Genomic DNA, 244713 nt, shown 5'->3' with positions numbered 1-244713 from the left:
CCCCCCCCCCCCCATAATCAAATAGATCTTATTTGACTTGTTTGTCCCTTCCACCCTCTATAGCCAAATGTAATATTTTACTCTCCGATGCTTAACTTAATTCTGAGGAGTGTAGCAGACTGAAAATTTTTGTGTGAAAAATCAGCTGCCCATATTGCACATGCATAGATGTCAGAACCTGGGGGCGGGGGCATAGACCACATGATTATTTGAATATTTTTCAACGTTTGTGGCATGACGGTTCAGCAATGTTTCGTCACCAAACCGCATCTCAAGAACAGATACCTCTCCTCTCTAATACTTCTTGAAAATTCATTCATGTCAATTTTTCGTGAGCATTTATGTAATTAGTAGTGAAACCTAATGCTGACATGTTTTCAAGATTTTGGCTTTGCAAGTTTTCTGATGTGAAGCAACTTAGGTTTGCTCTTTGGAATGTGGATTGAGCATTCATTCAGTTGACCAGCCAGCTCAAGGTCACCTTGTTTCCACAGGTTGAAATTATGACTCCAGTCGACCTTTCTCTGACCATGTTCCTATGGTGACAGAGAATATTAATTGAGGTTCTACTGTGATAATTTTTGTTGTATAATACAGTAATTACAGCTTATTTTTGCTGAAATTAACAAGTTAAGCTCTGTGTTAATTATGACGATAGACACCACATAGACTATGTTGTGTGTGGTAAAGAATTTTAATTTTCTTAATACCTATTATTGTATTAACAATGAGATATTACTTGGCAATCGATAGAGGATTTTGCTTTTATGCATAATAGAATCAATGGGCATTTGTCATTAGAAGTGTGCCAGGGCTGAATCTATTCACATATTCGACATGCCTGGGGCATGCATTACTTCTGAATACATGCCTGGTGCTGGCATACAAAAAACATTTAAACTTTCCCTTTTTTTAATGAAATTTTTTTATTGACGATGATGCAAGTAGGTTCCTACAAACGTGTTAAATTCCACAGAAATGCTTTCTTTGGCAGTCATGATGCAAATGTGTAGTCAACAGATGATCTATTTTCACGCTCCTAATATTAAGCAGCCTGGTGCGGCCATGGTCCCTCATGTACTGCAACTGGGCTATTTTAGAAAACTGAAAATCTCACTTTCTGCGAAATAGTATATCCTGATGGTATTCACGGAAGAAAAAAAAGGCCTTTTTAGTTTACATAAAACATAAGATAAAAATATATTTCTTCAAAAAAATTATATGTCCCTATTATAACTTTAGGGCCCGGATTCCGCGCGCGCGAATTGATGTTCCGTATGATCAAACACCACGAAACCTTTAAAAATCCCGGAACTCGGAGAACTTTATTCAAAGAAGAAAATTTTCTTGTTATTGATATCCGCAAAACTTTTTTGTTTTGAATTTCAGCGAGATAGTGTTTAAGAAAGTTCAGACTGCTTGAATGACTAACCTAGAGAGCGTGGAAGTATGCAAGTGACGAAAAGAATGACTAGCCCACAGGTGACAAAACTATAAATTCGCCTGGGGGAGGGGGGGCTAAAAGTATGGACCCAGGGCCGTATTTACGCTTTTGCCGCCGCCTCCCATGCCATTATTAATAAATCGTAAACAAAAAACAAAAAAGTGGTACTTTATATAGTTGCGCCGAAATTTTACTTTTCTGTCTTGTATTCGTATCCTATTCCGATCCATAATGATTGCCATATAACGGGGAAGGAAGGGGGCGGCAATCCCCGGCCCGCAGGCGTCAACACATCGATGAAAAACACTGATAAATTTAATTCGAATATACCTCAGCACCAATCAATGGTGGCGCGGTACTTTCTGCGTTCTTGGTTATAGTCTAGCAACAAAATCAATGCTGCATTACATAATATCTATACATATTATGTTTAACCGCACGTCCTAAAGTGTATTTTGAAATAGTGAAATACTTTTTCAAAATTGTTTCGTGGACCGACTAAAATTTTAGACGGAGTCCGCCACTGGTTTGTGCACTCGTGTGATTTGAATGTGCTTGCATCACTTGAATATACAGAGTGGTTTAGTTAACAATATGGTTTTTACTAATTATATATTATTTACGATAGAAATGATGCATATGACACTTAAACAAGTTTACGAAACGTGAATTAAAAAGTGTTTTTATTTCTCTCCCTACCCTCTTTTTATACTCCAAAATTTGCCGCCCTGGGTTATAGCCCGCTTAGCCCCCCCCCCCCCCCCCCCTGTAAATACACTACTGTATGGGCCTTGTCAATCGCTTGAACTTCCGCATGAAAAAATGGGGCATTTGCCCAAGCGGCACCAGCTATTTATCACAGCATCTGATCCCATTATCGTGGAGTGCCCTATTCACCCAGAGCTGCTTGGCGGGTCCATGCGTTAAGACAGCCCTGGGGTGGTTTATTAAAGAATCGGGCAATATATCTTCAATTCAAAGACGAAATGAGCGAAACTTGAAACATTTTTCTCACACGAGGGCTAATTAGACCGTCACCTACAATTTATTGCCGATTCCAAACGGCAGGATAGTGCGCTAACCCTTTGGTGTGGAGAGAACTCCCGGAGGGTAAACATTTTTTTTCTGTGGTCATGAGTGGCCGTTTCTGTCATACCCCGCGACTTGAAGTTTGACACGGACGAACCAGGTATCGAGCTCTCGACACCTCTAAACATCCTTTGGTATTTTAGGCGCGTATCTTATCGACCTGGGCTACCGCGCCCTTGGTAACATTCGCCGAAATTCTAAAATTTTGAATTACACAAACAATGCAATTGAACACACATTTCTATCTGATTTCCCGTACAGCAAAAACAATAACTTCCCAATTGTTACTTGATGGTCAAGGAATGATGCATCTTGGGAAAGATCTTTTCTAATCTTCAATGATTGAACCCCCCCCCCCCCCAAAAAAAAAAACAACAACAACAACTTATGATAATATTTCTTCCCGAGAGTTTTTACTTTTTAAAAAGCAAACAAATATATGAGCCATAAATAGATAAAGAAGAGATCTTAAAATACACCTCTTGTGTAGATTAATGCAAATGGCGGAACTCGTCGGGTTCGAGGATTAAGTTCGCGGAAATATTTGGTCTTTATTGAGAGAGAGACGGGGTGAGGCTCTTAATGGCCATAGAGTTGCGATTTTCATCGTTTTAAATCTGTATAATACGAATGACTATTTTTAGGCATTTAAGAAACTTGGATATTGATATTAACCGAAATCATTCCCGTATTCAATGTTTTTCAATGCTATTTGCAGACCGGTGAAATTAAGTTAACGATTTCACACGGACCGGCCTAAACGGGAGAAATAACGTGCGGACTTGTGAAAAAAATAAGAGGAAAATTTTCTCTAACCTCCTACTTATTATACAATGAAATCTCGATATAACGGTACCCTGCGAACCAAGAAAAGATATCGCTGTAGGAGGGGCTATTGTTATATCGAGATGTAGGTGAGCATTATCATCATGTCAACAAATTTATGATGTTGGATTCTTTTCTGAATTGGCGTTATTAGTACCTCTCCCCCACATAAAATGCATTTTAAGGATTTATTCACGGCATAAAAATTCTGATTAGTTGATGATTAAAATTCAGTCAGTTGTTACACCCTGTAAGGTAGTTTTTCCTCACAACACTGAATAATCATTTTTAAAAACGGAATAATCATTATTGAAGCCGGTTAACAGTTTTTCAAAGGCGATGAATCTTTCCGAAAGCTGAATAACCATTTTAAAAATCGAATAATTACTGTTGAAGCTAATTAATCATTTTCAAAACCGATAAGTTATTGTTGAAGACGAGTTCTCTTTCTAATTAATCATTGTTAAATCCGAATAATTACTGTCGACATTCAAACCGTGAGATCATTGTTGCCTAATAATTTTTAACGATGATATCCGACGTTCTTCACGGAGACTTCATTAACACTTCCTGAGGGTAGATAGTGTAAAATATGCGCGTTGTAGCGGTTTAGAAATGTCCTAAAACGTATTATTATAAAGGGTTTTTTTTTTTTGTCGTAATAAAGGATCAGGGACCCAAGAAAGCGACCGTATTTGTAAAATTATTGTTCACTACAAATTTATTAAAAAACAACAACAACAATTCAGTAAGTAGAAAGGGTTTTGTTTCTGGATGATGGTGGGAGGCCCTGGAGAAATCGGCGGAGGGGGGGAGGGACCACAAGAAGAAAATATGGTCGAAAGGGAAACATTTCCTTCTCTTGCCTTCCCCCCGCAAATCAGAAGCAAAACCCTTACCGTTTCAACTGGATCATTTTTTGATTATTTTTACTAGTGAGAAAAATTTTTATAAATAGGATCGATTTCTGGATCATGGCTTCAGGAATTTCCGAAAATTTACATGCCTGAACGGGCATGTAACTTGAAATAATAGATGCCTGCATTAATATTTTACTTGTGAGAGAAAGTAAGTAAGTATGTTTCACTGGATTTATACTTGAGTAAGTGGAGTACACATATATTTCATATTTACCCATTGTTATTATAAATACGCAAAGCCGACCCTTCCTTTCTTTTTTCAAATCGAGCGCAATCAGGTCTATCGCCATCTATGGGCAATTTACTACCTCGTGAGTTGAGCCGGAAGGTTACTGTGTGTGTACCTAACAGTCTGAGTGCGTATCTAGCGTTGTGTCTGATTTTTTTCAGTGCTGTCATCTACAGGGCCGTCTTAAGAGCATTATGGGCCCCCCGGACCAATTGGTTCTTCTGAGGTCCTACCTGGAAAATTCTCGGAAATTTCAGTTAGTTCTCATGTTTGTGAGGCCCCCGGGTGGGCCCATGCGTTAAGACGGCACTGGTTATCTATATTTCAGGAGTGAAGTGTAATGATTGAACTACATTTGTACCGTTTGTAGGTCTGTTGCTCTCTTAGGACCCCCCTACTGTCACCTATTGAATAAAAACATAACTATCTGCTATAATTCTTAAAATAAAATGGTCATGGACGAGCAGAATAAAAATGAGCAACATGGAATTTTTGTTTTTATGCTATTACACACACACCAGTGTACATTTTATGCGCCAAAGAACTGGTTACTATATTTTTTGTTGTTTACAAGCAGTAATTTAGCGCCAAGCATTAAAAACATGCCAACTGATATTTCGACGCATAAAATTTACATCGGTATGCAGCATAAAAATATTGGCATCATACCAGACCAGACCAGTATCAGACTTTACCCCCCTGCCCAGCCCAAAGGACCGATTGTGGGATTACGAACGGGCTAGGTCGGCCTATGAAGAAGGGGGATAGATGAGACTGTGTTTTTTGTAAGTCAGTAAATGTGTGTATGTTTGGCATCATGCGGAATGCAAGAATTTTTGCCGAGATCTGCCCTCAGGGCTATTACAAGCTTACAGAAGGCCAGGCAGGCTAATGTGTTTGGCATCATAAACACATTTTGTTCGTTTTCACGCTGCTTATCGGTTTAAAACGAACAACTAAACTTAATAACCGAAGGTTTACTATCTATTTGATAGGTGCCAGCAGGAGTAACGTAGTTTTGTGATATACATATTTTGTGTTTTTCCGATATTTTATCTACAGGGTGATTCTAAATTCACGATGCAAACTTTGAGAGGTGATATATGACACTTAAACAATAATCTTTGCTTTGATCATAAAACGTGCGGTCGAATCGCAATACCAAAAGGCGGTAGAGGGTGGTTTTAGATAGTGCACAACAGCACTTCACCAAAAACTAATATCACATTTTTACGGCAGATCTGCTACAATAAGTGCAGTCAACCATTCTAGGGTACAGGGCATTGTAATGTGGAAGGCGTTCTTATGGTGCAGCCTGGGTAACGAAAATTCTACCGCAATTCATTGTATCGCTTGATCATTGTTTGGCGCAGCATAACCTTGATGGTCCTTGCACCAATAAAAACTAACTCCAACAAAATCCGAAGGTGCATAAGCACCCTCGAATGGTGGGCAGCACATATAGAAGCAAATCAGTCGGAGAAATATGATATTTGTTTTTGGTGAAGTGTTGTCGAGCACTCTCTAAAAACCCCTCTACCGTCTTTGCAATTACGATTCGACCGTACGTAGCTTCTATGATCACAAATGCTTGTTTAGGTGTATTATATTGCCTCATAAACTTTGTTCCATGGATTTCAGAATCCCAACATACAGGGGTTAGACAAAATAATGTGAACACCTGTGCAAAAAACAACACCCGAGGGAACCTGTCGTATACGCCCGCCCTCTAGTGTGGAAGAGTTCCACTTAGTGGGCGATAATGTGCACACATCAGTCTAGTCGTAGCAGTGTGATAGCGTTCGGATGCGATGTATATTGGGGCGTTTAAACTTCGTTATGGCTGACCTCACATATTTCGAAAGAGGCATGATTGTTGGAGCCCGTCTTGCCGGGGCCACAGTAATGAAAACGGCTACCCTTGTTGGTGTCGGGAGAAGTACTGTGTCGATGGTAATGACAGCCTATAGCAAACAGGGAAAGACATCATCTACCAAGCATAACAGTGGCCGAAAGTCGAAGATGGCTGATAGACCCAGAAGGGTTTTGAAGCGGATTGTGGCCAGAAAGCACAAAATAACAGCATCCCAGATAACATCTGAGATGAACACACATCTACAGGAAGGTGTATCGACAAAACTATCCGCCGTGAACTGCGTGCAGCAAACATACAAGGTAGAGCGACTATTCCAAAATCATTGGTGGCACCATGCAATGCCTTGAAACGACGAACATGGTGTCACGAACATAAGAATTGGACACAACAACGATGGTAGAATGTCATCTGGTCAGACGAATCGTCGTTCATATTATTCCAGACTAACGGACGTGTTTACGTTTGGAGAACGCCAGCACAAGCTTATGATGTTGACTGTCTCCTTTCTACTGTTAAGCATGGAGGGGGATCAGTGATGCTGTGGGGCGCGATGTCTCACCGTGGTCTCGGCCCACTTGTTGTCCTGGATGGGCGGGTTAAAGCATCGGTTTATGTCAGTATTCTGGCCGACCATCTTCATCCAATGGTGCAATATTTGTTCCCTGATTCTCGACCTGTGTTCCGAGAAAATAATTCGCCCGTTCACACGGCTGGAATTGTCGAAGACTGAGTTGATGAACACCATGATGAACTGCAACACCTCGTGTGGCCCGCTCGGTCCCCTTATCTTAATATAAGTGAACCTTTGTGGAAGTATTTTGCAGGCCAAAATGTGCAGCAGGTTTCTACCTCCAAAGACACGTTCTGAACTAGTGGCCTTTTTGCAGGAGGAGTGGATACGTATCCCTGTGAATGTTGTGCATGACTTGTATTTGTCCATCCCACGACGGATACAAGCCGTAATTAATGCAAAAGGAAGGCCTATTAATAAAGATTTTGTCTCATTTCACAGGTGTTGATATTATTTTGTCCAACCCCTGTATATTATATCTTGTGTAGAAGAGAAATGTGCATAAATATTTTCTACAATTTTAGAGTCAATATTGCGGAATTTTAATCCTTTTCAGACACTTTCTATACTGTATAAAAGGGCCATATAATGCTCAATTTTTTTGTAAAATGTGTTTTTACTTTTTATGCAAACCAAGAATTCTTTTCATCCTTGAATACAATCAGGGTATGCTATTTTTCTGGAAGTGAGGTTTTCAGTTTTTCAGAAAATCCCAGTTGCAGTTTGTTAGGGCATATAACCGCACAACTATTAGGACTGTGAAAATATACAGGGTGCCTTGTAAGTGCTAATGGGGCCTTTATCTCATCAACCGTCAGCTGTAGAGGTATAGTTTAAATTTAAAAAAATACTCAAAAGACGTTCAAAAATTACCCTGTACCAGTTTTGGTAGTGAAAATACAGTGAGTAACAAAATGAAAAATCTAAATTTTTTATAGGTCCCCGGAATTTTCTCTGTTGGCTTCAGAGATACAGGGCCAACAACTATCTTATTGAAAGTTTGAGGACAAGGGGAACGTATAAAGCGCATTGGCTTCGCATTTGCGTCATGACTGCCAAAGAAAGTATTTCTGTGAAGTTTCATGAATGTGCGTAAGAACACTTGCACATAAAAAAAATGAAAGTGTTTCAGTTTTGTTATTTTTTTTTTTTTTTGATATGCTCGCGTCGGGCATGTGGTCGAAAAAAAAAAACATGCCCGGTCGAAATTTTTACATGCCCCAGGCTTGTCGGGCAATAGATTTGCCCAGCCCTGCTCCGGACTCCTAGGCTTGAGTTCGGTGGGGTTTTCTCATATGGGGTGTCTATGCAGAGCCACCTAAACATAATGGACATCTGGGCAAAGTGATATTCTGGGATTCCATAGTTAGTTGGAACAAATTGCTTACATATTTGTATACTTCTCGAAAATCATATCACCACATCTAATAATATGGGCCCCCAATGGACATGGGTGCCACGGGGCCGGTCCAGAATCTATGAGGAATTCCAGTATATTCTAAAAATATAGTCAAACCATTTCTCTTTCATAGCCCATTTGAAAGATTTATTTCCTTACACCTGAATTTTTTTTTCAACGCCGTCTGTGGCCCTTATAACTACCTGTCATGCCCCCACTTGATTTTTACCAGTGGTCCCCTCAAAACATCCCAGGACCACAAAGAAGCTATATGTCCTCGGGTTGAGAACCACATCCACTATACCAATCACAAACCTGTCATATCAACAAACAACAACTCATGCTGTCATCGACCCGTCATTCGTTTTCCATTTTGTCCTGTCCATGCTTGGAGGGAATCGAATCATTTTTCATCACACATCGATGGTTATGTCATCGATTGTGACAGTGTGCCGAGAGACATAAAAGAGACACTTTACGCCGCCGACAAGTGAGGTGTGTATCGACAGAAGTGTCACACCCAAGATGCGTATCTCGAAAGACACTGACTGATGTCGTTTTTTTTCTGCTCGTTAGAGGTCCATCTCGAATTCAGAACACGAGTCGCTACGGGGGCTACAGACGCGATCAGATCTGATTACACTCTCTCCTAACCAGTAATTAGTGTTAATCAAGCCACCATGTTTATTTTATAAAATATCAAAATACATTTATTTCTATGTTAACAGTTCGTATCAAGTGTCACCGGCATAGAAGTTTTTTACATGGTTACCATCTGAAGTGAAATCGATTGTTTTATCCAGCGTTTCTCAACCCTTTTGAATCCAAGGATCAGTAAAATCTCTGAAACATTTCGACAGATCTCTCTTGAGTTAATGTGACTGCATGACCCCCCCTGGGGGGAACATTCCTATATTTTTGGTCGAACCACTTTTCAGTTTCAGTTTTTCAACGAAGCTCACATTTTCATCTATTGTCTTTACTTAAATTATGGAAGTAGTTATACAGGGTGGGCAAAAAGTCCGTGTGTAGAAACTTTAAAAATTCATAATAACCGGAAAAACAACCGAAATAAAAAACGGTTTTCAAGGCTAGCATCGCTAGGTCACGGAAATTTTTTTGACAGAATTTTTGACAGGATACCCCTCAAAAACAGACGATAGGTGTTGGTGCTGACGTACAAGTCAATGAAAAGATACACAAATAACGAACAGAATGCCTCCAAATCGTTTATTACAGCAATATGTGTTCCACATGGCCACAACAGGGGATAACACATTGCAGAAGAGTTCCAAATCCAGCAACGGTGGAGTGCAGCAGGTCCACATACACGGTTTACAACGGTGAACTGTTGGTTAGGAGCGCAAGTTCTTATAACCGTCTCATTCACATATTTCCACTGAAGTCACTCGTACCAGCGCCACCTATCGCCTGTTTTGTTTTTTGAGTTATTTGTTTTACCTGTTCCCGTGAGCTAGTGATGCTAACCCTTCAAACAGTTTTTTATTTCGGTTATTTTTCCGGCTTTTATTCATTTTTAAAGTTTCTATGGACTTTTTGGACTTTTATAGGGTGTCCTGCCAGTGCTAATGCTGCCATTATTTCATCACCCGTTCGTCGTAGAGGTACAGCATTTAAAAAAATGCTCAACAAGCATTCAAAAATTACCAGTTTTGAAAGTGAACATACAGCGTGTAACAAAATAAAAACTCTAAATATTTATACGGTCCCTCTGTCTTCTAACTTCCAATTAGAAAGATGTTGCCCTGTCTCTCCTGAGGCATTTAAAATATGCATTTAAAAATTCCCAAATATGCAAGAAATTCTTCAATATACCCAATATATAGCATGTATAAGTACAGTAAAACCTGATTTGCGGTCACCGGCGGGACAAAAAAATTCGTCCATGAAAGAGTGGGTGACCGTTAATCGGAGGGTTTGAAATGCATACTTTTATTAGACAAGGGGAAATTATTATTTGGCCGTAAAAGAGGGGTGCCCATTAAGAGGTTGTTTTTACTGTATGCTGAAAAATATACGTGAAATGAAACCAAATAGGCATTTAAAAATGCTGAAGTTTCCTCGAAAATATGCACAAAAATGAAAAATATCCATATTAAAAGAACCTAAGTATGACCTTACGTGAGAGAGAGAGAGGGAAAAATATGCAGTAAAACTAAAACAATATGCGCAGAAAAATGAATACATGAATTCAAAACGCGCAAATATGCATTCAAAAATCCCTAAAAATATGCGTTAAAATTAACGATACTCAATAGCGAAACACTTTCTTGAAAAAATTGGAGAAATTCGAGAATAAAAATTTGACAAAAACCTTGAAAACATTATACAATGCGATTAATAGAAAAAAAACTGCTAAAAATATGCACTTATTCTAAAATTTTGGTGTTTTTATGCATTTAAATGCACTTACTATAAAAAGTGCTATAATATGTACGCAATTATATATGCAATTATGCATTTGCATATAATACGGACTGTGTTTATGACAATTTGCGTCATGACAATTTTTTTCCTAAAAATGTCCCGTTTTCCCCGGTTTTTTCAACGAAAATTACTTTAATCCTTAATAGGTTCTAGGGGATGATGTTCCCAATTTCCCGTATTTTTATCGATCCAATGTATCGTCACTCCTGATCATAATGAAACACCAATTTCATGTACAGTATTCGATTGTATCTGATGGTAATTTATCACTGACGATTGCGTTATCTGCTGATATAGGGCCCGAAGAATACACAAGACCATTTCCTCAGATCCGGCTCATGTGTTTCTGTCTGGGCCGCCGGTCAGCTGAACCTCCTTCCAAAGATCCGATCCCAAAGGCGAAGTGGAACCTGAACCTACACTTCTAATTGAGTCTCGTCAAGTCGCGAGAAACGCTGTTCGAACACGCTTTGAGTCAGACTACACGGGACTAGAGACGCCTGATGCTGCGCGATGCCATCTTGCGCGATGGCAATCGAGACTGAGGTCAGCGAGCACGGTACCCTCACCGTGATCGGTGACCATTTCTCGATTAGTACAAGTAGGTGCCTTTTCGGACCGATGACAGTCAACTCCTTGCGAGGTACCTGCGTTCCTGTACAACTTCTGGACGAAAAGAAATTAATTTCAATCGGATATTAACCTTTTAGAAGCAGTGAACTCTGCCAACCAACCAGCAACCGTAACCGTAATCGATGTTGTTTTATATAGGTGAAAGCATGACCGCACAACAATGCGAAAAATAAAATTGTCCTCAACAAAGACGAAATATCCAGTTGATGCAACAATGGAAATGATCCGATAAAACGTGTCCTGAATTCGGCAATTGTTACTACTACTTCACCGCACTCCAAGTCCGGTCATATATTACCATCCGGCAATTTCCAACTAGTGGAGTTGGATGGGAAATGAAGGCGCCATCTATCGGTATTCGCCGCAGGCTCGGTGGGTAAAGACTTTATTTTTGATGTTCTTCCCGCGGATTCGAACCTATTCACCTTGACGACAACCTTCAGGGTGGAAGGGTAGCATCTTGCCACTACACTACTCAGGAGCTAGGACTGGTTTCTGGTACTAGGATTGGCTACTAAATTGTTATTGGTTTTCGATGGGGATACATGATTGGATGGGTGCAGAGGCGGGTTTTATGTTATCCCATCTTATGGGTTCTACGACTTTTGCCACCCTTTATACATTCCAATCCTTGACCATTCATTCCTCCAAATTAGCTGCCCTGGGCTATCTCCTGACCTATTAGCCCTCCTCCCTTCCCTGTAAACACAAGTTTTCACAGTCTCAAGAAGAGGCTATGTGCAAGCTCATTTCACATGTGTTTCACAATCAATCTCCAGTTTCGACGATAAGTTTTACACCCCGACAGGTGGTCTATGGCAATGGGAAATCTCCCTCTCCCCGATTTTGTGTGATATGCAGCATACAGTAATTATATAAGGTAATTACACATAATTCCTTTTCCCGCATTTTACTGGCGAACCGTTGATCCTTGAGGAATACTTCCAGTTAGATAAAATATCCAAATAAGATACATCAAGACCTCAGATACGTCATTCATATTGCAAGGGGATGGAAAAGTTATTAAAATATAAAAATTAACTTTTTAATACGTTAGTACATAGTACGTTTCTGTTGCATAGGCTAACAATATCTAAAATGAGGCGAGTCCAAAATGTAGTGAGACCGAGAAAGGCTTGCGATAGGCAGAGCTTTCGAAAGTGATTTGTGTTTAGTTTCTAAAATACGTCAGAAAAATATAGTTCATAATTTGTTTCAAATTATGCTGTGAACTGAACAGGGTATGAGCATAGTGCACGCTGGTTTCCGATTCTGCAAGTCCATTATGGATTTTGTTAAAAACCGGAAATTCAAGATTTTATCCAATCCGTAACGGTATGGATTTGCAGAATCAGACAGCACCAACACGCATTATTTGGATTACTACGTTATTTGGATAAATTTTTCTAATTGGAAGTATGCCTCTAGCAGTCCTGTTCCCAGAAATTTCGTTCGGGGGACCAAAGTGATAGAACAATAGATTTGGCCATCTTTTTCCCTTTTTTCGGTCACGGGGGGGGGGGGACGACCAGGCCACCAAGTTCCCCCTCCCCGCTACGACGTTGGCCTCTAGGATCAACGGTTCGCAAGTAAAATGGGACAAGGGTAATTAAGTAATCACCTTGTGTATTGATGAGTTTCATGGTAAGCTATTGAACGTCGTGCCCTTTTCATTTTATTAGACCGTGAATTTGAAACCATCAAAGCAATTGCTGAAAAACAGGGCAGTTCAAGATCGTTCCCGAAATGAGTGAAACTCATGAAACACCATCATATACGAGGAACCACTTTAGAAAACATTACAGAGAAGCCACTCAAAGATTCTAACTACCCAATAGTCTCACTGAAGATCAAAAAGTTGAATCTAACAACCATAGATGTCCCTTCTTAAAACTTGGATTTCAAGCTCCCTAAAGGTGTTATACCACATCATTCCGTGGCCTTCATTTCATTGTCTCTGGAACACGAAAGGTTAAGAACCCCCGGCTTAGACTTCGGACATTGACTGTAATACATATTCAAAATTTGTAGATTCGCAACGGATAAAATCAATCTTATATCAATCAAAATATGATTTTTCTCGGGAAGCCACGGGCTAAAATCCCATATAAGGTCGAACTAATTAACTCCGAGGAGACAAAATAATTGACTCCGAACAAACAGCAAATAATAATAACGATAATAATAATGATAACAAGGCTCGGCATCCGTTCAGTTTTCACAGTTATAAATAAATAAAAGCCCCTTTTTCGACAATGAAAAAAGAAGACACTGGATATAATAATTCAACTCTTTGTTCATCATTTTATTACTTATAGTGGTTTTCCTTGCGCTAAATAAACCGGCGAAAAATAACTAAATTTGGCGACCGTTTTTTGGCACTTTTTACTTTCCCTTCTCGCCAAATACTCACTTTCTATTTTACTCTGTTTTTCTTCACATTCAGGAAATAAATAAAGAAATGAATTTATTTTATTAGGTTTCGAACTATGAGATGGAATGGACATGGGATGGTTTCTAGTTTGCTCGCGCGTGTTGGCGACGAGGGGGGAGAAAAAAATGGAATAATTAATGGGGGAAATTATTAATTAATTAATTAACTATTGTGATCGAAATATGGGCCCGTAATTTTTCTTATAATTAATAATTCAGTTAATGAATGAAATTTGTGATTCTATAGTTGTGTGAAAAAAAAGTGAGTACTTTTTTGTATTTTTCCATTAATTTTACATCCATCAATTAATAGAAAATAAATTGTAATATGTAGTAATATATTTCTTTTTACATTGATGGAAAAATTCCATTATTTTATGCTGAGAAATTACAGATAAAAAATAGGCCAATTATAACAGGAAATTATACATCCTTTCTTTGCTTCCCATACATTAAAATGATTTAATGAAATTATTAAGATTATATATTGTATTATTATATATATTAACATTAATTACTAATATTAATAATATTAATATTAGTAATTTATAATTACTAATATTATTACTATTATATATTATTATTATATTAGTAAATTTATGCACCTGTAATATATTGATGTACGAGGTAATAAATACAAATTGAAATTTGATGAACCTTGATTGTACCTAGAACAATGAATAAGAAATCTGAAATTTAAAACTCGAATAAAAATGAAAAAAAAACCCATTGCTTTCATTGTATATTAATCGAAAAATTCAATTATATTAATGTGTCAAAATAAATTAACAGAAAAATAAAGACAATTATAATAAAAATTATTAAGATAATATTATAAAATGTTAATGTAAAATTGAAATAATTTCCATTTTATTCAAGTTTTAAATTGGGAAATTTTCTATTAATTAATTATTTGATATTCATACATTAATACACAATGGAATACTCTTTTATTATTTAACAATAAAAAATTAATATTCCATACAATATATGGAACATTTGCATTTTGACGAATGTTTTCCATTCATATGATCGATAATTTAGTCATATTTATAAATTAATATTAATTTACATACGATTACATTTTAATATATTCCGATTACTAGACAATGAAAGAGTATTCCATTAATTTTGAGCTAATAAATTAATGCATGTATCTAAAACAATAAATTAATAGAGAATTTCCCATTTGAAACTTGAGTTAAAATGGAAAGATTATTACTTCCATTGGGAAAAATTTTATTATTTTACGGGTCGTAATAGTAAAAAAATTGACATTTATAATGGAAGATGATGTTTTATGTCCCGTTTTAACGTACATTAAAATGACAAAACAAAATTATTAAGATTATACCCCTAAACATTAATGTCAAATAGGAAATAATTTTAGTTTTAATCAAGTTTTACATAGAAAATTTTCTATTAATTTATTCTGTTTTGAGACATATGCATTAATTTAATAATTAATTTCATTAATAATTAATGAAATACTCTTTTACCTTTTTCAGTAATTACTTAAAGGAATACTCTTCAAAACTTTTTACGGGCGGAATTAAGATTTGAACTGATTTTCTTAATTTCTTCCTGTTATATTCCCCGTTTCTGATCCATTAGTTTACGGATATCAACCATAAAATTGAAGAAAAAAATTTCCCTGAATGTTTTTTGGACTTACCCATATCCATAGAAGCAACATTAAAATTAAAAGCCAAAAAATTAAATTTTATTGTTCCTCGAAAAATAGAGGATTTTAAAAAAATTAAATTTATGGCATAAGTGCTGAAATTAATAAAATTTTTTGTTTTGTGAATCAAGTTTAGAATTTTACACGTACAGGGAAAAAAAAATCAAATTTTTTCATAAATTTTTTTTTTCAACTAATTGAACAAAATGTTCCCAACAGGGAACATTGGCCGTAAATTGGCTAATTATTCAACAATGAAAAAGTAAATTTATTTCATATCGTTCCCCTTTATGCCCGAGACATTTAATGCACAAATTTTGAATTTATTTGTTTATTTTCTGGATGGATCACTTTTTTTACATGTAAAACATTTTAGGAAAAAGATATCCATAGAGTAACATGGGCAGAGTAAACATTTGCTTATTCATGTTTTTGGTATAAAGGGGACGATTATAATATGTGAGAATTTTGCATTTTAAGCAATATTATTATTTTTTTTGTTATTATTTTTTATACATTATACTATTAATAATTTATTTTGGTATCTTCACACAATAATTATTTACAAGAAATATTTGGCTCATGTAGAATGGATCGATACTTGAAGTGTATGTATCAATTAATATTAATTTATACGTTTACGTTTCAATATTTCAGTAGCCGATGTATTAAATATAAAATTTTTATCCGAGTTTTGAATGGAAAATTTCCTATCAATTTATTGTTCGAGATAGCTAAATTAATTAAATAATTAATAATTGATCGATCTCATTCATGATCAAGTATTCGGAATATTGAATATAAACGTGCAAATTAATATTATTGATCAAATTTTAAACAAATTATTAATGCAATTAAATAATAAATAAACAAATGAACATACTTTTTTTAATTTCAAAATAGTAATACCATTAAAATACGAAATAAAAATATCCAATAGTATTGTTGCAGTCCGTCACGAAAGTTTACGGAATGCTCAGAAATGTGTTTATTGCAAGGGAATGAAAATTACGTACAGGGTGCCACAAAGGGTACGCAGTGTCGGATTTCTCCAGATTCCGATAGACATCATCGGGACAAGCATTCTAATATTTACAGTCTCTTGATAAAGCATCATAGACTGATTATGACTGTAATCAATAGACCAAAGGCTCTTAAACTTTTTCAGCCATATTAAATATTTCTCATTAACAAAACATTTAGTTTTCGAACCAAGTAAAACTCGGTTTATGTTGTCTTAAAAGATGGGCTGACGGGGCCCGAGCCCAAGGCCCTGAATAAAACGGCGGAGAGGGGGAAGGGCAAGTGACTGAAAGCCTCCAATAATTCTCAAATTATTTTGTTAATAAATTCGGAATTTTCATTAATTGTGAACTATTCTCTTTAAAGAGATTTAGATGGCTTTTTTCTCAGCCAGAGATATCAAGGAAACAGTTATTTTCCGGATATTATGCTGAGGTGAGCTCGGAAAGAAAAGTCATCACGTCTCCGCCGGGACTCGAACCCAGGCCCTCTTGCATACCGGGCAAGCATATAGTATCCGGGTACAAGCCGGGTATGCAAGAGGGCCTGGGTTCGAGTCCCGGCGGAGACGTGATGACTTTTCTTTCCGAGCTCACCTCAGCATAATATCCGGAAAATAACTGTTTCCTTGATATTCTCTTTAATTTTGAAACATCTTATTCATCAATTTTAGAATGATTTTCCATTAATTCTTGAGCTATTTTTCACTAATTCGTGAGTTATTTTCGATCGATTCTGGAATTATTTTTCATCAGTTTAATCACGGAATCATCTTCCATTAACTTGAATTTTTTTTTCACTTATGCTGGATTGGATTCTTAAGACTTATCTCGGGAGACCCTGTGACCCAAGTTCGGGTCGCGGCTCATAAGAACCCCCGCCGTAGGCTGACGCTATATTCAGAGACTTCCCCGCCATATATTACACATCAAAATTCTTGTCTCGGTGATCTCTAGCGGAATCCACAGACCTCAGTTGGCGCTTACTCACTGGTACATTCTTCCTTCGTATCATATTGTACACATAGTAGAGCGAGCTTTTGAAGCAATTCTGTAATGAATGCCACGGATGTTCGCTGAAATCTTTATATCAGAGGCTGTCCATACCATCGCTAATCCAATAACCTGTTGACGACCAAAAATTATTTTGTAAATGATGTCGGCAGCTTGCATATCCATCAGGGCCTTCAAGATCCCATTTTTTTTTCGACGTTGGTAATTTTTTTACGGGCCCACAGTAATTTTTGCTCTTGATGACTCTTCATGAAAGATAGTTTATGGACCATTCACTTGTGCACCATATAAGTAGAGGGTGCCAACATCAACCTTATTTTACGGGAAATACCTGTATTTTCTTACAATTTTCGCCGTTCCAACATTGTATGAAACATTCATTTTTTTCTCCAAATAACTATGTCCCGTATTTAGGAGCAGAATTTCAAATATTTTCTCGATTACATATGGTCATCCCACTATAATGATTATGCTTTGGATAGACATTTTTCTAGACTTCACCATTCTTTGCAATTGGCATGTTTTTTGGCAAAATTTTTTTTTAATGATTCAAGAGAAAAATTCAAAAATTAGTAAATAAAACAAGTTTAGAATGAAAACCGAAAATAATGAAATTCAGAATTAAAATTGAAAATAATTTTGAAATTTTAAGATTTAAGAAACAAAATAATTTTGTTCTTATAAAAGAAGAAAATAATGAAAATTAACAACTAAAGAAGAAAATGTTGAGATATCAGAACTAATGAAAGAAATGAATTTAGAATAAATGGAAGAAATTAATTCAGAATTAATGAAAGAAATAATGAAAATTCTAATGCGATTATGAATTGTTTTTCAAAGAATGAACATTATGCACAATCTTTTTCCATGTTATAGCCTTTAATTAAAAAAAGGAAATTTTTTAAACAATTTTTCTAATTTGAAATTATATCGGTGATTCTTTGATGTGATAATAAAATTCAATTTCATATTTCATTATATTCAGTCTCAAAGAGGACCAAGCGTCTCTAAATTAGCGAATATTTTCTCAATACAAATAACAAATTTTTTACAACATACGTAAATTAGGTTCAGGGAGGCCCACAAAAAATTACTGGACCAACAAGGGGCCCCAGAACTCGTTAAGACGGCTCTGTATTTATATTCCTCATAATAAATTTCAATGCCTGTACATGAGTAAGGAAGACATACACCTACTCTCGAAGATTTTGTAATCGGCCTCAGTCAGAAAGAAAAAAAAAAGCCATGGGATGCCTGCCTACCGAAATAAGTAGGAAATAGCCCGAGGCCAGGGCAAATATATATAAGCTGGCCCGAAAAAAAGAAAAGAAGGAAGGCCCACGCACACTGCTACAAACAAACATATACGTTTTAAGGCATCAAATATTCGATTTGGGAGCTTGAAAGTGGTCGTTTCTTATTGTTTGATGCGATCTCGATGCGGATCACAGTTTTATTACCGAATCGGATCATTCACTTGGATCACAATCGGACATTTTAGTAACAGAAGGCTTCTCTATTTTTGTTACTTTGATGCGGTAAAGAAGATACAAGAATTCTTGATCAGAATGACCTTGGCAAGGTGGCATTTCTGTGTGTGAGTGTGGGCCGGATCATGGCTCGAGAATGGATCATTGCGGTTGTACCAGTGAAAGTGTGGTTAGTTTATTATTATTATTATGGAAGGAAAAAATTATTACGGCAGTCGTGTTTAGTGTGATTTTTTTTTCTTTTGGTTGAAGGCCATGATGAAAAAGCTTGAAATATTCAACCGGGTTACTATTATGGACGCGACTGTTATAATTCCCATACATGGGATGGTCATGATAATTGGAGCGCGTCCGTTTTCTAAGAGCTAGATGCCCTTTTCTGGTAATAATTGAAGGGGTTGGAGGGGTCGCTATGCCTTATTAGATAATAATTTGGGAATTTATTGGGTTATATGAGAAAAGGATGCAAATTATTTCAGTGAGAGAGAGTCACGTTAATTTATCTCTAGTAGCCATCTTTTCATTCATGATTCTCAAATTTCGAGTTGAGTTCCGCTGGGATTGCGGTCACTGGTGTGATGGCAAATGAGAGTTGGTTATTTATGGTCAGTGGGGTCGGTGATGAACGATCAGTAAGGTTTCGGATTCGGAGAATTTCGAATATTATTTGATTGGATTAATTAGTTTTGTCGTCAAGCGGTTGCCATTTCACTAGCCACTATTTTGTCTCCGGTGTCTCTTTTGTCTTCTTTATTGGCACGCATGTCGTCAAGTTCCTGCCGTCTCATTTCCAGCGTCTGCCATCACACCAGTTGCCTCTTTTTTGGCACTGTGAAGTGTATGCGATCACATTTCCAGTGTCTATGTCACCATGTCTTCAGTGGCTGCCACCATCACAGTGGTCGGCTGCCGTTGGGTAAATGAAATAAAGTAATACGGTGGTTATATAGTAGCGACAGACTAGAGTTGCACTCGATTTCGTAGAAGAAGGAGACTCATGACACCAGTCACTATATTTTTGCCTCTCTTCTGACACTCAGGCCGTCAAAATTTCCGGCATCACATCAGTGTTTCCTTAGTCTGGTGCCATCTTAATGAAATCGGGATCCTAGTTCCTAACATATCCAGGGCTCCCTCGGGCCCCAGTTAAAAAAATAAACAACAGCATTTTAAGGAGAGATGTCGACATCCAAACACAAAAAGACATCTAATTTGCAGAATGCAGAAGAAATTCTGAAAAATACCCGAAGAGTAAGTACACTGATTAAGGGTAATTCGAAATTAAAAAAAAGAAATCAATTCAGAAATAAAAAATAATGAAAATTCGGAACCAAAGTAGAAAATAATGAACATTCGGAACCAAAGTAGAAAATAATGAACATTCAGAATTAATGAAAAAAATAAATTCAGAATCAATGAAAAAAATAAATTCAGAATCAATGAAAAAAATAAATTCAGAATCAATGAAAAAAATAAATTCAGAATCAATGAAAAAAATAAATTCAGAATCAATGAAAAAAATAAATTCAGAATCAATGAAAAAAATAAATTCAGAATCAATGAAAAAAATAAATTCAGAATCAATGAAAAAAATAAATTCAGAATCAATGAAAGAAACAAATTCAAAATTACAGACGAAAACGATGAAAATTCAGAATTATCGAAGAAAATGACTAAAATTCTAAAAACTGACTAATTCTAATTATTGAAAGAAATAATGAAATTCAGCAATAAAGTAGAAAATAACGAACATTCATTAATTAATGGAAAAGTAAATAAATTCGTAATTAATGCTAGAAATAAATTCAGAATTGATGAAAAGAAATAAATTCAGAATTAATGAAAAAAAAATCGTTATTAATGAAAAAATAAATAAATTCGTAATTAATGAAAAAATAAATAAATTCGTAATTAATGAAAAAAATAAATAAATTCGTAATTAATGAAAAAATAAATAAATTCGTAATTAATGAAAAAATAAATAAATTCGTAATTAATGAAAAAATAAATAAATTCGTAATTAATGAAAAAATAAATAAATTCGTAATTAATGCAAGAAATAAATTCAGAATTAAAGGGAAAATGAATTCAGAATTAAAGGGAAAATGAATTCAGAATTAAAGGGAAAATGAATTCAGAATTAAAGGGAAAATGAATTCGTAATTAATGAAAGAAACACATTCAGAACTAATTAAAGAATTAAAAAAGAGAAAACATTGATAATTCGATAATTCGGATCTAAAGAAGAAAGCAATGAAAACTCAGAATAGAAGGGAAAAAAAAATCGGAATTGATTGAAATAAATGACTTTCTCTCTTCAAAATTACCTCTGAAAAAATTTACATGATAATTATTTCATATTTTTTCAATAATGAATAGGGTTAAGCATTTTTTCGGGCACTTTCAAAAACTTTCGTCTTTGTAGAGTTTAAAATGGTTTAGAGGCAAAAAATAGCCATTCATGTGGCTCTTGATAGTATCTACAGGTTGGTACTGCGGCCAAAGAATTTTTCCAGGTAGGGAATTTTGATGGGAGTTAAACAAATGAAATCGAGATGATATGGTCCGAGGGTATCGTGGATGCGACAAAGAATCTCGATTCGTTTCCGTTTTGCGACCAAAGAAAAATGAGATCTTAGAATTTGTCATTTAAGCTGAGTTTCAAAAGAATTTCACATATTGAATATTGAATCCCAAAAAATTTCATCTGATTAATTTGACCTATAAATTAAAGAAGAAAACAACGAAAATTCAGAATTAATTGAAAGACATGAAGAAGAAAATGTTTGAAATTTTAATAACTGACTAATAACTCTAATTATTGAAAGAAATAATGAAAATTCAGAAGTAACCGAAGAAATAAATCCAGAATTAATGGAAAAAGAAATTACTATTAAAGAAGAAAATGATTAAAATTTTGAAAAACAACTATTAATAAAATAAGTATTAAAATTAATCAAAATAAGTAATTATAGAAAATTCACAATCAATTTTCAATATTTTGTGACCTCCGTTGACCCATCATATGCATAGCGTTATTTCCGAGACGGACGTCAACATCACGAATAAATCGCCATTCCATTTCATAATCTGCTCTGATCCTCTCAGGGCTTCGCATAAATTTCATCATCACCAAGTATTCTGATCGAAATTGAAGCCATTCCTTTCAAACCTCGTGAATTATCCGAAAATAACACCCATCTCTAGATATTTTCGAATAAAAAATTTTATTCGAACAACGAATTTGGATGCCCTATTGCAGAACGCATTACAGAAATGAACACGAATCATCTCAGCAACGACATCCAAGGGCAACACATGCTCGCAAAGACACAATAATACTATAGAATAGATGTCAATGATGGGAAAGTTAAGAAATAGTCGTCGTTGCTTGTCACTCAGCTGTTTCCCATGGGAGGTGGCGTAACCGATTCAAAAGAAAATTCGTAGTGACGCAATACAAAAAAAAAAACGAAAAAACACACACGACACACACAAACAAACAAGAGAAAGCGTTTTTCTTGTATTTGTGCAAGACAAGGCAAGCCCATCGTGCTGTATAGCTGGTATTGACCATCTGCAGAATAATCATCTTGTGTGACATCCGAACGGTACTAGTCCCACTGATGATACCGGATAAGGATATGTATTTTAAAAGAAAATAATAAAGAAGAAGAGCCAGTGCTCGCCCGGATCTTGGTTAACACAAGGTTGCCTTTGTGGTATTCAATGTCACGCAACGGGTCCATCTGTCTGAATGCGTTGCTTGTCTTAACAAAAAAACATTTCCGCTCACATTCGATTTGTCTTAATGAGCAGTTCTATGTGGAAATAATTGTAAAGTCATCTTTGAAAGTCCTATCGATGTCTTTAAAAATGATGTCTTGGACATTAGAATTGAAAATTTTAATGAAAATTTACTGGTGTGTGAAACTTTTTTGAATAACCCTACGTTATATTGGCGAAAGATTTATAATTATACAGCAATTAATGTGCTATTGTGAAGGGTTTTTTTTTTACCAATTTGCTGAAGCAAAGATGAATTCAGAAAAAGAGAAAATTCAACAGCCCTTGCGGGAAATCGAACAAGCGTCCTCTCACTTTCCCGCTGAGCGCCCTAGAGTGCCACCAGATCGCGACTTATCCTGGTTTCTTTCATGACGCCATCTGATGGCAGTGGCATCAATTGTTAGATTTAGCCTGATTTAGGTCCGACCGTCCATGTACGGTCCCGTTCAGTGTACGCGAGCTCTAAGGAAAGATTGAGGTATTCGTTTCTTTTGTAGCCTGGTGGGTCTAGGGCGCTCATCTGGCTAGTGAGAGGACATAGGTTCGATTCCAAGCAAGGGCAGTTAAAAATTTTCTCTTTCTTAAATTCATCTTCGCTTCAACCAGCTCTTAAAAAAACCTTCGCATGGATAGCGACATCATCCTAGAATGTGCTATTAGCGTAATATGCTGCCGGTTAAATTTAAAATATTGGTTATAATCTCGCAAAATTAACTCCGCAGAATGATCTCTGAGTGAATTTAATGATAATTAATATTAAAAAGGGAAAGAAACATCAGGGTGTTCAGGTGACTATACTCCCCAGCTTGGTCAACACCATCTATAGTAGAAGGCCTCCGCGTGGAGCTTGTGACGTCACTGAAGAAGGTCATCTCACCTGTAGCCATTGGATATAACGAGCCGACGCATGCGCCATCTTTCCCCTTTGTTTGTATTATATCCAATGGCTACAGGTGAGATGACCTTATTCAGTGGCGTCTCGAGCTTCGTGCGTAGGCCTCCTGCCATAGTTTGTGTTGGCTTGGTTCAACCCAACTGGGTAAAGGGCTAAAATACCCTAAAGGACATTAGTTCTATCTGTGGATTCACTTTTTCAAATGGGAGACCAGCAAGGAGTTCGAGCCTTGAAGTTGGAAAATCACAGAAAATCTACTTTAGCCGATGATGATGGGGAGTACAGACACGGCCGTCTTAAGAGCGTTATAGGCCCCCGGGCAAAATGATTTTTCTGGGGCCCCCAACTGGCTTAACGTGCCTGCCTACCGATTCAGCTGCTTAATCTGGAAAATTTCAACCAGATTTCATCACGAATGCCTCCTGGGCCATGCCCGGGTCAGCTCATTCGTTAAGAAGGCACTGCGTATAGGTAGATATACGAATTACCTATAATTTTCGTTCAGTTTCTAAGCTCTGAAACACATCCCTGAGATCCCTCTAGCAACCTCTTTTGGATCCCCGGGGGTCCTGAACCACATTGTGACAACTACTGCTCTAGAACATTTGATTGAAAAAACACTACACGCGCTGCGTAATGTGTGTGAACAGTCCTATTTCAAAGTCTGACAGTGAGTAGTTGAATTTCCATCAATAAAATTTATTGTTACAGTTCCAGATCAAAACTTTTATACAGATGGTGAGATGACCTTCTTCAGTGGCGTATAATAATGAAATAATGAAATTTAAATTATAATAATGAAATTTTTTTAATGCATATACAGGGTGCATAGCGAACAGGGGGCTTACTATTTACAGGTTTACTGGTTTTACTGATGAACCATCGATCCTAGAGGTATACTTCCGGTTAGAAAAAGTATCCAAATAACGTGTAGCACTCATATATATCATGTTTCAAACTTTTTCTTTCAAGGGGTTGTGTAGTTATTAAAATAAAAATGTTAACTTTTTACATAAACAACCCTGTGGTCTCAATTAAAATGTTGTTGCCCTGTCTCTCCTGATCCCCCCCCCCAAAAAAAAAAACCCATGTTTGCAAGTGCAATATTCACTGAGATATTCGAATTCGAAAAAAAAGGCGGAAATTTGGGTAAAACGTTTTTTTCCAAAATTGGAGCTGTTTTTCCTCAAATTTCTTACGTTTTTTTAATTCGAATATCTCAGTGAATATTGCACTTGGGAACATGGATTTTTTTTTTTTTGGTATCGAGAGAGACAGGGCAACAACTTTTTAGCTGGGTTTCAGGACACAGAGCAGAGTTGTCCTTATAAAAAAAGTTAACATTTTTATTTTACAAGATATACTGAAGACTGGATGTTGTGAAGATATTTATTATTTTAGGTGTTAATTTTTTTTTAAGGAAGGAAAAAACTCATCTCTGCCTCTACCGGGAGTCGAACCCGGGTCCCTCGATTGCCGGACGAGTGTTCTGACCACTAAGCTACAGAGGAGATAGAGATTTTCCTTCGCTAGAGCGTCTTCAGAGCACTCGTCCGGCAATCGAGGGACCCGGGTTCGACTCTCGGTAGAGGCAGAGATGAGTTTTTTCCTTCCTTAAAAAATTAACACCTAAAATAATAAATATCTTCACAACATCCAGTCTTCAGTTTATCTTATATTAACAAGTGGAGAGCGACATTCATGTCATTTTTATTTTAATAACTACACAACCCCTTGGAAACATGAATAACATATATGAGTAATACACGTTATTCGGGTACTTTTTTCTAATTGGAAGTATACTTCTCTAAGATCAACGGTTCGCCAGTAAAACGGCAAACCTCCCCCCCCCCCCCACCTTGTTTGCTATGCACCCTGTATATCAGCGGTTCTCTCAACCGGTGCTCCGCGGAGCCCTTGGGGCTCCTTGTGCACTCTCTAGGGGCTCGAGGAAAATTTAAAAAATAATTATAATATTTTTAAATAGTAAAAAGAAAGTAACTTTGATGAATAATTAAAAAGTTGGCCTACGGGGCTCCGCCAGAGAATTTTTCTACTTAAAAGGGCTCCGCGTGTCAAAAAAAGGTTGAGAACCGCTGCTGTATGTACTGAAATCGGGACTGACAAAAATTTTTTCTCCTCTCTTCTATCCAGGACTGAAGAAGACGCCAGACAGACACCATCATGTCGACAACACATTGCAACTCTCAGCACTCGTCCCACTTAAATTGAAATACCCATATGTATTTGATGATAAAATGTGCCATTATATATGTCATGCATCCCCAATAAGGTAGAATATATTCACAGCTGGTAGGAGTCTAAAAAACAAAAAGGCGGACGGAGGCGATATTTGCGGTTACAGTCAACAAAATCTTGCGGTTTTTCAGCTGATATTTGAGTGGCAAAATGGATGTTTCTCTTCTTAGAAATTACAGTCTTCTCGGATAACCACCAATAAGAGTGCCACGACGGAAAAAAAAAAAAAAAACATGAAGTGATCATTTCTCCATCGATTACTCAATATGGAGACCAGAGTCGGACTAGATTACATCGTTGCTAATAAGGAATACGCGAAGAAGCTGGCCAATGGTAAGTCACCATTCCTCATCTAATGTATAAATTAAGGGGGGAAACTATAATTTGAATGAAAGATGTCAAATCGCACAATAGAATCGCATTATCCTGAAAATACAAATACCGTTGTGACCCACCTCCTAATTTTGACATCGAACTGCGAGAGGTGGATGTTGGTAGCCACACATGCTTAGCTTTTGAAAGTGTATGGATAGGGGGCATGGTCCCCCCACATCCTGGAGCAGAGCCCCTAGGCTGGGATCTTTTGCGGCCCCCTGCCCCGGTCAGACTTTTCACGGGCCCTTTTATAGTTAATTTATTGCGTGAAAAAGCAAAAAATGGTTAGAATTTTCCCAGGCCCCATAGCTAGAGTCCTGCCAGCTCCGCACTTAGGGATAGGGAGATTGCTCCTATTTTTCCTCTATCCAAATTTTCATGTCACGCATGTGCGCTGTCGACAGCTGCTTTGAGGCGTTTTCCATAGCAGAGGCACTGACTGACAGACAGCACGTGGCCACCACAATGTAGGGTTAAGTGCGTGTAAGGCTAGCTGAATTTAAATCTGTGACGCATGTTAAATGTCGTGTACGAACTGAGTAGAATATGGAGTCCCCCTGCATCCTCCTACAGCAGCATATCTCTGCAACAGTTTTGATTTAACACAACTCCTTAAATGCTACTAAACACCTGGCAAGAGACTATTTGGTCATCTGCAGAGCCGGTGCTCATATTTAACTTTATTAACCTCATATGCGGGCATTACTAACCTTAAGAGGGGGACGAGTGTCCCACAATCGACTGACGGTTTCAAAGTGGGATAGCAAGAAAACGGTATCAGATATTAAAGTCATTCTTGCCAGGTCCGTAGCCAGAAATTTCGTTCGGGGGGGGGGCACTTTCATTTCGAGGAGGGGGAAGGCAAAGTGATAGAACAATAGATTTGGCCATCTTTTTCCCTTTTTTCAGTCATTTTCTCACATTTCGGGGGGGGGGGGGGGACCCAGACCCCCCATGTCCCCACGCCTTGATTCTTGCGGAATATATATGTGTAAAATCAGGAATTTCATGTTGAAAGGGGTTGATTAAAATAAAAATGTTAACTTTTCATACGGGCACCCTCTGCCCGAAAACCCAATTGGAAAGTTGTTTCTCAGTCTGTGTCTAGATGGCAACAGAAAAATTCCCACGCTTCTAAGTGCAATATTCGCCGAGATATCCGACTTCGAAAATTGGAAAAAAAACCATAACGGACACAACGCTTCTCCCAGCTTTTTCTTTTCGACTCTCCAAAAGAAATTTCTGGCCTCGGCCCTGCCATCGGTAAATGTTTAATTATCTTTCTTAGCAAGAGAAGCATGGGATCTTTCAGAAAGGTAATACAGCAGGTCTAGACAGATACATGCATTACCCGACATGTAAAAATTCCCACCCGGCATGTATTTTTTCGACCACATGCCTGAAGCGAGAATATGAAAAAAAAAAAAAAAAAATGGAGCACTTTTCGTTTTTTAAATTTATTTCATCGACGATACTGCTAGTGTTCCTACATATACGCGGGAAATTCTACAGAAAAATTGCCTTCTTTGGCAGCCATTGATACAAATGTACAGTCAACGTATTTCGATTTATTTTCACAGTCCTACTATTTAGCAGCCCGTTGCGGTCATGGGCCCTCATATACTGCAACTGGGCTTTTATGGGAACCGGAAACCTCACTTCCAGCGATATAGTACAGGGTGGAAAAAAAGTCCGTAGAAACTTAAAAAATTCATAAAAAAAACCCGAAAAATAACTGAAATAAAAAACGGTTTGCAGGGTTAGCATCGCTAGGTCACGGAAATTATTACAGTTATTACACACATTCTTATAATCGTCTCATTTGCATATTTCCACCGAAGTCGCTCGTACCAGTTGACTATTCTTCTCAAAGAAATATGGCCATCAAATCATTTAAATATTTTTTTCGTGAAATACATTTATGTGTTTACAGCGATTCGTAGCGCCCCTTCGTTTCCATGTCATTCAGTCAGCAAATTATAGCAGTAATTAGCAAATTTCATTTAAAGTAATAAATTGCATTTTTTGGCGAAATTCAGTGAAATCACCATACTTAGGAAAACAATTTCCTCATTTCCCTCGATTATGTACGGTATAATATGTATGAACTTATGTATGAAGGTATAATTATTTTATTTGAATCAAAAATCATATTACGGTATTGTTATCAATTATAAAAAGTCCTGCCTGCGGATTACCTATGACATCCTCGGTTGAGGAAAGCGATGCTTTACACACATCAGAGGTTCCCAAATCTTTTGTTCCAACGCCTCTTCCTTCAGAATTTTTCTCATCGTTCCAACTCATAGCTAACCCATAGTACCCTATGTTATAACCCGTATTGTTATATTTCCCTATTGCCCTCCTAGACCATTGTACCCACCCTGGATGACAAATTCACCCCTCTCCCGAAAATAAAATGTATAAAATTGTGGCTTAAGGTAAACTCAAAAATTTTTTGAAACTTAGGACATCGAGTCCCTCTGGTGACACGAACGGTTAATAACCCTTTGACAGAATTTCATTTGAAAGGATTATATTTATATACGCACACACACACACACACACACACGCTAATGTTAATTTTCAAGCAAACATGCCTAAGTAGGTGTGGTGTTCATTGGATTCTACAGAGAAGGAAAGAATTCAAGATGGCGCCTCCGCGAAAATTCTTCCTCGACGCAATCCCACAGATACATGTTAAAAAAAACAAAACAAAACAAAAAAACGTCGTTTCTCAATATTTTTCTTTTTGAAATTCCTCGTTTACTTTAATCACCGTCATTTTTTTTGTTATTTCTATTGCTTCAATGTTGTGTTATGCTAACATGTTACAAATATATTTCGCTGGAAACACAAACAAACCATAGGTTTACGTGACCTGAACTTCTAATATAGAGTGGGGGGGGGGGGCGGCGGCAGCCATTTTGTTTTTCCGAGTGATTTCTGTAGGATGATTATCGATAACATGACCGTCTGCATGAAATTTAGAGTAAAACTTCTTTTAAAGGACCACACTCCTGCATGCATCCTGACAAGGGTGGGCCTACAGGGCTCCAGTTCGGGCCCGGGATGATTCTCACCATTTCCTGTATATTCCCGCTATAAATTCCCTATCAAAGTACCCCGTGAAAAGTTTGACCCGTGGGCCCACCAAGGATCGCAACCTAGGGAACCTGCTGCAGGATTCTATAGCCATGCGTCCCTCCCCATAGAACCGTCTCTGCAGCATCAAGATCCAGATTTATAATTATATAATTTATAATTATAGTATTTTACAATTAAAATTTATAATTATAGTATTTTATAATTAAAATTTATAATTATAGTATTTTACAATTAAAATTTATAATTATAGTATTTTACAATTAAAATTTATAATTATGGTATTTTACAATTAAAATTTATAATTATAGTATTCAGAGCAGTGTTAGTATCGGAGTGACTTAGAGAGCGAAGAACCCCGTTTAAGTGAGTGACCAAAAGAGCGTGTAAGCGTGGGAGTGACAGAAGGGACTAATAGTAAGCGAAAAACCACGTTAGTGAGGGACCAAAAGAGCAACCTAAAGAGTACAATATACATGAGAGTGACTAAATCAGTGATTAAATGAGCGAGGGATGGGGGGGGGGGATAACATGTCGGGAAATAGACGTGTCCTTCTCTGTTCCCCATGCTCAAGACATAATGAATAAGCGCAACGAAATACAGTATATTGCAACGGACTCGAAGTTTTAAAATGGTACTTCAATGGTTAAGGCTCATAAAGTTCAGAGGAAAAATCGTATTAACCGATATTTCACTGAATCCGGGCTTTTTTATAAGTGGGTACGACTTAAAAAAAAATAAACAAATATTCTGTAAATTATATTTAGTTATTGATTTTTCGAATAAAAGGAACGATAGAAAGTGAAAAAATAATAATATTTAGTAATAAATTAAAAGTATAAAATAATACTCAAAGTTTTAGATGACGCTATAAAACTGAAGAATTTATCATTACAAACACATGATCGAAGCCAACACTAATTGTAAAAAAAAATTTGTCTCAAGAAAATAGTTACAAAAAATACTAACCGTTATTTAACTGCATGTAATTCCTCTATAATTGAGCTCTACTGTAATTAATTTTATCGATATGATAATTTACAACACGAATTTTTCCAAGAAAAATATTAACATGCTCCAATGGATATACATCAGTTTAGAAATTAGTGTTTCAAATCATCATCAGCAGAAGACGGTTGTGAAATTTTGTTGTCGGTCGCGCATATCATCGCATTTTTAAAGAGTCACCTCGGAAACGAGGGATCAAGTCAGTATGTGTTACTTAGAGAGTGTGCAGCATGTTAGTGACTAAAACACTGTACAAATACAAGGTCACAACAGGCAAAATGCCCAACGAGGTGGTTGAGAAATAGATGCCCATAATAAATATGGATGCCATATTTTTCAAAAATACAGCAACCCGATGTATTTTTGCGAATATGGCTAAAGAGCGACGAGCTAGGTCGGTGAGCAACCAAACGAGTGCATTAGAATAGGAGTGACCCAGAAAGCGAGAAACTATGTTAGTGATGGATCAAAAAAGTGATCTAAAGTGAGTGTAAGCATGGGATTGAACAAAATACTGACCAAGTGAGCGAAGGACGAAAAGAGCATGTTGGACAATAGATATTTTCCAGCCCCTGCTTCTCCTATACTCAAAACATAATAAACAAGCAATATGAAATATATATTGCAATGCCATCAAGTTTCAAAACGTTATTCCAATGGTCAAGTCTCGTGAAGGTCAGAAAAAACATCGCATTAACCGATATTTTGCTGTATCCGATCATTTGATAAATGGTTGCAGTGCCGTCTTAACGCATGGGCCCACCCGGGGGACTCAAGAGAAGATGGGCCTCACAAAAGTGAGACCTGTTTGAAATTTTCCGGAAATTGCCAAATAGGGCTTCAGACGAACCACTTGACCCGGGGGCCCATGATGCTCTTAGACGGCCTTGACTGGGCGTAACTTATCAAAATAATCAAGTGTTCTGTGAATTATTGAAAAATCAAGCGAAAAAATATGACAGAAATTTATACGTTCAAAATTAGAAAGTGAAAATAACATCCAAAGATAGATGACGCTAAAAAACGAAACTAACTTATCTTTCAACGCGCTGAATATCGAAACCGAAACTGATTCGAAACAGGGCAAAAAATTGTTAACCGTAACAAAATAATTACAAAAGTGTTACCCGATATCTAACTGTGTCTAATTACATTATAATTAATTTCAACTGTTATAAATTGTATTAAAACAATAACTTACTACATTAATTTCTCTAACAGAGCAGATAAACATATTTGTTCAATATAAATTTACCTAAAAAATTAGTGTTTTAAATAAACAACAGAGGACGCTAGCACGCGCATCAACACATCATCAAAACTTACAATTTCTTGAAAAAAAATGTATAAAAATAAAGCTTTCAAGTAAATATCGTGAGAGAATGCGTGTGACTACTTTCAGAATCAATCAAAACTGCCCATAGAACCAGGGCATGACCGGCCCTCCCATTTTCGTGGTAGCCCATGATGCTGCACTCGCTTTAGGTCACTCTTTTGGTCATTTACATGCTTGCACAAGCTATAGGTCACTCTTTCTAACTTACCGAATTTTTACTTCTACGCTCTTTAGGTGACTTTTTTGGTCATTCATATGCTTGCACACACTCTAGTTCACTCGTTTGTTTACTTATATGCTTGCAAACTCTCTAGGTCACCCTTTTGGTCACTCGCTGACCTAGTCCCTCAAAATCTGGGCAGAGGTGGATTTATGGTTTTCCATCTGTAGGCTATTCAAATTTTACCATCATTCTTTCTTTCTCCTAATTTTCTTGACCACTCATTCCTTAAATTTGCCGCTCCTTCGAACTTGCCACTCTGGGCTATAACCCGCCAAGTCTTACCATAAATACGCCCCATTGCCCACAAACGGGAAGATCACTGAATTGTAGCTAATGGTTCTGGAAACCAAACTCATTAAATAAGAAAAGTCTCTCTCCGGAATGAGATTGGTGGCCCTGGATAAATGGGGGGGGGGGGGAGGCACGGGAGAAAAAATGAAAAGGGGCCACGAAAATAAAACATTGACCAAAGTGAGGCCACGGGCAAAAATGGGGGGGGGGGCAGTCGACCCCTCGTGAAAAAATATTAAGAAATACTCGTTTCTTTGATGTCAATGTCCAGAAAGAGGTGACCCATCCATACTCACAGCCTAGTCATGTTTTTTGTTTTCCCATCATCCTATTTTGGCAAGGCAACTGGGGGCCCCCGCCCACTTGGTTCCGCTGCCGTAGGAAATCCTTCTATATGATTGGCTGATTCATTTATTAGTTTCTCGAGCCAGGAGAAAAAAAGCCCGAAGATTAATTAACGAATTAACCGAGCTCGTGTATCCACACTCATCGGAAATTTTTTGGCGGCCCTGATAACATTAATCTCTAGGGAGAGAGAGAGATTGCATTACACTGATACCGTATACGAGCTGAAAATGCGAAAAAAAAGCAACCAGATGGTGTGGCCTGGTGTTGCCACCGGGCCTTCAATCGTTAATAAAAGCTAAGGCCGAAAATACGCGACGGTAATACTAATAGGAAGGTCATTATAAAAATTGATTTTGGTGTTATCCTTTCACTGTCAGCAGTTATCCTCTACCAAAAGATTACGCCAGTTTCTGGTTGCCAATTTCCAAGACTTGATGTGCAAAAAAAGGGAAAAATTGTGCTTGTAAATCGATCTCTGTAATTAAAGTCACTCCCCGAATTGCGAACACTTTCAGAACATCATCCGTAAGTTAAAACTGCGCCAATTTGGCGATAATTCACAAATTTTTCACCAGTGTCTTTAAGGTTCTGATCATAATTTCAAAAAAACTTCGTGTTTCCAGGGGGGGTCTCCCACGATAATTTAGGGACTGCAAGATTTTTTCTGAACCCGTGGGCCTCCCACCCCTTTCAATTACGTATCATTTGGTTGAGAACATTGGTATAATGACGACACCACAAGACCGCCAGGTTGCAGTCATGTGGTTAGGGTGACAACCTCTCACTGTGCAGGTCTGGGTTCGAATCCCGGTTCGGCCACGGATGTGCACTAACTCTTAACAAATTCCCTGGATGGATCGTGATGGCCCCTTGGGAATACGTGGGGATCGCATTAAAAAAAAAAAAAATCAGTAATTTCCAACCTGTTGCTCGCGAACACCACGGTGCCCTCGGAAGCGCCAAGAGTGCTCAATACTCGTGTTGATTTCATGCTAGCAAGCGTTTGATCAATTTAACGCCATGGGAAAGTTGCATCCACATTAATGCAGATTTCAGGCGTTCTCATGCCAAAGTTGCCGCAAGGGTGCTCTTCTTTTCCTGATTGATATAGGTAGTGCTCGCGACCCAAGAAGCTCCTGGTAAAAATGGTAAATAAGTGAGTTTTATGCTATATACGTTCCCTTTGAAAACACGTGAACAAAGAATGAAGATGGAGAGTTTCTGGTTAAAACGTTATCTCAATGGTTAAGGCTCATGAAGGAAGAAGAAACAACGTATTAACCGATATTTCACTGAATCCGATTCTTTTTTATAAATGGGCGTGACCTACCGAAATGATCAAGTATTTAGCAAATTATTAAGTAATTGGTTTTTCGGATAATGATAGATAGCATAAAGACATCACCGAAATTTATTCCTGTAAAATCGAGAAGTATCATCTAAGGCAGCTCCTGTCAGCCTCAGGATAAGGAAATTTCGTACAATCACTTTTGATAAATAAGTATATAAATTTGCCAGTCAGGACTTTCCAGCCAGCTAGGACCCCAGAATATCACTTTTTCCAGGGTAGCGCCAATTTAACGCATGGGGCCCCCATCCGACCACGGTGCAAAGGCCACGAGTGCCAAAGGATGAGATATTGAACTCTAGTTACAATTTTCAAGTATAATTACATGAATTCAGGATTATTTCTAACCACATTAGGAAGTTTGGGGAAAAATCACTCTGCCCTGGGGCTCTATGATGCTCCTAAGATGGTCTTGGTGCCCATGTCGTTCTTAAGATGGCCCTGAGATACCCATGGCTCCACATCCTGGAGCAGGGGCCGCCAGCTCAGATTTTTAATGCCCCCCCCCCCCCATTGGTGAATTTTCCCTGTGAAAAAACAAACCATGATAAAAACTAACCCGGGTTCCCGGGCTGGAATCCTGTCAGCCTCATAATTGAGGTGTGACACTACGCAGAGAAACTCCTCCAACTTTGATTCTCAAGCAAGGTTGTCCCTACCGATTGCGCCAACAATCGCAAAATTGCGCCAAAAATTCCCACGAATCATTTTCCCGCCCTCGCTGTGCAATTTTCCCGATATTATTTTGCGCTATATAATCCCATTCTAAAATAAATGCATCCGGGTGATTGCGCAATATCATGACAATAGGCACACACAACGTACTATATGCAAATGAGAGAGAGAAAGGGGGAGGGGAAAGAATATATAATATAAATGACTGATATGAATATAACATTCTCTTCTCCCCATTACGTATATAATCGTCATTGAATAGTTAATGACGATAATAAACGTCTTATTGCGCCCGTGGGTAGTTGATAATGGCCGTTGCGAGTATGACAACCGCCGAGTCATACTCACTAACATGTATATTGTTTCTCTCATCATCATCTGGGCGTCAAGCTGCCTGGGCGTGACGGGCATTAAACAAATTATACGCCGTGTCGTGATGTATACGCCTGATTTGCATATCACGGCTGCTGCTCGCAAGACCTAATTTATACGTGTTTTTTAAAGGAAAAAATAAAAAGTGTTTAATATTTTTTATCATGAATGTGTGAAAAAGAAACAAAACACGTGTTTTTTTTTTTAAGGCCTGTGAGCCTTATCCTAGGCTCACCTTTTCCGCATTGGATTATATCCAATAGGTCGGGCTAGGGCTGGGTTCTTTTTCTCGGGCATTTTAAGGCCCGGCAGTAAAAGGATTTTGTCACTCCACAGCAGTCATTTTCAACCTGTTGCTCGCGAGCACCGAGAGTGCTTAGTGCTCATGCCAGATTTCGCGATCGCGATCATTCGATCACTTCTTCAATTACACTGCTGGCCTCCCAAATTGCAACACCAAGAAAGACAAGAGATATCGCAACAATATTTATTTTGTAGATAACATGTTGACCAAGCATCAAATGATTAAATTTATAGACTTCTGTGAAGTGTGGTTCCTGCCAAAATCAGTAGCCAGAGTAGCCGCCATTGTTGGAGATCACCGCTGCCACACGCCTCGGCATTGATTCAAAGAGACTTTGGATGTGTTTTTGGGGTACAGCAGACCAAGCAGCTTCCACGCGTTGCCAAAGTTGATCTGGTGTGGCAGCTGGGGATGTAATCTGGGTCAATCGTTGAGCAACCATGGACCACATGTTTTCTATCGGCGAAAGATCCGGAGAGCGAGCTGGCCAGGGAAGCAATTCAATCTGGCGATTGACGAAGAACCTTTGGACAATGCGTGCCACGTGTGCTCGCGCATTATCCTGTTGAAATATGGCTGTGGGAAAGCCCTGAAGGTAAGGAAGGACAACTGGCTCCAACACCTCGGATATGTAGCGCTGGCTTTTTAAAGTACCGGCAATGCGTGCTAGAGGAGTGCGAGAGTGATATCCAATACCGCCCCATACCATAATACCCGGTGCAGGACCAGTGTGGCGGTGCATAACGCAGCTGTTCAGCATCCTCTCTCCACGGTGTCTCCAGACTCGAATCCGACCATCGTGGTGTTGCAGACAGAAGCGTGACTTGTCAGTAAAGACAATTTCATTCCATTGTGCCGTCCACATCCTTCTTTCATCGCACCATTGGCGGCGGAGACGTCTGTGGTTCTGCGTCAAGGGTAGACGAAGCAATGGACGTCTTGCGGACAGACCACTCTGCTGTAAACGGCGTCGAATGGTACGCGCAGACCCTGGATGATGCGGTACAGACTGAATGTGCTGTGCTATGGTTCGTGATGTGGCTGAGCGATCCGTCACTGCCATACGCACAATACGCCTGTCATCACGTGAAGTGGTGCACTGAGGTGGATGCGATCGAACACGTCGGTCCGTCGTACCCTCCTGCATCCAACGATCACATATCCGCATTACAGTTGTTTGGTTTCGTCCAACACGACTACCGATTTCCCTGAAAGATAATCCACAATCTCGGTAGGCCACTATCCTTCCTCTGTCGAACTCGGATACTTGATCAAAAGATGATCGCTGTTTTCTACGAGGCATAATTGATCGTTTTTTTTGAAAAAAACACAATTGCCGTACTTCAAATCGTCGAAATCTCCAAGCCTTAAATAGCGCTTTGAAGTGGCGCCACAGGCGCGCGTGATGTGCGTCTGCGCTGAAATTCTAATCATTTGCATATCTCACCTCCGCTAATGCATGTTGTAAATTTCATATTATTTGCATGCTTCCTTCAGGGTGTTGCATTTACGGTGGCCAGCAGTGTAAATACACTGTAAAAATTGCATTCAAGAATTAAGATTATGCAGGTTTCAAGCATACGTATGTTAACGTTGCCGAAAGGCATATATGTTCAAGCCTTGGCCCACAGGCCTGATGTGGCTCGTCACCTCAAACCCTAACTTTGTGGAAACGAACCAAGTAGCACATCACTTAAGTGACTTGCGGTGCAGTTCACCATCATTTAAGTGAGCCACGGTACATTTCCAGATCACTAAAGTGATCCACGGCAAAATAACGGATGACTTAAGAAGCCAATGGCACAGTTCCAGATCACACACTCTATTCAAGCGGCCCGGGGCATATCTCTTAAGCATCTAATATCACTTAAGCAAGGGACCCGCGACATATTTACAGATAATTTAAGTAACTGCTGCACATCTACAAATCTACATCATCACTCAAGTGGCCCGCGATTCCAGATCTTTTTATAAAAAAGATCAATCTCCTGTTCCTAAGCACGGGCCTCAAATGTGGATGATAATCTCTCCCAAGAGCGGAATTGTATGGGAAAAATAGGTCTCCATAAAATACGGGACGATCCAACGAACGATAAATAGACCCCTCCCGACTCACAACCCTGGATTCGCGCCTACCCTGGGCAAGAGTTCAGTGAGCTTCCTTTTGGGGGAGGGGGGGAATGAATGTCTTCTCAACATCATGGGTCCCCGGGCTAAAATATGTTCTGGTGCCCCATACTTAGCGGGAAGTAACAGCTTACATATTTACATACTTACATTCGAAAATCATAGTACCAGTTCCCATCATCATCCCCCTATTGGTATGAGACCTGGCCATGCCCGTACGAGCCCATGGGTTAAGATGACCCTCGCTTCTATGGATAGCTCTGCCTGATTTTGAAGGTAGTCACATTTTTTCCCACCATTTATTTGACTTGAAACCTTTTTTTTTCTCTTAATGCTTTCTGTGGTTTCTTTGACCACTTGTCGTGGCTCCCCTTTCATCTGATTTTCATCCGTGGCCCTCTTAGAATAGGACGTCACTGGACGCCTATTCTAAGAGGCATTGAACAGTGGGGGGGGGGGATATGGCCCCCAGGGTGAGAACCATTGACCTAGAGCATATACACATGCTCAACCCATGGCCAAATTTGGCCCTTGGCCATCTGACGTGGCTCGTGACCTCAAACACAGTGACCTAATTTGTAAAAATGAAGTACTCGACACATTTCTACTTAAGCGACCCGTTGTGTGTTATTCCAGATCACTTAAGTGACCCCGCGGAAAATTTTCAGATCACTCAAATGACCCACGGTGCTGTTCCAGAGCACGAAAGTACCAAGCGGCACATTTATAGATCACCTAAGTAGCACTGTTTCAGATCTCTTAATTAAATGGCCCGCGACGCTTTTTGAAATCAATAAAGTGGCCTACAATCTGAAGGTTGAACGCCCTTGGAGTAGACATTGGATTTTTGCGCGTCAAATATTCGCTAGCGCCACCTCCACCTCCGATCCAAGGATCAACGCGACGGAATACACAGAAGACGTCATATTTGACGTCATGTTTGAATCTACGGGCGATTCCACGGAACATTATTCTTACCCACGACTTACTTTTATCTGCTTGAAAAATCTCGCGAAAAATATTATTACTGTTGCAAGAAACGCAAAAGATGGCGTCACCGTACCTTGTATGGCCAACACCTCACCGACACACGAAAATATGCGGTATAAATTACGCTACTGTATCGGGAATCCTCGACGTGATGGGACATTAAAAGATGTTGTTGCTTTTCAAATGTTATTGAAATGGTATAACTAACACACCACTGTATGTGTGTGTATATTAAGTGAATAGAATACGTTATTCTTGGCAGCACGATACTGCTATGGGTGGCATGATAATGACCGAACCACTTAATTTGGTGAACTGAGCGGCACATTTCCAAATCGCTTGAATGACCGAGTTTCACATCACTTAAGAGGTGCGTGATGTATGCTCAGATAATTCAAGTGGCCCGCGACACATTTACAGATAACCCAAGCGTGGGAGTAGGCACCAGACCTGCCTACTCCCACGTAGTTGTGGCCGTGTCCGCGGCTCATTTCCAGGAAACTTAATTGACCCCTGACACATTTACATGTCACCGCGACGCATTTCCAGATCATTCGAGCGGCCCGCGTCACATTTACAGATCACTTAAGCAACACAAAGTTCTCTTCCAGATCACTTAATTAAGTGGCCCGCACCACACTTTTCTCAAATCAATGAAGTGGCCTGCAGTCTTTTAAAGATCGAACACCCTCGGAGTAGACACTGGACCCAACTGTCAAATATGTTCTAGTGCTACCTTCTATAAAAGGATCTTCGCAACGGAAAGACGCCGTACATCGTTTAGTTTGAATCTGTGCAGTTTCACATCACTTGAGTGGCCCGTGACACATTCTCAAGTGACCCATAGTGCAGTTTCACATCACTTGAGTGGCCCGTGACACATTCTCAAGTGACCCATAGTGCAGTTTCACATCACTTGAGTGGCCCGTGACACATTCTCTAGTGACCCATAGTGCAGTTTCACATCACTTGAGTGGCCCGTGACACATTCTCAAGTGACCCATAGTGCAGTTTCACATCACTTGAGTGGCCCGTGACACATTCTCAAGTGACCCATAGTGCAGTTTCACATCACTTGAGTGGCCCGTGACACATTCTCAAGTGACCCATAGTGCAGTTTCACATCACTTGAGTGGCCCGTGACACATTCTCTAGTGACCCATAGTGCAGTTTCACATCACTTGAGTGGCCCGTGACACATTCTCAAGTGACCCATAGTGCAGTTTCACATCACTTGAGTGGCCCGTGACACATTCTCAAGTGACCCATAGTCAGTTTCACATCACTTGAGTGGCGCATGACACATTCTCATATCACTCAAGTGACCCGTGGCACATTTACAGATAGGTCACTTGAGCTACCAGCGGCATATTTACAGAGCACTTGAGCTACCAGCGGCATATTTACAGAGCACTTGAGCTACCAGTGGCATATTTACAGAGCACTTGAGTGACCTATGGCACAGTTCCAGGACACACTTAAGTGACCCACGTCGGATTTTCAGATAAATAAATGTCCCGTGGCACAGTTCCAGGACACACTTAAGTGACCCCCGTCGGATTTTCAGATAAATAAATGTCCCGTGGCACATTTAATGAAAACTTAATTGACCCTCGACATATTTACAGTTCACCGTGGCACAGTTCCAGATCAAGCTACCCGGGGCACATTTACAGATTAGGTCTACTTGAATCGTCCGCGTCACGTTTTTAGATTATTGACCTGCGGCACAGTTTCAGATCTACTTAAGTGTCCCGCGGCCAGGGCCGCAACTACATACGTAGTCATCCGAGACGAGCATGCATTTTTACACGCCATGTAATGTTCAAATAGCGGTTAACGGGGAAATTAGCTGCGACGTCTGGTCTAGCGCTCAGGGCACCAGACCCTCCACACCAGCCCGCGGCACATTTCATTTCATATTGTGCGGAAAAGAAATGATCGGGCTCATAATTGGCGATTTCTATGTCCCACATCCAATCACTATGCGGTATTTGTGAGCCAACCAGGAAGATTCTACGCCAAAATAAGAAGAAACGAAATAGGATGCTGTGTTTTAAAATGTGACAAATTTGCTAGGTAGTCTGAATGACGTTTATGGCAAACCATGCGGAGGCCTTCTAGTGGGTCCTTTGTTGCTTACTGTGGAAAAGTGCCAGGTCCTCTGGAACACGTCTTCTCCTCTAGGCTTGAGGGGTCTGCGGCATAGTCAGAGGATCGCGGCACATTTTGCAGATCACTTAAGTAATCTGAAGCACTGTTCCTAACTCACTCCTTCGATCACTAAATTAAGTGCCCCGTGACACTTTTTCGAATTAGTCATGTGGCCCATACTCTTCTAAAGATTGAACACCTCCGTTAGAGAAGACACTGGACCCGTCTGTCAAATATCTTCTAGCACCATCTCTACCTCCGACCCAGGAATCATCGCGACGGAATGCACAAGACAAGACGTCTCGTATATCGTTCAGTTTGAATCTACGGGGGGCGTCTACGGACATTACCTACGACTTATTTATCAGCTCGAGAAATCACGGACATTATCATTCCACAAACGCAATCCTCGAGACAGAAGGGAGTAGAAAATAAAGATGGCGTCACACCGTACCTTGTATGGCCAACACCTCACCGCACACACACACGAAAATATGCGATATAAATTACGCTACTGTATTGGGAATCCTCGACGTGGCGGGAGATTAAAAGATGTTGTTGTTGTTACTTCAAATGTTATATTGAAATGGTATAAATAACAGACACCACTGTACGTGTGAGTGCGTATATTACGTGACTGGAATACGCTATTGTTGGTTATACGATATTGCTGTGGGTGGGATGATAATCACACCGAGCCTTGAATTATTCCTGAAGCGGTTATTGGTTGAGGATGGACTCGGAGATGATTGCGATCTCTGGAAGGATCCTTCTCTGGAGAAGGTGTGTCGAGGCTCTCTCTCTGCGCCACACACGTGGAATATGTTCCAACTTGCGGCCATGTTTTTTTTGTTCCCGTCCTCCCAAACATCTAGATTCAATTAATATTCTCGTATGGGTCAGCGTGAAGGTACATTAAAGGTCGACCGAATCTAGTCTGTAATTAACTTAATGTCTTCCCTTCCCCCGCGCTCTATGATTTATTTGCATGTCTGCTTTATAATCATCATCATGATAACGATATCATTATGTATTATCATTATTATTTTTATTATAACGCCGCAATATGGAACGGAAATTGTTTTGTGGTGACCATAACGTCACATTTTTCACTGCCGGTGGGTTTATCGGACAGCATTCAATTGACGTCTATTGCAAGATGGATATATACAGTCAAACTCGGTTATAACGATATTGGAGATTACGCGATTTTTGTTGTTTTAATCTCTTCGCTACAAAAATGGGGGTTTGAATGGTTTTAATAATTCTTTTTTCAAGTTAAGACCTGGAGTACACAATCTAGCTCAAATGGTCCTAGTAAAAATATCGACCCTAATTAATAAATTAATAATTAGGTAATTAAATTTTTATTTCTTTTTAAAGGGCATTTTGACATACAATAAACACAAATCAATCAAAAAAAATTTTTTTTAATGGTCAGTTTTGGCGCAGGTGTGAAGAGGATAACCGACGTGTCGTTACAACCGAGGTCGGGGCCATCCCTACTAGGCCCTGGGGCACTGTGAGTCACAACCACAATTTCGGGGCTCAAAAAATGCTTAGGACTCCCCCCTTTACCCCGATTTTATATATTTTTTTTTGGGGGGGGGGGGATCTGCATCTACTATTTCAGAACATACAGGAATGCTGAGAAATATAGACCTCAGATCGCAGGAGAAAAATTATCGGAACGCCCCACTCTCTAGAGCAGTGTTTCTCAACCGCGCGGGCCCTGATATCATTCATATCGGGCCGCGAGTGATTAGCCGTTTCCTTTTTCCTCATTGATTTTCTGTTGGTTGTGTGTCTGACTGGGCTTCCAACTCACAAAAATGAATGAAACCGGGCCGCGGGCTCGCAAAGGTTGAGAACCACTGCTCTAGATAGGGTCCATTTCGGTGCGGGGAAAAGATAAGAATCATCCCGGGTTGCTAGTATGCTGTCTTTTAATTTTTTCATTGTTTTGTGTTTTTTGGTTAGGTGGGGTGGATAGATTGGTGGTCTATGGCAGTGTTTCTCAACCACCGGGCCGCTGCCCAGTACCGGGTCCTAACAATAACCACACCGGGCCGTGAGTGCTCGTAGTTTCATTTTTCCCATTACTTTTTCGTTAGATGTCTGTATGACCGGGTCTTTCATGACACAGTATGACACAGATGACCGGTGACACATGACCGGTATGACACAGAAGACATTTACCGGGTCGCGGGCTTCCAAAGGTTGAGAACAACTGGCCTAAGGGAGGGTGTTGCTACTTTTCTAACAGATACCCTTTTTTTTGAAAGGAATATTAACGTGGGTATCTGTCTGGTATTTTAAGTTCAAGTACGCTATATCTTAGCCCAAATCGATTTCGTCGCCGTGTCGGTTTCTTCAGTAGCATACATGTGCTTTGAACCTCGAGTTCATTGTGTATGCATTTTTAACCCTTTGCACTTTTCGCTCGGGAGCAACTCGAGACGATTTTCCGCATATTTGGTGAATTTCTTACAGATAACTTAAAATGATTTCACACGCAATTTAACGTTCAAAACTTTTATATTTTAACATTTTATATATATTTATAGTACTTCAAATGAATAAATTAAAAATAACTTAAAGAAATTTAATGGTTCTTTTATGTCTGAAGATACTTGCGGTCCTCCGGCTCTTTCGCCGGATACAAACGGTATTTCTTCGGATTCTGTGCACGTTATCCATTCTGAATTTTCTGTCTCTTCTGCGGAATCACTGTCGCTTTCACATTCTATATCTATTGTCCCTGAGATTTTTCCTTACACCTCTTACTTCATCGCTATCTTCACATCACTGCTTTCCTCCTTCCTATCGTCAAGTAGTCTATGCGTAGACGTAATTTCGTTCTTCATCAACGAAAAATCGAACTCAACTTGAAGTGATTCCTTCATCGTAGTCCATGCTTATTGGGCTCCGTAACGTTGAAACTAATATTCTTATTGCCACGACTGTCTAGTTCGAAGTAACGCGAAGACGCATGTGTAACAATAAATCTAAAAAAACGTATCTAAGATTAAAGATTTGTTTAGTTAGTGTATTGTTGAAGTTAGTTATTCGTTAGTGTATTGTTGAATACACTAACGTTGCTAGTTGGTGCGAAGTACCGAGCTCTCGTCTTGGTTTCTCTACTTAGGTACAGATATTGATCAGTCAATGGCAAAATGGTTGCTTAAAAACAATCATCGGTAATTTTGTTTTTAATTAAAAAATACCCTTTATATTTTATATATAACAATATCGAAATTTTATATTAAACAATATACTGAGTTACATTGTTAACAGTGTTTTCAAGGGTTAAAACATCTTCTACCCCATCAGATTACACTTACTTTCAAAAATAAATCTCGTATAGATTGCAAATATTCGCAATATCTACAATATTAAACAAATCACTTTCACAAATTGCAAATATTACCAATGTTTTACAACATAAGTTTACAGCATAAGAGCACACAAAGATAAGCTCATAGCAAAATAATCAATTAAAATGTTAATATATATTAATCAATAAGTACCTAATTTTTCCTAGATGAAACATTTGGAAATTACAGCAAATATATATTCGAAATTAAAACAAAAATCTGACATGGAAATGGGTACTGCCACTGAAGCGTCTTATCTATCTCTGGTATATTCAGTTATTTATTATATTTTTATTCTCTTTGTTAAACCCATAGAGGGCGCTAACTTTATCGGTAAAAGTAAAAAAAAATGCTCAAACTATGGGCTTCATGAAAAATCTCTTGAAATAATAAAAATTAACGCGAAAACGAAGGATCCGAGTTTGTGCAACAAATTGAATCTCGTGCTTCTCTGCCCGGGGACCCTGCAGGATCACGGTATTGTTCTTGCCTGCTAAGGCCGTCGGAAATGTTTTATACCTGTGGATTTTTGGCTATAGCTCGATGCATGGAGAATTCTGATTTTTGAATGAATGCTTTAGTGCTCGATCCCTTCTGAAGAATACTGTGGGTGCTCGAGCACCCAATGTTTACGTCATGGCTTCTACATCCTGTGCCAGAGGCCCTAGGCTCTGACCCCCCCCCCCAGCACGATCCAACCCACACGGGTAAAGGGCTTACATCCCGGAAGGGACAGAGCCCGGGTCGTGTCTGGTCTGACAGAGGCCCTAAGCTAGAATCTTTGGACCCCCCCCCCTCCGCCAGATTTTTCATGGGCCGCTATTTAGTGAATTTATAGTGTGGGAGGAGCCGTGTCAGCCCCGCCTTTGTCGGGGGCAGTAGTTTACGTAACAGAAACTGCGATAACGACGTCATTGAGTGCGCCATGATGAAGCTTTTAGGAGGCCGGCCAAACAATATTTTTATTCAAACAAGAAAGCGCAGTTGCTATGCGCTATTCCGACACCATCTATAGCAGAAGGCCTCCGCGCGAAGCTCGTGATGTCACTGAAGTAGACCCATTTCACCTGCAACCATCGGATATACTGCAAGGAAAATTTAAAGATATCGCATGCGTCGGCCTGCTATATCCAATGGCTGACTTCTTCAGTGACGTCACGAGCTTTGTGTGGAGGCCTTCCGCTGTAGATTGTGTTGGCCATTCTCGATGCACGCAGTCGCGTTATCTAAAAGAAAACAATAGAATCGTCCGTCATGACGTCGGGACTAACGTTAGCCCCACGTGACATTACGTGACGTAGGCAATAATTCAAATAAATAATTAAAGCACACCAACGAAAATTCAGAATTAACGGAAGTGAAAACTGCTGCTACTAGTTAACCGGACTTGCACATGCCGGAAAGTATAATCTGAGTGTATCGTTATGTATGTGTAGCCGTAAATGTATTTATGTTGTCAGAGTTGAGCTTGTTTCGTGTTCTTACTGCCATCTGTCGTCCATACATTGAAGTTAATATGGTAAATGTTTGAATTCTCATTTCACGTCAGTATCGTATCGCATCTGTCTACCTTCCGCGGAAATTTTTTTTTTTTCAAATGGGGGAACCAGCTCGCATTCACGCAGAAAGCAATAATTGCAGAATGGATAGACACTCAGAAATGACAGTTCCAGAATTGGATGAAAATTCAGAATTAGAAGAAATGATTCCCGAATCTATGAAAATGCAGATGGAAAAATATTCCACAACTCATGAAAATTCATAATCAATGCAATAAAAATTTCCGGAATTGGTGAAAGCCTCCAGTAACTAGCCGTGAGTGCGGGGCCCCACAAAGCGCGCCTGGTGCGTCCGCACCTACCGCACACCAGTAAGAGCGGCTCTAACCGATGTTGGCATTTTCGAGAGTTTTTTTTTAACAGAAAATATAATCAGAAGCACATACTGTGCTATTATTTTATTATCACTAGCTGTTATTTTATTATGATGAGAGTGGCCATTTTGATGGAAAGGAAACGATATATTAGGGTTATAAATAAGAGATATCACCAATTCTCGCCAAAATATTGCCGATTGTCAAAGCAATCTCCAAATATGGCTAATTTTTGGTGACAAATATGGTGCTGGAAAATATATGCAGTGATTACAAATGTATTTCACGGAGGGAAAATTAACATAGCAAGTAAGAGTGAGATGAATATTTACTGTGATATTCATTTCTACACAATTTGTAAATCATGCACAATATCTTCATCTATGATTCTAGTAAAGATTAGAGTAAATTTCATCGAAAATACGGGAGAAAGAGGGACATTTTTGTAATGAAAAAAGTCGAAGAAAGGCGAAATTTTACACGGGATAATATACAGTAACGTCCAGTACACGGGCCACGCTAATAAGGAGCATTTCGGAGCAACAAACTTCTTAAAAAACTTTTGTTTCCATCGTTAGGTATCAAAAAACCACCATGAAATGCCAAAAAATGTGTCGTCATATCCGAGTTCGTGGCATTTTCATCGACGTTTCTATCCAGAAAGCCGATTATTGACGTTATAATCGAGGTGTCGGTGCAATCAATTTCATTATAACCGATTTCGACTGTATTTATTTTAATTTTGATATTTATCAAAATGGTTTGGTTTGTGCCAGGGGTGTCATCACGTGCTCCCGTGTCTGACCAAAACCATTTGCCTATAAGTTTAAATAGTGTATAATATATATATTTTCCAAAATAAATATTATTATGGTGCCCCCCTCTGTACCTGAAGCCCCCAGGCTGTGGTTTGTGGGCCTTGTAATGTTCCTGATCGACATTTTTGGTTATGACAAGCAAATTCGGCACAGCAGTGTTTCTTAATGAGAGGGTTCTCCAGAGTTCTAGACAGAGTAGGTTTCCAATGCGTCGGAGAATAGAGGGCACGTGCCCCCCAAACCAACCAAAAATTTGATTTAAAAAAAAAAAAAAAATTAAAATATCGGTAGAAAATATCTTTTGCAGTCGAATCCCGTTTCAACGAATACCGTTATAGCCAAAAATCTCGTTTTAACGAACACTTTTCTAATCTTCCAGATAAGTTTTCATGAGAACAATGCAAAAACCTGGAATTCCTTTATAACGAAGTGATTTCTCCGGTGCCTTGGAGTTCGTTATAACGGGATTCAACTGCATTTATATTTCAATCAATTTCTGTTCATTCAAACGCTTTTTGAAGGTCGGTAACTCAAAATTTCTCTGAAAATTTCTCAAAATTTACTCCCCCGAAGGTCTATCGTGCGTACTCCCGCGCTGGTAATCATCAAGGATTCCGCACAAGTATGGGTTGAGAGTATTTTCATTTTTACTGGAATTACTTTATTCTTTCTCGTTAATTCTGGATTTTCATTTATTCTGAATTTTTATAATTCTGAAATAATTTATTTTATTAATTTTGAATTTCCCTTTATTCTAATATTGCAATTTTTTTTTTAAAATTTCGAAATTAATTTCCTATTCCAAAAAAATCATTTTTTAAATTATTTTCAATTCTCGGCATTCTGTAACTATTCAGGATGTTTCGGACGCCGACCGACTCATGAAAACAATTTCCTCAAATTCGTACACAGGGGCCGTTCAAGTATTACGTCATCATCATGGGGGGGGGGGTTTCCGATTTGCTGACAAGGCAGGGAGGGGGGGTTTGGATGATACTTATACGTCATCAACCACCCTTTATGAAAATATGAAATATTTTTAATGGCATCTTACTCAGTGCGTCAAAAAAACAAGGAAAACCTTTCGATAGTTTGTGGGCACTTGAAGTAACATCCCCCCCACCCCATTGGTAGAACTACGTCACATGTTACTCAAGGGATCTCTAAATGTGTCACGAATCGCTTAAGTGTTCTGGAATTGTGTTCCGGGTCATTTAAGTGATCTGAAAATGTGCCATGGGCTGCTTAAATGTTCTAGAATTGTACCACGGAACGCTTAAGCGATCTGTAAATGTTCCGCTTAGTTCATTTTTACAAAATTAGGTTTGGGAGGACAGGCCGCATCAGATAACCCCCAGTGCCATATTTGGTCCGCGGGCCAAGGGCCTTTATGCGATTTATCATTATATGGCTTATATAGAGGGTGGGTCGCAATGAATTTATAAAAGATAAATTTTGCGTTCGTAGCCTTCAAATAACATTGAAATTAACAGAAATTGATTATAATAACATAGAAAAGTATTTTCTTCCGAAATTTCAATTAAAAAGCTTTGGCATGGAGGGGGCACGAGCCCCCCCCCCCCCATGCCCTCTCCTCTGGACTCACCAATATGCGTTAAGATTCAGACGGGCAGAGCTGATGACGAAATTTTGCTGACAAGGGGTGGGGGAGAAGGGGGTCAAAAATGGCTAAAAATTTGCTTACGTAATACTTGAACGGCCCCCCAGCAAAAAATGTTATTACCCAATGGAGTTATCATATTCTGACCAAACACCACAGAATTATCCATAGCTTTTTAAAAAATTAATTTGTAATAATTAAGTTTTTAAAGACGTATCGATGACGTATGATTGCAAGCGGAACAAACAGCAAAAAAACATTGCAATAACATCTTCTATTCCTCAGTATCTCATTATCGGTGGATGGAATTTTCATATGTGGATTATACGCAGGGAATTACGGTAATTGAAATCACACACACACACGCGCGGCTCGGTAATTACGAAAATAAAAAAGTTTCCATTTCAGTCTGAATATGGTCAGACAGACAGACGGACTCTTTTCCCATCAAAGAAGCCCATAATCATCCGAGACAAACGCCATTCGCGTTCACGGTCGCATTTTAAATGGGCCTTGAACTGAAACTTGACACATTCTCCCTCTCCGAGAGAATTCAATCACCAATACCAGAAACAGAACCAAAAAAGGGTAGCACCAACGAAGATTCAATATTTTGGTTCAGGGTCCTTCACGAGAGAGAGTCTTTTTCTCTATCACGGACCGATCCCGAAGGGAAGTGAGGTGGTTCTGAGAGTCTAGATCCAAATCCAGACCCTGACCTACAACAACAACAGACTCGCGAGAGGGTGAAAAAACTCTTTTTAGACATTAAAAGATTTATTTATTCCACTTCGTGAATTAATGCATTTTGTGGCTAGTATATAATGTGGTTATTTTACTTTTGAATACATTGAAATAAATCACAAGGTGGCAACACCCACTTGTTTCTTTTCAATGTACTATCTGGTTTGTAATTGCCCTTTTGTCGGACACCATTGGGAGTGAAAAACTGCCTTGTCAGCCGAGACACCATCCATGGGAAACTCTCGAATGCAATCATTCGGTTTCGTTGCTGACTTGATTTAGTGCTTGCGTTCTCTTGGTATAAGTTATGGAAAGGTTAGTCAACTTTCCACTTATCCATTTGCTGAAAAAAAAATGGTCCTAGTTTTTGTCCAAGTAGGAAGTAGAGGACTCTGAGTGACCATTGGCTACGTCTCTTTTGACAATTTTGTTGAAGTAGGAAGACAGAGTTTTTCATAGCGATGCCATTTTTGTTTAGTCATAATCATATTTCATCCGTTTCTTCTTCCGTCAAGATCTCTACTAGTGAAAAACGCTGACAGAGAGCCTACACCGATGACTGTTGGACTATCAAAAAAATTTGTTGTCGGAATTTTAGCTGAAAAGGAATTTCAAATATTGTCGGGATTTTGGCAGCGCTAGAAACTGGGGTGTGTCAGAATTTTATCTTATTGAGATTTTTATACTGTTGGGATTTTGGCTCGTCGGGATTTTAGTAGTGTCAGGATTTTGGCAGTGTCAGAATTTTTATAGTGTAAAAAACAAATTGGACGAAAAATTATTCAGAAATTTTAGAATTTCGTCTGTCAGGATTACAGCAGTGTCAACATTTTGTGTGTCAGGATTTCAGCAATGTCGAAATATTAGGTGTCAGGATTCAGCATTGTCAGTTGGTGGTAAATTGCCTCTGCGGCGATGAACGATTATGTGTGACAAAAGGTTATTAAATTTTGGAAGTGTCGGAAAATTGTTGAAAATTGACGGAATCCCTACTGTCGGGATTTCAGTGGTGTCGGAATTTAGACATCGAAATTTCGGTATTGTCGGAATTTCATCTGTAAGGATAACTTTGTATGTTGTTAGTAAATTATCTTTTGTGTAGCGATAGTATACACTAGCTATGTCGGGTTAGTAAAGTATAGTTGGAATTTAATCTGTTGAGATTGGGATTCCAGTATTGCCGGTTGGTAGTAAATTGCCTTTAAGATCGGAGTTAGTATAGTAACGTTCAGAATTGTTGGAATTTAAGCACAAGGGATTTTGTCATGTCAAGATTTCGACCATTGGCGGAAATAGACTTGGAAGTCTGGGGGGGGGGGGCACTATGATGATGATACCAATTCATATATACATATATACGTTAGATCAGTCGACTCCACCTTTGGTGCTGGGGGTGGGGGGGGGCGTATCTCCGCCCATGATTTCGACAATGTCAGCATTTCAACTGTCAGTGTTTCGATAGTGACAAAATTTTGGCACAAGAATTTTTGTATGTTGAAGTTTCGGGGTGATATATAAATCTTGGTTGTGTTGGGATCTTTTTCTTGTTGGATTTCAAACTGCTGGGATCTCATCTTGTCAGAATTATGATCCAGACCCACATTTCATCAATTTATCATGCTTTCAGACGTACGTTCTAACAGCGCGTGTAATTATTACTCTAATAGCAATTGATAGTTTACCTCCTGTAGGCTTTAAACCCCCCCCCCCCCAAATTCGTTTTGTTCTCCAAGCTCTCTTCATCCTCCTCCAGACCAACCGTGACCCCAGCTCTGTCCCCCTAGGGCAGAGGTCTTCAACGTTTTTCTAGTCGCGAGCGCTGCCTGTACCAATCATCAGAAGAAGAGCACCATTACTTCAAGTTTGACACACGAATGCATGCTTTGAAAGCCGTTTGTAAAATGTGTTTAATTGGAACTTTGAGCGTGCTCGCGAGCACAAAATCGGGCACGAACATTGAGCACTCTAGGAGCTTCAGGGAGCACCGTGGTGCTCGCCGACAATGGGTTGAAGATGCCTGCCCTAGGGGATATAAACTGGTTCGTCACAGAGCTTTCTTCATCCCATACCCATACAATTAAAGAATTCTCCCCGACAGTGACCGAAAACTACCGAATAAATCCCGAAAAGTTTCGAAAATCCTTTCCGAACGATGCATCCATCAACATATTACCCACGGGCACAGACGATTCTTTGTTATTCTCTAGTTATATTACGCACTCAGGTGAGCGAGTGCCGGCCATTAGTGCACCGACCATAAACTTCAAGATAACTCCTAATTAATGACACATAAAAAAGGAATAAAGAAGATATAACATTACATTCACGTCTCTGGGGTTACTTTGGTAGTAATAATAAACGAAAATGGACTCGTGTGAGGAGGAGGAGTCCTAAGAGATTGTGCGTTTCCGCATCGACAAGTCGTCGTCGTTTGAAGTCGGGTATAATTTTATTGAGAGGTTCTCTCTTTTTCTCCATACAGAAACTTCGTGAAAAAGTTACGTACAAACCTAGATAGAGGAGGGAAAACAAAATTTATGTCCGCCTACCATATATGGTTTAACCGCTGTTTCCTGGGCAAGGTTATGGCAAGGTCTTCTTCAAAATGTGTCGCTCCCGCTGGTGTATGTGCTGTGGCTTTTCTTATATACATAACGCGTTTATGGTTGTTGGTGGTGGCCGAGTTCCTTTTCCAGCGGGTGTCGAGCTAGTAAATAGGCACTGGTGGTAACCTTGGAAGTAATCTGCTTATATATGAAAAAAGATAAATAAATAAGGAAAGGTAAAAAAGACCTTTTTTTTCTCTCTCTCTCCTAACCTGTGCGAGGTCATATCGGTTAGGTCGTTAACGATCTTCGGAGCGAACCAGCTACGCCACCGTCGTCGATAATAACGAAGTGTTATTTGTTGGCCCTTGACAAGAGTTTAATCCCGAATGAAACATGAAGATGCCACATATAGTGTGGGATCTTGGTAATCTGAGGTGAATGGGACCATTCCTTAAATTTTATACCCTGGGCTATAGCCCGCTTAGGAACCCCCCCCCCCTCCCCGTCAATACGCCTCTGTCTCTAATTCGTTCTTATGGTCGACACATGCTTGCACACTCTTTCAATTAGTGGATTGCTAACATGGTTCTTTGCTCTCTGGTCGCTTCTGCGCGCACACAATTTTTTTATCCACTCTTTTGGGTGCTCACTGACTTGTTCATTCCCTCTCTAGGTCACTCTTTTGGTTACTTTTATTCCTATACACTCTTTAAGTCAATCTTTTGGTTGCTCGCTGACTTGGCCTTTCTCTCGCTAGGTCACTCACGTGCTTGCGCACTTTTGTTACTTACATGCTTGCACACACTCTAGGTCACTCTTTCGGTCGCTCGACGACCTTCTCTACACGCTCTCTAGGTCACTCTTTTTATCAAGCACTGGTCTTTTTCCACGCTCTTTAAGTCACTCTTTAGGTCACTCTTTTGGTCACTCACGTGCTTGCACATTGTTTAGATCATGCACTCGTGCTTGCAAACTCTTTATGTCACGCTTTCAATTCCTCACTGATCTGGTCCTTTGCTCTCCAGGCCACTCGCTTGCTCACTCTCCTAGTTTGCTTGCAAACTCTCTATGCACTCGTTTGATGACTCATTGACCTAGCCCATTGTTCCATATGTAGAAATGGACTTATTGTTTTACGCTTGTGAGAAAATTTACACAAATTTTGCTTCCATTCTACCATTTTATTAATTTTCTTGACCACTTATTTCTCAAATTGGGTGGCGATCCGAACATGCCGCTCTGGGCTATAGCCTGCTAAGTCCTTCTATAAATATGCCCCCTGCGTATGATGTTAGTTTTACTTGAAAAAAATGAAAATTGCGGTCTTGAAATTAAGACTTCGTTTTTTTTTGCAGTTCCTTAATCCTTTAACTGCATAGCAGAAACCACTGAACCCCTCTCCCCTAAGTAAAACCCCCTTTTTTTATGACGTAGGCGTGCTTCCGATTTTCAGCAGGTGTGAAGTAAGGGGTAAGGGAAAAGTATTTCCATTGAGAAATCAACTTCACAAAATATCTGTACTTGTCAATTTTAAAATATGAGGCCTTTAAGAACGCGAGATATCTCGTCAATGCAGCTTAAGGCGTTAATGCTGATGGGGGCAGAAGAAACATCGTATCAACCGATATTTCCACGTATTCGATTCCATTTTATAGTGATCAAAATAATCAAGTATTGTGTGAAAATTGTTGAGCAATTGATTTTTCTTATAAAAGAAAGAAACGGTGGGAAATTAAAATTTAATTAAAAACATTCAAAAACATAGATGGCGCTGAAAAACGAAACTAACTTCAGCGTGCCAAAAATCGCGTCTCCAATTTTTTATAGTTACGGCTTATTTACCAAAAACTAATTATAGATTTTGGGGCTGATCACAATACCCCCCCCCTCCCTCCCTCCCGGATCTACGCCGGGTTTGCACCAGCAATTTTGGATCCCATGGACAGAATGAGTCCCGCGGCAACGTGTGGGGTGTCTAAATCTATTGCTGCATTATTTTCTTTAATTAGAATTCATGAACACGGACATAGGTGGGTGGGTGGTCATGAGTAATGCCATTATGCTAAATTTTCGAGTATTATGAATGTGGAAGGGGGGAGGGGGAGAGAGAATAAAAAATGTTTTAAACGCTATTTTGTTTTAAATGCTTTAAACGCTACGAGGCATTTAGTATTCAGTCTCTGTGGTGTCGTGGCTAAAACGTGAAAACACCCTGGTCGTTTTCTCTCTCTCTCTCTTCGAAGTGTTTTCTGACCTATTTCGACGCGTGTTCTTCCTTTTAGATGTGAAAGTGTTGTTTGTGGTGGGGATGAGGTCAGTGTCAGATGGCGAGAGAGAGAGAGAGAGAGAGAGTGCCCGTTGATCGGGGTCAAGACTTTCACCGATGACGCCTATTTTACCTTTTGCCATATCCCATGAAAGGGAAAGTCCCAAAAGAAAAGCGCATCACATAAGAATCATTTGAATATATCAAATTAATCATTTTTTTTTCGGAAACAATGAGAGACAGTCGTAATTTTTCATGCTTTACTATAAATAAAGCGTATTACGAATGTTAAACTTTACAACTTCTGCGACATGAATCCGCCATGATATCCTGTCTTCAATGAAACAAACCGATCTTAAAATACGGGGTTTATCATAAATATAGCCATATTTTTCTTTCGTTATTTTTCTCTTCAAAAGTCTGACAATTCTTTACCAACATACTTGATATTTATAATATCACGTGACACTAGACGTTGTTCTGAAATAGTTTCTATTTGGATTATAATGGAAGACATGAAAGAAATTGTAACAAGTGTTAATTGGAATCCCTTAAAAATCACACAGAACGTCAGGAAAAAAAAAAGTCGGTGCATAGGCCGAGTCTTTGAATAAGTCGCAAGAGCTAAAAGTTTTGACATCGTCCCATTAGCATCGGGAGGCATGGCCCCTACATCCTGGAACATGGGATGTATGGCAGGCTCCCTCGTCAGACTTTTCACGGGCCTACCTATAGTGCACTTATAGCGTGAAAGAAACAAAAAAATGATCAGAATAGTTCCGTGCCCCAGGACTGGAGTCTCGTCAGCCCCAACCTTGTCGGAGCAGGAAAAGGCACCAAAATGTTCCATCTGTATCAGGAAGTTTTAAATTGCTTCCCATAACCATAAACAAATGACGTTCCATCTTCATCGGAAGGCTTCAAGTTGTTTCCTATAACTGGGTCTAAACCTAGACTGTTAACAGTCTACGTAACAGTTTACGTTTCATCTACATCGGATGGATTTGGATGTTTCTTATAACCATAAACACAGGACGTTTCATGAGCATCGGAAGGCACCAAAATGTTCTATTTTCATCGAGAGGCTTCATGTTGTTTCCTATAACCGTCAACAGATTACGTTTCATCTGCATCGGACGGTTCCAAGATGTTTCCTATAAGCACAAACAGACGGCGTTTCATGAGCATCGGAAGGCTCCATAATGTTTCCTTTTACCGCAAGAAGACGATGTTCCATCTGCATCGGAATCCACCAAAATGTTCTATCGTCATGGGGAGGCTTCAAAAGTTGTTTCCTATAACCGTAAACTGACGACGTTCCATCTGCATCGGAAAACTCCAAAACGTTTCCTTACAAAAAGACGACGTTTCATATGCTTTGAATGTTAATGCACTGTCTATAACACGCCACGAGATGCCGTTTCGTCGGCATCGAAAAATCTTAGGATGCTTTCTAAAGCCGGGAAAATATTGGCGAAAAATATATAATCAGATGCAATCAAATACTGTTCATGAAGTTGCTCTTTTCCTTTAGACTAGAGCTACCAAAATTTGATCGAGAAAAATACGGGAAATAGGAATCATAAAAACACGGGACGCTGCCATTGTCACCAAAAAAATCTCACTAAATATTGCTTATAAATAGCCCTAGCGAGAAATACAGAACTACAACAAATATGCAGTGAATTAAAATGTCTTTACATGGCAAACACGTGAAATGAATATATATATTTATAGCATATTCATCATAACATGGTCCATAAATTATGCAAATTTTCATCGTCCCCAATTTTAGTGAAGATTATGAATAAAAATAAGGTTCTTAAAACAGACATTATGCATTGTTTATAAAAGCGTCGAGAAGGGCGAAATTACAGGAATGACCTGATAAATGAAACAAAATAAACTACGAAAGATGTGTCGTTATATCAGAGGTCATTGGTTTTCATCGACGTTATAAACAAGGTTCATCAACATTATTCTCGTGATAGGCTCTTGACGTCACTGAAGGTCATCTCACCTAAGGCGACTTGATAAGGACCATATTCTAGTGGCTATAATCTCACCTATAGCCATTGGATATAGCAGACCGACGCATGCGCCACCTTTAGCCTTTAGCCTTTTTTTGTAGTATGTCCAATGGGTATAGGTGAGATTATATCCACTTTAATAATCCTTATATCAAGTTGCCTTAGGTGAGATGACCTTCTTCCGTGACGTCACGAGCTTCGCGCAAATGCCTTCTGCTATAGATAGTGTTGAATTGACTGGGTATATAAGCTATATAAGTCGTGGCTATTTACGAGAAATTACGGTAACTGCATATTTGCATCGATGATGAAAAAAATAACTCTAGACCCTCTATATCAGTTTCCCAACCTTTTTTGTCCCATCGCCCCCTTCTTCAGAAATTTTTTTCTGCCATCGCCCCCCAACGCAATCTATCCCATAGGATCTTATGTTATGCCCGTAGCTTCTACCGCCCCCCCCCAGAACATTCCATCGCCCCCAAGGAGTCGTTAACGCCCACGTTGGGAATCACTGCTCTATATAGTTCCCATTCAAAAGAAAAGTGTGACGTTGACCATTGTTATTAATTTCAACACTATATATTTATTTACCGTGTTAATTTCTCTATTTTTATGAAACCTCGAAACCATCAGATCGTGCCGATCACTGATCGTGATAAGAATAATACCATAATTAACAACTTATTAATTATCTGATAATATTTCCAAGTCTTTGAGAGGAGGAAGAAAAACCCCAAAAGTATGAGATTATTATTATATCCCATAAGAACCGTGTTATCTCTTTTTGGATAATATCGCTATTCTTATCAGCGTTTTCTGATCGATCTTATGAAGAGAAAAACGCAATTAAAATGCATAGCGCGAATCCCTATAACGTGTTATAGCTAGTGTGGGTAGTGTTATTGCATGAAGAGAGAAAGACGTATTTATATTATGAGGATTTCGGAATATATATAAGCATTCCTTTCTCCTTTTATTATTTTTCTTTCTAGCGTTATCGTGTATAATGTGTACAATTGCAACCTACTAAAAGGTTGTGATTAATTGTATTCGAGAAAGCTTTGCGCTTTCTTTTGAGTGCGAAACAGGAAGTAAACCTTGCGTAATTGCGTAATTGATCGAAAACTAGAGCTTTCATTCAGATTACTATAAGAGGAGTTGGGGTTTATACCAGTATTTTGTGTGATAATATATTAATCATACGATTTCTTAATCATGTGGAAACAAGATTTCCAATATAAACGTAGTGCGTTGATACGTATGATACCTGGACACCCGATACGTATTTAAATGCAGTATATACGAACGGAGATGTTAACGTCATCCACAGTAGAAAGGCTTAAGATTACGATAACCATACAGGGACGCCGTTCCGTCGACATTGAAGGCGTTGTTTACTTCTTACGTTTTACAACTGACGTTTCCGAAATTTCCTGAAATAAATATAAAATAAACAAGTTCTCTTTAAAACCATAAAAAGACGCCATTGCATTTGCATCGGAAATCTTCAAGGTGTTTCTTATAACTGTTAACAGGTGACGTTTGATGTGCATCGTGAAGCTCAAAGATGTTTTTTTGAATCATAGATAGACGACACTTCATTAGCATGGACAGACCAATATGTTTTGTATTACCACGTAAAAAGAAGACGTTCCATCTGCAATGGAAGGTTCCAAGACGTTTCTTATAACCAACCATAAACAAACGCCGTCCCATCCGCATCGAAAAGCTTCAAGACTTTTCCTATAACCATAAAAACACGCCGTTCCTTCTGCATCGAAATGCTCCAAGATGTTTCCTATAACCATTTAAAGACACCGTTCCATCTGCATCGGAAGGTTGCAAGATGTTTCCTGTAACCATAGAGTGATGGAAGAACACTCGAAGTTGTTTCCTATGACCATAAAGAGATGCCGTTCCTTCTGTATTGGAATGTTCCGGGCTGTTTCTTATTACCGTAAAGAGACGACATTCCATCTGCATCGGAAGGCTCCAAGATTTTTCCTACAACCGTAAACAGACGATGCTTTTTATCAGCATCGGAAGCTTTAAGACATAGTTTAACAAACTTTTTGTTCCATCGCCCCCTCTAATTTTTTACCCTCATCGACCCTAACTCAAGCCAACCCATATAATAATCCTATACTAAATCCAAAGCTTCCACCACCCCCGAACTTTTTCATAACCCCCCCAGGGAGCGATATTGCGCACTTTGGGAACACTGCACTAAGACATATATGCTGAACCCATGGCAAGCGGGATAGATGTAGCCCTTCGGAGCTTATCTCTCGCCCCTTATCTAATGTGGCCCGTAACCTCAAACATAATTTTGTAAAAATGATCCAAGTAGCACATTACCAAATCACTTAAGTGGTCCGCGGCACATTTTCGAATCACTAAAGTAATTCGTGGCACATTTCCAGATCACAGAAGTGACTCTCGGCACATTCCCAGACAACTTACTAAATGAGTGCATTACACAACATATTTACAGATCTCTCGAGTGACTCGTGGCGGCACAATCTCAGAGTATTGAAGGGATCACGGCACATTTACAGATCACTTAAGAGACCCGAGGCACGGTTCCTATAACCAAGAAGAGGCGCTTTTTCATCTGAATCCAGAATGCTCTAAGATGTTTCCTGGTAACTATTGAAAGACGACGTTCAATCTGTACCGGATGGCTCCAAGATTTTCCCAATAACCGTAATCAGACACCGTTTCATTTGCATCGGAAGGCTCCAAGATATTTCCGATAACCGCAATCAGATGTCATTTCATCTGCATGTGAAAGCTCCGAGATGTTTCGTTATACCTATAAACAGACTTCTTCCCTATTACCAAATAGAGACAACGTTTCATCTGCACCGAAAACCTTAAGATGCTTTCTTACAACCACAAGGCATGACGTTTTCAGTAGCTATCAGAAGACCTCAAAATATTATCCATAACAAGAGACTTCATTCTGCCTGCACCAAAAAAAATCCTGACGATTACGTCCATCAAAATGCACAGTTAAGCCATGTCATTGAATCAGCGGAGAAATGGTTTTTTGTAAAGGGGGAATCTTGAGTTGTCACGTTCCATCCTACCTCCCAAGCAGATAATACTCGCACAGCTGGTGATCCGAACGTCCAATAAAGCCATCCAGTACGAGCCAGCACCCACAGGGAATTTCCAGAACCCACTATATATACATCAGACATCTTCAACCAGTTGCTCGCGAGCACCACGGTGCTCCCCGAATCCCCCAGAGTGCTCGATGATCGCGTCCGATTTCGGGCTCGTGAACACTCTTGATCAACGTTCCAATTAAACATCTTGTACCAGCTACATTCATCGTGAGATTTCATGCATTCGTATGTCAAACTCGCCGTGAGGGTGCTCTTCTTTTGTCGATGGGCTTCAGGCAGTGCTCGCGACTTGAAAAAAGGTTGAAGACCTCTGATATATATGATAGGTGAGCTTTTTTATCATTCAATCGAAGGATGTTTGACACGTAAACGGGTATTATGCCAGCCACGAACGTTCAATTTCATATCCATTAGACCTATGAGGAAGACATTACAATAAGTAGGAGGATGAGAAATAAAAAAAAAGAAGATATAGGATGAGGAAGAGAGAGAGCAGAGTCGAGTCCAGGAGCTGTGATTTAGTTGTTGAGCTCATCCCAAAAAGAAAAGGTGACGGTATAATACATTATTCAAATGCCGCTCATGCTGTGAAAATCACCCTCTGATAGCATCGATTATGGATGTGTCGAGGAATATTCCCACGCTAAACGGGAAAAAAAAAAATACTCCTACCATTTATTTTGGAAATAAGGCGGGTGTTTGGCGGAGATTCTTCTTGTTCCATCTGCCATTTTTCTTTTGCTGGTTTCGGACCACGCCTCGGTTCCAAAGTTCCTTAACCCTTAAATATAATATATACACTTTTTCAATGTTATGGTATGAATGTATGACACGTAATGTTACCGTATAATTAATTAGCTCGATGCCTCAGGGAGTTGAGATTTGAAAAGTTCATGACATCTCCACGGTCGACGTTTCGACGCCATATGTCATGATGTCATTCTTGAAATTCGTTTTTGAGGATACCAATTGCAATTTTCTACAATTTTTCCCTCTTTTGATTGTTTTTAGTAGTTATGATACGAGATATTGAAATCTTCTTTGGTGTACTAAATACCAACTTGAAGTTGATCTAGGTCGGAAATCTTATGTAATTGGTCGAACAGGTGGCGAGAGAGGTAGTTACGTTCAGGTAGAAAATTTTCTCATACCCATAAAGTTACGGTTTCGAAATCGGATTTATTTCGATAACGTTCACTCTTTTTGATGGACTTCCTTCTTATCTTAAAAGCATCATCCCCCCCCCCCCCCAAGTCTGATCGTCACCGAAGCTCTTGAAATGTCCATTAGCCATCGCTGAATGCACGAAATCTAGATTTACCTCCTTGAGGGCGGTATTCACCGACATGGTTTAAACTATAGTCACAATTTTATGATAAGAGATCGACGCGGATATTGGTTAAATTCAGATTTTTAACAAATCTATGTTAATCTCTTATCCAGAAATTGTGACTAGTTTAAACCATGTCGGTGAATACGGCCCTAAGGCAACTGACTACGTTCGAATGATGTTTTTTTCGAATTGTGCATGCAATAAGTAGAAACAAAAGTTATGACTGATTTAAATCATCTGGAAAAATGGTTTCGAAGACATCAGACGATTTTCAAACGCGTTTTTTAAATTCATTTTTTCATTACTTTATTCCACTCGAAATGAAATTTCTCAAAAAATATGCAAGATATTGTCATGAAAATTTTCAACGGTCTTCCAGATAACGTTAGCTGTGCAATGAACTAGAATCTTGGCGATATGTTAAGAATTTAATATTTTACAGCTATTCGAATAAAAAAAATTTAATTTTCTTGCGAAAATTCACGTATTGTTTCACGATAAAACTGTCATATCTCAGAGAATATTTTGTGTATCCTAAAACTTTTAGTTCATTGCACGGACAACAGTCATAGCAACATACAGTATCAAAACTATTCAAATGTCTGGCGTAAGAACTCAAAATGAGCCAGTTTTGTGGAAATAATTTAGAATGTCTCAAAAAAGTTTTAAAGATATTTAAGAAATTTCACTGGATTTCCTTATTTCATACAGTATTACGATTCAAACTCCACTTGTTTTGTGAAAATCACAGTGTTTTTAAACAAAAAGTGCCCCGCGCGTAGTTGTAAAACTTCGACCATTGGAACTGTGATTAAATTACGGGTGTGATCACTTAACTCTCTTTGCCGCATTTTACTGGCGAGCAGTTGTTCCTACAGACACACTTCCAATTGGAAAAAGTATCCAAATAACGTTTGAATCTCAGATAAGTTATTCATGTTGCAAGGGGTTGTATAGTTATTAAAATAAAAAATAATAACTTTTTATACTGGCATATCCTAAAAACGGAGTTATAAACTTGTTGCTTTATCTCTTTTGAGGCCAGCAAAAAAAAATTCCACATTTCTAAGTGAAATATTCACTGAAACACCCGGTATTTGAATTCAAAAATCTGATAAAACGTGAGAAAGAACCGCATAAACTAACGGACAACGATTCTTTCCCTCATTACGGGGTAGATTTTCCCATCTTTCCGATTTTGAAATTCCAATATCTCAGCAAGTGTATTTCCACCGAAGTCACTCGTACCAGCGCCACCTATCGGCTGTTTTTCGAGTTTTTCCCCCTGTTTTAAAAAAATTCCCTAATGACCTAGCGATGCGCTAACCCTGCAAACCGTTTTTATTTCGGTTATTTTTCCGGTTTTTATTCATTTTTAAAGTTCCTACGGACTTTTCGCCTTGTATTTATTCATAACGCGCAGTTTCGATGTGATTTGTATACTGCTTATGTATTACCATTGAAATTTGATTTTTCACTCTATCTCAGAAAGTAGAGCCAATATAACAAAACCAATGCAGATTTGGAATTAACACCCCAAAATCATTCTAAAATCACTGAAATAGTTTAGGATATGATTCACACTATATCAGTTTATAACGCACAGTTGGGTTTATACGCTGCCTATGCATTACTATTGAAATTCAATTTTCACTTTACCTCCAAAACTAGACGTGGTGCAATTTCTAAATTGTTTTTCCCGTAATTAGCATCCAAAAACTATAAAAAACTAATTAGTTTTAAGAAAATTTTTTCATCGAAGACCTGTGTTTATTCTCTTGCGTATAAGTTAAGTTCAAGACGTAGGGAAAAACACCACTGTTACTATTATTATTATTACAGTCGAATCCTGCTTTAACGAATAACGTTATAGCGAAATTCTCGCTTTAACGAACACTTCTAATCCTTCAGGTAAGTTTACATAAGAACAATGCAAAAACATGGAATTCCTTTATAACACGAAATTTCATTTTAATGAAGTGATTTCTCCGGCCTTTTGGAGTTCGCTATAACGGAATTCGACTGTATTTGATCAATCTTGTCTAAAAGATGACTTTTTGACGTCACGCAACTTTTGTTCATGTTGCCTGCATCCTGGAGCAGCACCTGCTAGATATAGAAGGCCTCCGCACGGGTTGCCATAAACGCCATTCAGACTACCTAGCAAGTTTGCCACATTTTGAAACACAGCATCCTATTTCGTTTCTTTTTGTTTTGGCGTAGAATCTTCCTGATTGGCTCACAAATACCGCATAGTGATTGGATGTGGGGAATAGAAATCGCCAATTCTGAGCCCGAGATAATTTCTTTTCCTCACAACGATGAGACTGGCACGAGCAAGAAATTTTTTTTCCCCTGAATATTCAGGGGGAAAATGACTACTTACTGACGTCACAAGCAGCGTGCGGAGGCCTTCTATCTCTGGGAGGGGCTACATCAAGCCGGGCTTCTGGCCTGAGATCTTTGATGGGGCCAAGATATTTCATTAGCCTCTCTATGGAAAAAAAAATGTGAAAGAAAAGTAAAAACAAAAAATTTATGAGATTCATATCATGGGCTTCCAGGTGGATCCATATCAACCTCCTGCTTGAACACGGGGAAGTGGGGGGGGGGTGTTCATTTTTTTTGTCACACTACTGCCATTTCTCGCGATTATATATAAGTTTCGAAAAGGCAATTCTAATGAATTCATATCACACCGAATCGCTTTAAAACACCGTGTTGAGAAATAACAAGGTGACTCACCTCCGTTTCGTAAAAGAATAAATGCTCAAGACCCGTAGGCGGCCCTCTTTTTTTTTTATGGCTAATACACACACAGTCACAGAAAGAGGCCACATTAAAATTTCTTGCGATGCCGGAAAAAAAGTTTTCTCTTTAGTGTATTTTTATTGTCATCTTCTCAGCGTGTGACTGTCATTGGTGAATTAATTACGATACGCGATATGCGTCTCGAGCGTTGTTGGGAGCCGCGCCCCCTTCAAGCTCGACAGCTGCCGTTCCACTGACAAAATTAACCACAGATTCCAATGATTTGATTTCCTAATCGTTGACTATGAAGTTCGAGTCTTCAACTGTTGTGAAATACTTCGTGCGAGCGTGCATTAACGTAATGTGAGCAGAGAGGGTTTTGAGATAATTGATGGATATAGCCTATGATATAATTGTATCCAGGGTTGTCGTTACGCATGGGCTGAACCACAGCTCCCCCCCCCCCCACATGCTACAGCAGAACCCCAAGGCTAGGGGTGTATCTTTGGCCCCTGATAAGATTTTCATGGGCCCCATTATAGTTTATTTCAACAACAAATAATGATAAAAATCATCCTGAGCTGGAGCCCTGTCAGCCTCATCCTTGTGTGTGTGTGTGGGGGGGGGGGGGGAGGGGGTGGAAAGGGCATGGGTTTGACCCAGGGCCTCCAGTGATCTTGCTCGGCATTGTATCAGAAAGGACCTCAGTGCATTGATCGGCCTGTGGGCCCATGCTGCTTTTCTTATATAGGAACAAAATCACTAAATCAACTACCGCCATGCTTTGACGAAGTCTATCGCACCCTGTTACGATATAAACTGTCGAAGGGCCGTGCCGGAGCAACTTCAGTCGAGCCGCCCATCAACCAGGGCTAAACATCAGACGATTACAGCGCGTCCACAGTAAGCCTAACGGGGATACTCATTCCATTCGAGAGGGTTAGGTTCCATCAGAGAACGTTTCTGTTGAAAACAAAATTTACATATAATATACAGTCGAATCCCGTTTTTAGCGAATACCGTTATAGCGAAAAAATGCCGTTTTAACGAATACTTTTATAATCTCCCCATATAAGTTTACATAGGAACGATTCAAAAATCTGGAATTGCTTTACAACGAAATTCGTTACAGCGAAGTGATTTCTCTGGTCTCTCGGAATTCGTTATAACGGAATTCTACTGTAAATGTTTAACTTGTTACAAAATTCAGCATCGGGTACCTCTCGTACAATCTCGACCGGCGAAAACGTGAAGAAATATTTCAAGAGTCGCGTTACTTTTGTTGCGTTCGACTGGCATTCAAGTCGCCCAGTGACTCCGTTGCGTAGGATATTTCGTCGAGGAATACGATAATATCCTCGTTTGAGGAGCTCCATAGAAATATAAGTGTTCGATTTTCTGGATACAGAAACCCTTATCAATCGGCAGACTGATATCCCCGAGTGAGGAGGCCCTACCCTCAGCTGACTATTGATGATGTCTCCGGTATCGAACATGTTTCTCGATACAAACAAAACCGCACATCAGCTACGGTTCAAGATGTTATCAGAACCAAAAAATGACTGGTCATTTTCATGAGTCCATACTGAGAATCATCACATTGTTTCTATAGAAATTTTTTTTAACCTAGAAAAAAAAAATGTACATGACATCCATCAATGTCACTGCCCACATTGTAAACATTGGATCTGGATTAGTGGGGGGGGGGGGGGGATCATGACCAAAAGTCACGAAACATAGGATTTTTAAGACAAATACACACAGAGAAAGTTACAATTAATAATTTTTTTTCTATGTGGAACTCTTCAAAGGAAGTGTTCTCCTCTGTGGTACCCAAACATTACATTTAATTCTCTGAGAACCAGATTTACAAATTGCTCTTCACTAATCCAAATACACATGTCAATTCGTACCCTATAACCTCACAGAAACAGGGTAAAAAGACCACCGGAATGAAAGTTTATGTACACACACAAACGCACGTAGTCAAACAGGTCACTTATAAGGCCATAAACGAATCGTAAAATCCGCCAGTAAAAGATTCTGTCGAAAGAAGAGGGAGGAGGGGAAAACGGTCCACACACAGTCTCTTCACATAAAAGTATTGCATGTATCCTTTCCTCATACACCAACGACTACGACTGGCTGTAAAACTGAAATTTATTGCTCCGTAAAATTCCCGTGGATTCAGGAGGAAGTCTGGGGTCAAACAGCCATCTTTTGAAGAGAACCGGGCCTAACCCTAACGAAGATGGAAACTGGGTCGAACCTAACGATTGACGTCGGCCCTCTATGATCCCATATAGATATATAATTTCTATTTTTAAAAGATTGTCTTATATATACACATCATATGTCTATGATAGTTGAAATTTATATAATGATTACTATCATTTCCGATAACAGCTTTGGACACGAGCAACGTCACCGTCAAGAAGCAAATCTTCGAGTTACTGTCCGCGTTGTGCGTCTATAATTCGGAAGGATACCGGAGGGCCTTAGACACCCTCGAACATTGCAAGGTAGTATATATATATATATCTAATTGATTGTTTTTTTCCAATATGTATATTGTTCCTCTGTGCGAGTTCTCATAGTGCATTGTAATGTCCACAGGCGAATAAAAACACGAGGTACCGTTTCAAAGTGGTCGTCGACGAACTGAGGCAGAGGAGTGCCAGTACCGAACCGTACCAGGCGGCAGTGGTGGCGTTCATCAATTGCGTTATCATATCGGCACCGTGTCTCAAAGAACGCATCCAAATAAGAAATGAATTCATGGGTGAGGATTTTTTCCACACAATCGCAAATCACTATTTTTCTCCCTCAGAGGAAACAGTTTTCATTAGGAACAGAGACGTTATTTTCAGTTCGTCACTTCCATGTTGTGTGTCGCGTTCTTCTTTCACATGTGAGTAAATATTTTTTCCTCTTTATTTTGACAGGACTGAAACTTCTGGATATTTTGAGTATACTCAGGTGAGTTTTAATTTTTTTCCCATGAACGTCTCTTTAGCTTAGTTTAATTCCGTATGGTGCTTGCGTGTAATAATCGTATTATTATCGATCACAAATGAGACACGTTCGAGGGAATTTCTTAATAGGTGATCGATATAAGTGTTTCTCCATGAATTCGCCGACAGGGTAATTTATAGCCCCGATAGGAAAATTCCCCACCACGCATTTCAGTGCCGCCAAAAAATTTCACTGACACATTGCCGATGGGAAAATTCGCCGCCATACCATTCACCGATGGGAAAAATTTGCTGTCAAGCATCTTACTGACACCAAAATTCACCACTACGAATTTCACTGATGGAAAATTCACGCAATTCATCTATAGGAAAATTTACAGATAAGCAATTCAGCGACAAGAAAATTTACAGCTAAGCAATTCAGCGACAAGAAAATTTACAGCTAAGCAATTCAGCGACAAGAAAATTTACAGCCACAAAATTCACCGATGGGAAAATTTACCACCGCAACGCAGTTCACCGACAGAAAAATTCACGACCACGTAGTTCACTGATGGGAAAATTCACAGACAAACCATTTATCGACAGAAAAATTAATCTCGCTACTTCACCGGTAGTAAAATTCACTGACAAACTATTCATCTCGACCGGTCTCCGGAATTCACCGGAAACGTACGATTGATATATGTGTGTTGTATATTAGAATCCTTTAAGAGAGGGAATTTGTGAAATTGATGAAGCTGTGGTAGATAGAATTATTTGACAATTGGAGCCATCTGTGGGTTTAGTGTTCTCTTAGTACTTGAAATTTGAGTGGACTCGACAATTGATCCACGTTTTACTCGTTTAACGAATACTATATAATGTAATTCTCTGCTATTATTGTGCTAATCATTGGTTGAAATCATGGTTCCCAACTTCGAGACGCGAATGAGAGCCGATCTCCCCTCTTTGTAAAGGTCTCGCCACAGCGAGCAACGGCCTACAATGATCCAATTATTCACTCGTTACGCTCCACTCATAGTTAGAAAAATCAACGGCAGATGGCAGCACTACACATAATAACAAAGAATACACAGAAACAGACTTCAAAGTTAGGTTCACGACACACACATGCACAGCTTCCAGCATGGCCCAGGTGTTCTTTGACCACCCTGCCACCTGCTGAAATCTTCACTGAGACAGCGGTGGGCTATAATCTTGTGAGGAGGAGGAGGAGGTTGAAATCTTGAATGTGCTTTGATTACGATTATGCGTATTGTTTAACACTACAGCACGTAGAGCGACATTTGATAGAGCATTGTTTTGCTTGCTGCAGGAGAGAGTGCAAAGACAATAGAGATTCGGACCTGGCCGTGCAGTTGGATGTCTTCGACGAGCAGAAGTACACGGATGAAGGCCAATTGACGGGTCCCGACGGAGTCGATCTCAATAGCCATTTGGACGTCTTTTACGCAATTCTTAGACAGGTATGTGCCCTTCTTGCATCCTATAACGATCATTAGCGTTATAATGTGATTTCCATAATACATTATGGAACAATTCCTTGTGATGGTCACGAATTTGTTTTTGTTAGAATGCACATAATATCTGTGACGTTTGTACCTTTTCAGGTATCCCAGTCACCTCAGGAGATCCCTTTCTTGAGCATATTACAACACTTGCTGAAACTGGATCCGGGCCAACCGATATCGGACATCATCTGGGACACGGCCGAGAAACTGGTCCACCGTGCTGTGCTGTGTGAAACCAAAGAGGACGCACAGAAACTTCTCCGCGCTCCAAGCTACCACCACAGCCTGAACAAACTACTGCGAAGCATCCAGGAAACTGGTGGGCGCTGCATGTGCTCCTGCCACAACCAGAACAAGGACTGTGAGTCTGCTGCCGATAACTGCAATGGATGCGAGAACAGGACCCGTAAGAGGACCCCTCTTCAATTCGGACTGACCAATGGCGTCGACGGCGCCAGGACTCCAGGGGTGCTCAGTCCCAGCAATTCGGTTTCGGCTTTCAGTCCCGAACTACTGGCGACGCTTTCTAGAGCGATATCACCTCCACCGAACAGTTGTCCGAAGTCTCCTCCGCCTGCTCCTACGCCAGGTGGATGTCCACCACCACCTCCACCCCCTCCTCCCCCACCTGTCCCATCAGGCTGTCCACCGCCGCCTCCACCACCACCACCGCCTCCCCCGGGCTCCATTGGCCCACCAGTGGCCAAACCATTGATAAAGAAACCATCCGTGGACGAAACTACGAAGCTGCCTCAGCAGTTCACCCCGAAACCGAGGAACAAGATGAAGTCGTTGAACTGGACCAAGATTCCTAGCCATAAGGTAAGGAAGACCCCAGAAGACCCCAATCTAGTCTCCTACTCCTCTCTCTCTCTGTATGATCAAACTTATTCGATCCCCTTGAGCAGCACAATGTTGTATAGTTAACGGTCACTGACCGACATGCGACACCTTGACCCAGTGTCTAATAGAAGTGTACCGGAGTCGTAGAGAGCAAAGATTTTGGCAGGCAACAGGAGTAGTTATATAGGAGGCTAAGCGGATTATAGCCCAAGTCGGTAATTTCGGGGGGGGGGGGGTTCAAATTTTAGTAATGAATGGTCAAGAAAACATTACTTGTGTTTGCACGCTCCCTAGATTCCATCTTTTGGTCACTCTGCCATGATTGCACTCTTTTTGCTGCTCATTGACTTACTGACCCCAATCCCTCTCTATCTGTCACACTTTTAGTCGTTCAGATTCCATACTCAGTAGGTCACAGCGGTAGTAGGTCATAAGCGGGGCTGCAGCCCGGTGCGGAAATTTCGGAGGGTGTGGCGAATTTGAGGAATGCGTAGTCAAAGAAAATTAGTGTAGAATGAAAGAAAGGTTCGGAAAACCATAAATTTTAGCTTCTGCCTAGACATCAAGTGTCAGTGAGCGATAGAAAGAGTGACCTACTGAGTGCGCAAGCATGTGAACGAATAAAAGAGTGACAAATATAGAGGGATCTGGTCAGTTTGCAATAAAAAGAGTGCAAGCATAGCAGTGACCAAAAGAGTGATCTAGGGAATGTGCAAGTATGAGAATAACTTGAAGAGTGACATAAGGAGAACGACAAAAGAGTGTGATTTAGAGAGTGTGTGAGTATGACAGTGGCCGAAACAGTCACCTAGAGACCAAAGAATTAAATAAAAGAGTGACAAAAATAGTTACGTTGAAAATGTGCAAGTTTGGAAGTGACTTGAAAAACAGGGAAACATGTCAGTGAGCGAAAAAAACAGTGATTTAAAGAGCGTGCAAGCATGTGAACCACGGAAGGAGTGACATACAGAGAGGGATTAGGTCGGTGAGAAACTGAAAAAATATACAACATGAGGGGTCTAGGTCAATTCGTCGCGATCAACTTGTCGCGCGACAATTCGTCGCAATCAATTTGTCGCAGCGTCAATTCGTCGTGCTACAAACTCGTCGCGGTACAAATTTGTCGCAGAGTCAGTTCGTCGCGGTACAAATTTGTCGCAGAGTCAGTTCGTCGCGGTACAAATTTGTTGCAGACTCATTTCGTCGCGGTACAAATTTGTCGCAGAGTCAGTTCGTCGCGGTACAAATTTGTCGCAGAATCAGTTCGTCGCGGTACGAATTTGTCGCAGAATCAGTTCGTCGCGGTACAAATTTGTCGCAGAGTCAGTACGCCGATCAAATAAATTTTCAAAATTCAGTTTTCATGGTATTCATGCCACACTTCCCGCTTTCTGGCGGGATCTCCATTTCTCGCAGCGAGGGGCGTTGGGCGAACACACGAAGATGATAGATAAGTTATGATAAAATAAATTTTCAAAATTAAATTTTCACCGTATAAGCCGCACTCCCGCTTTCTGGCGGGATCTCCATTTCTCGCAGCGAGTGGCGTTGGGCGAACACACCAAGATGATAAATTAGGATCAATGCGCATCCCAAAGCACAATTTGCCTAAGGGGTCATTCAAGTATTACGTCAGGATCGGGGAGGGAGTTTTGGATTTGTTGACTTTTGATGGCGGGGGGGGGGGGTTGAAGGTCGCTTACGTCATCAACCATCCCTTTTTGAAGATATGAAATATTCTAAGCTGCTGGTGAAATTTTGCTGACGGGGGAGTGGGTCAAAAATGGCTGAAAATCTGCTTACGTAATACTTGAATGGCCCTAATTCACTATTGAATATGTATCTGCCATGTAGGGAATACATCTTTGAGGAATTTTTTACCGACAATATATCTAAGGCTAGCATTACACTATGAAAGTGTTCTAAAAGTCCTTTTATAAAACTTGAAAAATTCAACCAATAAGATTATCGGTTGCATTTGCTCGAATGTAACCTATGAACTTTATTGGTTGGATTTTTTGAGTTTTTAACTTGAGCAACTTATCCGGTGCAAATTAAATTTTGAAAATGTATGTGATCGCAATTTATCATCTCGGTGTGCGCCCCAACTCCCCTCGCTACGAGTAATGGAAATCTCGAGAGAAAGCGACAAGTGTGGCTTATCCGGTGAAAATGAAATATTAATTAAATTAAATTATTAATTATTTCAGGTTCTTGTGGAGATACTGTAGTGGTTAATGTTGGTGGGAGTCTCGATTCCACATGGGACAGATACAAGTTTACACTTAAAGTAAAGAGAGCCTCCGCTGTACTGTAATTTGGGGAATATCATAAACACCGACATTTTTTTACAGAATTTTAAAATTTTATCATAGAAAAAATGATTTTTTTAACATTTACAATAATTGAATAATAAAACATTAATATCAATTGTAATTTTAATTTCGATGATTTTTTTCGAAATGACAAAAAAAAAAAAAATTTAGTAAACTGTGTGCATTTCTTGATGGAAAAAAACTTTTCTTCATGTTTATTTTTTCACGTATGAGACAAAAAACCTACATACAGATCGCGTGACGAGCGTTGTCCCGACGAATTGGTTACACAACAAATTGTCACTGCGACGAATTTGTACCGCGACGAATTGGCTCTGCGACGAATTTGTACCGCGACGAATTGGCTCTGCGACGAATTTGTACTGCGACGAATTTGTACCGCGACGAATTGGCTCTGCGACGAATTTGTACCGCGACGAATTTGTATCGCGACGAATTGGCTCTGCGACGAATTTGTTCCGCGACGAATTGGCACTGCGACAAATTGATGCGCGACGAGTTGAGCGCGACAAGTTGATTGCGACAAATTGACCGGCTACGCAACATGAGCATGATCAAAAATGTGATTTATCAAGGAACCAGATCAGTGAGTGACAAAAAAATGGTGTGCAAGCATGAGAGTAACTTGTAAAGTCTGTGAACGACTAAAAGAGTGACCTATTGGCCAAGGGAATGACCAAAATAGTGACCTAGAGAGTGTGAAAGCATGTGAGTGGGGACTTAGAGACCAAAGCATATTAAAAGAGAAGAAGGAGAAAGGTCAAACGAGACTATAGCGGCAAATTTAAGGAATGAGTGGGTCAAGGAAACTAGACAATTGGTAAAGGGCGGCAAAAAGTTCTATTGCTCGCAGGTGGCAAAAATCATAAATTTGCCTCTGTTTGTATCTCTCCTTGACTCTGATCCACCACCAGTGGTTGTCATACTTTTTTCACCCGTAGCTCCCTTGCCCAATTCATGGCTTATCTGCGGCTCCCATATTGTCTAGTAGATATTTTCACTTATAAACAAACCCATTTCGAAGCGTAAATAGGCGCTCAAATCAATTTCTCCAACTCATCGTGACGCCCCCAACAAAGGTTGGTGATTCCCTAGGAGCCGCAACGCACACCACTGTCGTCGTTTACTAACTTTGCTATCTTCTCTTTTATGCAGGTTGTCGGTAAAACCAACCTCTGGTCTATGATCGCCAAAGCTCACGACGGACGCTCGAACGATCTGGATTTCGAAGCGATCGAGGGATTGTTCTGCCAACAGCTCAGCGGTAGTCTAGCCAACGGTCAACAATCGCCAAGGCTTGGAGGCAGGGAAAGGTCCCCAACTGACAGCCTCGAGAGAAAAATGAAGGAATCCGTGGAGGTAACACATTTCGATGCTGAATTCAGCAATAGTCAGTGCACAGATGTATGAGAATAAAGAAAAAATGTATATGTTACTGCCAAAGCTCGATGTGGGGCCGGACACTTCACGAGTTGGCCAAGAATTTTGGTTGAAGTCCGAACTGCAGAAATGATTCGGACTTTGGCCAGCCGTTTCTCGAAGTCGCCGGAGATCCCTGGCCAAAGCTCGGTGTGCTGATGTAAGACGGTCCGATAGGAGCCAAATCCATTTTTTTTTGATCGCCAACGCGTGTGATACATATCTATCTATATACATATATATAGCAGCTGCATTGGATTAGCACCATGTGTCGAGAGAGAAAAATAAGTGAAATTTGAGGGAAAAAGAAATTATAAAAACAATTATATAAACATATAGTTTTTTTCTGCCAAATTTTGGAGAAAAAAATGATTACCGCATTGTGAATGTGGTTTGATGGGACCTTGATGTCACCTAGACGATGATTCTGAATCATGAATTTTTTTGTCGGACTCTTGCCAGGGATCACCAGCCAATTCGCGAAATGGCCGGAGGATCCTGGCCAAAGTTCGATATGATGATATAAAACGGTCTGATAGGCGCAGAATCCTTTTTTCCCCATCGCCAACGTGCAATACATGGCTATACAAAGTAGCTGTATTGGATTATTTCCACGTGAAGAGAGGAAGGAAAAAAAGAAATCGAAGAGAAAAACTATTTGTATTCAGACATAATAAGTTTTCTGTCGAAATTTTGAAGGGAAAATGATTACCGCATCGTGACTGCGATTTGATGGGTTGCCATAGCTAACGTGGACAGAACTACCGCAGAAAAATACGCCAACTTGGCGATGGCCCCGAATCGTGTCTTTTGTTATCAGACTTTGACCAGGGATCTCCGGCCATTCCGCGAACTGATTGACAAATCCCAAAACTCGGACATTGGCCGGGTCAATATTCCACGAAACTGCTTAGTTCACGAAATGGCCAATTTCGGAACAGTGACATATATATTATTGATATCTTAAAAAAGCTGTAATAACTCAATTGTTAATGATTGTAAGAGGAATTCAAAAATTGCTCTAAAGACATTGAATATACTCTATGAAACCAATACAACTGATCACTTGAATCGAAATCAATAATAGCTTTGCCATATTAATGATAATTACGAACTCGTACGATTATTTACCGATTTCGTTAATGGGATTATTTCAAACGTGAATAACTTATCTGTACGTTTTATTCAATTGACATGAATACTTGACCCACTCCGGAGGGTGTGTAATTATGATTTTCGTGAATCATAATTACCCAACCGATTTTCCTTTTCTCTTCTCAATACATAATTCCAATTAGAGATTCTCGTTCACCGTATACACTATCTACCAATAAGTATTTGGACACCTGTGATAGAAAAGAAAAACTAACTTTATTCAAAATCAATAGTTGGTAGAGCCTCCACGAGAGGCAATTACAGCGTGAACCCTCCGGGGCATACTTTGCACAAGTCCTTGTGTGACGGCTAGTGGTATTTTCTTCCACTCGGCTTGGAGAAGACATGTCAGTTCCTTCACCGATTTTGGACGGGTAGGGCACCCCTTAATTCGGCGATCCAACTCGTCCTAGGTTCTCGATAGGGTTCAGGTCTGGGCTCTGGGCAGGCCAGTCCATTCGATGAACCCCATTGGCACCATACCAAGCCTTGGTTAACCTCGCAGTATGACAGCTGGCATTGTCGTCCTGGAAGTAACAGGGGTCCACCCCGTAAAACTGCCACAACGTAGGAAGCACATTGTCATCCAAAATAGTGCAGTAGGCATCGGCGTTGAGCTTACCATGAATGGGGACCAAGGGTCCCAGTCCATACCAGGAGAAACACCCCCAGACCATAATTCCACCTCCGCCGAACTTGACTGTTGGCATAATGCATTCTGGCAGGAGACGTTCTCCAGGCAGACGCCAAACCCAGACCCTGCCATCCGAACGGTAGAGGGTGAACCTTGATTCGTCGCTCCAAAGAACCCGTTTCCACTGATCTACGGTCCAATTTCGATGTGCTTTGCACCACATTAACCGAGCAACGCGGTTTGACTTTCTGATCAAAGGCTTATGGGCAGCAGCACGACCATGAAAACCAATCAGATGTGCTTCCTTACGGATGGTATTCATTGAAACTCCTCGCGGATGAGGGCCATCGGTTGGGTGCGGTTCTTCCGAATTTCTCTGGACAGCACCCGTAGGTCCCAGTTTCGTTGGTCTGCCGACTCGGGGCAAATTCCGACAATCACAGCTCACCTTCCACTTCTTAATCACATAGGCCACTGTCGATTTTGGGTACTTCAGCTCGCTAGATATGTCCCTTAAGGATCGGTCATTTTTGTGATACCCGATAATTATACCTTTCTCGAAATCAGAGAGCTCCGAACTGCGCGGCATTTTACATGCGATTAATGCCGATGTTGTTTCCTACACGATTTATACCGGCGGAGGGTGTGACGTATCTCAGGACCGCAGATATCGTCATTTGCATAGGTGTCCAAATACTTATTGGTAGATAGTGTATATGTATATATATATATATATATAAATCTGTCTTTCTTCGGTTATATTTTTTCACTTCTATGAAAAGTCTCACGCAAATATCTTTATGGTTTTTAAAGATTTGATCTAAAACAGCGTTTCTCAACCTTTCTGAACTCCAAGAACCAGTAAAATGTCTGGAACAATTGGACAGACACAATTTCCCCTTATTTTTCTAGTTGAGATGGTTACTCTAAGAACGGAGGTCTCTAATTTTCTATTTTAAATCATGAGGGTATATTACTGTACTTATATCCATTACAAGAATTCTATAATTTCTCGGTCAGTTTGAGTTTTAATTACCAAGTGTGCCTGTGGACCACCTGTGCCATTGTCGCGGACCAGAGGTTGAGAAACGCTGATCTAGAACAAGTGCTAAGTACAAGATGACAGACACGACGTAAGACCGAAAACAGAAGGTTGGACAGGACGTGAGACCGAACGCAAGATGGCGGTCAGGACGTCAGACTGAACATAAGAAGGAAAAAAAACTGACAAAACCCAAGACCAAAACCAATACAAAACTATATTTGAAACGTCAGTTTTAAGAAGGGAAGTCCAAAAATCAAGTTTTTGAGAAATCGAAAAAAACCAAACAAACAAAAAACTGTATGTGAGTGGTACAATAATTTCTTAAACCAGGGTTTTTAATCTATGGGTCGCAGGGGCTCCTGAGATGGGTCGTAAGAACCCCCTTGCAATCTGGGATCAAATTTTCCAATTAATGGAAAATTATTACAGAATTGATGAAAAATATTTTTATAAAAAAGGATAAATATTTCTAATATTTTTAATGAAAAATAATTGAAAATTAAAGAAAGAAATAATTCCAAAAATTAATGAAAAATAACTCAAAAATTGATTAAAAATAACTCAAAAATTGATTAAAAATAACTCAAAAATTGAAGAAAGATAATTCTGAAGTTAGTGAAAGATAATTCTAAAATTAATTAAAGGTAATTCAAAATTAAAGAAAAAAATTCCACGACGTCAGACCTTACACAAGATGGCAGACAGAACTTCAGATTGAAACAGGTTTATTGACAGGACGTCAGAACAAACATAAGTTAACACACACGACGCAAGACTGAAAGCAAGGGGATGAACAGGACGTAAGACTGAGACAACGGATAGGACGTCACACTGAACACAAGATAACACACGACGCGAGACCGACCACAAGACAACGAACACATTGTCAGCAGGGTCGTCTTAAGAGCATCATGATCCCCCCCCCTCCGGCCCAAGTCCTACCTAGCAAATTTACATGCTTACTCCCAAAATTTTCAATCAGATCTCATTTCTGTGAGATTGCCTGAGTGGGCCCATGCATTGAGACGGCACTGGACGTCATATTGAGAACAAGATAATAGAGATGATGTGAGATTGAACACAAGAGAATGCATAGTATGTGAAACCGAACGTAACAGACACGACGTAAGACCGAAAACAAGAACATAGGAGAATACAGACTGAACATAACATGTGATCATTGACAGGGCGTCAGATTTAATACAGGATTATTGACAGAACGTTAGATTTAATACAGGATTATTGACAGGACGTCAGATTTAATACAGGATTATTGACATGACGTCAGATTTAATACAGGATTATTGACAGGACGTCAGATTTAATACAGGATTATTGACAGGACGTCAGATTTAATACAGGATTATTGACAGGACGTCAGATTTAATACAGGATTATTGACAGAACGTCAGATATAACGACAGAACGGCGATGAACAGAGCGTCAGACTGAACACAAGATGACGCGAACCGGGCGTCAGATTGAACTCAGGGCGTCAGACCGAACATAAGATAACAGAAAGAATGTAAGACCGAATTTAAGATAACAGAAACAATATAAGACAGAACATAAGATAACAGAAACAATGTAAGACCAAACATAAGAGAATGACAGTACTCAAGATCGAACGCAAGACAATGGACAGAACGTCAGACCGAAGGCAGGATTATTGGCAAGACTTCACACTGAACCCAAGGCGACTGACAAGATAACAGAAACAATGTAAGACCGAACATAAGATAACAGAAACAATGTAAGACCGAACATAAGATAACAGAAACAATGTAAGACCGAACATAAGATAACAGAAACAATGTAAGACCGAACATAAGATAACAGAAACAATGTAAGACCGAACATAAGATAACAGAAACAATGTAAGACCGCACATAAGATAACAGAAACAATGTAAGACCGAACATAAGATAACAGAAACAATGTAAGACCGAACATAAGATAACAGAAACAATGTAAGACCGAACGCAAGACAATGGACAGGACGTCAGACCGAAGGCAGGATTATTGACAAGACGTCACACTGAACCCAAGGCGACTGACAGGTCGCACGACGAAGTCATAACATACTCTTGTTTTCTGTCGTGCGTGCTGTCAGTCATCAAAGCGATAGTTAAGGCGAGATAGAAAGCAACAATGCTAGATCAAGTGGGAAAAGGAAATACAATGAAACAAGATCGAATGCATAATCGCAGACAAGATGCTAAGTTAGGCAAATTAAAAACAAAAACGGGCGAGTAAAATCGAAATTGGGTAGTTCTGGACACATTTCGTTCGTCCTTGTAATCATTCGCTTCTTAGAAGAGATCAAACCAAATTAAAAATGAGTTAAGAGACGTTTTTCCGGTCCTCTATTAGTTACAAATACTATATTACATGTCAAACATGTGTGACACGTATCACAAGTCCATCAATAATCTGAATATATATTCACGCGAGCTCATTACACACAACCTCAATTAATTCGGCCGTCACCAATGCCAAGGCCCCTCGGATCGGAACTTGCCCACGCGGTTGCGGTCAACGCGTACAACTTACTAACGAACTCAAGATAAGCTATTCGATTAAGAAAAAAAAATGAAATGATTTATTATAATCTATTTTCCCTCTTGAAATCAGCTGATAGGGAGATTGATAAACACTTTTTCCTCCATTGCAATTATCCCACTCAACAGGGTAATCGTATCGTGTCCTCACAGGGAACCCGTCTTATCCATACTCGGATCCATAGATATACATTATTATGCGTGGGTTATCAATCCATTTCGGTTATTAAAAGTACGGAAACTATGATAATTCGAAGCAAAATGGAAATTGAATCCTCTCAAAGCTACCGTAGGCGCGGACAAAGAAACCTGACACCATCTTCATTTAGCACACAGTGTTTCCCAACCTTTTTTTAGACCATGCCCCACCAATGGATATCTGTAATCCAGATGTCCTTCCACAATTTTTTCAGTGGGGTACCCCTCCACACCACCTGGGCAACTTCATAGTTTAATAACATTATTATATATACAGGGTGGGCAAGAAGTCCGTAGAAACCTTAAAAATGAATAAAAACCGGAAAAATAACCGAAATAAAAAACGGTTTGCAGGGTTAGCATCGCTAGGTCACGGTGATTTTTTTTTTTTAAGGCAGGAAAAAACCCTCAAAAATAGCCGATAGGTCGCACTGACGTACACAAGTCAAAGAAAAGATACGCACATATCGAACAGAATGTCTCCAAATCGTTTATTACAGCAGTATGTGTTCCACCACAGGAGATAGCACATTGCAGGCGAGTCACAAACCCAGCAACGGCAGAGTTGATATCCCCTGTGGTAGTGGTCATGTGAAACACATACTGCTGTAATAAACGATTTGAAGGAATTCTGTTCGTTATTTACGTATCTTTTCTTTGACTTGTGTACGTCAGAGCCATCTATCGGCTTTTTTTTGGGGGTTCTTTCCTGTCTTAAAAAAATTCCCGTGATATAGAGATGCTAACCCTGCAAACCGTTTATTATTTCTGTTATTTTTGCGGTTTTTATGAATTTTTAAAGTTTCTACAGACTTTTTGCCCACCCTGTACTTATATATTTTTCCAAATATAAGAACCGTTAGTTTTTGCTTAGCCTTCTTAAATTTTGAAACTAGGGGGTCTTTGCCCCCCTTCCTATTTCTGTCTACTTAGTCAAAAGTGGTTCTCTCGTTCTTCCTGTTAATCAGCGTTACTCGGAGAGACTTCGAGGGGTCTGTGAGCTTGAGGTGGGAAAACAAATTCCTTATTTTTGCATTGCTGTGTATAGAATATTATTCTTTAAAGGAGAATATGGCCTTCATTTTTCTTCATTTTATTAGCAAAGGGGGTCTTTTGACTTTAGTGGCACAAATTTTCCGTGGAACACAAAGCATTAAGAACCCTTAGTCAAACCCCTTCCACTGAAAGAGAGAGAAAAAAGGAAGTCACATATATATATCAAATTGTTTAAAAATTGAAAATTTAAAGTAATATAGAAAAATGAAGGGAGTTCGGAAGGTTCCAAGTCTTCTCATGGAAAAATTCATTCAAAAAATGGAAAAATTCTGTCATTACATTTGGTCTGACGTCCTGTCAATAATCCTGTATTAAATCTGACGTCCTGTCCTCCTTCTTATGTTCCCTCTGACGTCCTGTCAATGATCACATGTTCAGTTTGTGTTCTCCTATGTTCTTGTTTTCGGTCTTACGTCGTGTCTGTTACGTTCGCACATACTATGCATTCTGTTTTGTTCAGTCTCACATCATCTCTATTATCTTTTGCTTAATATGATGTTCAGTGCCGTCTTAATGCATGGGCCCAATCAGGCAGCCTCACAGAAATGAGATCTAATTGAAATTTTTGAGAGTAAGCATGTAAATTTGCTGGGTAGGACTTGTGCTGGGGGACAGACAGAGCCCGGGTCGCGTCTGGTCTGTCGGGGGCCCATGATGCTCATAAGACGACCGACCCTGATGACGTCCCGTTCGTTGTCTTGTGTTCGGTCTCGCGTCCTGTGTTATCTTGTGTTCAGTGCAGTGCGGCTTACTATCCGCTGTGTTTTATTCGGTCTCACGTCGTGTGTTATCTTGTGTTCAGTGTGACGTCCTACCCGTTGTCTTATGTCTTACGTCCTGCTCATCCTCTTGCTTTCATTCTTGCGTCGTGTGTGTTAACTTATGTTTAGTCTGACGTCCTGCCAATAAACCTGTTCAATCTCATGGAAAAATTCAAACGTCTTGTGGGGCATGGGCCCCACACGTTCTTTTCAAATGATTTCAGCTCTAAATTCGAAAAAAATTTTGATTCAGAAACTAGAATGGTAGAGTGTTAAATATGGAATGAAAATACTACGCACGCCGTTTAATGTGATCACAACGAGACTAGCAAAGCCAAATATCTCCGTTAATATTCCATTTAAGAATATGATATTTTTTGTAAATAATTTTTCAGAGAGCAGCATCTACATTTTTCTAATTGGAAGTTTTGGTACACAGGGTTTACATAAAAAGTTAAAAATTTTTTTTAATGTGTACGATCCCTTGGGAAATTTGTGACATTTTGAGTATCCATACGTCATTTGGAAACTTTTTGCAATTATAAGCATGCTTCTCTAAAGTCAACGGTTGCAGAGATATCCACCGTGCAAACAATTTGGGACAGTCTATATATAGGAAAGCCATAGCAAAAGCAGCTCGTTACACGCACATAGATCATAGCAGCTATTACGGCCTGACTAGGTCATTGTGAACTGGGTAGGAAAATTTTTGTTAATTAGGAAGCAGTCTGACCTCCAGTATACTTTAGCAGATTGATAACAGCAACTTAAAGCAGCGGCTCTAAAACTTTAGTCGCCCGTGGCGCCCTTGCCCAATTCATGGCATATCTGCGGTTCCCCAGAATAGTTCAATTGATATTTTCACTCAACAAAAGAACCAATTTAAAGCGTAAATGGGCACACAAATCAATAATTCCAGCTCGCCGCGACCAATTTGACAAAAGTTGGCGACGCTCGTGGGAGCGGTGACGCACACTTTGAGAAACACTGACTTAAATGGAAAAAAATGAGTCTGGTTCAACCTTAGCTTCAAAATATGCGAAAAGAAAAACTCAGACGAAAAAAAAAAAGAAATTAATAACATAAACCGAGCTTCTGATAACTATAAACGCATTTTTAAACACGTTATGATATTGGTCCGTCCCGTACTTTGTGAAAGTGGTAACAATACCCAAATGAGACCATTATCCGTGATTATAATAAGCGGCGTCTACTGTATAATCGTAATTGTAAAACATAAGCTAATTTGTAAGACGAGTCGTTTTAACTGATGCCATTTTGTTTCACCTTGCTATGCAATTAAGTGTTTATCGATTGATTGGTATCTCTATACGAGAACGCGTTGGTTTTCTTCTTCTTCGTCGTCCATTTTTAATTGCCTGTCATTATTCATGCTTCGAGTGTGAATCATAATAATTGTTATCAACGACTTGGAAGGATGTAACGTGGGCTCGAACCATCGCCATCTCTCGGCCTCCGCGTATTCCCAACACGGCATCCATTACGAGATTTCAGACAGCATGGCCTCGTCTTGGAGAAGCCTTGCTTTTTGTTTTACGTCGTGGGCGCAAAAGTTACTCTCGTGAATCTTGAAAAATCTGTACGAATGTATGAAATGGTTACGTAATTAAATTTTTTTCAATGAAAGTTTAATGTTTTTTCTTCGGTCCATTCATGTCCATTCACTTCTGGTTCTTTTTGTTGCAGATCAATCTTCTCGATGGCAAAAGAAGCCTCAATGTTAATATCTATCTGAAGCAGTTCCGAAGGTAAACACATGAAATACGTATATTTGCATATTTTGGCATTTTTTTAGCATTAATGCATATAAATGCATAAAATCGAAGAATTTTCAGAATACGTGCATGTTTTTGCGAAAATCCTCATTTCTGTGAAGAGAAACCACTGCATTCGCCTAAAGTTGCTGCGGTATGCGCCATGTGTGCAGACAAATTGTTCCAAAATTGTAACGTAACGTTCAGTAGTAATCGTTTCTCGCACGAAGAAGGGACCGATAATGCCTCTGGCGCATACCGCAGCCCATGCAGTAACTTTAGACGAATGCAGTGGTTCCTCTTCCCACAAATGAAGATTTTCGGAACCCCAAAATCTCCAGTTTTGTTTTGTTTTAATTTTAAAAAATTTAAAAAAAACTAAATTTTCGAAATTTCTGTACAACATTCTTACAGTTTTGCTAATAAACATACCGTTTACCGCATAATTCTATTGATCTTTGTTGTAGAGATATTTAATTTTGAAATAAGGGCTTATTCGCTGATCACCCTGTATATGTGGGGATATTTTTTTTGTAAATGAATATGCACTAAGAAATAGAACGGTTTCTCCCCAGCATGGCCCAACCCACACAGTGATATCTCGAAAGGGGCAGAGCCCGGCCCTTGTCTGGTCCGGCAGCTGTAATGATTTGAGATGGTGCAATCATTTCAAGCACTTATCTTACGTGCATTGAAGACCCTACATACATACAATATCGAAAACATTATAAACAAATACATTGTTATATCAAGGTTCTTCTCTACACCTCTCTTATTCTTCCTAGAGCTGGGCCTGATCTCATCATCGGAAAAAGAAGCATATGCGCAGGGCTCCTATCAGTCTGAGAATCCAAATACTTGCACTCATTCCACACAAATTTCATGTATCCTAATACATATATTCAACTTATAGTTGAAAAATATTTAACATTGATAACAGTGATGCAATTCAAGTGGTTTGTATAATAAATATTGTATGTCTACTCTCACGTGGGTTACGTATGTATCAACAGTATCTGTAAAATAATTTGTAATTAATGGAGGTATCACATAAAATAAAAGTTATCGGCGTCACATTTGCAAATGTGTTGATAGCGGTGTATATTTTTGTAATTACGCGCCATTTATATGCACCTGAAAACGAATCGTTGTCTCTTTCCCCATAAGCTCAAATGAAGAAATCATTCGACTTCTCAAAGAAGGTGCCCACGAAGACATCGGAGCCGAAAAACTCCGAGGAATGTTGAAGATCTTACCTGAGTCAGACGAAGTGAGTTTTATCAAGCTTTGTTCTCTCTCTTTCTCAGTTACCTACCCACAAGGTTGTTTTTTTGGCCCCATGTTTTCCCTCTCTTTCAGATTTATTACATCGTGTTTACATGAACGTGTTAAAATTATAATTTTTTTCGTTCCTCCATTAAGGTCGAAATGCTGAAAGGTTTCACCGGGGACTTGAAAAGGCTTGGAAATGCAGAAAAGTTTCTTCTCCTATTGATTCAACTTCCGAAGTATGGATATTAAAAACTAAAAATAATGATAATCAATCAATTAAAGTCATTATTAATTTAATAAGTTGCAAGTCCATATACATACGTATATTGTATATATATTTTCATTTCAAATCCATATATTGTTTATTTTCAGTTACAAACTGCGCTGCGAGAGTATGCTCTTGAAAGAAGAATTCGCGACGAACATGGCTTTCTTGGAACCAGCCGTGGACAGCATCGTGTCCGCAGTCGAAGGCAAATTTTCACTGACCATTCATTTACATAATTACACAATTTTTTTGTATTTTGATTAGAAAAATTACAACCCAATGATAACTGTTTTTTTTTTCTTCTAATGTAGAATTGAAGCATTGCAAGGAATTACACGAAGTTTTATACATGCTCCTGGTCGCGGGGAATTTCTTGAATTCCGTGAGTATAAGATATTGACTGATCGTCTAGCTAACAAGGAAAGGGTCCCTCACTTAAATGTGCACAGAAATAAAATAAAAAAATCCGGTGGAATTATTATGGGTCATTAAAAAGAAATTCTAAATATTTTATTAACCCTTTTACGATCACTGGCGTAATATTACGTCCAAACACCAGTGGAATAGATTCAAAAAGTTCTCTATATTTTCTTTCCTATCTCTTCACTATCACGAAGCTTTATAGCAACCCTATTATCTACGAAAGTTGCTTTTTATTTCCCTCCTTTTTTTATAATGTACTAGCAAAGATACCCGGTGCTCTTCCCGGGTTTTCTTCAATTATACTGAGAGGATTGAAAAGTGACAAACCATTGTAAAGGAATGAACTATAATACTGGCAGCATTAAAGAAGTGACAAAACATTGTAAAGGCATATGCATGTCTGAAACGCATTTTTAGGCAACCACGACAACCAAAGTAAACATTCCGAAAGCGACTGTTGGATACCAGGAACCATTGTGGTTGGACGGTTTTCTCTGATTTCGGGCATTTACCCAGCTCTAACGAACTTTTCAAGTAGCCTATGGTTCAATGCCAGTCCTGTTTGGTATATATGCCAAATTTGGCGACGATCAGTCTAAAATTGTAGATTTATATAAAGAACAAACATACATACTTTCACATTTTATATATAAGATCTTTCTACTATTATATACCGGTAAGATCGAAAGAGAACTCTAAAAAAACATCTCTTATCCATATTATATTTTTTCTTTCGCCCTTGTTCCTTTCTCTAACGTGCGGTTACGTTAGGACAAGGCTACCATATTTATCGCCGATTCGTTAAATAGAAATAATCCAAATTTCTTGCTAAATCCTTATACGTGAAGTGGTTAACATTTTGAATGCCAAGAGGCCAAGAATGAATTTAAAAATCGAATGACGTTCTAGAGGAACGTCATTCAAACAACGTCGCCATACGTCCCGTATTTCCAGCGATAGTCCCGGTTTTTTATGTCTTTCTGGCTATCCTGAAGAGGGCGAGATGGGACAAAAAAGGTTGGGAGACTATGTGTTAGACCATAGTTTCCCATCCTTTTTTCTTCCATCTCGACCTCTTCTTCAGAAATTTTTTCTCCCATCGCCCCCCCAGGGGGCGTTAACGTCCACGTGGATAATCACTGTGTTAGATCATGCATTATTTGATGGCAATTGTTTGTATTGGTGTGTACTATCACCTCTTAAAGTTCTTCTCATCTTTTCTGAATCACCCTGTATATATTTTGTTTTTGACGTTTATCAAATTTGCCAATGACACTTGGATATCATTCATAACCACCGGTAAGAGTGATAAATTTATCAAACTTATCAAAACGATTGGCGATTATGCATAATAACCGATTTATCACATTTATCGTAACGTATCGATTATTTCTTTGTTTTTCAGGGTGGTTATGCCGGTGATGCAGCCGGTTTCAAGATGATGTCGCTCCTGAAGGTAACCGACACCAGGGCGAACAAACCGGGAATGAATCTTATACATTACGTTGCTGAAGTGAGTGTTGTATGCATTTATTATACATAGTAGAGATGACACTTTGCGCAAATAGAAGACGATCGATTATCATTCATACATACTATATCTGTCATTAGGAAGCTGGAAAAAAATTTCCGAAATTGCTGAAATTTCCCGAATTCTTGTGCAATCTGGAGGATGCCTCTAAGTGAGTGTTCAAATTCACACACATCTACTTCCACATATTTTTAAACGTGTATTTCATTGTCGGAAATTTAACTTTGTATAATTTTTCTTCACTTTCTTCCACTATAGGATATCGATAGAGAATCTTAAGACGGAGATCACCAGTCTCAGTCAGAAAGTTTCGAAGACATCGCAACAAGTCTCTACTGCTGGCAATGACATCAAAGAACAAATGGAGGAATTCTTGCAGGTACATAAGTTACATATGTTTGGGCTACCTTTCCTGAGCATCTTCAGGGTGAGAGATAGTGCTCTGATGATCTTGCATAGCAATCATCAGAGCACTGTCATAGCAATCATCATCAATTGCCTCAGATTTGTAGGTAGCTCCAGTGCTGTTATGCTGTTATGATGGCCCTCTGACGTATGTTACTCCGAAATTGTTCTGCAGAAAATTAATTTTAATAATTGAAACTCCGCATCTTTTTTTTGAAGTATTAACTGACTTGGTTCTTGACTCCTGAAGTTTATTGTGAACCCAATTACAGTTGAACCCCGATTTAACGAAGCAGAAGAAACTATCAATTTGGTCCTTGGGCCATTATTATTTCTTGCCTATATTAATGATTTATGTAAAATGAAGTTAAACGGTAAATTAATATTTTTCGCAGATGACACATACCTATATGTTGATGATTCGGAAGTGATAGATCTTGAACTAGGTTTTACTTAAGATTAACACCTAGCTAAATAAAAACAAATTAAAACTAAATTCATATGCTTAAAAAAAACTAAAAATATTGATCATGAAACTGATACACATATAGAAATAAAAAACCATTTTTATATCACTTTATCACTCTTAAATCACTTATGCCAATTGAACTTCCAATGTAATTGTCAAAAAAAATAGAGTTTATAACTATAACTATTTAGGAATTATAATACAGGATGATCTAAAATGGAATTTGCAGTGTGAAAAAATAGACGCTCGGTGACACATAATAACCACATGAGCAAATGCTCTCCTTGGCCAATTTTTAGAACTAGGAGGTGGGGGGGGGGGCGACACCGTCATCATCTGGCTCACTTCAAGACTCAAAATCCTCAGATTTGCTTTACCTTCGTATCATATATTTTTGCTATCTGATCGAATTGGATTTTTTCATCATTTATTATCATCATTTCTACATTTGTATCCAGTTGCCTATACCTCATGTGTAAATTATTATTATTTGGTCCTCATTATTATTATTATTTGGTTCTAGTTTGCATCGGCAGGAACCAGGGCGGTCAAGAAGAGGATAGAGAACCTGGACAGGATCCGAGAAGAGATGGCGGAGTTCCTGTGCGAGGATCTTCAGACGTTCAAATTGGAGGAATGTTTCAAGATATTCCATTCCTTCTGCGTCAAGTTCAAAGTTTCAATCGAGGTATGGATGATGATGACTCTTTATTTGATGATGGAATGATAATTTCATATTCCTATATTACTTACGTATCGTCATATTTGAAACTTTTTCCTAGGAAAATGAGAACAGACGCCAGCAAGAGAAAAGAGCAGAGGCCCGTTGGCGTCAGAGAGAGGAACAGATGAGGAAGAAGAACCACACTGGTAAGATCACTGCACATACATTAAGACATACATACACTGCACATATAAGACAGTGGTTCTCAAACTTTTGTCATTCGCGGCTCCCTTGCGCTATTCATAGTTCATCTGCTACTCCCCAGAATAGTTCAGTAGTGCATATTGCGCATTCACATTAAAAAAAAAACCACTTGAAAGCATAAATAGGCACACACAATCAATATTTCCAGCTCATCGCCCCTGACATAGGTTGGTGACGCCCCTGGGAGCCGCGTCGCACACTTTGAGAAATACTGCATTGAGACTTCACTGATGACATGGGTTCTCAACCTGAGATCATATGATCCCCCATGTGGTCCTGGGAAATCCTGGAAAACTGAGGGGAAGAGAGCCATGACAGGTTATTAAGGGGGCCATACAAAGCTGTGAAGAAATAAAATAAGTGAGAAAAAATGTGACTGCTTTCAGAATCTGGCAGAACCTAAACCATTGGCCCATCCATATGCCTCATGGGTATAAGAAACCTGTTACATGATTTTCACGCGTAAGTGCAAATGCGTATGTAATGTCTACTTAAACAAACACCAACTATGGCCATATCGTGATTTACTGCCATTAATGAGATGGGTTCGAAATGAAAGCGTTAAATATCGGCGGGTACCTCAAGCTCGTTATGGAAAACATCGTATCTATATCCTCCTACGGGTTTGAACCTGGGACCGTGACGACAACCTTCACGGTAGGGGACGAGCATCTTACCACCACGCCACTCGGGTGCTGTGCAAGTAATGATGTAAGCTGTTACTTCCAGTTAAGTATGGGGCCTCCAGAACATCGTTTTGCTCCAAGACAACTCTGTATAACCCCCCCCCCCTCCCACCTCTCTCAAGAAGGAAACCCGGAATAGGCACGGATCCAGATTGGGCAGTGAATTTTTCGAACCAATTTTTATAATTCGGCCTTTGGGAGGAATGGTTGTGTCCGTCTGGACCCGCGTCAGACCCGGGGGGAAGGAGAGGGGTCCAGAGATTGACCTTATTTTTAATTTTTTTGTTCATCAATAAGTAGAAAGCGTCACGCTCCTGGATCACAGTGGTAGGCCTTAGATAAGACAGAGGTAATACGAGAAGAGAATATGGTGTAAAGGGGTCATTCAAGTATTACGTCAGCATCGAAGGGGGGGAAGGGGTTTCGGATTTGCTGACTTTTGATGACAAGGGGGGAGGGGGGGGTTTGAAGGTTGCTTACGTCATCACCCACCCTTTTTGAAGATATGAAATATTCTAAGCTGCTGACGCGAAATTTTGCTGACAAGGGGGGGGGGGGAGGTAAAAATGGCTAAAAATCTGCTTAAGTAATGCTTGAACGGCCCCAAAGGTAGCCATGGGGGAAAAATGTTAAGAAATGCTGATATAGACAATTTCGTTACTAAACCAACTGACCAACTGTTTTTTTTTCTCACCCCCCAGAAAACCGGCCGTCATCATATTCAGGTAGCGAGAGTGACCACATCATGGAAGCCCTGTTGGGAGACATCCGCTGCGGATTCTCCCCGAATCGCTTCGCGGATGTCGGCGGCAGTAACAACAACAAGATGGCACGAAGACATGGCAGGAGACTGGATTCACCAGCGACCGAACTCAGCCGGATGAACAGCCTGACCAGCAGCCTGCCTTCCGAAGAGGACGTCGTGAGTTCGCCGAGGCTGATCCGGCGAAGGATCGGATCCGCGAGCTCTATGGTAACGACGACGAACGGCGGTGAATCCGGCGAGGTGGATTCGCCGGACGTCACTCCGAACGGAACGCTGAGGAGGCGCAGGAACCGGATACCATCCGATGACCACGAAGACCACAGCCTGATAGATTTCCTCCGGCAGACGGCCGAGACCGAATCTATACGTGATAGGAACGGCAGGGCTGGTGCCGGATCCGACAGCGGTTCACTTGACAGGACAGCGATGCGGAGGTCCTCCAGGAGGTAATTCACTTACTATATTCTCGTTGATTTTGTTAGGTACCGCTTCTGCTGACGCAAAAGGGTCGTATTCGGTTCACGCGGCGCAGAAAAACTTGCTCCTAGGAAAACCCGGCTTTATTGAGATAATTCGTTCCGGAATCACGCTCGTTAGCCGAAACGCGATTTCCCATAGGTTTCTACGGAATATAATTTAATTCGTTCCCGGTACTGCCCAAAATTTAAAGATAATTGTTTTAAAACATCAAGGAGCGCTACGAAAATGAAAAAAAAAACTGACCGAAGGCTAGATATTCAAAAGGTTCAAAATTGGATAAATGAGAATTTTACAGGGATAATATGATAATACTAAAGATCTTTTTATTTCACATACAATGCACACAACTAACACCAGCTTTAGTCTACTAATAATGACACAATCCAGTCGAGTATCATATGTGTCTTCAATCCACACACTTGTGTTCTGGTCAACTCATTCCTGTGTCTCGTACATGCGGTTGAAAGAGATAAGCTCTTAGAATGTCCAAACTGTTCAGTTTGTTACCAAGAGTCTTGCACTGAAAAAAAGCGTGCTCTGAAAAAAAAGCCTCTTTTTTTTAATGCATTTTCTATTGGCTGAATTTTTCATTTCACATGAAATGATTCAAAAACTTTCAGAAAGAGAAGTGAAAGTACGCCTGGAAGAAGATTCTAAGGTGGACATGAGTAAATCGGGCTCGAATGGTGATTCTGATGATGATTGGTGCTAAATTGAGCTCATACGACGCTGCTGCCTTATGTTAGCGCGTACATCCATATCAACGAAAATGTTCGTTAGCCGAAGCAGAAAAATCACAAAAAAATCTTCGTTAGCCGCAAAAATTCGTAAGCCGAGGCATTCGTTAGCCAAGGCATCACCGTACTTTCGTTAATTACAAATCCCTTCTTCGTTTTCAAAAAATCCCTCTTATATCTGTCTGTCTGTGTACAGAATTCGGGAACAAATGAAAACCCCTTCCTAATTCTTATTCTCTAAAATTCTAACTGTGCATTTTAGTGCTTGTGGTTCTTGCTCACTTTCCTATACTCTGTGTTTCAGGCGACGAGCAGACATACTGGCCTCTGAATTCAACGAGAGAGAGCGCCCGGCCTCACCGTTGTCATCGCCCAGGATAGAAAGGAAATTGAACCTCCAGGACCCGGAAAGCGCGAAACCCCGGCAGTGGCGTAAAAAGATCGAGGACTGGTTCCAGGAGAACGAGAAAGAACAGGAGCGTGAGAAAAAGCTCAGGGAGAAGATAAACTTGGAAAAACTCAGGAGGAAAGAACAGGAACACATCCATCAACAACGGGAAACATTGGAGGAGCCAGTAGCCTCTCCGGGCAAAACAGAAGAATACAGGGTGGTTGGCAAGAACCTAGAGACTCTCCACGAAGCTAAGACTGATTCCGAGCTGTATTCCCACAAGCTGAAGGATATATCGCCATCCGAGAAAGTTGAAAACAACACCGACACCGTGGAGAGGGTGCAACTGAAGGACAAGTCCAAGTGGCGCAAGAGCACCCTCAACGTCGCCAACAGCACCGAGTCGATAGACGACGAGAGGAGGCGAAACCGAAGTCGCCGGTCTTTAGTCGATCTGGATTCGAGCCCAGAGGATACTATAACTTTGTACATCAGGACCCCGAAAGAAGAAACCAAGACTCCCCCGAACTCGGTGAACATTTCGGACACGAGAAATCCGACCGCTCACCAGAGTGGTGACCGCACTTTAGGATATTACGGTAGCCCTACGGAGATTTCAAAGAGCGTATCGGACCTAAGCTATATGCCCAAACAGGCAAAGGTTTCGGATTTATGTAGGACGTCTTTGATGAACGTTGCGAGCCTGCCCTCGACTGCGGCACTGCACAAAAGTGACGATCCACTGATTCCACCCAATCCTAAGCGAACTTCTGAAGAACCGAGTGACAGACCACCCTCAACAGTTATCGGCAAAGAAGTTGATACATCACCTCCTCTAATAGGCAAAAGTCGCTTCTATCAGAGCATGAGGGAGCCATCCTTCCATAAGGTCGAGGAAGAACTGAAGAAAGTGGTGACATCCGACGACGAAGTGACGACGAAACGGGAAACGACGAAGACAGAAGCCGAAGAGAAGCCTCAAACTAAGAGCACTACGGAAGGTTCCGGACAAAACAATGTCGTCGACGACGACGAGGGCAACTTCGACAGATTCTCGTTCATGAGAAAGACCACGAGACGGACGAGGCCTCGGCACCGAGCCCAAGAAAGCGAAGAAGGAGAAACAGGAGGAGGAGGAGGAGAGAAAGAGACCGAAGAAGCCCCAAAAGCACACCAGAGGCCGGTTTTACACGTCATCACCAAAAGTCCTATCCCCAGGCAGAACAGCAACGAGGATTCAGCTTCAGCAAGCACGACACCAGATTACATAGAGGGAGCCATAAAAGACATCGGAAAGGCCAGTCAAGAGATACAGAGCTTAAACGACGAGGCGACAAGGCGCGGAAGCGTCGGGTACACGAAGAACAGCCCTAAAAACGTTGAGGCACCGGCGGACGAAGCTAGGAGGAAAGACAAGTCGACGTCCTTGAAAGCCCGACTGGCCCGGAGACTGCAGTCGCTGACCGAGAATTTCAAGGGCAAACACACTGATGACAAGAAGTTTCTAGAATCCGACTCGACGAACGATTTCGGAAACGTCCTGACACAGAAACAGAATGCTCAAGAAAGTGACGTCAAGGTTTCTGAACAAACTCCAGTCGCTGATCACGAGTCGGACCAAAAAATACGTCCGGAATCGCCTCATGAGGTGAAGTCCAATGTCGAGTTTTCCAATCCAGCGGAACTTAGGGCACCATCGCCATTGATAACTCCTCGAAAAGCATCGTCACCACCGATCGAGGTCCCGAGATCATTCGCTTCACCTCCGAGAAAAACGGTAGGATCCGTTCCAGCGGTGAGCCCGACACCCTTGAAATCGCCTTTCTTCTCGAGGAAATTCAAGGACGAACAGGAGAAAGACGAAGGGTTCGAAGAGACTCAGTCGCAGTTATCGGAGGCGGCCTCTCAGGGAGCTTTTTCGAGCTACGAAACAGACTCCGCTGATTCGCCGAGAAGCATGAGGCAGAACAAGGACCTGCTGAGTAACGACGTCAAGCAACCTGATTCCCCAACGGAGACAATGATAATGAAACCGAAACCAGAAGATCTGCAACTGACCAGGTCGACTAATACTGGAATGAGGAGCAGCGAGAGGCTCGCATCTAAACCAAGACCTACAACACTAAATGTCTCGGCTACGGTGCAGAGGAGCTCTAGCAGCGCGTCAGCCAGGAAACGTGACGTCCCAGCAGCCTCGTCGAAAAAGGCTCCTGCGAGGACCCTCTCGAATGCCGAGAAATCTCCGGCTCGGGTGACGGAAACAGCAGCAGCTCAGCGGGCGACTAGCAGAACTGCACCACGACACCCTCCTAGCCCGTTAGTGAAACCCGCCAGGGACCCGTCCACTAGGACCGCCTTGAGAAACTCAGGCGACAACGTGTGCACTGATGCTAACTCTCGCAGAGGGAGTTGCGGCCGAGTGCAGAGGTTGAACGAACCAATCGGGAAACGAGTCGCCGCCTACACCAGGGCGATACGCAACATGACGAACAATATCAACCGCTCGGCGTCGGTCCTCGAGAACTACGACGTCACGCAGTCGATGCCGCCGACCCCGTCTGAAGAGAAGAAGACGCTGCTGTCGTCGCTGCGCAAGGCGGCGGAGGACGTAGAATCTCCCAGCAAACCCCTGAGGACTCGATCCACATCTTCTGTCAACGGATCCGGTTCTTTCAGGTTGCCCAACCAAAGATCGAGCGATAAATCGTTAACGGCTAGTCCCTACGGGTCCAGGACGAGTAGTAGGAGATCCAGCGAGAAATCCCTGGATCTCCTCTCCTGTAAGTCCAGCGACAGGAGCTTGTCGAGGAAGTCCAGCGAAGCTTCGGTCGTGACCGTGAAGAGTGCGTCCAGGCGGAACAGCCTCCTGAATTCGGCCAGCAAGAAACTCGCGTCCGCCATCAAGACGGGGGCCATCAAGTCCAAGTCACCGGCTAGAGCCGATCCTTCGATCCCGCGTAATCCGACGCCAAAGACCAACAAGCAGCTCACGAAGCCAGCGAGCCAAAGAGCGCCGCTAACCAATTCCTTCAGCGGTACCAACAGGAGCCAAACGACGAAACCCAGAACTCCGTCGGCAGCTGCCACCGTCAGGAGGACAGCTAGTGACAGCAGCGGCAGCACGTGCAGCTTCATGAAGGCGACCTCGTCTTCCTCGGCCAAAGCACAACAGTCAAAAACTGCCTCGGACTCACCCTATCGTAGCAAATTGGCTTCGACTGCCGTAAGCAACAAGCATGACAGCGTGCCGTCAAACCGTCTGAAACAGCGATGACTATGACTCCGTGAAATCGAGAGCCATTCTTAACAGGAGTGATATTCCCAGTTTGGGAAGACCCTTTAGAGACCCACAGAGGTGACGAATCCTGAAAGCCTATTAGCTCAAACATGTCTTAATGCAACTAACTAAAGTGGTGCCTATTTGCAGGGTCCTCTACTGGCTTTTTATTAATTGCGGCCATTTGGCCTAATCAGACAAAAACATTTGCAGACAAAGTGGATGGAAAAAATCAACCAAAACTTGACCCATTGGAGTTATTAATGGGAACTCAACGGACGGTTAGTTATGGCAAGATTGGAAAATAGACAACCATTATTTGGCTCGTTTATTTACTGGCTCAGATTCCGTACGCGCCAAGTTGGCGAGTTTGGTGCAGATTTGGAGCATCAGATTTGTTTATCCAAGTAGAGCCTCGATGTGTCTCACCTGAGCTATTCGCTTTCATGGCTATAGCCTCACACATCCTGCACCCACCCTCCAAGGCTGAGATCTTTAGCGGGTCACCAGACCCCATTCTATTAACAGAGTAAAAAAACGAAAAAAATATTCGCATAGGGTCTCTGGTGGGAGTCTTGGCAGTCCCATCCATATTAGAGCCATGCTGGTGGTCCATTCGAGGGTAGGGCTCGTTTCGCTCGCAAATCTCACTAATATAAAAAATATTATGTACACGTACCAAATATAGTCTTTGTTTCATCTAGCAACCCCTCAGTGCAATGACGAACAGAACCAGCAGCAAGCCTTTACTCATTCGTGTAGGACAAAAAAAAAAAATTTCTCTATTTTTTCCGCCATTTCTAATCCAAAAAATAATTATGGCAAGAATATTCTGTGAAATTTCGCCAAAAAAATCTACTAAAAATCCGATTGACTCCAGTCTTTGAAACCTACGAGTTCAGTGACTATGTGCCAGTCGTGACTGATTGGCGCACCAAACATCGCAATGTACTATATGTTTACAAGTAATTAACTACACGCGGAGATGCCACATGAACTTCATATCTGTTATACAATGATATTGCCAACGATACTGTGATACGAATTCTCGTCTTCCAATTACGCGCCAATAAATACGAACTAATGATACTAACATTTATTTATGTATTTACTATCACTCATAAACTACCTCTAAACCCTATCGCAAAGCTTTCGTTTGTACATAAATATATATTGTTACGTGTATAATTAAATACTCGAGATACTGTTAAGATACTCTAGTTGAATTCCGTTTTTTCACGATACCCTGTTCTATGCATTTGTAATAAATAAAGAAATTTTTGCAATTTTTTCCCCCCACAAACTCTTCAGAGCAAATGATTTTCCCCGCCAAATACTTTTTTTTTGGGTTCAATAGATTGAAGAATTGTCACTTTTTTGGCGATTAATTTCAGTGCCAAGAGGTGATAATCGCTGGTCTAATGACTTAATAATTGATACTTGGCGACTTTTCACCCCCGGCAATGAAATGAATTCCTAAGAGCTTAAAAGTCAAAAATAGCCGAAAATTAGTCATAAAACACTGTGCAATTCTCTTCTGATCTGGTGATTCATTGGAGATTGCCAAAATCTCGTCCGGGGAATGAAATTTATCTGAGCGCAATTAACATCCCCAACTTCCCCTCCCGCCCTGAATGAGAGCTCTTATAAAAATAAATCTTATGTATAGGGAGTGTTGGCACAGTATAATTTTCCGTAGATCATAATTGTTTTTCTAATCACTAGATTGGAGAGTTATCTCTTGGCGTAGAAATGAACGGCCAAGAGCTGATAATTCTCCAGTCACTATAAAGTTATCAAAACAGTCACCAAAAAAAAATTAATCCGCACGAAATATTATCTATAAAACCTCTTCCAGACCAACCGTGACCTCCCGCTCTGCTCCCCCAGGGGTTTTTCCTCGAACAAATATGGTCAGCCTGAACAACTGAAAAAAAAAAAAATCTCCGGCTAGAAGAATTAACCGCTTATACTGTTAAGGCGTAGGGTGACCATACGTCCCATATTTCCAGGGACAGTCCCGGTATTCTCTGTTTTTTTGGCTGTCCCGACTTTTTAGCAAAAGTGTCCCGGTTTTTCCCGTATTTTGCTCGAAGCCTACTTGAATTTTTATTCTTTATTGAAGTCAAAGATTGAAATTATTTTCAACTTATAAATTATATTATGATAACTGCAACTATAAATGAGTATATGAATCTCCCACATTTGTCTTAATGAAAATTTTTTTTCGTGGAATTCATTTTAATCCACTGCAATTAGCAGTAATGCTGCATTTCCCGCCATTGTGATTCCTCCGTTATTTCAACAATATTTGGCGACTTTGTTCGGTTTTGGCGTCATTTTTGGCAATAATTGGCGATGTCCTGTATTTTCCCGTATTTGGAATCCCAATGTCCCGTAATTCTCTAAGGCGCGTATACACTAGCACGCAGATCTTGCAACGCACGACCCCCTGCAGCGGTTCTAATCCGCTCGTGGGTACACAAACTTCCTTTGTGTTCCTTTCTTTCCTTTGTGTTCGTTGAAAAAACCGATTCCAGGTAGGTCCGGTGAAAACAGCTCAAGAGTCGTTCGCAACACCGTACAAATTACCGAACAACCAATTGCGAATGCTTTCATTGCATGATCCGCGCGCTAGTGTATACGCACCTTTACAAATTCCAATAAATTAAAATGAATTTTGCAGGGGAGGGAAAAAAGTTTGATAACTTTACAAACTTTTTTGTAAAACACGACGTTTTACAAAACATGATACGTTTATGTAAGATGAATTCTCATATTTACTTAGGAGAAGTAATTTTAATTTGTGAAAAATATTAGTTCAATTTCACTTCAATGAAAATATTGGAAATAACGAGGTATTTTCACAAAAATGAAGCCGGATGATAGAAACTACGAAAAAATACAGGACTGTCCCAGAGAATATGGGTCATATGGTCAGAAGGTTTGTGAATAGACATCTGAATATAGAAATCAAGCGCCATCTAGTGGTGAAATGAAGGACTACGAGAGCTTTGAAACTTTTTACGGCATTAGACGCATAGGCGGAATAGACTTGGAAGTCTGGGGGGGGGGGGGGCAAGATCATTATTGCTGGTGGGGGGGAGGCACGATGATGATGATGTCAATTCATATATACACATATATGCATTAGATCTGCCCACTCCACTTTTGACGCTGGGGATGCCCCCCACCCGCCGTATCTACGCCCATGATTAGACGACAGCAAGAATTTCAGTAAATGCTGAAAATTTCACCCCAGTCGCAGTTTATTCTGTCTTTCTGGCTGTCCCGACTTTTTTTTCAAAAATGTCGGTTTTTCCCGTATTTTCAGCGAAGCCAACTTGATTTTTTTTTCTTCATTTTATATATATAATTTTCAGTAGAGCTTCTGTTCCTGCGATTGGTGACTTCTTTGCGATTTTAAGCATTAGTTGGCAACTGCTTTACTTTTGGCATTATTTTTGGCGATAATTGGCGATGTCCCGTATTTCAAATACAAAAGCAACGCCACAACAGGCAAAATGCCCAACCAGCAGTGCCGTCTTAACGCATGGGCCAACCCGGGCACGGCCCGGTGGCCTCAAGAGAAGAGGGGCCTCACAAAAATGAGATCCGGTTGAAATTTTCTAGGATTTACCAGGTAGAGCCTCCGAAAAACCCCTTGGCCCGGGGGCCCATGATCATCGAGAAGAAATATAAGGCTCTATTTCTCCTCTAAGGCCCATGATACTCTTGAGACGGCTCTGCCAACGAAGTGGCTGAGAAAAATTCGAAGCCCGATTTCCCGTATTTTCCTCGAACGAATATTGTCAGCCCAATTATGCCCGAATTTCCAACCACTGACATTCGCTACCCCAAACAAACGTTGCCATCAATTTACATTCAATGCTGGGTTGACCATATTCCCTCGAGGAAAAAATACGGGAAATTTTGATTTCAAGTACACGCTGGCTGTCACCTAAAATGATACTAAAGACGAGATAGACATATTAATTGCTAGAATCACCCAAAAAATCCCCATGGCGGGAAGTGAAGTATTACTGCAAGTAGTAATGTATTCCACGGGGGAAGGGAATCCGTTTGGCAAATATTCCCATGACAAATATTTGACGCACAAGAACATTCTTAGTCATAATTATCCCGTTATAGTCTTATAAGTTGAGAATTTTTATTGATTTCAGTAAAGACAAATGAATTGTTCAAGTGAGCATCGTTGAAAATACAGGCCATCTTCACAGAAATGATGCCGGGAAGGGAAGAAATCGCGCAAGGCTTGGTACTCATAAGGTCGGAACAAATGAAAATTCCCCTTATATTCAGTGCTCGTTGTTGAAGCAGAAGTGTACACAGGGCCGCAACTAGGGGGGAGTGGGGTCTGCTGCCACAGGCGCAGGACAGAGGGGGAAGAGTTAGCAAATTTCACACTTAACCTATCAACATTACACGAGGGCGCCACAATGCGAGCTTGCCCTGGCTTGTATTTTTTTGCTTTGGGTGTACGGGGTACGTGAGCAGAGACTAAAATAACAAAATACAGCCAATTTTGGAGCCCTGAAAAATTTTCAGCCCTGGGTACGTGTCTATCTACCCATGCGAGAAACAGCCACTGAATATACGGGTCATTATGGTCCCTCCCCATCAGGGGCGTAGCCAGAAATTTCGTTCGGGGGGGGGGGGGACCAAAGTGACAGAACAATGGATTTGGCCATCTTTTTCCCTTTTTTCGGTCATTTTCTCACATTTCGGGGGGGGGGGGGACCAGACCCCCAAGTCCCCCCCCCCCTGGCTACGCCCTTGCTCCCCATTCTAGAACCGATCACCTTTCGTAAATTTATATAGAAGAAACATAAAATAAGATTTAGACCTAGCCCACTGTCAGCCTTCCTATAGTTATTACGGATGGCAACAAAGCAGAATGGGAGCGTAGATATAGTTCCCTCCTATAGGGCTGACAGAGGGGTCTAGCCCAGAGATTTTTTTTATGGGGCCCGGGGACCTCAGGAAAACGAGTAGTAGGTTGAATTTTTAGAGAATTTTCTAGTTAAGGGCTTCAGAAAAATTACTTGACTCGGGGGGGGGGGGGGCACGATACTCTTAAGATAGCCCTGCCCCCTCCCGTCTCCCAACACATTAATTCATAAATGAAAATCTCCCCTGTTATATAAGGGTGCCATTTTCCATCAATTTTTCAAACTATGAATGCAATGTAATGATTGAATAATTGTAACATTGTAGGCCTCTTTTGCTCTCAGTGGTGAGACACTTTGCCCAGGTTCTTCTCCAACATGAAGGGCCAGAGCCGCAACTTAGGGGAGCAGCCGGGTCTGGTACCCTGGGCCAGAGGGGGGGGGGGGGCACAAATTTCACCCTTCCTTCAACACTACAAGGGGGTGCTAAAAATATGCTCTCACCAACGGCTGAGCGAGCATCTAGTTAGGGCCCTACCCACAGGACAGCTTTAATTCCTGCATAAAATTTTGACACCAATCAGTTTTTTTTCACCCATTCTTTATGGTGCTTCCTTCAATAACAGACAATATTGATAGCTAAAAAAAACTCAGCACACCAGATATAAGATATAAATGTGATTTATTCGTAAATATACATCAATATGTATTTTCTATTAGTTTTTCGGAGACACTGTACACATCAAAATTTTGGCAGTAAATATTCGCATAAACGTGCATTCACTTCTTTTTAAATTTCATTTTCATAACAGATATAGAAATAAGAAACAGACCCTAAATTCTTTCGACATCAATCAATTAATGCCATTCGTATATATATATTTCGGAGGTATTTAATTGCGTGTATAAAAAAAAATGGCGGATTCATAAAAACAATTTTTTTCAAAGGCCGTTTTGGTCAATACTTTAATACTGTTTCATGCTTTGGCAAATTTCCAATTACAAATTTCACAGAGTTGTATTTAATAAAGGACTTCAAAAATTCAATGGATTTTGAGTCTCAAACGTTTTTAAGCAATATTATTCAAGTTGCGAACATAATTGTGAAAAGAAATATTCCTTTAGATACTCATCATTAAGGTCCAGATATATACAAAGAATGACATAAGTCGAGAGTGTCATGATCACAAACCACAGTCGAGAAATCTTTAAATGTATAAGAATCGAACTTTTATTTTAAACGATACTCGCATTATATACCAAACGGTACCAAAGCCTTTAAAAAAAAAAGAGGCTACAGAGAGAATACAAAGTCCAATAAAAGTAATTCATAGCGTGTCATTCCCCTATTTTGAGCAATTTTATTTATATAAGTGGAAGCCAATGAAGAAACTGCTTAAAGCAATGAAAAAACACCGATAAGACAAACAGCGAAACTATTTAAAGATAATAACTAACACATTGAAAAAGTCTCGATCAATAAAACGAAATAGTACACATGTCTGAATATCTAAGAAAAAAAAAATTCAATGAGACGAGTGCTTATATATAAATCACTATCAAATATTAAAAACCTCATATTCGAGTGGGAAAAAAAATCGATTTCAAAAATGGAAAATGCTGTTGGCATCGTAAAAGGAAATTATAACTTAAACAACAAAACAACACAGTTAACTTCATAAACTTCAATGAAGCCAAGTCCTAAGTTTCAAAAAACTTAAAAATTTTAACGAGTTTTGAAAGAACTAAAAATCCAGATTGAATCGTAATCGAAATAATAAATATAAATGCCAAAAGTCTTTTTTTAAAAGAAAACGAACAAGAAAAGAAAGCGTTTGAAACAACTTTAAAAAAAGGAATGAAAAATAATTGTAATAAATGGAAACTTTCCATCGAAAGAATTCTTAAAAGCGATATAAAATGTCAATACTCTTCAATCCAGGAAAAAAAATTTTTACAATCATGTCGAATCGCTCACACAGTAAGCTTAGATAGGAATACACAATTAATATGTAAATATATATATAATTATTTTATAATACACAGAATCAGATTAACACTTTACACAAGTCACACAAGAAACAATACTCTTCATATTACTCGATACCATTAAAAAAAAAATATTCACTCGATTTTATACAAAACTAAAAATTATACGAGTTCCGTGCTTCATTTCAGGAAAAGGCGGGAAGTAATTTCTTCCATCTTCTCCGATTAAAATTAATTATTTTTTTCTTGTTCACAAAGGAGTAGATCCACCATCTTCTGTTGAGTTGCTCCCATAAATCAGATGATATCGATTCAAACACTCGCCACTGTTGGATCTACTGATTTTCAAAGAAAACCAAAGAGAATTCTTCTAGAAAGATCCTCGATAAAAAGAGAAATCCAAAGAAAAACTCAGACTGATATTTTCTCTAAACAAAACCTATAAAGATAGTCCAAAAATAAAACTGTTAGATGTTTAATGCAGAGAATTTTGCACAAGTTTATTACAATGCATTTATCATTGCTTATATACAGGGTGCGTAGCAAACGAGGATGGCATTTTACGGGCAAACTGTTGATCCTAGAGGTATACTTCCAAATTAGAAAAAAGCTACCAAATAGCGTGTAGTACTCAGATATGCCATTTATATGTTCCAAGGGGTTTTATAGTTATTAAAATAAAAAAATTAACTTTTTATACAGTCCCTGTGTTCCCCAAACCCAATTAAAAAGTTTTTGCCTGTCTCTCATGATGCAAACAAAAAATATTACATGTTTCTAAATGCAATATTCACCGAGATATTAAAATTTGAAAAACACAGGAAATTTGAGAAAAAAAAAAACAGCTTGAAATATGGATAAAACGGTTTTTCTCTGAATTTTTAGAGCTGTTTTTTCCACCTTTCCTCTATTTTTCAAATTCAAACTTCTCAGTGAATATTGCACTCGGAAACATGGATTTTTTTTGTTGGCGCATCATGAGAGATGGCAAAAACTTTCCAATTGGGTTTTGAGGCTCACAGAGACTGTATAAAAAGTTATTTTTTATTTTAATAACTATACAACCCCTGGGAACATGAACAACATATCTGAGTACTACGTGCTATTTGAAAACTTTTTCTAATTGGAAGTCTACCTCTAGGATAAACAGTTCTTCAGTAAAATACCATACCCGTTTGCTACATTCCCTGTATAAAACAGTACAGTAGAAAGCAGAGAATTATTTTGCCCTCACCCTCTATTTATCATCCTCCCCATCAGGGCGTAACGAGGGGGGGGACTTGGGGGTCTGGTACCCCCCCCCCCCCCGAAATGTGAGAAAATGACCGAAAAAAGGGAAAAAGATGGCCAAATCCATTGTTCTGACACTTTGGTGCCCCCCCCCCCGAACGAAATTTCTGGCTACGCCCCTGCTCCCCATGCATTCTATTTCTCCCAATTATGTATATGTGTGATAAAAAATCACTAAACAGGAACATAGAATGTATGAGGAGGGGAAGTTAGTTTACAGGGTTACAATCAGGTCCCAACTAGAAGGGAGCAGGCATGTCTGGGGCCCAGGGCACTGGATTAGAAGGTGCTCCGAATTCACCCTTCAACTGCTGCTTCTACACGCAAGGGGCACTGAAATTCTGGCTGTGCTGGGGCCAGCTGGTAAGTTGGCCAATATCTAGTTGAGGCCCTGATTAAAATGAAGCTTTGTGATAGTGAAAAGGAAAAAATACAAACAGGAAGAGCTGGAATGAATTTTTCCCACTTGAGTTTGGACAAGATATCTCATTCGTGATTGTTAAGAATGTGTACTGCAAGTACACAAACATTTTCAACAAAAGTGGTGGCGAAACATAAAGTGAACATGAGCAGCATCCCGAGAGAGATACAGACAGTTAATCAGTTGTGAAACAGTATTTAATGACTTCAGATTTCAGTTCTCGATCTTTGACAAACTTTAGCAGGGGGAGAGAGTGACCTTTGACCTATATAACATGGTCTTTTTTGAAGGTGATGCCCAACCTGATTACCCTTGCTGAATGCATGGCATAGCACTTTCAGCTTCAACTGAGCTTGGAAACACTGCCATTGCAAATGTAATCTAGATGCTCAAATTTAATGATACAGATATAATGGTCCAACTAGTGATACAACCAACTTCAAAGAGATGTGCCAAAAACCCTTATCAATCCATGTACAGTAAAATTCAGCTACAATGGTACTTGATATAATGATAGGTCCCTCAACAAAGATACTTTTCCTTGGGCCGCAGAGTATCATTATATTGAGATTTCACTGTATCGCTTGCATCTACAAGAAACCATACTGGTAATGAGAGCCTCTTACCTTAATCTAATGCGAAACATTTGGGGCAATAAAGTTGACTGTTTTTAACTTGAACATCTGTTCCACATGAACCGTTCCCCAGCTGCAGTTCACACATGCAACATCTGAAACATTCGATGTGGAAATATAACTGGAGAGCATCGATGCCCATGGCTGAACCTTCGGCTGTAACAAGAAATTTTTTTTATTTAGTCTGATTTTTCTTCAAATTCAAACTAAATAAATAAGAACTATTGCCATCTCAACTCAAACACACATACTATAAATACAGTGTAGGACTTACTTAGAACTTGTCCACAATATGAACATTGGTGACCGACTTCATATTGGTTGGTGTTTTCTTCCAGTCCATTAGTTGACTCGGTCCAAGAAGAACTCCTATTATGATAATAGTCAGAGTTATTGGAAGAGGGGTATTGAGGTTGTTGAGCAGCAGATGAATCGGGCCAAGCACCAGATTTTGGCCGGGGCTGTTGTTGGTATTCAGACTCCCTATCACTCCATGTTCGCACAGTCACGTCTGGAGCTTTAGAACCATATGCAGGGGGCATTGAGTACCTCCTGTCGATTGCAGTACGAGAAGTCGTTTCGGTGACTGGTCCTTTACGGTCAGCTTCTTGAGCGAGCCAAAAGTTCTGCGTGTATGTTCCATCTCTCACTAGAGGATCCACTGTAGTTCTTTTGGTTAGCGGCGCATGCTAAATGTGCATCAACAAAAATAAAAGAAATTACTATAAAATGTATAAATTTAACAGAATATAGCATGATTGAATTCAAATTTCTTACACATATATTTTCATACATGTTGACAGCCCAATTCAAAAAGGTGGCAACTCAGAAAATGGCATGACTCATAAATGCAATTTTCTGAGTTATGCACCCCATGAGAACGACGGGAAATGCCTCTACATACTGCGAAAAAACAAGGTCTAACTCTGCTTATATGCTCCCTACTGTAATTAAATCTCAGTTGAGATTTCCATTCAGTTCCATACAGAGAAAACTAACTCCGACAGGAAAGTCAGAGAAAAGCTGCTCTCAGTGCAGCAAGGTTAAAAAAAATTCAATTTTTTTTTTCAGTTGTCTTTCTTGTGAAAGATAGATGGCACTCAAATTCAGATGCTTCATGGATCTAGCTATAAATCTCGAAACGTATGTCTTTGTTTACATTTACATGATTTTGGCTCTTGCTGGTTCTTGGTCCACGTGCTTTTTTTCCCAGTTACGGTGCCAGAATCTGGCAGCATAGGCGGAGATAGACTTGGAAGTTTGGGGGGCACAATGATGTCAATTCATATGTACATTAGATCAGTCAACTCCACCTTTGACGCTGGGGGAGCAATGCTCCTCCGTATCTCCACTCGTGCCTGGCAGCCAAATAAATGATTGATTATTAATTAAATTAGTGATTAATTATGAATATGAAAAAGGAATTATTGCATATGAAAGTGTATCCTCTATCACCAGACATGGGGCCCAGTGCAAAAATATTTTTGGAGCCTCGAAAACCTGGTTTTACATATTTTTCAGGGGGCATCTTAAAATTCATATATTTTTTACAGAATATGAAGTATTGCTGAACAATTCTCCATAAAAAAAATATAAACACAATTAAATGTAAACACAAAAAATAAAATTTCGAATTAACCATTTAAGCAGCAATTGGAAATGACTAAACCCTCTTCAAAATGTCTTTTTTAATGAAGTTGGCTTTCATCCAATTTTCAGCAAGTGCAAACAAAGGGCTATAGAGAAAAAGTTTTCCCATTGAGAAATCAATTTCACAAAACATCTGGGCTTGCCGATGCTAAAATAAGAGGCTTCTACGGATTCGAGATATCTCGTCAATGCAGCTTAAAGGCTTAATGAACATTTGAAACATAAAAAACTAAATTTAAGAAGAAATTCCAAGAATAATGAAAACTATAACTCAGTGGAAGAAATAATCAGAACTAACGAAATACAGAAATGCCGAATTAGAAATAAAAGTAATTAAAATAATCCCAGCAACTATGAAAATTCTGAATTAAAGAAATAATTCTAGAATTGATAGAAGAATTCAGAATTTGAGAAGTGATGAAATCCCTTGATAGTTCAGGGCTCCCTTATTTGATCCGAGGCTTTGTCCCTTTGGCCTACAATACAACTAGAATCAAAATTACATTTAGTAGCCTGTGACGGACATCTATTTATCTGTTTTCGTGTTTCTTTCAAGGATTTTGGGTGAACAAAGTTTGGATTTGGCGTGGTGCCCTGGATGACCGTTTTTCTTTGAAACAAAAAAAAAAGAAACAAGTATATATTTGTATGGCATTTTAAGAACTTCATGTTAAAAGAAAAAATTCAGATCATCTCAGGATGATTGAGCATGCTATTACACTGATTATCCCTGGCTGATGGAAGCACTTTGAAGGTTAAAACGCAAACATCTCAAAGCATAGAATTTTGAGCTTTTGGCTTTTTGAACTGGACTGTTGATGTACACTATATTTATCACTAATTGAAAGATCGTTACACAGTAATCGCCAGGGTTTGACAAATCGCAAAAAAATCTAGATGTCAGAAAAAGTTTTTTAGGAACCAAAAAAAAAAAATTTTCACTGGAGAAAAACAGGCCCAAAATAATATTTCTTCCGACTTTTCCCGGAACATAGTGACCCTTTTTCATGTGCTGGCAGATATGCAGATATAAATTCCAAATATTTTTGTGCTATTCTCAAACTCCAATTTAGCAACTACACCGAAAAAATTTTAGCTGCTAATATCCATCTGTCAGTCGCCATGGTAACTTGGCACCTGGGATTTGTCAAGCCCTGTTAATTGCTGATGAAACTATCGAACTATATTGAATAGCCTTACTCTTTCCGCCTGAGTTATCCATTTGTTGCTATCCATAATCTTCGCCCTTGGTGCTGCACCAAGAGAGTGGATATGGTTTTTGGCTTTTTGCTGCGCAGTTTCAGCATGCTTACTACTATTCTCTGAAAAAGATAAGAAAAAAAAGTTTATTCAAGATGAATTATAAATAGCATAAGCAACATCAATATGCAAAATTTTTAATTCTGATAGATTTCTAGAATTATTCAATAATGTAGCAGTTAAATTTTCAGCAACTGCGCACCATGGTTCTTTAGAGTGCTATTACACCTCGTAAATATTACTCTGAAAAACTTCTAATGAACTGGTGCATGTTGGAATGAGTGTGCCACGTATGTTCAGTACCTAATAGGAAGTTTGTTTCTGAAAAATACCTGTTACATGTTTTTGGAATTGCTGTCATGTCTTTCAAATTTGGAGGACAGGTTGCAAAAATCATAACTGAAAACTTATGATTCCAGCAGCAAAAGCCCACCTTTTTCTATACAGATGGAAACAGTAGTATACAAAAAGGTAAGCATATGGAGAAGGAGTAATAAAATTCAAGATTCCTCGAAAGACTGGTTATATTTAATGATTTTAAGAAGAAAATTTATCTCTGCCTCAACAGGGACTCAAATCCTAGTCTCTCGTTTGCTGGATGAGTGCTCTACCCCTAAGCAGAGCTCTAGTGTGCCCCGGGAACTGGACTGTCCTTAAGCCTCTCCTTCAACAGGATCATAACTAGGATTTCTGCCACCCAGGGCAAACATTATTTTACAGCTCTCACAACTTTAAAATGATAATTTTGTTCCCTCTAAAATTGCCGCCCCTAAAACTTTTGCGGCCCGGGGAAGTTCCCCTCGCCCCCTCTAGTTACGGCCCTGCCTTCAAAATTACAAAGGGGAGCCAAAATCTGTGCTGGCCCCGGCTGACCAAGCATATAGTTGCGGCCTTGCCCCTAAGGTATGAAAACATACTACCTATATATATGTTCCAAGAAAAACATACCATAATGGCTGTACCATGAATGGCTCCATATGAGGACAGCAGCAGCAATCAACTAATAGCTCACAAATGACAAAGGCCACCATTACAATGTATGTGTTGAGAAAGATGTTCTCTCCACTTGGTAACATAAGATTCCTCAAAATGCTGGTTATATTTGGAGATGATTATTTAATTATTAAAGGAAAATTTAATTATTAAAGGATCTTGTGGCACTGCTTCATGATCTTTTATTGCAAAGATCCAAGATATTGTATGGATACAAATGATCTATCGTCCAAAACTGCAAAACACATTTTGTATTAAGTCTGAACTGTAAGAGAAATGGAAGGATAATTTCTAGATAACCTGAAAAAAAGTATCTGGCGTTGTGTGCAGAATTCCATCAGCTGTTTGCCAAACATATGGAAACAACAATTTTAAAAATTAAAAATTTGAGCATTTCATAATTTGTTTTACTTAAGAAGAAAGTTAAAAATTAAAAATCAACAAAAATACCTTTATCAGAACTTGTTTCGTGTATTCCCAAGTCTGATACTGGACTTTGGCACTCCTGACAATAAAAGAAAAAGATACGAGTTTTCATTATAATTCTGCTTCAAGCTAAATTAAGATTATTTATCATTGTTTTCAAAATCAATATTACAAAATTCAACGAAATGCACAAATTAAAGTTGGAATCCAGTTTTTAGTGGAAGGAAGACTAACAATATCCTAATTAATGAGGTTTCAAATACTAAAGAATGAGGAAAAACACAGTTTGTAATACAAAGGAACTTTTTTTTTTTTTTTTTTTTTTTTTTAATAACACACAAACACATATACAAGCATATACAGAAACACATTAAACATACACTTTTGACCTCAAGGGACATGCCTGTCCTTCCAGTAGGTCTACAGGGTTTCTCCGTAGATTATTTTTCTTAGCAACAGCCTATTATGGTTTAGGTCGGTTTATAATTGTTCAATATACAGTTTTTTTTGTTTTTTTTTGTATTTATGTTACAAAGAAATTTTTACATACAGATGGATTGTATCATGTGGTTGTATTATTGTTGTAATATAGATTCTAGACTGGTATTCATAGAAAACGTGAATATATTGTTATTAGATCTTATGTAATTATTTGTATGATTGATTGTATGGTATAGATTTATTATTTTTGGAGCGGTATATCTATAACTCTTTTGAAATAACGTTTTATTTGTTTTTGGAACTTTATATATGTTATTTAATCTACATGACATTCTATTTTGTTTCATTTCTAACCAATTATTGTTTAAGAATGAAAATTTTATTAGTCTATAAACATAGTTTTGTCTTATAGTTAGCTTATGGCATTCTGTTTTGTTGGTGTTTATTGTGGTGCTTGTTATTTGGGATCTTATCTTGTTATATATATTATCTAGTTTTTGTATATCTGTTTGATATGCACCTCCCCAAGCAGTGATTCCATATATTACTGTTGAATATATCCAAGCATAAAATAAATCTTTTAGAAAGTTATTGTCTATTGTGTCTCTTAGTCTATAAAGAATTGCTGCATATATTCTTAATTTTTTTATTATTTTTTCACACTGTGATTTCCATTTTAAATCATCTTGTATTATTATTCCTAGGTAGGTGTATTCATGTACTCTTTCAATTTCTTGACAGTTACATTGTAATATATGTTGACACGGACAATGATCATGAATTTTTATACTTAAATTTGCCAAACTATTTATGTTTCTTGTTTTTAAGCATATGTATTTAGTTTTCTGTATGTTTAGTTTTAGTTTATTTTTCTTGAGCCAGTTACTGATTTTAAATAGGTCCTCTTCAACTTTTTTTATTAAATTTGTAATTTCAGTGTCTTCAACATACAGTACTGTATCGTCCGCGAATGAGATTAATTTACCATTTATGTTGAGTTTGAATATATCATTTATGTAAATGAGAAACAATATCGGGCCAAGCACAGATCCCTGGGGGACACCTTTTTTTACTTCTATGAATGTACTCATTTCTTCACCTATTTTAACTGCTTGTTTCCTATTTGAATAGTATGATTTAAACCAGCTCAATATGTTTCCACGTATACCAGCTGTTGACAATTTTCCTGTGAGTATCTCTAAATCTACGTAGTCAAAGGCTCTTTTTAAATCCAGAAATATCGTTATAGAAAATTTATTGCAGTTGAACCCGGTATTTAAATAATTGCACAGCTCTAAGATGGCCATTTCTGTATTCTTACTTTTCTGAAACCCGTATTGGTTAGGAGCTAAATAATGCTGATAATTAAGAAAATCTACGAGCTGTTTTTTTATGCACTTTTCTATTACTTTTGAAAATATTGGAAGAATTGATATGGGTCTATAGTTCAGTAAGTTATTTGTCTCTCCTGATTTATAAATGGGGTGTACTATGCCATACTTTAAATCACTAAAAAAGACTCCTTCCGTTATAGATGAGTTAATTAGGTTTTTTATTACATCCACGTGATAATGGGCAATTATTTTCATCATCTTAGGGGTAATTTGGTCAATTCCACTTGCTTTATTAGTCTTCAATTCTGACATAACCTTATCAATATCATAATCGTTAATTTCAAAGAAGTACATAGAATTGTTAGAATTAGTCATTGTTTGGTCATCTTCACAATTACAGACTGTGTTTATTTCTATTTCTTCCAAGTTTCTTGTAACAAAGTCTTCGTTAAATTTCTTCGCTAAAATGTTATGGTTATCACAGATTGGGAGTATATTTTGCTTTGCACTTTTATTAAGTATATTCTGATTTATACATTTCCATTGCATTTTTTTGTTATTCTCGCATTTCGTAAAAGTATCTCTGATATATTCCTGTTTTATTTTTCTAATATACTTTTTCAGTTCCTTATTGTATTCTTTGTAGTCTTGCTCGTATGACATAATATTTGGGTACTTTTTGTATTTTTTGTATAATTTTTCCTTATAATTTATTTTATTTACTATTTCTTTTGTGATCCAGTTTTTTTTACTTTTTTTGGGTTTCATCTTGACTTGTTTCGTCCATAAATTAGAGTTTGATTGTATGATATCCACGAATCGTTTGTATTTATTTTGTATGCATCTTTCTTCCATGACACTAACGAAATTTATATTTTCAATGAATTTTTCAAATTTATCATAATTTATTATTTTTATATGTTTGTTTTTTTCATTTTCTTCTATTTTCTTTTGTAAAAAGTTTATGTATCCTAATACTGGATAGTGATCTGTTATCTGAGTTTTATACACTGTGAATTTTTCTATTGAATTTATTTTTGATCTATAGAATACATGGTCTAAACAAGTTTTATTATTATTTGTTTCTCTTGTTATATTTTTGTGAAGGGGGACCAGTCCATTTATTGCCATTATGTTAAGATATTGAGAAGTTTCGTTATCATTTCCATGTAAATTTATATTAATATCACCCACTATTAAAGTATTTTGCTTCAATTTCTGTAAATTTTGTTCTAATTCATCATTAAATTGTGAGATGGAGAAAGAATGCGAACGGTATAAGAGTAATAAATCAATGTCATAATCAGGGAGGTATATACATAATTCTTCAGCAGTTAAAAATTTAACATTTTTCTTTTGTATTGATTTGATATTTTTATTTATATACATTATTACTCCCCCGGCTCTATTGTATGTTCTACTGTTTATATAGCAATAGTAATCTATTATTCCCTCAAGATTGTCAATATAGTAATTAAATAATTCTTCACTTTCAATCCATATTTCACTTAGGCATATAATATCTATTAATTCATTTAAAGTTCTAAGAAATACCACCAGACTGTCAAAATTTGCTCTTATACTTTGGATATTCAATGTAAGAAACGTCAATGTTGAGTTTGGTTCACTGGGGCAGTTCATAAATTTTTTTGCTTCACTAATGTCCTCCAGAGGTCGTTGGTCCTGCATTTCGAGAAAGTTCTCTGTGATCATTTGTACTGTGGCTTGATTCTAACTTTTGCAAATGTTCTTGGTTTGTTATTCTGATTACTCTTGAAGTTTCATCCCTCCGGAGAAATATTTTCCCTTCTTTCGCCCACGCGAACTTGAAATCCAGTTTGTTTTTCGTTTGTCTAGCCAGGTGAAATAACTTCTTGTTTTCAATTGTTAGATGTTCGTTCACATATATTCGGACATCTTGAAAGATCGGGTTTATTTTATCTGCTGTAAGGGTATTTTGTCGCTTAGCCTTTTGAATCCAGATGTTTTTTGATGTTTCACTATTGAATCTTACTATGATTGGTTTGGGTATATTCTCATTTCTTGTTGGGACTCTGTGAGCACATTCAATTTTAGTTTTTTCAGGTATTTGTAGTTGTGTTTTTACTGCTTGAATTATTTCTTGTATATTCTCATTTGGGCTTTCTGGTATTCCATTTATCTCAATGTTATTTCGTCTCATTTTGGTTTCTAACTCATTCATATGATATTTCAAAATTTCCTATTTCTGCTTTCATGTTTTTATTTTCCATCTTGAGTTCTTGATTTTCTCTACTTATTTGTTGAACCATTTCTTTCAAGTTTTCTACCTGCTTTGAAAAATCTTCCATGCATTTTGAGTTGTATTCTATAGACTTTATAACCTCCTTCATTTCATTTTCCATTGCTTCTTGTTTATGTATGATTTTTTCTGTGACTTGTTGGATGGTTTCCTTTACTTCCAATTTGAAATCACCCATGATTTTTTCTATCCTGTCAAAATTGTCTTGCTGTGTATCATTCACCGCTGTGGCTCCTTCATCTTGTTCATTTTCACAGATTTTACATGTGAATTTGCTTCTTTTGTCTTTTGCCATCCTTCTAAATGCAGATTCGTTGTATCCAGCACAAACGGGGTGTATATATTGTTTACACACTGTACACAAGAAAAATTCGTTCACGTCTATCACTTTATCGTTACACTTCTTACATCGTGATCCATCCATCTTTGATTGTTTTCCCCAATGAAGAAATCGTATATTCTAACTTCTTAGTTCAAAATTGTTTTCATAGATGGCGACTCCGATTCCTTATTTCTTTGTTGTCTAGTTATGTCGCTGTACTTTGTTCATTTATTTTCATTACTTTTTAATTATCATATTGTTATATTATTTGAACATAATTACCGTTCCCACAGTCCTGCAGCTTCCAGTGCTGTTGTTTTCGCTTAATCTACTGATAAAACACTTAATTTATATGTATTTTTCGGAGCTATAATAATTACCTCAACAATCCAGGTTTCACTTTGAGAATACTCTGTAGGTACAGCATCAAAAACTTCAGCATCGAGTACCTCCATCATATACTCGGCAGTATATTCCTTACCTGAATTTGTTATAAATTAAATTATGAACACATTAGAAACATAAGTGCATAAGCTGTACAATAATTATTTTCTTAAACAGTGAACACATACTTATATATGACCATAATACAAATACAATATCACAAATCACTACATCTCTCACATCTAAGGTAGTTTCCAGAGGTGCCGACATGAAGAGAACATTGGAGGAGCTGAAAGTTGCCGATTGTCCCATATTGTGGGACACATGCCTAGGAAAGGGAAGGTGCATTGTGTGCAAAATAATTATTGGGGGAGGGGGCTCAAATGGCAAGTGCCCATGATAGGTTCACTCTCTTCAGTGTAAAGTTACTAGTACTACAATAACCAGTTCTACCGCGAATAGATTTTCAGTGATACACTAGGGATAAATAACTATTATTTTAACACTTTCACTACTGATGGAACTTCAAAGTATCACTTACTTTTTAACATCTCTAACATACATTAATGGGCGTTATTATTTTGAAAAATAAAGGCTGCTGATGCTGAACCAGACATGCACCTAGTCCATATTCCTCTGCGGAACTTCAAATGAATTGGTACAAGTTGGAATGTATGTGTATATGTAGTGAACCTGACATGAAGTTCGTTTCTGTGTAATGCTTGTTATGTGTAGTGTTGCCATCTGTTGTAATGATTAAATAATTTTATTGTTGTAGGCCTGTTTGCTCTCTGTGGCGAGGCACAAAAAATAAAGAATAAAGGCTGCATTTCTTTACGATTACCAGATGACAGCACAAGTGTGGGACAACAAGTTTCTCAAATATGTTAATAAATAAAATTCAGTTACATTTTTCACCCCCTGAAAAAATGTTTACTGCATAATCTATAGTGTAATCCTGGCTTTACACAATACAAGTTTTATAAAATTTGAAATATGCAACTGATCAGAGTATCAGTTACATTCAAGCAAATTTTGCCTATAGGTTGTTTATTTCAAGTCTTGCCAAAGATTTTTTACAAAAAACTTGTATACAAAATAATTTTTCTAAAAAATATATATACATTTTAAGACTTTAATTAGAACTAAAATGACACCAAAAAATTTAAGTGATAATTATTTCATTTTTTCATAATGTTACAGTGAAAGGATTAATTATAACATTAATTATATTGACAAGTTATAATATAGATGAACGAAATCTCTTAAAGATTTTATATAGACAAAAATTTAGGTTCAATTATCAATGAACAGGAACCATTTTTGCCGGACAGTTTTCTGCCCATTTTAGGCATTTGCCCGATTCTGAAAAACTTTTAAAGTAGCCTATCGGTTCAAGTCTGCCCCCCCCCCCCCGTCTGGTATATATATGCAAAATTTTGCGACGATCAGCCAAACAGTGTAAATTGGTATAGAAAAATACAGAAAATCAATTTTATATGCAGTTGACGCTCAATATTATGACCCCTTCGCACTGTCAAAAACGGATGTTATATCGGGAGGGTTGTTATATCGAAAGGAAAAAAAATGATAGGGGTTATATGAAAACGTTCTGGACTTATCTAATCAGTCATTGAATAGAATGGTCGCTATAATATGGGGTCGTTATTTCGAGCATTGACTGTTCGACTGTACATAGATTTTGGAGGGGCATAAGCACAGGATAATACATAATTACATTAGAATCACAAAATGTACAGGATGCTGGAATAAATCAGAGAAAATATTAAATACAAGTGTGTATGTATTTTTAAAATATCAAAAATAATTGAATCAGAACATAAGTAATATTTGGTATAAAGCTATTATAATCATTACTTGGACTAAAAGTAGTAGAATCTGTCAAAGAGTTTAGAGTTTCTGTCGCTGAAACATAATCAGAATCTGCAAGCGAAAGATGCTTCTCCATGTACAGCCTCTGCTCCCTCTGCAATTCCATTTCAGATTTCAGCAGCTCTTCTAGTCCAGGTGGAGGCGGAGGTAAATCATCTACAAGCAAAGGGGGGGGGGACTTGTAGTAATGTACAAGGCTATGCTCAGGTTATTATTTTAATTTGACGCAGTATTAATGGAAATAATTGCATTTATTTTGTTCATCCGCCACCAGTGACCAATGCAGTGCTTGTGCAAAGTCATGCCATTGAAAGATTAACTGGTGGGTAACTATTGAAATACACATCTGCGTCCAATCTGAGACTAGCATAAAAATGAGCCAATTCCTGACAGTGGTTTTTGCCTTAGAAAGAATGATAAGCTACTTACCAACATTTATCCCTGATGGAGAATCCAATCCCAAGAAATCTGAACGTCTTCGCCAAATTTCTTTCTTAATTCTCTTTGTCGAATTTATCCTTTGGAATGGATTAACCTGAGATAATTTCAAAAATATTATAAACATTTACATTTTGTGCACTAATATCAAATTTCTACAATCTGATTGAATATCTGCTGATAAAAAAATCTCTACCTTATCGACTTTCTCTAGTTCAGGTGGTGGTGGAGGCGGGGGTTCGCTCGGTGGCACTACATTTCTAGGAACATCTAAATCGTCGATGAAGTCTGCATCATCAGATAAATACAAAAGCTGTCGACTCACTTCTTCTTCTAGCTGCTCATTTGATTCATCGCCATAATCCTATACGTACATCAAAAATTACATCAGAATGTATTGTCAAAATTCATAATCAAAAGTTAGTCAATTGAGTTTAACTTAAATGAAAGGCAGAAACCATGGAAAAAGCTATCTATGTACCTCAAGTGCTTGCTGTTCAAGTTCTTGCATCAGCCGAAGTTCCATTTGGTCAATAACATCCAGAGGACTAAGTTGATCAGCACTTTCAGCTAATTCATTCTCATCACAGAGCTCATTATCATCCTCATAAACTTGCTGACTGGTCATGTCATGCTCTTCCTCATGATATGAATTCTTTGTTGCCTGTAAATATTCCTCTTCGGAAACTCTATTTACTTCTACATTTTCTTCTTCCTCTTCTGTACATGTCATAGATTGAGCATTGTATGACTGGTTATCTTCACACAGAACTTCTTGTTGAGCAGTTTCGCATTCATTATCCACTGGCAGTGGAGGCACGTCTGATGGAAAAATGTCTATGACAGTTTCTGTGTCTGGTGTGTCAGTAGATGATGAATTTGTCCCACCGGAAGCCTAAATAAGTTGCCAAAGAAAATAAAACCGAAATAAAAATTCATAAATTTCTGACATAAAAATATACAATTCCAAATGGTTTGAATTGTGGAATATGAATATAACCACGAAAGTTTTACTGGCTCTTGTTTTTGAGATATTGCTCTGTTAACAGTTTAAAAGTGCTTTACAAGCATTATTGTATGGTGAAAAAGTGGCAAGGACCACAGGACAACATTACCAGGGAAAATGTTCAACCTTGATGCTGAGCTAACTACTGTTGGACAATTTTAAGAGATGTTCTTTATGTGTGGTCAAGGCCACAACTAGGAGGTCGCAGGCAGGTCTGATGCCTTTGGCACCAGACCAGATGGGTGCAAATTTCACCCTTTAACCTCTCCAACATCAGAGGGAGGCACCAATATACGTGCTTGCCCTGGTTGACCAAGCATCTAGTTGCGGCTCCATTGTCTGGTACAAATGTGATGCAAAACAAAGTATGCGTCAGATGCAGACAAATGAACTATTGTGCTGTAATGCATTTCTAAATATATTTTTGTTGTATTATGCATATTAATGTTGTGCTTCTATAATATTGGTAAAGTGTTTTCTGTGCGTTTTTGTTCTCTATATACTTATGTTTTGTTTCAACATATTGCACTATTATACATGTAGTAAATTTGCAATTTCTGAGAAAACCATAGCCAGCCCAGCTTTTTTTATTGTCAAATTCATGTTCAACACACCAAAATTATATAAGAAATTATAGTTTTTGTTTTGGGGACGTAGAAACTTCAAGATTTGTTGTTTAGTGTCAGGGCCGTCTTAAAAGCATCATGGGCACCCTGGGCCAAATGATTTTTCTAAGGCCCTTACATGATGAATTCTCAGAAATTTCAACATCATTTCATTTTTGTGAGGCTTTTTTCTCTTGAGGTACCCGGGTGGACCCATGCGTTAAGACGGCACTGTCTAGTGTTATCTTTGTAACAGAAAAATATTTTGCAAGCACTTACCGGATCGTCTTCGTCAATCTTCTCTAATGGCATTCCTAATGAATGTACATTAATCTGAAGAAAATCTTCTCTGCTGAGTGTACTGATTTCATGATCAACCACCTCATCTGAGAAGGAATGCATTTCAGAACTCGATTCTGGAACTGAATTGCCAGTGAAGTTCTCCTTTCTGTCGATAAATTCTTGTGAAAAACTAAGTACAGAAGCCTGCTCCTCTTCCAAAGGTTCCTCCTCGACAGTTTCTGCATCATGAATTGCACTAGATGAATCATAGTGCAATGAACAGTCCAAATCATCGTCTTCTGCGACAGATGTATATTCCAATTTACATTCAGATGTTTCTGGAGTATGAACAATATTTTCATGAATATTTTCAGCATCCCGCCGCGTACTTTCTTCAAACATTGCTCTATGTACACTATCTACAGTAGGATCGGAAGTGAATTCACTCTCTGTTGTGCCAATGACTTCAGACTGGTTATTAGCAGTACAAGCTGCCACTTCTTCGAGTGATAGACGTCGTAACTCAGCTATCTCTTTACGAGCCAAAGAATCGAAGTCACTGATTTTTTCACGATTTGTTACATTTGAATCTAATGAATATGATTCATGGTCAGGTTGTGAATAACCAGTCTCTACAAAGTCGATTGAAGGCTTTTCACCATTATGAACCATATCAAGTGATCCATTACTTTCAGCTACAGGTGGCGACGATAAAGTCCTACTGGAATATATTACAGTATAATTGTCATCTACATCTTTATTCAAATCCTGAATATAATCTTCGTTTCTCCTGTTTTTCATGGCTATTTTATCGAGAACATGAGAACTAGAATCCTCTGGCAGATTGCTAATAGCAGAAGCTGTAGGGGCATGATGTAACCTAGGCTTGACTTTAGGCTTGGCTGGAACTGGAGGAGGAGGTGGTTTCTTAGCTGCAGCATTGCCAATGATTTCTTGAACTTTCTCTGCAGATTTTGAGAGCTCTGTGGAGTGTCTACGGTCTTCAATCAGCAGACTTTTGCTGGTTGTTTCTGGCGAAACACAAGACGACCTCCGGTTCTTTGATTCTTCTTTCTCAGCTACACTCCTTTCGAAAGTTGTTCTCCTCCTCAGAACCAATGATTCCCGTTTCAGTTCATCTTCTTTCGATAACTTGGAAACTGGAGATGACATGGCTACATTGCTAGTTGGAGATCCACCGCTGAATATAGCAAGTTTCTCTGCAAACGAGGCTCCTTTCTTGTTGAATTTCTTTTCCCTAGCTCGAACATCTACAGGTGAAAAAAGGAAATAGCAAATAAGACAAAATGACAGTGAAACTACTGAAAACAAAGTGATATGCATACAGAAGTTATTGTCTCCCTTAACGCTGCTGCACATGTTCAAGTTTATCTGACAGGCATACCTGTACAGAATGAAAAAACTAATCTGCTCAGGTAAACTGGATGACTCAGTTTGTATGCAGAGACCAATCCCTCAAAGGTTTGGGCCCTGAGCAAACAACTTATTTTAGGCCCTTTATATATAGCATTCTTCAAATCAGAAGCATATGCAGGGGTATAAGGGAATTGAGGGCTCCCTAAAAAAGATAAAATTGAAACTATTTTTAAATATTTTAGCAAAAAATTCAAATATTGAGAGAAAATTTCAATTTCTGCATCCGAATGGATCCTGAAAATTCGTGGGCTCTGGGCATATGCCCCATTTGCCCATGCGAGAAACGGGCCTGATTCTATGAGTAGCTGTACAGGTATACCCAAACATTTGTAGGAACCATCCAATGTACCTGCACAGTGTTTTTTGACCTCAATGGATTTTTTCACTCAATTTACAGGTATAACTGAATTCCAATTTGTTAAAAATTCCCCAGAAGAATGTTCACATGGTACATGTGAGGTTAAGTATTAGGCATACCAGAATGATGTGCAGAAGTGGATTTAGGTTGGTTAAGGCCCCCATGCACAGAAGAAAATATTGCCCCCTCCTCTTTAAATTAGAAAAAGTAACATTAGGATTTTTAGGACCCCTCCGTAGTCATAGCTCTGTGGGCCCACAGAGAGCAGCAGGCCTACAACGATACAATTATTCAATCAATTACACTTTACTCAGAAAAATTGATGGCGGCATACAACACATAACCAAACTTCACGCCAGGTTCCCTACACATACTCACACATTCTAGCATGTACTAATTCGTTAGAAGTTCTGCAGAGGAATATGGAAGAGGCACATGCATAGTTTAGTAGTAGTAGGCCCGTCATTAAATCCGCCTCTGATGTGAACACACCAAACTGTTCAGGTTTGCCTATACAGGTAAACCTGAACGTGTGTAGCAAGCTTTAAAATTGAAATAACATGTTGAACACAACTGAAACCTAAATTGCATTAGTTAGAAACATTATATACTTGCCATGATGTTAATAAATGCTCAGGAAGTCTGCAGTGCATAGTGGGTTTGATAGAACTGAAATCCCTCAAGATTATATATTCAAGACTACAAGTAAAGACAATCATGGAGATATTCAAAAGAACACTGCTCTTATTTTATGCCCATCAACAGCATGTGTAGAGATAAGAATACAAAGTAAGGCTTTTTTTTTTATCCCATCTAAGATTAGTAGTTGAGTGGTTTCTAAAACCACACAAGGGAAAAATGAGATAAGAGAGCGAGATCATAAATTAAGAAACCCTCATGAGCAGATAACTCCCATCAAAAAGATTTCTTCATTCACTTATTGTTATCTACCACTGACCTTAGACATGATCATACATGAAAACTAATGACTGACAACTCCCATTCACTTTTAATAGAAGAAAAATTGGTAAAATGGGACTGGGGAAATATACAGGGTGCATGCAAAGTCCTGGACACATTTTATAAATTGTTAACAAATGAACCTTTTGACATATAAGTACAAACCACGTTTATCATGGTCTAGAGCAGTGATTCTCAACGTGGGTGTTAACGCCCCCTGGGTGCAGTAGAAGATACGGGTATAACATAGGATGGTTCCTATGGGCTAGATTGCATTGGAGGCGATGGGATAAATAAATTTCTGAAGGGGGCGATGGGACAAAAAAGGTTGGGAAACTATGGTCTAGAGCAGTAATTCCCAACGTTGGTAATGGAAAGTTCTAGAGGGGGCGGTAGAAGCTACGAGTATAACATAGGATCCCATGGGTTAGATTGCATTGGAGGGGGACGGGATGATGTGAGAAAAAATTTCTGAAGCGGGCAATGGGACAAAAAAGGTTAGAGGAAACTATGGCCTAGAGCAGTGTTTCCCAAACCTCTTGTTTTAACGCCCCCTTTATCAGAATTATTTTTCTCTCATCGCCTTCAACTCAAGTGAACCCACAGGATTCTATGTTAAATCCTTAGCTTTTATCGCCCTCCTGGACCATTTCTTTGTCCACCAGGGGGCGATAATGCCCACTTTGGGAAACACTGGTCTAGAGTTTTTATTTTTTACAAATTAAAAAAAAAAAAATTAACTCAATAGTTAAAATTTCACTCACAGGTGCTGCTGTAAAATGAAAAAAAAAAAAACTCAACATAATACTTAAAATGCAACAAAAACAGTACATAATTACTGTTTATGACATGGGTTATATAAAACTATTACATTTCAATATAAGCACCCTTTTTAGCTTTGACCACATCTAAACGAGTGAAAGGGTGAGAATGTTGAAATATGGTAGTGTTATACAACACAAAGTTGGTATAAACATTAATTATGCACTGTTTGTGTTACATTTTTATGTGTTATGTCTAATTTTGTTTTACAGTGCCACCTTTGAGTGAAGTTTGATCCTGTTTTTTTAAACCCTATGCTTTGGGAATAGTCCAAGGAAAGCTGCCCTCAAAACAACTGCGTAAAAAAAACTCCTTTTTTTCAGTTGCCTCTTGTGAAAGATAGATGACTCTCAAACTCATGTTTCAAATACAGTGATGCTTCTGCTATTGATGATAATTCATTCCGGAATCACATGTTAGCTGAAAACTTTGTAAGCCAAGTCGTTCGTTAGCTGGGTATCACTGTGCAGTAAAACCTGAGATGGACACTGAATGAGACAAACCTGTCTCTGACAGAATAAAAAATAGTCCCTTCATTGATTAATGGTTTTGTGTTTGTGTACCTTTATAAAATGGAAACTTGCCTTAAATATTATTTTAGTCCCTTGACATTCTGTTTTGTACAGGTTTCATTGTATAATACAGTCAAATAAAAAGGTGATCAAAGAGAATCTGGGTTCAAACCCACAATCACCAACAAAATAGTGATTGGGGGCAGGTAGGCAGTCACAGGCACTCTACCAATATTCAACAACACGTACAATCATCCCACATAGTACAAGCAAAGAGAATAGAGAGAGAAAAAAAAAGAAAAAATAGAAACTAGAATACATATGCGTACACCATCTATATATCATTAAGAACTTAATGTTAAAAAATTTCTTTGAAAAAAAAACCAGATCATCTCAGGATGAGGGAACTCGCTGCTTATCATCCCTGAGGAAGTGTAAATTGACAGCTTTTATATTTATCTGATGATGCACAGACTTTATCAACAATTTAGGGGGATGTGCCTAGAAATGTAGTGTTGTCAAGCGAACCCCACCTCCACGTGAACTAGAGAAAGTTGATAGTTTTTTTATCAGCAGGTATTCAGTCAGATTCTAGAAATTTGATATTTGTTTACAAAATGTGGAATTTTATATTTTTGTCATAATCTCAGGTTAATACATTCCAAAGGATAAATTCGAAAAAGAATTAAGAAAAATTTGACAAAGATGTTAGTGCAAAGATGTTTAGTCAAAGCAAATCCTCCAGGGATGATTTGCTTGGCATCATGGGATGGTTCGCTTGACATCATCCCTGGATGATTTGCTTATGCTAGTTATGCTAGAATAGTCCTGCTAACAGCCCTGCTTTGTTTATGCTAGAGAATACAGCGTAGATGAGAAAAGACACATTTTAAAAATTAATAACAAACTGACCAATCGATTGGTTAATTTGTTATTAACTTTTGAAACATGTCTTCTCATCTACGCTGCATTTTCTAGAATAAACGAAGCCCACAAAGAAAATCATAAAAGCACCAAAACATACCAGGCACAAAATTTTCCATGCATGCTTCTAATTCGTCATCTTTTGCATGTTTCATCGTGGGACTCAAAATCTCAACTTCCTGGTCAATGGCGTTGTTTTCAATTGAGATGTCGATTTCGTCTCTTTCCTGATGAGGATGGGAAAGAAAAATCAATACGAGAAAAAAGTAGCCTATATATCACATTTAGAATACATTAATTCATCATAATTCTACAAAATTAACCCCTTATGAGATATTGATGAGATATTTTGTCTAACTTGATGGCTTTTATTTCTGCAATTACAAGATATCTCGCCTCCTTAAAAACTTATTCCAACAATGCTGAGCCTAGAGAACTATGTAAGGCAGACTATTTTTGCAAACATGTTTTCAACCCCACCCTCAAACCTTTCGGATTAATGTCAGTGGGTGGAGTCAGATTTTCTTTGAAGTTTGATAACAGTAGAAAGACTTTTTCCCTCCTTCCCTTCGGAACGGTATTAGAAATGTGTGTACAGTATAAATGATGTAAACAGCCAGAGTATTTCCTCTTCCTTGGTTGTTTTTAATTATTCTTGGAATTGGAGGGGGAGAGCACTATCACTTACACAGAATCTGAAAAAAAAAATATTCTTTTCGGAAAAAGGTGAATCATTTTACGGAGAGGTTTTAATGATTGCCTCTGTGGTAGTTGGAATGGGGGAAATCAGTGAAATTTTGAAAACCGCTTAAAGGGTCAAAGCATTTATCTGCTCACATTCTGAAAAAATTCTAAAAATACAAGGCAATTTGGGGAGGTTTCACAATTTCAAATGTGGCAATTATGCAGATCAGTAAAATTTTAAAACTGCTTAAAGGGTTAAGGGTGTTGGGGACTTCCAGGCCAAGTGATTTTTCTGACGTCCTACCTCACAAATTTACTTGCTTACTCCTGAAATTTCAACCAGATCTCATCTTTGTTTGGTCTCAAGAAAAAGGGTCTATGGGCCCACGCGTTAAGACTGCCCTGCACTGATTATGGCACCCTGACAAGTTGGTTTTCAAAGCGCAAACTGGTCTAACTGACCTTACAACATTTAAATTGCATTTATAAGAATGTTCATTCATTAACAATATTTTTTGTAGAACACAGATGGCAGTACCTGAACACACACATGAAATTTACATAAATACACAGTTAGGTTCCAAAATAATTTTCTTGATACAGATAACTCTTTTGAGGCATAATTATTACAAATGGCTTCTTTAGTGATAGATTAGATCTACGTACAGTTTAAAAATATATATTAGAGTCCTGCCAGACTCATATATAAGGGATCATGCTTAGGCTGAACACATAATGAGGTGACCATGAGGTACGGAAGGGCATAATAGCCACTAAAGAAAACAATTATATTGTTTTGTTCTACATCTAACATACATGAGAGGAAGAGAAAGAAGCACACTCGACAAGGAGCGGAACTCGAAAAACATTTTCACATTAAAATGAGGATTTTTGCTATCTGCTGATTGGTCTGTTTTCCCCCTTTTTTCTCTCTCCCTCTTTTGCGGAGACATCACACCCTTTGCATATCAGAACCCCCACCCCTCTCCGGCTATATATTGTCTCTCTCTCTCTCTATCCTCCTCTTTTACTATGTGTGAACATCTCTTCCTCCATCCCACGTATTTTTTTCTTTCTAGTCGCAATTCTCTTACAGCTTACCTCTTCTTCACTCTACTATAACCACACCCTTACATAGGCATAAGGTTATTGGAATTATTGGAAGGGCTCAAAAATATTGGCGGGGGGGGTCTCTCTCTGAAACCCAATATTTCTACGGGTATTATGGAAATGGAGGCTGTGCTTGGATCCATTGGTCGACATAAGTTTTATTATTATTATTTATCATTATTATTTCATATATTTAGTTTTTCCAGTTTGCAACTAATTGCGGTAAAAAAAAAAAAAAAATCAGACAAGTACATGCATGCAAATCACATAAAATATTAATCATGAACAGTGGAACTGATTCTGAGCCCAATTCACAAGTAAAAGAAATCTGCCCAGGGCCCTAGAATTTAAAAAATATAATACAGTAAGACCTTGATATAACATGAAGCACTTTTACCATCACCCCACTTATAACATCAGTTTACAAAAGTCTCTGGAAGCATAAATAGCAGGTTGGACTTGTTATTATGCCCCCCCTCCCTATTATGGTCATTATGATCAGGCCCCGATTTCTGCATGGGCACTTGCCTAAGGTCTCATGCTTTAAGGGGGGCCTGCAAGTGAACTTTGAACTGCAAGTGATCTTTCAAATGAATTGCAACAATTTTCATCCTTGGTGCTGGTTGGTGACACAACGCCAAAAATGTTAAATAACGCGAGAGGTTTTGAAAAGACGTTCCCAAATGTTGAGACAGCATTGAATCATCATTAACATCACCACCAATATCAAACTGTGCTAGAGAAAGATCATATTAAGAGGGAGAAATCATCAGTTCGCTCTAATCTTTTACAAGAAAAACTGTCATCTCTTTAGCTTTATTGTGTATTGAAGCTGATATACACTGCTGGCCACCGTAAATGCAACTCCCTGAAGGAAGCATACAAATAATATGAAATTTACAACATGTATTAGCGGAGGTGAGATATGCAAATGATTAGAATTTCAGCGCAGACGCACATCACGCGCGCCTGTGGCGCCACTTCAAAGCGCTATTTAAGGCTTGGAGATTTCGACGATTTGAAGTACGGCAATTGTGTTTTTCTTGTGGTTTTTTTCAAAAAAACGATCAATTATGCCTCGTAGAAAACAGCGATCATCTTTTGATCAAGTATCCGAGTTCGACAGAGGAAGGATAGTGGCCTACCGAGATTGTGGATTATCTTTCAGGGAAATCGGTAGTCGTGTTGGACGAAACCAAACAACTGTAATGCGGATATGTGATCGTTGGATGCAGGAGGGTACGACGGACCGACGTGTTCGATCGCATCCACCTCAGTGCACCACTTCACGTGATGACAGGCGTATTGTGCGTATGGCAGTGACGGATCGCTCAGCCACATCACGAACCATAACACAGCACATTCAGTCTGTACCGCATCATCCAGTGTCTGCGCGTACCATTCGACGCCGTTTACAGCAGAGTGGTCTGTCCGCAAGACGTCCATTGCTTCGTCTACCCTTGACGCAGAACCACAGACGTCTCCGCCGCCAATGGTGCGATGAAAGAAGGATGTGGACGGCACAATGGAATGAAATTGTCTTTACTGACGAGTCACGCTTCTGTCTGCAACACCACGATGGTCGGATTCGAGTCTGGAGACACCGTGGAGAGAGGATGCTGAACAGCTGCGTTATGCACCGCCACACTGGTCCTGCACCGGGTATTATGGTATGGGGCGGTATTGGATATCACTCTCGCACTCCTCTAGTACGCATTGCCGGTACTTTAAAAAGCCAGCGCTACATCTCCGAGGTGTTGGAGCCAGTTGTCCTTCCTTACCTTCAGGGCTTGCCCACAGCCATATTTCAACAGGATAATGCGCGACCACACGTGGCACGCATTGTCCAAAGGTTCTTCGTCAATCGCCAGATTGAATTGCTTCCCTGGCCAGCTCGCTCTCCGGATCTTTCGCCGATAGAAAACATGTGGTCCATGGTTGCTCAACGATTGACCCAGATTACATCCCCAGCTGCCACACCAGATCAACTTTGGCAACGCGTGGAAGCTGCTTGGTCTGCTGTACCCCAAGAACACATCCAAAGTCTCTTTGAATCAATGCCGAGGCGTGTGGCAGCGGTGATCTCCAACAATGGCGGCTACTCTGGCTACTGATTTTGGCAGGAACCACACTTCACAGAAGTCTATAAATTTAATCATTTGATGCTTGGTCAACATGTTATCTACAGAATAAATATTGTTGCGATATCTCTTGTCTTTCTTGGTGTTGCAATTTGGGTGGCCAGCAGTGTAGCTTAAAAATTAGATTTTAATGACATTGTCAATAATTATGCTCATAGAAGAGCACAAAAACAGCATTTATTTTATGATATTTCGTGGAGAATTTTACATTACATTTCTCATTTAAAATAGTACATATCCTTTTTTTTGATGGGTTTACAAACATGTAACTATTTGCTTTTTGAGGTACCAAACCTCTTCAATTGCAGTCAATGATCTCTCCCATGTGTGGAGATACGGGGGGCGTGGGGGCATTGCCCCCTCCCAGCGTCAGAGGTGGAGTCGACTGATCTGATGTATATATGAATTGACATCGTGCCCCCCCCCCAGACTTCCAAGTCTATCTCCGCCTATGATCTCTCCCCTCAATATCTGTTTCGCCCTGGGCCTCCCCCCATCCAGTCAAACTCGGGCCCTTCTTGTGATGCCATTCTCACGATTTCCAGTGATGTCATACACAGGGCCACAGAGCACCTTCTCGGGGCTCCCTTAAAAAAAAATTTATGCAAAAATAAATGTAAAATTTTTGTGAGGCTCCCCATTCGGCTCGGGGGCCTGGTTACCCCAGCTTAGTAACAGCCTTGGTTATACCATCATTCTGACCAGGGCCTCTCCTTCGCCTCCTGAAGACATGTAAACAATTTATCAAGATGGATGTGGGCCAGTGAGATGCTATAACTGAGATTTGACTGAATCTTTGACCCTAGCCATGGAATTCGTCTAAAGTCTGATTCAAACAAGGGTTCTAGGGAAAGCAAAGTCTAGCACTGAATTGATTTAATATGCAATTTATATCAACCCATTTAATGTACGAGTATGAACAGGCCCATAACTAGGCTGCCCCCCCCCCTCCCCACACAAAGAAAAAGTACACTTACTGTGCTTATTTCTTGGAAATTTGGAGTTTCAAGAAAAAGTCTGCTGTTTGAAATAATTTGCAAGAGAGACTGAATTTCAACCAAAATGAGTCATCGAAAAAAAGGGGAGGGGCAAGCCCCGTCCTTTTCAAAGCATAGCCCTGTATAGGGGACCCCCAAGGAAAAAGTCTGCTCAGGGGCTGAGAGAAGGCATGCTACGGTCCTGAATATGAAGCAATTAGATTTAATATCAATTCAGGTCATGCACTATAAATGTTCTCTAAATATTCATTCACATTAATCTTACCAAATCATCATAGTGTAGCGATTTCTCTTTCAGTAATTGACCTCGCCTCCTGGGTTTCTCGGGTAATGTAGAACTTCTCACGAATTCCACCTCGTTCTCTTGAACTGCTTTATCTGGTCCTGATGAACTATCTTGACTCAGATCAGAAGCGCTGTCAGCTGTGTCATTCGGTCTATGGCCATCGCACAAACTTTCTAGTCCAGAATCAATGTTTCCACCAGTACTGCAGAAACCAGCATCATCCTCAGAAGAAGCTGTCTCTGTATCAGCAGTTGGTCCTTCGATATCAGAAGGCTCTGCGGATGAAGGTGCATTCTCTGCGTCCTTTGAGATGTACGAATGGTGAAGCATATCACTAGGTGACGATGATTGCTGAATTATGAAGTCATTTGAATTTTTGCGTGCTAACCAGGAAACGGGTTTCTTTGGCACTTTTGGTGGCTCTTTGTTTGGCTGCAAAGTGTACGGAAAATCGTGAATTATCAGATCCCTGATCAGGCATAAAATAATACAATTCGTTATTTCAATATAGAGAGAAACAAGTTTCACTCATTTCCTATATTTTCATCCACTTACCCTTTCAGAGACATGAGCATCACTATCAATACTGTCGGTTTCAGACGTCATGCCTTCACTAGTATCAGATCTAATATTTGACTGGTGGCTATCCAATGCTCCATCTTGTTCTTCGGGCTCAGGTGTACCACCTACCCCGCTGTCATCGCCATGGCTTATATACAGATCAAGGTTATAAGTTCTCTTGGTAGATCTTTATTCGGAAAAAATAATAATGCAAGAGTTTATATGATAACTTGATAACACATATCTTACAATTGTCATAGAAGGTAATTAAAAATATATACCTTTTCTCGACCATTTCCGAGAAGGTTTTGATTTTACGCTGCTGCTCCTTCAGTTGCCTGAACTGCTCTTCCTGCTCTATCTGACGCATCTCCTCTGCTCTCTGGATAACTTTCTCACTGACCTTCCTTCTGCGAGACTTCCAGTCATCTAAATTCTATAGACAAAAATAACATTTGAGAAGATAGTGAAGAGGGAATTAAAAAAAAACTAATATGGGGAAAAGACATTCATTCTCAGACATAAAAGTAGGGAGAAATCACTCACACATTGCCATTCTTCTTCGCTTTCTTTCAATGCTTCTTTTGTGATCTTGACTTCTTTGGCCAGTTTTATTTGACTTTCAGCCTGTTACAAAACACACAATCTGTGTAAATACAATAAATCCAATATTCCAAGGTATTAATCGTATAAAGTAAATCGTATTAACCATATAAAGTAGTTTTCCGGAAACTATAGTTTCATTGCGCCCTACTTCAAAAAGTTTTTTTCCCACATCGATTTCCCTCCCTTCAACTTAAGTCGATATAATCCAACCCAAAGGATCCTATATTATATCTGTAGCTTCTATCATTACCCCCTCCCGATGGCATCGGAGCCGGGGTGCTATGGGTGCTCCAGAACCCACGGACGGAAATTTGTAGAACGGGTCAGTGCATCCCCAAAATTGATTCAGGAATCGAAGTTTCGTAAATGAAACTCTGAATAAGCACCCACAGGTTCAAAAGAATTTTCGACTCCTCTGCCCCCCCCCTCCCGCAGGGCCGTCTTAAGAACATCAGGGCCCCCAGATCTAAGTGATTTTTTTGAGGCCCCTAAACATGGCACCTAATTGAAGAATTGCAACCAGATCTCATTTCTGTGAGGGCCCCCTGTTTTTCTGAGGCTCCTGGACCATGGCCAGATGTGGGCCCATGCGTTAAGATGACACTGTCATCCACAGGGCCACAACTTGGGGGGAGAGCCCGGTGCCCTAGGCACTGGACCAGTGGGGCGCTGAATTCTTTCTGTAATAACTTCAACATTACACCGGGCGCCAAAATTCGAGCTTGCCCCAGCTGACCAAGCATCTAGTTGCGATCTTAGCCATACGGACAATTCCATCGCCTCCCACACCCTCGGGGAGGGGGCGATGGAATCACCCACTTGGGACTATCGCTCCCTCGCCAAAAGGAAGAATTAGCGAAAACAAATAATGGGTCTCTCCTAAGGCCATAACAAGCGAGGGAAGGGCCTTTCCCTCTGGTCCATTGGCGTACCCAAGGAGGGGTTCCCCCCCCCCTTGGGTAGACAATTTTTTTTCGAGGTAATAAACTTACACGCCTTCCCGAAAAAAAATTATTTCCCCTTTTGAACTAAGAAAATCCTGCGTACACCTATGCTACCCCCCTCCCCAAAATAAATTTCAAGCTAGGACCTTGTTCTGTTTCGTAAAATACGGGAAGTCTCGTCATCATCATGACATTTTACTCTAATTTTGTTCCACCCGAGCAGCATCGTAAGTAGGAGTTCTTTGGGAGAGAGCCCCCTCCCTAGCATACGCCAGTGCCCCAACACATCGCCATGGATCCGCACTTAACCATGATTTCCCCTGGGCAAAATCACTCTGAGGGGGGGGGGGGAGGCCCTAATGAACTGAAAGTACCTGCTTATAAATTCATACTCTCTTGAAAAATCACAATATCAAATCTCTTTATAACGTCCCCTCATGCACTCGAGGCCTCCGGGGAGTACTCGGGTGGGTCTATGTATTAAGATGACACTGATTATAACCACTCCCCTTCCTCCCTCCCAGGCCTGATCATGAATTCCAAAGCATTCCAATAATAATTAATTTTCGCTGAACTCACAAACAACTTCCAGACACGAAAACGCCTCCAGAAATATCAAAACAGAACGGAATCGCTAGAAACGCATTCTTCATGATCAATGCAGTAATTATAATAAGCGTATTAGAAACCTGTCCGAAAAAAAGAAGTGAGACATGTCACGAGAGTAAATGGCCCGAGAAATGCGACATCTAGTGTGACTAGCACATTTATTTATTTTTCTTTAAAAAAAATGATTCCACTTGGCATAAGTTCATAACACGTGTTTTCCCTCGAGGTGATTCATCCTCTTGAAATTATTTTCAATTTTTTTTCCCCTCATAATCGATCAATTGAAACTTTCACCGGGGTAAAAAAAATTACCCAATAGTACACAACATTAACTACTGTAATATATAATTCATCACTATCAAAAAAAAGCATTTAGTAATTGAAATTAAAGCCCGAATGTCCGTCATAGCCGCAATACACGAGCATTAGAGTTGGATTGGAAAGAAAGTTCTTTGTAATGATCTTTTCATCTTTTTTTGCAAGGGAAGTGGATTTTTTTTCCGTATTCAATGACGGATGAATATGAATAGCAGGAAAGAATCAATCGAGAATAGACATAATGGTGATGCATGTAGAGGTATTAACTCTATTGCATATAGTTATTAGGAAGGACGATGTTACGAATGGTCAGGAATGTCGTTTAGGACAGCGTCTGAAATGAAAAGGAGGAGTGAATTTTGACTTCCTTTCATCCATGATTACACATATCTGGCCTGATTGTGTCAAGAACTGACAAACAGATTTATTAAATCAAAACGCTGAACGATAAGACGACTCTTATTTGAGAAAGACTCACAAGAACTCCTTGTCTGATACAAGTATTTCTTCCAAAGAAAAGAAAACAAGCTTGAGTGATCACGTGACTTAATCTTTCAAATTACTTGCAGTTTCTCAGGGTGATTATAAGAAGAGACCGTAAATTGATCGAACTAATTCAAAACTGTCAGTGAAAGTCAAATACAGTAGTGTCTCGATAATTCGAGGTGAACGGGACCGCGACCATCTCGGATCACTGAAAACAGAAAGCGACCTCTCAGAAAGATGGAAGGTTACTTACACGAATGGATTTTACTCACATGAAGACATACGTTGAAGTTAAAGATTGAACACAGGCACTTATTCGATGTTCTAAACTTTATTTTAATTGTAATAACTGTTGTTTTGCATTTGGACCTACGTATTCGTATTTACTACTACCAGTTTTGTTCTTAATTCAATATAGATTAGGACTGCAAAGACCCACGACTTCTTCATAAGTGAGACTGTCAGGGGGGGGGGGGGCCTCCAATCCTGGGGGCCACGATATGAATGCTCATTGTTATTTGCACTGTAAATTCGCTATAGAGGGAGCAGCCCGAGAAAACCTTTAGTCTGTGGGTCCACTAAAGACCCCCAGCTTGGAAAATCAATACCCCCCCCCCCCCCGTCAAACAAACAATATACAAACAATCCGTATACTTATTCGAAAAAAAGGAGTATTATAAAGCGATTCTGCGAAAATCTCAGCATCTCGGATTATCCGGAACCTCGAACTTGAGACTTGCGTATCCTGAAGTCATTTGATTCGATAATTTTCGTCCCACCATGGTCATTTCATGCACACGACCGACGGCTGATGAGATTAAGACACACGATTCATAATGGATTCCGAACGGCTTTTCTTCTTCCACACAAGTGGAAGCACTGAGTTTTATCAAGAAATGAATCGCCATGAATGAACCAGTTTCAAACACCGAAATCGCTGAACGATATCTAAGACAACGATACCCAAGTTGTGGTACGTGACGGACCATTCAGTGATACACGAAAATTAATCTGCAATGGCGGAAAAAAAACGAGCAAATGATATAACCCAAGATATGAGAGATTCGTCACTACCGGGACTCGAATCCGGATCCCTCGAATGCCGGTTGAGTGCTCTACCAACTTAGTTACACTGACAGAATATTTCTCCTTTAGGGCGCATATAAAAGAGCTCATATTAGAACCTTCCCATGCATTTCAAGAGATACGCAGGCCTCATTCACATGGCTATTATTCTCATTCTATGCATTTCGTCAGGGTCATGGAGGCCTTCGCATTTCTGAAGGAAGGCAAGCCTCATACGCATGCCTAGGTTGTTAACAACCTACGTATTCCTAGGTTTACGCAAATATCTTACGAATTTAAGCGTATACGCAAGTATGTCCAGAGGTAAGCACTCATCTTGCGCATTTGTGATCGTACGCAAGCCTCACACGCATGTTCAAGGGTGAATGAACAATCTAGGCATTCGCAAGCATCCCTTGGATTTCCAAGGAAAGGCAAGACTTGTCAAATGCTTAACAAACAACCTACTCATCTCCACGCGTACGCAAACATTCTAAGGATTTCTAGGAGGACGCGAGCTTCGTACGCATGATCACAGGTAACCAAGCATTTCTGTGGGTATGCATACGCAAGGCTTACCTCTGAAGAAAAGAGAGCCTTATACGCATGTCTCGGAATTGAAAACATCCCACGCATTTCTAGGAATATATTCCAAGGGCTCCATACGGCCTTTGGCCCATTTCTTGAGATACGCAACGCACGCCTCTAACGAATTTCTAAGGGTACAAAATCCTCCCACTTTTTTTAAGGTGTATAAGTATTTGAAGCAGTGAAAGCCAGAACTCTGCCACCGGACTTGCATAGTTACCGAAATCTCTTCCAGTCCAGCTTCGGGCAGAGTCCGATGTATTTGAAGCACAAAATTTAGGGATTGGGTCACCTCATTAGGTGAATTTCTTTAACTAGATGAGGTGGTTTAATCGAAAGGCAAAAAAGACTGAACATGCAATGAATATGCTCATATATGTAACATCAAATTCGCTACCTTTTGGACATGGAAATGTTTCCAAGTCATCAATCCAGTTTGAAAGACAGTTTTGCTCCTACAAGAATAACGTGGTTTAAAGATTCCTGAAAGGAGAGATGTGTGTGCAGCTCAATTCTTTTTCTTCTCTCCGGAAAAGTAACGTTTTTCGCAAGTACGTAATCCAAATCCAACCTTTTCACCCACAAGATTCGATAACCCGAGGGGGCCCAGAGCGAGCGAAAAATGATCTGGATTCCGTAGGGAGGGCCATTAACAAATAAAAGGTGAATGGCCAGAAGAAAAGAGCAAAAACGATCGTCGCACAATGAATAGAGCAATAAACGCTTGAAAGAGCCTCGGTCGGTCGACCCTATTGTCTCTCTTACATATATTGTATTTTGTTTTAACTGAAATGAAATCAGCCATTAAGTGGCGAACGGGTATCGTATTTTGGCTTGAGCGGAACGCCTTCCGATGACAGAAAACGAGTTAGAAATTCAAGACAATGACAGCCGAAAATTTTATCAACAGTTGAATGATGACCACCGTTGAAAATTTTCCGTCCGGCTCGGAAGGGCTAATGCTCAGAGTGTATAGCTACCAGCACGTACCACATTTTACAAGCGAACCGTCGATCCTAGAGGCATAATTCCAATTAGGAAAAAATATCGAAACAAGGTGTAAAACACAGATATGCCATTCATGTTGCAAGGGTTTTATACTAAGGTAAAAAAAAAAAAATCAGCTTTTTATACGTATACCCTGTGCTTAAAAACCCAATTAGAAAGTTGTTGCTCTTTCTCCAGGGGGAGGGGGGAATCCATGTTTCTAAGTAATATTCACTGAGATATTTGAATTCGAAAAATGGAAGAAAGTTGGGGAAAAACAGTAAAATGTTATAAAACCGAAAATGCTTTTTACCTTCGTTTATGCTCTTCTCTAACTATTCTACGATTTTTTAACTGAAATATCTCAGCTAATATTGCACTTAAAAACAATATATTTTTTTTTTGTTGGCCTCGGGAGAAACAGGGTGACAGGACAACTCTCTAATTGGGTTTTTGAGCACGGGGTGTCCATATAAAACGTTAATTCTTCTATTTTAGTAACTATACAATCCCTTTCAACATGAATGATGTATCTGAGTTCTACACGTTATTTGGACGATTTTTCTAATTGAATGTAGGCTTCCAAGATCGACGGTTCGCCAATAAAATGCGGTGCCTGACGTTAGCTGACCCATAGGCGGTTACAGGGAAGAGCAGTGTTGTGACCGCCCCCCTCCGTTCCCCAAAAAGTTTGTATTACCAGCATGGGGGGGGGGAGGTAGAAATCCCCCGTCTCCGCTGATGTGTACAACCCTGCATAATCATTAATATTGAAGCCGTCTTTAATTGATTATAGCAGGGGTTCTTAACCCTTAGTGCCTATAATATGAAGTACACGAACCTCGTTAACGTTAACAAAATTAAATTCGGAGCAATGTAAAATCAAAGAACGGTTTTCTCATCAATCTCGTAGGTCCTCTTGAAGTGTGTCTTCGAAAGTCCCCAGAGGGGTCCGTAGACTCTTAGATTAGAGGGAGAAGTATTTGGTAAGGTATAAATCTTTCGACAGTTCGAGTAACAGGAGCATGAAAATAGCGATTTCCATCATTGCGGAGATAAATGCATTGCTTTCTGTTCGATGCTTTTCAACATGGACCAGAGTGCATTTTAAATAGGGCTTTTCGAAAATGACAAAATTTTAAAGAGTTGGGGGGAGGGGGTTAAAATAAATTTTTTACCACGGTTAATCACATTTTTAGTGAGAAACCATTGGTCCACGAACCTCTTGGGGTCCTTTCAAGGGGGTCCGTGAGTTTGGATGATCACATAAATGGTATTCGTGTATATATAGAGGCGGCAGAGGAACGGAATACAGAAGAAACATGTGAAACAAAAGATAAGCATTCCTCTCACCTTCTTGTAAAGCGGCGAGTTCACTTTGATGAACTGCAGAGGATTGTGAGGAGGCGGAGCCGGAGTCTTGACCGTGGTCCTCATGGCCAAGTAGTCGCCTTCGTTGGAGAGCTGCCTGGTGTGGCTGTTGCTGCTCGAGGTGCTGCTGCCGCTGCTGCTGTCCACGCTGTCCAGGGACCCGCAACGCACGTGGTGACCATAGCCCGACGTGTCGTCGGATTCCGAAACGAGCTTCGGCGGAGACTGCCATGCCTGGACAGTGACTTTCGCAGCACCGGATTTGGGCGCTACAGGCGGGGGCTGTGGGCCCATCGCTGCTGCAGCTTCGGCTGCTCCTGGACTGGCTGGGCGTCTCGTGGACGCTCCAGGCATTTACCACGACCACCTCTTGTTGTGCTGTGGATATTCCATCGATCCTGGACGATATCAACCTGTGGACGGGAAGAAGCAGCAAGGTCTATTCAGAATATGAATAAAACAAGACAACAAAACTGGACACTGGATATGCAGTATTTCACTGAAGACACATAATCAGACACTTCATGATCTTCACTTTTGAAATTAAGATTTTTTTTCATGACTTAAAATTTATATTATGATAATTATGACTATCATAATTAATTTTAGTCATATCATATATAAACATATTCATCTCACACAGTTGCCATTATGTACGTTTTGTTTGGTGAATTACACAATATTTCACCCCCATTGCGTCTTCCAGATGCTCCCTACTTTTAGTCATAGACGATTTTTCAGTAATTTTGGTGATAATTAGATTTTTCAGTAATTTAGCTTAATTTGCAACTTGTAATTAGCAACTTCGACAAATTTTTGGCGATAACTTGCTAAAGGATCCCGATTTCCTGTTTCACGCATTTTTTTATGAAGGAAATATGGTCAGCCTGGGAAATTTATTATGCAGTTTGTATTGATACTTTTCTACCGGAATACCTTTGGCTGGCCGGATGTAACCCCCTCGGCGGGCCGTAGTTTGCCTATTACTAATCTATACCATAATATAAAATAGCTTGAATTCTGCGGCTGACATAAAAACATCAACTGGTATTATGAACTATAAAATTTGCATCAGTGTGCAGTATGAAAATGAAAATATACAGCATTATACCGTATATTGTTCACTTTGATGCTGCATACCGGTTTTAAACCACCACCTATTCCATTTCCAGAATTATTATATAGTTCCGTTTTCATTCGATAGGTGGCAGCAGGATCACAGCTCAACAAAATGTTTAATTTTAACGCTGATAAATTTTCACTGGTTCACACTGGTAAAAAAAATATGTGTCAGCAATAGCAGGGGGTTGATGCGATTCGTTTTCCCATGACCCATAATTTCAGTTAGGAGTGGCAGCTTTGGAGCAAGATTTCGGATGACGTGACACGTATGCATTTATAACATGTGAAGATGTGTAGTGTAGTAGAATTTGGGACAAGACCTTGTTTTGAACCGAAAAATTTGCTCAAGTCTGCTGTATAACTTGAACCTCCTTAAAAGGTGCGTATTCATGCGCGCGCTATGCGGCGCTCTCCTTGAGTGGTTAGCTGAAATTTATCATCAATGTGCACGATGTCACGAAATATTGTATTGCAAGCCGAGCAACCTGCACTAAACACACGTGAAACTTGGGACTACCTACGGACGATCGGTACTTCAAAGAGACTTGAGCAGCGCCTCTTGGATTTTGTACAGCAAAGGCGTTGGAGTACCACAATGGGATTGTGAGGGGCGGGGTGGGGGAGTGAAAAAGAAAAAAGCAGAAGTCGGGTGTATTTGTTACTCCATGTTCAAAGCGAGTAACATATGCGGACATATACTTAAGTTTGGTTGGGTACGGGTTGGGGGGGGGGGTGCATAAAATATTTGATTGAACAGGAGCATAAGAGACCCAAACCATGGGAATACTCGCTCTTACCTATGGTCACATGTCCTATCTTTTCGCGACGAAACATATGATGAACTAAGCAGTAACTACCCCTATGATAGCTTTTTTTTATAGGAGTGACTCCATCTCGTGCAGTCGCCTTAATCGCTCTCGGGGGGAGTTAGTTCCCCAACTGACTGAGATAAGGCCTAAAGCAATTATCCTATCAGTTCACACACCCCCCCCCCCTTTCTATACACTGACCATTGCTTTTAGTCAGTGAGATCTACCTTTTTGTCCAATGGTGTTTACCGCTGCTTCATCGTAAACAGAATTCGCTGTAGACCCATGCGGCCACACGATGTGCCAAATCAAGAGGGGGGGGGGGTGGGATGTTTTGTCTACAGAACTCGAAACATGAATGAATATATTGGATGAAATAATTTTCTGAGAAAATTAATTTCTGATGCACATGCATGGCGTTTACAAATTTCCTAGTTTTCCCGGGTAATTTCACTGATGGAGCTTTCACATCGAAGGGGAAGGGGAACAAAAAAAGGACGACTCAAGCCTGTACGTGGGGTGGGGGGGGGGGTCGTTGCATTGGTGTAGATTCATTATCTGGTCCTCGAGGTTCCTGCTACGGTCTGCACTGGCGAAAATTTTGTCTTCTAAGGGAGTGCTTGGTTAGAAGATGGATTTGGTTAAGGTAATTACAATTAAAGTTACTTTTTTTTTGGTCCTTAGCTAAGGATTGGATTATCGTTGAAGTCGTGGAGATGGTACAACCCGAAGCTCTTCTATACGAAAGAAATGTTTAGAACCGACTGGTATCTACTCTGAATGAGGAAGTGTGTCGTACGTACAAGTCATACAAGGCGATTGAACTCATTGTGGTTATTATTCATCTTCAGCAAGGTTTTGATATAATCCATCAACTCTTCATTCCGTTTATCATAGACTCTCATCACACAGATGCCGCGATTCGTCCTCGAGGTAACTTAACCCACTGACAGACAGTGTATGGTTATCCGGACATCCATCAGATAATCTAACTCCATCACAATGTCAACCAACTGGATAATGGAGGAGGAGCCATTGACACCAAAACCGCGCACACCGACAAGAGGCAAAAGTGATTCCTTTTGTTGCTGTTCTCCATAAGTATCACCAAGACCATCAATGGCCGGCGCAAATGGTATTGCACACAACGGGTCCCGTATTATATTTATTTATGTATATGTAATAGTCGCTGTGTGTATCGGGTATAGGACACGCAATAGCGTCGAACGCGCTTCCGGGATACGGTCCTTGCTCAATAACACAATGGAATGGACGAGTAGGCATTATCTTCTTCTTTTTTTTTACCCCTTTGAATAAGGTTGAGGTCCGTGGCACCTTTTGTGTTTTCGGACGTGACGTTTGGCCTAAACGAGGGCTCCAATGAAAAAAAAATGGCGCCAGAGAGTCTCCGGAAGGTGAAACAAGAACCGAATACACACGAGCTGCTGCTGTAATCAGTCGAGTAATTATTATGCAACGAGAGAGAGAGGTCGAAGGTTTAATTACAGGTAAGATGGAAGTGTGGACATCTTTTTTTTTAATCCTGCCTTCCATCTTCTTTGGGTCATCCGTGTGAATCGAGCTAATGAAGTAAAGTAGACCGGTGGGTCCCAATCGTTGCTGGTCCGAGGGACTTCGGGGTCCAGAATCGTGTAACCTAAAATGTGCATCAAATATTCAACGAGTTTTAAGAAAAAAAAAAGCTTGCAAATTAAATACACTGGAATCTAAAATGAATTATTTCATTGGCTATAGTGATTGGCAACCTATAACCAGTGACGTATCTCAAAGGTATCCCCCACCTGCCAGTGACATTTACAGGAGGGGAGGTAAATTGTCAGGAGTGGTTAAAAAAATTAGTCGAGTGGGAGAAGGGCGGCAAAAAGTAGTTCAAAATGCCCGCAGGTTGCAAAACCATGAATCCACCTCTGACTAAAGAGCGAGGGACTAGTTCAGTGAGCGAGCAAACGAGTGACCTACAGAGTTTACAAGAATGATGAATGTGGACAAATAGAGTGACCTGGAGATCGAAGGTCTACGTCAGTGAGTGACCGTAGAGCATGTGATGTGAGGACGAAAAAAAAATGTGCAAGCAAATGAATGACTAAAGTGATTTGGAGGCACAAGCATATTTAGAAGGGGTGGGAGCCAAGCAGTTTATACAATAGTAAATGGGAGGCAAATTCGAGGAATTAGTCAAGAAAATCGTACTAGAAATGGAAGAGCGGCAAAATTCACTAGCCCATGGATGGCAAAACCATAAATCCACCACTGCCTCCGGGGGCCGGAAATGTTAAAAAAATTTTAAATGTGATCATGTGATTAAGCGATCTAGTATCTCGAAATATAGTGGATCCCGCTTATAACGTTTTTCAAAAACCGTCATGGACAAACGTCGTAAGCGGGAAATCTTAATGAGAATTACTTGGGAGTTGAGACCAAGAAAATGAATCGTACTAAGCTGGAAAACGTTATAATAGGGAACGTTAAACGCGGGATTTACTGTAAGCGTTCCGAAAAGGGCTTTCGAGACAGCACATTTACTCGCAAACAATCGGAATGGCCCGGAAAACCAGGACATATGGTCAGCCTGTGGGGGGGGGGGGGTCGCGCTTCAAAAATTTTGCGCACCACTGGCCTACGGGATGAGAATGGGTCTAATTTCCGTTATTCTGAACCGTCCTTGACATCTTTTTATGTTAACCATTAGCGTTTCAGAAACAACTCGAGACTGTCAATCACATTATTCAGAGATTGATTGCATCACTCTCTGAATAATGCGATTACTAATTTCAAACGTCAGCAAAATTGATGAACGTCATCTTTTCCCAGCTGCACGTATCCTTCAAATACAAGATGATATTTGACTATGCCATGTCACGTCGGACGGTTTTATTCAATTTCTTTTAGGTAAAACAAATGATTGTGCATCGAGAATAGTTCGTCAGCGACCGATCTTTGACTTTAAAGCTGGGTTTTCCTAGGATTAGGTTTTTTGCGCCGCGTGAACCGAATTAGACCATTTCGCGCCGGCAGAAACGTGTTACATAATCACGCTACGCGTTAGTGTTTTCCTAGCGTGGCGCATCAGATCAGGCAACACCTTCTAGAGCAGGTGGTGTTGAAGGTGCTGCTGCTCTAGAACAGCGTTTCTCAACCGCCGGGCCCTGACACCAGTCAAACCGGGCAGGGAATAGTTAACCGATTCATTTTTACCCATTTATGTCCCATTAGGCGTGTGCATGACCGGGCCTTCCACTCGCATAAAAGAAATCAACCGGGCCGGGGCTCCCAAAGGTTGAGAACCACTTTTATAGAAGGTGTTGGATCAGGGCGGCTGTATTAAAAATTTATGGCCTTGGCATCAGCTACTCTGCCGTCTGCATGCTTTCATGCAGAAGAAATTCAAACGTTTTTTTAACGTATTATCCGTGGATTATACGCAGTAAAATACAGAAATACGCACAGCTACATAATTCGCATTGGCAAAAATTCTGATGTGTCCCTTCCCCCCCCATCCTCAACGTGTAATTTACGAATCATACAGTGCGCCACAAAAGTTTAGGCTAATTTTGAATTTTGAGTTATTTAAAGTAAATTGTGAGGCTTTACACATTTTGAGCAGGAATCCTACGACAAATGAGTAACACATAAAAACAAAATAGGAATCTTGACTATTTGCTACATTATAGCGAAAGTAATGAAAATCATGCCACAAGAGTTTAGGCACATTCTTTAAATGAATAAATATATGGGTTTTTTTTTTTTCAGAAATCACAATTTTAGTGATTGCTATGGGTTTTTATAACATCAAATACTTATTTTCATCGAAAATAAAAGGTTTTATAGTAATTCTGGAGAAAAATTAAACCATGCTTTCCGAGTTGCGTTTTTCAGTTCTGAAATCGAAAAATACTATTTTCCCTCTGCTATGCACGACACGTGTAATGGTACCACATAGGTTTTCTATGAGTGTGTGGTTCGGACTGAAGGCAGACCAATCCGGAACATACGTTTTTAGCTCTGAACTACTATTTCGTCGACTTTGAGGTAGGTGTCAATGGAAGCATGATCCTGCTGAAAAGCTTAGCTCGAAACACCTAATATTTCTCCAAAGTGGTAATAAATGGGTTTCAAGTACTTCTTGGTACATTTCTGAATTCCGAATACCATTTGGCAATGCCAAACAATGTCCATCATAACCATACACTCCCCCATATCATCAGTGAACTTCCAACTTGCTTACTGAATACACTTCTCTTTTTTTTATAGATCATGACATTAATAAGAATAACTGTGTGAGCTATCTGTAAATTCCACTTCTTTTCATGACTGAAGATTATACACAGCCGTTCGCCTGAATGACATATGGTCTCGAGTCCAGTGCAATTTGCGCTTGCTTGTGATGTTTCGGGCAAGGTACACGAATAATTTTCGTGTACCCTTCTCGCAAATAGCTGACTTCGTGAATTCATCTACGAATAGTTTCTCACGAAATATTCAATTCTATTCTATGTTTTATTCAGCTTGCAGAGTGTTTTTGTTGTGGAGCCAGTCTTCGTATATTTCTGTCGTCACGTTAACTACATCTCAATTTTGGTTTATAATGTTCACCACAACCTAGTAATCTATAGACGCCTCGTTTAAATAGATTTAATTCAACAGAAATATTTACTTTATGACCTCAGTTTACCCATATCCACAATACTTTCTTATTCGAGGACCGAGTGCATTTAGGCATTTTGCTTGACTCACGAAAACATTCAAGGTTAACCCCTGGACCATCTTAGTTTCATACCTTTTAAGCCAGTTGTTTACACGTGTTTGTAGTGAATTTTACGTAAGATCTGTGTGATCAACATGTCATGGTGTTGTTTGCAAGTACCGTGTTTCCGACTTAGAATAAGACTAATTTTGGCGTTTGTGAAAATATAATAAATATTATTTTAATTTTTAAATTTTATTTTCTGAGTACATTTCAATCATATTTATTCATTTTTTAACAATGAAAATTGCAATCGAAAAATTTAATATACAAATTTTTAAAAAATTTCAAAAGTCATGCATCTCTCCTTTCGAATGTGTATCTTAGTAAAAGACCATTTTTTAGGAAAATAAAGAACTTTGAAAAATTATTTAGTGAATTGATAGATGAATGAAGTCATGTAAAAATCCCCATTACTTTTATGAAAGATTTTGTTGATTTTTAAAATGCATTAATACTTGCTGGGTTCAAAATGGCACCACGACGCCAGTTACGCACAGAATTTTCACAACGCCAGTTAAGGGTAAAAATCTTGCAACAATGAGAAACACCCCTTTGTGACGTAAATCTACGTGGCACATTGAAATTTGCATAAATTTGATTCTGTACCTATATTTTTGAGGCACGTAAAAACTATTAATTTTTTTCTTATTAGTTTTTATGAAACCTTCACCTCATATTTTCTAGAATTAATAACATTTGATACTGGATAAAATCATTAACAGAATCAGAGTTGTTTTTAATTTTATTAAGGATTATACTGCGGGCCTAAGTCTTTGTGCTGCACTGTACGTACGGTAAATGGCAAGTACGGAAACCTCCCCTTATATACCATATCGATTTTTCGATCACTACAAAGCAATATCCAGAAAATAAGCCCAGTCCCAACCGGAATAATTTTGCCATTACCAAATCTGAAGCAAAAACCCAATATAGATTTCATTCCCACAAAAAAATCCGCTCGTAAAGGAAAAAAAAAAAAACTTAGCATAAAGATATCGCCGCCATCGAGGTATAAAATGCGAAACAAAGTTTAGGTCGAAGGCATTAATGCCCCAGTTAATGGCCGGCCATTTTTTGTTGTTGTTGGTTCTGCTTTAGCTCTCTCTCCACCCGGTCCGACGTCTTCACTTAATGCTCACGTGGAAACCAACCTTGAAAAGAGGATGGTGTGGGCAAAATATTATCCTTTTGACCCTCGCGATGATCATCGTCTTTTGCAGCAAGGGGAAAAAAAAAAGGGTTTATTTATTTTTATTCTTTTTAAGGAGCCATCGATGCTCCCTCAAGGCATTTATCGGCAACTTCCTGCTTCTCTACACACAGGTCACAAGTTTGCTTATTATTATTATTATTACTACATTCGCACAGACTTGCTTCTTTCTCTCCGTTATCTTATTATTTAGTAACATTACTTTTTCAAACTGTATTATATATACCCTTTTTTTTCTTCTTTTCCCGCGTCACGTCTGGGATGGTTTCGGTGACTACCGGCGATTTTGATGAATTGACAAACCAAGAACATAGACGTCGAAAATTGGATATTTCTCAAATTACATGCTAAATCGATTTCGTGGATGTTTGATGGGAGGGGAATGTCGGTATATTTGTGCTTATAGAAGGGGGGGGGGAGGCTATTTACTGGAATATATTGGATGTTATAAGATGAAAATGCTAATGAAAAATGCGGATGAAAATTTTATGGCTTGAAAAACTCATTGAAGATCCAAACAATTGGAAGCAAATCTTATTGCAAATGTCAGCGGCAGACTTACGATTTTTCCATCCTTCTCACCCGTTCAAGCCTTATTTTTTGGTCACTAATTCCTGAAATTGGCTGCCCTACGATATAGCTCGCTTAGCCCCAGCGAAATTCGCCTGTATCTAAGTTACCCTTTTGGAGACTCACATGCTTGCACTTTCTTGGTCGGCTACTGATCTGGTCCCTCGCTCTCTAGATCACTCTTCTGGTCACTCATGCTTGCACACTTTTTGGTCACTTTCGGTTGTTCACTGACCTAGTCTCACGCTTTAGGTGATTTTTGGTTTCGCATCGACCTGGTCCCTAGCTCTCTATGTTACTCTTTTGGTCATTCACATGCTTGCACGTTGTTTTGGTAGCTTACATGCTTGAACACTTTTTTTGGTCATTCACATGTTTGCACACTTCTTTTTGGTCATTCACATGTTTGCACACTTCTTTTTGGTCACGCACACGCTTGTGCAAGCTCTAGGTAATTCTTTTGGTATCTCACTGATCTGGTCCCTTGCTCTTAAGGCAGAGGGGGATTGAGGGTTTCATCGCATGCGGGCTATAAGCACATTTTACCGCCCTTCTTCCTTTCTAACAATTTTCTTGACAGATTCAAATTTTCCGCCTCTCCGAATTTACCACCCTGAGCCTGCTAAACACCCGTATATATGCCCCAGCCTATTACTGGTATATTATGAAGACACCAACGAATAAGGCAAATACACGAAAATAAAATAAATTATACATTTATAATTATAATTATATATTTTCATGTATTTGCCTTATTCGTTGGCGTCTTTTTAATATTCTTGGGCAAACTCTTCTATATTACTGGTTGTGTCTGTTCACCAAAGGATGCCCAGGGTATCTTTTTTTCTCAGAGGCCTTATAATTCTGTCAAGAAACCTCTGATTAATTTTATCAACCTGGCACATCGGAAGTCTGTTGATTGCCCTCAAAATTGAAGGGTTAGAATTTTCAATGTGTGAAAGAAGAGGGCCTCACAAATGAGATATGGTTGAAATTTTCTAGGATTTACCAGGCAGGGCCTCCGAAAAACCTCTTGGCCCTGTTGCCTATGATACTCTTAAGACGGCCGTGCTCCGCGAGTCAAAAAAGGTTGAGAATCGCTGTTGTAGGTGATGGAAGAGGGAGATGATTTGAAACTTATAAATATATTACCTAGATAACCAGTAATCATACCTAAAAACTATGCGCAATTTGGTTAAGAAATTGGAAGAGATTGATTAAAAATGCATTGATGCGGAACTAATATTTCGGTCATATTTTTGACTTTCTATCGTTTCTTTAGCTGAAAAATCCGTTTCTCAATATAAAATATATTATTTATAAAATATTTGATTATTTTGATAAGCCGTGCCCTCTTATAAAGTAATCGGATATAGTGAAATATCGTTTAACACGTTTCTACGGCCGTCACGATTCTTAACCATTACGTTTTGGTCGTTTCATCTATCTTGTCCGTTGTCTTCTTTATTAGAATTAGAAAAAAATTACTTTTTACATGTTTCCGAGATTATTAAACATGGTTTTACAAACTTATGAACTGTCTTAAAATACCAAAATCATTTGTCACTTGAACTTGGCTTCATCCTTCCCCCTTAACGCTTTAATTACGCCTTTTTTCCCGAAAGAAAAAAAGATCCACCGAATATTCCTTCCGTTTTAGAATGAATTGGGTTCTGCATGATATTGTCATATATTTATAGTAAATAAGAATTAACTACTTGTATATTTGATTACACTATATTTAATGAAACACTTTCGATTCGTCTAAAAACAAAAATTAGACAATTAAGAGGCTCACTAGCCTCTCAAACAAATTTCAGTAACACAGGTGTGTCGATAAATATCTTCCTTCCCTTTTACCCCATATGTCAAAGTAGTGCATGACAATAACTTGGAGCTACAAGCGAATTGAGAGTTTCTTTGCCATACATTTGCCATCATTATAGAAAGGTCATTGTAAAAACTCCACTCGTCCATGGATCACACCGATTGCTACGGGCTAATTACGACATTCGTACGGAAATTTTTTGTCATCAAGGGGGGTGGGGGAAGAACACCTTAGCATCCTTTATAGTCTTGCAGCCTGATAACGATAACTTTCAGGAAAAAAAGGAAAAAGTTTTGTTAAACCTTAGCTATGCGCAAAGAACTTACGATGGAAAAAAAAAATTAATATTATCCGTAGTCCCAATATTATAAAAGAATTTTTCTCACGTTATGATAGTGGTCCGTTGTCTGCAAAAATAACAATATCCGAATGATAATATTGTCCATGATTCTAATAAGAGGTGTCAACGGTAACATTTTCATCTCCGTGGGATTTCTATTTGTACATTTTTAATTAATGCATTCGTTCGTTTTGCGATATTTATGAAATTTATAATTAAAATAAAAAAAAATCAATTTTTTTGCCAAATGCTTATTGGAAACAAACTCCATATCCACAGAAATTAAGAGGAATAAAAACGCAGTATTTAAGATATTAGTAGAACTCCGAGAAATAACTAAAACGGCGGTTCTCAACCGCGTAGCCCTCGGGGCTCCATGTGCACTCCCGAGGGATTCCGCGGCCGCTCGAGGAAAATAAGAACAGTAAATTTGAAAAAAATATTTTGAAATAAAAATAAATCAGTAACTTTGATGTATAAATAAAAAATAGACCTAGGCTCCATCATAGAAATTATAGACCAGAAATGGCTCCGCGAGTCAAAAAAAGGTTCTGAACCACTGAACTAAAAGATATATCGAAGAATGGATACTTTTTCAGGGGTCTCTTGTACCACTAGCATTTGTCACGTTTTATAATAGGAAAAAGGGGGAATGAATGAAGTGTTCCGCTTGCTGTCCAAGTAAGGATAATCTGCCTAATAATAATTTAGACAAATGGTTTACTGGCCATGTTAAGGAATCTGGGGGTGATGGGAAACGATCTGTCTTGAGGTGAATGAAGACAATCGATTTTTACTACTACTAAACCGCGCACACACCTCGTCCATATTCCTCTGCAATTGTTACTGAAAACGGTTCAACGTGAAGATAATCGACCTACACCCGAAACTAATAGACATAACTCTGTCAGGGCCACACATACACTTAGAACACGCCTTCCGGCATGCACCAATTAGAAACTCCCCAGAGGAATGTGTACGAGGTGTATGTTCGGTTAAGTTGTACTAGTATTGTTCTCAACTGCGTCAGACGTATAGAAACTAACTAGCCGTAAAGAAAACCTTCAGCCACGGACCCGCCAACGGCTCCCAACGATGGGGCTAGTTGACCGGGTGCTGGATAAATCCCAACTTTTTTTTCGGTTTACATTATAAATTTACCATAAAGGAGCATGTTTGAAATCTTCCCCTGGCGCCAAGGGCGTAGCGAGGAAAGGGGGACTTGGGGGGTCTGCCCCCCCCCCCGAAATGTGAGAAAATGACCAGAAAAAGATGGCCAAATCTATTGTTCTATCACTTTGGTCCCCCTCCAAAATGAAAGTGGTCCCTTCCCGAACGAAATTTCTGGCTACGCCCCTGCCTAGCGCCCCACCAAAGATTTACACCTGGGGGCTCGTCGCTCCAGAATGAAAGGTCCGTGTTAGAGCTTTTCATAAGTGACAACCTCGTCCCCCAGCATTTCCGCAGCCACAGTGGTATAGGGATTTGTACTAACATTACATATAATAAAACTAAAAAAAAATCCCGTATAAGTTCAAGGCCAGAATGCCCACGCAGGATGGCGCGCTCGTGCGTATTCAAGCACCTTCATTACAGACACACACGTACAGAAACAAAAAAAAATATCTCCATGGATTTCATGCGTCGATGGCGTACTTCGTATTTGAACACCTGGAAACATTCACCATTCGGCAATGATCCATTTCCAAGAACAAAAAATGCACACACATAACAGAAAAATGTGTTTTTTTCTTCTCCGCAGCTGTAGGAACACAGATGTGATGGCGTGAGCTACTTATTCATCCTCAAGAAAAAAAGGCATGCGTGCACTCTATCTAGTCTACCACCCAGAGTCGGACCATAGGGAGTCCAGTCAAAGTGATGTTCTTGATCTCTACCTTGCTAAAAGTACCTGCATACCAATTTCCATACATGATCAAGACATCAAATCATCAAGTTTTATTATCAGGAGCCCCCCCCCCCACCCACGCACTTAAGGCCATTCCTCGGTGAGCCGATGCGTTAAGACTGTCCTGCGGAACACCAACGCCCTAACACCTATGTATACGTGCGTGACACTTCTTTTAAAGAGAGTCCTCAGGAGGACCTCCAATGAACGAACCACAGACTTAGGTTGGCGCCTAACAAGTACCAACCGGCAAGGGCTCACCCGGGAACCTACCACTTTCAGGCCTCGTGGCAGGCCGGCAACTACAGCAAGGGTCCAACCGAATACTGGAGCTCACCACCCAAAAACCCTTCGGCTATACTTTAAGAACCTTACTCGTCGGAAAGCAAGAGCTGTGAAGTATAATAAACTGTAGTGAGGCGGCTGAACTTTATATAAAATCATTTTCGCGGCCCCACCCAGGGATTTCGGGTTCCAGGAAATCTGGGGGATCCAGGACATTCGTCGTTGGAGACACTCTCACGTTCGTAAAACTTCAACCGACGATTCATGACTGAAGCTTTGAAAAACCAATAGTGCTTTATTCACCAATGGAAACCTTATGTTTTTGATTTTGAAGAAACAGGAAAATTCTGAAGCCGATAATCGTGCACTTGGCATTTTATAAGGGACTCTGATTTCCATAGTTGCAGTGATTTGCTTTCGTGAAGTGGTCTGCATCGACATAAATTATAACAATTTTTTTTTTCTGTGCCAAATACAATCCCCTTTCGTGTGAATAACTTTTCCGTAAACCGCATTTAAATATATCAATGCCTTAAATTTTTATGAATTTTTAAACTATTTAAGAGTTTATGTGGGACACCCTATGGAATGATCAGTGTTTTATCGCTACATAAAATAGTGAACAGTACGCCAATGATTGTAGTTCATTTTTTTACAAAGGACTAAAATTATGTTTAAAGTCGCATTAGATGATTCCAAGAACCCCATTAAGACCGCGGGTCACGGATCGAGCACGCATATATGATTTATACAAAATTATAACTTGAAACGTTATAAAAATCGAAAAGACATTGAATCCAACATTTCTTACCAGATTCACATGATTATCCCCAAAAATTGTAAACCACGATGGTGCTTCAGCTTAACGATACCTGTAATAGAAAATTTAAATATAAAATAAATAACTCGGGCTTCAAACAGTAGACTTTGAATACATCTACACATATATTCAAGCAGCGGAACATCAAGAAATAATTTTTCCAGTTAAAACTAGTGGCTTCCAAAGTTGGCACTATCTATCCTTGAGGGGTGGGGATTTGATGAAATCACAAACTAAAGATAAATAAGTGTATGGGTAGAAGGTAAGGATGGATCCCATAGGTTAATATAGCAAGGTGGGGGAACCACGACGGATAAAAAAATTCTTATTGGGGGGTGAAGAGAGAGAGTTTGAAAGTCTGAGTTAAACTTCAACATAAATCTGCTTTGTAAAAGACGTGGAATCGACAAATAAGATAAGCGTCTGAGTCAAACATTCCCAATGATAACAACCCATACGCACACCGTTCAATGCCCAATAACGAAGTCCATTTCGCAAATCCAATTGTTAGCGGGTTCGTGACCGCTTAACCCGGAGTTCCAACCTCTTAACAATTGTCCACCACTCCCAAATCCATAAAGAAAAAACAACCCTAAAAAACCCTACTTCATTACGTATTGTATACAACAGACAAGCATGACAAACGCAAGTTCTCTAGTTCGTTATTCACAGACGTACAGGGGGGAGGGATATGCCCTTTAATACACAAATATTTTATGACTTTCTCCACAACACAATTCAAAAACTAACTAATCCATTTTTTTTTTTTTTTGACTAAAAGAAGAAATATTTTCCTTGTGAGCTGAATATTTATATCGGGCTTAGTTACAGTATCTCATACGAAAAAGCTTAAAAATATTTATTTTCATGTATAAATTAGAGATAAAAGGTTAACACACGGGGAGAGGTCAGCTCTAGCTCGACAAGTTCGTGACATGCTTAGCTTCGAAACAAAAAATTTGCATAATGCGTTTTTTGTGCTCGAGACAAACACACACACACACGTTCACACTTTTCCTTTCGTAACTCTATAGACAAACACGAGTTTTTTGACCCTATATAAATCGCTCGGAGAGAAACAAAAACCACATAAAAATCACAAAAACGGCGGACACCTGTGACTATTTTGTACAGAATTCGGAAGGTGAAGGGAGGGAAAGGGTGACATTTGATCCATCTTCTCATTTCCTGATTCCATTTGACTTAGCCTGGAGAAATGGCGATGATGCCACCCATAAGTCACAAAAACGTCACCACGCGGAAAAAAAAGGAGTCACATCATCTATTTTATTATCATTATCTTACCCATATAAACTGGTTATGCTAATAAATAAAAAGGGGATAGGAATCGGGTATTAACTAACTACCCGAGATGGGTCTTAACTCGGGCAGTCACTAATGTATTCGAGGCATGTATTCAGAGGAGTGAGAAAGGTTCAAGCTAAATAGTGTATCGTGTGTGACCTCATCTCGGAACTCCACAAGGCACGAACGGTAACGAGATGTGGCTTTTTTGGAAGGTGGAAAAGTTTTTTTTCCTGTCGAAAATAGTGTAATCTATGTATGCCACGGCATTATATAACATGCGGGAATCCTTATTTAATAGACATTGAGAAATGTTGAAGAGAGTGGAACTGAGGAAAAAGAGTTACTTTATCTCATACCGACGATCTTAATGGCGTTTTTAAAGAAACATTTTGCCTACAAATCACGCTTGAAAAATTGGAACGAATCGGTGGGAAAAACAAATTTTCTGAAGTTTTATCTAAATCCTATTTTCTAATGCCGATGTCCTGGGGGCGCTCGAAGTACATTGCCTCGAAAAGGACTTGTCATTTTCTTACTGATTAATCGTCAGGAAGATTCATCTTGGACTAGAACTGTATTCTCGTTAAGTACGCTTATCATTCTGAAACCACATTTCAGTTAGGACATCCATCATACTAGTAGCCACTCTCTCGTCTCGGGCATTCACCGCATTGGAACCACATTTAACTTCAGAGATCTATCAGACTAGAACCACATTTCAACTCCGATATTCATCGGGATGAAACCATATTTTGTCTCACTCACCGCACTGGAACCATCTATTTACAGACACTCATCTCCACTGGGAACCATCTATTCATGGACGCTCATCGCCCTGGACCCACATTCCACTATGGAAATGTATCAGACTAGAACCCCAATTCGACTCCGATATTCATCACAATGAAACCACATTTCGTTTCGGACACTCACAGCACTGGAACCACATTTTTTCACCCCCAATAGAACCACAGTAGAACACATTTAACACCGGGCACACATCGCACTGGAATCACATTACACCATGCACATTCATCGCAACGCACTGGAACCACATTACACCATGCACATTCATCGCAACGAAACCATGTCACGGACACACTCATTACCCTTAAATCACATTTAGTCAAACGTTCATCGTACTGGAATGAGTCATGGACACTCATTGCAATGAAACTACACGTCATCTCGACACTTACTGTACTGGAACCTTATTTAGCCAACCGATATCATCGCACAGGAACCACATTTTACCACAGGCATTCATAGCATTGGAACCAAATTTTGCCTCAGACATTCGTCATCATTGCACAAGAAAAACTTCCACAATGGACATTTATTGGAACCACATTTCTTCTCCGACATCCATCGCAATGAAACCACCTCTGACACTCTCGCTGCGGAATCAAATTTTACACTCATCTTGGAGTAACATAATATCACATTCACAAAAAATGAATGTAGTTTGCGAAGAAATTCTCACGAAGGGATTTTTAGTAATTAAAAACAAATTAGTTCAAAGTTTTGTGAATAGAGGACGCTACACGAAAACAAATCACTGTAAATATGCAGAAAAAGGTCATAAAATGCAGGGTGTACGATTATCAGATCAATCCTGTGACTAGCGCTTGCATTAAGTTTTCATTGGGATGTGTAAACTGGTGGATAAAGCACTATTAATGAAACTGGTTTACTTCAGTCACGAATCGACGGCTGCAGCTTTACAAACGTTTCGGGCATACAAGAGATTGGAGAAAAGTTCAGATCCAACCACTCTTCATGCAGCGTCCTCTACCGACAAAAATTTGAACTTTTTCTCTCTCTTCTAAAAAAAATTCCCTTCCATAAGAATATATTTTTCGAAAACCACATTCAAATAAAAAATCCATAAAAATTCAAATAATTCTATCTACGAATTTATGGGACACCTTGTATATCTTTGTGGCACCGACACTGACAAGATTCAAAATGCATATGGAGTAGAATCGTCAGAAATATCTTCAATAATATAAACGCTAGAATTTTTCAGCAAAAATAAAATACACGAAATGTTCATTATCCCCCATAAAAAGTAAATAAACTCACCAAATAAAATAGGACACCAGACCTGAAGAGTTAGTAAAGGAGGGGAGAAAAAATGGAAGACAATGAATAGGACTCACGAGCATTTATAATGGAAAAAAGGGCGAAACAATATCCGTGGAGATGCAATTGTTATGTGTGTATATAATAATTTGGGACACTAACCCTCAGCATAAAAATTGAAAGGACATCATCAGCCATTGAGGATACGCAAACTGTTTATCTCAACTCCGCAAACACTAGGCGTGGGGGTGATTTTGCGTGGAAAACAACTTTCACAATATCATCCGGATACTGTTGAAAAATCGTCTCTTTATTTTCAGCCTCTCGCTTTTTTTTTTATACGTGTTTTATGAAAGCTTTTCAACGAGTTGAATGACACTGAGTCACATTCGTGACCTTCACAATTTTTCCTCAGAAAACATTTACGATAAGTTACGGAAATCGGGTCCGGTTCATTCGAAGGCTAATTAAACCAGAAATCTGAAATCACGATGGCCTCTAGACATTTAGGGGAGAAAAACCCATCAATAAATACTTGATGCGACCATTAAGATTAAGTCAGTATGACTATCAGTTTGGATAGCATTGACAAACGGAGGCGGGTTTGTGATTTTACTGCTTGGGGGTTACTCAAATTTTGCCACAGTTCACCCATGCTGGTCTAATTTTTTCTGGACAATTCATTCTTCGAATTTGTCGCCCTCGGCTTAGTTACCCCACCGCCTTCAAGTCACCGTTTTGGTGACACATGCTTGTACACGTTATCGGTCGCCCACAGATCTGGTCCCTCACTCTCCAGGTCACTCTTCTGGTTGCTCACAGACAGTGGTATCAAAGCCAGGGGTGCATTGGGCGCTCAAGCACCCACAGAATTTTTCGGAACAGGTTTGAACACCCCTCAGAATTGAATCCCAAACGACAATTTCCTGAATAAAGCTCAATCCGAGCACCCACAGGTCTAAAACACATCCGATGCCTATGCTCACAGACCTGGTCCTTCGCTCTCAAGGGCACTTCTACGGCCATTCGCATGCTTGCACGCTCTTTTGGTAACCCACCGACTTGTCGCCTCGTTATGTATGCCACTCTTTTGATCGCTCGCTAACCTTATACTTTCTGCTCCGTGTTATTCCCATAGCTCAGTGGTCTTCAACCTTTTTCCAGTCGCGAGCACTGCCTGCACCCGTTATCAAAACAAAAGCACCCTTACGGCATGCTCGACATACGAATGAATGAAATCAGGATGATTTCAATCCTTGAATGCAATTTTTACAAGGTGTTTTAATTGGAACGTTGATCACGTACTCGCGAGCACGAAGTTGGGCAAGAGAATCGAGCAATTCTGGGTAATTCATGGAGCACTATGGTGCGCGCGAGCAACGGGTTGAAGACGCCTACCATAGCTAATGAAGCACAATGGACGCTCTGAGACGCTTGTTGGGGCGCGATGACGCTCTCATGCTCAAATATTTGCATCATTTTCGTTGTATACAAAAATATGAATTCCAAGGCGTCTTGAAATCTGTAAAAGATGTAAGGAGGGAAGCATTTGGTCCTATCGGCCATTCATAATTGCACACGCTCCAAGTTACACTTTTGGTCACCCACCGACGTGGTGCATCGCTCTGTATGCCACTTTTTTGGTCACCAAAATGCTTGCCAACTGTCTAGGTCACTTTCGGTGACTAACATGCTTGCAAGCTCTAGATCACTTATTGACCTAAACCTTCGTTCTCAAAGCAGAGGCGGATTTATTTATGCCGCTTGTGGGCTATACAAACTTTGCCATCTTTCCACCATTCTATTAATTTTCTTGACCACTCATTCGAATACGCTGTCCTGGGCTAAAGCTTGCTAAGCCTTCCCTCGTAAATAAGCTACTGTTAACGTAGATTTATAACCGCAAAGAAAACTCTAGCGGGTCATTAAAAAAAAAAAAAAAAAAATAGATCGAGTAAAGATAATTGGAGAAAGCGATGAGAAAAATTAAATGATCGTCTTTGAAAAAATGGGAGTCACGGCTAGAGCCGTTGCACGATTCGGATATTGCCCAAGATGTACAGTAATGCGTTTATAAGGCACTACTAGCCACGGTGATGGTTCGTGCTTAGGAAAATAAAGAGCAGAATAGAGACTGTAAGACCATATACAGCTTAGTGGGCACACATTGCGTCACTCGTTTAATTCGCTTCCAACTCGAGATACGTGATCCGAAGTTGTGGTCTCATTTGGTTGCTTATTCACAAGCTTCACGTCCCACATTCGTTATTCGGCGATCACAAGATAATGCCGATCCAATAAACGAGGTGAAGGGAATGAGTGCGTGATAAGTCCAAGAAGAACCCGTTCATACCCATCGTAAAGATTCCATCATGTATTTCTAGATTTATCAGTTCTTTCTTCGAGGAACTTGCTCGTGAAAATCCTCGAAACACCTGATGAAACCTTAATGGTGGCGCTCAGGTACTGTTGAGGGCGGACGAAGGAATGCTAATTACAGGTTGCATGTCACAAACTCAAAATGTTAACTTCAAGTTTAATTATTTGATTGATTTATTTAGTCGACAACCACTTTCTCATACACTGTCTCATAAATTTATTAAAGTTTACGAATTTATGAAAATTGAAGAAATTTGTATATTTGAATGGGATTTGCGTTATTCTTAGGAAATGGGATTTTTTTAAATAAAAAATTAGTCAAAATTTTTATTGATAGAGGACGCTGAACGTGAAAGCAAACCGCAGAATTCTTTCACAGAATCTTTCTTCAATCTCTTCTGTGTCCGAAGCGTTCATAAAATTTCAGCAGGCAGTTCTTGGCCGAGGAAAAGTTTTACCAATTGTGGATGAAGCACTATGAAAACCTTCTGCAAGCGCCAGTAACAGGAAAATTCAGAAATGAGCTGTTAATACCCTGTATACCCTGCATTTTGTAGGAACTCCGATTTGCATATTTCCCGTGATTTGCTTTAGCACAATGCCTTCTATTTTAAAATTTTGAACTAAATTTTTTATGTGCCGCTAAAAAAACCACAAACGTACACAAAATCCCCCTTCGTGAGATGAGAATAACTTTTTTTGCAAAAACCCACATTGAAAAATATACCAATTCCTTCAATATTTATAAATTACTTTTTAAACTATTTACGAATTTATGGCACACCTTGTACACGAAGTCACCATTGCGAGGAGAGACCGGGAGTTTCGATTCAAGCATATTCATATTTTCTGCTTGAACAAATCTGTTGAACCGAAAAGCGAGTTAAAAACCGAGTATAACCGAAAAAGCGTAGTCCAATAACGCCATCGTGTCACAAAACGCATAAAAGTGCATCTAGAAATCGACAATTTTCCTTGCACGATAAATTCGTGCTCGCGGAACTCCCACATCTTCCAGAATATTGCGTTCGAAAGACGTATAATAGCCACGCAGTTACAGAGCTATACTTACGATGCTCATTACGCCACACACACACGACACATCCGGAGGACCCTAAAAAACAACCTCCACATCCATCACTTAACTCGGAACACATCTATTCTTTTTTTCTCGGGGGGTTCTTTAAAGAACCCTTGATGTGGAACGTGTGTAAAAACAGTGACTTATTTTTTTTCTACTTGCACTAGCGGTGAGGGAGTCGAAGACAATGTATGGCTGGCGAATGGTAACAATAACCCTCTTTATATGTAATTTCTCGTGTTTTTAAGGAGAGAAGAAAGCGAGAAGATAATATACCCTAGTCTTTTCTCTCAAATAAGAAGAAAAAAAAACCCAACGTTGTGAGAACTATTTCAAGAACCAGGTCCCGAGAAACGTCCGTGAAATGTCATTTCCACACGTGCTCGTATTTTTGTTTTTGGGGCCATTTCGGCGTTATTTGTATTGTAGGTGGGATAAAATGAAACGCTTGGATGTTTCTTTCATGACAATATATATATATATATATATATATATAAATAAGGTTAATCGAGCAGTGATTTCGGTGATGACGAATGCCTTCATCATTCATAATGAGTACTTTTTGGTATCGTATCACTATTCCGAACCATCTAGGATAGGAAACGTCATTAGAAAATATCGTTTTTTCCTAAAAATTCGCGTGAATGTCTATCAATTCCATTGAGATCATTAGCTATTGGTCAAAATGGCTGCACCCACTTTTCCTGCGAGGAATGCTTTTTTGACCTTAGGCTAAAATAATTACAAAAATCTAATCCTTTTTCCAATTTAAAAAAAAAAAAAAGGCATGTAGGCAGGGCCGTAACTAGGAGATTCGGCGCCCCCACAACTTTAAAATCCGATAATTTTCTAATGGTGTTCGTTGTTGCCACCTGAAACTGCCGGCCCTGAATTTTGCCACCTGGGCGGTTGCCCCCCCCTGCACTTCCCATCATCGAAAAAAAAGAAGAGCACCCTTACGGCAAGTCTGATATGAAACATCAGGAGGATTTCAGTCCTTCAATGCAATTTGCACAAGGTGTTTAATCAGGATCTGGCTCGAGTGCTCGCGAGCGAGAAATCGGACACGGGCACAGAGCACTATCGGTGCTCGCGAGCAGTTGAAGATGCCTGTCTAGTTCTTCCTATTCGAGCATATTCAGATTGTGAATTGACGAATGGGACTGTTCCTTCTAAATTCTACACCACCACAGCGGAAAAGATCCAGACTTACAACTTTTACCTCCAATCTTCGGAAGAGTATGGCAGCACTTCGAACGTATAGCACGCACACTCAGGACCGTCTTAAGAGCATCATGGGCCCACTGGCCATGCGGTTTTTCTGAGGCCCCACCTGGTAAATTCTAGAAAATTTTTACCAGATCGCGTTTTTGTGAGGCCCCTTTTCTCTTGAGGCCCCCGGGTGAGCCCATGCGTTAAGACAGCACTGGGCAAACTTAAGACACAATCACATACGTTGGAAAACATTTGTTCGAATTTCCAAGGAACTTGGTCACATTTTGCGAACAGTCCTATGACCATTACGAGTTTTCGGGTGAATGGAAGCGTTGAAACTTTTATCCTAGACCATTTTCCCAAGATTGATTCTACGCTTATGCTCCTTGACCCCTAGCATTTTTTTGACTCAAATGAGTCCTTTCAAATCGATGAGTCTTTCCTAGGCCATGCTCCTCGGCCTTGGCGTTCTTGTAGCTCAATATTGATCAGGAAAAAATTTTCTTTTCTATCTAAAAATACACATCCAATGAGACAATCCGCACTAATGACTGCCGCCATGTGTGTGTGCGCGCGCGCGCGCGTACTCCCCCCCCCCCTTCTCCTTCCATAATACTCCCATTAAAATTCCCCCATGTCCGAATATAGGAAGTGATTCAAAAAAACTTTATATTATATATATATATATGTATGTATTCAAGTCTATTCTCTACTAGACTTGTGTCAATTGCCATTAGCCGAGGCCTCGAACCCTCCCGGCGATGTTAATGGATGTCGAGGCCATCGTTAATTGACGGGTCTGCCTCATACCTTCTTTTCATGCGAGTGTGTGTGTGCACTAATTTGCAAACCAAAGCGAGAAACCAATGGAATACGGCCTTCGTATAAACTTATATACAAGTCTAATAAACTTCAATGTCACCTTCCTGCGGATGAATGTGCAATTCATCGCTGCGCGGAAACCCTCTGAATACACCGATGTCATTAGCACGGGGAGAGAGAGAGAGAAATATACAGCATAGATGGTTATTTATGTGTCTCCGATCGTCAACGATGATGTTAATGGATACTAATTTCTGTAGCTATTTGCAACCAGCAGGTCATCGCATCTAGAAGAGCAACGGAAATAAATCACAGAATGGACGGCTTCTCTTCTCCATGAAAAGAAAAAGGCCAATCAATTTAAAACAAATGCTATTTTTATAGACGATTAATTAATTATTCACTTGAAATTAAGAGATTCGAGTCAGGGGGATCATAATGAATGATTAATGTCCCGCCTTAGATATTCCTCTAAGGGGCCGTTCAAGTATTACGTAAGCAAATTTTTAGCCATTTTTGACCCCCTCCCCCCCCCCTTGTCAGCAAAATTTCGTCATCAGCTCTGCCCTTCTGAATCCTAACTCATTTTCATAAGGGGTGGTTGATGACGTAAGCATTATCCAAACCCCCCCCCCCCCCCCGTCATCAAAAGTCAGCAAATCGGAAACCCCCTTCCCCCCCCCCCATCGATGATGACGTAATACTTGAACGGCCCCTAACCATTATAATGTTCCCGACACCTTCGAAACTGAGCTCAGAATCTTGTGGTACTGATGGACTTCTTCCGGAGTAGCCGAAGTACCGTGACACATCAATCGGAATTTCGGTCATTAACCAAAACCAGATGTCAGCACTATAACAAACATTGTACATAAACAAATTTCACATCACGTTCACAACTCATACACGCATATTCCAACATGTACCGATTCGTTAGAAGTTCCGCAGAGGTATATGGACGAGGTGAATGTGTTTAGCAGTAGTGGTCTAATCAGTTCAGAAAGAACACTCGGAAAGGCTGGTTGTACCGAGAGGTAGATGCGGATCTGAAGGGGTCCCCACAAGCGCTGAAATACAGTAGGCCCCGCTTAATCGGATATCGATTCCAGCACACAATATCCGATCAGGCGGGGAAAAATTCAACCACCATTTTACAACGTTAGTATAGTTTGTACATCGGAAACTGATGAAGGACCATTATTAATAAAGCTGCTCGAATAATTCAGACATCGAAATGAAAATTATATTTAATCACAATGAGCCCAATATCTAAGATATTGACTAAACTCTTCATTTAATTAAATACTAATTAATGATATTCATTAATAATTACTTATAATCATATCTAATTACAACTGAACACTTTATTTCTTGGAAAAGAGTTGCGTTTTCTCATTTACAGTGAAATCAGGCGCAGAAGAAGACTGCGTAAATAGCTGCAGCGTTGTCTTTGGAAAAGCTAACAAACTACATCTATTTTCGTTGCGAACTGCTCGAGATATAGCGGAAAACAATTTGTTACGAATCAGGGCAGAGGGCCTGGTGCCCAGATGGGAAGAGATATTGAAACCGGAATGATGTCATTGAATGCATCTTTGCCATGAGCATCTAACGATATCATTGCTTTTGACTCGCGTTAGGTGCTTCTTGAGATATAAGTATTTAAAGAATTTCGTCGCAAAACTTTTTTGCGAATGCTCCCAGTATCGTCAGATGATTTAGAAGACGTATTCACATCAACAAAATTCTAAAAGATGGCGGCGATGGAACAGAGCGTTTGGAAAAACTGGACTAAATAAAAGGGATATTCGAACCAAAAATCGTCGAATCAGAATGATTTCGATGGTAATTGGATTTGGATATTACTAGCCGTCTTAACGCATGGGCCCACCCGGGCCTCAAGAGAAGAGGGGCCTCACAAAATTGAGATCCGATTGAAATTTTCTAGGATTTACCAAGTAGGGCCTCCGAAAAACCACTTTACCCGGGGGCCCATGATACTCTTAAGACGGCCCTGATTACTAGGTGTCCTTTTCATTCATCTTTGAGCTTATAACAGATAGACTGCTCAAAGTGATATCTTGGAAATTGTTAAAAAAAAGCAGGATAGGGAACAACGATTGTCTATAGCGATAATACTGACGTCAAACTTTAGCTCAAAGATAGCGCATAGTCGGCCCTGCCCTGTTTCGGCAATGGAACTAATAGGACCCTAACAAATAATCAAGTTCATTTTTTTGTTTCCCCTAAAATTTGCCCCCCCCCCTCAAGAATTGCCACCAGGGTCAATTCACGTAGATAAATTTTAAAAACACGACTAATATATATATATATATATATATATATTATTGTTAAATATTTTATAAGCAATAATATTATTTGAATTGCCAAGTTTTCCTTAAAAATTTAAGTTTTTTACGGTAAATTAACATTAGTAAGATGAGAAGTTCTGCGCTTCTTTTCGAAATTGTAGTCACATAGAATATAGGCCGGAATGAGTTCCATTCTGGTCCATATCCCTTTCGATCACAATAACATAAAAAACCAAGGGGATGACCGGGTCTTGCTCATCTTACTAATGTTAGTTTACTATAAAAACAGCTATTAAAATTTTGAAAAGCCAACTTGACAATTCCACTTATGTTATTGCTTATAAAATGTTTATCAATATAAACTTTTTCTTACGTGGCACATTAGGGGCCATTCAATTATTACGTAAGCAAAGTTTTAGCCATTTTTGAATTTTTGACCCCTCCCTTGTCAGCAAAATTTCGTCATCAGCTCTGCCCCTCATACTTTCATAAAAGGTGGTTGATAACGTAAGCATTATCCAAACCCCTCCCCCCTTGTCATCAAAACTCAGCAAATCGGAAACTCCCTCCCCCCATCGATGATGACGGAATACTTGAACGGCCCCTTATTCGGAATTCAGTCATCAATTTCAATCAAAGATTCACAACAGTTGTATTTTTCATTTAATTGGTGACAGCAGTAGTCCCAGTTCAATGTGATGTTTATAAGTAATATAATATATTTTGTATATTTAATTTCTAGAAGGCACATTTTAATGATAATATTTTATTTTTACCTGTTTGTTAGTTGTGAACGAAAGTAACAAAGGCATCATTTTTTCATGGTGAACAACGTTAGTAAGATGCGCAGAGCATAGCCCAGAACCAGGGGCGTCGGAAGTGTTTCGAACCTGTGGGTGCCCGTCTTGAGATTCATGTAGGAAATTTCGATTTTTGAATCAATTCTGTGGGTGCTCGAGCACCCACAGCACCCCCGGCTCCGACGCCACTGCCCAGAACATTCACCTCGGCTTTTCAAAATTGTAGCCACATAGAATACAACCAGTTCCATTCTGTTCCATATCCCTTTCGATTACAATTACAAAAAGCCAAGGATGACTCTTGCTCATCTTACTAATGCTAGTTTACCGTCCATAGTTTGCAAAGTATGGATGATTAGAGTCCGAGAATTTTTGCTGAGCAAATGAAAAATCCCCCTATATTGTATAAGGTGGTATCCTAGTTGTTTTGTCATTTCAAAAGATATCGAAATTCTGTGCTCAGAGAAACAACAGGTCTGTGCAGGTGAAATAAAAGAGAATGTGCCCATTGTCTGGGAGGAAAAAAAGAGCACATTCAATGTAAGAATGAACGTTTTCCTTTCCAAGCTAGCATCTCGCAGGTTGAAAGCATCATGGGTGAGCCAGGCAAGTGATGTGTAGGTCCCCTTATCTGTTTGAAATTCAAAGCCTACCAGTTTGCATACTTTCCTCTTGAAAATCGTACAGCAAGATCTCAAATAATCATGAGACCCTCCTATGCATCCGAGGCCCTCCCCGGGTTAGACCCATGAGTTAAAAAAAAAAAAGCACAGAAAGTGCTCGCTTATATCACTCTGCAAAATATTGAAAATCTCCATTTTCAAAACTAAAAAAAAAAAACGAAAACAAAATCTTAGAATATGAATGTTCATATTCATTCAAATGAGTTCATTTCAATTCCTACAGATGGCAGAGAACACTACCAATCCTATAAATTTCTCAAACGCGAAAACCACATTCGTTTCTTTATAACATTTTTTAGCCAGAAGATATTGAAAAATGTCGCTCGTGAACTATGTTTTAGAAAAGGATGTTTTTTTGGAAATTTTTTATCCACTAGAAGCGAGAAATTTGTGTGTACTTTGCGAGTCACCCAGGGCCATCTAAGCACATGAGCCCCTCTTCCGACACATCGCCCTGTGGATCCACCTGTCTCCGCTCCATTCGCAGCTGAAGATGTCTGCTTCGCCTTTATTTGCAGTTGGAGATTCCTGCCTCTGCTCCATTCGCAGCTGAAGACGGGTGGCTTAGCTCAGGCGTGGATTCAGTGGGGGAAGGGGAGAAACGATCGCCGCCGCCCCCCCTCACGAGCCGAATGATACGGGTGATGATTCAAAGAGCTTATACAATTCGCCCCACGACACATCGTCCTGGATCCACGCCAGCCTCTAGCCTTCAAGTTGTGGTGTCATTTGCAAGACCTGATCGCTGGAATCTCGTCTAGACATCCGGAATCGGATTCGAACACTAGTTTCGGGCTAAGTAGACCATGCGTGTGACGTGTATGAGTCACACGTTGGAAGAAAATACATATCTCCAAAAACTCTAGTTATGGAAGACGGGGAAAATATGCACGAGAGGAATCTTGAGTTATGTCTGCGTTAAAATGAAATGTGTCTGACGGAGAGAGAATTTTATTTTTCGGAGCTTTTTCCTTGATTTAATAGACGCGAATCGTATACAATGTCTGGAAAACAAAGTCTCTTCTGTGCCTTTCTCCACCTAATTTTAGCATCAGCGTCGGTTTTCACGACGCCATCGGAAGTCGGTGGCGAGTGATTCTTCACCACAGTTGGGCGGGCAGTCCATCTCTTGATGCTGTCCACTTTATATTCTTAATTGTGCGCGTATATTTCTCCGAAATTTAAAAAAAAAAAAAAAACATCTCGCAGACCATTCGTCACATGATAAACCCGGTCTATGTCTATGTTTGCTTATCTAATGTGGTCGGATAACGACATCCTGTTTTCTTTAGCCAACGGCAGAAGCCATCATATGTTCCAGATCAATGGCTCGTTTCCTTAAAAGAAAGTGCTTCCATAAATAACTCGTCTTCAAAAGTGTGCAATGCTTATCTTATATTACTAATATTAGAGCCGGAATGGGAAATTTCTCCAAAATCCCCCCTCCCCCCATACGTCATTGCCATTTTTTTTTTTTTTCTTTTCCGTAACATGTCTTCAAGCTGAAAAACGAGATGAGAAATTATTTCCCTTTTCAGTTACTCCCTCCCGAGTTTGCAGCAGTGACTGCTTCGACAATCCTCAATAAATCGTAAAAATACCCCTCAGAAGTCCCTTCATGGCCGATGACATGAAGGGTCCTCAAAATGAGTGCTTCTGAAAGCATCCGAGATACGAATACAGACACAAAGGAATCAATGATGCTCTGCTAAAACAGCCCTGAATTGGAATTTCAAGGCATGATGGTTTTTCAACAAAATGCATCTCCAAATTTCGTATTGCCAAGCGTATACAAGAGTAGATAATCTGAGTTGAACAGAAGCGAGACCGGCTAGGATCATTAAAAACTCGGGTTACCCAAAAAACAATAGAAATCTGCTCTTTTTTTTTTTTTTTGGGGGGGGGGGGTCCCTTTGGACTTACGTATTCATACTTACTCTAACTCTCACCTATTTTATTCATAATTCAATGGCTCAGTTTAGTGGTTCTCAAACTTCTCCAACCACGGCTCCCTTGGCTTTATCGTCGTTTATCCGTGGCTCCCCAGAATACTCTAGAAAAGAATCGCTTCAAAGGGCTAAACTACGCAAATCCCTACACCAGGGGGGGGGGGGGGTCTTGAACGAATGGCCCACGAGCTACTTGTGGCCCACCGAGATCTTTGATTACATGTGTGTGGAGTATAGCTTAGTGACCCACGGGCATGGCTAAAACGCAAATGTGGCCAGCGGTTGAAGACTCCTTGCACTACGCCAACAACTCCTCGCGATGCCCCCAGGAGTCGCGACGCACCCTTGAGAACCGCTGGCGAAGTTTATTAAGATTGGACCTGTCGAGACCGATGGGCTCTTTTTATAGGGAAGGCTGACCAGAGTGGGTCTAATATCCCATGGGCGCGACATGAATGTTATTTTTTACACTATAAATTTACATTTGTGGTTTTTGTAATGTTTATGCCTGTGGAAAATTCTGGTATTGGGGGGGAGGGGGAAGTCGACCGAACACTCCAGCCTAGCGACCAAGACTCCTTGAAGCTGAAATTACTGAGATTCATTGGAAGAATTAAAAAAATACGTAAAACGCTTTGAGAAGAAATTGAAAAATTCCAGTACCTTCGGATTATCGACTCTACTGTATTCTCGGGCACAATCGATAATGCTTGGAAATGTATTCAATGCGCTAAAAAAAAAAAAAAAAGGCATGTGACCTATTTTTAGCGCAAGTACATCATCTTGTACTCGCGAGTACATCATCTCGAGTATCTCCAAAGCGTTTTTTCAGGCACATCATTAAAGCCGGTTTTCCTAGGAGCAGGTTACCTGCATCGTGTGCAGCGTGAAAACGCCGATTGGTTAAAAACCTGAAATTAACGTTTTTTAACCAATCAGCGATTTCACGCTGAGCGCACCGTAGAAAACTTTTTCCTAGGAAAATCCGGATTAACGATTGGAAACGCCACCTACGCACTAAAAAAAAAAAAGCACATGGCAGCAGAAAAATACATCTTGCGTATTTGGAAGCGTATTCTCAGGCACGATCGATTATAGTTCAAAAAATGCCACCAGTAAGTTTGAAAAAGCACTTGGCAGCACAAACAAATTACATCTCTCGTATCTCCAAGCGTGTTTTCAGGCAACCTTTAATGGTTAGAAATGACACCAAGGACATATAACACTATATAAAAAATAGTTATGTTTGTTCACCGGTAAATGCCTGCTATAGAGAGATTGAGTGGGTTTCGGGGGTAGTTAAATGGGATTCAAGGCACGAACGTAGATTCCAACGGGATATCCGCAAGGTCTAATATTCCAAGTTCAAAGGCATGTCAATAAACACGTCAAAAAAAAAATTCCACCAAAAGACTAAATAACTATCATAAACATACCCGGAGTTACTTTGATATTAATACACATGCGAGTTCTTGGAATAAGAGAGCATTAATGTCGATAAGACTTCGAAACAGCGGTTTACTTCACGTATTATCACTACTAAGAAGGAATCTTCCACAGCAAAGTAAACAAGTTACAAAACCAATCAACACATACACGAGTTCAAAGACAGGCCCTTGGACGACGTCTACGACGGCCGTAAAGATAACATTTCTTTTGGGAGATAACATTTCAGGCATACCACGACATCAACACTTATTTGAACAAGCTTTCCTATGTATTTTGAAGAAAAAAAACCCAGCATTTCATCACCTCGTAACAAGACGGGCTACTGATCGGCAGCGTTGATGATAATAAAAGGATCCGTTGTATGTAACAAATGTATCTTATATCGACCAAACAAGAACGGGCTCTTTGTGTACGTATTCACCCACGATAAGAATTATTGTGCGAACAGCCGAGATAAGATGGCCTCCAAGAGAGAGAGAGAGAGGAATTCCTGCGAGATGAGTAAATCGTGAGTGAAATCCCGTCGACGTCCCGAAACTTTGTATTCCAGGGGAGGGTAGGATACTTTTGGGTATACTATATAGAGTGAAATCTCTTTGGAGAGGGCCTCTCAACGCATGGGCCCAACCGGGCACTCATGATGAGATCTGCCACTATGATTTTCGAAATTGCTGCACACGTGCTTCCAGCGCGGTCCGGGGGCTCGCAAAAAAATTACTCTATCCGGAAACTTACTTTTCCCCTTTCCCGGAGTTTGGATGCTAAGACGGCCCTGCCAACCTCAGTTCCTGAGAATACAGGTTATCCTTATGTTAAATAATATTCCAAACCAGAAAAAAATCGATACGGAAGTACCCTTTTACAGAGGCGGTCCTTCAGAGGCTTCATTTGCTATGGGGCAGTGTTTTTGAATTAGCAAGGGCTCGTGAACCCCTTGGTACATCACAGAGGGTACGAAGGATATGCTATACAGCAGGGCTCGTCAAATCGACAAAAAAATCTAAGCACCAGCCAAATATTTTTAGGAGACAAGCGTATTTCTTTTGAACGAGCTAGTGATAACGCATTGAAAATTTTAGGCGCAGTTTTTAGTTTTTCCTAAAAAAAAAAAAATTTTCCTAGCGCCCCCTTCTCTCTTCGGAGGTTATTAATTCTCATCATCTCTTCTCCCAACTGGAGACAACTCATAGGATTCTAGAAAATTGGCGATATATGGCGAAGATTGGATTGGCTATATGCCAGGGAGGGGGGGGGGGGTTCGTTTTTTTTTTTTTAATCAAAAACCTCTCGTGTCGCTTCTTGAAGAAAAAGTTTCATTTTAGAAGATATCCATCAGCATTGTTTCCCTAAATCAAAACTCACACTTGAGGGGGGGGGGGGGCTCGGGTGAATTCTTTTTTTTTAATTTGAGACCCACGAGCCGGTCTCGAGGTCTTGAACTCAAGGGGGCAAAAGCGGGCTGTTATGTAGAGCGATCTCGCCATTAAAAAGTCTCGCCACAGAGAGCAACAGGCCTGCAACGGTAAATCATTACACTTCACTCATAGTTAGAAAAACTGGTGGCAGATGGCAGCACTATACATAACAAGCATTACACAGAAACAAACTTCCCGCCAGGTTCCACTACACGTACACTCCAACATGTGTAAGTCGCATAGTCCTCCGACCACGAGATGAATTTTCGCTGCGTCACGTCACGTCACGTCGGATGATTTTATTCAATTTTTTTTTGGTAAAACGATTGCACATCGAGAAATGCACATCATTCATCAGTGACTGATGCTTTCACGATTGGCATGTCCTTCTAGGATAAAATAGAATCGTTTGACGTGACATGACGTGCCGTAGCCAAATCTCATCTCGTGGTGGGAGGACTATACCAATTCGTTAGAGGTTCCACAGAGGAATATGGACGACGTGCATGTCTGGTTCAGTAGTAGTTATCTAGAGGGGGCAATAAAAATCTCAAAGAAAATAAATCAAAAACCATCCGAAAATATCGGTTTTCACTGTGTGTGTGTGTGGGGGGGGGGGGGGGGGGGAGAAGAGAAAGGCAAAACCAAGCTTCCTCCGACAAAAACCCTATTTACGAATCTGTCTAAAACGGTCACTGAGAACAAAACAGGCCGAAGTTGCCACCGGTTCTTTTGGTAGAGCATTGTGTGTGTGGGGGGGGGGGCGCCATCTATTTGTGGCTGGCTTCCTCAAAAGTGTTGCCACTACAAAAAAAATTGAAGCTACGTCAACACGGCTCATCTATTACTCGTCTGCTGCTTTCATTGCATACAAATTTTCCTTGATTATTCAGTTACTTAAAGGAAAACCATTATTAAAGGAAAACAACACTGTTCCTCATCAAAACAGGGAAACGTGTCACCATAAAAGTCAAAGGTCCCCCTTTTTTTTTCCTTTATTATCTGGTCAACTCGAAGCGATACGGTCTTACAACCATTTTCGAAGCAACGAAATTATTGCCGCGTTTCGATTTACAGAGTAGCCTTTATCTTTTTCAGTGAAACCTCTCTACAACGATATCCGATATAGCGATGAAATCCCCCCTCTTCAACGATATTTTTACCATTTGACTAAGTAATTCCAAACAACTAGATACTAAAAATGAATTTAGTGAAATTTTTAGGTAAAAATGAAGACGGGAAAAATATAGCTGGAAAGATAATGTGTTCCAAGGTTATAACAGTCTCTCCAACTAACGCCACCCCAATTCAGAACAGTTTGTCAACTACAACATGAATTTGTTGGCGTCTCATGATATAATGGTGCTTAACTCTCGCCGCTCAGAACCGTTATATCGAAGTTTCACGGTATTTATATAAAGAGAATCTCTCTTAACACATATACAACATGAATTTGGTGGCGTCTCATGAGATAATGGTGCTTAACTCTCTATATATAAGCCCTCTCTACTACAACGATACTTTTTCTTCGGCCGCTCAGAACAGTTATATCGCAGTTTCACTGTATTTATATAAAGAGAATCTCTCTCTTAGGCCGGTATTACACTATAAAAGTATGATGAAATCCCTTTTATAAAACTTGAAAAATCTAACCAATAAGGTTACTGATTACATTCTAGAAAATGCAATCGGTGACTTTATTGGCTGCATTTTTCAAGTTTTATAAAAGGACTTTTATCAAACTTTTATAGCGTAATACCGGCCTTACACGTATAAAAACTTTTAACAGACACCGGTTAAGAATGTAAGTATCTCTACGAAGCGGGAATGGTGGGAAACCGGTTGAAGTGGGCACCACAGCAATAACAAGAACCGGATCGGAATCGAACACGGAAGCGATGCCAGAGCGCGAGAAAAAATCCGAATTGATTGCTAATAATACATTTTCGGATTAACGACGTTGGGATTTACGAGCACATACGGTATATTTAAACGGTTACGGTCACGAAAATTCGACATGAAAAAAGGTGAAGTTTCTCTCCAAGGGGTCGAAGATAATTTTATATATATATATCGACCGTTAAGTGTATTGAAAAATTACCGTTAGGACGCCGTCTATGTAGGTGACATTTTGACATCTTTTGGTACCTATTACGGTCATCGGAAGGGCTCGACACGTAGAAAAAAGATTTATACGATGTCAAGTGTAATTTTAAGCCCTATACTAAGGAGTCTTCAAGCCTCTCAAGCTTTTAGAAGGGAGTAAAGACCCTATAAAAGCATGCATGTCCATGGTCCCACGGGCCAAATGTGGCGCTCGGAGTCATGTGGCCCACGACGGATAACCAATTAACTCAAGTGGTCCACGAAAGATGATCAAATCACTTAAGTGGCATGTGGCACATTCCCAGGTTACTCGAGTGGCCCCAAGGCTCGATGCGACATCACTTGAATAGCTCGCAGCACACTCGCAGATCACTTAAGAGGCCAACAATACATTTACTGTTCACTCAAGCGACCCGCGACATTCTTTAAATTACTTGAGACTCTTGGCACATTTCCAGATCATTTAAGTGACTCTTGGCACATTTCCAGATCATTCAAGTGACTCTTGGCACATTTCCAGATCATTCAAGTGACTCTTGGCACATTTCCAGATCATTCAAGTGACATTTCTAGATCACTCAAATTGCTCGCGGCATACTTTCAGATCACCCAAGAGACTCGCTGCACATTTTCAGATCACCTGAGTGGCGCGAAGCACATTTCCAGTGTACTCAAGTGGACCTGTCATTCTCCAAAAGGTTGAACACCCTTGCCCTAAAGTGATTAAGAAAGGCCACGATACTGTGAATATAATACAATGATTATGAATTTCATTTTAAGCAGCACGATGAGATTTCGAGAAGAAAAACCCGGATCACATCATGCCATCTTAGAACCACCCCTTACAAGACTACAGCAGCAGCGTTTTCCCAAATTGGGCAATATTGTCCATAAACTGAGCAGGAGGGAAAGGCCGATGCACGAAAAGTTTAGGAAACTGCTTCAAGATCAGGAGGGTCTTCAATGCATGGGCCCCTCGCCAAGCTCTCTGACAAAACGTGTGTGGTATACCTAAGTGGTCCGCGGGCCAAGCTAAAACATAGAATGTGCCGTCGGTGTGTCAGCGGGTGGAGACCCTTTTTTAGAGTAGGGAGTGGCCAACCGTGGCACGTTATGGTATGAGGAGTGGCGCGCGAACGCTTTACAAAAATTTAAAAAATTCTATTCCATTATATAATGTATCCATTATGTATTATATATATTCCATTTTTCAATCAAAAGAAATTCCCTTCAACTTTTAAACAATCCTTTTTGTTATGAATGATGGTAGTTAGAGGTTGCCAATCCTATATTCAGTATGAAATAAAACAATAATTATGTGACGAATTTCTATTCAATGCGTTTCTGTTCGGGTTTCCATCTTTGGCCATAGTATATAACATATAATATAACAGTTAATGCTATCTATTTTTGGCTATCAATTCTGGGGGGAACAAACCCTCTTAAAAAGTGGGAAGAAAGCACCTAAGTCCTAAGGTTTCAGTGTCCATGTCCAACATGGTATAGGTAAGATGAACTTCGACCGATGTACGTAACACAATGGACATTGCGATAATCGAATTCACGATTCGAAAATAAAAACAATTTAAAACTCAAAAGAGCGACAAGCTGAACATTCTTACGAAAATAAGAGAACAGCCGTACACAATATTTTGCAGGAACGGAGAGAACGCTCGTGTCCCGTAAAACGAGACGCATGGTCCGCGTGTTAATGTAATTCAGTGGCAAATTATCTTGATCGTGGCACGGTTTGGAAAAATGTTGGCCACCCCTGCTTTAGAGCCTTGTGAGCTTCCTCAAGTCTCTTCGCCTAAGGGGCCATTCAAGTATTACGTAAGCAGATTTTTAGCCATTTTTGACCCCCCCCCCCTTGTCAGCAAAAGTCAGAAACAAACTAACCTCCCTTCCCCCCCCCCCCTTGTCAGCAGATTAGAATATTTCATATCTTCAAAAAGGGTGGTTGATGACGTAAGCAACCTTCAACACCCCCCCCCCATAAAAAGTCAGCAAATCCGAAACCCCTCCCCCTCGATGCTGACGTAATACTTGAATGACCGCTAAGATCCCAGAAGAGACTTTAGGAGAAGTAGTAGTACACTACTACTGTAAATAACAGTAACTAAACGTACACCACCTCTGCGAAATTTCTGACGAATCGTTGCATGGCGGAATGTGCGTTCCAAGTTTATGGGCGGACCTAGCGCATTCATGTTGTCAGAGTTGTGCTTGTTTTGTGTACTTGCTGGTGCTGCCATCGAACCTCCATACTTTGAAGTGAAGAATGGTGAACTCTCGAATTTCCACGTTATGTCATCATGTTAAAGGCCCGCTTGCTGTCTGCGGAGAGATTTTCTCGAATGTGGTCCATTAAAATTGGAAAACTGCAGAAAAAGCAACTTCAGCCACTGTGCAGCAAACGGGATTCGAACCTGGATTCCACAACCAAACCATAAAATGACTCCCATTTTGTCCCCACGGGGGGGAATACAAGCGGTCAGGAAGTCATGCTGGAGAAATCTTTCAGCATCCAGGCAGGGAGGGCCACCACCGCAGGACCCAACCCTAAGCAGTCCCCCCGTCAAGCCATCCGAACAACAAGCGCAAAACGACGCTCGGCATCGCTTCTTTGAAATAGAGATCCTCACAATAATGCCCATACGACAGTGTGTTCAAGGCGCCATATATTGAATGCCAACGATTACAATTAAGACCAGCGTAACATGAATTGCTGACTGCAACTGAAAAATGGGATGAAGACCTCACAAGCATCGAGCATTCTCGGGTGCTTCAGTGAGAAGCTGGTTGAAGATCATTTCTACTATGCGTGGAAAAATCTTAATTATACAGCTTTGATAATTCAGTTGACGGAAACAGTTATTCCTCAACGGTCAAGATTTCTTCAGTTGCGCAGGTCATCTTTCCGACCTGAATTCGACTTCGTCATCGATTGTCTCCCAAAAAAGGGGGAAAAAATGCCGTAAATGAAGCGCGTAATTGCATAGTTGTGATCGATTGTTAATTCTTCCGGATTATTGATCAATCATAATTTTGAGTCTTGAGAGAGAGGTTAAAAGTTTGAGCACCGATAGCGATTCTGATAGGTACTTTACAGTAAACGTGACAAATCGGTAATTATGTATAATCGCCAATTGTCTCCGGTAAGTTTGATAAATTCATCCCTTTTACCAGAGATTATGCAATATACCCAAGTGCCGCTGATAAATTTGATAAATGCCAAAAAATATCACCTTTTTTTACCGGTCATTATACATAATACTCAAGCATGCCTAATGAATTTGATAGTTGAAATGAACGCTTTTACCGGTGATTATACGTGATACCGTGTAATAAACGCATTTTGTAAATGTGAAAAAAATTCCCAATTGAGTCTCGGTAGTATGTTTGATAAATACAGTCGGACCCCGAAGTAATGAACTCCAATCAATGAATTTCACGATTTTCTTTCTCAAATCCTGTCCCTGTAGGGAATCTGTTACATGAAAACTTGTGAAAATTCGTTAAATCAAAAAACTTTACTAAATGAGAGTTCATTATATCGGGGTACAATCGTGAAAGCTGTTAAATAGGAGTTCATTATATCGAGCTCCGATTGAAGAATACGTCAAATTGGAGTCTATATTGGGGTCTGACTGCATACGCACAAAATTTACAAAAATTCGTTAACTCAAACAATTTGTTAAATGAGAGTTCGTTATATCGAGGTCCAACTTCAGAATTCATCACACGAACAGAAGTTAATCATTATAGGAGTTATTCCAGGGATATTCGAAAAATTCATTAAATCAGAATTCATTATATCCGGTTCAGGCTCTGGCTCATAAGTACGGTCGTCTAAATAATCTTTTCACATCGATGGAACGGATTTATAATATTTACCAATACGAAATTACGATTATGCATAATGTGAATTTAGAGCTATTTATGTTTACCAGCAACGCTTGAGTATTATGCATAATCGCCGGTAAAAGCGATGAACTTAGGAAAATTTGTCAAACTTACCAAAGTGGTCGGCGAATATGCATAACAACCGGATTTTAAAACCAACATTTATCGTAGCATATACATTACATTTTAGAGTAATCCCCTGCATCCAGAGGATCTACAACGTGATCTAGATCGAATATCTAAAAATGACTCTTGGCATTTTGCGAAATTTTTTGAGCTGAATGATATCTCGTTTCAAAACGACGGAATATGAGACGACTACGAGCCCAACCCTCTCGTAAGTCGATCAAAAGCGACATGAAGATCTATTATCCGCTTAATCTTGATCAACTCTGTTCCGGTGCCGTGTTTACGACTCGACGACGGTCAACTTTTAATCCGCAAATTGACAGCGAGTGTCAAGAAACTCAGAAGGTGTGTCTGACAACGGCTTAGCACCATACACGGGGCGTGCTAATTCACCTCATCAACTGTCCATCGTAGAGGTACGAACAATTCGAATTTAGAAAATGCTCAAAAAGGCGTTGGAAAAAATACCCTTTGCCAGTTTTGAGAGTGAAAATATTTGTGTGTAGCAAAATAAAAATCTAAATTTTTATACGGTCCCCTTTTTCCCCCTAACTTCCAATTAGAAAGTTGTTGCCCTCTGCATCTGCCAACCGAGAAAATTCCACGTTTCTGAATGCAATATTTCCGAAGACATTTGAATTCAAAAAACTGAGAACAGCTATTAAAGAGTACAAAAAACTAACAAACCTCTTTCTTTCATTTATATGTTGTCCTTTCCCAACTTTTTCTACGATTTTTGAATTTGAATATCTCAACGAATATCGCACTTATACACTGCGATTTTTTTTTACCTCAGGAGAGATATATCCCAGCCTAGAATCCGGCTCAAGGATGTGGGGGGAGGGGGGAGAAAATAAATGTGCTTCAGGAGATTTCAAGGTGCCACCGAACTGAACTTGCCACGATAAACTTCTGCGATTGGCAATGTAGTTATCTCGCGAAAACCTAGGCCATGTTCGAGACTCTTTGGTGGCACCCGAAAATGCTCAGACAAACCGATTAACTCCCGTTTTCCTACAAGGTACCGGCAAAGAAATTCGGGTGATCTCTATTTGATGAGTCGGCGATAAATATGGTAACCTTGTCCTAACCTAAGTGCACGTTAAAAAAAGGAAGTAAAAAAAGTAGAAAAAACAAATGAAAAGAAAATAGTATAATAGATAAGAGAGTAGGTAAAAAGTAGATTTCTCCTTTTACCCTCACCTTAGCTGTTCTCTTTCACTCTTATATGTATATAGTAGAAGGATACATCATACATGGGAAAAAAAAAACACTAATAGGAGTATAGAAATAAACTGAATTAGAGAAAGGACAACTTTGTTTCATAGGGTTACTACGTATCTTGGCGATGAGAGAGGGAAAACAAAACTGAGAACTTGTTCAAATTTATTCTACCGGCGTTAGGAAATATTACGTCCTTGATCGTAAAGTGGTTTAATCAATGCAACAGGGCCAATAGTGTCTATACGGGTGTGCTGACGGAGCTCCCAAATACCTAATTTTGAATCGCCATCAATTCAATATGAATTTCTCTCAAATTCGGAAATTTCATCAGCTTCTGAGTTTTTGCACATTCTGTAATTTATGCTTTTTTTTAGTTCCGAACCTCCTATTATAATATATAAAATTATGACTCGAAGGGAACCCAAAAGTTTTGGGCTTCGGGCAACCCAATCTAATTGGCCAAATCGGCTCGTGAATCCACAAAATTAGAAAGGCAGGGATTTACAGTGTTTCCCGAAGTATGCGGTCCACCACACACACACACGACTCCATCACTCACTCTCTCATTTACTCAAGTCACTTGGAGAATAACCAACTGAGTTGAAGAATAACCAATTCACTTGGCTATACTTCAACTCTATCACTCACTTGCCACTTACTCGTTCATTCACTGACTCACCTGCTCATCCACCTATCAATTGCTTGTCAGTGAATTTTCCTACAGGAATCATGGCGGTAAATTGTTGACGATGAGTTTTCCGACGGTGAATTGCTGGCAATGAATGTCTCAGGGGGGGGGGGGGCGAGAGCATTTCATTGTCACGGGGGAGCTGGTAGGACAAATAATTTCGGAAGACTCCGGATTAACCTAAAAAAAAATCGAAACCGGAACTAATGAACGCGTCGCCAATACGAGTTATTCAGACGCTAACCGTAATGACTAATGAAAACAAAAAGCTTCGAACATATATATATAAAAGGGCTTTACACAGCCAAGATTAAAAGATAAGTCATGTCGCCTTGACACAAATTCGTTGGAAAGAAAGGCTTCACAGTTGTACTATCATGGAATTAGGAAAGACACCCTCACAAAGGACGGGACCAGTAAACTCGAAAAAATGTCATTCGCTGGTTGAATCCATTTGAAGAAAGAATGAATGAATGAAAATAAAAATGGTTGCGCAATACACAGCCAGAAGAAAAGAGCACTTCAATTTACTTCGTAAATAAAAACCAGAAGAAATACAATAAAAGAGGAGAATGAACTGAATTGTGTGTGAGGCAACGCTCTGTTGAATAATGGAAGTACGTACGCTATAGCGTATCCATCATTAAAAATTCTTTTGTTACATTTTTTTCCCCCTTTTTTGAACCTGGTTTTTTTGCGGCGGCGAATCGACTTGACTTGACTGACGAGGGAAATGAACATTTATTCGAAGGGAGACGATTATATAATGCAACATGAAACGAGGCAGTTGTTTTTATTGAAATTATTAAGATGATTGAAGGCGAAGCCCCTGCCTTCCGGCTCTAATAACACGAGAGTTAATGTGGCATGAGATTTCTCTCGTTGCGTAAGTTTCTGAATACCGAGGACCGGACTTAGTCTCATTTTGGCAACCCTCTCCTTTTCACAATACAGTCGCCCTCAATTGCTCGAATAACGAATAAGCGGATAACCCGCTCAACCGGATAAATTTTTTCCGTAGAATCAATGTTAAAGGTCCCCGCTGAATATGATAATTTCAGCGACTTCTCAGTGTTTAATCGAATATTACGCATCACAAGTCAACTGTCAATACACATCATGTTTTTATTGAATGAGACATTTGGAATCGATGGAAAATATGTTACTAAGATATTTAAAAATACATTTGAGAGTATATAGGTACTAGCCCAGAGGTCTAACTTTTTCCTAGTCACGAGCACTACCTTTGTCGGTGATCAAGAGAACACCTTTACGGCAAGTTTGACATGCGGATGCATGAAATCAGGATGATTTTGAATGCAATTTGTACAAGGTGTTCAATCGAAACGTTGATCAAGTGCTCGCGAGCACGAAATCCCACACGAGCATCGAGTCGAGCATTCTGGGTGCATCAGGGAACACTGTGGTGCTCGCGAGCAACGGGTTGAAGATGCCTGTACTAGCCTCTAAGTATTCAAGTTGTACACAATACATACATGTAATTATTTTTGTTCTCTGTTGAGCCAAAAGAGGGCGCTACCTAATGAAAACTAATCATCTTGAGCGTCGTGATAATTTTATAATTAAATATAATTTTCATTTAATTTTTCATGTCCGATTTATTCAAGCTTTTATTAATATTCATTTTTCGTCAATTTTCAATATACAAACTATACTACCATTGTAAAATGTCAATTGAATTGTTCCCCGCATAATCGGATACCTCCGCTCAATTGGATATTGTGTGCTGGAATCGTTGATATCCGATTAAGCGACTGCATTTATATGCTCAGCGCTCCGCACAATCGGAGTGTAGCTTACAAGCCTCAGAATTTATGTTATGTACATCCTAGATATATGTTAAATATATATTCGATAACCATGGCGTGGTTTATGAGCATGTTTTCAGCCACCTAGTTGGGAATTTTGTTTGTTGCAGCATTTGTATTTTTATCTGGGACGTCGGAAGTGTTTCAGACCCGGTGGGTGCTTAGCTTAAGTTTTATGTAGAGAGCTTTGATTTCTGAATTAATTTTAGGGGTGTTCGCCCCCCTTGGTACACCCACAGTATCGGATGCGACGCTGCCGCATCTACCGAAAAACAATTTTTGGGAGGGGGGCGACCCCATAAAAGTCAATACGTAGAAAACCTTATCACGGGTATCGGGATAGTGCAAGGGGGGTATGGGGGCAAATTTTAACGATAGTATATTCAAAACAAAATGTCTAATTATACCTACATTTTATTTGTGTATATGTTACTGCCAAAGCCCGAAATTGGCAAAGTCGTGATGGGGATGGCCGCAAATTGGCCAATATCTTTAAATACTGATCCGGCCGAAATGGGCGCAGTCCTTCAAGGTCTGGGCCCGACTATAACTTGGTGCCCCCCGAACAAAGAAAGCATTCAGATGTCTCAACGACCAGTGTCGAATATGTTTTGGTAAGTAAATGAATATTTGTTTCAATTTTGAGCCCCGAAAGGGATGGGGGGGGGGGCGCACTGAAAAAAAGGACCCCCCCCCCCACTTAAAAAAAAATCAGGTCTAATCATGCGAGTTTTGACCCAACTGAATGAGCAGACGACACCAGACAAGGTAACAACCAAAGATGGCACGACTGCATTTCAACATCCTCGATGTTTCGCAAAAGCTTGTCGATTTCTATGTCATTTCATAGAATGATTTGAATATCCATTCAAATGGAATGTCATTAATGAGGTTACATTTCAATAGCCCATTCATATTTTATCGATTTTTTTTTTTCAGCCGAGATGAAAGCGTTTCAAATACATATTAAGAATCGATGATGGGTTTCACTGTTGAATTAAGGTCAGAAGGAAGGATCTACAATCTTGTGACACTTCTGACCAATGACGAGAACAATCGCAGGAACATCAATCCGAATAGTAGAGCAATGGATGTGTAATAAGATTACGTCCTAGCATGTAATAATTAAGAATAAAGAAAGCGTTTGAATAACGATCATTGGCCGTTTCAATTATAATGATTGTGAACATTATAATTGAAACACAAAACTTTCACAATCGCATATTTTTCTGCAAAATGGCACAACCGCTAGGTTAGTTACAGATGATAGCCTACGACTCAAACACAATATTTCCAGAGGCAATGCTACTCTCAACAACCCATAGAGACAACCCACTGCAATGTTTGAAAGACGTGATTTAATATTACTCTACAATAATGCACAAGAGCAATGTGATTCTACGATATTGCATAACAATTACAGACACAGTGCTGTTCCACTAAACTGCACAACAATGGACAGAGACTGCGTTTCCAGAACAAGGAGGCGACACAATACATTCTTAATTGAAAAATATAGAAGTAATAAGACTCCACAACAATGCACTTCAGTACGACTCCACAACAATACTTGAAAAAAATTGATTCGATATGATTCTGCAACAATGCTTGAAGCTGAATCGCATCAAATAGATTAGTTCAATGCTTTGAAATTCAATATTAGCCTGCAATAATGCTTAAGAGCAATGTGATTCTTTAATAAATCACAACAATGGGTATGGGGTTATCCTCGTTCGAGTCAAAACGTTTGCAGAACGAGGAAGAGAGAACACTTTTGAATAAAAATGGATGAATGGAAATATGCGATAATCAACAATGCGATTAAATGATTCCGCACTATTCATCAAACAACGCAACTCAATGTTACTTAAGAGCAATGCGATTCAAGGAGTGCTTTACAATGTATAGAATATATAAAAAACAACAATGCTTATAAACAATAAGATCCCATAATAATGGTTAAAACAATGTTTCCATGAGATTGCAAAACAATATGGATAGACAATACGCTTCCACAACGATAAAGAGAAAAATATGTTCAACAAAAATGGGTGAAGGCAATACGATTCCGGAACAATGCTTGAAAACATTATGCTCCACAACATTGCGATTTTCTGCAACAATGATTAAGATCAATTCCCCAACAATGGTTGATCAAAGTGATTCAACATGATTTCGCAAAAATATTTCAACACGATTCGATATCATTCTTAATAACGCTTCAGAGCTATGCAATTTCACGAGATTAATGCGGATATTCCACTACAATGCGGCTCCAGAACGAGGAATATCGATAGAGGCAACAAGATTAAGTAACAATGCTTTGAATTGTTTTGTCAATTTAATATTTTCACAACAATGCTTAAGAGATTAGATTCCACGAGAAAATACATAGAAATGAAACGTTTCAGCAAAAGCGAACACACAGGCGATACCATTGCATAACAATGCACGATAACAGTCAATTCCAATAGTGCATATCAATAAAATTTGGAATGATTCATGACCGAATGATTACGGCATTATTTAAACAAATAGTTTCTAGCTCCAAGCTGCAAAAGAATCCATTTCTTTCGGCTTCAAATGATAAACGATTGCAGTGAATTGTCTATTTGTTTGCCGGGTTTAAAAAGCAACACACGTTATCCAATAATGACAAGCGTTTAACTCCTATTTTAAAATGATCGAGAGGCGATGGATGGCGCGATGCTACATTTAGCCCGAACACATATTCTACTGTTATAGGCCTTCGGGCCTCTAATAAGACAGCGATTCGATTGCTCCAAAAAAACAATGGCTCCAAGTAAGAAAGACATGACAATTAGGTTGCTCCAGGGCGAGAAAAAAAATTACTTCATACAACCTCTTTATGATATTAATAATGGGGATGTGAAGAGAATGCTTTGTGCGTGTTGTTAGCAATTCAATGAGTAAATACGTTGGTCCGATTCTCCACACGCGATTGTTCAGGTAGAATAGACTCTTGAGAAAAGTCTATTTTAGTGTAGGCACGAGGCCGAGAAAAGGCCTCTGTAATCCCATAAATCAATCCAAATACACATGAGGAACCTCACTAAGGCCGACGTTACACTATGAAAGTTTTATCAAGTTTTATAAAAGAACTTTTATAAAGCTTGATAAAAGCAATCAACGCTATCGGTTGCATTTGTTCGAATGTAACCGATAATCTCAATGGCTGAATTTTTAAGTTTTATAAAAGAACTTTTATCAAACTTTTCTAGTGTTACGCCGGTCTTGGACCGGGATTACACTATAAAAGTGACCAATAAGGTCACCGGTCGCATTTTCTAGAATGAAAAATACAACCAATAAGGTTATTGGTTACAAGTTTTATAAAAGAACTTTTATAGTATAATCCCGGCCTTAGATAGATACCCGTACATACTGAATTCAGTAATTCCGTCCCTCGGCATTCGTAGGGGATACATTCCAAGGGGATACCGCGAATAATGTAAACCATAAACTTGTTTTTTAGGCATCTCCATATCTCGAATGGCTAAGATCTCTTAGGCCGGTATTACGCTATAAAAGTTTGGTAAAAGTCCTTTTATAAAACTTGAAAAATGCAGCCAATAAAGTCACCGATTGCATTTTCTAGAATGTAACCAATAACCTTATTGGTTAGATTTTTCAAGTTTTATAAAAGGGATTTTATCAAACTTTTTCAGTGTAATACCGGCCTTAGCCATTTCTTCATTTTAGTCAATTTGTTAGAACAAATGGCAACAAAGCTTCCTCTACCAATTTTTCTACCAGTGAAAAACGTACCTTAGATAGGTCTATGTCCATGGAAAAAATCCATTGTCGAACTTATGTAGCCCTTGTACTGTGTTGCTAATAATAAGACGTTTCCTGCATTTGAAATTTCTTCGATCGCTTGTACAATCATCACTGAGTAATGTGCGAACATTTGTAGCTTGCTATACACAACTCTTGATCAACCAGCTGAATACTAGATGTTAGCGGTGCACATAGTGAGGCGACCACGATGTACGGGAATGTATAATAGACACTAGCGACGAAAACAATTGTATTGTTTCGCGATTCAATATGATTCCCGTACAAGTGGATAGAGACAGATTCCGTAAAATGCTTATCAACACGACTCCATAAAAATTGGATAGAGAAAGAATGATCACGCAACAATGCTTTAGATAGAACATAGTTTCCCAACCTTTTTTTTGTTCCATCGCCCCCCCCCCCCAACGGAATCTAACCCATAGGATCCTATGTTAAATCCGTAGCTTCTACCGCCCCCATGGAACATTCTATCGCCCACGTTGGGAATCACTGCTTTAGAACAATACGATTCCGTAGACACGGATAGGGACATGATCCAGCAACAATACTATTCAATATGATGCATCGTATGTGTCACAAGTTTTATGACATCTTGATGCCATGAAATTCGATAGGAAATACGATCCCGGGATATGCTTAAAACAATGAGATCCCATGAAGTCGGATAGGAGACAATGTGATTTAATAGAATGTTGGGAAGATAATGCGATCCCACAGTGACAGTCTATACGATCCCGTAAAATTAGATAGACACAATGTAAACCCGCAACAATGCTTGTAAACAATGTAATCCCGCAACAATGCTTGCAAACAATGTAATCCCGCAACAATGCTTGCAAACAATGTAATCCCGCAACAATGCTTGCAAACAATGTAATCCCGCAACAATGCTTGCAAACAATGTAATCCCGCAACAATGCTTACAAACAATGTAATCCCGCAACAATGCTTGAAAACAATGTAATCCCGCAGCGACAGATAGTCTGGCGAAACGCTTCCACAGCAATGCCGAACAACAATTTTCTTAGAGAGAATGAGATCTCGTAACAATGCTCAACAACAATGTAATTCAACAATATGACTATACGTGATAGCAATAGCCATGGCTGCTCTCCCAAGGAGACCGGTCGGTCATGGCAAAACAAACAATGTGTCATTCATATGGACAGAATTTCCGCGATTCCTGACAGCTATTAGGGTAGCACAATCCTACAAACGAGATGACACCAAGCTGCTTGAGGCAAAAAGCCACCTTCACCTCAAAGTCACGTGGGATGAAGGTCAAAATTTCGTCAGAACCAACCGAGCTCTTCAAAAAGAAATCGAAAATTATATTAAAAACAAAATGTGGGAGGGAGAAAGGTAAATACACACGGCTTGGTGTTCGAATCATATTTTTATACGAAAAAACGTCGAACCTTATAGGTACCTCCACACGAGGGGCCTGAAGGTCACTGCTCATGAAGGTGCACAAGGTGAGAGGGAGGCATAAGAAAGCTATTAAAATAAGAAAAAGACACCAAACCATTCAAACGTCTTCGGGTGGGGCAGTTTAATGAATCAACCAAACGGTAAAAAAGGCCTCAAAATAGGGCACACAAATCTTCCAAAAAAAAACGAGCCCCAAACAGATTGTACTTGCATGGATGTATGTAATAGGTGTGACAGAAGCAGGCCTGACATAGGCTGGGGAAAAAATAATATTGATGCATCGGGGGCGTACCGCGGTCACAAATAAGTTTTTGACGCTAGACTTGTAATAAAAATTGATAGAATAACACGGAAGGAACGAGAAATATCCGCGAAAATATTGCTTTTTTGGCAGGTGGGGGCCTCTTCTTCAAGTTCAAGGCCCGACATGAACCCGATGCTCATAATGCAGTTCGGGAATGAATTCATGGGCTTCAGTATATCATGGCATTGCGGAACTATTTTGGGTACGGCCCCGTACGTTTCAGTGTGACAACCACGTTTCGAGAATATATATTTAACGAGTCTGAATATATAAATCAGCGTTTAGAAACTTTTTTGCCCTCGCGGAAGCATGAAAATAATTTCCATGTTGTAGCAATCTAATCCGTGGTCAAGGAAATGCGTGAAAAATACCACTCGTGTCTAAGAATCGAGTGGAAAATTTCTCCAGTCCAGGAACCACGTGGAAAATACAATAGTGGCCCCAGGAATTGCATGAAAATTTCCCTGGACTAGGAATCGCTTGGAAAACAGCAGTCTAGGACAGTGGTCTTCAGTCTTTTTCTAGTCGCGAGCACTGTCTGTATCCCATCTTGAAAAGAAAAGCACTCTTTTCGGCAAGTTCGACATATACGAATGCATGATTTCAACCCTAGAAAGCAATTTTTACAAGAAGTTCGATTCCAACGTTGATCAAGTGCTCACGAGCATAGAGCACTTTGGTGCTCACGAGCAACGGGTTGGAGATGCCTGGTCTGATAATCACTGATATTGCCTTTTCTAAGAAACGTTGAAACATCCACGTATTTTAAAACATTGCCGTAACTTTCACAGCATCGGATTTCTGCAAATTCCGACAGACCATCAACATTGATATGTAAGATTTGGTTGAAGGAGGGAGGGGTGGTGTTACTGAATACAAGAGTCACATTCCATTATCATGGTCATAATTAGATAATGACTTTTTTCAGTGAACCCTTTCAAATAAAGTCAATGTTCATCTCGATTATCCCTGTCGGAACCTGGCGTTGCTTAGGGGCCATTCAAGTATTACGTAAGCAGATTTTCAGCCATTTTTACCCCCCCCCCCCGTCAGCAAAACTCACCAAAACACTGACCCCCACTCCCCCGCAGGCCCCGATATCATTCATACCGGGCCGCGAATGATTAGCCGTTTCATTTTTCCTCATTCATTTTCCATTGGTCACGTCAGGCCCGTCATTTAGGGGGGCGGGGGGGCCGTTCCCCCCACCCCTCGGCTTTTGAAAATACACTAAAAATGGCATATATATACAAATATATATATGCATACATACATTGAGTAAATGTGCTTTGCCCCCCCCCCCCCCGGAAGAAGTTGAAATGACGGTCCTGGGTCACGTGTTTAACCGAGCCTTCGACTTACAAAAATGAATGAAACCGAGCCGGGGGCTTGAAAAGGTTAAGAACCACTGACCTAAGCAACTTTCAAAGCCACCCCCCCCCCCCGTCATCAAAAGTCAGCAAATCCGAACCCCCCTCCCTCCCCCTGGATGCTGACGTAATACTTGAATGACCCCGTACATATTGGGACAACACTGTATTTTTGGATTGCTATTCCTTGCCGAGCCCTCCAGCTGCGTCTCGGGAAACGTCGATTGAGAGACACTGATCTCGGAAGCCACAGCAAAAAAAAAAAAAAAATCAGGAAAAAGGAGAACCATGACAGGTGGTTGAAGAGGACAGTTTTATGGTGGAGAAAATACAGATGCATAGAAATGAAACAATTAAGTGAGATGAAATAATGGGAAAAGGTGAGACTTCTTGGAATTCAATAAAACCACTACAAGAAGGAGGATGACGGGATTCGCACTAGCCAGGAAAGGAGGGGTGGGGGGGGGGGGGTCTGTAGAATTTTTGCGCACTATAAATTCGGCCAAAAATCAAATTTAATGTGCAGGAAGTTGTCTTTGGTGATTTTTACAGACTTCCGGATTGTTGGGGTTCCAAGAAGAAAGGCCCAAAAGTAGTAATGGACAAAAAATCATTGAAAAACTCCGAAATATATGGAGGCCCCCCTCTTCCCCAACATATTCAATCTAAAATTTCAATACGATCCATTTCCACATGGTATTCGATTCGCCTCACTATCGTTTCTCTCGGTGTGAAATCAAACACCTCCAGTACCCGATAAAAGGTGTTCGGATCCGAATCCAGACCACCACCGGTGTCGTTAGCACGCAGGTGATAACTGAAACCGTAGAAGTCCATCCGAGTACGCACATACATACATAAAAAAAAAAAGCGTAGGTTGTGCATAGATAGATAAGAGTGAATAAATGATCGAAGAGGTGGTGGGATCGGCTTTTTTAAAATTAAAAGAGTCCGAAACCCAGTTTCACATTCGTCGTGTTTCCAGTTTCAGACAATCGAGACATAAGAAAACAAATAAAATGAAGTACGACATCAATGGCTTTGATGTTTTGTTTTTCTTCTCTCATGACGGTTCGCCTTGAACATGATCCCAATTCTCGAGTAGCGGGTTTATTACGATGTCTACGACAACACAACACACGCGCGCGCGAATATTTCCAAGGACGTCCGGGCTTCCTTTCGGACCAGTTTCACTTTTTTTTTTCTTCTAATATCTAACTCGTCGTCTTGGCAGGGGCAAATTTGGTTCCCGTGGTCGTTTTCCTAGACGATTTCCTCATTTTCTCTGCCTGGTTATATGAATGTGGTGAAACTGGCTTTCTGCATTTGGCCTAAATACCTTCCGCTCGTGATGAGAGAGAGACACAGACATGCTTTTTTTGTTACAACATGTTTATTTATTTCGGCGGTAGAATTTTTTCCTCGAAAGTTGTCTATTTTTGATGAATGTCGTGTTAAACTGCCTAATTGAACACACTTTCTTCGTTTTTTTAACTGGGTGTTTCGCAGCAGGAGAGAGAGATATATATATTACCTGTGTGTTGAGTTTTGAAAGCCAGCCGCAAATTTACGACGTTCGTGCGATTCTTTCGCAAGACGACGTGTCATCACATTCATTAGGATGTTCTATATCGATATAATACAATAATAAACCTTCCAACACGCATGCAAAAAAATGTGTTTAACTGTAACCCATTTTCTAGGTGAGAAATTATACCGTACGTCGAATTCTCGACGATAGTTAGGGAAAAAAAAGCCCGTGTAGAAGGGTTAATTATATGCGCAATCAATTTCAAAGTGTAGAGAGGCGTTGAAGTTACTTTGTGAGGACATAGTACCAGATCTCATTACCAATGGAAGGTCCCAAGAATGTTTTTTTCCAAGTACGTGTGCAAATTAGTGAGATCGTATCTCCAGTCAGGTAGGATTTTACAACTCGCATAAGCTGTTTTAGTGGTGCATAGCTTCCGAAACGGTGATTCGACGGTATCCTGGTGTTGAGAGAGCCGATCTCCCCATTAAAATGTCTCGCCACAGAGAGCAACAACGATACAATTATTCAATCATTACACTTCACTTAGTTAGAAAAATTGATGGCAGTACTGTAATAAGCATTACACAGAAACAAACTTCGTCAGATTCACTACACGTACACGCCCATTTCCAACATGTACCTATTCGCTAGAACTTCCGCAGAAGAATATGGACAAGGTGCATGGTTCCTGGCGTTGAGTGACGATGCTGCTAAAATTCTAGCATAGCTTCTTTTAAAAATTTAGAATATGACCTGTATTATGCAGTAAATGTGGAACGCGTTCCGAGTACGCAGTGAGCGTCGTCAAAGTTACGCAAAAAAATAAACACCACAGCAATGGCAGAAGAGACGATCAAAATAATTAAAGACTGAAAAACAGTAATTATATAAAAGAGTGCATGGTTCCTGGAAACAAGCATACCTCGTAATTATATTTGAAGACATGCGAAGCGTTCTACGTATATCAAGGCCCTGATTGGCAAACCTACGCATTTCAATTTTTCACAATACACATTTGGTACAATACACCTTTAATGCATTTTTGGAGGTACGCAATTCACATAGATGTGCAGGCTGAAATACACGTGACTAGAGGAAAATCGGCATTTCTATGGATAAGCAAGCCGCATACGCATTTCATTAGAGTACGTATAGATTGTGCGTATGCGACTTGCTGTATTCAAGCGGGCGCGAAACTCTCATACGCCTCGCATGTTTAGAAGTAAGCATTCTACGCATTCCTAGGGATGCAGAAGTTCCTACACGTTTTATACGAAAACCTCCTACGCAGTTCTAGGGGGTAGGAATAAATAGATATCCTACGAATTGTTTTAGGATACGTAAACCTCCTAAGCATGTCTGGGGGGAAGAGTATTAAAGTGTCCTACCTGTGTTTTAAGCTGGTACTGGCATGAGAGGCTGGGAACTACAGCTATAATGTAAATAAACAATAGCAACTTTGTGTAACCCATTAGCTTGAGACCTATAATGCTAAGCTCAATGTCAACAGAGTACCTGATACACGTCTTCAACCAACCACTCAAGCAAAATAAATAAAAAAAAACAAATCCTTATTGTAAAGAGAAGCAGGATGCATCCATCCACCATTAAATCAGAGAGAGATTAGTCCCATTCTCGAATAAAAATATAAACGTTCCTCGATTTAATCTCACTGACATGGTTCGAGGAAAACATTTGAATAACGTACATGAGGGGAGAATATATTCCAAGCGAATTGTTTTCCAAGGATTTAGTTTTGTTTCATTTTACAGTCAATGGAAAAACCCTCCCCCAAGGGCGCTACGATTGTGTTACGGCGTCTTAAAGGGCTCAAATCCCCATCCGGTATCGCTCACGATTTTCTTATTCTTAAATAAGAAACAGCGAAGATTAGACAACCGTAAACGGCTCGGAGGTATCCACGGACCCAATTACTTTCAGGTATAGGATCCGTTGGAAAAAAAAAATCGATGATAGAATTGAGAGTCCGTGCAATATACATTCGAAATAAATACTTGAAACCTCTCTAAAACGTCAATTCTATATAAAGAGGCCTTACCTCTCAATAAGGCAGAATTTTTCAAATAAACTAGGCCCCGATCCCTAAAAGGGCCAGTTTTATGAGGAGCTCTTAGGTTTTACCACGTAACCCCCCCTTTAACCGACTCATTTCAAACGATAAATTTCTCTTTGTGTTTTGATAGGCAAAGTGACCAACGAGGTGGCCGAGAAAGAGATGCCCATAACAAATATGGATGCCATATATTTCAAAAATACAGCAACCCAATTAAAAACTAAAATTATAAACAATATATGCACATGATAAAATACTATATAAAGCACATAATGTATTTATGGTTGTCTTATATCTCAGAAATTATGGATCATCTTCGGATGTCCAATATGATGGCCGTACTGCTTTGCCACGTGGCTGGCGGACAACACTTTTAGCCGATCGGATCGCCAAACCATCCGAACTGGCATATTCACGGGTGTGTAATTAGGAACCACTCAATATGACTATTCATGAAATAAACAGGATCAGCGTGATCAGTCACTTACAGACTCGTGGTCATGCTGATCTGTTGCTCATCGAACCACGGAGTCATAGTGGTGAATTATTCCCTGACTGATTGAAAACCTAAAATGATTTCTCTTGAAAATTTTGAATATTAGTCAGTGGTTCTCAATCTGTCGTACGCTTTCCCGAGAAAGCAGTGGTCTAGTCAAGGGTGCGAGAAAAAAAAGAAAAGATCAGTAATACTGATCAGTCTCTGAACGAGCGGCGGAGTCATTCTGATCAGTCGCTCACCTAGCTACTGTCGTGCTCATCAATCGTCAATCTCGACTCACTATCGTGCTTATCAGTAGTTCCAGCATAATGATCGCCCATCGATTCGCTATCATGCTCATCGATCGATTATCGACGAGCTATCCATGCTCGTCAATTCCTTATCGACTCCCTGTGTCACTAATCAATTCCTTAACGACTTCTTTTGAACCGAACGAGACCCATTCTCTATCACCGATCGACAATTTCAGCCATTGTCCTGAAGAGGGACTAGGTCCCTTATCGACTCACCATCATGTTCATCGATCTCTTACCGAAGTGGTTCACAAACTTTTTGTCACACGTGGCTTCCTAGATTCATGATTCATCAGTGGCTTCCTCAGAATAGTATGTGTGATAGATATTTTCCCATATAAAAGAACCACTTTAAAGTCCACATAGGCTTACAAATCAATATCTCCAGCTCGCCGCGAAGTACGCTTTGAGAAACACTGCATTACCGACTCGCTGTCATGCTCTAATTGGTTCGATACCTCCAACGGAGATGGGAACTAAACATATTTATGACTGTTCTTCCATAGTAATACCGATTGATTACTCGATAACTCGCAAACCATACCGATTGATCACTCATTAAAACGTGGTCATATTCATCTACTAACATTCAAATAGATTTATCATAGCTTTCTTACCAATTAACTTCTATTTGAGATTCGGATGCGCGATCACGTGACTTTCCAAAGTATACCTCGGAACTCGGTTGCAGAACTTATTTTTCCTCCTATCCACTGCTAAAATCAAGCATTTGAAGAACCAGGGCGCAAATCACGAAACTCAGCATCGAGGTCAGCGCATATACGACCTAGAGGTCCAAGCTGGATCCGAAAGGGTCATACAACTATCAATACGCTCGGACTGTAATTTGCACGCTGGTGGACGATTACGATTACCATTCACTTCCTTTTCGTCCTTATTCGATTACACTAAAAAGAAACAGTTTTTTCCGACAATATCTAGAAAAATCAATCATTTGCCCACACGAAAATTCATTATCCAAATAATACAATCAATGGATATGGAAGAAAAGTACTCATCTTCCACATGTCAATCGATATCATTTGTAACTAACGTTTAAAAAAAAAAAAAATCACCGTGGCACATAATGACGGCGGTAAAACATCATTAAAATGGCCAAGAGGGAGGAAGGAGGGCATTTAAACGTTCCCTTTAAACCTAACCGACCAATCACACGCGTTCCCGGGGCCATCTTTAAATGGTCATCTAATCTATCAATCGGCGACTTTCTTAAATTACAGCCGGAAAAAAAAAAAGACGTACATTAACATATCACATGTGGGGACAACATTTTCTTAAAGTGATTGATAAACAGATCATTAAGGAGGAAATCCCCCCTTTCCTAGAAAAAAACGCCAAGGGAATGCTAAAAAACAAAATGGCCGAAATAACAACTCACTACCGTATAACCACAGTTATTAAAAGATAACATAATGATACATTAAATAATAATAATAAAAAAATGTCTACGTGAAGATGAACTACCCGAGGCCTTTTTTTTTGCCTTGGATATATGTTCACGTTATAAATAAGAGACAAAAAAAAGAAGCGCCACCTATCATTGAGAGGTTAAGAACTATATTCGCCCTAAAGGTCAGGTTGAGTTTGAAAAAAAATGTAGGAAAAAAAACGCCCAGGTGCTATAATAAGCGAAAAAGGTCAGTAAACTCTGAATGATAGGCACATAACGCTATTAGTAAGAGAAAAAATAACAAAATGGTTCGAGACGTTAATAGAAGCGATAGGATAGTCAGCCAGCACCCAAGGCGGCCTAAACGTAACAAACAATGGCGAGAGGTTACGAGCATAGCAGGCCTTTTTCTTCTTCCTGATCTTTGATATAGGCCTAGTAATCAGGAGAGTTTTTTTTTCACCTTTAATACAGGCTTACTGATCGAAATAGGAAATTGACCATTGCATTCAAGATTCGACTTCTAGGCTCTTATGTTGCCCGCACATCAATCAACATCGATCAATTTCGAACCCTGGACATGACAGGGAGGCGTTAACACGAGTGGGAAAAAAAAGTTTTTACATCATGGTGTCCCGCTGGAAACACCCAAGAGCGCTCGATGCCTTGCACTCGGCACAATCCTCTGGATAAAATGCCCGATTGAATTCGAGAATTAGGATAATTTTGTTAAGAGTTCGTTCCTGAAGTGCTCTTTTTCCATATGGAGCAGGGATTCTGTACACACGGATCGCTTGTCTCAATGAAACGATGCCAGTGGACCCCCCCCCCCCCGTGCAAATGAAACAAAGTCCATAGCCTCCTTCCCTGCAATAAAATAAATACCACGGATCCTTTTCCGTGTCAATAAAATGAAGGCCGTATACCCGTGACAATAAAATGGAGTCCATAGATCAAGCCCTCCGTGATGAAATCAATGCCACGGATCCTACCCGTGCCAATAAAAAGTACATACATTCCCCCCCCCCCCCATGATAAAATAAACACGCGGACCCTCTCCTGTGGCAATAAAAAGAACGCCACGGACTCCTTGCGCCAGTAAAAAGGCCAACTCCGTGATAAAATAAACACCTGGATCCTCCTGTGCCAATAAAACGAAGGCCACAAACCTCCTATGCCAATAAAACGAAGGCCATGGACTCCCCTCGCGATAATAAAATTTAAGCCACAGACCTCTCCCGTGATAAAATAAACGTCCGGACCCTCTCTTGTGCCAAGACCGTGGACCCTGTCTTAAGCTGATAAAATGAACACCATAAAATGCGCCTTCAAAATGATGCCCACGGACCCCCTATGCCATAAAATTCTTTAGGCATCGTAGCGATCTGGTAACTGGGATTTTTTTAAGCCCTAATCTAGCGTTTATTCTCTACATTGATTGGGGGGGGGGGGCAATAGAACGGACCAAGTGAACGGTAGAAGCTACAAATGCAACGTGGGAGCCTATAGGTTTTGCTTAGCAACTTTAGGTGCAGGGGGAGGGTGGTAGTCACGATCGACCCCCCCCCCCGTTCAGTTGAAAAAAAAATTTAATTCGCACACCCCTCCCGTTTAATTTTCACACCTTCAGTTAATCATCCCTCTCGTTTGAGAAGTGTATCAGCTTAAGGATGTAGGGGGAGGGGGGGCAATCATTAATGAAATTTTTTCTGAGGACGGGGGGGGGGGTCGGGTGAGATGGGCCGAACAAGTTTGGAGTATTCTGATCTAATCAAACGCTCCCGCGGAGACGACAGAAAAACAATTCACCCCTTCGCCCCGCGGGCCCCCCATTAATGGAAGAAAACAGCTAATACTTGGAATGAATGAATGGAGAAATAATGATCGCGATGACGGAAGACAACAAAAGTTATTATCATCATGACAATGAAAGAATTAGAAAGAACATTGAATTTAGATAATGAAAACTGCCAGGGTCACGATAATGAAAAAAAAAAAATAGAAGGTGCAACTATGTTATAATGAAAGTTTTAAAGAGAACAAAACCGATTTCCGTTAGGGCTCATTACATTACCTTCCAAAATGATAAAAAAAAAGATGGCGGGATCCCGCTGTGCTCACGATCATTGTAATGAGCGGAATTAAAACGAGCATCACTTCCGTAAACATCCTCGGGATCGGTCCGTGAACATTTCATATAATATTCAAATTTCTAAATCTTTTTTATTGAATGATGTTCGTGCTGTTAACGTGAGATGACATCAATGGCTTTTGGTAGAAGTTAACCAAGTTCAACATCAAATGTGCGCATACATACTACTCTGACGTGACGAGGAGAATTCCGATTCGCGGGAGTTCTGTGACGTGAGAATGCCACAGAAATCCCACAAATCAGAATTTTACATGCATTACCACGGAGTCCCACGTCACGTCTGATTTCTGTGAAGGCACCTTGAGGCATACATGCTCACCCCATGGCAGGCGGGTCAAATATGGCCCTCCAAGTCATGCGATGGGGTCCGCGACCCAAGTCCTAATTTTGTAGAGATTGACACTTTCTCGCTCCCTCTAAGCAGCTCTTGCTGATCACCTGAAGAGCCCGTGGCACGGTTCTAGAGCACTTAAGACTTCCACGACATATTTACAGAGCACTTAAGCCCGCAGCACATATGCAGATTACTTCAATAACAAGCGGCATGATCCTAGAGCACTCAATCAGCCCACAGCACATTCACAGATCATATTTAAATGACTTGCGGCACGGTTCTAGAGCACTTAAGTGATCCGCAAATGTGCCGCGGGTCACTTAAGGGGCTTGTGGTACATTCCCAAATCACTTAAGTGACCCGCTGCATGGTTCTAGAGAACTCAAGCAGCGTGCGTGACATTTATAGATCACTCAAGTAACCAGTAGCGCTGTTCCAGAATATTTAATTAAGTCACCCGCGACAAGTTTTCATATCAATGAAGTGGCCCACTCTCTCCTGAAGGTTGGACACCCAACGATTCAACTAGGCCAAAAAAGGTTCAGAATTCTGTTCAACTATCTCATACGTACGTATTTCATCAGAAAACAGGAAAAACTCACCAGGTGCCGAGAAGGGATCCAAAACAATATCGATGCGGCCGATAACTATGACAGGTATACCAGCTGCAAGGAAAAAAATATAACTTTAATGAACATTTTCGAGCATATTTCAAGGAATAATATCGCACGAATTATTAATAATCATGAAAAAGTATCTAAAGGGCAGAGGTTTGTCCAAGAATTCGATTGATGCGCGGACCAGAAAAGAAAAGACGCTTCCACGAGCGTCATCTGCTGTTGATTTAAAACACTAATTTCTGAATCGATATTTTGGCGATATGTTAATCTTTTCTTTTAGGGAAGTTTTACATTTAGAATCATTTTAATGAAATTTGTTATTGTTGAGCTCAATTATAGTGAAATTTGTTATTGTTGAGCTCAATTATAGTGAAATTTGTTATTGTTGAGCTCAATTATAGTGAAATTTGTTATTGTTGAGCTCAATTATAGTGAAATTTGTTATTGTTGAGCTCAATTATAGTGAAATTTGTTATTGTTGAGCTCAATTATAGTGAAATTTGTTATTGTTGAGCTCAATTATAGTGAAATTTGTTATTGTTGAGCTCAATTATAGTGAAATTCGTTAGTCAGATGTCTGTTAAAACATTTCAGTCATCATTGTATATAGTACAGCAAAACCTGTCTTTAACGGAATCGCAGTGGACCGAAATTTTTTTTCCGCTGAACACAGGTTTCCGCTTAATAGAGGTTCAATATTGACATAATTTTACGCATTGTGTAACATTCTCATATGTAATTGAAGTACAGTGTAATAAAAATCACTTGAAAATAAACTAATTTAAATGTACATAAAATAATGCGCACATTATTTACTCTATAATATTTAGGTTTTCACAGTATCTGTATGAAACTTCTCCCCACTGTTTATTTGAAATGACTACATTTACGTTCCTCTTGACCTTCTCTGAAATTTTCAATGAGGGTGTCAACATCTGTCGTGCCAAGTTCAGCTTGTACACTGTCGTCCATATTTATGCAATCTTCAGCATTAAGGCCGTAACTAGGATTTTTGTGGGGGAGGAGGAGGGGGGACATGATTTCGCTGTCCCCCCTGCGAATTCCGCACCAACTGCAAAGTTCGATGATTTTCCCACTTAAAATTTTCCACCTAAATTTTGCCGCCCGAGAAATTCCCCTTCCGCCTCCCTCTAATTTCAGCCCTGCTTAGCACTTGCGATCACGGAAAGCCGCTTGCATACAATTTTTAAAGTCGTTGTATATCATTTGGAAATCTAACCTTTACACTGATTTCTCCCGTAGAAAAGTCCGCTTTACCGAAAAATTTTGTTACAATTTTTAGAAAGCAACTGTTTCACTACCATGTGACTTTTCAAAAACCACAGCATCAAGTACGTTAACCGTTTTTACAAATCCAAGGGTGGGTGAAGTGGAACTCGCATTGGCAAGCAGTCATTGCACTAAAAATTTCGATAGAACTAATATGATCCTTTGGTCAACTGGTCGTGAAACAATCGAAATGTTTGTGGGAAATTTTCCGTTAGATTTTTCAATGTGTAATTTGGTATTGAAATCACGGGGCTACGATTTTTTCCCGTTGAAGATATTTATATATGTTTCCACTTAATACAGGTTTCGTTAAAAACAGGTTTTACTGTATATGTAGTAATGTCCATTTCAAATCAGTTTGGGTTTCGATATTTAATCGTTCCAATAAAAATTAGTTTTGGTTTCACTAGTGGCATCTATTGCGAACTAAATGTAATATTTTTCCGATTTTACTGTAGGCGTATTTAAACGATTTTTTCCCCTTCCAAGAAATATTTTTAAACTCATCATTATAAAAAATTATTATACAAAAATAAGATGTATTAAAACATCGGTAAATACGATTATTTTTCTGTCAATTGAGTCTCAAGCTAGGAAATTTTAGATAACTTCACGGAAATTGTTATAGCTTTCAACAAATTTCCTCATCAAAACGATATCACGTTCCGCTTGCTGTCTGAGCAAGGAACTGCCTATCTTGAACCTTCATTCGTATATGAGGGTGCCGTAGATGAGACTTCAACAGCTCATATCCCATTCATCGTTCTGCCAACTAAATGCAGTATATTATGCGTAATAATTCAGATGAACTGTATCTGCAATGTTAAAAGGGGGGGGGGGGGGCAAACGGCCCGTTTGCTCTTTTTTTTAATTCGGGTGAGGGTAATTAGCCTACACCCTTCTCGAGGGGCTGTATACGTAAAAAATACATAATTTTTTCAATACCCTTCCTGCAAACTAAAACTTCCAATTAGTAAAATACGAATTCTACTCTGAAAAATCATTTACAGAAACTCAAGATACGGGTTATGCGATAACACTGTATAACATAAGATAAAATACAGGGTATCCCACAACTCTACCATCAGGAGGTGATAATATACGTCTAGAGATTAGACAAATAACTTTTGTAAGGGTACTTGATAAAAGTCATTTGTGACTCTTAGGCTAGGCGCGCACATTGTTGTTCACATTGATTTCAATGCCACAAAGCATACCGGGACTCAATTCAAGGCCAATGAAGCTACAGATCACGTGACTATCCGTCCGATCGTCGGGGATGGCACACATGATCAAACGTTGCACTATACAAATAAACGTGAATAATAATGAGAAGGTTGTCTAACCGGTATTCGCCCAGCCTTAAATTATTTGCATGTTAACTTGCAATTCAAGCCACTGGCGACAAAAAGTAGGGGGAAAAATATTCTTCAGTTACCCTAGGAATGGGGAGGAAAAATATCCCTCTTCTCCCCACATACACACGAATTGGAGAAGGAGGCTATATATCTTTTCCTTCTTAGTTACCCGTTTAGCTGGAAGGAAAAATTTCCCTATTCACTGCACATGACGTGAGCAAGGTTGTCATATTTTGGAGACTTCTGAAAGGACAATGCACGTATCTCCAGAATAAGTGGGTTGAGACCCCGAGTTCGCCCTCAAAAATTGTTTGCCATGGCGTGAAAACCATCACCTGTTATTTTTACGGTGGATTTTTTGAAATACCGTGCGTATCACCTCATGACGATTTGCTAAAGGATCAATATTGTTGATTATTTTATGATTCACGATGAGGAAGACACGAGAAATTAGGACGACGTACGTAAATGACTGAACAGATTAATCATTGACGGATGGACCAATATGAAAATGACGCATATTACCAGTTACTGGTATATTTTATCAGGTATCGGTTGTTATCGATCGCGATTATTAAGACGAAATCGAGTCCAAATTCAATTTGGTCATCAATTAAATCACAGAAATTTAATTTCCAAACGTCAAAAACGAAAAGAGGACGACTTTAGAGCGGCGACTAACATTGGCCGTCACCGACAGAGGTAAAAAAAATACCTTTTAAGGGACAATTTAAACCCGATACTAACACGTCTCGCTATCAAATAGTCCATTTCCGTCCATTATATTCGACAGAATGCAAGTACTGTATAATTCGCGTCATCATTGGATTTTTATTATTCCGTCGAAGTTCACATTGTGTCGCAAAAAAAAAAAAAAATTGTGTCGCTGAAACGATGTCGACGACGCCCATCCCGACGACATTCGATAGCATACCCGTCGTTTCACCCAACTTTCTCCGCTCCAATGGTGCCGTTGATAATATATTCCAAGAAAGATCGGACCGTTGCTTTAACCCGATGATACGAATCAGTCGTCATAACGGGTCGGAACAAAGACAATACTACTACGATTTGCATAAGAAATAACTCTCGAAGCCATTTATCATCATGTCTAAACACAAGAAAAGAAGAAGCCACAAATGTCGTTGTAGTTCTGCTCCAGCGACAACAGTGAAAAGATTGCACCGTGGAAAACTAACACGAGATATCGATCTGTGAAACCAGTCTTTTTTTCAAACGCTCTTTCTCCCGAATTTTCTTAAGACATACCGAATATCCGTCTTCTCATCAACTCATGCGATCATTATGACATCCTCACTCATTAGTACTTTTCGCGCATAAGACGTTGATCTTTGAGGGAAAAAAACGTACGGCGGCTATCATTTTGTACTCATGAGAAAGCTATTTACGAAATCGAAGCGAATGAATTGAAATCCCTGGATTGTGTGCTTCAGCCAGAGAGTCCTGCCTAATTTAATCTTACGGTAATCAATTGCGCGTAGTTGAAATATTATATCGATTTTTGGGATTTCAATTTGAACTGAACCTTTAGTGCGTAGGGCCGATTATGAACTTCAAATCGACTATGTCAGCGTTTCGCAACCTGTGGTCCGCAGACAGAGTGATAAAATTATTCACCGTTGTTATTGATATTAGTAATATTCATATATGGGTTCAAATAAAATTAAGCCTTCATACTTAGGTTTACAATCATCGAGGAGAATGCAGGAAATTACTACCTTAAAAAATACGGAATATCACTAAATTTCGCCAAAAATTTCATTTTATTGCTTTAAATGCAATTTGCTAATCCCTGCTAAAATTGCTGCAAGGTGTGGAAATGAAGGGTCGCAGTTAACAAATATGTATAGTATTTCACGAAAAAAAAATTCAAATGATCTGATGACCATATTTCATTGCGAAAAAATACGGTAAACTGGGATCTTAACAATCCGTAAAATACAGGACATCGCCAATTGTCATCAAAAAACACTATCAAAAGTAGGATCAATCACCGATATCAAAATTGCGAGAAATATAGCATTAAACCTGACAAATATGTGAGATGAATATTTATAATTTTTTGCCATATGATTATCATACTAATATTATTTCTAATACAGTTTTTGGCAATTTCGCTACCAATTTTTTTTTTTTTTTTTTCTGATTGGCAAATTGCTCGAGTTAATAAAAAGTTGGTGGAAGCTACAAGTTGACGGAAATAATGCTTTAAGCAAGCGTCGATGTGTTCTCAAACAGGTGTCCGTCGTTGATTTCGTCTTTAGGGGCTTCAGCGTCAAGAAGTCGTCAAAGCACGGGAAAGTTACAGGCGGATTTTATTGCTATAGGTGGAATGTCGGAAGTAAACATCCCACCCACCCTCCCGTTGATTCGCTCACCCTCAGTGTTACCCCGTTCCAGGAACCTGTAATCCACTGGCGACAATTCGAGTAAAGTATTATTCTAAGTTATTATTTAAGATACTAATTCAGTAAAAAAATGTCATTCTACGGTCACAATCTCAGCCTACTCCCCTGAACCTAATCCTAAAACGTAGCCGAGTAATAAGTGTCTATTCAAACCATTCCCCACCAAGCAAAAAAAACATTTCATCCTCTATGAGAATTCCACGTACATCAGGAAACCATAATTCTTCACACAATCCAAGCCAGATGGCGCCCTCAATCTCAACTATTTCGCCATAACAGTGATTTTAAACGCGTGGAGATGAATGCATCACACGGCTCATTGAAATTATGAAGGAACTATAAAAGGTAGAAATAACGGAGAATCACGCGGCGGCATGCCATCGTCGTCATCATCACGAGCTCTATAAAGCCTAAGGGCAGTAAAAAAAAAAAAAAAAAAAGAGTTTGAGACCTGTCCTTGCCTCAAGGCCACCAACACACTGTTGAACGAGAGGGCGTCAGTTTCTTTGCTGTCGCTTCTACCTGCTCACCTGGAAAATAACTAGGCATTTTTACGAGAATCATTCCATTGGCGCCACGATTCACACAAGACGAGATCTTTTTACCTTAATTCTCGGAAATGTATTAAATAACGGTAGTCCCAGAAAGACAACCCGCATCTCAATAAATCATTACGACGTATCTGTCGCGGTGTCCGCTCTCTGTTATCTCCAGTACCAGAAAAGTCGCTCTGTATCTACCAATCATTTCTGTCACCAGGCCCCCCCGACGACGAATATTCATCGCACTCGCACGTGGATTTATAAATAGACATCACCCCTAGATATCGATTCAAAATTTCACTTTTTTTTTTTATTGTCTCGGGAGAAAAAATCGATTGTGAACAGATTCGTCGTTGTTCTGTCACGTGATCTCTGAAACCATTTCGAATGCCGTGTTTTCTCAAATTCAGGTTGAAGATGTTGTGAGCAACGAAACCCCTCAAAATAAACTTTTTTTTTTTCGGTGGGCACTTCCCTCTAAACGAGGGATTTCATTTTTCGTCTCTCCCCGTTTCCTTATAATATATGATAGTCTTCAGTCTTCCCCCTCTAATCGATTATGTTACGTCATCGATCGATACGGTACGTAATCACATCGTGTAAGTCGATGAAAGAAAGGGAGAGCCCAACTGGTAAAAAATAACATAGAAGCCCTATAAACTTAGTGAATCGGGGGAGACGAATGTCCGCCATATTTGAAGACGCGGTACGAGTTCGGAAAGAAAAAGCGCAGACATTCATCCAGCGTAGTTGTTTTTGAACACAGAGTTAATTATTTACTGAGGAAATCATTTTTATTACCTACACCTAACGCTCTTAAAGACAAATTTGCCACACAGCTAGTCCCGCAAAGATTTATTTACAAACACAGCTGCCCACGAGACATTTTTACCTTTATAACTGACTAAGAAGTTTTTTTATTAACTTTATAGCTGCCCAGGAAGCCATTTTTCACCTACAGGAAGTATTTTTCCCAACTTTTATAGCTGCCGAGGAAGTCGTTTTCAACAGCAGAGCTGCTCAGGAAGCCTTTTCATTTTTACAAACACAGCTACCCACAAAGCTATTTTCACTTTCATAGATGCGCCCACTAAAAGCTGTCCAAAAAGTAATTTTTATCTCCACAGATAAACCCTAGAAAACATTTTTTACCATAGCTGTTCATGAAACCATTTTACCTACAGTTTGCTTTACGAAGCCTTTGTGGCGCCCAGAGCTGCTTACAAAGCCTTTATTCCCCACACAGTTGCTCATAAAGGTAATGTAAATAATTATTCAGTTTTGAGATATCTAAGTTATCATAACAAAGCAACCGATGAGCTAATTAAAAGAACAGTGAAGATTATGAAGAGACTGCTTGAAACAATATGGTCAAGTGTATTGTCAAGAAACAAACAGTTTTACTAAAAATATATCTTGTGCAGCTAGAATTTCCTGTCGTAGGCTATATCATGACCATTATAACATGATTTTCTCATGTCTTGAGCGGTCAAGGTATCGTCTACTCTTCAGCGACACTTGAACGCATCAAGTATGTTCAGCACATTTTAGCAATAAAAAATAAGGACCGCCATAATTTCAATTCATTTATAGTTGGAGAAAAAAAAAACGCTACAAATGCCAAAACCTGTAAAGAAAATGATTTAAGGATTCGTGAACCATGATCAACTTCCATCACACACGGTATGTCTTCGTACGCTTACGGAATCAGAAATTAAGCGGCTCTGAAATCCTTCTCCACTCAAAACTGTTAATAAATGTCACCTCGATTGACCGCATTCCCTTGTAAGCACATTTTTCCATAAAGCAATGGCAGAGACGAATAAAAGTGGGGAAAAAACCGACACCCTCTACTCGATTTTGACATCATGCAGCCAGGCTGAATACACACACGTACGTTATAATTTGAATAATGATAATAAAAAAAAAACACCACCCTTTCCGCAACGTTGCACTTTTACCGTGACTTTCTGCCGTTGTGAGAGCGATACGTATCTCAAGAGAGCACACGCACCATTCCATGGGATTCCTTACTCTCTGAATGACATGCATTTTTTTTCCCTCCTTTTACTACGTACGTGCCGTAAAAAACACCGAACGCAATATCGAAAATTAAATACATAAAAGAGAAATGACACGTTATTTACGCATCCGACCTTCAAGAGGACGCTCCGACACAAAACAAACGCCAAATATGCACGCGGGCATTTCGGAGAGCATACGCAACTACTATATGCAAATGGGCATTTGCTATACCGACGCGCGAAAATGGTTATTTTATTCACCGTATTGACACTCGTTGACGACGCAATGTACGCGTCGGACAATAGAAAATGCGATGCAAATGCCATTAGTGATATCACGATTTATTAGCCCTGTTTGTTGTCATAATTGTTACTCAATATTAATAATCACCGCGTAATCTTGACAGGTAGTAGTTGAAGTCAAAATTGTGAACTTGAGAATCATTCGATTAAAATATCTACCTATAACACCTCTGCACAACCAGGGCCATCATAAGAGCATCATGCGGGCCAAATGGTTTATTTTTGAGGCCCTACCAGGTAAATTCTAGAAAATTTCAACCAAATCTCATTTTTGTGAAGCCCCTCCTCTTGAGGCACCCGGGCCGGGCGAGTCCATGTGTTAAGACGGCACTGTGCACGACGCGTTTCCAATGACCACCCTCCTTCGTCCAACATCCTCTGCAAAACAGTGTTGTGCATAGAATGTTGCTGGAAATAAAGAGCTTTCAAAAATGTTCTCTGCACAGAAAAGCATTTAAATGGCGTGTTCTCTGCACAGAAAAGCATTTTTAAATGTGTCTTTTGCACAACAAGGTACTTCAACACATCGCCTGCATCTATTACTTTCAACAACACGTTCTCTGAACAACAGAGCGTTCCCAACAACGTCCACTGCACAACAGAGCGTTCCCAACAACGTCCACTGCACAACAGAGCGTGCCCAGCAACGTCCACTGCACAACAGAGCGTTACAGCAAGATGTTTCAAGCAACCTCCTGTGCATAACAAGATATATACTTCCTACGTCTTCCGCACAACAATGCGTTTCTTAAACGTCTTCTGCAACAGTCATCTAAGAAACTAAATCGAAACCTTCCATTAAAATCTATATATCCTAGATTCCATCGCATCCATGGGGGTACACCTTCAACAACAAAAATCGAACAATAGCAACTTCAAACACCACACACAGTACAGTACATTTCCGTTGAAACACTGCATCCAATCTCATCAGCATTTTTGGAATTATTTTCACGAAATATATGTTTTTGCATATTTGACTTGCAGTTTTAATATGGAACAATGAATGCATCAGTTTTTTTTTATTCGGGCCTTGGTGCACGTATGTACACGCTCCAACTGGCGAAAAGAAACGAAAAGGTTAATGCACTTCGCGAGATCAAATAAATTATCCATAATGAATGAACAAACATTGATGCGAATAGAATAAACCCCGTGGACGAGAAACATCTCAACCATTTCAGAAATACGAAAGCAAACAACAAACATAAAGGAATGGTAAACACCACACAAAAAAAAACCGCGTTCTCTTAGTTGAGTACACGCCAAATGTGTTTGCACACCATAGTAGCCTATCTCGAGCGAATGCCCCTCGGATTCTTCCTGGAACGATGGATAAAAAAATCGACCATTTCTTTCCGAATTACTAAATGCGTATTTCCTGAAAGCACAATTAATAAATTAAGTCAGTTCCGTCATCATGCCCTTAAAAACAACTGCGATATGGAATTCCGAATGATGCGTTTTATGCTCAACGCACTCCAAAGTAAAGGGGTGAACAACACACTATTAGGACGTGCATACTCAACCCATGGCTCAAATGCGCTCTCCAAGTCCTCTGATGATGCTCCATAGGGATTTGTCTGTGGATTACGTAGGATTTTCTCAGGGCAGGGGATGGTCAAAAGTTCTCTCCTCTCTCTCTCTTCTGTGGGTTTTTTACACCTCGAAATAACACTATAATTTCGACTCGGACACACTACCTATAGAAGGCAGCCTCCGCACGAAGCTTGTGGCGTCACTGAAGGCGGCTACTTCACCTATATCCATTGGATATACTGCAACAAAGGTAAAGGCATTGTAGGCGTCGACCTGCTATATCCAATGGCAATAGGAGAAATGTCCTTCAGTGACGTCACAAACGTCTTGCGGAGGTCTTCTATAGGTGGTGTTGCTTAGCCAACCCCCGCCCCACCTCTTGCGTACGCCAATGTGTGGCTCCGAAGTTGCCCCAATATTCCAACGATCGGAATATGGTGATTTAGCATAAGAGCAATGGCTAAAACTGCGAATTTTGCTGGTAGAGCCCGGACTATGTACGGCATGAAAGAAAAGAATAGGGTGCTTTGACGTGAGGTTCGATTTATTGTGCAGGTTTAGTTGGATCGTGCCGTGTTTTACGCCTATTTTTCCCATATTATTCGGCTCTCAAGGAGAATGTTAACCCATCTTCTAGATCCGTAGATGTGGCCTAAAGTTCCAGAGAGAGATCTTATAAAATTGTCGTTCATTATAAATTTGTTTCGCATTAAATTCAATTCCACAAGTAGAAAGGGTCTCTTTCTTGAGTGACGGTAGGCGCCCCGGACAGAACAAGGGGGGACACGAGAAGAAAATATGGTCCGCCGAGCTGAAAAAGGGTTGAGAAACACTGGGTTAGGCTAAATAAATACCACACGATCGAAAAATCATGATTTCGAGGTAAACGCGCCGTTTTAATGAAGCCTATACATTCCTATGGTAATTTTATTCACAAGCAAGAACGAACATGGTTACACAACAGAAAATGAATAAAATAAATAGAAACGCACAACGCAGCGGATTCGAAATCGGTCTCGGTCCGTAACACGCACAAAATTGCAGCGGTTGTTGCGAGTTCAGTTGGTCAAACTTCCATTGAACCGGTCTCACACCATCAAGAAAAAAATTTTTTTTTCTTCTTCTAACCGGCGGATATCATTGCATTGCAAAACATGGGAGTGAAAATGAAAATAAAAAATCGCATGTTTAATGCCGGTTATTTGACCAGAATTAATCTCTGGTATCTGAAAATAGGCAGAGGTTCGAAAATCCATGAAACATGCAATTTTGGTGACAGTCACGTGACTTACACGTCAGAATTTCTTTGTCTAATTTCATGTTTTTTTCCAACCTAACTAGTGTGTAATTGAGATTTTTTCTTTTCTTCTTTCCTGGTAGCCGAGACATACACGTGACCAGCCGTAAACTAGCTCGGCGCTGATTTCCAACACAAGTCATGGTCAACCTATGACCGTTGCGGTACAAAAAAAAAAATAATAAGGTGGCTGGTCGTCTATTTCCTAGTCTTCTGGAAGGAAACTGACCCAAAAAAGGGGAGAAAATTTTTTATTTTTGAGGCAAGAACAAGAAGTCGGTAGACGCGTCTTCATCGTCATAATCATCGTGAATGATCACACGGGACTTGAAAGATGCGATGACTTCTGACCTCGCTCCCATCGCGAACTAACCCCGAGAACAATGGGAATGACTCCCTGTAGAGAGAGAGCATCACGTGGGCGTCGGACAACTTGAGGCGATTCTACTCTGAATATTCCGTAACACGTGCTCGTCATGTTCTGTTACGTCAGTTGGAGAGCCCCCCACGCTTTCTCATAGGCTATTACTTCGGAGTATTTTTAGGACTCACCATTATCTTTTGGTCCGGATAAAGAAAAGCAAACAATATTATGCAGTCGACGCCGCTTAAACGGATAAAATCCTCCGGCACCAAAATTTTTCCCACAGAGGCAATGTTGCCCGCTTTATATGATAATTTCAACGACTTAATCGAATATTACGCATCACAAGTCAACTGTTACACATCGGCCACTATTCACAATGATGTTATCAAATGAAACATTTGGAATTAATGGGAAATATGTTACTAAGGCCGGGATTACATTATAAAAGTTTTATTAAAGTTCTTTTATAAAACTTGAAAAAAAAAATCAAACAATAAGCCTGTTGGTTACATTCACTGTGTGCTGGATTAAGCAGGGGCGACTGCACTGATCCCGAACGCATTCGATAATTTTGGCAAATGACCATAAGCACATACAATAAGACGTCATTATTTAGGCCCGTAATATACTAAGTAGCACGAAAGCATACCACTTTAGAGCATATGCAACAAATGAGATTCCTAACATTCGTGCAAATGCTACCAATACTCTCATTAGTTGCATATGTTCATAAATGGCATGCTTTCGTGCTACTTAGTAGAATGTACATAACCAGCCATATTTTGGCTATTCAACATCCATTGGGCAATGCGAGTGTCTTCAAAACGTGTGTGTGTGTGTGCATATATATATCCCATCTCCACCCTTCAGGAAATTGTTTTTCGTGTTGCTGCCATTTTTCCTCTATATCTTGAAATGAAAATGAAAAATGCTTGAATCTTCATGTTATGTAAGCAAGTAACGTGTTGAAGGTTCGGCTGCTCTGGTGAGACTTTTTCAAGTGGAAGACCGGCTCGCACTCTCACCTCAATGTTAGAAAACCGCAAAAAACCAACTTCAGCTGACCACCACTGTTCGCAACGAGGTTAGTACATGCAGATTCATTGACTGATAAATTCACGGCGCAACGGCTGTATATGAAGGCTGGTCAAAATAGTTTCTGTACTCATGAGCGCAAAAGTTTTTAACATCAATTATTTGCTTATTATTTATTTGCATAAATAGTAAGATTTATTTGCATATCACTTTAGTGTATGGTACGAAATCAATTCTCACATGGTACAGTTTCTACAATACCTCCAACCACAGCCACCTAAACGCAAGGGTCGACCCGGGCACATCTCGAAGGCCTCAAGTGTAAAAGAGGCCTCTTGATGAGATTCGATGCTACGATTTACCTAAGTACGTGTAAATTTTTCGGCAAGTAGTTCCAGCTAGGTAGGGTCACCAGAATATTATTTCGTTCTGGGGGCCCCCATGATACTGTTAAGACGGCACTGTCTCCAACTGAAATAAAATCGATGTTATAAACCGATCGGTGCATTTTCCTACTAAAAGCTTTCTTCACCTTCAACCTCTAACATCAGAAGCGTATTTACAGGGGGGCTTACCACGCTATAGTCCAGGGCGGCAAATTGGAAAAAGTGGTGAATTTGAGGAATTAGTGGTCAGAAAAGTTAGAATGTGTGAAAGGTGCTAAAATGTGAATAACCCATAGGCGACATGAAAACGCCTTTTCCTAGGGTGCGAGGGACCAGGTCCGTGAATGACCTAACGAGTTTCCATGCAGGTGAGTGATCAAAAGAGTTTGCAAGCATATGAATGGCCAAAAGTGTGACCGTGAGTGTTTATGCAAACCTGAGTCGGTGATCAAAAAAGTAGCCTAGAGAATTTGAAAGCATGTCAGTGACCTAAAGAATGACATTCATAATGAGGCACCAGGCAGGTGGGGGATCAAAAGAGTGACCTAAAGTGCGTGCAAGCATGCGAGTGATCAAAAGATTGACTTAGATACAGGGGCGGAGGCTAAGTGGGGTATAGCTATAGCCCAGGGCAGAAATTTTGAGGAATGAGCGGGATGAAAGATTATGCTGGAATGGGAGAAGTGCGGCAAAACCATAAAACACGCCTGTTTAACATATAAGCTGAAACACCCTCTGGCGTTGAAAAGTCGAAAAATTTTATAGGACGCCGAGTTTTTAGGTATTGCTATCAGATTTTAAATAAATAACATTATCTTTATTTCCAGAGTTTGAGAAGTAGGTTATTACAACAAGCATGTGTATTATTATTATTATTAGAAACTAAAATAAATGCAGAATTGCCCGATTCCGACAAAATAGTGTCGATAATCTCCTTGAATTTCAAAACTGAATGCATACTACTGATGGATCAGTATTCAGTTCCTGTTCTCGCAGCTTACAGCGTCTGGGCTCGATAAGTCTGTTGTGGCCTCCGACATCCATTACGTGCTGTTTTAAGCGATATTCAGACATTTTATCCGCTTTTTATTATTTCTATTTTCGAATTCATAAATAGACGATGAAAAGCCCCGAATAGCGGAATTGTGGGCGACGACAACATGTAGATTCGGGCTTTATTTGTTCAGTGTTTTTTTTTTTTTTTGGCCAATCATTTGGGCTCTCGTTGGGCCTTTTGTGTTCGAAAATAGCGTTTGGCAATTTCATTGTTTCTTTCTCTCGAAGGAAATGATCTCTGCTATTAGAGCCCTTTGGCCCAGAAAGGTTCAGACATAGGCCACGACAGGTCTCTTTCTCTCCCCCTTTTTTTCCTCCTCTAAATATAGGAATAACGAGTCCTCTTTCTAGAAAATATTCCATCATTATTTTCGTGGATAGTTTCTTTGTATTTGTAATGGAGTCTTAGTATTTTGTGTTGATATACATACAGTAAATCTGATGCATGCCCAAGTGCGACCCTGTTTACACGAAAACAATACGGAATTGAAATATCGTAAATAGATTTAATTTCATTTGAAGGGCTTAAAAAAATTCAATTCTATCTTTGCCGCCTAATTCTAATTGGAAGTATGGCTCTAGGGTCAACGGTTAGCCAGTAATTGCGGTACGTGCCTTTATATTCATGCACCCTGTGTATATTCATGTTTTTCATACATAAAATTAGACTTATGCCTTATTAACACACACAGAAAAGGGGTTTTTGATGATTTCCTATCATAAGAAACCAAGAAAATTTGCCGTTAAAGTCTAATTTTCTTGATCACCCATTCCCTTAATCTGTCGCCCGTTAGAGGGCACTCCCATATCATAGGCGGATACGGGGATGGGCGATTGCTCCATGCCCGTCATTTGGGGGGCTTCTGAAAATAAGCTAAGGATGGTATATATATACATATTAAGTACATGTTCTTTGTCCCCCTGGAAAAAGTTGAAATCACTGATTATGGGGAACGGGAGTGATCCCGTTCCCCATAAATTTTTATCAGCATAGGTTGAAGGGGCCACAACCCTCCCCCCGTTCGAAGAGCTTGTATCCGCTTATGCCCCATATGGCTGTGTTTTTTTCGGAACATTCTTCGTAACTTCGGTCATCCCAAACTTTTTCATTGAAATGCCCCACCCTCTATCATTTTTTAACGAAGCTCAACATTTCGGCTAGAATTCGTGATGTCCCGTTTTTCCCCATGATTTAATAACTCAATTTATTGTACTTTTCTGGGCTATATATGGTCAGCCCAAAGTTCTAAAACTCAACTTTTATTCTTTTCTAAATCAATGGTTCAAACATAAAAAAACCACATCGTCTAGTTAGCACTTACTAAACCATCATTACATTGTGGATAAAACTGATCAATTTTGATCTATGGCAATAATAGAACCTCATCGCTGGAAACTAAATGCGTTGGTGGAGCGGTCACGAACCACAAGATCGATCCAACTCTCACAGACACGAAATATAATATAGCACCTGAAATATCCAAGGACATTCACAACCTGTCTGTCCCTTACGTAAAAGAAAAAAAAATTATCCACGTTCTTTCAACGAAATATCACTAAAAGCCACGTAATGCTACCAAAAAAAGTCACGATCACAATTACATTCATAAAAAAAAAAAATGATAATCACACATATTACAAAACCGCATTTTCAGTCCACGAAATTTCAATTTCATGGGAAGACGAAGAAATAAAAACCAAAACGGAGATTAGTTAACGGTATTTACAACAAGGTCCACGATGAAGAGAAAAGCAACGCAATAAGTACATTATATATATATAAACGAGAAACACAATGAGAAATTTCGAGCACGTCCTTGCAAGTAATTACACTCGTCGCGTGACCACTAGATCACTGAATGCACTCCTCAGGAGTTGGAACGAGGTGTGGTTTGTGAATAACTTATCGTAGAAGAAGAGATCTGGGAAGCTTTATCAATGGTCAAAATAGGGTTTTTTTTTTTTGTTTTTTTTGATTCACCGACAGAATAGGGGGGGGGGGAAATTCTCCTTGTAAAGAAGAGAACAAATAGAGGTCTCGAGATTATGCGCATAAAAACAAAAAGGATGAATGAATACTCAATTAATGATCACAGCGAAGCTACACAATTGATTATGTAGGCAAGGATGGGGCTTCCGTGAGGTCGAGAGGACGCCAGAACACAATTGGTAATGAATCGACATCGGCGAGTCATTCTTATGTCTTATACATGTTATCGGTTGTATCCATATTCATCGGAATTCAGGGTCTTTTTTTTTTTTTTTTCTCGGCCATCAGACATTAATGGTTCTTGGGTCCGGTTCTATTTTATTACACTGATTTGTTCTGTATGTTGAGCAACGATTCGTGAACAAAGGGTTCTGATGATAAATGCGGTGCGACAGAAAAAAATTAAGAGATCGAATCAAAGACACCGATACGTGAATTAGTGGTTAGTATGCTATTTATATACTTGGTCAGAGAAAATGCATTAAATGCTGGAAGGCATTCTAATTCCGAGAAAGGGTTTAATTGAAGATTCTCAAAAACCACCTCCTTTATGTCAATCTCACAATTACATTCACCTATGGCCGCTTCACACTCACAATAAGTACTTTCAACCCGAATCCTAACAAACGAATCCAAATACCCCTACGGAAGTCACTCCGAACACAGTGGAGTAGATCCTTTCTCACAAGACAATCGAAAGTATTGTCTTGTACCGTAATTACAATGGCAGCAGTTATAAAGCGTTCACGAAAGCGTTTGATCCCGATTTCATTTTCGGTTCAGTGCTTTGCGTGACGAGTTCATCATAACTGATCATAAACCACTGACTGCCGTGGGCCAGTGAGTATTGTTACTATTTGTTGACCACCACCACCAGACTAGATTCACATCCACACCGGACGTCGACAGTTCGCCGTACCATTCATATAGTCAGGATCCCAAGTCAAACAATCGTGGTCTTGTTACACAACAAACTGCAATTATTCCATCAGACAACAAAGTCGAAGTCCATTCCCAAGTGTTTCGGAAAGCGAAACTTCTTATCTATTCTGTGGGATATTTAGTCTCTAGTGTCACGTGGCAGGTACATTTACCTCTTCTTCTAATCTGAGATTTTTTTTCTTCTAATATTAGAGAACCGATAACACTTTTTGGAATTAAATCGAGCTTTTCGGTTTAATAATAATGTGCATGGGCTATTACTATCATCATCTGCGCGTAGTCCCGGGAGAGAATGGGAGTAAATTTTTAATCATGCGGAAGATGTCGACAGTAATGTTCAGGAAGCCGACATATCATTTGTTGTATTCCATGGGAAATAAAAAGTATACTGGTACGTACACGTGTAAATCAAAGAAAGATGAAAAGAGAACGATCCGAAACGGGCGATCGCTTCCCAAAAGATGGCGCGAGATCAAAAGCGTGAACGAACACACAAAAAGGCTCTATTTTGTGTGGAGAGAAAAAAAGTCTATCACCCCCCCCCCTTTTTTTTTATCCCCATTGTCTTCTTTCTGTTCTCGAATGTTCTAGAATTGAGTTTCACAAACTTGGGCAACGCAACGAAAATCAGCGAATCGTTTCGATTGGAAGAATGGAAAGAAGGGTCACCGACACCTTTCCGAAGCGATGGTCAAATTAACTAATTCAGAGGGAATTATGGTCTTTATTGGTGCATACGGGAATAACCAGAATAATTTTATGCTTTCACCTCTTGGAATGTGGACTGAACAAAAGATATGACAGGATTTCATCACTGAAAAATCCAAACGTTGGTTTGTTACAGACTGGCACGAACACTTGAAAGTTTCGGACATCAGTAACATTATTCCTTTTGGACAAGTTTTTTTTTTTTTTTTTTGAGTGACATAAAGGGCAACATTCCACAGCATAACCATACTCACTACAGATTTGAACAAATAGGTGGCGGCACATTCAGTTTGACTGACTCTAAACGTCGGTTCAATCTATTTGTGCTCCTAAATCGTCTAACTTTCGCTCATTTGGTCTACGTCCACCCCAGTCTTAATAACACCCCCCCTCCTGATAGAACCCAATGGCTCGTCTACATCCACGTGCTCCGTTGTCCTTGTGTGTGCTTTGCTGAAGCTTCCTATCAATGTGTACGGACGTCGCGAAATATTTCATTGAAAGCCAAGCAACGCGCACTAGATGTCCAACTTGTGTGGATCGAATTGCGGTCGGCACATCAAAGAGACTCGCGTTGCGCCTCTAGAAATTAGTACGGTGTAATGTTGGTATGGGTGCTGCGATCGTAACTGGTTTGTGCATTGGTGGAAAAAGAGAAATAAAACAAAGAAGTCCAGTGTATTTATTACCTAAAAACGATGCATGTAAATTCAACTTTAAATTATTGAGAGCATTTCTACCGGAGAAGTTACAAAAAAATGGACAAAATCGCTCTGCTTGAAGTTACTTTAAGTATGTCATTACTGCTTTTTTGCTTAAATCAGCGTTTCCCAATTTTTCATACTCGGAGGTAACCCTTAGAAGGATGCATACCCTACCTCGTAGAAGGTGATACAAGAGGCTTAGGTTTTCCAGAAAAATAAATAAGAGACAAGCGAACCTCTATAAATCCGTAAGGGGCTTGCGCCTACCCCCTCTAAAAATGCCTGGATTTTTTGCTCTCCCAAGAAATGTGTGGAAAACATACATGCCACTTTTGAAATGTGCATGTGATTTGCTATACGGCATCCCTAGAAATGCTTTTTTCTCGCGCACTCCTGAATTGCCCGTGCCATGCGCCTACCAACCCCTAGCCTGAATCATTTTAGATACAGCATTTTCATCTCTCAACAGCCATCCAGTCAGAATCGATCACACTCCAAGTCTGTTTAATACTGGATCAAATTAATGAATCGAGTTCTGTCAAAGGATGTCCAAGCGAGCCTAAAGACAATCAGATGTACGTGTTTCGTTGCCGCCACTGGAAGCAAGATTAACCGATGCCATAACTCTCTTCCTAACTGACGTTTACTCCACTCCTGATGAAAGTTATCCTGATTAATGTCGCAAGCAAGGAAAAATAGGAAGCCTTTCGCACGGCGAGACAGCAACCCCCTCCCCCCCCCCCCCCCAGAAGCCTTACAAGTGACTTATTGCCTTTTTTTCCTCCGTTTATTCTACGTATACTATTTTTACATAATCAACGTCATACCATTCGGTGGAGGAAAAAGATTGTTTTGCAAACACAATACTTCGTGATTTCGAGCGACAAAAATTGAAATTATATTAGACTGCAAGGAAGCCGATACGGAATATAGCTCTGCTAGAGAGCTATAATTATCATTGAATTGTGCTACCTAAACAATGTAATATATATTTCTAAATTGAATATTAGCAAGTACTACTTAAAAATAATAAAAAGGTGGATGAAAATCCATGAAGCATTTTAAAATTTTAATAATAAAAATAAATTGACGTAAAAAAGTGTGATTTGTGATAAAATGTCCTTCATGGCGTAGATTTTTTTTTTGGGAATAAATTAGACAATAGTTAAAAACGTCACTCACAGATGGCGCAGCATCAAATAAACTCGTCATGCCAATTGCGTGTAAGCAATGTTTACGATTTGCAGAACACAAAACTACAACATTACAATATGAGCATGCTTAGCAGCTCGGGCAGCGACATCTGAACGGTACGAAATTTGAACCCAAGTATCTACTAACATAGCCTGCATAAGTGTCTCGATCACTTTTGTGATTCTAGAATGATGGGCGGTAGGGCGATATTTCTTAATTAAATTGCATTCCATGATGCTTAGCAAGTAGCTGCAAGCAAGAATACCGAAATGTACAAAAAAAAAAAAAAAATAAGGATTTCCGGATCCCAAAAAATATGGTTCGAAAACCGTGTTGATCTGATGCACCATCTAATGCAAGGTTTGCCATAAACGTCATTCAGACTACCTAGCAAGTTTTCCACATTTTGAAACGAAGCATCCTATTTCGTTTCTGCTTATTTTGGCGTAGAATCTTCCTGATTAGCTCACAAATACCGCATAGTGATTTGATGTGGGGCATAGAAACAGAAATCGTCAATTCTGAGCCTGATAATTTCTTTTCCTCATAGTGATGATACGCGCAGGGAATTTTTTCCCCTGAATATTTTGAGGGAAAATGGACTACTTACTGACGTCACAAGCAGACTGCGGAGGCCTTCTATCTCTATGAGGTGCTTGTTTATGTCGCTTCAAGTGCGATGATATAGCGTTATCTGTGAGTGAAATTTAAACGTTTTTTTTAATTTATATTTAAAAAAAACTACGCCATCATAGGTAGTGTAAACCGGCAAATGGTTGCAATTTTCTTTGATCCAATTGGTTGATTTTTTATTAATTTTTAAAATACAGCATGACCTTTTTGCCCGACCTGTTTATTACTGCCATCTGTATTTAAAGTTTCGAGTGAATTGTAATGATTGACTATTTTGTACAGTTGTGAGGAGTCTGTTGCTTTCTGTGGCGAGACTTTTCAACGGGGAGATTGGCTCGCATTCACGCCTTCGAAGTTGAACCCCCCCCCCCAAAAAAAATTAACAACTTCAGCCGGACATGAAAAGTGCGGATGCCGGAATCGAACCTGGGATGCGCACAGTGTCTATTTCTTGCTACTTACTCCCAGATGCAGATTCATGGTTCAGGTACTTGAGGGCCAGGGCAACACCTATAGTAGAACGCCTCCGCGCGAAGCTCGTGATGTCACTAAAGTCGTCTCTTTAATTTACTGTTTTTGGATGTAGTGCAAAAAAATGGAAAGATTTCGCATTCGTCATCCTGCTATATCCAATGGCTACAGGTGAAATGGACGACTTCCGTGACGTCAAAGCTTCGCGCGGAGGTTTTCTGCTATAGAAGGTGTTGGCCAGAGCCGGAACTAGAGGGGGAGCAACTGCCGCGTTAGGCAAAATTTAGGGGGGGGGGCAGTTTTTGGAGGGAACAAAGAACACCGTTAGGAAATTATCGAATTTTAAAGTTGTGGGGGAGGCAAATGCCTCGGAGGATTTTGCCCCGGGCGACAAAAATCTTAGTTATGGCCCTGCTGTGAGCTATACGAATTTCCCCGCCCTTCTCTCATTCTAATCTAATTTTCTGATCACTCATCACCCTGTACACTATAACCCGCTTGCACTCTAACCCCGTAAGTACGCCTGTGTATCTTGTGGTCCCTCTCGTGCTTCGTACTCTTTTGGTCGCTCACACACTCTAGGCCAGACCTTTCGTCAAATTTTGGTTCTTCACTGACCTTCCTTGCTTTCTAGACCACGCTTTTAGTTATTCTCATGCCTGCACACTCTTTTGATCGTGCACATGCTTGCACACGTTCTAGGTCACTCTTTTGCTCTCTCTAGTGCCTGCACACACCTCTCTTCACTCACATGCTTGCACACGTTCTAAGTCACTCTTTTGCTCTCTCTAGCACCTGCACACTCTTTTGTTCACTCACACATGCTTTCAAACTCTGAAGTCGTTCGTTTGATCAATCAATGACCTAATCCCCTCGCTGCCTCGGCAGAGGTGGATTTCGTGGTAGGTTACACAAAACTGGTCGCCCTTCTCCCATTCTACTAATTTGTTTGGCCACTTATTTATAGAAATTTGCCTCCCATCCGAGCTTGCCACCCTAGACTATAGCCGCTAATTCCCGCCACCTGCAAATACGCCACAGGTTACTCCCAGAAGATTTAGGACAGTTATTTTATTGGAACTGGTCAATCTCTGGGAAATCGTCGCCATGAACTATCTCCCAAAGACGTCCACAAACCGTACAGTGGTCAGGGACTTTTCCACGAGGACAACGAGTCCATGATAGAAAACCTAGCATCCAACAACGTGTTACAGCGCAGGTCTCCACCCAGTTCAACGATTGAACCACACCTCAGAGAAAAAAGCAAACAAGAAAAAAAAAGCAGATCGGATCATCGTTCAATTTTGATCAGTTTCTTCCCAACGTAGAAAAAAAAAAAAAAAAGTCTCTCTCTTCACACAACCTTCAAACATCTTTATCTGATCTTTCAGAAGATCCCAAACCAAGAGAGGTATAATCACTGTAATCTCTGACATCCAGTGGACAGGTTGCCACCCTCCGATGTTCCCAAGGAATCGATGATTAAAAGCCTTTTCTACATTCGCCATCTTGGGGGTAGATTTATCAACTCTTCGACGGTGTTCCTTTCTGTTGAGACAACCATCATCCATACCTGAAGACCATCAAGGTCCTGGTTGCGATATCGATCATCAAAAAAAAAGGGAGTTACTTGTATGTACTGTGTGTGTGTAGGGAGTTCCCCTCATTTCAGTCATTTAACAACGTTTCCAGGAGCCATTTTTGTTTCTGACGACCGAAACAGGTTTGAGTTATGGTGATGGGCTCTCGAAAAACGTATTTATTAAGGGATAAGTTGATGGGTATTTAAGCATATTCAGGAGAGTTGTTTACTTTTCTCGAGATAATGCGACTATTATCGGTGCGATAAGATCAGGAAAACGTGCTTAATTTTTTATTGGAAATATGAGTCTGCACAGGATGGCAGGATATTTGTTTTATGATCATATACAGGATCGCCAAGTTATGAGCTTTCAATGATGTAATTCGATTATCAGATAATTTCTAGAGTTATTTACGCTGTACCATTTTTTAAATAAAAAGAAAATTGTTAGTTTATCAATGTATTCGATGATAACATCCGGGGTAGGGTCTGAAATATGAAATTTAGGAAACAAATTGGATGGTACATAATTTATTAATATAATATTTATAAGGTATATTTTCACAACTTCTCGGTCCATCAGTCATCCTATCGCTATTACGTGACTTTATATCATGATTTCTCGAAGCGAGGAGGACCCCCTCGAGCAAGGGTGCTCAACCTTTTGGAGAGTCTGGATATCATTGTTAGTGCGGAAACGTGTCGCGGGTCACTTGAGTCATCTGAAAATGTGCCGCAAGTGACTCGGGTGATCTGAAAAGTTCGCCGCGTTCAATTTAAGTGATCTTGAAATGCGCTTCGAGTCACTTAAATGATCTGGAAACACACCAAGAGCCACCAAATTATCTATAAAAATTCTGCGCATCACTTAAGTGAACTGTAAATGTGGCGAGCGAGGGCCACTTAAGTGATTTGGAATAGGACTGCGAGCTACTCAAGCCGGAGCTACAACTAAAAACGAAAATTTACTTTGTTGCCCGGGCCGGTATACATTTTGGTAGCCCGTCTCCTTCCCGTTGTTTCGAACGGATGAGAGTAAACTCAACACCACGCCTCTTGGTCCAGTGCCCGGGGCTGATTAAAAGTTCCCCCACCGCCCTGACCCAGTTACTGCCCTGCACTCAAATGATCTGAAAATGCACCACCAACTACTTAAATGAACTGGAGGTGTGCCGCGTGTCGCTGAAGTGGTCCACCGAAAAAAATTCAGATGAGAAGAGATGAACGATGAAGAGTGACTACTTTCACACTCCAAAGAACCAGAGCAATCTTTATGGGTAGGTCCTCCATCCGCACATTTCCATGGATGGCTCTCATGTCCACTGAGTAGGGCGTGTAAAACCTGTAGCATGAGAATGAACAATAGACCATTGTTATGGCACCGGAATAAATTTTATGAGCTACAATGTTTTTATATTTGACGCAGAGAATTTCAGCAAAATTCTTTGCGAGCCCCGCATATGATTATAATTGAACTTTCCAGATTAAGTTTTCTTGGTATGTTATACGCTCAGCATATGTTATAAGCGAGGTATGTAATAACAGAGATGAAAAATTTGATTGGGCCGAAATTCGGGAATTAAAAACCGTACGTTATATCCACGGTGTAAGTTATAAGTGTATACTCGACTATTTCATATGTATGGGGCCGTTCAAGTATTACGTCATCATCGATGGGGGAGGGGGGGGTTGGATAATGCTTACGTCATCAACCACCCTTTATGAAAAATGTGAGTTAGGATTCAGAGGGGCAGAGCTGATGACGAAATTTTGCTGACAAGGGGGTGAGGGGGGGGGGGTCAAAAATGGCTAAAAATTTGCTTACGTAATACTTGAACGGCCCCTATGATATTAGGCAACATCCACTCTGAAATCATAAATGACATGAAAAATTATCCGTATTTGTATGAATTCCACGACTCGCACTTAAAAAAAAAACTGGGTGTTGGCCATTGAATTTGGCAACAATAATTATGGCAGCCAAGGGAAGAAAAATAAAAAGGACAAATTGTACCGTATTGCGTTGAAAATAAATAAAACAACGATAAATATTAAAGAGGTCGGTTTGGACAGACAATAAAATACAAACCCCAGCTCTTTGTTCTTGATCGAACAAGTCCAAGGCCTTGGACAAGTGACAGAAAATCAACAACAATAGCCTCTCTCAACAATGCGATAATTGATTATGCCTTAAACGTCGACTCATTAATTTGAACGGATTAAAAAACACGTGCAATGATAGAATTACGCGATGCCGAAACACACTCGTAAAAAATAGACGGCGGATAACGGAATATGAAGGATACGTTATCAATTATGTATGATTGACAACCGGCCTGACAATGCTATTGGGTTTGTGTCAAACTACGAACACGATAAGTGTTGTGTGAAATGGAACATTGACTCTAGGCTGTACATGGCCTGAGGGAACTTGGCAATATCTTCCAGATTTACACATGTGCATTTACATCGTGTGCAGTAGCTTTCCACGTTAATGCAAGAAAAAAAATGATCACCTCTGTGCTCACTGGAACACAAAAGAGTTTTAATTTACAAGTTTTCGCATTCGTGAAGCTCCTCGACTAAACTCCATACTCAAGTTCATAGGCGTATGCAGAATTTTCTCAAGGAGGGCGGGCCGGACATGATTTTTTTTCTTCAGAAGGGAGGGTTAAGTTTTTTCCCTCCTTGCGTAGGCCAGTGCTCAAGCTGCATTCATTGGATGAGCATTATACGGAATTTAGTTTGTTCCCTTCGTGAGAGATCACTCTTGTGAACTGCTCAGACGGTGCTCACTTGCCGAAAAAGGTTGGAGACTGCGCCCCGCCCCCCCCCCCCCCCGCTTTATAGTATTTGAATTGATGCCAATGAAATTTTTGATAAGAGTCACGAGCCCCCGATCGAAGCGATGTGCTGTACGATCCGGCTACAATTGATGTAATTGCAATGCAAAAGACTTCTTTACTCACCCAAGTTTCACAAGCACTGTCTAGATATACCCAACAATAGGACCCCGATTAGTACAACACAGGTGGGTTTTATGGATGTTATCCATAACGCAAGCTGGTTTCCGATACCGCGAGTCGGCACCGCTACGGATTAATTGAAAAACTTGAAATTCATATTAACCAATCAGTAGCTTCGCCGACTTGTAGAATCGGAAACTAGCATTGGCCATGAATAAATGCTTCTAAAGAGGAGCTAGGGTGCCTGGTCCCGCAAAATGTAAGAAAAGGACTGATGTATACAGGGCAATCTTACGAGAATCATGGGGGCCCCAAGCCAAGTGATTTTTTTGAGCCTTTATCTGGCAAATTCTCTAAAATTTCAACCGGTTCTCATTTTTGCTAGCACCCCCTCCCCCCTCTTAAGGTGCCCGGGTGGGCCCATGCGTTAAGACGGAACCGGAGAGATGCATGTATAATCGCACGTGAAGTGTATTCACAATTATGAATTTTGTCCTACATACGAACAAAATCGTATATTACACCCACAGTTCCTGTCACCCTTCCTCCAGGACGGGCAATGTCTCCCCCCCCCCTTTTTGTAGACGCTAATGTGGACGCCAATTTTATTGGTCAGTTTTTATGACCTGCATCACTGATGAGGAATTCATCCTGAGCTCAAGAGGTCAGTGACCATTAACTGCACAAATTAGGAACGGAAATCGCGATGCAGATTCAAGTTATAGGCTGGGCTACCTTCAGGCATTATTTAAGTTAGATACACATACAACGCGTGTGCGAATATCTCCAAAAGAAAAATCCATGTTCATAGCATGTATGACATCTCCATTCAGTTCGTTGATTTTATAGCTTCCACATCAAGCGAATCGTGAACAAAATCGGGACCATTTCCCACAGTTATCAGTGACAAGCACTAATTTATGCGGCGCATCAACAGATCCCTGGATGTAACGGTGCTGTTACACGCGAAGAAAGTCTTAAAAAAAGTCCAATTTCAGCAGCAATCTTTGGATGCATTGCACTCATCCGTAACATCATTCGAACTTGAAATTACTTAATTTTTTTTTTTTCCTTCTTCGATATGGAGATCAATCTGATCAAATAGATAGTTTTTCTACAGTCTCAGACGTTTTCTGGAACGAAATTTGCATTTTTTTTCCAGAAAACTTTCCATCACCTTTATGTGGGATCGCCACAGCGAATTACCCATTTAGAGAATCGCGATCTAGATTTATTTTAAATCTCTCCCGCGGGCATATTTTATATCGATATGGAGGAGAAAACAACATCGATTTCGGATCACTCATGTGCATACAATGACAAAAAAAAATTAGGATAATTTTTCCTTCGAGATTATCTGTGGTGTCTCGAACAAATAACATCAACGAAATGGAGGTTTTTCCCATAATACTTCAAATGAATGTGCCATTTCCATGGTTTTACGGTGTGTGAAACACGAGGTTTTATGTATCCGTGATTATTAACTTGTGTTCTACAAAGTCCTTGAATCTCAATGTGCACTTTCCAGAGATCTTCGTAGCCCCTCAAAAAAAAGTGAATGAATAGGAAAAAAGAAACCTAAGGCAGAGCTGGACAAATTACGGGTGGTCATGGTGACTAAAAAAATTGATTTACACCTAAAATTTCCTATATGGTTACTAAATTGGAATCGAGACGACAATTTCTTGTTTTTGGAATTCATCTCAGCGTATCTATCAACATGGGGGGGGGGGGCCGATATGTCCAAGAAAAATTTAAAATATTAGTTTTTGAACCTTCCTTTCTTTCTTTGAAGATAGAAGCGGAAAAAAACCTAACATTTTTTCCCCTTGCTCCTAGTTGTGATTTGTCAAGCCCTGGTCCAAGAGAGCTCTTCCATAGAAATTGGTTCCAAAAAAGATTGGGAACCACTGCTCTATATCGTTTTGGTCTTGTCTAATTTCAAATCACCAGATGTGATCAGATATCCCAGTTTGAAAGATCTTGTCACGGGGTCCGGGCCGATTTGAGCTGCCCCTGGAAATGATTTGTTCATGCAACTATTAAATTAACAACATTCGGTGATATTAACCGTTTCTATAAAAAATAGCCTCTCAGCATATTTACCACTAATTTTTTTGTTTGGTACGAAATGACCAAAAAATTTAATAGCGACTCGTACATGATGGCCGTAATTAAACTAGCATCATCATCATCATAGGCGTAAAGTTATTGAACATTATATTGAAAAACATGGCCAAGAATTCATATTAGCATGACTACAAACATGGAAAGGGAAGTTGGCAACAATCTGAGAATTGAAAAAAAAGTCAGTTATCTTGAGAAATATTTGCTTGGCTCTTAAGAGAAATTTTGACTGACGTTAAAACTTTTTCCCCCATATTTTCCAAACCAAAATGGTACGAGGCATTTCCATGTGAACATAGATTCGTGCTCCAATCATTATGGGAAGGTCACCTCTGTGAAACGGGCGTATGTGTCACATTCAGTTTAAAAAAAATGAAACAAAAACCAATTTTTCTAGAATAAGAGAAATTTTTGAAATACCAGACACGTGCCCATTCACTTGACATTCATAGAAGGAAGGACTCGGGAATGGAAAAAATACATTCGTGCACGTTACTCTCACTCACAAGGGACATGATGAATATAAGCCAAAAGAGAAAGCCTTCATTCTACTTCTTTTTTTTTTCCAAAACGAATACTTTCCACTAGTATATGGTTCTCTACTTGTCAAATACAAACAACCCATTGTTCATGGCAAGAACAAGAAGAAAAGGAGGACAAGACGCAAGCACGTATTCTGCCAAACTTGCCGGATTCGGAACTTTCTGGCAAGACATAAAAATCGATATTTATTCATGCACTTTAATAAAACGTATTCGAGGAGATTTCGGAATATCCCTGACGATATTTTTTCAGGAACTTATATAAACTAAGAATTTTACGAGATATATGTTCACAATCGTCTATAATGCTTTTCTCCAACAGCCAAAAAAAAAAATAGGCACTACCCCAATTACCCCAATTTTTTTTTTTTTAAGGAGCCCAAGAAGCAATTTCTTCTTCCAAAATAAAAATTTAATTGGTCCAAAATAGCATTCTTGCTACTTTTCCGGACTTCATGTCCCGTTTCCATGTAGCCAACTCGCTGCTTATAAATTAGAAAATTTAGTGTATCCCTCAAATTCCAATTTACTAAGCGCCAAAAAAATCTAATCCGCATCGAAACTTTTAGGCACCGATACCAATTTTTTAGTCACTATAGTGATTTGGCCAACCAGAATTTGTTTCAGCCCTGCTGCAAAATATGAACAAAAACAAAACTAAAAAAATATTTCAAAAAGACTTATTAAATCCCCCGATATCGTGCCAAACTGGTACTTAAAATTTTAGCACCTGCGGCTTTCTTGGGGTCATTCAAGTATTACTTCATCATCGGGGGAGGGGGGGGGGGTTCGGATTCGCTGGCTTTTGATGACGGGGGGGGGGGGTTTGAACGTTGCTTATGTCATCAACAACACCTTTTTGAAGATATGAAATATTTTGAGCTGCTGACGAAATTTTGCTGACGGGGGGGGGGGGAGATTAGTGTTTTGCTGACTTTTGCCGACGGGGGGGGGTCAAAAATGACTGAAAATCTGCTTACGTAATACTTGAATGGCCCCTTGTCATCATTTACCCCAAATTTCCCTTGCCCTAACCATCATTTACCTCTTAGTCTTCCCCCCCCCAGTTTCAATCGCCATATCATTCACCCCTTTACCCCCCCCCCCCCAGTTTCAATTTCACTTCCCTAGCCATCACTTACCCCCTAGTTTCGCTTGCCTTAGCCATCATTTACCCTCAGTCCCGAACGACCATTTACTTTCTTTCGTGGCTCTCTTGCCACAGCCACCATTTACTTTCGGCTTCCTTATCGCAGCCATAATTCCCTTTCGGCTCTCTTGCGTCGGTACTACCCTCACTACCCTCTTGCTCCTCAACCGAGACAACTTACACTACTCAGCCTTTATCGACCAGTCAAAAAGATTAAAAACGTCATTTTATCCCCTCGGCTCCTTCGCTTTGGCGATCCTTTGCAGAGTCTCTTTATGAGACCGACGCTTCAGAAAACCTCGTTGACGCACACCTTGAGAACTGCCGCTGATCACCATTGCGCCAAAATAAACGACAAAAATGTTTCATTTGACGAACGAATCCATCAAATAACGTGTTCACTCACCAACGTCACCCTCGCCTGAACGTTACTGAATACAGTGGAACCTCCCATAACGGACACTTTCGGTGAACAAACATCAGCGGACACTTTTGAATTATGACGACACGAACCACAATGTATTTTACCATTAATTAAAGGACATTCAATTTTCAGTCCATGGGTGCCCGTATCCAGAGAATCTACTGTTGTGTTTTAATTTTGGTTAACTTTTCCCCCGATTTGGCAACAAATCTCCTTGTCTCATTAGCCAAATCGCCATAAAAAAAAAAAAGTAGAAAGCCGACAGGAACTTCAGCCGAAACCTACACCAATGCCAACTTTCACGGAAGGTCAACGGATAGTCCCAAACTTTGAAGAGGGAGGTAGGACATGTCTTTGGCCTTTTACACAAACCTCAAAAACATAGTACGTCGTGCATAGACGTATACACAAAGAGGGCAATGTTGCATATCCTAGCAATAGGACAGCTGGCTTCCTGTCAACAACATCCAGCCATACGCAATTATTCTTTTTCCTCCCCACCTTCATGAGATGGATTGAACATTAGCTACTGTCACGAACCATCCAGGTTCCATACCCTCCCCCCACCCAATAGAATCAAGCGTACGGAGGTCACGTGACAGCCAGACCGACGTGTTCCTTTTCCACCCGACCAACAACCTCTAATTAATTCGGCAATGAACGACAAATCTAATATTGGATAGTTATAAATTTCCCACGGATGTCATCTACATGTTTCCTTCCCTTCCCCGAGTTTCAACAGCATCTGGCTCGACATCCATTCTTGTAAAGCAAGGGTGGCCAACGTGGGCGTTAGAATGTTCCGGGGGGGCGGTAGAAGCTACGGGTATAACGTAGGATCCTAAAGGGGATCCTAGAATATGGGTTAGATTGCGATGGGGGCGATGGGAGAAAAAATTTCTGAAGGGGGCGATGGGAGAAAAAAACGTTGGGAAACTATGTTGTAGAGCAAGGGTGGCCAACCTTTAGGACAGTGCGGGCCACTTAAGTCCTCTGGAACACCGCCGCAGTGAATTCAAGTGAACTATGCTGCGGGCCACTTAGGTGCTCTGGAACTACATATATCAAGTGATCTGGAACAATGCAACGGGTCACTCAAGTGTTGTCTAAATATACCACAGTGGGCAACTTGATCTAGAGGTGAACCGCGGATCACTTGAATGATCTGTAAATGCGCCGTGGGTCGCTTAGATGCTGTGGAACTATGTGCCGCGGTGATATGTAGATATGCCACGCGTCACTTGAGTGATCTGGAAATGTGCCACAGGCAATTTGAGTGAGTTGCAATTGTAACACGAAGCACTTAATCGGTCATGGGAATATGCCACAGGCCACTCAAGCGATGTCGCAGGCACCGCGGGTCACTTGACCTGGAAATACGACGCTTAGTTCACTTTGACAAAATTAAGTTTGAGGTCGCGGGCCACATCAGACGACCCCGAGGGGGCGGGTGACGTTTGATGCGCGGGCTATGGATTGAGCGTGCATGTTGTAGAGACTTTTCTCAGGCATATCAGGGCTGTCCATCATCGGATCATGTTCCATCGTCAAGACCATTTTGCGATGCATCGCGGTAACACCTTCGCAGAGACTGTCGTGGTCTGTTTACTTCAAACTACGGAGAAAAATGACTTTACACAGAACCTGCGGAGCCGTAATTTTCAATGGCATCAATTATGACGACGTCGTAATATATTTTACGACGAGACACCCGATCTACGCCACTGCCTCTCGTAACCACAAGCAAGAGAAATCAAATCGGTGAAAGCTCTCAGAAAAAAGAAAGAAATTGCTGTGAACAAAACAAATACACCACTGAAGCGTGAAACTAGAAATTGGGTCGGGCCGTACGTAGTAGAGGCGGGATCCGGGGGGGCCCCCTCTGTTACAAGAATGCATAGAGGGCTCTCGAGAGAAAATTTTTCTTTCCATACATTAGATAAAGATTCTCGTCATAAAGAAAACACGGGGATTCCCGTGTTGGCGCGAACACGAACACACCATCGACGTAAAGATTAACCGAATCGCTCGACCATGAACCAAACCACACACGACATCGGTAATATCGGCACCCAGTGAATCCTCCATCTATATACAGTTGAATCATCCCGTTTGAGAGAGGAAACCAGGTTCGAACGTTAATATGAATCTCTAAAACCGTTTCCCAGCCCAGGGGGAAGTGTGGGCGGGGGGGGGGGGGCTCCTCTTGCAGTACTGGGGTATTCAATTCCAAGATGAAAATCAAATTGAAAAATAACCATGGCAAGTAGCTGGGGGGGCGCACAGAGAATTGCGAGAAAAAAAAAATGAAGTGTAGATATAAAGCTTTCAAGTGGAAAAATCGTGACTACTTTCAGAATCCACAACAAGTGCCCATGGAATCAGGTTCATATTAACGCATGGGACCCTCGTGTCAATTAGGAGGATTACACGTTGAGATATGGTAAGTCTACTGTGTTTTCGAGGGTATTTCAATAGGAACCTAGTACTTCGAACTTAGTACGGCGGAGGGGGGGGGGGGCCCAGAACATCACTTTGCCAGAACGCCCACAAGAAACAATTCAAAATTTACCCTGCGCAAGGGGGGAAAGCTCACTGAACTCTAGCTGAAGGGTCCGAAGATTCGACGTGAACTACAATAACTATAAACTTGATACTAAGTTCGACTAAAGGCCGTCTTTGTCCAATCATGCCTAAGGCTGGGCGCCACGGCCTTAATCTCACTCTCATCACTTAATTTTCTTAAGTGAATTTTTTTTTCACTACAAATTTACTCTCAAAATCAATTGAATAAGTAGAAAAATCGCGCTCATGGGTGGGTCCCGAACCAGACAATGGAAGTACATTGGAAAAGGTGGGAGGGAGGTGCTAGTTAGGGCCGAGCCAAATTTTTTTTTTGGGGGGAGGGGGCAACCGATTTTCATTTCTTCACAGAAAAATTGGTACAAAAATTTTTTTTTCTGAAAACTTTGTGATCTCTTTACGTGTTGGTAAAAGCTCCAATTCAATAATCACATAGGAAATTTACGGCGCCAATAACGATTTTTCAGTTGCCACGAACACCCTGGGATTTGTCAAGCCTCTAACGTCATTCTCCGCTTTCATTTCCTTCTCCCCTTCAAAGGCGTACGCAGGATCCATCGACCCTTGAAAGGAGCACAAAACTCTTAGAAGAGAGGGGGAAGGCCAAAAAAATTTTCTTCCCGAGAAATTTGGGGTTACCACCCTTCAAAAAGCATTTAAATTAACAGAAATATTGGTTAAACTACTATCTAAAAAGTATATAGTTTTTAAGTAATCGATATTATAATTTTTTTAACAGAAATATATATATTTAAATTTTTGGTCGGCTTGGAGGACACCCTTATGGCTTCACCCCGCGTACGCCTCTGCTCTCAGTACGCAAGAACATGGAAAATTTGCGGCCTTTTAACTCCTCTCTCTCCCCCCCTAGAATTACACGCTCGCATTTCTGAACCACCCGGTAAACACGACCAGTATAAAAAAACCCACTCGCAAACATTTCAAAAGATGATCTCTATTGGAAAATTCTTATATGCGAGAGCATCTACACGAGTTTACAAACAGGATGTTTGCATCGAGTTTTTAAATGCGCCATATCGATAGTTTCTCGAGGCTATAACTTCTAGTTACGCGAAGAATAAGCCCAAACATGTTCCAAGAGATATTTTCGCGCATACTGCTGCTATCCAGGCAAGCAAAAAAGGTGAGGTCGTATCATAACCAATCACAAAAAAAAAAAATCGGAAGGGAAAGATGAAAAACAAGATGTCTGCACGGGAACTTGTCCGAACGAACGGTACCTTATTCATTTATTCGATAGCTTCAAGGCTCTCTGTAGGACACGAGTTCTCCACATTCCGCCGCTTTTTGATTAATGAAGATAACTCACCTCGTTATTTATTGGTCTATTTCTTTTCTCTTCTCTTCTCTAACGAGCATTTCACATTTGAGAAAGATATATCATTTAACACTGGAGCCAATTAGTTTTACGTTCTCTATCCATTGGTCCTCTGCAGTGAGTCTAAAAGAGAAAATACGCTTTAGTTCAACCCCCCAAAAAAGCCAAGAGAATTACTATTACCTTCGCATTTGTGCCCAATTAGATTGAAACTTTCACTGTACCTACCACCTAGGGTAACCAGACGTCCCGTTTCGAGAACCTCTTCCAATACCGATTTCTGAATATATCTCTCCAGGAGGAAAAAAACGTTTAGTTTTTGTCATAAATAGGCAATGTGAAAATAGACCATTAGATGCCCCGGTTTCACATAGTTGAAATCTGGTCAACCCTTACTCTATACGCAGCTTCTAGTACAGGCATCTTCACTGTGCTGCTCCCTGAAACACCTAGAGTGCTCGATGCTAGTGTCCGATTTCGTGCTCCCGAGCGCTTGAGAACAAGTTCCAATTAAACACCTTGGAGGAATCGCATTTAAAGATTGGAATAATTGTCATTTCATGTTAAACTTGCCGTATAAGGGTGCTCTTCTTTTTCATGATGGGTACAGGCAGTGCTCGCGACTGGAAAAAGTTGAAGACCTCTGTTCTAGTACAAGGATTCTTAGTATTTCGTGTTCCACGAACCCTTTGTGCGAATAAGATGAAGGCAATATGGACCCCTTCACAGAATAATGTTCTGCACGAATCAATGAAAATATGCAAATCAGAGTCCTATAAAATGCCGGGTGTACAATTAACCGCTCATTTCTGAATTTTCCTGTTACTTTCCCTGCCCTTACATATTTTCATTATGTTGGCATTGGTGGATAAAGCACTATTGGCGAATTTGTTTTACTTCAGCCAGCGATTCGCGGCTGAAGCTTTACCAATGTTACGAACACAGAAGAGATAGAAGAAAGGTTCAAATCTAAAATTCTACAATTTGCTTTCGCGCAGCGCGCTCTATCGTCAACAATTCGACCTAATTGTTTTTCTTTACAAAAAAAAAAAAAAAATCCCCCTTCATGAGAATAACTTTTTTTGCTAACCGCCTTCAAATATGCATGTACATGGCTACGTAAAAACAAAAAGTTGATTTTTATCTCATCCAAACTCGCGGACGCTCTTTGAACTTCTCTAAAGACCCTTGGTTAAGAACATTGTTCTAATAAGATACACAAAAACTATTCAACAAACATAATTAAGGTAATCGGATCCTTCAGCTCGTAGGAAAGCGTAAGGAGTCCTTAGACTCGGTACGCCCTGAGAAAATGAATCTTTCTCAGTTGATTCAGAATTATTAATCGACAGAGTAATCACGTATGGTGATTACAGTTGGCCACTCATGGTTCCTGGCAATCAGATTTCAAAAAGGTGAAAACCGGGACATCTGGAGCAGTGTCTTTTTCACCCGTGGGGCCCACCTTTGGAACATATCTACTTCTCGTACCCCCCCCCCCCCCCACCCAGTTTCTTTTCAATAAATTTGTAGTAAACAAAAACTTTATGAATAAGATCAATCTTCGGACACCTGTGAGCGTCCGTCTTTTGAGGTTCTTACAGGGTCTAAGCAACATCATGGACATCTAACAGTGATGTTCTGGAGCAGGGGGGAGGGGGGGGGGCTTGTACTTATATAGCGCGAAATAACTACATGCTTAATCTGGAAAATCATAGAACCTGCTCTCATGTCATGTACACCCCCCCCCCCCGAGCATGCTCTCATGGACGCCATGAGTCAAGATGTCCCTGGTTCTATGGACAGCTCTGCTAGATTCACTTAAAAACTTCATTTCCTCGCATCTGTTCGGTTTTTTAGTATTCCGTGTGCTCCCTCCTAACGACCTGCCATGGGTCCCCTTCCACCTGATTTTCACCCGTGGGGCCCTCTTACACTATTCCAGCATAGCGAGAAATAGTCATTTGGTCCCAATCCTAGGTTGAGAACGACTGATTCAGCTTTCTTTTCACGACGTACGATTAAATTACACATCATTTCTCCCGGGACGTCTCGAAATCGGTCGGCACAAACATCAAAACGTCTGGTCAAGCGTGGTGGACTTCAATGCACCATAAAGAAACTGGCACTTTCATAACTGAGAGTAAGGAGAGAGAGGTATCCCAACATACATTTTATATGTGCCCCTTGACCCGCTTAGCGAGAAGGTACCTTTCAGTGGTACCTGGTATGCAGGTGGTATGAAACAAAACCAGTTTAACAAAGACCAGCGGCAGTGTTGGAAATAATACCGGAGTTTAAAATGGAAATCGACACCTATAGGGTTACTACACGTCTATGTATTTAAAGTCCCAAACGTATTCGTAATTGCTTAAAAATGAAAGATTTCCATATTTTTTTAAACTATCACGGACGTAAATCGATCTTAAACAAGAAAAAAAGACTTCAGTCATGTATGACACGAAGCTTTGACCTCTACATGGAGGTCTAGCCCGTTGGATCTGCAAGAAATGTGGTTATTTTCTTTTACACTATAAATCAACTGCAGAGAGGCCATGAAAAATCATGTCCTACAAATGAACTGAGCCTAGGGGCCTTGCGGAAATCGAATCAATAGAGGCAGGCTATGGTGATAGTGTTAGTAATCATGTGGCCTCCACATCCTGCAAGGCTGTGATCTTTGGTGCACCCCCCCCCCCCCCACAGAACAAATTTTATACGTGCCTTCTCTATAGTGTAAAAAAATAAAAATTATCATGGGCTGTAGCTCTGTCAGCCCCACCCACAGTGTCACACCACGGTCAGTTCATGTGTAATTTTTGGTATCGAATCGGCGACTTATACTTATCCCGATTTTATTTTGATTGCGGCAATAGCGGATAATTCAAATTACATATATACGGCAATGCATGTCCCCGCTTTTGCCTCAGTGAAGTATAGGCAGCAATAGGAGTGCATACTTTGTGAATAAAGAACGTAGTAACCCTAAACTGAGGACGCTAAGTCATTCAATTAAGTATTCGGGGAAAAGGGGGGAAACACATGGGCTCAGCTCTGGGCCAACTAAGTCGGGTTTCCAGAAATGAAATCAGTGTGTTATCTAAGGAAAAAAAATCTCTCTAATTCTATATTGCAGTTCAAAAAAAGCCTTTAACTGATTGAACGTGTAGATATACTATATAGCAACGAGACTCTCTAATTACGAAAATGACTTTAAACGACCTAAATAAATAGAAGAAAAAAAAAATATATTTCATTTGAGGCTAAATGCTATTAAGATCATCTCGACTGATTCAGCCTATATAATTAGGTGATTACTACAAAGTCTTGGATTGAGAGCGCGATTCCATCGAATCACGGAGCTTTCTTTTTCTTTTATCAAATTGAGGATCGCTCGGCTCAGATGAGACTCTTGGTGAGATAGACACGGGGCTAGGAATTTTCCTATTTAGATCATCTGAGTCACACCACGGTCATTTCATGCGCAAAAGAACCAAGTACACCGGGACTTATACAGTAGAATCCCGTTATAACGAACGCCAAGAGACCGGAGGAATCACTTCGTTAAAACGAAATTTCGTTATAAAGGAATTCCAGGTTACCTAGCAGTGTTCCTATGTAAACTTATTTGGGGGGATTAGACAAGTGTTCGTTGAAACAAGATTTTCGCTATAACAGCATTCGTTAAAACGGGATTCGACTGTAGTTCACAGTTGATTTCCAACTCACAAAGCACGCCCTTTGATGGTACAAACCTGGTCAATTACGCACATTCCAGCTATTTTTCAGAAATACAGTTTTTAAAAAAAAAATTGCCAAGAAAATGTAACCGATAAGTGCCCAATTGAGAATCCTGAAAACTATTGTTGAGGAAAACTTTACTCACCAAGAAAATTCGACCGGCCTGTAAATACCCAAAGACACCTGGAAAATTATTATTGCTAATAAAACAATATTGTTGAGAAGAATCAATTCTTGAAATTGACAAATACATCGAAGTTAGCATTTTTTTTTTGAAGGGGAGGGGGAATTGACAGTATTGTTAGGGGGGGGGAAGAGTTAGGGATTGACGAAAACACTGCTGGAGAAATCTCCGGGACTAACGAGTATTGAAAGAAAAAACATTTTGGAATCACCGAGTATTGTTGGAAAAATTTCTTGGGATCGACGAGTATTGTTGGAAAAAATATTTTTCAGTATTGACGACGTTGGAAAAATCTTTGTGATTCATGAATATTATTGATAAACCTTGAGATCGACGGATGAGTATTGCTGAAAAAAAATCTTTTTTTGGAATTGACTGTTATTGTTGAAAAAATGTCTTTTTTTGGGATTGGCAAGGATTTTCGGGAGAATCTTGCTGGAATTGACGAGTATTTTTGGAAATAAATTTAATTGTTGCACGTACAGAGACAAACAATGAATTTAAAAGTTTAACCCGAAAACAAAATCGCTTGACAGTTCAACATCCTTAGTGATGAAGAGCGGCCACGAATAAACAGTCCTATTTAGACATTTGCAACAACCACATCTGTACAGGGTGGCAAATTTTGTGTTCACGTTGTAGAAGATATCCTAATTACTGACCATTGAGTAACCGAATGCCAACAGTAACATTGTGTCGTAAACAAAATAGGAATATGGAGCTCGATGGAGGAGTTCTTCGAAGATGTTTGGCTAGTCATTAAATATACGTATATTCACTTAGTGTTTAAATTTTGGGGCACTAAAAGTAATGAGCTCCGAGAAAATGCCCCACGTGCCCATGCGGAAATCAAGTATGCAAACATAACGCCAGCATTACATAGGAATAAATTTCAACAGAGAGAGATAGGAAGGAAGGAACGTGGTGCGATGTGGATTGTGGCAAATGAATCCCAGGAATGTTTTTCAAAAATGGGCAATAAAGCTGAAATGTATGTACGTGTTATATTGTATACGGTGGAACGCGAGTCGAAAATAGAGACGAGGCAGGCGGAAAAAAGCGAGAATGGGTGAGAGGGATACACGCCAGCGAATACGCCCTGAACAACTTTTCACAGCAGGAAACGAAAAGAATAATAATTCCATTTATAGAGATGAGATGGAGGGCACACAACATCCAACTAACAACGCATGAAATAATGGCCCTCAACCTCAGTTTAAAAAAAACCCATTTACGGATGCTGCTGCTCCATATGCACAGATTACAGCGGATTCCAGATTGCCAAAAAGTTATTAGTAAACGTGGAGGATTTTAAAAACATCAAATATCTTCAACGACAAATTGGTATATTATGGCATGGAAAGGTTTAAAGGGTCACTTCAGAACCAAACCGTATTGATCTATGAATTAATTGGTTTAAGTTTTGAAAACGAAAAGCATTCGAAAATGATTCATGTAACCGGAAACTTGGCTACCCCTAAACTGGGTGGTATCGCCCATTAGAGAAGTCGTGGAAGCATACGGTCATGTGTTCCCTTAAAAGGGAAGGAAGGGTTCGCTGCGAAAAATTGTTTCAGAAATGGGACGGTGCAAAACCGTAGCCATAGGCGTATATTTAGGCTTGTGCATAAGGTTGCAAAATATTTTTGAAGTTTGGAATTTATTACGCTTCTTGTTGAACCAAATACGGGTCTGGACAGGACAATGAAATTGGGAGAAGTCTAGTCAACCCCACGATCTTTAGCTTCTGCCCCCCCCCCCCCCCATACATCAGAAGAGCACCGATGTAGGCAACTCCGACATATTATATACCAGCATGTGATAACACGACTATAACGCAAATTGAATTAATCGGGGTGATAAATTAAGGGTTGTCAATCAAGACCACTCGAGCACAAAAACAGGCACAAGCGCCCAACACTCGAGTGCTTCAGTTCACGGCAGTAGGGCCTACTTTCACGAACAAGACAACGTTAGAGATACTCGACCTACACTAGACTAACAAAAACCTCAATTATTTCAATGACCGCTGATCCATTTTTCAGAGTAGAGAACAAAGCTAATCGAATTTTTGAAGAAAGATCACCCAGGACGATCACAGTTCGTACAAAATGACGACATCGGCCGTTCCCAAGCAAGGCCGCCTTGGCCCCCTGGACAAAAAAAAAAAAAGATGCTTTGACCCCCCTCCTCCTACCGACTGAATGTACCTACCAACTTTGGAATCCTGCATATTGTTAATTTATTTGTTCTGTCCCGTAAAATATGGGACGAAATGAGCCGCCCTTCCCTGGATCCACACTTGCATGGGGGAAAGGAGGGGGGGGGGTTTCCTCACGAAACATTACTGAGGGTACATTTCTCATAATTACATTATCCAAAAAAAAAATGTTTTAAATAACAGTGTAAAAAACCATCCTACAGAGGTAATTAGAGGCGGGCCCGTGCAATCGATTTTGAGGGCCCCCTCGCACACAGCGCGGAGGAACATCCCAAGCTTCAAATGATCGATGAGAGGGTGGATTCGGGCTCCGCAGCGGAGAGGAATTTCGAATCGCCGTAGATTTTCAATAATAAATAATTACACGGTCACTTATTATCACTTTTGCCTCCTGACCCGAGGCAGGATATCTCGGATGGATCGAGAAACAAAAAGAAAAAAAACGCCGCTTTGTTGCAGGGAACCTCAATTATGACCCTGTTTCGATGCAGGTGTAGGTCACGGCACTAGAGGTGGTGGACAATTGGCGAGTTAATTACTTAATTGTCCAATTGTGCATTATACATCATTTCCCTCCCCCTTATCGGGGAGAAGAAAGAAAAAACCAATCGTGCTCGAGCAATAGTCGTCACCGATAAACCCTTTACCCTTTCTGGAGAGCGTATTATCATGGATATGTGGCGTACGAGACATGAATATGATCGATAGCTTAATGGTCACACATGAATAGATTGGAAAATTGATTAGGGTAAACTAGTCCTACAGCCGATACTGATCTGTATCGATGTATTCAATTGTATGTTTCACTTGGTTTTGCGGTTCTTTTTTTTATCTTCGATAGTGTTTCTCCATTACTCTACTCGGGCGTGGATCCGATCGAGGACGATGGGTCGGGAGGGGGCGAATTGTGTACATTCTTTGAATAGTCCCGTATTTTACGGGACAGAAAAATGTCCCCATTTAGCCCCCCCCCCCCCACTTGATCCGTGCTTGAAGGCAGACATGTTCAGCTGTGAATGAAGCCGAGGCAGACAACTTTATGCTGCGAATATAGGAATATGGAGACGGACATCTTCAGATTCGAATGGAGCGAAGGTGGGCTGGTCCGGACCGAAGTGACAGAGAAGCGACTAATTGTGTAGGTGCATCGTTCATCCCGTATTCTACGGGACAAAAATTTACCCCATATTATTATTGGACTCTTGGAAAGGGCGATCCCCACTCCCCCCCCCCCCCCGGATCCGCACTGGACTGTACTGTGTGTGACGATAGTGTATAATTCGGCTTTCCTGCACGACTTTGGGTCTTGGTTCAAGAAAATTACCAAAAATATTTTGTGGTAATTATTTTTCAAAAAATTGACGAATATTGTTTGATAATGGCCCCATATAAAACCAAGGAAATTGATTTTTCCTTGGCCCCCATACTTTTTTCACTTTTTATCGATAAACTCGATCAGGGTATCGATGGGATTACTAGCAAATTCGCAGATGATGTGAAGCTAATGGGGGTAATCGGGAATCAAAGCGATAGGGAGCCGCTCCGTACCAACTAAAACAGGATTGCAGCATGGGCAAATGAATGGAGCATGACGTTTAGCGTTGATAAGTGCATGGTCGCTCATTTTGGTTCGAACAACCCACGGTTTTCTTACGAGTTGAATGGTGTCACTATCCCGGATGCAACTAGGGTCACCGATTCGGGAATTCTCATTGACGAGCGACTTAGGTTTTCTGAACATTGTTCAGCGGTGGTCAAAAAAGCGAATAGAATGCTTGGTCTCATTTTCAAAAAAGTCTCTTCACGTTTACAGATACAGATAGATCAACGTCCTCTATGCCTGCTTAGGGCTCTAGGACAGCTTTAGTTCAAAACGTCAGAGTGCAATCTTGTATAAAAACATTTGCGAAGATGAACAGGAACAACAGAACTGTGGGGAACAAAGTACAATGAAGAAACAGTCTTAGCAAAAAAAAACAACAAAACAAACAAACTGGTAGATGATGCAAAGAGAAAAAAAAAAACCACAAAAATCTCAGCTCCTAGAAAAATGAAAGCAGCCAATGTTAAAAACGGTTACATTTTCCCATGAAAATTTCAAATTCCTTGATCAAAGTGCTCGGAGTCACTTCAATGAGTGTGTGCCAGTCAGATATCTGATTATTACCAAGGCCTACATTCTGCAGAAAGCATTCCCTAAAAATTGACCATTTGGGACACGTAAATAAGAAATGATTGTTAGATTCACAATTGTTGCCACAGATACAGTTAGGTGAACTTATTTGATGAATTCTGTGAAGGTAACCATTGGTAGGTGCTCTGTTGGTCAAGAGACGATAAAAGAGTGATTCAAACTTGCGGCTAGTAAAATAGGGCGAAAATTTTTTAACAGCATCGAAGAAACGATCTGCAACTGGATAAAGGGGTTGATTACAAAAATATTAATGAATTGATGATTGCCAATTTTTGTGTGAAAGATTAATCACATCCTCGAAGTAAGCATATGTAGGGAAAACTGGATTTTCGGAATCAACTGCTGTACGTGCTAGATGATCTGCAAGCTCATTGTAGAAGACACCCTTGTGGCCTGGACACCAAACTAATGAGATTCTTGTCGCCCGCAATGATGCTAAATATAAGGCATAAAAAGTTGCTAAAACCACGGAATGTGATTTTGGGTTGATGTTGGCGATTGCTTGAATAGCTGATTTGCTGTCGGATAAAATTATGTAGTTTTCATTACTGACAATGAATTTTAGTGCTGCGATCATTATTGCAACACATTCTCCAGTGAAGACAGATGAACAATCATGGAGCGCTGCTTGAAATGAATTACGAGTTTTTGCACAGAAAATTCCAATAGAGGTATGAGCTCCTTTTGAGGCATCTGTAGCTATAATAGTAGAACAAGACCAGAATTTTTGTTCATGTTCATAAAATAGTTGCTTTGTGAGGAGATCATTTGATGATGTTTGAAATGGAAGAGAACTGGTTGTGAAATCAATATTGGTGATAAGCCAAGGAGGATTCGCAAAAAACAGAGGTTGAAGAGGAATAAGTAAATTGTTGTCCTTGATGAATTGAATAATAGAAGGATCCAAAATTTTAGTATGTGAGCCTCGCGTTTTCCTAGTGTCATTCTTCCGCTTTTTCGAGGCTAGTTCGTCCTGGACTGGAGTATGCTGTAAGGTTTTGGAGACCATACCTACAGAGGGACATAGACTTGGTTGAAGGGGTGCATAGAAGTGCAGTGCATCGCGTGTCCTTATTGGCATACGGAGCTTGAGTTATGAAGAGAGACTTCATTTTTTGAATATGTTTACATTGGATGAACGCAGGTGTCCAGGAGATATGATCGAAGTGTTCAAAATTTTCAATGGGATGGATAGGATGGACCATGAACTTTTAGTACACCGCCAATCGACTGCTTTTACAAGGGGACACCAGTATCGATTGGTGAGGGACAATGCAAGGTTATGGTGTCGCAGGGAGTTTTTCTCTGATAGGGTTGTTAATAAATGGAATAGCTTACCCCCGGAGGTAGTAAATTTTAACACAATTGACACGTTAAAAAGAAATACGATGAACATGTTGGGGTAAATCGAGAAGCTATCCATTCTTAGAATAAGACAACCATAAGTATTCTTTATGGGCGTTGTATAATATTTTATCATGAGTATATATTGTTTATAATTTGTGTTAATTGCATTTTTAATTAGGTTGCTATATATTTTTTTGAAATATATGACATCCATATTTTTATGGGCATCTTTTTCTCAGCCACCTCGTTGGGCATTTGCCTGTTATGGCGTTTTATTTGTATATAAATCCTTTCCGGGATTAACGAGTACTGTTGGAAAAATTCTTTTAGGATTGGTATGTAATTGGTTCCACAAAACGCCGTATATGGCAGGTAAACTCGCGTACGCCATTCTTCAATATTTGCCAGCATCTTCGTAAACACCTATAGAAATATTAGGTTTGAGGCCCCCCCCCCTATATTTTTGAGCCTCCCAATAACCCTCATGCAGCAGCCGCGAATACCACACGAATACGCCGCGAATGATAGGCCACTCGAAAAATACGTAGAAAGAAATGACTAATAACTGAGATAAGTAAAACACGCATAACATACTATATGCATGACGCAACATTTATGTACAATTTACAGAGAGATACGCAAGTGACATCGCCAAGGCCTCTTTCTTGCATGGGCCAACGGTGCCTCGGGCTACAAAACTGGCGGCTTTTGCATTTTAAGCACGGCCCGCTGGCCCCCTACCAGGTAAGCTTTTACCTCAAAGACTAGGTAGAAGGGGCACCCCAAAAAATTCATTTTGCCCCGGGCTCAAACTTATGAGGAACAGTCCCTTAACATTTTAATGAGAGATACTAAGGAGAGAGGCGTGTGCTTGAGGCATGTGGGAGGGATGATTTGGCAGCCCCCCCCCCCCTATGAAATCTTTCAATCTGTGAAAAACAGTCGGGACAGCCGCTTATTGACGTTGTATTCAAAAAAAGTGTCGTGATAACCGAGGTGGTCGGTTATAGCAGAGTTCAACTGATTCGGCTGGCAAACGAACGACCTTCAAAACAGCGATGAAGACAACGTTTGTTCGGCAGATCTATCGATACCGCGAAGTCACCGGCCTACACAAACAAGTCCTTCGTTTTCTCCCAGACAAGCGTGGGAAAAACAACGTCTTGTCGTGGAAGATTTTCATAAACTAGAGATAACGGAAATAATTTTTCCGAAAGAAAAAAAAATGAAGTGTTATCCGCAATCACTTTATGTGTAACCCGACCTTGTTTCTCAAGACACCGCGAACGAACACTAGAACTATTGTGCACTCCTCTCTCGGGGGGGGGTGCTGAAGATATGCAGTGTTGTATTATAGGGTCCGATATTTCCCCCGGATCGTGGTATGAATCATGGTACGGAAGGTTTCATACAAATGTGCTGGAAGGGCGGGGGGGGGGGGGGTCGAAAAATCCGATAATGCGGCGCGTGGCACGAACCCCGCTCGTCCATTATATCTGTTTTCTCGAGAAGGGGTATTGTACGAGAGGAGAGGGGATACCGTACTGCCCTACACGATACCGCGAGGAAAATAAATTGAACAGATCTGTGCAGTTTCCCCACTCAAGCATTACTGGATCCAAGAACCTCATCCCAGATATGAACAGGGCCAAGCATGCGCCAGACTGGGCCGCGAAAAAGAGATTAGGGGCCCGTAAAATAGGATCAAAACACATTAAACTGCATGAAGGCCTGTTTCTCGCATAGCCACATTGCGCAGGGCCCACAAATTTTGGAGCCCCAAAATTAGCTAGACACGACCCACATAACCTCTTCCTCTGCGTATGCATTGCCCCAAAAACTGCACATAGACATAGGTACTTGCGAATTGGTTAAAAAAACCTGAAAAATTCAGGTTTTAATTTAATCAATCAGCAGTGGCGCCGATTAGCAGAATCGGAAACCAGCGTGCGCTGTATTCGTACCGTCTCATGGCAAGCAACACATTACAAGCATTCCGCTGAAACCAACTTTATGTTAGGTTCGCAACACACGCACATTCCGACACGCACCTATTTATTTGAGGTTTCATAGAGGACGAACCATTTTCATATGAGCGAGGCGCATGTGCGGTTTAGTCGCAGTAGTAGGGCTTGCTAACGGGTCAGCATTTCAAAACTGAGCAGAAAATTTGAGGCAATCGCAACAACGTGGACACCTAGTGCCCGTTCCTTATTAAGTTCATATCCTATGTCAATATGCATTTTTGGGGGCTCCCTTATATGTAGTATTCCTCGAGGCAGAGGGACACGCAGGAGAAAGGGGACATGTGGGCAGTGCGTAAAATACAAAACGCAGCCAATTTAGAGCCCCTTGAAAATTTGTGGGCCCATTTACCCATGCGAGTAACAGGCCTCCTATAGTACAAGTAGATACTGCCTCCTGTCCTCAGTTGTGTCGGTGATTGACCCGATGGGGTCTTCTAAAGGCGAACACAGAGGCAGATGTGTTTGGTAGGCCGACCCCCTCCCTTGAGATTCTTCACTGGGTCTTCTAGAGTAAGTACTAAATAGTAGAGTTCATCTTGGGATAGACTTTCAGAGTTGGATGGGTACTAGTATATACTGATACATTCGTTTGAAAAATTATTTCTTACACTGTGCCGCAAAATGTCTAAGCCCACCCAGCCTCGCCAGCCATAAACGAACGAGATTATTCTCAGATATGTATCTGTCTATATGTATATATATCTGTGGTTCAGAAGAAAAGCACCACAAGAAATCGCTGACACGTAATCTAAAACGTAAACATCCACAAAAAAAAAAAAAAATGCTCGCGGAAACCGCTAACGCCCACCGAAAAGCATTGTTATTACTGTGTATTATCACAACACGAACATGTTTGGTACGGGCGAGTTTCAAACGCGAGGGCGAAAGAAAGTATGAAAAGCACCATTTTTACACAAAATGGTGGGCAGTGATGTAAGGAGGAGGAAAAAATTTCATTTTTTTTTTTTTATCCTCAGGCCTACACTATGAAGAAATTTCACCTTAAATGTAAAGCAAAGGCGGAAACGACGCAGACTTGTTTTTTAACTCAACTCTTTGTCTCTCCACCTAGTGGTGTTGAAATACTTTTCACGACAGTGGCGTACTCGGGATTTTCTCGAGGGGAGGTAATTTCGTTTTCTGCTCGGGTGTTAATGTTACTGCCAAAGCCGCGAATTGGCCAATTTCGTTATATATTGACAAGTTCGCGAAGTGGTCGGTGATCCCTGGCCAAAGTTCGATTATGATTCGGGATCATCAAGTTGGCGTATTTTTTCGTGATAATAATGTCCTTTAGTTATGGCAACCTATGCGGTACGCAGTCACGAGGTAATTTTTTTTCCCAAATTTTTTCCCATTTGTCAGAGGAAACTATATATTTATACAATTACTAGCTATAATACTCATCCCCAGCACGACCCAACCCGCACGAGTAAAAGGCTTACATCTCGGAAGGGACAGAGCCTGGGTCGTGTCTGGTCTGACAGCTATAATACCCGGCGCTGCTCGGGTGTTCAATTTCTGGGAGGATTGAAAAAGTAACAAACCATTATAAAGAAATTGTTATGCATAATACTGGCGGCCGATCCAAAATTCTAGATTTGTATAGAGAACATACAGTATCACATATTGGCGATTAAAAAAAATGGATTTGGCTCTTACTGCGCCGCCTTGCATCAACACATCGAGCTTTGATCAGGGATCACCGGCCACTTCGCGAAATAGCCGGCCAAAATCCGAATCATGTCTACAATTCGGACTTTGGCTGAAACTCTTGGCCAAAGCTCGAAGTGCGTGCAGCCGATTAGCGACGAGACCGGCCACTTCGCGAATTGGCAGTAACATATATACGAAACACCATGATCTCAGCACACGGGGATTTGAACACCCACTGCGTATGCCCGTATAAAACGGTGCCTCTTACGAAATGACAGTATAAAATGTCCACATTGTGTGTGTGTGGGAATTCAATTCTTCGTTGGTGGCACCAAATGATGGGGGGGGGGGGAATCAGATGGATAGCGGGCCGTAGTGTGCCCATCACTAGTGTAGAGCAGCAGTGGATCCACGGACCCCCCCCCCCCGGAGAGATTGCAGGGTGTCCGTGAGCTCAGATAAGATAATTTACTTATTACTGAATATTATGTGGGGGGAAGTGTATTTGTTTTATTTTTACTTATTTGTTTTGTACTGTCTTGCAGTTTCGCGTATGTATTTATACTAGTAAGTGTTACTTTTGATCTCGCATTTGATTCATATCGTATATGGGTCCTCTAGGTACCCTGAAATGGGACCTCCTCTGAGATCATCGTATAATGATTCCTTTCATTATGTCTGACCTCCCACATGTTTTTTTTAACTGTACATGAATGCCCTTAGTGACAGCCTGGTCGAGGACGATCCGTGCTGTCCTGTGAAAGGGGTCCCTGGCCTTAGTCTTCTTATTGACACAAAGGATCTGTAGATCCTAATAGGTTAAGAACTCTTGGTCTGGAGCAAGGGGTGTCAGACACGTGGCAGATCAGATTATGAGGTCAAACAAGCACTCTTAAACACCATCATTTGAATTACAAGAGAATTTGCAAACTTCCTGCCAATGGGTTCCCAGAAAACCAAAATGTTTGGACACTGGTCTAGAGGGAAGGACAGGCGGAACTAATGGAGGGGCCTACTGTTCCGTGAAACAAATTTGAGGTGGGGACAAAAACCGTTATAAAATCACCGAATTTTAGTAGTGATAAACCCCGGCTCCCATGAGAGCTTTTTTGGGAGTTATTCACGATACAGGTAGCTAATTGAGAGTGGGGATGCTAATGGGCAACCTTCTAATAGGCTACTTAATTATGTATTTCATATTCTAAGAACCTATAGATAGAAAACTGAACGAGCCTATAGCCCGGTGGTTCTCAAAGCGTGTGTCGCGGCTTCAGCTCCTCATGTCACCAGCCTCTCAGGGGCGTCGCGAAGAGTTGGTGTACTGATGTGTGCGCCCATTTCGTGCAATGAAGTGATTCTTTTCTAGAATATTCTGGGTATCCGCGGATAAACGATGACAAAGCCATAGGTGGAAAAAGTTTGGGAATCACTGATATGGGATCAGCCAATTTCAATACTTCAGGACTTGATAAATCGGGAAAAAAATGTCTCGGCAGCTTTACAGATGCCAAGCATTGTTTTCCCCGACATAATCGGTCTAAATGACGGAGCCTATAGACTCGCAATGCTTTCATTATAATTTTACTTAACACTAAAACGCATCGCGGTGACACTCATACAACCACTTGCGGATCCGCCCCAGGAGATCCGCGGATCACTCGAAAACCACATCATGGAAAATTACGCCACTGCATCCACTTCGAGGTCACCACCAAACATCCTAATCGGTTTGAGTTTGATCAGAAGACGACGCTCAGGTGTATAACTAAAGGAGTTCATCACATTTTAATGTGATGTTGTAGGGATGGCTCGATCACTGGAGCGCGTGGAGAGAAGTAGCAAAATAATAATAACAATAAGCTTAAGGAGGAAAAAAAAAGCTTCCCAAAGCTGTAGAAAATCTTCTTAACGTTCTACTTGGTAAAAAAAAAACTTCATAAAACGCTTCGCCACGGAATCGGAAAAAGAAAAAAAAACGCACGAGCGATCTTGTGATTTAGCTCTTTTTTCCAACGCCACTGAATGAGCGAGGAATGTCCTCAGGAACGCGTTAATGAACTTTGCGAAGAAGCTCCTCAATAAAAAGAAATAGCTAATCCAATTGTCTGAGAACAACTCGACAATTTCTCAATCGTGTCGCGGTGAGACCAGAGATAATTGGAGGCAATTCACAGATCAGCGAGCTTTCAGTGGAAAACGTTCCCAATTAATTGCCATAAATTCAGTGGAGTAGGAGCCGGTGGTTTTGCGAGTAACCACATTTTCTATCAAAAGCCCCAGAATTAATTCAGGATTCAAAATCTCTAGATAATGATCAAGGCAGGTGCCCACAGGTCCAAGACAACTTTCCCCGCCCCTGCAAAAATCTGCAGCTACAGCAGATTTGGTGGGGACTTACTGAACCTAGTCTTCAGTGGAAACATACTTTTCAGTGACACGTCGGAGTTGGATTCGGTTTTCGAGGTCGAAGTTACAACAGAGGTTCTGAACCTCTTTTTGGGTTTCCATAGATACTTCGTGGAAATAAGATGAAGTCCACGGATCCCCACCCCCCACAAAATATTCAGTATGCAACAAGGCATTGGCATCGAAACCTGGGGTCCATCCCCCCATAAATTCTGCGAGGAGATTCACTTCACCGCACACCAACTCCAGTCCTATAGCAATTTACTACCGGTCGAGTTGCGTCGAAATAAAGGTACAATCTATACGTGGTCGCCTCGGGTTGTATAGGAAAAGAACCACGAATTCGGTGGGGGACAAAAGTTTGGGGAATCACCGCATAAACTCAATAAGTTCATGACAGACGCTGGGGGACTCAAATGTATCCCCCCCCAATTGAAATTGGAATTAGTGAAATAAGTTTCAGTGAAAAAAAGTTATAGGAATACAGAGCTACGGGAATTACAGCAGTAGGCTAGCACTTTCAGCTTGATACGGATCCTGAAATTATAATTTTGCCCGAGGACCTACCAATTTACGTAGACCTGTTGGGATGACTTTCAGGGTAAAATAGCATTAAAAAATAAATACATAAACTTGGAATGTACAGAAATGTGTGAAAAATACCCAAATAAAATATGCATTCAAAGAAAAAATAAATCCAGAACGAATGCAAATCTACAATTTAGGATCCCACTTTTTTTTTTGGCCAGGGCCCCGTTGATCCCATCAACGCAACTGCTACATACTCAGTAGCATTGGCGTACGCAAAGGGAAGTTTTGGGGTTCTAACCACCCCCCCCCCCCCTCCGAGATTGCAGTGTTATTTTGGAGGAAAAAACGTAAACCCCGTTTGAGAAAAGAAAAAATTTAAAACCCCATCGAGAAAATTCTGCGTACGCCTTTGCTCAGTAGCGTAAACAGGATTTTCTACGTTTTTCATTGCAAAAATGCACCACGATTCGGCTGCTGGGGAGGGGGGGGGGCCTTTGCGTACGCCAATGGATACAGTACTTTCGACCCAGAGTCGCCCGACGCATTAACCGGGACATGTCCCATACAGGTTCTTCAATTGGTAGTGAAAGACTTAAACACCTTGAATGAGAGACTCAAACTGACCGTCGATGGAACCCTTTCAATTTTGACAGCTTCAACACCGATCAGCCTACCGGTTCTTGTTGCCCTCGAGGAAATAGCGCTTTCGGAATCAGCAAGTTTTAAAAAGACCTGTAATTGCAATTAAAACGTCATTCACAGGGCCGTCAGGTGCCATTCTTCAACATTTACCCTACGTTGAACATCGTCAACGTGCAACCAGATAAATCATCGAAGTATGCTCGGGGAGCTTTAGGTCAATTTTACACTCGCACTATAGCATCTAGGAATTAAGAGTATACTGATTTGACTGAGCTCTTATCGTAGTTGCCGCATGGGTGTTCTATAAATGCGCATGCAACGGTACCCGTTACTCGAATAACGATGACCGCTCTTCATTCATGACGAGCATCAGACGAAAAATACTTTATGCCCACTCAGATGAAGTGCTTAAAATCAGACCGGAATAATACAAATTATGAGCAAGAGCCCGAAAATATAGGGAAATGAGCCTGTCCAGTAAAGTACAAGGACATTAGAGAGACCATTAATTGCATCTCAAGATTTCGAATTCCGATGAAAGCAAATAAATAGCCCTAACCGGTTCATTATTGGTTTCAAGCCTTGGATCCCAATTTAATCATCTTCATACAGCACGAAATATGTGACCCCTGACAGCGGCGTCAGAAATGTTATGCACCTCTCGGTGCTCGGCTTAAGCTCTATACCAGCGGTTCTCAACCTTTTTTGATTCGCGGAGCCCTTTTCAGTAAAAAAAATTGTATGGCGGAGCCCCGTAGACCAATTTTTTAATCATTCATCAAAATTACTGATTTATTTTTACTGTTTAAAAATATTTATAATAATTTTTTTTTTTAATTTTACTGGTTTTTTTTTTTTTTGTTTTCCTCGAGTGGCCGCGGAGCCCCTGGAAAATGCAAAAGGAGCCCCATGGGCTCCGCGGAGCACTGGTTGAGAACCGCTGCTCTATACGATAGATTTAGATTCCCTACGCAGCAAGTCTCACGAAAGATCTCAGCCAAGGGGCCCTATTGAAGGATGTAGGGGGACGAGTCACCGAGGGTGTGCAGTGAATGGGGGTGAATGTCGACCTCCACCCTTCCGTCTTTCTTAATAAAATTTTTTCATCGCCCCCTTTCCCTGTATCTGCCAATGGTCCTATTAGTGTAGAAATTGTCATCGTGATGTTCATAACGTGATCTGCGGTCTCTCCAGATTTACCGAGTTGTTCCGCAGAATGCATTTCTAAACAAAGATTTAAAGGGAATCGCGCAGAAAATCCATACAACCCTCAGACATAGATCAGGAGTTCAACCATCTTTGATAGACCAAGGGGTCCTCGGGTAAGTGGTCATCCGAAAGCACTCTCCCTGCAAAAAAAACAATTCTCATCTCCGTGACAAAACAAAAGGGAACGACCAGAACATTCCGAAATTACATTTTCCCAATGGGCACCAATTTTCCCATGGACCGCGCAAAAACCCGGAACCTTCCAAGGCCATCCGCCATATGACCGTTTGGACAGAAAAATGACGAGAATTCCTACTCGGTCATCGTGGGACAGTCCGAAAGAAGTCGGTCCAAATCCATACGGAATGCAAGGATTAGAATTCTCAAAAGGAGGGAAGAGTGGATTGGACGGACACTGCAGAGATCAAAATGTCAAAAGGTCAGGTCTAAAAATATATACTCACCGGCGAGAGAAGAGATTCTCCTTCGTTCCTTCTTGTGCAAGAATCTGCGGCAGATGTTCACCGCGTATAGAAAATACTGCGAGTTCCAAAGTTGGAATCAAAGGCGAAAATCCTCTCGGCGAAAAATACGGGAGAAAAAAAAAACGCACCACACACTCCAATACAAAAAATAGTAATAATAAATATTATTGGTTCTTCACCACAACACTGGATGGATCCACACACACACGCAGAAAATCCGGAATTAAAAGATGGTGGAGGGGGAAGATTTTACAAAACGAACAGCACTGACGGGTGGGATGTGAACGAGAGGAAAATATTCTCTCCTCTTCTAGTCCGTCTTTTCCATGTTATTTCATTTTTTTGTATCGTAGAGATGCCGAGGAGAAATATGCAAATGCACACACAAGAGATGAGAGAGAGGGAGGAGAGAAAAACCGACGCTTCCTCTCTCAGCACCGACAACCAAGACAAATGCCAAACAGGCGTGCGTGCTGACCCAGCTGCATCGATCTCTTCTTCTTCCCCCTCACTTGGCGATTTTGGCTGGATATTTGGCGACGGATATCAGTGTCATTACTGCGGGATGGGAAATTATAATCGAATTTTTTGTGTACGTTTCTCTCTACGTTTTTACGTTTTTACCCGGTAAATACTCATTAATAGAGACATGCAAAGGAGCATTTATGGTTTTGCCGCCTGTGGGGCCAGGCATGGCCCCCACAAGGGGTGGGCTGACAAGGCTCCAGCCCCGGGGCCCGGGACAATTTTCAAAAAATTTTTGCTTTTTCACGCTATAAATTCATCATAAAGGGGTCCCCCGTGAAAGTCTTGTCGGGGGGCCCTGCGTCAGGATGTGGGGGGCCATGGGGCCAGGGCCATCTTAATCATGTAGGCCCGCAACTGATTTTGCTGAGGTTCTCCCGGACAAATTTGCATGTATGCTCCTCGAAAATTTCAATTATATCCCATTTTTGTGAGGCCCCCCGGCCATGCCAACACCGCCTATAGAGACCTATGGGGCCCCGCACGAAGCTTGTGACGTCAATGAAGAAGGACATTTCTCCTATTGCCATTGTACATACTGCAAAAAAGGGTCAAGATATCCCATGCGTCGCCCTGCTATATCCAATGGCAATAGGTGAAATGGCCTTCTTCAGTGACGTCACGAGCTTCGTGCGGAGGCCTTGTTCTATAGGTGGTGTTGGCCGTGCCCGGGTGGGCCCATGCGTTAAGATGGCACTGCTGTGTGATACCGTAATTTTGCCGACCTTCTCCCATTCTAGTATAATATTTTTGACTACCCTTTCCTTGAATTCTGTGCTACAACCCTCTTGGCCTAACCTAACCCCACTCCTGAGAATACACCTGTGACTCTAAATCACTCTCTTAGTCCTTCAGATGCTTCCACACTGTTTTGCTTACACACTTGCTTGCACACTGTTTTGGTCACATGCTTGTACACGTGCTAGATCACTCTTTTCGTCACTCACTGTCATGGTTCCATGCTTTACAGGTCACTCTTTTGATCATTTACACGTTTACACATGTTCTATGTCATTTTTTTGGTCATTCACATGCTTGCACGCTCTTCAGATCACTCTATTGGTAATACATATGCTTTAACAATCTCTAGGTCAATCTTTTGGTCATTCGCACGCTTGCATACACACACTTTGAATCATTTTTTGCCCACTCACGTGCTTGCAAACTCTCAGTCACTCTTTTACTCACTCATGTGCTTGCAAACTTTGTAGGTCATTTTGTTTGGTCACTCAATGACCTATTCGCTTATTTTCTTATCAGAGGTGAATTTATAGGGTTATACAAAAAAAAATTTGCAGCCCTTCTCCTATTCATTCATTCCCCGAATTTGCCGCCCCTCTAAACTTGCCATCCTGGACTATAGCCCGCTAAGCCATCCTGTAAATGCGCCTCGGAAGACAGGGCCCCCACATCCTCCAGCAGGGAGGCACCTTAGGCTAGAATCTCTAGCGTTCCTCTACACCAGACCCTTCACGGGCCCATCTATAGTGAATTTTCTATGTGGAAAAGCAAAAAACAACAGGAATCGTCTCAGGACCATGGCTGGAGCCCTGTCAGTCCTACTCTTGGAGGGGGGGGGGCATGCACGAGGAGCCACCATAAGTTAAATTGTCTAAGCTTCAACTGATTTGATTCTGGGATTTCAATCCATTTTGGAATTATTTCTCTCATTTATTCAGAATTTTCATCAATTTGGCGATTTTTTTATTTTTTTAATAAATTCTGATTTTTCATTGGCGTGTAAATAATTTTTAGCATTCCTGTATATAAACTGAAGTGTCAAAAAAACTGGTACAGGCATGCGTATGCAAATAAAAAGGTATGAAACCAATCAGAGTACGGCGCTGCGGTCGGCAACGCCTATATAACACAACAAGTGTCTGGCATAGTTGTTAGATCGGTTACTGCTGCTACAATGGCGGGTTATCGAGATTTAAGTGAGTTTGAACGTGGTGTTATAGTCGGCGCACGAGAGATGGGACATAGCATCTCCGAGGTAGCGATGAAATTTGACCATTTCACGAGTGTACCGTGAATATCGGGAATCCGGTAAAAAATTGAATCTACGACATCGCTGCGGCCGGAAAAAGATCATGCAAGAACGGGACTGACGAGAATCATTAAACGTGACAAACGTGCAACCCTTCCGCAAATTTCTGGAGATTTCAATGCTGGGCCATCAACAAGTGTCAGCGTGCGAACCATTCAACGAAACATCATCGATATGGGCTTTCGGAGCCGAAGGCCCACTCGTGTACCCTTAATGACTGCACT

General features: G+C 40.1%; 2 protein-coding genes across 2 annotated transcripts; one reads left to right on the top strand and one right to left on the bottom strand.

The window, feature by feature from the left end:
- Positions 1-13936: 13936 nt before the first annotated feature.
- Positions 13937-94394, top strand: LOC149069964 (uncharacterized). Its single transcript, XM_089249479.1, has 20 exons — positions 13937-14129; positions 25916-26353; positions 65580-65695; positions 65790-65955; positions 66119-66152; positions 67467-67617; positions 67762-68484; positions 71997-72200; positions 81378-81439; positions 82613-82715; positions 82868-82953; positions 83090-83190; positions 83297-83367; positions 84814-84921; positions 85020-85090; positions 85198-85318; positions 86337-86501; positions 86596-86683; positions 88129-88639; positions 89715-94394. Exons 2-20 carry the CDS (start codon positions 26287-26289, stop codon positions 93073-93075), a joined length of 6309 nt encoding a protein of 2102 aa, XP_089105605.1. The 5' UTR covers positions 13937-14129; positions 25916-26286; the 3' UTR covers positions 93076-94394.
- Positions 94395-98653: 4259 nt separating this feature from the next.
- LOC149069963 (uncharacterized) lies at positions 98654-242368 on the bottom strand. Its single transcript, XM_089249904.1, has 20 exons — positions 241894-242368; positions 190273-190335; positions 147058-147118; positions 133388-133818; positions 126978-127058; positions 126713-126867; positions 126426-126618; positions 125850-126302; positions 120752-120878; positions 115636-116909; positions 114227-114640; positions 113942-114109; positions 113737-113842; positions 113293-113463; positions 111411-111511; positions 106677-106731; positions 105174-105295; positions 102598-103012; positions 102315-102479; positions 98654-100416 (listed from the first exon to the last, which is right to left on the bottom strand). The coding sequence occupies exons 4-19, from the start codon at positions 133757-133759 to the stop codon at positions 102316-102318; spliced, it is 4371 nt and encodes a 1456-aa protein (XP_089106030.1). The 5' UTR covers positions 133760-133818; positions 147058-147118; positions 190273-190335; positions 241894-242368; the 3' UTR covers positions 98654-100416; position 102315.
- Positions 242369-244713: the final 2345 nt, after the last annotated feature.

Source organism: Pholcus phalangioides, unplaced genomic scaffold (genome assembly GCF_987345545.1).
Source record: "Pholcus phalangioides strain wild (caught in Gottingen) unplaced genomic scaffold, Ppha-v1.0 ptg000022l_1, whole genome shotgun sequence".
Classification (NCBI taxonomy): domain Eukaryota; kingdom Metazoa; phylum Arthropoda; class Arachnida; order Araneae; family Pholcidae; genus Pholcus; species Pholcus phalangioides.
The sequence above is the reverse complement of the archived record's forward strand: the minus strand, read 5'-3'. Positions and strand labels throughout refer to the sequence as shown.

Excerpts from the sequence above, each read along its gene's own strand:
- LOC149069964 (XM_089249479.1), top strand. The coding sequence starts at position 26,287 with ATGGAGACCAGAGTCGGACTAGATTACATCGTTGCTAATAAGGAATAC. Across the intron at positions 65,696-65,789 it reads ACACCCTCGAACATTGCAAG|GCGAATAAAAACACGAGGTA; the intron begins GTAGTATATATA and ends TAATGTCCACAG. Across the intron at positions 86,684-88,128 it reads GAGGAAGAAGAACCACACTG|AAAACCGGCCGTCATCATAT; the intron begins GTAAGATCACTG and ends CTCACCCCCCAG.
- LOC149069963 (XM_089249904.1), bottom strand. The coding sequence starts at position 133,759 with ATGCCTGGAGCGTCCACGAGACGCCCAGCCAGTCCAGGAGCAGCCGAA. Across the intron at positions 127,059-133,387 it reads ACTCGCCGCTTTACAAGAAG|GCTGAAAGTCAAATAAAACT; the intron begins GTGAGAGGAATG and ends GTTTTGTAACAG. Across the intron at positions 106,732-111,410 it reads GTGAAACCTGGATTGTTGAG|GAGTGCCAAAGTCCAGTATC; the intron begins GTAATTATTATA and ends TTTTATTGTCAG.